Source organism: Grus americana, chromosome 2 (genome assembly GCF_028858705.1).
Source record: "Grus americana isolate bGruAme1 chromosome 2, bGruAme1.mat, whole genome shotgun sequence".
Lineage (NCBI taxonomy): Eukaryota > Metazoa > Chordata > Aves > Gruiformes > Gruidae > Grus > Grus americana.
The window spans coordinates 152286280-152503581 of NC_072853.1; the positions used below are offsets into that span (position 1 = coordinate 152286280).

Below are 217302 nucleotides of genomic sequence, written 5' to 3' on the forward strand. Positions count from 1 at the left end.
TTGGGCTGGGATAGAGTTAATGTTCTTCCTAGTAGCTAGTATGGGGCTCTGGTTTGGATTTGTGCTGGAAGCAGTGCTGATAAGATAGAGAAGTTTTCGTTACTCCTGAGCTGTGCTTACACAGAGCCAAGGCCTTTTCTGCTTCTCACCCCACCTCACCAGCGAGCAGGCTGGGGGTGCACAAGGAGTTGGGAGGGGACACAGCCGGGACAGCTGACCCCACCTGACCAAAGGGATATTCCATACCATATGACATCACACTCAGCATATAAAGCTAGGGGAAGAAGAAGGAAGGGGGGACATTTGGAGCAATGGCGTTTGTCTTCCCACGTCACCGTTACGCATGATGGAGCCCTGCTTTCCTGGAGTTGGCTGAACACCTGCCTGCGATGGGAAGTGGTGAATTAATTCCTGGTTTTGCTTTACTTATTAAACCGTCTTCATCTTAACCCACGAGTTTTCTCACTTTTACTCTTCTGATTCTCTTTCCCATCCCACTGTGGGGGAGTGAGTGAGCAGCTGTGGGGGAGTCAGTTGCCAGCTGGGGTTAAACCATGATGGATGTCAGAGGGCAGACATAGGTTTATCACTAGAAAACTCCTGCATATAAGTGAAACTAGTTCTGCTGCAGGGACAATTGCACGTATGCTTGAGTTATTGAGGACATGCTCATTATAAAAATCTGCATAAGTTATTTCTTCTCTCAAGTTTTTTTTCCCCTTACTTTTTTGTCTCTCCTGCTACTTTGGGTTTATTGGGGTAATTACAGAGATTAACCACCATTCCTCATTCTGATGGCTCCACAAACTGGGCTATGGCAGAACTGGAACTTCTGTTTCACAGGAAATTCTGACATTTTGAAACATATCCAGGTTTGCAGGTAAAAAAAGTTAGAGAATTTGTAAAGTCCTGTAAAACAAAATGTTCAAAAAAAGTCATGTCAATAGACATATATCATTTTGTAAAAATAAAAAAAAAATCCATTTAGGTTTTTGTTTGTTTGTTTAAAGAATAAGAGCTCTTCTGAAAGAGGAGTAATAAGAAATATACCATTCCAAAAGCTTTGCAATGAGCCTTAACCAAATTTCCTTTTACTAAGTATGAATATTTCCAATATGAAATATCCACCTTGACATATTCCCACTGATGAATCAGCATTTTCAAAATGGAAAACATTAATTTATAAAATGTTTGCCCAGCACTAGGAATAGATTGGGGAGCTGCTTCAGAGTATTCCTTGGTTATTATTTTCTATTAAATTTTACTAAAAGTACCATAAATGTTATATAAGTGTCTTCCACATCTTATACTTAGCATACATGGCACATAAGCTGGCAGCGCAGTCACCTGAGGGTCACCTGTCTGTATGGGACTGGAAAGAAGTCTGCCCTGGAATCACCTCCTGGGCTCCAACCAGAACATCTTCACCCAAGATGCTGTTAGCAGCAGGCTGCTCCTTCCCCACTTTGTGGTTTTTTTGTGCCACCCTGGCAGCATAAAAAGGCCATATGATAGTGGAAAATAGAACTTCAAGTCTCCACCAACTTTCACAACTGCTCATTTTCACTCAAGTTCAAATGTTAACAAAGGAGCAGGAGATACAACACAGTGGTTGTCTTATAGAGCTGTTGTCCCCATCAATGAGATGTTTATCTACACACTTTTTCTTGTCTTTGGCATTATTTCCACTGGAAAAAAATAACTTGGTAACCCTGCAGAAGTACGTTCATTATGGTAGTTCAGTCTCTCCTAGGTTATCTGAACCTTTCCCCTTCAGGCTTCTGTATTTGATGATCTGCACACACGCACCACCATGAACCCTATCCATTCACAGGTGCCAGCAGTGTTGAGGAGTAGTATTAATCAGTGTTTTCCTCACTGCTTCTAGCTAAAAATATAACATTTTATGGCTCTTTCATGGTTCAGTTGTGAAGTAATGAAATATAATTATACCCACACTAGATTGGGGAGGGTTATTTGCTTTAGTGAGAATGATTAAGAAGAATATAGGGAGTTGGACCTGAGTGTAAAGATAACTGATAATTATGCTGAGTAGAAAACCAGAGAAGCACAGGAAGAAGATCCAACCCTAATGTAAGAGGATGCCGTTTCCAATAAAGTGAGCTAAGCCTGCTCAGGCCAGGCCAAATCTGTGAAACTGCAAACAATCCCCCCCAAATGTGTTCATTATATAGACCTATGCAGCACATTTAATGTCTTTTGACTTGTGACGTATTTGTTGCAGGCACTGGGTTTTTTTATTGGTTTTGGACAGGCTTCAAGATCAGGTATTTATAGATTATCTGAACCCACTGAGATATTTTAATTGGTTAAAATGTAAACATTTTGCATTTAATGAAAGATAGCTTTCAAGCCTGATTTTCCACTGCCTTGTACCTTACGTAGCCATTAGTTCACAGTAGGAGAAAGGTCTCGGAGTGCAGTTTGGCAGCTCATTGCTCATGACCTTCCCATGACATTAAGCTCACCGAGCTTTTAAAAACCTTTAGCTGTGTGACTGTTGCTGCTCTGGCTCTTCCCTACTGTCACAACAACATGGTGGGGTTCAGAATTAATGCAACTGGTCTCCAGGGATTTTCCCAAGCCTAGGTGCTCCCTTGCTCATCTCCAACTTCAGTACCCAGACTTTGAAGTATACCAGAGAAGAGATATTTGTTGCCAGCTGTACTGCAGCTTTTTTCCCCCAGCTATTATAACACTTGGTAGGACCTCAAATAGCTGAAGAAAATGAGAAGCAAAACCAGAGCTTAAAGTACCAACATCTTTTGCCACAAACCTCTATCAATCACAGCTTGTGAGCTGTGAGCTCACTCATCAGCATAAATCCAGCAAATCATTTCAGCGTATGCTTAACTTAAAATCTTCAACTAGAACAATTTTATTCTAAGTATTACTACTATATTCTTTGAGAGTTCTCAAGTACTTCACTGATATGTTTACCTGGGGCCTAAATAGATAAATAAATAAATAAAATACAGGGCAGAAAAGAATTTGTCCTTGCTTTGAGGTGCTTTCACTATTGATTTGGAGAAAGTGTTTTACACTAAATAATTCCTGATCTTTGCAAAATGATCACTGTTATGGAAATTACTCCTTGACACAGTGTCAGAGGTGGGATTATTATGTTTTCATGTTTTGCTGTTGCTTACCACCAGACACAAATCTTTGGCAACTATATCTTCGGGGCTGGGGGAAACGTGTGTGAAATCATGTCAGCATTGCAAATGAACTTAGAAGCATGTCTTTTAAAACATTTTTTGTACCTTCTGCCTTACTGCCCGCAATATAATGACAATATTCTGGATCGCTTTGGAAATATGTGCAGTGGTTCTCACACAAACTGTATATATTCAGAGACTGAGTTTTCAACTGAATGACACCCTAACCTCCATTTTTGTGGCTGTGACTTGCAGCTGATGGCCCACGCTGTGTTTTCCATCTAATCTTGCTGAGTCTTTTTGTATACAACCAGCGAATATACGAGTGGTAGCAAAATTAGTTTATACTAAAGACAGTATTTCCATTACACAACACATTGACACTGATCATGTTTTTCATATGAAAGATCACAATGCAATGATGCAACAAAGAATAACCCCTAGGTCACCAAACTGCTTGCCATATCACTTGGTAGTAAACAAGAGCTTGCTTCATAAAATCTGTCTTTCTATTAAATTCCTGCCTTCAATGTTTTATTTAGACCTAAAAGAGGTTGGGGGGGAGGGGTTTATTAGGAGACAAAACATCTCTGATTAATCTTTTTGTTCCTTCATTAATTCAGTTTGCTGAAAAAGCTCTGAGTTGTACAGAGTGTTACTTGTTTAAATTAGGGCTTTCCTATTCAAATAACCTTATTCTATTTATCTGAAAAGTTGCTTTAGGCAAGCCAAAAATGGGATCTTTATTTCACATAGATGAGATGTGAACACACTGGCTTAGAGCAAAATGGGTTCCATGTAGCTGTCCTGGTTTTGGCAGGGATAGAGTTAATTTTCTTCCTAGCAGCTGGTATAGTGCTGTGGTTTGGATTTAGGATGAGAATAATGTTGATAACACACTGATGTTTTAGTTGTTGCCAAGCAGTGAAGGACTTTTCAGCTTCTCACACTGAGCCCTGCCAACGAGAAGGCGGGGAGCGCCCAAGAAGCTGGGAGTGGACATGGCCAGGACAGCTGACCCAAACTGGTCAAAGGGATATTCCATACCATAGGACATCATGCTCCATATATAACTGGGGATTGGCCAGGAGGTGGTGCGGCTTGGGATCTAGCTGAGCATCAGCTTCGGGTGGTAAGCAGTTGTGCTGTGCATCACATGTTTTGTATACTCTTTTGTCATGATGATGATGATGATGACGATGATTGTTATTATCTTCCTTTTCTGTCCTATTAAACTGTCTTTATGTCAACCTACAAGTTTTACTTTTTTTTTTTTTTTAATTCTCTCCCTCATCACACTGGGGCAGGGAGGAGGGAGTGAGCAAACGGCTGCATGGTTGTTTTAGCTGCTGGCCGGGTTAAACCAGGACAGTAGCTTTTCTGACTACAAACATGGCAAGTGAGACTGCAAATATTTTCATTCGTGTAGACAGAAGTCACTCTAATATCCAGTTTCGCCTTCTACAGTCTCACATCCTTTGATGTGGATTGCCTATAAGAAGTGTCTCCACTTCATTGTTTTCTGGTTTGGTTTTTCTTTTTTCCTAGCCCCTCTCATATCTGTTGCTAACACATTAGTGTAAGAGGGAAAATAAATAATGAATAAGCTATTAAACTGCAGGATGCTAGTGAAAGATTGCAAGAAACTTAGATTTTCCTGAGAGCGCTACCATGATTCATACTGTATGTTTGTATGGCATTGGCAGCTATAAGACTTGGGAGGGATTATTTTAAAAAGGTTGTTCTTTTCACATATCTTGAAGTATTTGTATTGTGGGTCTTCAAGGGAAGCCTGTGTTTAAGCACAAGAGTGTTCCAGAAAGATAAATTGTTACTGCTAGTGGAACAATCAGGACCATCCACTTCCATCTCCTAGCTTCAACTGCAACGACTCTAGCTCCAGCTCAAGAGACCAAGACACAGCTTCATGTGGAGAATATTACTGGATCTTTGAGTAGTGGCCAGAGCTAGCCTAGGGAGACAAATGGGTCATGGATTTCTGATTCAGTGAGCTGCAATACAAAAAAAAAAAAAAAGAAAATTTAAAAACTTTCACAGTTGTGATTTTTCCAGGGTGTTTTGTTTCATGGTTAAATTTATTTAACAGTTTTGCAGCTCTTTTAAAAATTAAGTAAAATATAAAATTGACTTGCCACTTCCAAATCCAAAGTCAAAACATTTCATTTAAAAATATCAAAATCAAACATTTAATGTTTCTGATTCTTCCTCTCATATTTTTCCAGTTGAAATTATTAAGAAAATTAGATTGATGTTCCCAAATACTCTTGTCCCCATGAATGCAACTTGTTTAATGACTTAACTATATAACCCCCCCAACCTTGTTACTCCAAAGTAGAGCAAAGCAATCCTTTCTCTACCAGCAAGAAGTTCTACAGCAAAAGGACTCCCAGCTGGCAGGCTGCTCTCATACTATCCCATAACAGCAATCAAATGTAGTTAAAGCTCTAATTGTAGATGTTCGCAAGTAAACACCTTGCTTTCATACAAGGCTTTCATAAAGGCTAATGTATGTTAAAACTTTGTGAGTGAACCGCTGAAAGTACTTGTACTTTTATTTACATTATTGTTTATAACTTGAATGCTCCCTTGCAGTGTTGGAAACACAAGCACACCCATACAGAACAACACCTCTGTGGAAACAGAAGTTGGAAGGCCATACGGATGAAACGACAAACTGGTAAGCGCAATTACACAACTGCAAGAACTTAAAACAAGGACTGGAACCTGGAGGGTTTTCCATGGGGGCAGAGGCCTGCATGTGAATGGACTGACACTGATTTTGCTCCATCTCTTTTTTACATGTGTCATTCCAGAAAGCAACAACAAACTCATGTCACAGTTACACAGCCTGCCGAGGCCTGGAAGGCTGAGGAATTCCTTTTATGCACCTTGCATATACCTGTATTTCAAAGCCATTAACACTATAGATTATAGTCTTCATTGTGCCACAGTCACAGCACAAGTAAATGACTGTATCACTGCACAGACGATGTGCACCTTTCTGAAGTCACTGGGATGCCCTTGAGTGCAGGCCAGTATTGCCAAGGGAAGGCAGTCCTTCTGGAATATCAACATCAAGTTCCTTTTAAACACTACAGACTGTGCATATTTCATGCCAATAATACTCAAAATTCTTATGAACAGCAAACTGGGATTGCTAATGGTGATGTTTCTTGTTGTTGTGGAATTATTATTTTTGTTCCTCTTGCATTGCAACTGTTTCAGATTTTAATATCTGCTGTGAGACTGTTAGATGGTACTGGAAGCTGAGGTTGAGGAATGGAGTTCAAAATCCCACATATTATTCTAGAAGCACTATTTTGATAACTATGAGCTCCATGTGAGGACTGTTACACCAAATAATGTGAAGAAAACTCTGTGGCAGACAGGCCCACTGTCTGTGCTGGAATCCATATGGCAGTGCCAGCTACTTTCTGAAGGATATTTACTGAGGCTTTTAACTTTTTCTTGATGTTCTTCAGATGCCATCAGTAGCTGAAAGCTTCATTCAGTGTGACCCTGTGCTCCAACATTCCACCCAGTTTAGTGGTTTGGATGCAACCTCAGCTGACCAACTACAACAGAGTCTTGCTGAACTTCATGTAGTGATCCCAAACAAAAATAAGTTTTGTCCAGGTAACAGTGTCTCATCATTGAGAGACATGCAAACAAGTAAATAAAAAGTCAGTTGATTTGCACTCAAGAAATACCCAGTAGAAATCTATGAGCATGTGCAGAATAGAAAATAACTGTAAGCCCAGCATGCCAAAGTATCAGATGTACAGTGCATAAATTACATAGTTAATCTGACTTTGCACAGTAAGTGGGTTTACTATGGTTTGTGCTGTTCATCTGGGCAACATATGCTCAGAAGGTCTAACACTGTAGAAGTACTGCATATTTTGTGGAGCTGATCTGCAATGCACAGTGAATGTGTCTAGGATTTCCAGATATCCAGCAGCCCAGGCAGAGTTGCTATTCCAGTAAGGCTGTTCCAGACAATTGTCAGCATTCTCAAAGTCTGCCCCAACAAAATTACCAGAAACAAAAAAAGGACATGTCTGGTGAAAGCCAGATGTATTGTTAAGTAAGAAAAAGACAAAAAAAAATTCCATTCCCATATATTACACTTTTATTATTGACCTTACACCAGCACCTCAGACTGCTAAGTAACCTCTTCAAGACCTATGAGACATATATTTATAGATTAAAGTATCAAAGCATACAGAAATAACACAATAACCAAAAGTGTTAAATAAATGTCAAATAAAGAAGTTAAATAAAGTTAAATAAAAAGTCAAATTAAAACCCCCCAAAATTAAATAACATAGAACTTCAGTTCTACATATAGTTCCTAAGCAGAAATACATGATGTCCTTGTCAGATCCAGGAGAACAGGCTAAACCACTTCAATGTGTGTGATTCCTATGCACTTAACCCAAAGAAATGTATGTTCACTGGATATCTGAGAAGTGAATTTGTTCTGCATACAGCTGTGACCATTCTTTTTTCTATATTCTTTCTCCTTTGGAACTGGAGTTACCACAGTTGTGCATAGGAAGTTCCTGAGAAGTTAGGTGAGCATGGTAAAGCAGGTCACTTGAAGATGACATGTTCTGGACCAATAACCCCATTCATTCACCCAGGATTCCTTTTCCTTCAGACACTGTCTAGTGTTACTGTGCTTGGTATTGATTGCCAGGGCACTCAACATTTGGTTGCTGTTGTTTGATGAAAGCAGCTAACTGGAATGTTTCCTCTGAGGAAATCCATTTACATATATGGACTCCTTTGTACCTGTGCCTACGTAGCTGATATGTTTTGAAACCTACATAAGGAAAACTCACAGTATGTTGTTTAGGTGTAGCATAAATGTAACTAACTCTTCTTGCTTTGCTAAACATTGACTCATAACTTGCAATTCAATTCTATCCCCTGAAATAAAATACTTGAGACAACTGTAAACTAAATGTAAGCTCTCCTTCTTGTCAGAGAAGATGCCTTTTCCATTCAGCAGAATTAATCAACTTATCTTACTTGAAAAATATTTTTTTCTGGAAAACTCCCAGAGCTGGGTTTTTAAAGCAGTCTTAGAGAAATTCAGTAGAAAATAATATGGAGTGATTCAAATGGAAAGGATTGAACAGTGGAATATAAATCCTGCTATAAGACTGCAGATGTTTTAAATACAAAGATTTTTAACCTCGATATTCATCCATGTTATACCAATGATATGAACAAGCAGAATCAGGGACCTGTACTAAAGTACAAAAAGTGTATTTCTATACCGTGCATGAAGTTGAAAACAAATCATAAGCTACGACATAGTTTCTTCAAACATCTTCTTCCAAAGCCAACGGCTTCATGGTAATATAATTTAGGTGATGAGCATGCTTGGATAAGTGCCATGTGGGCCACAAACTATCTACTCCACCAAAAGAAACTGCTGTCCCAACTTATCCCAGCTTCCTTTGCACCCCCCATTTTCATTTTTTCCAGTGCAGTAATTGCAATAGCACTGACATGAGTCAGGACTTACTCCAAAATTCTCCATAGCTTCTTTTAGAAAATACATAGGAGTATATACTGAAAGTATCTCCTGACAAGCAGGCGATCTTTTGGGGATTATGTTGCCGTTGCCTTTCCCCACCTGCCCTTTCTCTTCCCTTTATTTTTTGTTGCTTATGAGACGGATGGTTATTATCAGTTTATTATTACTGTTTTTCCACAGACTTTCTCAAATGTCAAGTGAATCTGATCTGGAGTTCAGGCCCATAATTACACTGGACTGACTCCAGGAACTCTTAAATAAATCGGTGGCTGCAATGGCTGCCAGAGCTCTGTCATTCTGCTCTTCTGAGGGTGGACAGAGGCTTTGGCTCTTTTCTAAAATTCTACACTTGTCCCAAAGTTTTTCACACCTTCTTTTAAAGACCCTAGGCTTCCTCACTCTAGTTTGGCATAGTCTTACACAGGAAGAGAAAGCTACTAGCCTGCCACATTGTTGAATACGTTCATTTAGAAAAGCAGCTGAAATGTAGATTGTTAACTTTTTTTCTGCTTTCTCCATATGTGGAGACCTTGCAGGAACAGACATATTTCTGTCTCTCTGCTCTGGCCTCTTTGTTGACATTAATAGTTTACACTGGGCTCTACAGTGAGGCACATCTTTGTCGCAGTATGTCGACTGTGCTGAGTTACACAGGTCAGTTCCAAAGCTTGGCAAGAGAGTCCCTTAAGTGTAGAGATGTTTGGATTCAGGATCATGGATTTAAAAGGAGCGGGCACAACATTCATTCACAGACCTGGCTTACTGAAGTCTGAGAAGTTTACTAGTAAATTTATACGTTGCTTTCAAGCCTGTTTCTAATCATATCAATGCATATACAGCACAGCATCTGGTTACAGAACAGAACCTCTACCCAGTGCAGGCTGGAACTTAGAACAATGCTACAGATGTTTATCTTCTGATACCCTCAACACTTTTTTCCTGAAAAATTTAAAATAAACTACTCAAGCACATCATAAGAGCTGTTTTAGGATATGTAACTATTCAGAAACGGGTTCCTTTCCTTCAGCCTCATCTGCAGTTAGAACTAGTCTCCATGTCAGCCATTGAACGGTGCAGATGGCAGTGTAGATCACAATTTGCACAAGTTTACCTACAGTAGATCTGTACCAGAAGCTAAAATAATTCCTGAAATCAGAGCTAATCCTGAGTGCAGACAAGGCCCCAGACTGCCAACTAGTTCCAAATGTTTTTAAGATGTGAATACTTGTATGCTGCCAATGAGACGGACATGACCAATTCTTCTCACCCAGGTCACTCTAAGGCAAGCAAACAGTAACAGTATTTCATCAATGCTAACCTGGTTCATATCCATACCAGTACCTAAAGGTGAAAGTTGCTGGACTCCTTTATAATAGGTTGAGTCATTGTGTCTTCTGCAGAGCACTTTTCAAAACAAAGCAAGATACTTCACGGAGTGAAAAACACTGAATTCTTTGCAAAAGAATGTCATTTCTTTCCTATATCCCCCTCAGGGAGCCCCATTGTTTAAATAAGCATTTACTTGTGCCCCGAAGTACAGATGTTTTTGACTCCCATCATAAATCAAACATGTTTGTGTCTAACACATTAAAAAAGTGGGGAAAATCATCTTTTTAACTGACATGGATTAAGATGGTTGGTCTGACCCAAATTATACTTCTTTAATAATCATCTTTGCTGGTTCTTCTGGGAACAAAAGATTCCACAATATCATTGTGCCTGTCTCCCCTCCCTTGGAATTCGAATCACTCTTTTACTCCTTTTTAAATGTAAATTCAAAATAATCATGTATCTGGATTGTGGATTAAGTTTGCAGGAGAAAAATCTCTGGCAGAAGATGGCAGGGACAGTGCCTAAAGCTAAATCCAGACAGACAACTCAATTCTGAACTAGGGTGAAAACAGAGTTCTTGTTAAATGGGTTGCAGGTTTTCAGTTGTTAAAGTTCCATCCAGAAACCATTCTGATATTTGAAAACAAACAAGGACACTACCATGTCAATCAAAACAAAAGCAAATTTAACATTTCAATTACTTTTTTCTCCCCTCCACTGAGACAATTATCTTCAGGCCTGTGTTACGGGGCATTTTTTGCAGGATCAGAATTCCATCTCTAAACCCTGATAATTCTAGTGAGAAGGTGCTGCCTCTTTTTTTTCCTTAAGGGAAGGCCTTTGATAGTTTCAAATAGGGGTGTTGGACAACAGGGCAAATTATGTTGAAAGGCAGCAGGATAAACCATATTTTCAAGGTCACTTTTTTCATCCAAGATTTTTAACCTTACTATGGTTTATGTTTGACCTCCTTTCCATGCTACCTTTTCCCCTTCTCTCCCTCAATCAGACTGGAAGGACACGTCTGTGCTTTTTATTTGATGTGGGTTTCATGTATCTGCACAAAGTAATTCATAACCACTAGGCAAAAGGCATGTGCCCACACCACATCATTATCCTGCAATTACAAAACTTCTGCCTGCCACAAAGCTATAAAGCCCAGCAATGTTTCAAGCTAAGCCCTCAATATTCAGTTCTGAGCTCATCTAGGGCACAAAGATGCTGTAGTGCTGCAGACATACTTTGTAGTGTGCCTTGTGAAATACTTGTTGGCTGTTGATTTGAAAGTTTTTAGGTTTGCCTCATCACATTTCCATATCTTAAGATTTTCTCCTGTTTCTCTGCACAGACTTCATGCGGGTATGGAGAAGACAACTCTGCTCTTGCATGTGCAACTGAATGGAACAGAAGCATGTATTCTGTTCAGTTCCACGTGTTCTCTACCTAAGTTGTCAGGTTTAACATATTCTTCAAATGATTCCCCCTTTGGTGATTCTCTATATCGTATGTGCTGTGGTCATGTTTCAAGTTGCTTTGTAAGATCTGATTAAATGAAGGAAGGCTTGAATTCTTCACGTAATTCACTTAGAAAAATGTTTGTCTAAAGTAAAAGATTAAAGGGAGAGGAAGATAAAAGAAAGGATGATTCCACCTCTGGGTTGTTTAATATCAGAAAATGTGAATACTTTATTTCCCTTTTACTGTGTGGAAAAATACCTTTGCTGCACCGCTGAGGTGAGGTCTACAACATTATAATCCTATTTCCTCCATCTTCCTAATGATGCCTCAATTTTAAACAAGTGCATCTGAGGAAAAAAAAGTTTCTCCCTTTGCCTAAAAAGTGGTGATGACTTTCTCCTTCCCCCAGTTTCCACCCCATGTGGTCCCAGTAGTAGGGAGAAAGCAGGACATTCATTGAATTGTTCCTTTAGACAGCCTTCTCCCCAAGGGCTTCCCAGAATCTGTTCCAGCCCAGCAGGAGCAAACTCTGCAATTTGCTCAAGATAGCCTGGAAAAGTTGTGCAAATTAATAAAGAGAACAAAGTCCTATGTCTCTGAATGTACACTACAGAGAAACACTGTCCAGAAACACTGCTAATGCAGGAGCCATCCATGTACTTAGGCTAACGCATGAGTGACGCCGTTGAGCCCTACCTAGCTCCTTTGCTGCACTGGCACTCTCTCATTGGGCCTGGTCTCCTTCAAACAAATAATGAAATACTCTTTGGTCCAGCCATGACGAAAGGGACCCAAAAACCTCCCACCACACTTCAACACATTGGCTGGAGAGGCCGGCATGGTTCGATGAGGTGGAAGGCCCAGGTTCAGGTCCCGGGTACCCTCGCACCTGTGTGAGGGAGGGAGGTAGGGCTCCCCAGCCAGCAGCACGACACCTCCCCACGCTCCGCGGCCGGCAGGGCTGGGGGCCCGCAGCCGGTCTGCCACTGACTGACCTCCAAGGCACGGACGTGCCGGGACACTCTGCCTTGGTACCCGCCACCCCGCAGCACTCGCCTGCGGTATCCCCCACTCCACCCGGGGCTTGCTCGGGGAGAGACACCCCGAGGCCGGCGCGGATGGTGTCTGAGGCAGGGCCGCACACTCCCCTCAGGCCTCGCCGAGCCCCGGCCCCGTACAGCCGCCAGTTGCGGCCCGGCGGGACGAGACGAGCCGGTGCCAGGGTGCTACCTCAGTCTCCAGGGCTTCACCCCGGCGCCGGTTACCTTTGCCAGGGGCTCTCGGCAGGTGGCTCCGCCCGGGCCAAGCGTGCCTCTCGTGTCGCGGCCAACATGGGTCACCCACAGTGCCCGCGCCCCGCCTCGCCCCCCGCTACGCCGGGCGCGGCCCCTTTAAGGAGTGGAGCAGCGCCTCCAGGAGGCGCGTGGAAGCGGGGCGAACCGGGCGGGGGGCGGGGGGCGCGGGGCGCGGGGGCGGGGCTGGGGCTGGCACGAGGGGCGCGTCTCGCCCCGCCCCGCCCCGCCCCGTCCCGCGTGGGGCAGTGTAGCGCTGCGCGGCCGCTACTCCCCGCGCGCCCGGCCGAGGTCGGGCACGTCCGCTCCCCGCCGGGCGCTGAGGCGAGGGGCGCTGCCCCGCCCCGCCGAGGAGGCGGCCCCCTGCGGCGGGGGGCCGCGCCGCTTCCCCCGCCTCACTCCGCCTCGCCGGCCGGCCGGAGGGACGGACGGACGGACGGACGGACGGACGGAGGCCGCCGGAGGCTGTGGCTGCCCCCGAGCTGCTGGCTGTGAGGTGAGTGGCGGCGGAGGCCACGCTCGTCGCCCCTTTCCTGCGGGAGGGAAACCCGTGCGGGGCCGGGGCGGGCGCTGCCCCCGGGGCACGGCCGCCGCCTTTTGATGAGGCGCCGCGGCTTCTCTCTTGTCCGGGGAGCGGGTTTCCGTCGCGAAGGTGCTGCACGAAACTTCCCCGCTTCCTCCCTCCTCCCCTCTCTGTCACCCCGGCTTCGGGCTTTCTCCTCAGCGCAGCAACATGTGGAGGATGAAGGGCGGGCTTGCGCCCTGCCTGCGCTCCCCGCCGCGGCTTCCCGCACGGGCTGCGGGAGCACCTGCTGTCGGGCAAAGCGCGGCGGCCGAACGGCAGCAAGCGCCGGCCGGCGCCGCGGCCCTTCGCCTCCGTCCCGGGGGAGGCGGGCAGCCGGGCGCGCTGCGGGGAGCGCCCGGACACGGCGGCGGGGTGCTGTGCGGGGACATCTCGGAGCTGGCGGGAGCAGTGAGCCGGAGGCGCGGCAGAGGGTGCTCTCCCATTGCCGCACTCGGAGCAAGGGCTGCTTTGCAGCGGGGCTCGGAAATTTTTGAGGGAGTTTTGTCTCTTCTTTCAGCTGGAAAAAAAGGCATCGGCGGCAGCAGCGTATGGTGTAAAGAAAGAAGGACTTTATGATGCTCGTTGGTTACGGCACAGTGGGGTACTGGGGAAGGCTGACAAAATCAACAGGGTACTTGTTTTCTGATGCACGGGACCTCTGTGGCCCAGACCCCAATAGCTGTGTTGGAGGGGTTGAGTACTTACCTTCCCTGCCTTAAATGGGTCAGCAGTGGGATTGCAGCTTGCCCCAACTTGTCCGAACTCCAGAAAACAATGATGTGTTTAGAAAGAGGGGAGGGGGAACAATGAAGTATTGTGATTAATAGGAAAAAAAATTAGTAGGGTGAGTGCAGTGTTTCTAGGGTTTTACCTAGAGCATGGACACCCAGTGCTGCAGAGCAGACTTCTTAATGACACCTTTGGATCCATTTTACTAATAATGCTTCTTAAAGTCTGCACATGATCGTGGATTATGACTCTTAGGAGACACTTAAGTGGTCTTGTGAAGACTGAGTGTACTCGAGTTTATTACTTGGCAGGGGGTAGCAGCGTGAGGCCTGGGAAGCAAAGGGGAAGTGAAAATTATTCATTTAGTTTTGATATTGTTCAGGGTCTTTGACAGTTGTTAGTGTCATCATAGACTGATCTTAGCTCAGGTAGCATCTCACTTGCTGAAAGATAGTACTCTTACCCTGGCAGATACATAGTTCTTCTGGGTGTGTGAACAGTCCCTCTGATGGCTTATGGGAAAAGTTCTGAACTAGTCTGGTTATTTTTATTGCAGCAAGTGTGTTTCTTTAAGAGTAAACCAAACTAGATCATACTGAAAAATGGTCTCAGCCTGTAATTATCTTAGTCTCTTGTGTTCGAAATGAAAACAAAAAACACTTGAAAATGGAAACCTCTCTTGACTGATTCACGTGGCTAATGAGATTTATGACAACAGAACTGTGTGCAGTGTTACTACATTGTGGTGTTGTTACCACTGACCCGAAAGTGCAGCTGAAGATGAAGATGTGCTGTCCTCTGGCTCTGTATGCTGCCCTGTGTAACCAGCAGTGGTAGAGGTCCAGCCTGTGTTTTCAGAGAAACAGTCCTGGTTTCTTGATGGTCAGCGTCAAGCGTCCATGAGACAGAGGTGCCTGTTGTGGAGAGAAGAGGCAGGAATAGTGGTAATGTGCTCAGCTCTTGAAATACAGGGCTAATAGCTGTTCCTGCCACAAGAAGTTCTTCCCTGGTGGGACATTCAGAGGCTTGATATGTCATCCTGGTTTTCTGTGTCTCTTGAGGCCTCAATAAAAGGATGTTGGCCTGGTCCTTAAATGCTGTAGGTAACAGCATGGTGAGATGCAGTAAAGTAGTTTGTCCGTTTTCAGTTCTGCTTTGCTTACCTGTGTGAAGACTTTATTGTATGTTATTGTATTAAGTGAGATGCATTCATATTTTTTCTTTGCTATCCTGATAGGAAATACTCTTCAGCTTTCACTTGAAAGGAGTTGAGAGTTAATTATAAGACTTAAAGAGCTGTATCCTAGCATGGATGTGCATGCCTGTAAGTTTATCTGGCCCTGATATCATTATTAACTTCTCTGATACAGGCAGGCCAAGGTGTCTGTCCTTTGTAGGAGCTTCTGAAATTACCACAGGAAAATCATGGGCTTTTCAGCAGTGAAGTTCTGAACAAATTCCTGTCTTCAGGTGAGTGTTAGCTCCTGCTAGGTGCAGCGTGACTGTATTCCCCTGGGGGAATCATTTCATGCTCTTTGTTTCCCTAGAAAATTTATAGTTCCCAACTGCACTGCTCAGCTCTGTGTGGATGCAAACCACGCTGACTCATATGCTGAACTGTTGTAGCCTTGCTCCATGTAAACACCAGCACACTTCTAAAATATTTAATTTGTAATGTCCTCTGTGGAGAGCTATCCCACAGCTCCTGGCATAATTCCCAGAAGCAGCAGATTCTGGGGTACTGGGAGTTTCAAAGGCCATTGGTGCCCAGCGGGATAACCGTCTGAACTAGTTTAGTGTAGTTTATCCTGGCACTGGGACAGTTCAAACCGAACAGGTATTTAATCTTGCTTTAAGCAAGTCTGCTTTGAACAATACTTGGTATGTGTATAAACGATTTGTAGCCTGTTGGGACATGGCTGTCAGGAGATCTACATGGTAGGGAAATCTTTGTTATGGCAAGTAAACTTTGGTGTACCTCCTAACATTTTTTTTTTAAGAAAACTTATCCGTGTGCAGTTATAGTACAATCAGGAATAAGCTATTAAAAGATTTGTTTTCTTAGTTCTTCTGTGGCAAATATCCGGGGTAATTGTTTTATGAAAGACCTGAGTTTATATCCACATGTAAAATGCTTGTTTAAAAGAACTTCCTAGAAAGATGCACACAAATACCCTGATAGGTCTTTTAATTGAAAATAAACTTCAGTATATGATTTGACTGCAAAGAAGGGGAGTGGAACGAACCAAAGAATGATTTCCAAGTACACTTGTTTTGTCTGTACCTGGTAAGTACAGCATTGGAATTTTAAGATAAATACGTTCTCCTTTACAGCAGTAATTAGTTTAGTGGAGACTAATTGATGAAGAACTAGAGTTCCTTAGGGGTTTTTTGTGGGTTTTTTATTTGGCTTTGGGTTTGTTTTTGTTTAATTTATTATTGTGATCTTGGTTGAAAGAGTAATCCATTATGGTAAGTATGGAGAGTAATTTGGGAGAGGTTCAGTGCAGCTTATGGATGGTCCAGATCTTTCACATCTCACTTGCTCATGTAGGTTGACTGTCAGTGCAACCTGTAATTGTTAAAAATCGTATTTGCTGAACTGTGCTAAGCTTCACTGATGACATAACTCATTCCAACACCCTGCACTAGTTTCAAGCTTCCATTCTTACTTTTTTATTTTGAAAACAAGACTATAGACACACTAGAGTGGTAGGATGTGTTCAAAGCTGTGTAGCAGAACTGGTTCAAAACTGTGGAGAAAAAGACCCTGGTGCAGGTGAGGCTCTAGAGCTCATATTGAGGTCCCTTGGGGATACAAGTCATCGCTCCCTCTACCACAACATGGCAGCACTTGCAGCTGCTACTAGCAAATGCAGTGTCAGTGCAGCTGAAAGAGCAAATCTGCGCTCTACGCCTTTACAGATGGTAGAATTTGAAGGTGACGTGCCTGTTATGGCTTTGCCTGCTGGAAGGACACGTAGCATAATAGTATTTTGGTACCAGAAGCATCTTTTCTGGAGGTGTGGTTCAAGGCCCTACTTATTTTCCTGCTTTATTCAGTACATATATTCCATTTATATGGGGAATTTCGTAGAAATATGGCTTAACTGACAAATGGATTTCACTAGAAAGTCTTTATCAGAAATCTGAAATTGAAGTGTATGGATATGGCATTTTGTTGCTTAGATGTGCCGAGAGATGTGCTTACCATTGACAGAGTCTCATTAATTACACGATAGAATCTTACAACCTGTATTTCAAAATCCTCCTTTCTATGATGGCTATTAGTGGCATTTTTCTGTGTAAACGTGAAGGAGGTTAAAAATTGTGCCTGCATCTGTTATTGTTGCTATGACAGCTGTCTTTGTCCAGTTTTAACTATCATATTCTGAATAGCTCTTAACTGGGATTGTAACATTAATAGCTGTGTGCAGAGGAAGTGGAGGAAATCTTTCAATGCTGTCTCTTTCTCTCAGTCAAAAAATGTTTCTTTTGAGTTATACTATTTTTAATCAAGATGCAGTGGGTTGAAACATTCCATTACTAACTCTGTTTTGGTGCCTAGCATAATTAGGAGTGGTATGGTTATGGTATAAAGTAGTAGCCAGCTTGTTGACACTATTTAATCATGGTTTGTCTTGAGCAAGACAGATGGTACTACTGATACCGTGCTTCTGAGACTTGAAAATTGGGAAGATCACTTGAAATAAGGTGATGCAATTTTTGTGCAAGGTCATGTACAAAATTGTGTTGTCTTCAGATGGCAATTGTGAAACAAGCAAGTGCTCCTTGCAACACGCTATCCGTCATTGCGTAAGCAGCAGCAAATGACTATCCCTCTGTCTAGGTGTAACCAGTGGGATGTGGTGTCTTAAGGTGCCAACTTACGTTTATACCAATGTGCAACACCAGTGTAAAAAAAGCTGTAAAATAGCCCCTGTTTATTCAAAGTCTCCTTTCTAGCACACTGAACATCTTTCTCTGAAGTGGATAGCTAACTTCTGTGTGTAGTCAGTGTCTATATTAAGAGTTTGTATATGGCCATCTTCCTGATGCTAGCTGGAAAATACTGTCACGAGAGAAGTTTTTTTACGTGTTAGATGGCAACCTGTTGGTCTAAATAACACATTGTTGGAAACTGTTGGTGGTAAAGTAGCAGCAGTTTGGAAAGCTCTATGACCCTAATCCAGACCTGTTTTAATAGGTAACTTCTAACACAGAATCTTGTACAGTTTAGTCCAGTTGGAGGGCCAGCTGTCTATTTTGGTAATCAGACTGCTGCCTTTTAAGATGAAAGTCATATTTTTGGGAATATGAACTCTTTTGTATGTGCTTTCTGCGCCTTGTCTGGGGGAAGGAGCAGCTGTAGTGCATTCGCCAGACCTGCATTTGGCTGTTGCTGCCATTGTGTTGTGTGTAAACATGTACCATTATTTTGGATCACATAGCAGCCTGTTCAAAAGGGTCTTGCATTCCCCAGCTGTTCTGCAACTTTTCCATCTCTGAGCTTGCCAGCTGCTTAATACAGGCAACTGTAGCTGCATTTGTTTCTCTGGTGTTAAGTATTAGTGGAGATAGAATTGACTTCTTGTTAAATGCTAGGTGCTGTGAGCCCCTCTTTGGCTCGTAATAGACTTAAAACAAAAGTAGACTGTTTTTACTGTATCATCAAAGGAGTACTGCGTCCAGCTCTGGGGGCCCCAGTACAGGAGAGACATGGAGCTGTTGGAGAGAGTCCAGAGGAGGGCCATGACAATGATCAGAGGGCTGGAGCACCTCTCCTATGAGGACAGGCTGAGAGAGTTGGGATTGTTCAGCCTGGAGAAAAGAAGGCTCCAGGGAGATCTAATTGCGGCTTACCAGTACCTGAAGGGGCCTACAGGAAAGCTGGAGAGGGACTGTTTATCAGGGAGTGTAGTGACAGGACAAGGGGTAATGGGTTTAAGCTGAAGGAGGGTAGATTTAGATTAGATGTTAGAAAGACATTCTGTACTGTTAGAGTGGTGAGGCACTGGAACAGATTGCCCAGAGAAGCTGTGGATGCCCCCTCCCTGGCAGTGTTTAAGGCCAGGTTGGATGAGGCTTTGGGCAACATGGTCTAGTGGAGGGTGTCCCTGCCCATGGCAGGGGGGCTGGAACTAGATGGTCTTTGAGGTCCCTTCCAACCCAACCCATTCTATGATTGTATGAAAGTTCTCAGAAGTTTTCTTTGCCACTAGTTGGACAGATTGTATTAAAAAAAAAAATCTCTATTTCATATCTGTGCCAAATCTAAGAAAATCAATTGTGTTTACATATATGTAGTGATATGTACATCCACAGCCTGTGGTAGTAACTAATCCTAAAGAACTGGGGTATGAAAAAGTGCCCCTTAAAGCCAGTCAACAGCTCTTTTGTCTCCCCACTTCTCTGAACAATGCTCAGTTTAACAAGGCACCCTGCTCTCTTGTCAGCCAAACCTTTCATTTACCGATTCTTGAAATTAGTTTTATTTCAGTGGCAGTGCTGGTCAGATTGGATGTTGAGGAAAGAGCAGGGGCTCTGAAATACCTTGTATCCGCAGTGAGTGCTCAGTCCAGGTGAGGGACCATAGGCTGAGCTCTGCCTTCTGGATTTTTCCATCCAGCCTGCTGCCCCTGCCATGAAAGGGATTGGAAGCATCCGGAAAACATTTTGTGTGGCTGAACTCCTCTTTTCTGCTGCAGCGAATCCATAACCATCTCCCTGGAGACAGAAGTTAAAAGGCAGGCTAACTTCCTATGGTGAACTTCAATGAAAGTGTTGAACATAGTAAATTCAAGGACCTTTGGAAAATGGAGATAATTCTGGTAATGACTAAAGTTACTGTTCTAGACACTTAACCTGTTGTACAATGTCAGTTTGAAAGTTTGAGTGAGACGGAGCATATGCTTGGTTGCTGCAAGATAGTGATAAAGCTAAATTTTCAGAGGCTTGAGCTGGTTTCATTAACTAGTATTCCATACTCCTGTACAAGGGAACAAATCAGGCATTTTCTTGAAAACATATTTAATGCCGTTTGTAGTTGAAGAAAGTAAATTTGAATTTTCCTGGCTGTGTGAATCATTTCAGGGTGAAGGAAACTGGAAGGGAACGACTTGTGCATTATTGCTGTTGATAGCAGCAAATGCTGTCTCTGCCCAAGCTCCTAGTTACTTGCAACTGGTCTGAAAACCCTATTATTCAGAGAGGAAATTTTCAGGTGACTGTAGATATATTTCTTTTTCCCTATTCTTTTTTTTTCTTTCACCAGATCTACTCTATCTTAGCTGGTTGTAGTTTTTGTGTTTATGTTAAACATCAACACTACCTAAATTATGCTAATAAGAGGATGACTCTGGCTGAATAATAGAGCCTTGCCCTGTAAAAACAAAACAAAAACATAAAAAAAGGTCTCGTGATTTAAGGTAGTGTATTTCAGGATCTGTTTTTCGTATCTCCAAATAGCTGAGAGTTTGAACTTTTCCATTCTAATGCTAGTGTCTTAAAAGAAATTGAAACACTGTCTTTGGCTAGATGCTTGCTCATGTTTTCTGGAAAATTACTCTTTCAGACTCAGTATTGGACTACTAAATCACTATTTGTTTGAAATCATAGCAGAAATACAGGATTATAGTTTGAAATTATCATATTAGATACATAGTTATATTAGCTGAGCCAAGTCATGCATTTTAGCTTAAAGTATGTAGTTAATACAGAAAATGTACAAATGTATGTGTATTCTGGATTTAATACCTACATGTATGAACAGTTCTTCAGAAAACAGGTAACAGGGGTTCTCATCCAGAGCAGCAGACTGTCCATGCCTCAAAAATAGAGGAAGACAACTGAGTGTGATACTGAGGGCACGAAAAAATGGGTGGGGAATGGAGGACAAACATCTGTCAGAGAAGGTTAGGGAGTACATCTTAATTTTTATTTTTTTTGTTTTAAGTGGTGCTGATTAATTCATAAACCTCTTTGGAGGGAGTCTAGGGAATGGACATAGAGGAGACTGGAAGGAGTGGAATTTGAAAAGCATGAAAGTAAGGAGATGTTGGTTTGTTCTTGTTCAGCAGAGGAGAGAGAAAGTATCTGATTAATAAGGGCTGTTCAATTATTAAAGGCTTTAGGAGAAACAAATATTTGTTTCTCATGGAAGGTGGTGGGAAGTCAAGTGGTAGGAATTTAAATGGCAGTAAATAGCTAAACATGTTAAAAAGTGGGGGGAAAAAGAAGGGGTTATCCCCTCACCCACCACCAAAAACTGTTCTTAACTAAATTGGTGGAAGTTCTGGAAAGGCATAAAAATAGAGCATTGGAGAAAGCTTTTTGTTAGGGTTTTGGTTTTTTTTTCTTTTGCCAATGTTGTTAACTTTGCTTAAATTTGCTCCATCCCCTACAGGGGAAAATATTTATTTTAAAGTTTCCTCTAAACTTAAATTGGCTTCCCAGCCAATTTAAAGTCATGGAAGGCATTACATAGACAGACAACTCCAGGAAAGCTGACAACTGTAAGGATTAGCGGAGGAGAAGGAGGAGACCTTGTGGATTGCACAGGAGAGCAGCCTTTCCAGCAGCAGGGAAATCACTGTTCTGAAAATGTAACTTGAATTAATCCCTTCAACCTTTGTTTCCTTTAGCTGTTGTTAATGATTTCCTTTGCACAGCTAGTGGTAAGTGCTGCTTTGCCTGCCTCACTTCACTGACTCTTCCACTGCTTTCTGAAACTAAAAATTGCAGTATGCATTAATTTAAAGACAGGAATAGAGCAGCGGCAGGTAGAGCTGCTTCCCCAAGCTGGAGGTTGATGTGAGTTGTTATCACTAACTTTGGCAATTTAAGTTGTTTCTCTCCAGGGTGGCCATTGCAGCTGTTACCGTGGGTTGTCCTGCACGCTGGCAAGCTTGGGTGCCTGTTGTCTCACAGGTTGTGCGGTTCATGACTCTGCCCTGTATATAGCTGATCAGCCATGTGTACAGCACCCCAGAGCCTGCTTACACACAATTGTCTTTATCACTGAAAAGATTCAAGGGTTTGAAAGAAGCTTACCTAAGCAAAAGTTGCAATAATGAACAAAATTACAAAAAGAAAACAAAGTATGTGGTAATATCTATCAGTAGGATCTGGCTTGCTTAGGCTGCTGTTGTTAGGGTTGCCTGTTAGTTACTTGTGTTCTAGATGCTTCTCTTTGTGTGTGTGCTTCATGTGAGGCTGCAGCCTCATCAGCATTTAGGTGTTAACTGCTAAACAGTAGCCATTTCTTCTTCTCCCACCTTACTCCACAAGACTGCTTAGTTTATGTATTCCTGATTAGACCACGCTGTTGGCTTTAGGCTTAAATTACTTTAGTTAGAATATTCTGTCATTTGTGGTTTAAAGCATATACTGTGACAAATATTACTTCAAAGGAGTTTGTACAAAACTTGACCCTTGCAAAGCTCAGAAAGTAAAGACTCGCTAGAACTCTATATAAACACCCGGACCTTGGGATTGTACCAAACCTCTCCTGGATGCTGTCCCCAGTGCCTGTCCTCTTCCTTCCTGTTGTATTGTAGAATGCCAATAGTTGACAGACAAAGGATTTATTTTTTCTTAAATACACTTGTTTGTCTTGTCTCCATAATATTTGGTGCATGCCTGATTTTACAACTTGCATGCAAATGCCTATTTTTGTATTTGGTTTTGTGGGTTGGCAACAAAGTCTCTCTGGCTTCCTACTGCAAGCAAAAGCCTGGAGTATGGGAATAACTTGTTTGTATGGATTCCTGGTATGGAATGCGAGTTTAATTCTTCTAGCTTGAAATTAAATTATGTTGAATAAAAAGAACTTTGAATTTAAGTGGCACTGAACCCAGCTACACAACTTTATAGACCTTACATTAATAAAAGCTAACTATAGCATAACTAACTACTGCTAGGTATGCATTTCAGGTTCTTAAAACTTGTGGTTTAAGAGAGGAATGCTCAGCTAATACTTCTGTAATAAATTTCATGTCTGAAATGCACTGTGTAATGTACCCTGCTGGGATAGTACAGCCACAGACAACTTGAAGAGATTTGTGTGGGCAGGGAGATGGCAGATGAAACATTCCAGGTGAGATATAAATTTCCATACCCTGGTTTGGGAACCTAATCTGTCTTCCAGTAGGGAGCTAGGGAGCTGTGAAAAAGAAGTTACCAGTGGTTTTGTTTCATCTGACCTACTCTTGGAGTCTTGACCTAGTAGCCTTTTAAAAGAAATCTTTAAAGTAGTATTTGGTTGGACATGTTCTTTCTGGGCTCCCAGGAGGTGCTTGCCAGCAACAAGCTGCTGAAATCAAAAACAAAACCCCAAAAGGCCCCATGTATGTGTGTGGAAGGAAGCTGAGGACCAGAGTGGTTTTGTGCTGAACTTCAACATGGACAGAAGATCCTTCCAAATGTAATAAAGAGAGGGGACACCTTAAATACTGTCTTCCAGTATTACGATTACTTGTGAAATTCCTAGAGTAACATACAAATGTACTTTCATGATGCAACAGTAGACATCTGATAGTATTCCTTCCAGTAAAACAAATGCTACTTCATTAAATGTTTCTTATGCAAAGACTGACATGAGAACTTATAATCATGCTAGTCTCTGCTGAAACAAAGCAAGTAATCTTGGTGTTACAGAGGTTAGTTTCTTAAGGAAGCCCTGAAAAAACTTTTTCCATGAACAAGTTGGTATGAATTGGCATTCTTTCTTGCACAGGAAACCACAAATTCTTATTGTGGAAAACTTCTAACTTTTGTAAAACAGTCATTAGTTTTTGTATTAAAGTTGTTCAGAATGTTCTAGTTTTTTTGGTGTAGCCTCTAGAGAGCTGCTGTAAGAAGTACTACTCTTTTGATAAACAGATCTCTTGCTCAATTGTTTCCAGTCACTTGTATTCACTGTGCATGCTACTGGGGCTTGGATACTTGTCAAATACCTACAAGCCGGAGACCATCTTTATTCCTCAATAATTTTTACTCCCTCAAGTCTCTAAGTATGACAGTTGCAGCAATTGAACATGATCCCTGTATTAAATACAGCAATGTTTTTTGAGTTGCTTTGTTACAGTTTCTGAAACTGGTGTACTTGAAATTGCCCCGGTGGTTGGGTAGCTCCTGGATCAGCACAAATCAGTGTGCACACATGAATGCGTGCACACACGCGTGTGTGCACTCCTTGGCAAGCACTTGGCCAATACTTGTGTGCAAAGTCAATGTGACTTGCATATCACTAGTGTGTGATACATGTACTACAGGCTGGGAGGTTCAGGTGACTTGAAAAATAACTTGTATCACTTCACTGAGACTATAATGAGCATCCCTTTTTTTTCTTTATGCTGGTTTCTTTCGTTATGACCTGGTCTACTAAATCTCTTTTTTCTTTCTTTTTTCTTTCTTTCCTTTTTTTTTCTTTTTTTTTAAAATCGTGCTTCTGGATTTCAAACGATCAGTTTTTTAGACTTCACCTAAGGTAAACCTCTTTCTTAACTGAGAACTGCATCCTTTATTTGTTCCTTTTGAATACACAATCAAGAGTGTAACTCAAATTACACAGCACATTCTTTTTTTTCTTTTTCAATGAAAGAAGAACAAACGGGTGGGGTTGTAGCAAATTACCTGAGCTAACAGTGATAAGTGGGTTTTTTTTTTTCTTTGCAGAGCAGGCTACTTGTTTGAAACCAATTTATCACATCATCTTCATTAATGTTTTATACTTTCTGCTATTTTGGAGCGTTAGCTGGGCTCTCCAGTACTGGAACGTTACTGCTGCTATTTAAGGCAGGACATCTGTCATGATGTGTCTAGAGTCTGATTTCCCAAAGCCTGAACAATTCTTGCCTTTATACTTTACCTATGTAGCTGTTGCTCTTTCTGCAACCTAAAAATACTGCATATAAATAAAGCTACAGAGAGGTTAAGTGACTCTTTGAAAGTCTGTGATTTTTGAGAGCGGGAAGTTGCCAGTAGCTGTATCTTGTGTTGTCTGGACAATGCTTTGGCAGAGTTTTAAGAATTTGCTAAACTAGGCCAAATTAGGTTTCCTTTCTCCTCAGGCATAACTTTCTGTACTGGAAGGGTGTACACAAAATAAATTCATGTTTCTCACAAGTGGTGTTAACACTGTCTCATGCTGCACATACCAAAGCTTCTGGGATCCAGCCCTAGCAGCATCCTTTTGGTGTGCTACCCTCGGCTTGCTCCCCTGCTTCTGGAAATCATGGCTGGCATACTGACTTCCTTGGGCTTTGGGTCTTTTCCCTTGCGGTAGCCTCAGTGTTGGCTGCCCTCTCAGTTGTGGTTTGTGTCCCAACAGCTGTTCAGTTTGCACACTTTTATTGTAAGTGCTATTTACAATATTATTACAGTATTATTGAATATTCCCTGTATGGGATAGTGAGGTTACTCTAGGGAGCCTCAGAACTCATTTCTAGGAGGGGCAGACTTTGCAGGGTAATCTAGAGAAATTACTTCCCTTCTCCCACTGAAACCCTACTCTGAAAACTTTGTTTCAGAGGCAATTTTATTGAGCTTTGAAACCTGTATTAAAGTTTTCAGGCCAACTCTCTGTGTGTGTGTGTGTGGCTTTGCAATAATACCATTTTGGGGATGAAGTTTTATGAGTCTTACAGCTCCCTACTCCTCCCATTTCCCTCTTTCCTTCCTGCTCCCAGCTGTATGCTTGTGCTGATTATTCTGGGGTGGCTCTAGTCCACTTCTTCAACTTTGTAAGCTGCTTTATCTCAGGCTTTGGTTGCTGGGTCAGCACATTGGTGTTCTGCTGTTAGTGAACCAAGGAAGCTCTCAGACCTCCAGTGCCTGTGGGAGCTGGTGCAGTGGGGATCGGCCAGCTGGGAGTGGGGACAGAGAAGGAAGTGAGGGCTGGTGGCAGAAGGCCCTTTGATCAGCTCCTGACTTAGAGCCTTGGTCTTCATGCTGGTGGGGCGAGGTGGGTCAGAATCAGACTGGACAAAAATATGTGCTCTTCGCAGTTCACTTCATCTAACATGGATGCATGTATGAACATGGGTTTTCCCATCACACCTTTCAGCTGTGATTTGACAAAAGGTTTCAAATGGAACACTGAAGTACTGTTTATTTGAAGCTTAAAATGTTGGAATTGGATTTTTTTTTCTTTGCGTTCATGGTTCCTTTTCCACACTATTTTTTTTTTAAAGTTTTTTTTTTTAAAAGGAAAATTTACACATCTCGGGGAAGATCACAGCTGGGAAAAGCCAGAAACTATTGCAGTTGCATAGTGTTGTTTGGCTCTGTTGGATTGTAACTGTGTATGACTGTTATTAATCTAAAATTGCAGGTCTTTTACTTGTTCATCGGATTGTGAAGATGCTATGACAGCATCCAGCATCTTTTAATGACAACGTGAGCTGCTGTATTTTGGAGTTACAGTAATCATGGAGACAGCATGTCTCTTCTGTACTGGGGAACAAATTAAAGAGAATGGGGAAGAAATGCTATGGAGGAAGGAGATTTGAAATAACTATACTCAGGTCAATACAAACAACATAAGAAGTTTTGGGAAGCTTTGTTAAACTTGGGCTGAGTCCTTACAAGTTTACTAAACTATTGCACCTGATGGCTTTGGCTTGTGATCATCAGTGAAGGCCTGCTTTTTCACCTAGTTTTGCATCTGGGGATTTACTTTGGCACAAAGGAGACAAATGTCTTGTTTGAGTTAGCAGAGTACAAGTGTCTAGCTGGAAACATTCCCAGCAATGATCTGATTCCTAGCCTTTTCTGTAACTGCTCAATAGTGCCACCAATGCATATTTGGCAACAAAAGAGTTATAACAACCTGCATAAACTCCAGGATTTTTGAATGTCTCAAAAACACTTGAATATAGGTTAAAAGCCAGTCATTTATAAACATGGACTTAAATCCAATTACTTTGTTTCAACAGGACAGCTTGGTGGATTGTCAGATCTAAGTGTGCTGGCTTCCTAGGAACTGCTGGCTGAGTTTAACAAAACTGTTGCTTCTGCCTGCTGACTTGGTAGCATCACTGGTGCAGCTTGATATGTTGACTGCCAGTGACTGGCCCTGCACACCTACCTCACAGCACGGGCATTTTGTCTCCTAAGACATCATCTTCCAAACCAAGATCTCCAGATTATTGCTAGGCTTTGTTTACAAAGGACACCTGAGCTGGCTCTATTGGCTGCTACAGGTGTTGAATTGCCCCAGTGTTTTAGAGAAGGCTGTGCTGTACTATCAGTACATTCTTCAGGATAGTTCAGATATACATTTTTGATCAAAATAAAAAAGGCACAATTTTTTCTTACATCTTAACAAAACTTTTGCTTGTTACAAAGTAAATTGAAGTATTTCAGTTAAAGCAGAAAACCCAAAACAAACAACAAAGCAAAACTATTTGGTTTTTAACTTCATTCTGGCAGTAGATGCAGATCCGCTGTGCAAAGGGGAGACTCATGATTGTGTTAAGCTCCAGACATGGGAGGGTATTCTGCATTACAGGTAGATAAAATCAATTTCAGAGCCATCTGGCAATGAGCAGAGTGCAACTGCTTGACTGCCTTGAACTTCACTTGTATAAACAAACCTCTGTCACAGGTTTCATTTTGAGGAGTGTCCTGAAAAGAATCTCATTAATTTTTTTACATTATTGTCTGATGATCTTATTGTCCAAAATATTACATAATTCACATCTGAGATTTAGATTCAGAGTTAAGGTAATATGTCCATTGCAAAGTCCACATTGTTCAGAGATGGTCCAGTATTAATTGTTAACAGAGGTACCCTCACTGCTCAGCTGAGCTGCAAGGTTTGTTAGTTGAGCACTGCTTACAACACTTTAGTTGTTCAAGTACTACTTCTGATGTCTCACAGCACTGGCATAATTAATTTGATAGATGTGACACGGAGGACCCTTATCCTGAAATGTGCTGCTAGAACTTATTTGGGACTGTTTGGATTATGCTCAGAAATATTGCTTTGTATTTTCTCTAGATTTAATTACAGCATCTATTTGATTCATTCTATTTAAATAGTGTGCTCAAATTAAAGGAAGGGGAAGAACCCAACTTACTTGGATCTTTGAGCACAAGATCTGATATTACTTGGTTGTTCAAGGCAATCTATTGTGGGTGGTTTTTTTTTTAATCCTCTTAATAACCTCTGTATTGAGGGCTGTTGTTTAGAACAAGCGTGTATTTGTGTGAGAATCTGATTTACAAGAGTCACTCTTATGTCCCAATTGTCTTAGGCACTTGAGAGACTTGCTTCATCTTGACTACTGCCCTTGCCTCATTTTGTCTCATTTCTTTTTGTTTCTTGTGTGGCATGATCCATTCCCAAAACCTTGGGGACAAGTTTTCAACTACACCTCTTGCTCTCACGTATGTGTAAGTCTTCAATCTTGTTCTGTAATTGCTCAGTGAAAAGAGCTGTTTCAGTTGTTGTTGAGGAAGCTGAGATGCTTTGAGGTGTTGCACATCAGAAGATGATCACAGATCTGTAAGAGTTCTTCTGTTCTCCAGCGTAACATAATGTCATCCATAACAGACTGAGCATTTTTAAAAATTCTGTTCACCTAGAAAAGTATGTTTTAAAAAACTTCAGTAATTCTTACATTTGTTGAATTTATTTTTAATGAAATTAACTTCATTAATGAGGGTGATGTTTTCAGTCATGCTGTCACAAGATGCTTAAGCCCAGGAAATAAATCTAAACACAGGGAATGTGTCTTGAATACATCAAGTGATGATCTGAATAGGCCAGTGCACAACCTACTCGTTAATGACCATGCAGCATTAGTCATGTCCTTCTGCCTTGTCTGAGAGAACTAAATGTTTAATATTCCTTCCATTTTTGAATCTGGCCTTTCTAGAGACTGTAATTAGTTGTGACTGTTATCTTTGGTAGGATATTCGACTGTTTCTATTTTGGATTTTATAGTCTGTTTCTGTCATTAGTCTGTTCTTGGGTGTTTGGGGGGTTTTCTTTGGGTTTTTTTGGCTGCGCGTTCCTCCCTAACTTGCTACAAAGACTTCATTGCTGGACACTTAGGCCATGTCCACACAGTCCCAACAGCCAAGATATCTTGTGTTCTGTTGGAGTTGGATGATGTGCTTGTGCATTTTAGGATGATGCGTAATAACCTGACCTGGAGAGATGACTGTGGAAAAAATAAGAGGAAAATAAGATTCTGACTTAGGTGGCTTCTTGCTAGCTTTAGGAATAGAGCTGCTGGATAGCAGGTATACTTTTAAGGGATTGTTTTTCTATTATGGGTCTCTCAAGAGTTGCACAGCTTTTATTCCCATTTAAAACTTTTGGGATTATTCTGCTGTTCCTAGTTTTATCCAGATACACAAAGCAATTTTGCCATTGCTGTGCTGACCCACTGAATGATGCTGCTTCAGTGCAGAGTTGTAGTAATTACTAGTCTAGCTTAGGCAGGAAATGGCCAATGTATCTGCCAAATCCAAATTTGATTCCTCCTTTGTAGAAATGTAAAAAGAGCACGTGCTAATGCTTCTGTGCAAAGCAGATCTTACAGGATAGCTGAATGTAACTGAAGATCAGAGCTACCTGCCAGGTTTTATAGTGCATGATACCTGATGGATCACATGGAGACCAATTTAATGGAAACTTGGTGTGTTGTACTGCTGAAGACTTCAAAATCAACCCTAATTGCCCAATTCAAGTGAGAAGGCTTTTATCCTGCAGAGACTTTAAATGCAGTTTGTTCTTTCCCTCCCTCTCCCACTTTATTTGTATAGGACATTCCTGGACTTACCACTCCCGCCTTGGCTGGCCAAGCACTTGGAGTTGCCGACCACACTAGCACGTCTACCTTTACCTGACCTCTACTAAATCTTATCCTTTAGCTATATTTGCATAATTTTTCTTTTCTGGCCAAAAGAAAGCATGTACTTCTTGTTTGTATTCCATTTTTTTTGTGTGCCACTCAGTAATTTTGCTAGTGGGGCACCAGTGTGAGTTTGGAAGGAGGGCATGAGTTATGTGAATGATATTGTCTCACAAATTTTGTCTTTATAGGTAAAGGCCCAATGAGGGTCAAAAAAAAGAAAAAGCTCTTGCAGACTATTTTGAAAAACTTGATGTTCACAAATTGGACAATTATTACATATAGAACTGTCTTTTTTAAAGATTTTATTTTTTTTAAGTTCTTGAAGTGTAGAAATGGACACCTGTCTCAGCCATTTTGTCAGTGCTGGCAAGTTTGAAACCTCAAGTGCTGCTTGTGGAGAGCTGGAATTCCAGCAGTGACACCGCCATCGGCTCCCTTGCTACCTGCCACTTTCTGTGCTTGATGCAGCAAGTCTGTTCCTCTGCGGTCCTGTGGTAAACAGTTGCGATAAAAGCCACTTCTCAGCATACAAGAAGCTCAGCATCTTTAAAGCAGTGAATACGTTATGCTACTAGTGGTTTGGGACTAACTAAATTAAATGGAAACTGAGCAGTTCCTTACTTAAAATGTGTTCAAGATCTTGTTTGTAAACCCTCTTAGAGATGAATGGTGCATCCGATTTTCAATATTGCTTCTACATTTAAGTGCTGAGGGAGACAGTAAAGTATCAAAATTGATGAAAGCAGGTGAAAGCTGATTTGTGTTGGAGAAAGGGAATGCACTCTGGCTTGAAGGAATGATTCTCTAGACCTTAGTGCTTGGTATTAATGCTGAAACTTCAGGGTACTTTGAATGCCATAGACTTAAACTACAGTAAGGAGGCAACACTGCTGCAAAATGAGTCAGAGGAGTGAGAGAAACTAGGCAAATCAAACAAGTTACTTTGTGGTAAGGAAGTCTTGAATGTATGGGGTTTTTTTTGAAGAGGTGGTTAAGAACTATAATCTGCAACATAATCAAATGTGTCTTCTGAAGGAAAAAATTGCTCTTATTGTGATATCAGAACATGCAAATATCTCTGAGCCTGAAGGAATGTTTCAAAAAATTCATTTTGAGAATCTGGAAGACAATCTAATGAGCATATGTGGAAATGTGCACTGTAATACTTAATAGGTTGGTAGAAGTCATCGGGTTACATGCTAATAAAATATCTCTTTTATAAGTGTTGCTACTCAACAAGTCTAAGAACATTATAATTTGTTTTTTTCAGCCCTTTCAGAAGATGCCCTAAATAATTGATGCCCCTGCCAAAGGAGCTAAGAAAGACACTGTAGTAGAACCACCTCTGATGTCACCTTTTAGTTGTATAGGAGCTTATTAAATAATGAAGCCTTTAAATCTAGGATCCTATCTTATTTTGGCTAAAATTGGCATTTATTTAATTACAGGTGTGGTCTATTTCTAGGGGCTTTATGAGAAAATTTTGAAAGTTGAAAATATTCTTGCTCAGATACACAGTTGAGTGTGGCAGTGTACTGCAAGTCTCATTAAACATTGGTGTTTGCCTATGTTAGGACATGAGTTCAAGATGGACTGCTGTGACTTGAATCAATGGCAGCTGGTTTACAAATATAAAAGGAATCTTCTGGTTGCCAGGTGTATCTTAGTCAAAGTTGCTGAAGTTACTTACTGTAATTACAGGGTCCTGTGTAGACTTTAGACTGCTTTGTCAGTGGGATACCCACAGTCATATTGTCTAGAGCACGTGGCAATCACTGCACTTTTTAAAATTGGATTTGGGGGTTGGACTAGTTTATGCAGCTACAACTTGGCTTTTGTTTTGGTATATCTAATTGATATGTAAAAGATGAGGAAGGAATTCAAGCTGAAGATTAAGCAGTAAGAGAACTCAAGCGATGTGATTTGCCCTCTGAACTCATGACTGAAGCTCTAACTATAGTACATATTTCTTGCCACTGTTTCTGTCTTGGGGCACTCTGTCAGAGGAGATTCCCACCCCTGTTACTTGCACACTCGCACATGTCAGAGGTAACTCTCAGTAAGAGTGCACATTGCAAATATGCACAGTCCTGATTTATAACCAAGGTCTGGCTGAGCAGAGCTGTGCAAGTGCAGGTTAGAAGTCACTCAGATAACATAAATCCAGAACACTTGGGTCTGCCAGTTGGCTGATACATGAAATGGGTGTTTTACAGCACATACTCTCTAAACTGCAAGGAGGAGATTGAAAACAATAGTTGATTCCTAGACTTACTGTAAACCCAGTTTTAATCTGTTTGTATTGCGCTGTTGATGTTTTTGGGGTTTTTTTCCCTGCTATTTTTAGCCTGTAGGTAGGGAAATTCTCTTGAACTTAGATGAAATTCAGCAATGATACAAATGGTTACTTTCTACATTTATTGAGGTTCTTAACCTTCCACATCCAGCATAGTGGGTTACCTAGCTGAGGGGGAATTGCCTTTCTATCATGCATCTACCTTTTTCAGAAGCTTGTTACCAGCCTAAAAAAAACAAACCACCTCACTCTGTCATTTAAAGTGAAACATGACAGTCTAAAATTCAATTAAAGAAAGAAATCAAATTTACCCTTTATGTTGTAGCCCTTTGTGTATGTTTCAGAAAGTGCACTTACCTGCTGCTGGCTAACTGTCGAACTGAACGTCTGCCCTAAGCATGTAGGTTATGAATTTGCATGGAGTTGGGGAAAAACAAGAAGGCACACCTCTGTGCAGGGCAGGACTGAGCTGGTGTCTCTGCGCTGCAGTTTCTCAAGCATCTGAAACAGGGAGGTCTGCTCTTGTTCAGATGTCTTCCCCAGCAGTGAGGCGGGAGGAAAGGAGTGCTGACTGAGCTTGCCAGCAATGATAAGGCCTCCAGGTGGTGATCACAGTAAACATGCTGTGAGAATCCCAGCCCTGCTTTCCCCGGAGTTACATGAGGCAAGGATGTATTTCTGTCACTTGTTCTGTGGGAAGCTTCTTGCCGCTAGCAGCTAAATGACATGCAAAGCAATCAAACTACAGCTCTTCCAGTGTTACTGGTGTTCTGGCTTGTGGTACTTGCTTCAGTTTTCAAAACTGGATTTGTCAGCATAGACAGACTACTTCACTCTGAAAACGTAAAATCTTATCACAAGTGCTTCACATCATAAAAAACATACACAACTTTACAACAAGAGCTGCACATCATGCTTGCTTCCCCCTGCCCCCCGTTTATTCAATAGCTTGCCAAACAGCATAGATATCTTCTGAACAGATTTATGCAAAACTGGCAAATTGACTGGTAATGACATTGCTTCCATTAAATCCAGACTGTTGTCTTCTACATATAGTATTCATGGCTGTATTACTAACAAGGCTGCTATTGGCTGCAATGAAGTACACTGCAAAATTGCTCTGATCTTGACTTAAGCTATAATTTGAGACAGCTACCTTAAACCAAAAAAACCTAAGTCCATAAATAAACTATAGGCAACATAAACTTTTTAATAGCAGAGACAGTTAGCAAGGAACTATGCAAATCCCACAGGACTAGATAATCTCTACCATAATGATATAGTCCACAAAGTGAGTAAAATTTCCAGAGCTTAGCTCATGAAAAAGACCAGATTGTTTGTGATGTGATTTTGTAAAACAAACAAGGAGACTAAAGGCTCCAGAGGCTACTTAAGGTTTTACATATGAGTTAATGACTACTGCTTAATTATTTAAAGTATGTATGAGGAGATACAGGGCAGTTGTAGAAAGAATGTCTAAGAAACAAACATTGTTAGATATGTGCTGAATTTCTTTACCAATTAGCTGTGTTTCCAACAGGTCACTTTTATAATCATAGAATTGTTTTGGTAGGAAAAGGCTTTTAAGATCATAGAGTCCAACTGTTAAGCCAGCACTGCCAAGTCCACCTCTAAACGGTGTCCCTAAGCACCACATCTACACGTCTTTTAAATATCTCCAGGGATGGTGGCTCAACCACTTCCCTGGGCAGCCTGTTCCAATGACTGGTAACCCTTTTGGTGAAGAAATTTTTCCTAATATCCAATCTAAGCCTCCCCTGGCACAACTTGAGGCCATTTCCTCTTGTTGTATAACTGTTACTTGGGAGAAGACACCAACACCCACCTGGCTACAACCTCCTTTCAGGCTGGTGTAGAGAGCGATAAGGTCTCCCCTCAGCCTCCTTTTCTCCAGGCTAAACAACCCCAGTTCCCTCAGCTGCTCCTCATAAGACTTGTGCTCTAGACCCTTCACCAGCTTTGTTGCTCTTCTTTGGACAGGCTCAAGCACCTCAATGTCTGTCTTCTGTTTGAAATAGCCTTTTCTGTTCCAAAAGTGAGGTTTTTGATACTTATTGTGCTTTGATACTATGTTGCTAAATATTTTCTGTCTGCCATGTTCTAATTGTGCTAATAAAGTGAACATTTGCTGTGGTGTTTCTGGATCTGCTTTGGTACTATTAACACATACCTGTTCTGCTCCCATACATCCTGTCTAATTCTGCCACCTAAGACAGCTGTGCCAATAGAAGAACCGGGAAGAAAACAACACGTGCAGCAGTCTAGAAAAAAATGTGCTCCCTAGAACACGGGTTGGAGGAGAGATAGCTGAGAAGAGGTGTTCATCTGTTGAGTTGGTGGACTTCCTAATGGATTGTCTTTCCTGGCCTTTGAGGTAGCCAGCCCCAAACAGCAACAGAGATACAGCCACTGCACTCAAGACCACAGGAAGTTGTAGATTCCCTTTGGGGCACTTCATGAATGGATTTGGCCTTCTCCCTTTCTTGAGAGAGGAGAAATAAGATTCAGCTTTTGAGGACATCTTATTTAGGGAATCTCATGAAGACCGTGTCTTGCCTTTTCCTTTTTTATGGCTGAGTCTTGTCTAATCAAGATAAAGCAGCATGCATACTGCCAATACAGGAATTTGCACTTGTTCAGATAAATCTGCTGTGTGATGCCCCACACCCAAATACAGAAGGAATTACAGAAACAGCAGCGAATGCTGATCTTGTTGAGCATGCAGACTTGTAGAAGGGAAGGCTTCTTCTGTGCCTGTTCCCTCTTACCTCCCTTGTACTGGAGCTTCCTGCAAAACAGAGGCTTGTCCTGGAGTCTCCTGACTCAGCATAGATCCCTCTGTAATCTTTATTTTACTTCACTAAGTCTCTGATTCAGAGTCCCTGGAGAACTTAGAAATTTGGGTGATGGGAGCCACAGACTTGTCCAAAATGGGTATTCTGTGGAGAGAAAAAAAAAAATAAAAAAACCCCCTTCCTTAGGCATATCATCTAAAAATTTGCTCCAGTGAGTTAACATGAATCTCAGTGCCTTTTTAACCTTTAGTTATTCATCATTGCCAGACCCCTGTGAAATTGGAGAGTTCTCTTCATCTTGAATGATGGACTGGGAGCTGGAACATGGGGGGCTAGTTACCGTGTTCTCACCCACATGTACCAGTTTCCCCTTTGCACCCCTCTGCTTTTCTGACCCTGTACTGAGTCATCTGTGTTTAATGTATAAGGAAGCAATTTAATTATTTTTATGGTTGCTGGTCTGAAATGAGTCAGTGCAGGGTCAAACATGTTGTGGAGCTGGGAAGGGGTAGACTTACGCAGCCAGGGAGAGGAGTGGGAATCTGGCAGCCAGCAGCTGGCTGAGATTGCTGTGGAGCCACAGACCAACCCCAGTGACTTCTCCAAGGTCACACAAGCTTCTGTCAGCAAAAAATTGAAACCATCTCTCCCCTGTTATAGGGTGCTGACTGCAGGTCTGTCACATACAATAACTGGTAGGAAGTGGCTTTAGATTTATTCTACTTGAATTTATTGGTTGCTTGCAAATACCGATGTATGAATTAATAGAGGCTTTCTAGTGTATGCCAAAATCCAAACGTACTAAGCTGGTCAAAACTGTAGATCTTCACGTGTAAGCTGGGTGCATTCTATAAGGAGTACATAGTTAACTTCAGATAACTTTCCCTTAGAAATGAGATTTTTGGCTAGACAGTGATCTGTCGACTATAGTGTGTTTATGTTTAAGGGCTACTGCTTCTTAATAAAGGTAGCTCAGGAATTAGTGTCTGAAACAAATCCTTATGTGGTATTATATTGCAAACTCAGTAAAAATCAGTCAGTACGCAATTGCCTGATAACTCACACCATCTGCAACATGACACTTTATCAGTGACCTAATACAAAATTTAGAATGAAGTATTTCACTAATCCTGGACGTACAACTTTATTAACGGATACAGCATTTTGAGCTATGTTCTTTATCATTAAGGCAATGCTGAACGTAAGAGTCTGAGGGCAGAGCTTATGTCTTGTGTCCTGGCATCAATTTCTGTGCCTAATTTTTTGTTTGGATTCATTTCGGAAGGAATAAACTAGGAAACTTCTTTGAGTGTAGAGTTTAAGAGCTCTGCTGGTTATGAAGCTGTCTGCTTCACTCCTGTGTTTTTACAGTTTCTTTAGGAAAAGGGCTATAAAAAAAAATTCTGGACATGGTTATATGTAACGTGCATTTTCTTTACATGATACACTACAGTTAATTTAATTTGAAGGGCTTTCTCCTAGCTCTGGCAAATTTTGTTGAGCTACCATTTGGCTTAATTTCTGTGGGTTTTTTTTTTTAAGTTTTATTTCTTGAAACCAAAGAAAGCTTGTTGCAGGTAAAAAAAAAAAAAAGACAATATTGGAGAAATCTGTCTCCAGCAATCCTAATATATTGTCTGATGTTTTTCTAGGAACAAATGCATCATGTGGATTTTTATGCAGGAGGATTTTTAGACTTTTAATGGTTGGGTGTTAGCCATGAGGTTCACGTGACATGACAAATGTGGAACATCTGTGTACTGATGCACATCACTGTTCTAAAAGTCATTCCTACCACCACATGCATTGAATTAAATACAAGAATTTAGGGAAAAAATAGTTGGAAGAACACATTCTGTGAAATACAATGGCAAGGATCTGTTGTGCAAGCCATGAGAGCTCACTCACGCCCTTCTTATTCAGAGGTCTTTCTAATGTGCTCTATGCATTAACCGTTGCCCCCTTTGGACTGGAAGAGTGGTATCATGCTTTCCTAGTCAGTGGGAAACTATTTTCTGGATAGAAATTACAGTTTAGCATAAGGGATTTCTTGCTTTAGTTCCTTGTCTGAGTGATGTATGGGCTGTATGTGAGGTAAGTAGCTGGCTGAGTTGGCATACTCAAATTGGGAATGAAGTGTGGCTGAGTGGCTTTGACCAGGATCTTTCATATTAAAACATGAATCTTATTCGTAACTGCCTGAAATGACCTTACTTAGCGATCGATATCCTTGTATATCCTGAGTGCTACTGTTTGACTCCATGCTATAACTGGAATAAGAAGTTTTGGCTATAAAACGACTATGATGTAGAAAAGAATTATTATAGGTAAGATTTGACCTTTAGTGTTCTGGACCAGTAGCTAGGAATCCTGTTTCTTCTAGACTGCTTACCAAATTGCATGAAGGGTGCTGTACTTTATTATGACTTGTTTCTTTTCAAAAGCTATTGGTCCAAACCAACCAGCCGCTCTCCCACCCCGGTCTGCCTGGGCTCTCTAAGAGGCCACCACCCAGATGATTCTGAGAGCCCTATGTCTTTCCTGAGTGAGGACCCATGAGGATTTTTATATCACATTTCTAGCAGACTTTGTCTTGAGTCCTGGGTACAGTAAGTACATCTGAGTCAGCAGCTCTGTCCACATGCCCTCTGAAAGTCTGATGCAGAACCTGGGCTGATCTAATTGAGATCTGTCTGGCACAGGACTTCCCCAAGCCAAGTGTTCCTATTTGAAATGTTTTTTAACTGAGCTTTGTAGAATTGTAAGTAGGAAAAAAATCTGTACATCCAGATATTTAGGTGTTATATTAAGCTGGTGTTCAAAGTAGTTAAATGCAGCTTTGATGTAAATTATGTAAGCACAGCAGTAGCTTCACATCCTTAGAACAATTTAAGTTTTGTAGCTTCTTTTACCTGTGCTCCAGTTTTGTTAAGCAACTGAGAGTAATCTTGCAAGGCCTTTCTGACTTCAGTCTGTTTTACTGCATGAAAATGTCATTCAGAGTGCTGGAAAAAATAATTTAAAATGTTTTCTAAGGCTTTGAAGAGACTTCTGATGTCTTGAGTCTTTATTACACTAGAGGTCAGTGTATGACGGGAGCTTCTGTGAGGTGGTATAGAGTTTCTTGCAGAATCCTATTTCATCAAATTTGAAACCAGATTCTATGAGAAACTGTAGCCTACTACTGTGGAAAAAACTTCACATTAACATGTCTTATGACTTTGTTGGCTAAAGGGCTTTCTTGAGCTTCCTGCTTTTAATTCTCCTTGCTTAAGGAGTATTTGGCAAGTATCAATAACAGCACTTTAATGTGGTAACATGAATATGCTCCCTCAATTGTTCCAACGTGCGCCTTAAACATTCATCTTGCAGTGCAATAACATGACTTTTTGATTCAGATCTATTTCTATATGCCATGCTATTTATAGGAGTTATCCTTAATGTGCACTGTACCTATTAAGGGCATGGTGGGAGAATTGCACGTGCATCTATTATTCTTAGTGTAGATGTCAACTTCCTGAGCACTGAGCTGGTAATTTTCAGGTGAATGGCTTCACTTTTGGGTGTTGAAGGAACCATAGTCAGGCATGATTTTATCCTGATACTTGTAGAGATTGTCTCCTCAGCAGGTCATGTTCAGTTCTCCAGAAAACTAATTTCTTTAAACATCTGGAATGTGCAAAAGCAGATTGTTTCTGAAAACATCATTGGGCAGGGGGACTAGAACAGATGGTCAAACTACAACAGTGTTATTTGAGGTCAAATGGGAGAGAAATGTACTGAAGGAGAGTCTTGCTGACTGGAGCAGAGTACATCACAAATGACAGTTTAAGTAAGATGGTGGAATAGAAAAAAAATAACAGCAGGATGGATTTGAGCTCTTGAATGTGTTTTCTAAGAGAACTGGCTACAAACAAAAGTGCCTGTATCCTGTTACTCTTGTGTAGGGTTCTTCAGAAATGCCTGGAAAACACGAAAAATAAGGACAAGGGATGTTAAGACTTTACAGGCTAACCCCAGTATAGAGGGTGAGTGCAGGCATACAGCTGAATTTTGCTGTTCTTAAGTAATTTTCTGAGAGATGATAGTCTTTGCGGGCTTTCTTTTTGGTGGGGTGGAAGGGGGAGGGGACACTGTAAAAGCATAACCAGCAGTCTGAAAATCTCCTTTGCTCTTGGCTGCTGCCCAGTATGTTTTGTTACATACCTCTGAGCATTAAGAAGGATTACACCTCAGTTGAGATAGTGTGAAGGAGATGTTAGACTCTGGTTTAATTGAACTCTCTGAGGATTCATGATTTCACAGGCAAGTCGTTGCACTCCTCTACCTCTTTCCCAGGTTTTTCCAGGCTCTTTTTTTTTTTTATTCTCTGTAAGAAATGAAGATGTACCAAGGCTTTGCAGAATGGGGCCTTATTAAAACATCTTTAAGTTTTGTGGTGTCAGGCTTTGTTCGGTTGGGTTTGAAGAGCCTAAGAAGAGGATGGCTTTGCAGAACTGATGTGATGTAAGTAATTGAGCAATAAACAAAACATCCTAAAAATTTATTGTCTTTTCCTGTCCTTTTGACATTGGAGGGAAGCAACCTTAGTTTGTTTCAGTGAAACTCTTTAAAGTCTATTCTGCACGTAAGATCTCCAGAACTACGAGGCTTACCTTAAAGAAGAGAAACTGTCATAGCTGCCCTGTAGCCAGCCTAGTGAATAACCTGGTGGGTCACTGCAGATTCTTGCAGAGCAGCTATATTTCTCTCTACTGTGCACATAGTGACAATCTTTCCTGGTTCAGTTTTCAGGTGTTAAAATGGTCTAAATATTGATGTTATCTGCATCCAGAAGAATCTTTGTCTAGAAAAAAATGTAAGTTTGTTTATTTTCCTAGATTAAATGTGATTAATCTTGTTGGCTAAGCAGAAGCTATTATACACTAGCCCCTCTTTCTAGTGCATGATATCAAGTATTCAAATAATATTTCTATGTCTGTCTTTCCTTCGTGATGTACTGACTGATTCCAGGATCTATGTATTGTATAATAAAGCAGAGTCCATCAAAATGGCAAAAATTAGTATTTAGAGTGTCTTTTCCTGCTTTTGTTCTAAACTCTCAAAATGCAGGAGTTATCAGATATACAGTTCAAGTGGCTTGCCAGACACTTCTCAGATGAACTGGAGAGAGAGTGCAAAACATTACAGCTAAGATCAGTCTTTAAAAGGTTGGAATTCATTTGCCAGCTCTCACATTTTGATTTCAATCTCAAAGGTTCCCTGGTAGGTGTATTTCTCAGGCCTTGTGTTTGTCTGATCATGTGTTCTTGCCAAAACTTCTTGTAAGACTTCCGACACTAACAAGGATGTGTAGAATATAGTGACATAGGCAAATATAAAAAACCCCCCAACTCTGTTCAACTCACACCAGATATTCAAGGATCCTTTAAAAAGATAGACTTTGACAGGCTTCAAAGTTGCAGACTTTCAAAACTGCAGCACTGTGGTCTTATCTCTCTTGTTCCAATAAAGCAATGTGGCATTTGCCAAAAAAGAAGAAATAATGAAATATGCTAGTGGAATAGTGGCAGTGCAGGTTTAATGCTTGCTGTGCATTATAAATGTCACATCTTCCCATCTCACAGTGGCTTCCAGGAAACCCATGAAGTAGTTGACCAAAACTCCAAATGGATTTCAAATCCTTCCCTTTCTGTCTTTTTAAAATGTTAATATGAGAAGAGGAATAAGGTAGAAATGGTAGAAGTAATCAGGTAGCCCCATGGTTAAGTAGCAAGAACAGTTTCAGAAACTGAGCATTATGTGATGGTGGAGAAACTAGTTTTTCTTTCAACTGCCACTTGCTGACCATCTTTTTTCCTCAACTTTCGTACCAGAACGAAGTGAGTCCCCACTCGTTTACTGTTCCAAAGTGCAGGATTGCTCATTTGAGGTGAATGAAAGTTGGAAATGGAAAACAATAGCATGTGGTTTACCATATTTTGGGAATTTTAGGCTAGTTTCCTGCCTGAAATACAAAGGTAAATGCAGGTAGACTGTAAAAACTGGCTTAGTTAAAATGTATAAACTGCTGCATAACATTAGGGAGAAGACTGAATTGCTGCCTTATCTGTTCCGATGGACTCTAATGTAGTCAATGTTTGGGAGTTTGTTTGTCTTCTAAAATACGAATTTTTCCCAACTCAGGCAAAATTTCTGTCTTTCTGTCTTTTCAATTAATTATTTTTGTTTTGACCTCTTCTCTAGATGCTGTTATTAGTGTTTGACACATTCAGCAGCTGCAGGGGAAGCAGAGCAGTGACCTGACTGCCCTTAACAGTTGTTGCTCTGGTGACTTAGCATATCATGACTTCATTTTGTACTTCTTGATAGATTAAAAAAGGAAGTTTAATAAAGCAGCTGTGAAAGTGAAAGCAGTATAGTTGGCACCTAAAAATATGTGCAGGTGAGCTGAACCTCACCCTGCAAGAGTAAAAATGTTGGTTTTGCTACCAGCTATATCACAGAAGAGAGACAGTAATCTGTTCATCGGCACAGACTATTTCATGGAGTTCAGGTCTGCATTGGAGAACTCTCCACTGCTCTTTCCTTAAGGACAGTGTGCTGCTGGGATAATTCTAACTTGGATACTGCATTAACATGAATCTCCCCATGGGCTAAATCACCCTGTGAGAAAGCAATTAGTGTTACAGGCAGAACCAGAGATGGTTTGTATTTGCCAGAGAAGAAAATAAAGCAGTTGTGGTTCAAGGTGTGAGGATCAAAAATCAGACCAAGGTGGCAGGTGTTGCCTGTAGAGCTGGACTTGATAGGTCAGGTGCTCTCCACTGGTAGAGGTCTCAGGTCTGTCTCCTGACTGCTGCGTTTCTAGGAAGAGAGCTGGCTCTTCCAGTTGCATCCATTTATGTTTAAAGATTTTGAGGGTAATAGTCTTTTGGCAGATGCTGCTGTTTTGTTGTTGTCTTCACTGCTGCTTGATCTTATTGAAAGGTGTAATACAGACTACTATCTGTGAAGTGGTTAAGTGAAAGCTCGACATTTTGAGAGAAATTGGTAGTTCCAGAACGTGTCTCATGTTAAAGGCTCAGGCTGTAGTCACTGAAGGGTCAAATGTCTTGGGGTTCCTAGAAAACTTGCAAGACCTCTCCTTCCCTGTGAATATAGCTACAGTCTATCAATAGCTGGGATTTGAAAAGTGCTGTTGTTTGTGGTGATGATCTTGTCTCTATGAATGGGCAAGGTCGCAATATACTCTAAGCTGCTTCATTCCCTGTAGTCAGTCAGGTCATCCCCTTTGTGCAACTGCCTGGTAGTTGTGAAGTTGTTTTCATACCCTGGGATGTGCATTTGTGCTTCTTAAGCATACTTTTTTGTGTTTGTTTCTTGTAGAAGGAGGGACTGCCTTTTGGATTGTGAGCCACTTGGACATGGTGATGCAGATCTACCTAGAGGGTCAGACCTGGATGATTGGGATTTAAGGTGAGCCTGTGCTGAAAAATGGATGCAGATATGAGCTATGGGTTGTTAGTTGTTTGGGGTGGGGTTTTTTGTTTTGTTTTGTTTTGTTTTTCCCTGGAGTTGTTTGTACCAAACATTTAAAGAAGAATCTGTGTGTGCCTCCTAGTACATTTGAAGCATTAATAAGATGCAGTTCTATATTAGTTAAGACCCAGAGTAGCCTTTACATTCAGAAAAGCTGGATGGTATTTAAATACCTAGGAAATGCTAATGCTGCTTTAAGAACAAATTTTATTCTATATGAAAGCAATAGTAAGAGTTCCCAAAACGTCATCTCAGTATGCACTGAGAGGCAGCAGGCAGCTGAGATGGATCCCTTGTTCCAGCCTTTCTATCATTCCCTCTTCCAATTGTTGTAAAACAAAATAGCTTCAGCAATTCTAGACTATGGACAATTCCTTCAAATGTAACATTTTAATAATTGCAGATCTGTGGTCTATCTTTTATGGTGCTCACTCTTTATTATGCAGACTTGTGGTGATGTATTTATGGTTTAGATTTGATTCAGTTTATTTTCAGTTCTCAGCTATGGGAAAGCATTTCCCTAAGCAAACACAAACCAAGAACAAAACGGATCTTTTTTTGTGCATATGTTTGTGTAGCAGGTTCTGTCAGTCCCATAAAGGCAGAACTTGTGTAGTGCATGGGATTAATCTTGCTCTTGGAGAATTGTGTAACTTTTGTGAGTGGAGAGCTGTGATTTCTTGGACATAATCACGAATATCTCACTGGTTTGTGTCAGCAAAATAATGTATAGATGATCTATCGCTTAACTTTCTTAAAACAGGACTGATGTCTAATTCTGGCCATACTCCCTGGAAAGAGCTGTCATCCTGCTGTTTCTCTTGCCACATGTAGCCTATGTTTTTTCTTGGAGGTATGGTAGGCACTGTTTCAGTTGTTGCTCCAAAACTATGTGAGAACATATGCCATCCAGAGGGACCTTGACAGGCTGGAGAGGTGGGCCCGTGTGAATCGCATGAAGTCCAACAAGGCCAAGCGCAAGGTCCTGCACGTGGGTCGGCGCAATCCCAAGCACGACTATAGCCTGGGCGAGGAACGGATTGAAAGCAGCCCTGAGGAGAAGGACTTGGGGGTATTGATTGATGAAAAGCTCAACATGACCCAGCAATGTGCGCTTGCAGCCCAGAAAGCCAACCGTGTCCTGGGCTGCATCAAAAGAGGTGTGACCAGCAGGCCAAGGGAGGTGATCCTGCCCCTCTACTCCGCTCTTGTGAGACCCCACCTGGAGTACTGCGTCCAGCTCTGGGGGCCCCAGTACAGGAGAGACATGGAGCTGTTGGAGAGAGTCCAGAGGAGGGCCACGAAGCTGACCAGAGGGCTGGAGCACCTCTCCTATGAGGACAGGCTGAGAGAGTTGGGATTGTTCAGCCTGGAGAAAAGAAGGCTCCAGGGAGATCTAATTGCGGCTTACCAGTGCCTGAAGGGGGCCTACAGGAAAGCTGGAGAGGGACTGTTTATCAGGGAGTGTAGTGACAGGACAAGGGGTAATGGGTTTAAGCTGAAGCAGGGTAGATTTAGATTAGATGTTAGAAAGACATTCTTTACTGTTAGAGTGGTGAGGCACTGGAACAGGTTGCCCAGAGAGGTTGTGGATGCCCCCTCCCTGGCAGTGTTTAAGGCCAGGTTGGATGAGGCTTTGGGCAACGTGGTCTAGTGGAGGGTGTCCCTGCCCGCAGAAGGGGGTTGGGACTAGATGATCTTTAAGGTCCCTTCCAACCCAAACCATTCTAACCATTCTATGAACTGTTTTCCTTGCAACTTGCCATAGCTTCTGAAGGGCAGAGGAACATAGTGTAGAGTGGAAGTTTGAATAAAAGCTTATTTATTTTGCTGGTTTTAACATCTTATTTAAAAAAAAAAAAGTGAGGGACTGGGGACAGTGCTTACTCTTACACATGCTGGAGAGCTTGAAAAGTTAGAAGGGCTTGCAGTAGAAAAGCAAAACCTAACCTTGTTTCAATCCAATGCTCCTTGGATTTGGAGCATTGTCATGGAAAATCTTGATTGAATCTTGACAACGCTGAATTAAAGCATTTGTAGAAAGTGTCCTCCAAAAATGTTTAGAGCAAGCATATTCTCATCACAGTGATTAGCTGTATACTTTCTGTGCCGTGAATAATTTAATGAAGGTGAGCAGAAGTAGTCTTTTCTTGCAAAACTAAGGCATGTACTGAAAATTATGTGAACAGTCCTGTGAATTTAGGCTTTTAAGGGTAATATGTACTTAAATAACTTCTTCCAGCAAAGACTCAAGTAAGTCAAGCCTCCAGAGAATTTCTTGCTGAACTTCTTAGCATATACCATCATAAAATGGTTGTAACCTTCAGAAGATGATGCTATCAGACCATGTGGGTGGGTATTCTGGCTGTATTTAAAAAAAAATAAATAAATCAACAACTAAAATCCACGAGGATTATTTCAGTAGACAATTTAAACAACTAGAGATTGTGCGCGATTTACAGACTTAATGTGATTAAGATAAGACATAGTTTGAGAAGGTCTGATAGCTAAACCACAAGCTATTTAGATATATAATCTTAAGATGAACATGTTTAAGTTTTTCCACAGCATCTTGAAATACTATGCAGTATTTACTGTACCCATAATTGGCTTATAATATATATATATAGTAAGCAATTAAAAAGACTCCAGATTATCGCACCATAGAAAGATGGAAGAAAATTGGTGATCTCTGCTGGAGTTGCCTCTGGGTAAGCTGTCCAGTTGACTTTAGAGGCTGGGAAATGTGCAGGGTATGATCAGATGAGTCATTTATACTCTTTTTTCGTATCATTCCAGTAGATACAGTTTATGAACAGGTATTTTGGTTTTGAGGTTTTTTTGTTGTTTCTTGGTTTTGGGTTGGGTTTTTTTTGTTTTTGTTTTTTAATTTACAGTGCATTGGCTTTGCTAGTAGCATTCCATTTATTATCTACTACCTGTAATGTATAACTTCCACAAAAGACAGCAAAGCAAAGGCTTCATGTGCTGTCCTGCTGGACACTTTAGCAGCCCTGCTAATACTGGCTTATTTTTAATTACAGAAATTTCAGCCAACTCTTGCTGTCTAGTGTAGCTTGCAAAAGAGTGAATTTTGTCATTTCTGCCATCTAGGATAGAATCGAAACACAGGGGATGCCTAGTTTTTATAAATCCCCTGTCAGTGCAGCATTATCCATCAGGTTAATGTCACATGTTGAACACCTGTGCTATGTTCTTTCTAACCTAGCTGGAAACTTCATCCTCTCCCTTCTGAGGATAAAGGCAAAAACATTTATTTCCTATTTATTTTCTCAGATGTCAATAAAACTGTTCCCCGCTACTATGGTTTCAATTCTGAATACTTTGTAAGATGAATTCTTAATGCTTGCACAGTTTTAAAAAATAATGCCATGCACTATCCCACAATCTCTTGCTGACCCAGAAGGTTTTTTTGCTGTTTTGAGAACAGTTTGCTTGAATTTTTGCACTTTAGTGTTACAGAACAGTAGTACTAGACTTCTTGCGAAAGCCAAGCTTACAGGGAATGTCATCCTGTTAAAAGTGATTTGCTTTTATACAATGTATGATAATGCTTTTGTTAAAATGTGTATGTTTGGCATAGTACCTGTTGTGCCTAGTGTTCTCTGGCCATATTACTCATGCTCAGTTTGCCTGAGGATGGAAATGTTAGTATTGGATTAGCCTGGCGTCTTACACAGAGAGTTGAGGTCCTCATTTGTGCTTAAAAGTGTACCAGCTCTTCACCTTCTACGTTGTTGGTAAGGACTGGTCTTTTGCTATTTTCTCCATACAGTTCCTCTCAGGCTTTCAGATTGCGCTACTTCAAGGCATATTCAAAACTTCGATTTTTGTCATTGTGGATTTTTTTTTTTTTTGGTCTATTTGTTTAGAGCATTGGGACTTTTTAGTAAAGATATTGCCAGGTGAAAAAGGGTTGGATAGGGAGAGTGCAAAAGCATCTTCCTTACAGCTGCATCTCTCTTCAAATTAATAATTATTGGTAAGAAAGGAAGCTATGCCCAATGTCACTCCCAGATGTTTAACGTGCATCTCTGCACTTGGCCTGGGCTGTTGCCAAATGTCCTTAGCTATTTATTATGGTTAACAAAACAGCATCCTGACTATTTGAGAGTTGTAAACTTTGGATGAAACCACTAACCCATTCGGCCTGACATCCTTTCTGACACTGTGTGCTTCTTTCTGTAGTAAGGCTTTTGAGGAGCAGCCTGTCCACCTGGGTAATTTCTTCCTAATTTCCATTCAGTGAAAGATTTCAGGTTTGTTTCTAGGATCTGAATTACTCATGCCTCTTTCCAAAGCTTTTATTGCAGTGTCCTACTGAAAATACCAGAAATTTTCATCTTTAGGAATATTTTATTTCCCCCAAACTGTAATGACTCAAGAGTTTTGGTGAGAAGCCATGTGAAGCAAGAGAAGGTCAAGAAATCTGAGAAGTGATGACTCAATTGTACTGCTTTTGCTAATTGCTTTGAATTGTGGATTCTAACTTCATTAGTGGCTCTACAAACCTTGGTGTTCAGGACTTGTAACTGATACCTTTTCTAAAAACAGAGGGAGGGAGGAGAGGGAGAACTCTGTTTATTTCAACAACCACAAGTAACGCTTCCAAAATACACTTGTGGTTGTATCAGAGAGTTATGAATCTTAGGTTATCTAGTGGTGACTAACATGGTGAGACAGTAGCCTAATATGTCCACGCTTTATTTAGAAAAGGTAGTTCTTATTTGAGACAAGGAACACCAGTGTTTCATTCACTGTGTGTGCTGAATCCCTAAGTACAGATATCAAGTCTGTCAGCACTTCACGCTGCAAGATACAGAAACTCGCCTTTCAGGGTCTGACTGCAAGTTCTTAAGGATTTTGCAGTACAAAAAGAAACAAACTCTTCTCCCCCTCCATCTCCTCTCCTTCCAAATGCACTTTTTAGGCTGCCCTATGGTTTGATCGAAGCTAACAAAGGGTTGTGATATCTCTTGATCAGATAGATTTTTTCACTTACATTGTGGTGAATTTTTTTAGCACTGTATTATCTCACTGGAGTGGTGGTTCACAAATAGATTGTAACAGCTTTCTAAATTCTTCAGATAGAGCCTAGATTATACCAGTCATTACATTTAGAGAACCCTACAGGATAAGAAAAAAATTACTTTCCTTATTGCAGAGTTTAACCTGCAGAGTCTGGGTGTATGTCTTCAGTAAGACAGAAATCTTTTACTGTTCTGCCTGTTTAAAAATAAAATGGAAGAGCAAATCCTCCTTGGGAAACCGGGAGACCCTCAGTTTTGGGAGTATATACAGTTTGCATTGAAGATAAGCTGGGTTGGAGGGCATAGGTTTTGACACAAAACGTGACTTTATTCCCATAGACAGACAGTGCAGCCAAACTGGGAATTACTGAAGTCTGTGGGATTGTCCTCCCTGATTTGCTACCTTCTCATCAGTTCAGAGCGCAGGGAATTGCTTGGCCCTGTGGCAATAACACCAACTGTAACGTGCATCTGATAGTGCAAGAATGAATGGTTTGTTCTCCTAAAAAGACAAAAAGTATTTGTGTTGGGGTTTTTTGTTTTTGTTTATTTTTAAGATAAATAAAAAATCCTCTGTGGGTCATGTTAGGCTCTCACAGAAACTTGGATATGCTAAATGAGCGTGGTTGCCTAGCTGAGCCAATAGGGATGGCCAGGCACAGGCAACACTTTTATCCCATGAGAGGGAGGAGGGGTGAATGAGCCAGAAGATATAAGCTGAAACAAAGCCATGCTGTCCTTCTGAGTCATTCGCACACACTGGATGGGTAAGGCTTCCTGCTTCCTGGGACGCAGAAGTGGGGTCATGATTCTAACAATGGATGCTGGTAAGTCACTTTTTGTTAAATTTGTCTTTTTTTTTTTTTTCTGGGAAGTCCCCCACAGCTGAAAAGAAGATATCTGTAAATGGGGAAGCTGAATTGTTAAATAAATACATGCTTACTCCAGACTTCCCAAGCTGTGTGCACTTAACTGTGTGTTACACTGGTGTTATTTCTTGACTGTTACTCATTGAAGCGCATATCCTCTCTTGCAATGCAAGACCTTGGTATAAAAAGTGTGTACAAGACCTTGGTATCAAAAGTGTGTCCAAGTACAAATTTGTACTTCTGTCTTAATTGGGACAGAACCTGTGGTCTGAGAAGTGTGTGTTGTCTCAGTCTCTTTGATAATATTGATGATAGTCTCTGGAAGATGCATGCTAGATCTTACGTTTGCTGTAAAGAGCTAGTGGTGAACAAATGTATTGGCTGTGCCTTCCTTTACTCTTGTGTTTGCAGAAATTTTGTATTGGGGAGGAAGATGGAGAAACTGCTGCATTTTTTTGGTAGTCAGTTCTGCTTTGTGTGTTTATAGCCAAGGAAGGCTATGTGAAAAGAGCACGCACAGGATTTTTTTTTTTTTTTTTTCAAATTAGGTGCCAAAGTGAAATCTTCAACACAGTTCCCTGTGTGACAGGGAGAATGAATGCAAACAGTAAGATGTAGAGTGGTTTCTATAAAAGAAACAAGCACTCCCAGTCCTGCTCCTTGAGAGGGGGTGTGTTTCTATGTCATAACTCGCATCCTTCAAATTCCACAGTAATAAAAAGACCTCGGACTTTAAATGGTTATGGATAGGGCATAAAGCACCAGTGGTTGTGCTCTGGCAGCATGCACTTTCTCTTACCAGTTGCAAGCATGCCTGCTGCATTTTTAAGAGTTCTGTTGAACTTTTGTCAGCAGTTGGTTCAGCTACTTTTTTTTTCACCACAGTGCAGAAGCATAATGTGACAAGCTCTGCAAGCCATGTTCAAACTGATAAACTTATTCAGGCAGATCTTGCTGGTCTGTTTTATCTCCTTGTCACATGCTCAGTTTATTCCCTGCTAACAAAAACTTCACTGTTCCCTGTGCACCTGAATTGATTCAGTTAGGCATTTGCTAGGGCTTAAAGGGAAAACTCTGTGCCTTCTTCCAGCTCTTTGACTTCTCTGTGACTTCCAGAAGGTGACCTAGTTGGGTTCTTCATGCACAATTTAGAGGAGATAGCAAACCACTTCATTTAACCCACCCACACTTAATTGAAGTTGCTTTCTCATCTACTGTGTTGGCAAGATTGAAACCAGTGATTCTCTGTGTTCAATGTATGTTACATGCTTTGCAAATCAGTTAAAACCCAGACCCTTTAACAGAGATGATAAAATTTAATGCAGACTCAGAGAGGAGTAGAATGGCTGACAATTTTCCATGATATCGAGGATGATGATTTTTGTATTTTGACCCTTTCATTAGAGTTGTTTCTAGAGGAGCCAAATTTCAGGGCCTTCTTAAAGCAGTTTGAATATTGGGAATTATCAATCTCCTTCTCTCCCTGCTTGTACAACAAAGACTGTTGCCTGGATAGTCTGTCATGCCCAGTATTATAGGAGGATGCCCTGGCAATGTTCAGGATTTACGTGCTGGCGGGAGATAGGGATCCAGGCTTTGCCCACAAGATGCTTCTTCCCCTTTGAAGTACCAGAGTTCCTGTACTGCACTGGAGTAATTTATCTCTTTGTTTTGGAAAGACTGTGGAGATATTAATAGTAATGATTTAAAAAAAAAAAATCTTTTATTTGCATATACTCATGTTGTGTGATTTCTTTACATTGTGAGGTGACCCATAAAGATAATGCTGCTCACCTGTGTTTCACTGGATCTAAACCTGTATCTTTCCCCAGAACATTGTCACTGCACTGTTTTCTCAGGAATTGCTGTGCTCCAGTAGTCCTAGTGGTTACTTGCAGAGTTATCTTGACTTGTATGGTCAGTAAATATACATTTTGGAAGCTCCCACTTCCTTAAGAATTCTTATAGTTCTCAGCTTCTTTGTGGGAAAATGGTTCTAACTACCTGAAAGGAAACATGGTAATACAAGGATTTATAACTGTGAGTTCTAGTGCTTCCCAAATGTATTTGTTACAGAAAAAATATGCAAGCAATTCAGTGCCTTATGCCTTAATCTGGGACACAGATAGTTTATCTGCTTGGTTTTGCCCACCTTTTAAAGTTGAGCTTGCTGTTCTTACAATTTGAAAGAAGCAAACATTTGCATGTTTGCATTACAAGTCAGGGCTGATAATTTTATTTTTTTTAATGAGCATCAAATTCTTAAGCTGTTTTTTAACAGAACAAAACTTCTGTTCCTTAAAATAATTCTCAGAATACTTGTCCCCTTGTTTCAATTTTTATTAAATGCATTTTGTTCTGCTGCATTTGTCTTTGCAGCTTTTAATTTCTCGCAGGAGCAGGACTAAAAAAGTTTTGGATAGGGGGAGTAAAAAGGAGAGCTGCAAGATAGAGTTGACAGTATAATTGGATTTGAAGCAGCTACAGGCTGGGACTGTTGCAACAGCTGATTTGATCCTTCTGAGTTTCAAGAGCTATTTATGGTAGATTAGCTGTATCAAAGCTCTACTGTTCCAACCATAAAAGGTTGGTCCTGTGTGAAGTTGCCACACTGCATTTGGCTTAGTCCTCTGAAGTTGGAGAGCCTATAGCTTTTTATGTGGATAAATCCAGTGATGGATGGAAATACTAAAGGCAGATCAAGGAATAACATTGTTGAGGACTTCAGATGGCAGCGAACTCTTAAAAGGAGATTTTCACTAATAAATTTTTTGCTCTAATGTTTGGAATCAGCACTTGGATATAGCTCCTGCATATTTACTGCATTTGGTGAACGCATGCTTTTAGGAAAGCGCTGTTCTAAATTTATCTGACTTATCTGAATCATCTCGACTGCACATGTACTTGCCAGCCTTGCATGCTGATATTTGGTAACTTTTGTGAAGTCAGTTTTCTGTTTTCTTAGTGGGTGAGTGTTAGGTCCTTTGGAAAGGAATCTTAGCTGAAGTGAGAAACTTGTCTAAAACAAGAATTATGAAATTCCTGGCTAAAGAGAGCTTCAGGTGTTATCAATAACTATTTTGAGAAGACTTTGATCCCTTCTGCTGCATCTGTACCTTCTTTCTTTCATCCCTTGTGTAAAGGCAGACAAGTGGATTTTTTACAGGATTCTGAAGTAAGTAGCACCTCATTCAGAGAGCTTGCACACAGTCGCTTGAGCCAGTTGTTTGAGAATATTTGCGGCTTTGTCAGGTTGAAATGTGAGTGGGTTTATTCCAGCCTGTGCATGCCAGTCATTCAGCCTTCCTTAAGGCATTTTGTGTTTTTATTCTCGTGATTTTGCTTAGAGGATGAGTTCATTCTTCTATGAATGGAAAGTCCTGTTGCTGGTTGGTTTGTGTGTGAAATGTCTCTCTTTTCTTTTTCCGTTTTAATACGTTAACCTTAGCCACAGTACTACAGGCAGCTATAAGAACACTTCTATAAAACCAAAATTTTTCAGTAGTAATTTTCTCATGTGTTTAAGAAGTTCTATAAACACATGTGAATACTGTTGCATTGGATAAATCTGTTGTATTTTGAGACTTGGAGTGTTCTGAAGAAAGCTTCCTCCAACTTTCCATTCTCTTATTTTTAAACATTGCAAGGATGCCACAGGTGAAAGTTGCTGGCACTGTTTTACCTTCCTCTCCTGCAGCAGTATCAGCTGTTAAGGGGGGGAGCATACAGGGCAGGGAGTGGGAAGAGGAGGCTCCTTGATTCAAGGATGTTCCAGGTGGTGTATTTTAATCTCCAGAAACACAAGAATAGTGTCCTTGCCAAGGAAATAAGTTTTCTGGTTTTCAGTTTCCCTTTGAGGAACTAGCAATTTAAGGCCATCTTCCATTTTCTTTGGATTACAAACTGTATTTCTCTGTCAAACGGATCTAGACTTTTTATTCTGAATTATATAAACCTGTGTTTAGCCTAGAGAATACCAGAAGGCAGAACATGCCTGGAGAGTTACTGTTTAAAAACTACTTTATCAGTTTAGAGATAGGAATATTTCATTGGAATAAAACTCCTCATATATTTAATGTTTCTCACACAGACCTTGTTAGATATACATTTAAATACTCACTTCTATCTGTATATTTTATAGGAGATTATATCCTTCTTCCTGCAGAGGCAGTGACTGTTAGGAAGAAACTGCCCAATCAGAATCTTCCTTCAGATAGCCTGTTAATTTTTGACTTGGATTAACAGATGTGTACTTCAGTTTTATACCTGACTTTAAAGTGTTTTTACATTGCTTCCAGCAAAATTAGTATTTTTAATAGGCATCCTTTTTTATATGATCTGATTTTTTTTATACTGTGCTACTTGCATTTTAAAAAGCCAGTTGACGTAAATTGCTCAACCATTTTAGCACGCAGTGTTGTGCTCTTATAAACCCCTTATATCATCTCAGTGCCTTAAAAGCCTTAAAACAGACCAGAAAGACATCAGATATGGAAGTTAGGTACCCCAGCATCTGCAGAAGAGGAGGAAGACACTGTTAAAGCTCTTAATTTGAGTTTCAGGTTCAAATACACTAGGGTGTCATGCAGGAAACATTTTGATTGATGAGAAGTAACAGTATCAGCTCCTCTTTGTGCAGCAGATGCTTAAACTTGTTGGAACAGGTAAACTTTCCTCCCTGCTATCTCTGAGGAATTAGTCAATTTAAGCATTAGTTCTACCTTTTCCAGTGCTGTTTTGTCTTGATTGCATTGCTAAATTATATTCTTAGCAAAAATTTGCAGTGGGAAGGAGGATTTCAGATTTCTAGGAGCTCTATTCAAAAGGACTATCGCTTTGTACTTGACATTTCTTTACTAAATTCCTTGTATTCGATAGTTTGTATGGGATAAAGGTAGTGGGAACAGACAAGCAGTTTTAATCTAGTTATGCCACTTTTACTTTTTATACAGAGAAGAGAGATTACACTATATTTATACACAGAGCTCCCCAAAACTATCTAGTTGAGGAAAAGTGAAATGGTAGTAGACATTTCTTTTTCACAGCAAGTCAAGGTAGACTCGGAGATGGTGGAGTTGAGCCAATTGCGACCAAAAGATTTCCAGACAGGTCGGAGGAATCTTTTGCCAGTTTTCTGCGTGGAAAGGGTACGTGCATTATCCTGCATACTTCGTAATGCATCATGAACCGAGATTTCTCTCTTGTTTAGATTTATGTTGATGAAGTGGTTTGAAAGCTTTATATAGTCTTAGTACATTTGTTTATGCAAAACATTATTAAGAATGTGTAGAATTTGTGGTTTGTGGGTTTGGTTTTGACAATGCAGCATTGTCATTTTCCTTGCTTAGAACACGTTCACAGGATCGGTTCTTGTCTATGAAGCCTTTCATATAATGGCCATAGATGAAAAAGGCACAAGCTTATTTACTTTAAATTGCCATTGTTTGAGTTCATGTTTGTTCTCCAAGGCGTTAGCTGTTGTGCATGCCAATTTCACTACAATTTTGAAGGGGCAAAAGCCCTGTAATAATTTGCAGTAACAGGGTGGCTGAGATCATTCACTTTGCAGAGGCATCGTGGTTCACATTGTGTTTTCTTGCTGAATGTATAGGCTTCTGTTTCTCTACGGAGAAGCCTCCCGTTGGCATAATGGCGGGGAACAGTGAGCTCTCAAAGGAAGCAGTGTGAATAATGGTCTCACCTTATTAATTCACTGTTTTTGCTACTTTAGCAACTAGGCACTTTAGAGTTAACAGACACATTGGAAGGTCATGATTTTTAATGAGCAAAACATGTCCTAGTTGGAATCTGCCTTAAGCAGATAAGAATGCATTGGGTAACTGGTGATAAAAATGCTTCTGATGTCACTTACTCATGTGGTAATGTGTTGGAGGGAGTCTTTCAGTAGAGAGGGTACAGCAGTTATACATTTGGTCTTTGCTGATTGATTTGGATTTAGTTGATGGGATGGTCTCTCTTTGCTCTAATGATGACAGTTTTCAGAGTTTAAAAAAAATAAATCTGTAAAGTCAGATTTCAAAGACCTAGGTTAAAATAATTCAGATTTCCAGGCACGTGTGTCTTCAGGTATACAAAAAAGCATCATGATGAACATGGACATGAAGCATTGTGTGTTGTAATAACTAAGGCATTTCTAAACCAACTTGAGGCTCCATCAGACCCTTACGCAGGAAGTATGTAATTTCCCTACAGAACTGAGCCGTTTGATGCTGAAAGTTGCCATGCTGTTACTGGTGGTCTGTTACAAAGGAACTGCTTTCAGGTGTTAGTGGAGAGATTGTGTGCCAAAGTACTGTGAGAAGTTAATAATACTTCCATGGAGTTAATGACTGCCAAATGTGCTCCTCATGGCTTATACCTGTAAAACTCTTGGCAGTCAGCAAAGACCTGCAGGATTTCATTCTTGCTTCATTATATCAGCCTCAGATTTAGACAAAATGACTGTCTATTCCCTAAAATAAAACAAAGCTAGCACTGTCTCCTATTAGCTCTCTGCAGAAGGAGAGAGGAGTGTGGGTTAATGTTTCAAAACAGTTGCACCAAATGATCTAGGGAATATGCAAGTCATATGTGCTTCACATGTGACTTTTTCAATCTTGCCCTTTCTGACAAGAAGCCCAGTTAAGCCTCAGAGACATCTAGAACAACTCTTTAACACTTATAAACAGTTGGGGCAATTATTTTCTATCAGAATGAAAACAAGGACAGTATTTCAATGTTGTTTTCCATCAAGTGCCAACTGGTGCCAAAAACAAGGTGAGATCCTACTGGAAGCAGCGTTTCAGTCAGCTGTTGGCACTCCAGCGGTGACTAGAGGTTGGAAATGCTAACCATGTAGCCACAAGTTAGGCCTGGGACTTGAGACCTGGATTCACTTGGCTTTGGTGTCAGTCATCATAACACCTGCCTGCCTTCCAATAAAAAAACCTTGCCTGAGTTGTTAACACAAGCAACTGGAGCTGAACAACCGAGGCACTTGTTGCTCTAGCAGCACTGGATTTTCACTTTTTGTTCCTCTTCATTGTGAAGACAAGTAGCTATTTTTTGCAGAGAGTAAAGCTAACCTTGAATGATATATTTCTTATTGTAGTCAAACCATCCAGAGCATAGAACTCATTTGAAAGGAACAAACTCAAGGATTCAGTGTTGGTAATTCTAAGCAACATGATAAACTCTTGAAGTTGAAGGAAATGAAGCTTACTGCATGCCTTAAAAACCCTAACTAGAGTGAGTTTATACTAAAACTACTTAAAAAAAAAAACGTGCCAACTCTCTGAGTTGCACTCAGTGAAACCTGTGTAAATTGTACAAGCTGACTTTGAAAACGTAGCTCAGTCCCCATCCTTTCATTCTGATTGGGTAGTTAAGGGTTGTCTTTACAAGGAAGGAATCTTTACGTTCATAGCTGGAGGTTGTGTTTCGGAACAGGAAACTTCATTTTATAACTGTAAAATGAACTCAAGTCTTTAAAGGCTGTTTTACAGGTTTACATACCAAATTCTCGAATTGCGGTTTCTCATGTTTTCTTACTTCCATTTCTTACGAAATTATCAGTGAGGAAACATTAGTAGAAAAAAAATATATAAAATAGCACAGAATAAGTTTTGGTTATAGACCTCTACATACTAAAATATTCTGATTATCAGTACACAGATATCTAAAGGTATTCTACAAATGTAATTGTGGCAGATGCAATTTCAATATTGTCAAAATGCATTTGTCAGTTTATATGTGCAAACATTGGAGTTGCGGATGTTTTAACCGTTGCTTTGTTAGTATTTGGGGTGGGGTGAGTCCTGCTGAACTGAGTAATTAACACAAAAAAGTTCCTGTACTTCTGCAAAAAATCAAGAACACAGCACTTTCAGTCAACATTAACCAACTGTACTGAGAATGAACAAAACCACTAGAAAGTTTTTGGTAGTCAGTTCTGCTTATATAGAAATCATCTAGAATTGTGCTGCAACTGGTTACAATTATTTTGTACCCAAAACACTAGTGAACCTGAACACCTCTGGAAGAAATGTATTCTGTTTGCAAAAACTGTTTGTATTTGGTGCGTAGACAACTTTGACGTTTCTTTCCTTGTTGAAATTTCTAGAAAGAATAAGGGTCTTTTGGCTTATTCAGAGCAAGAAAGACTACCTGAACTAACCATATATACTGACACAGGTAAGGTAATTTAATTTTCTGAAATGCCTTGTAAATCTACCCTTTGCACTTCCAGGGATTTTGGAGGAGTATGGATCAGGCAGTTTTAAGGGTACATATATATTGTGTACATGTGTCTAAAGGGCAAATAGACTTACACGACTGTGTTGCCACTTTCAGCAGATGCGAGTCACGCAGTGAGGAGCCAGGCAGGCTAACAGTGCTGGTGCCAGGAGGATTGGCATGGAGGAATCTGCACCAAGTCTTCATCTAGCTACTGACTGCCATGTGTATTTGAAGAGTGACCTGTCCAGATGGAGATCTCATGTAGATGGAAATGGGATATTTAAGCTGTAGAAACCTGGTTAGGTTAGGTTAGGTTCTTTGAAAGAATAGCAAAGAATTGATTATCTTGAAGTATCTCGGAGCACAAAAAAAACAGATTTGATGATTGTGCTCACATGTAGTGTATTGTGCCAGAAAAGAGAGAGGAGTGTTGAACTCAGAGGAACTCTGGTAACTTAGAGCTGTGAAGTGAAAAAAGCTCTTAGACATGCAAATGGTTGGCATTTCTTTTCTGACCAGAGGCTGGAAGCCTTTGCTGATCAGTTATTAGATGAAGTCACAACCCTTTATGTGTAAGGGTTCTGTTTAGGTGGGCACAGGAAAAATGAGCCATCCTGGCACTTAGTCAGAGCCATAAAGGCTTAGATTTTCCAGTGTTAATCATGTTTCTGGCTATTTGGATTATGTATATGTGCTGGCTATAAGGATTTGTAATGGTTGAGTCAAAGGAGAAAACATAGCATCAGCACGCTTCAGTCCAACATTTTGTTCCCTGAGCTAGTAATGTGTGTCCAATGTATTAACTGGGAGGATTTATAGCAATTACTAATTGCAGAAAAAAACATAAAATAATTGATAGGACTTTGTGTTCTTCATAGCTGCCCTGCTTTAAACAAGGAAGGTCAAGAGCAGCCTTGCTGTTTGCTTGCTTGTAGACTGGTGTTTAGAGCTGCCTTGAAATGGGTTCAGGTTTCAGGCTGGTGAGTTTCAAATTGAGGTCTCCTCATTTCTTTTGGAAATAGCTAGGCAATTCGGGCACCGTTGGGTGAGGCCAGTCACGTTCTTTCCTACTACTGTCAGGAATGATGGTTGCTGCCCACCTATGTTAGACACTTAGGCACACCTACTGGGTCATGTTCCTGCAAATGTTAAGGCTAGGGATACCAAGTTCTTCTGACTGCTTTAGTCAGCTTTTAGTTAGGTTTGGATTGGCAGATGGGAATAGTGGAAGTGGCAACCTCACTTTAAAACATCAGTTCAGGAATCCCTCTCACTCACCCTGCCATTCCCAGTTTGCTCCTGAACCAGTCTCTCCGTGTGCATCAGTTGGCTACACGGCCACACAGATTGGGGAACTGCTCTGTCTGAGAACTTTTTTCCCTTCCTCTCTAGCCCTGTGAGTTCCCCAGTCCTGCTTGCTATGGCAGTACGGCTGGGAGGAGTTGGGGTTAGAAAAGAGCTGCTCAGTGTGGGGAGGGAGAATGAAGGACAGGTGAGTAGGGAACACTTGTCTTGGCTCTGGATAGATGGCAGGAGAAGGGACAAAAACTGTGGGTACTATGACCTGTGAGGTACCTCAGTGCTTTGCATTGCTTTCATCACATCACATGGATTTTAGTATTGAAATGTTTGCAACTCGTGGTCTGTCGTACTGTGTTCATCATAGTCTCACCTTGCTTGATTTAGAGGCTTAAACAAACCATAGTAAGGCAGGTAGGACAAGGTGTTGTCTGATTGTTGTGCTAATATTCTTATGCCAAAGAGAACTTCTCTCTTATTTTAAGACACCATATTGAATCTTGGAACAAGCTTACTGCGGTTTCTTCTAGCCTAGTGTTAGGTTGTCTATTAGTCTCTGTGCCGTGCTTCTGAAAGACTGTTGTGGGGCACTTAAGTCTGAACAGTGTTTTACTTGAAATTAGTTAGTTCTGCACCTTTCATTTGAGATGAAGGTAAACTTTTGTCTTGAATTATGAAGGCTTATATACTGCCTGTGCTGGGTTGTTTGGACTTAAGTAAAAATAGGTGTAACTAAAGCTATGACATAATTTTGAAGTGCAGCTACGAAAGGTTTATCTTGGATATCACAGGAACTTTACAGCTTGATTGAAGGAAGCACAGAAGTAGCTAGTTTGTAGTGAAACATTAAACAGATGAGCATGTCTGAAATAAACCTAGGTCCAGTAATTGAGTAGACTTTTATGAGTGACTTGCAATTGCTTGTGATGATGCGAGACTGAATGCAGACAATGAAATGTCATGACAACGCAACTCTGTGGAAGTAATTGTCAGGACAAAAGTGACTCCATGCACATTCCTCTTGGCAAATACTTAAGATAAATCAAGAACTGTTAGGCTTAGTTGCCCGAGCTTGTCTTCCTGGCATTTCAAGCAGCCTTCCACAGCAGGCAACTTGCTCCCTATGCAAGACTTTGGAGGGACAGAGAGGAGTGAAAGCAGGAGTTGAGAGAGATCGAAGATTAGGGACCAGGCTTTGAGACTGAAACATAGAGCTGGTTTCAAGGAGAACCAAAGGAAGTACTTAGAGAAGAGGAATGCTCTCATGTTTTTGTTTTTACTGTATTAATTGGATAAATGGGCTAGTTTAAACAGGATCTTCAGGTCACCTCTCTACTGGGAACAGACAGGATTGATATGCTGGGATAATAGTCTAAGATTTAATCTGAGTATTGCATCATGGGATTACACCCTAGGAGATGTAAATGACTAGTTCTCAACATGACCTCACTTACATGTTGCGTACTCTGACGATGCCTCATTTGGTACCTCAGGATATTTTATTCCTTATTTATAGCTTTGATTCAGTGGCTGTGAAATGCAACCTGCTGCTCCACTGCGTAATGCAAAAAATGGTTTGAGTTGAAATCAACTCTGGATTGATTAACACTAATACATTGCTTCTCTTTTGCAGCGTGTGACAGTTGAATTACCAAGTAGTTTTCTGGTGTTTGCATTGCTTCCATAAACCTGTATTTTTGTTCCCTCTATTAGCAGGGGAGCAAAATTTAAGAGCAGCCGCTGCATATTCCAAGACCGGTAGGCTGAAACCTAATCATGAAAATGGATGCAGCTGAGATGCATCCTTCTGCCTGCAAAGGGATGCTCTGCTGCAGCTCCTGCTGGGCAGACATGTGTGAATCTTCCTGACACAGAGGAGTAATTTTGTCAGTTCACTGGGGGTTAAGTGTATTCAGTAGAGTACAGTAAAAACCAATGTAGTTGGTGGTACTGTTCCCATGGCTATCAAGCCATACTCCCTGTGGGTGGTCTAGCAAGGCAGACAAGCTCTAAACATTTGGAAATATTTACATAATTCAGGACCCTGACCCTGGCCAACCTGGCTGTATATCCTACAAGAGTATCGGGTGCCAAAAAAAATTGGGCATTCAGCTTTACCCAGCTGATCATGTTTTTCCTTGTAGCTAAAAGTCCTTCCTAGAACCACCTGCCAAGTGTTGTAGCTGTTGAGCTTTAAGGGTTGACAGCTACCCAAACCTGGTTTTGTTGCAGGCTAGAGATTTAGCTTGCGAGTCACTGAAAATAAATAAATAAATGGGACTTGAGTTTTGCAGGGCAGACTTGGTTTGGCTTTTCCCCCCCCCTCCTTTTGGAGCTCTTAGAAAAGCCAAAATCGAGCTTGAACTCAGGGGTTCTTGAATTAAATTATTTAACCTCGTGTTGTTTTTTAAAATAATATCAAAACTCCAATTCTGCTTCTAAAGGAGATCTCTTTTAAGTGAAAGGTCCCCCTTCCCCCCCGCCACCACAAACCATCTATCCCTGTTAGTGCAAACAGGCAGCTTGTGACTTTGACAATAGTTCTTTGTGTTCTGAAGACATAGCATAAATTATTCCCCCCCCCTCCCCAAAGAATGCTGGGAAATAAAAAACAAGGCCAAATAGCCTGGTTTCTCTCCAGAAGAAAACCAGAAATACAGTAATTCAACCGCAGTTATGTTGTGCTTGCTGTACCCTGACCAGTGTCCAGGACTGCCTGTAGTACAAAGCTTTTCACCAGTTTTTGGTAAGAATTTACAGTTCTATTCCCAAACACCAGTCTCTGGCCAAAGCTGTGGCCTGGGAGATAGAGGAAGCATTGAGTGAAAAATCGCAAGTGATGATGTTCTGTAAAGCCATTTTATTTATGTTACTTTAAACTTTCTGGACTGGCCAATAGACCATTGTATCAGTCACAATTTTAGCCTTTCCCTTTTTAAAACAGGATCATGATTACATCCTTCAGGACTTCTGACCTTTCTTCTTCACTGTCTGAGTTGCTGGTCTCTAATTTCCCCTCCCTTTCCCTTCAAGGATTATACCCTTTTTATTACATAAGTTATTCTTTATCTGCCTTTCTTTCCCCTTTTCCTCCTGCTTTCAGTAGTCTACAGGTTCCATTTTGGAGACACCTTTAAATATTGCATTTGCCAAATAGTACTGTTGGAAATGACTCTTCCCAGTTGAGAGCTTTTCATTGCTTTGCAAATATTTGGAGCAGAAACAGAAAGCAGAAACTTTGAATGGTCATTTATGACAGATCAAACCTCTTAATGTGTTTGTTCTGAAGCAGTGGTTATGAGGGGAAACTCACGTAATTGCATCAATTGTTCTAAGGTAAGGTTTGAGGATGCCTTCAAAAAGATCTATTTAAATTCATTTTGTTAGGAAATGACAAAAGTAGTTCTGAGCTTTCTTGAGCTGTCTCTCTGCTGAAAAAGGAGAAGCATAGCCAAGGAATAGATAAGAGAAATGACAAATACTGTTTGGCTTTCTAGTTTTGCTTTCCAGTTTACATGAATATTAGGAGGAAGCTTCTAAATAATTGGCTAAAAATACACCTAACTTAAAACGTTTAACGTAGCCTTCGATGTCACATGTCTTACAAACTGTGCTCTAAACATTTGTTGCCCGATTCAAGTTCATAAGAGCTTTCCATCTACCTGCACTATGAATTTTTACTGAGCTCTTCTTTCAGAACTGGAGATGCTTTACATCTGGGGATGGTTGGGTCACATGTCTGTGAAACACAGTTATGTCCAAGCCAGTGGTTTAAAACTGTAGCACTGTCACAGTTCTGAAAAAAATAAACAACTGTCAAACAAATTACACATTTCACTACAGAAGAACTGTATATGCTTCTTGGTAATGGAATAATGTGTCACAAACTTTATTTAGCTGTTGCAGTGTGCCTGTTTCATCTGACTTGTAGCACTTGCTGAAGCAAGCTGACTGTGAGATAGTTGTCTGCATACATCTCATAAATCCTTTGTGGTTTGGGCCACTGTTCTCTTGCATAGGAGCAGCCTTTGAAGGGCTGGTTGTTGTGTGTTTGGCTTGTAATTCTAGTGGCATGTAGGAGGAGAGAAACAGGAGGAGATAAGGGAGAAACAGGTTTAATAGTTGAGGAACCAATGAGGCCTGTGAAGCAGCATCATGTCCAGCGGAGGGATTAATAGGCATCCTTAGCAGTAGCACTCGGATGTCTGCTGTGTCTATTAATCTCTATGAAATGACCTAGATGGTTAGACCAACTGCAGGCTTGATGCACTTTCTGACAGCATAAAATTGGCTTGTAATAAATATGCTAAGGAAGCAGCAGGAATAATGGAACCTATTTGGGAACTGACATGCCATTGAGTTTTCATAAATCCCTGGAAGTGTAATGCTGGCAAATGAATATTCATAAACCAGGCTATTAAAATTTTAAGAGAACCTTGAGGGGGTGATGATGTCAGACTCCAGAGTTAATTATAGAGATGGTAAAATTCTTGGCTAACTAGGCTGAACATGCTCTCACAATAGTTTTTACACAATACAACAATCAGAGGGAGCCACAGCATTGGATGTACATTCTGAATCTCTTAATATATTCCCTGAACTGAAAGTCTACCCATGTGGAGAAGAGGAAGTATTTACATCCAGCTACTGTGGAAATAAATCAGCTTCAAGTAGTTCAGTTGCTGATGATTTCTGCCGGACCTTTAAAAAAAAAAAAAAAAAAATAAAAAAAAAGGAAGACCTTTCACCCATGGATTGAAAAGAGGTGATTTATCTGCAACAAACTGTTCCTTCCCCGTCCCTACCCCCCCTTCCCTTTCTCAAGTGAAAAAGTTGCTTTTAAATTTAAATTGTGAAAACTGATTGTTTTACACTTATGCTGTGTAGCAAACAGTTTAGGAACCTAACCATCAGCCCTGGAGTCACCTCAAACTTACTTAAATGTCCAAGCAATATTTTTTTTTTTTTACATTTAGAGCAGTTTAAACAGAAAATGCTTGTGTTCCTGGAAGGTATTTAATAAGTGATCCTTTCCTTGCCTATAAACTCTCATCTATGTGATGAGCAGAGAAGTTGAGTGGCTACCTTTATAATGCAAGGTAGTAGTTTGGGTGACTTTGTTTTTTATTATTTCTTAAACCAGAAGTACTCTTTATCAGAGATTAATATAAGTTTGAAGTGACATAATGGTGGTTTGCTGTGTGTGATCTAAGGACACAGCTAACATGAGGTTGTTAGGAAGAGGTAATTTATTAGACCAGCTGGTATGGGGGGAAAAAATGAGACAAGCTTGCAGGCACACCACCACTTCATCAGGTCTGAAATAGAAGCAGCAGATTTCAAGGTTAAACAGCAGTTATGAAAAACTACTCAGTTTAATCAGACATGCATTGAACTGTCAAAGAAGAGCTTGCTGGTATGATATTCCTTCAGGGGAGGTGGGAGGGTGAGAAGCTAATTGTTTTACTGGAGAAAGAAATAAGGAGTTTACAGCCTGTTAAACAGGGGGAGGCTATAAAACCAGTACCTGGTGGGCCTGTGTCTGTTCTTGGTATCTAGAGGAGTTGGGAAGAATGTTTGATTTTTGTAGGATTTTTTTGAGAATCAAGATTGCAAGATCAGTCATTTGTAGACAAATAGAGTTGGGTTTCTGTAAAGGAACTTATCAGGCACATCTAGTTTCAGGCATTCTTTGTCAACTGGTTTTCATCCTTAGCCTACACTGCTAACTTAAGAGGTTACCTAGTAGTCAATTCATAGTTATAAAGGTAATGGCAGAAAGAAAAAAAAAAACAAACACCTCTACTGTTTATTCTCTTTTAAAAAAACTTGAAGTATTTACTTCTAAAATCAGATCAAATCTATTCTAACAAGAAGCCCTGAGTGCTAGTGGTTTTTTTAATCTGTAATTTTCCTCAGGCAGAAACAAAATTCAGAGCTGAAATATTAAAAAACAGTTTCAAGGCTTTGCAGAACAACAGATGTTTCACTTGTGCTGCTAATAGAGTTGGCAATGTGCTGTTTTTAAGCTTTGAATTAGGACATTTTATCAAGGTGGTTGTTTCAATACACATCTGATCATGCGCTGCGTATGTATATTGGACTGTACACTGTGGAGAGCAGAGGAAAACTATTTGGTGCTCTTATTCTAAAGCTTTTCACTATTTTTCTGTAGTGCTGTATCCTGAACTGCTTAATATTATAGTTAAAGCAAAGTCAGATTAAACATGTTAAAGTAGAATTCATGATCTTCTAACTTGCTTGTCTGACTTCTTGGTTCTTTTTAATGGGCTGTCTGTACAAATGCCCTCTAAATTAACCTCTGTATGTATTAACAGTTGTTTTTAAAGTTATGGTATCTGGCTTTATCATGCAAAAGTGACTTTCAATATCAATTATAATGCTCAAAACAAATGATGTTTTTTGAGTGGTGTCAGGAGTCCCAGGAACCAGCTTGTTCTTTTTTCTGAATGCCACTGCTGGATGTTAAGAGGGCAGAGCTGTTTACTCAGCTGTGTCCTGTTAGTACTGAAGGGGCTGGACAGGTAACCCTTGCATTTAACCCAAACTCTGGGTAGGTGGAGGAGGTTAGAAAAGCTTAATCTAATTCACATAAGTTACTTGTTGGGAAAGGGGTGTAGCTGTGCTGGCATTTGTCCTTCTTTGCCAGAAGCCAGCTTCTTCCAAGCTGCTGAACCAACAGTCTGAAAAAGGTGTCATGTATTGGGACCAATTTAACAGCAAGTGTGATATATTGATGGAGAGACTGCAGCATCTTCTGTGATTCTTGATGTTGTAGGATATGGAATATCTGTGTCTTGGCTTCCTTGAAGGCAGTTTTACAGAAACTTTCAAAGATTAAGGTATGTTTACATATCCCTTTCACATGGTGCTTCAGTCATATAAGTCTTTGGTCCCATGGCTAGCATTGGGAGCTAAGGGTTTTGTGCTCAAAATTTTCAAGAAACTACCTGTAATTAGTTGTGAATGCCCCCCCACACACACACTTTAGTAGTAGTACCACTGCTTTAGTAACCTGTCTTATGGGACTCAAGAGATTTGAGATTTGAAAGCCTAAGCTGGACACCAGGTCACCCTAGGACTGGTCTTGAGGCTTTAGGCGACTTGAGTATGGCCTCTGTATAGCGAGCTCACAGAGAAGCTAATATTAGAAGCTAAAACTAATATATTAATATTTGACCAAAAAGAAGTAGCAGCACTAGACATTCAAATAATTTTTGATGTTGAACAAGTTACAGAAAAACTGTAATCTAACTGGAGCTTAATGCAGTGTAGTGTGTCAGTTCTAACAGATATGGGCTTTGTTTGTATATTGGCTGCATGTTGTATAAGTAGCTTTTATTTATGGCAAAGGTAGCCAGCATGGTCTATAAAGTTGGAATGAGAGTATTTATAGGACCCTATTCTGTGCTTGGAAAGAGAGACAATAAACTGGTATAATGATGGGATTAAAAATGCGGAGAGAAAAAAAAGGTATTTGTAGCAATTCCAGTAAATGGAGATATGGGTATAACTCTATATTATTCTGACATAATGAGACCTAAAATCTGTTCTGAGTGCTTACCATCTTATTTTCCAAAGCCTGTCCCTTAGTAAGGGTAACTGAAAGGAAGTCAAAGTCCTGCTGCAGTCTCTAAACTTGAAAACTGAAGTATCCTATATGGAGCCTATACTTGTTTATTTTCTTCACAATCTGAGATATCAAGGGAAAAAAAATATAATGTCTATGAACAGGAGCAGTTAAGCCTTTACATAAGGAAACAGAAATAAAATGTAAGTTTTATTTTCCTGGGGAGGATAAATTTGTTACAGTATTTAACAATGTGTGTTACTGGATGTGCCTTTGGAGATATTTGCCACAAAGTAGTGAACATGGAACACCTTCAGTGGCATGCTTCATCTATTAGGAAAAAAGCACAACTGAGAGTTTGTCACTAACACAGCGGAACTACTGCTTGACATTTTAAATAAAACAAGGTAGTGGTCTGTACTGATGTAGATTTCTGGCATTCCTGGTGCTGATTCACCTTGGTGTCCCTTAGTCTCCTCCTTTCTCTTCTCTGCTTCTTTATGTTTGGAAGTAATTTTTCAAGGTTACTTAGCAAGCTGCCTGCCTTCTGCTTCTCTTTGCTTCCTCATTACAGAACAAAAAGATAGGATAGGTGAGTAAGACACTTTCAATTAAGAGTTGTGTGTTTATTCTAACAGAAAATTTTCTTATAGACAATAGATGAAAAAAATCTTTAAAAAAAAAACACAACAAAACTTTTTTTCCTGTGAATGCTTTGTAAAATCCAGTTTATATGCAGATGTTTTTTTACATACCCTCAGACCACTGAAATACCAGAAACTGGATGCTCTTACATTGTTCCTCATAATGACTTGCAAGAAATAAAGATAATTCTTGGCAAACAAAAAGCTCCCAAAAAAGCAACTAGTTGAGCACTTACATATGCCAAACTGTTTAATAGAATACTTTTACACACATACACATATACCCTTGAGGGAAGAAAGTGAGAATTTGACTATAAAAAATAAAATTATGCTTTCCAAGTGAAATCCCTATATAGCGTCCTCTCTAGGAGCAATCCTCTAGTTTTGTTCAGCCTTCATTAAATGCCATTCTAGTTCTCCAGATCAACTTGGATAGGATTTTGTTATTTTACTGCATGTTGTGAGCTAATGCAAGTCCTGGACTTACTCCAGTCTGTGCTGTCTTGACATCTAGACTTTGGGTATAAGCTGCTGATTATGATTTCAAACTTCCCAGGAAACAAAAATAAAGAGCTGAAGAAAATGCTGCAGCTTTTCACAGTGATCTCATGCATGGCCACATGCTGTCAGGATGTTTAAGTTTCTTGTACTGAGTTTTAATGCAGGCATACTTTCCATGGGAGTTTAAAATACTGCTATAGTTTGACTTAAAGCCATTGGCAAGCAATAAGCATTTAGACAAGATAGTCTAAATGTCTTGAATTATAGCCTTGACTGAGCTTTTTTCCTGTTTACTTGACTATTTAAGAACTTGATTTTTTTAAGTCAAAGCAAGATATGTGTATGCTGAAGTGCAATACGAATTGTTAAATCATTTATTTAGAGAAGCTGCTGGATTACCTAGCTCTTCTGCTGCTTTGTTTTATTCATTTTTTCCATTAGCACTTATAAATCAGGCCAGGTGTAGAATGGCAGTGAGGAAAACAAGCATCTTGCTTGGACTTCAAAATCCTTTGTGTGGAGTGTTAATATAGAACTTAATAGTAAATGTGCCAGTAGTGCTGGTGTGCCGAAATAAAGTTCCCAAATGGCTCCTGGAGGCTCCCTGCTGTAAGAAGAAGGACTATTTTCATGTCATAAGAATACTTTTCTGCAGACTCTGTGAGCAGGGCAGTGTGCTGACAATAAACTAGGTGTGTTTCAGTGAATTTCTTGTGTACCTGTCCCATACATGCTCTGATAAGATGTTGAAGCTCATGTACAACTGCTGTTTATTGCTTGGATCATGAACCGTGGGTCCAGCCTTAGCTGTGAAGCCTGTGAAGATGATAGGGTGCTTTAACAGTGAAGCTTCTCAGGGTCCATGTGCCCCAAAATTCCCCAAGACTTGTGACATCTTGTTGCTCCTGAGAACTGCAAAGTCCTTGATTTGGAGAGAGTGTGGTGTGGGTTGCAAAGAGAAGTCTTGCTGCAGAACTTGCCCCGTTTCCCTGCTGGGTTTTACCACCCATCCTGATATCTGTCCTCCTGCAGTAGCTGAACATGTTGCTACTCCTTCATCTGAGCTAGCCGAACATTTAGCTTGGCACTAGACTGCCTTCACATGTGACTAAGGATTTTGTAGCATCACTTGGTACAGGGCTGTGTCCCACTGTGTTCTGCTGGCTAAGAAGCATTGTACTGTGCATGTCTATGGTTTTGATGATAATGCGCTATTCCTCAGCAGTCATTTTGCCTCACTTGTAGACAACTACTACTGTAGGCATATTTTTAAAACCTGGGGTTTAAGGCCTGCCTTGCAAGAACCTAGTCCAGCACCCTTTTGTAACTGGTTGTTAGTGTATTACTATACTATCCAATGACAATCAAGACATCTAGGGAGTCCTTCATTTTTTCCAACTCTAATTTGTTCAAGCTGCCTGTCTTTTCTCTCTTTAAGGAATGTCTCTTTTTTTTTCCATTACACACGCTCAGTGGCTCTCTTCAAACAGCACAGCATTCCTTTGATGCTATTCATGGGACAAACAAGCTGACTAATGAAGGGGAATTTACCTGCAAAAGAATCACCCTCCAGTTTTTGGCCTGCTCCATAGTGTGCTGCTGAAGTTAAGCTTCGTGTGCTCCAGGCTGGTTCAGCTCTCACGAATGCACTTCCTTAGTTTCCTGTGTGCAGATCTCACCTAGTAAAGGGCAGAGTTAAGTATCAAGTATGCTGGATTGGACAGCCCTTCAGCGAAGCCTTCCGGAGAAGGAAAACAAAACCCTGCTCAAGAAGGTGGCCTGGTTTGGGGAGGGGGTGGAGTGGAGTGGGTAAAGAGAGCCATTGGAGTGGGACTGGGTCCCCAGTGGGAGAGTCCCCAGTGGGAGAGTCTGCAGTGGGAGCCGGAGAAGAGCCAGGACAGAAGTGGAAGTAGATTTGGAAACACTGAAGAACAGAAGTGTGGTGGGATTACCCGTAGGATGGGGTACAGGAGGAAGGTGGACGTACGCACAAGGCTGCAGAAATAAAATCAGAAGAGAGGGACTGGCAAGGATGAGAGCTAGGAGACTAAAAGTAGTAGAGCTGGGAATGGCAGTTCAAGTCTCAGGAAGGTGTGTGAACTTTGGGGCAAGCACAACTGAGCTCCTCCCACACGGCAGTAAAAGCTGTGGTGTGGCAGAGCGCTCCTTTCCAGCCTTAACACAGGCACCAAGGTTGCACCAGCCTGGGGGGCTGTCCTCTGTACGTTCCCTAGGTGGCTCAGGGAGCATGGACTGTAACAAACCTCTCAGCTCCCCAAGCAACTGCCCTTTTTCTTTCATTTGTAGACTGTTTTCTCTGTTCACTACATTTCATTTGAACAAAGTCACGATGTTTTGCTTTTGAGCTTGAACTGACCATTTGTACACCAGGGAAGAACACCTCCCCGTTACCTCACTCAAACCCCATCTGCCTTCTCAGGGAGTGTGTGCCTGCAGCACGTAATTGTTAAATGTGTTAAGTCTCATGTGACTGAGGGCTGGGGTGGCAGTTGACTCTTGTGAGGTTACTGGAGGAAGTAGCCTGTTTGGGGGAGTGTGTGCGGGACAAGTTCTTCAGCCTTGATTTAAAGTAGAGGTCTTATGCGAACCATTACCCTGTTCTTTCAGCATTGCTTTTGATATGCATAGATTTTGCTGAAATTACTTTTCTACCCTGTTCTTGAAGAATTCAGAGAGAACTTTAGCTCTGCACCAGTCATGTATAAATGAGTACATTAACTGCTTTGTCCTGAGCAATGAAAAACACATGCTGCTTTGTGAGGGTGACTTCTGTACTGCTTAGGTATCCTTTTGCATTTAAATTATTCAGAATACAGATTAAAAAAATGTTAATTCCTTTTTCATTTTTTTCCTATCTTTAGCACATTGGAGGAGATACTGGTGTATTTCTAAACGGTCTCAAAAATTCCTTCCTGAAGCCTGTCTTTTGGAATTCTTAGTGTCTGTGAGCAAAGATGGAAAATGTGAGTGTTAGAATGGAAGAGAAAAGTCAGCTGATACTTTACCTTCCATTTAAAATTAAAACTGCAAAACCGTAAAAGCATTTGAAAGCATTTGATAGCGTGCAGTTACACAAACAGTCCTAAATTAACTGGTGTCAAATAAGCAGTCACCTGTGGGGGTATCACTGTTTTTTCTGGATGTGCCTGAGTTTGAGATTCTTGTTTTTAGCCAAGAGGAGAGACAGTGTTCCCCCTGGTATTTTGAGTTGTCAGTGTGTGTTCTGAGAGACTAGAAACGAGTGGGTGAACCCATTTGCTCTAACAAGGAGTGCAAGCCTGATAGATTTGCTCTTGTCCCAGCCTGGATGTCTGTGAAGTGTGACTGACTTCCATAGTTCAGGGCTATCCTAACTTCTTCCTAAAACTCTGTTGACAGGTCTAACGTACCCACACCAGTCTGTCTCATTCCTAGTGTGTTATTTATTTTCCTACAGCATTCATTATTGATATTAGTTAGTCATAAGAGCATTCTGTGCTGCTGATCTAAGCAAATTGGACACAAAGTGAGTTAGCTTATTTTAGAACTACTTGAGTGTAATTGTATCTGACTGGCCCTATTTTGAATGTGCGTGCCCCATTTCTTTGTATTAGTGAAGCATATTTTGGGTGAGAATAGTCTTTTAGCAGAAAATCAGCAGTTCTGAGCCAAGATCTGTGTGTGCATCTGGGCACAGTTTCAGCCCAGAATGATAATGGCTAAGCTTACAAACTGTCAGCACGATTCCCAGCTGCAGTTTTTAACATGCGCTCTTTAAAGAGTGACTTGGCCATATATGCTATCACTTTTAATTATAATAGTGTTGAACCCCAGGTTCATTGCAGCAACAGAACATAACTGGGGTAGTTTGGTTTCAGTGGGGTGCTAATCACAGTTTAGTTTTACTCCCTGTGTGTTAGAGATTTCTCTAGCTGTGAGAATCATTTGGTAAATGTATCATTACATCTAGTAGTACTAGGTAGGTATTTAAGCCTTACCAGGGTGGTATCATTTTTCTAGTACAAAGGAGCTGTGATACAGAGTTTACAAAATGCAAGAACTAAAAGTTTGCAGGGCAATGGGCAGGATCCTCAGTTTGTTCTCCAGTGCCCTCCCACAGACCTGTGCTCTCTGTGCCTGTCCCTGCTGACCGGGGACAGTCTCTGCCAGCCCTCTGACAGTGCGCTCGCTGGGGATACTTCATTCAAGGTAGAAAATTGCTCAGAAGATTGGATGCCGGTTTTAGAAATATCAGGGTACAAATAACATCTGAACTGTCCTGGTATTTTACTGTTCAGTGCCAGACATGGGGGAATGAGGGACAGAAATGCACTGTCTGTACTGACCTGTAGGGAAAAAGTTGCTCTGAGCACCCCCTTGGAGGGAATTCACAGCATCCCTGCAGGAGGAGGTGACCCGGGCTGCTCTCCTCTGTCTGCTGGCTCTAACCACAGAGTGGTCTCGTGGCTTTCCTTGCAGACTCTGTGCTGGGAAAGAGGATAGGATGCTGTCCAAATCTAGCATCTTGAAATTACCTTGGGAGAGGTATAAAGGAAAAACTAGTCTGAATCACAAGAGAGGCAGCGAGCAGCAGAAGTGGGGTTTTTTTGCCAGATAGCTATTTTGGGGAGAACAAATCATTACTTTTGAAGCCATCTGTCTGAATTGCAGTGAATCTCACTATAACTGATCAAAAGTGTTAAATAATTAAATAGTAGTGTTCAAATGAGTATCTGTACCTTGCTTTCATCTAGTTCACTTGGTTCTGGTGGTTGACAAGTACCTGTCTGCTGCCCTGGAGCTGTGAAGGTGGCTGTTTATACCCGTGCTGCTGACCTACTTTAAAGCAATTCATGCAGTGAGAAACCTGATTATGTTTTCAGTCTAGTGGTCCTAAAATGTGCTGTGGTGAAGACTGTACCTGAACTCACTGCAGTTTTACACTGCCTGGTAAAACTGAAGTATGTCTCTCTCTGCTGTGAGCTGTTGACTGAGCTTAACCTCTGGCGTAGGAGCAGCGAGAGCTCCTGACCAGCGCTGATGTGCCGAGATTCCCATGGCTCTGCAAGCGCGGGGACGGCAAAACGGTGGCACAGCTGTTGGGGAGGGCTGGCCAAGCCCCCTCCGCCTGCCGAAGGGGTAGGTAGGCTCCAGCCACTGCTGCGCTGCTGGCTTGCAAGGTAAACACTGGGTGACCTAGAAGCCAGCCAGTCAATTCACGTGTGGCCTTATTAGGCAAGCTGCGGCGGCAGTGTCTGGGGACAGAACATGCTGGATGGCAGCAGAGAGTGCGCAGCCCAGAACAAATCCAGCCCAGACCCCGGGAGATACGACCCAGTACTGCAGTGCTGACAGCCTGCTGCCGGGGAGCTGCCGGTGTCCAAGCGCAGCTGTTGGAGACTGAACTCTGCTTGGCAAATATCAAGAATTATGCTAGAGATGGCTTTTAAAAAAAATAAAATCCTTTTGTGTTGATGTTAATAACTGTAGTTCTCTTTCCTGACATATTTTTCATGTGCTTGGTTATATCCTTAGGACACTAGTTCACACTGTCATTCCATATACTGGAACACTTCGTGGTGGCCTTTGCTAAGAAGCGTGTTTTCATTCCTGCTGCCTGCTTTCAGAGACACACCTGAACTAAGAGGAACGATTTTCTTTTTTTTTTTTTTTTTTTTTTGGTGCATGACTTCAGGACTTGTTTCTTCTTGTGCAGTTTTATGCCCTTTATTGGAAGACTGTTTGTTACTGGCTAAAGCAATGATCCTGCTCCCAGGAGAAGGGGAACATTGGCACCCGCTGCCTGCGTGCAGACCAGGACTCAACTAGATTGCTTCATACCCGCCTCATAAAAACTGACTTTCACATGGAAGAAGGCTTAAAAAAACCTAAATAGTCTGTGTGTTTTTCCTTTAGTAAAATACCCATAGATTTAGACAAGTACAGTAGAGGCAGGTGCTGTGCAAGTTTTCCTGGGCAGCTTTGGGAAAGCTCTTCAGATCTAACTTGTGATTAACTTGCTATTAGTGACTGGTACCCTCCTGGGCACGTTTGTGATGCTTTTCAGGGGCCTTGGGAGTGTCTGAGGACAATACAGAGAAAAGGCTGTGGCTGCTATGAATTTAAACCTGCTCTCCAGAGAACAGGCTCCAGAATTGCAGCATCACTGTGCTAACCAGATTTTCTTTCCTCATGAATTTTTGCTTAGCCATGCTGGATGCAAATTAAGGCTGGTACACATGTTTTTTCATAGTGACATTATTTTCCGTGACAGTACTTGTAGTTGAGTTGTCCTACCTTGACCATCAGTTCTTGAATAAAGCACATGATTTTTCTTTATTTCTTTTACTAAATATTTAATTTTCTGAGGAAGCATTGCAACATGCTATAAACAGGATGGAAGCTAGGGTCGTGGATGTGTTGTCTGCAAGGTTACTGTCTGCCTGAGGCTTGAAAATGACAGTTATATTTCAAGGTAAGTATGCAGGGATATGATGTGGCCTGCAAAATATCACATCACAGTGGTAAACAAAATTGATGTTTTCCTTAGATGACTATCGCAAAGAGCCAGAGAACTCTGTTGTAAATTTTTTCCTTGTGGTATGTGTGCCTCTCTCTGCTCCCTTATTGGGCTTTTGCATGCATGCAGTGATAACAGTGCAGAGATGTTCAAGAGCAGCTGGGAGAAAACTCAGTAGAATGGCTGTGCTTTTTGCATCGCTTAACTGCATGAGGCCACTTGATACTCCAGGCAAGGAGATAGCCTTGTGCTGGTTGTATTGCACTCTGGTGGAAAGTTTTCTGGAGCCCGAAGAGACTAGAAGTGTCAGAAGTTGGGGAAATCCATCCTAGAAACCCTGGCCTCTTGTTTGCAGGACAGGAGTTTTGCAGACAGTCTCTCCCAGCAGTGGTTTAAGCCGTTGGTCATTGCAGTAGCAAAGCTCTCATTCACTGCAGTAGTAAAGAAGAAGCTGCTGCTTGTGTCATGACTCCCATGAAGGATGTCCACAGAGCCATGGCTAACCATGTGCCTTCAAAATCTGAACTGCAGTTGCTTTATAGTGAGTCATGGTGTGAAACACTCTCAGATATTGTTTTGCTAGGTAAAAAACCCTATGTCTCCTCAAAGTTATTGGGCTGTTTAATCATTTAAATTGTGTGTATGACTGGGACAGGAGTTCTTGCCTTATCCCTCATTTCTAGCCATTTGCTCAGTCCATGCCTTAGCCCGGCTCTGTGCATGCCTGACATCTTCTGTTACCGTTTCAGACCCACAGACATACACATCTGACTCAATTTGGATAATGTGCCTCACTGGTATATCTGATTACCACATGTGAGAGGGGTGCGTGGCCTTTGAACTTCCTTTAAGGAGCTAGTCTAGACTGATCCTACTGCTAAAGAGGAAAACCTTGAAGATCTTTAATTATGCTACAGTCTTGCCATACAGTTTTGTGAACGGTGATACAAGATGTAGGAATGTCAGGGGACATTACCTTCATATTTCTTATTCTGAAAATGTGTTGCAAGATTGAAAGGAGCACTAAAATTAATGTCTTGAGTGAGATTTCTTCAAATCTGAAATAGTAATCCGGAGACTGAAAGGTTTTTTAGAGTATGCATGGAAAAATGTCTGTTGTTCTCCCTTTTCTTAGAGCACATGAGTAAATATTCAGTACAAAAAGACCATCCATATTCTTTTAACACATCTGTCATCTTGTCCTAAAAAATTAGTCTCCTTTATGACACTTACTAACCAGCTTTTTTCATCTCTTTGCACATGACCTGTTTTAAAGTACACCACATAGGTGACACAGTGCTGAAGTTTATCTGAAGATTTGTCCAAAACATAATCACTAGACAAAAAGCAGAAATCTTCTTGCCGGGTTCATTATTCAAGAACTGTTGCACAGTGGAAGTGGGGGAGTGGGGAAGCAAAGCAAAAAAGGTTAAACTGGAGGGATGATACCAGGTCAGGAAACTTTATTCTAGTTTAAAAGTCCATACAAGTGGCCTCCGTTTAGGAAATGAGAATATCACCTACCTGTGTACGTGGGGTTTGGATGGAGAAGAGGAAGCTGGCTGGCATTGCCAACCCAGAATGCATACTGTGTTTGCAAGCTAGGATGCTTAGCATGACTTGAGATGATAACTTTGTGTTAAGTGATTATGCTACTGAAGTAATTTGTTAGGTTTTTGACCTATCCTTTAGCTTTGGGTTAAATTATTTCTTGAACACCGTGGCAGAAATTGCTGGAAAGTGGGAGGAGGGGGAAATAAGAAAAGGGAGGCTCTTCTAGTGCCTTGCCACTTACCTTCAGAAACACATGCCTTTGTGCCAAAACCTCACAGGGTGGCTTGGGGTGGGCGAGTAGCTTGGAGCCTGAGAGGGGAGGTCAGATGGACTGATGGAAGAGAGTGGTCTGACTTAGCCTTCTCTTTTGACATCCATTCCTGCGATCAGAGAGTCACAGAACGGTAGGGGTTGGAAGGGAACTCCGGAGATCGTCTAGTCCACCCCCCCCCACACCCCCCCTCCCCAGAGCAGGATCACCTAAAGCAGGTTGCACAGGATTGTGTCCAGGTGGGTTTTGAATATCTCCAGGGAAGGAGACTCCACAACCTCTATGGGCAGCCTGTTCCAGTGCTCAGTCACCCTCAAAGTGAAAAAGTTTTTCCTCGTATTGCAATGGAGCTTCCTGTGTTCTAGTTTGTGCCCATTGCCCCTTGTCACATCACTGGGTGCCACTGAAGAGTCTGGCCCTGTCATCTTTACATCTGCCCTTTAGGTATTTATAAGTATTGATGAGTTCCCCTCTCCGTCTTCTCTTCTCCAGGCTAAACAGACCCAGCTCTCAGCCTTTCCTTATAAGAGAGATGCTCCAGTCCCCTAATCATCTTTGTAGCCCTTTGCTGGACTCTCTCCAGTAGTTCCCTGTCTGTCTTGAAGTGGGGAGCCCAGAACTGGACACAGTACTCCAGATGTGGCCTCACCAGGGCAGAGTAGAGGGGGAGGATAACCTCCCTTGACCTGCTGGCCATGCAGGTTCTTAATTCACCTGAGGATATCATTGGCCATCTTGGCCTCAAGGGCACGTTACTGACTCATGGAGAGCTTGTTGTTGACCAGGACTCCCAGGTCCTTCTCTGCAGCACTGCTTTCCAGCAGGTCAACCCCTAACCTTTACTGGCCCTGTGGATTATTCTTCCCTAGGTGCAGGACCCTGCACTTGCCTTTGTTGAATTTCATTTGGTTCCTCTCAGCCCAACTCTCTAGCCCGTCCAGGTCTCACTGAATGGCAGTGCAGCCTTCTGGTGTATCGGCTACTCCTCCCAGTTTTGTATCATCAGCAAACTTGCTGAGGGTACACTCTGTCCCTTCATCGAGGTCATTGATGAATATGTTGAATCAGACCAGATCCAGTACTGACCCTTAGGGCACACCACTAGCTACAGGCCTACAACTGGACTCTGCACCACTTATCACAACCCTCTGGGCTCTGCCATTCAGCCAGTTCTCAATTCACTTCCCTGTCTACTCATCTATCCCACACTTACTAAGCTTGCTTATGAGGATGTTATGGGAGACAGTGTCAAAAGCCTTGCTGAAATCAAGGTAGACAACATCTACTACTCTCCCCAGCCAGTCATGCCATCATAGAAGGTTATCAGATTGGGCAAGCATGATTTCCCCTTGGTGAATCCATGTTGACTACTCCCAATAACCTTTTTTCCTCCACTTGCTTAGGGGTGACCTCCAGAATGAGCTGTTCCATCACCTTTCCAGGGATGGAAGTGAGGCTGATGGGTCTGTAGTTTCCTGGGTCCTCCTTCTTGTCCTTTTTGAAGACCAGAGTGACATTGGCTTTCCTCCAGTCCTCGGACACCTCATCTATTCTCCATGACCTTTCAAAGGTGATGGAGAATAGCATAGCAATAACATTTGCCAGCTCTCTTAGCACTCACGGGTGCGTCCCATCAGGGCCCATGGATTTGTGGATGTCAGGTTTGCCTGGATGTTCTCTAACCCGATCCTCCTTGACCAAGGGAAGGTCTTCCTTTCTCCAGACTTTCTCTTTTACCTCCAGAGTCTGGGATTCCTGAGCGTCAACCTTAGCAGTAAAGACTGAAGCAAAGAAGGCATTCAGTAACTCTGCCTTCTCTGTATCCTCTGTCACCAGGGCACCCACCTTATTCAGCAGTGGGCCCACATTTTCCCTAGGCTTCCTTTTGCTGCTGATGTACTTGAAAAAGCTCTTCTTGTTGTCATTGACATCCCTTGCCAGATTTAATTTCAAGTGGGTCTTAGCCTTCCTCATTGCATCCCTACATACTCTGACAACATTTGCATGTTGAATGATGCAATCATCCACAGCATCTCAGATCTTGGCACAGCTCACTTTGACTTGCTGTTCCAAGGGTGCTCTCATTGTCCAGAAGAAGAGCAGTGGAATAAAAATCATGAGCTCCTTTAGATCTCTACCCATGAAATGCGGATGAAAATATGGTTTTGTCATCTTGTTTATGCAGATCATCTCAGTTTTCCATGCTGGTCAGACTCCTGTTTACCTAACTAGCATGTTTGCTGAAAGTTTCTTTGCAGTCACTGTGGGGTTTCTTTTGTCTGCATTCTTGATTTTTTTTTTAATTATTATTTTTAGGCATTCTTCAAACAGCTGTCATGGGCTGCTTTGATTTTTGTTTTTATGATAACTGCAAATCACAGCAAAGTATCTAGATCTCCTTATCACAGAGGAACACTTCTAAATATAAATTCATAAGTGATCAAAATTCAGAGAGGAAAAAGACTTGAACTTGGTGGGATCTGATTCATAACTCTTCAGTGCTTTGGGGTTGGCAGCCCTGTAAGTTGGGAACAGTTTTGCAGGCCATTTATACTCTAGCTTTGATTACAGTGATTAGTTTTGCCAGACAAAAGGAAGATATTTTCCTTCTCTTCCTGTGGGAAGCTTCAGAACAACATTTAGCTGCCAGCTGGTCTTTCATGAGCAGTCTCAGATTTGAAATGTATGCATGCTTAACCTCTAGCTCTTTGCCCAGATGACTGCAAACATAAGTTCTAGCTGGGCTGCCTCCCTTTCTAATGGCTGAACTGTTGTTCTCTCTTTGTTTGCTTATGTTGGAGGCCACTAATACTCAAGAATTAATGATGACAGAGGAGGACAGGAATGTTACTACCGATTTGTAACACAGCCTTGATAACATAGTTTGTCTGAGTATACTTCTAGGTCCTGGAGACTGGATCTCTTTGAAGGACAAAACACTCTTCTTCCTTCTTTTGTCAAGTATTTGGAGATGGATTTCTTTTCTGGGAAAGACTTGCTCTTAAACCTACTGTTTCCAAACTAGCCGCAAAAAGCCAAATCTAAGACTTGTTTTCTTTATACCATTACTTGACCTTCCAATTTACTGTTTTTACCAAGGTGTCTTCTCCACTGGCAAAGCTGGTTAAGAGACAGCATGGAGACCTGTCTTGCAATAGGTGATCCCTTTTTGATGGAAAAGAGGGAGGGAAGTTCTCAGTTACCTATAGTTATATCTTCCCAATGTTGTGTGTGAAGTGTGTGGCGTTGGTGTAATACCCTAAGGCTCCAGCACTTCTTGGCATTAAGAGTTTTAGTACTGGAAGCAGTGTTGGCACATACCCGTCATCTTGAAGTGAAGCTGAACAAACTCTGGGGTCACAGATTCTGCACTGTAGGTAGGCACAGAGCCATGACTAGTGATCACCTTACAACCTAACGTGAAGAGAGCTTGAAGCCAAACTTTAGATTATGGGTGGGGTTTTCTTGTGAAGACCTTGATGTAGACGTTCCTTTTGCTGGATATTTTACTTTCCTCTACAATAATTCTCTTTAGTCCCATGAGTTGGCTGCTGTCTTCTCGACTTGCCAGCCATAAATAGTGGGGAATGGAGTCCTACTTGCACCAAAGACCATCACAAGTATTCTTTTGCAGGTGGTAGCCAGAGCTGTTAGAGAAACTGGCTTCTTATTGTGTTCTGTGAGTAGAATTTGAACAGCACAAGCAAGAACCCATTTAAAATATGCACATTTGTGAAAGGCAGTCTTAGAGTTTTTCTGCAACTCTGTGTACTTTAACTTCTGCACCTTGTTCACCAGAAGGATGCTGAGGACAAAATGTTGGGAGATCATGTACAGCAGAGGAATGTGGGAGCCTGTTCCCTCCCTCCACAAATACAAGCACACCTCTCCTTCTCTGTCATACGAGACATCACCAGACATGGGGATGACAGTCAAGCTGAGCTTACCTCCTTTGTTAGCCAGAAGGGAATTGCTTTCCTGATCATAAGATCCTGTGCCTTTTTCTTTGTTCTGGCACCTCCTGAAAAGCATATCAAGCAAAAATAAAAGGGAATGTTTGCTACCAGTTTAGTCATCTAACTGGGTCACTAGGGGAGCAGGACCTAGCAGAGGTCCTGCAGAGAGAAACAGGTAGGAGTGTCTTTTTTGGCAGCCATGAGCTATTGCATCAGCTCAGCTGTCAAGTCTAACTTCTTCTTCAACCTTGCTAAAGACCGTAGCCATGAGATTTATCAAATGAATGTTATTTATCTGCACTTTATAAGAAACAGTTCCCTTACTGTGTACCAGATGAGTGCTTAAAAATGCTCCAGGTAATAATACCTCTATTCACAAGATCAAGGAAGCAGTCTTCACGCAAGCAGGGCCCAAAAAGAAGGGACCTTTTCAGAACTGGGTGTCTTATTTTATTGATAAACCCACGCAGATACTGGTCCAGAATGTCCCCATTAGCAGTTAGCAGCAGCAGCTTTGTTATTTCTGCTCTGTCTCATTTTTGTTTTTTAAGCATACCTGCACATATGTCTAGGCCATAAAGCAGATTTTGAGGTTAGTGGCAAGTTTGGACCAGTGTCAACAAATTATTTTTATTTTTTTTCTTTTCTTTTTTACTGCTTTCGTATTTACTAGGCTCGAGTACATGAAGGTCTTCACAGCTGGTCAAGAGAGCACAGCGGTGTTCGGTTTGTGTTGTGTGGGTAGTGCTGTGAAGTGGTTAGAATTAAATGTGAGAGGCAGTAAGGTTACAGGCAAAGAAAAAAATGTGGTATGTACCATCAGATATTTCTGAATAGAGGATATTACTTGGTGAGTCAGAGGCTTCAATGCCATGTTCCATGTGTTGGGTGACTCTTGTTCCAGGGTGCTCTGTACTGTTGAAAGATCTGCTAATAGAAGGTGCTTCGGTTAAGGTGACTGCAATGTTATTCATGTTTAAAAATAAATAAATGAATACAAATAGCAGGGGCATTAGGATGGAGTGCATATTCTTCTGTCCATTACAAGAACTTGCTAGCATGAAAAGCAGTGTTTTGATGACCTAGACAGACTAAATACAAGTTCATGGTGAGCCAACAGAAATGAATAATTTTTTGATATATTATATTTTTCACTTGTGGTTAAACAGTCTCTTTTACAGCATCATTGCTTATATTTTGCCTATACATAGACGTTCCCAGCATGGATCAGGGTCCTGTTGTGCCAGGTATCATAAAAACAGCTAAGAAAAATCAAGAACTTCAGTCTTGTGTTTCTAGGCTACCTTTATATGGTCCTGACAACCCCAGCCTTGTGGTGAGTTTTCTACTGATACTAGTTGAAATCTTTTTGAAGGGAAGAAGTCTGTTGGAGGGAAGCTAGTAGGCAGTTACTGCCTTTGGTTGGATGGGGTTAAGTGCACGGACCTGTTTCAGTCGTGTTTAAGTTCCTTTGTGCGTGTGTGTTAGATGATCAGGTAGTTAAGTATGGAAGACTGAGCCACGGTTATTGCACCACTTTGAACAAATACTTCCAGACTTTCAGACTGAACTATAAAGGGTTCCGACTCTTCAATCCAAAATCCATCAAATCTGTTTAATAAAAAAATATGGTAGCAAGGCAGTACTTTTGTGCAATTTTACACCTTCTGTCTCAAATTAAAATATTTGGAGCTGTGGTGTCTGTTCTTAAATCCCCACCCCCACCAGTAATTTTGCTCATATGTTATCCATAAATCTTGCCTGTTTTAAATGTTCCAGCTAATAGTTAGGCAAAATGTTTAACATAATGACATGATTAAGAGAGTCCATTTTTTGGCAGCCTGGGTGCTGTTTTTCTTAAGCAGGCATTGCAGTTTATCCTGATTAGAGATATGAAGGAATTATTCCTCCTCTTGGAGGTTTTTTCTTTTTTTTTTTAGTATGAGGATTTAGGGGTTCTGCATTCATTTTGCAGGAATATAATGTGTGATTTGGCTGGATCTTTGAAGTGGTAATATTATAAATCTCCCAATCACCATTGCCCAATCTGTTTTAGCATTCATGTGCCTAATTTCTGTTTGTAATCTGATTACTGGCTTGAGCTGCTCCAGCTTGCAGCCTATTGCTATGCATTTACTGTACTCCCTGGGACGCGATAGCCTGACAGCTCCAGTCCTGTGCTATGAAAAATCTCTACACGATACTGCTAAGACAGGCCTAGGGCTGTGGCTGGTTGAGAATTAGCTGCTATTGTAGTTTCTCTTTGCTGAATCCTTTGTTTGTGCAACCATGTTCAGAAATCCTTGGATCTCCAGCTATTTGGGAAATGTTAAATACTCTGAGGAGCAAGGTAAGAGTTCCACGTAGATAGAAGAAAATGCAGTTCATTTGTGTGTGTTTAATTTCTCTTGTATATATCTATGCATGTGTAAATATTGTTTGACTAGATCTTCTGCAGCTGCATTAGCTACTTTAGCAATCAGTATACAGTTAGTCACCTAGGCTATTTCATTATTTCCTAAAGGACACTTTTGAAAGATCCGATTAGATGGATCTTTTAATTAGCTTAGCTTGCCACCGACTTAGGGCCTTTAAATATACTAAGTAATACTGGAAGGTTGCATCAACTTTTTTTTTTTTTTTAAATTCAGCATTTTTTCTTTCCTATGTATTAAACTATGTCTAGTGGTTTTATCCAGTAGTTTGTACCTAAGAGGGAGGGGGACTAGACAGAACAACAAACGGTTAAACTTGTGAGCAAGTTTGATTTACACTCCAGTAAATACACTCTTAATTTTAAATGCAAATATTTAAAATTGTTTTAATGTGGTTATGAGCATGTTTATAATTCTTCAGTGAAAAAAGGAACAAAATGCTGTTGCAAATATTTTCCTTCTGTGTATCAGGTACTATGGGGGTGGGTTTTTTTCTTTACATTAACCATTGCATTAAGACTATGTTAAACTGATGTTTCTCTTGGGGTTGTGTTTATTTTCTTTTGAAGGAGAGTTGTTTTACTTTTTCTCCTGTGTTTGTATTTAATTTTAAGACTACCATATTGTAGTAAATAAGTTTTATTGGACTTTAATCCTCCCACATAGGGTTTAATTTGAACAGGAGGAAATGCATAAAATGTAAAAACTGTATAAGAGAATATAATTGTCTGGTTAGGTTTTCTGTGTTGGGGGGGAGGAAGAGAGGAGCTTGCCCTTCTGAAATACAGCAAAATTTTAAGATGTTTTTGAGTCGTTATAGATGTGGTATGTATGAATGTTACTGAATGTGTTTAGTGGGTAGCAAGAGTCAGCCCGGCTTGTGTGCCCCCCTTCTTCGCAGCCCTTTTCCCTCCCTTCTCCCAGCAAAGCAATGAAAGCTATTTTCTTCCCTTCTCGTATCCCCTCTCCAGTTTTGGCTAGGGTAGGGAGAATTTCTCTGTGGTTTACTTGTGGTTTTCATGGTGGACAGCTGGTTTAGTGCCAAATGGGTTATGTCCCGTTAGAACAGCCATAAATTTAAGATATGCCTGGTTCTGATTAGCTAAGCTGATACTGAGCTGGGCTTTTTAAGTTACTGCATACTCTTCTCACATTAATGCAAATCCGGCCTTTTTAGAGGATACTTATGGCATGGAGTATTCTTTTTAATGTTGTAGTGTAAAATATAATGATTTATATACTGTTCATACTGTTTTTCTTACAACACTGTTTTGGTCTAACAAGATGTTTCTGTGTAATCTGTGTGCTTTACTCTCCATTTACTTGGGAAGACAAAATGAATGTTAACAAAAACAGGAAAAAGTTGCCTATTAAAGTTGAAGAATGCTATTAGCAAAGCTGCTTGAAATCTGCAGTGACTTGTAGCAGATGCCTAAAAAGTGCCTTTTTGCACATTTTAAGCCTCTTTGTCAAGCTGTTAAAATGATCTTCTTGCTTTTACTTTTTTTTTTTTTTAAATGTGTTTACCTGGAGTTTTGAAAGTCATAGGCAAAAGATACATTCTCTAAATTAAGACCCATCTTGTCAGCAATAACAAGTTTCATTAGACCCTTTCTGCAAAAAATAAGTAACATCGCACCTAGATTTTAAAATATTTTGTATAAGCAAAAAATATTTTTTGCTGGTCAATTCTTCTTTGAAATAGTTAAATCTCAGTACTAAGGCAGAGTATAAGGGATGTTGCTGCTTTTGAAACATTCTGAAGTCTAGGTTGTGTAATATTCAGGTCTGTCTTTGAAAAATAAAATGAACACTGCGTCAGTGACCAATTGTTCATTAATTTAGGGTCTTGGGATAGCTGACTTAATACAGATGGGATGGAAGGCAATTTTCCCACTGGGAATAAATTATTAGTAACTTCATGTGTTTTTCAGTAGCAGTCACAGACCAGGTCCTCCCCTGCGCCCTGGCTAAGCAGTTCTCCAAGGTCTCTTCATAGCATCCTTGTTGTCGAATGGAGACAGCCAATACTTGGAGCACTGGTCCCCCTTGCCACTGGTCATTGTTTCGACCCTCTGGTGATGCTCTTGACTGCAGAAATTAAAAAAGTTAAATCGGCAGGGGGAGAGGGGAGATTGCCCATTGCTTATTATGGTTCACAAAGGTTTGGGAACTAGTGGGTTTGTAATATGTACTTTTTGAATATAAGGCTGCATCTGACAGTTTTGCTCTCCATGTAAACACATCTTCCTCTATGAAAGTAAGCATGTTCTTAGGCTATTCAGAAAAAAATGGGAGCTTCCAAACAGTAGACAACCTTCAGAAATATTTCTGTCATGGATGGTGTAATACTGTTGTTGCAACAGATTCTCAGCTGGGCATCTCTGACTTCTGCAGTGAATATGCAGTTTTTATAGTATTGCTAGGCTGCAGCCAAAAAGGCTCTTGCTGCTTGCAGCATTTCTCATTTGCAGAGTACTTCATAAACACGTCTACTGCCCGTTTTATTAGCTGGGAAACTGAGTCAAGGAGTTTAAACGATAGCCCCAGGCTGCAGTGCTACACCTGAATACTGGGATTAGAACATGGCAGTTCCATAAAGTGTGGACACTTTTGGGTTGTTTTACTGTCCGTACTCATTTTTGCAAGGCGTTGGTTTATCACCATCTTGGACGTGCCAGCTTACGCTCTTTTGACTAGAGGGAAGGCCTTTGCACAGTTTTTTCCAGTGGAAAAGCACTATGATTGGAGACTATAACCTAGTTTTGTAAAAGTTCCCCATTTATTAAAGCCTCTTCACTATGGTGTGGTTTTTTTCATTTCACAGATTTTGACAAAGAAAACTCAGTCAGATTTAAACCTTCACGATTGCTCCAAAGGAAGAGAGCGTTAAGGTAAGGTCAAGGGGTTTTTTGCCCAGGGAAGATGACTAGTTGCACAATTGTAGCTTGCAGTCATTACTTGTTTATTCTTTTGTCAGGGAAACGAGTATTGGTCCTCTCGCAGGACCAAGCTTTGGCATAAAGCAGATGCTCTGAGCATGTATTGACAACACCAACTGCCTCCAATGGGAAAATTTATAGCTGGCATTGCTAAGAGAAGAGTCCCACTCTGCACCAAGCCTCCTGCTACTGCAATACCCGTTTTTCTTTGCATGGCATGGACGCAGTACAGACATTTAGTGAGCCAGCTTGGAAAACTAATCTGTCTGAAAAAGAAAGTGGCTGAAGTGGGTGAATTAATTATACAGCTGCGCAGAGAGCTTTGTCAGCACATGGGAGGGGGACACCACAGAGATGAATGGAGAGGTGACATTGCTGCTTCCTTGCAGGGCCATGCTGCCTCGTGTCTATAGTCTTAGGGCACGGTTCCACAAGGCTGAGTAAGGGGAAGTGTCCAAGGCCAGGCTGGATGGGGCTTTGGGCAAGCTGGTCTAGTGGAGGGTGTCCCTGCCCCTGGCAGAGGGGTTGGAACTCGATGATCCAAATTTGAGGTCCTTTCCAACCCAAACCATTCCATGATTCTGTGATATAGTTCAGAGTTAAGCAAGATGGCAGGTCATGTTTCCTCTCCCCATCCTCACTCTGACTGCTTTTTGGTGTCCACCTTTGTGTTTGCTGGACTCATTCATAATGGCACAGAGAGGAGGTCAGGGAGCTGGGAACTGACTCTTGCCCCAGCAACCAGCTGTTTTGTTGGCTCAGCTGCACAGGAATCCACCAGCCTTAGGCACTAAGACTCATATTTGCAAGCATCTTTTCAGTCAACACACGCCTTTTGGAGCGCACCTGATTCCCTGCCACGTTGTGTCTTAGGTGCTGTAGAGAGATGGAGGGAATAGCTGTACAAGATGTATTGTGTTATGGAAGGCAGGTAGGGGAAAGTAGAAATGAGAGTAGTAGAGAAGATGTGACTGTAGAATGGACCTTTTACGTAAAAGTCCAGAGAAGGAAATTCTGGAGGTAGAGAAAGAGAAGAAAAATGAATGCCAAGCACCTATCTGGCAGGTATACAAGTGGATTTTCATTCTTGTGTTTCAATCACAAAATCTCAGTATATCCCATAGCTTTAGTCCAGATGGCAGGGCGGTGTTACCAGTGGCATTTGGATCAAACTTCTGCTTGCTTTTGGGCATGTAACTGGGTTAGTGGGCCAGCTATTTAGAAACTGTGTGCTGCTGCTGTAGCAGCAGCAGTTTTCAGCCTGGAATCCCTGATGTATAGAAGCAGCCCACACTTACTTTGGTAGTTGCAAGAGCAGTATAACTACTGGGACTGTCAAATACTCTACTAATGCCACATTATACATTGTTTTTAAAGACAAACTATTGAGGTTGTGAAATATTGTTGCCTATGTTTTAATAGAAATCATATGAATTCCTGAACATTGAAGAGTATAATGAGGTTGTTGGGAACCTGAGGCCAAACCACACACAAACCCTACGCGAAACAAACTTGTGGGACCTCATGCTGTTGATTGCATTTCATTTTCAGGAAGACAGAGGAGAAGTTCCTCTTTCAGTACCCAGATTTAACAGGCACTTTAAGAAGAAAGAATTCTTGCAAACTTATGAATTTTTTTCTTTTTTCATATAGAGAAACCCAAGTATGCCTTAAATTATTTTAAGAATGAATGTGCATTGCCTAGCTGTGAAATGCAGAAACTCTTGGTGCTGCTGCTCAGAATCTGCACCTAGATTTATAGCATGACTTGAGAAATTAAGCAAGGATGAGTAGATGTACGTGTGATACTTCTGGAAAAGGGTTGCAGATGAGTTTGAAGGTACAGTGTACTTTGTAATCCAAGTCTGACTATCTGACTGCTTAAGCAACTAAATTGTTGCTGCAACTGCTCCTTTAGCAGAGAAGCTAATAAAGCAGGGATACATCTGGATAGATCCCTTTGAGGAAAAAGGGAAGTCTTGGTGAGGAATTACTTATAAGCATTTTTTTTTTTAAACCCTTATGAGTAGTGTCTTGTAATATTTTTTTTAATTTTTTTTAATTATTATTTGGAATTGCTTTAACATCATTCCGACTCAACTTAGATTCCTAATGACTGTTCTTGTTGAATACTGTGACATGTCCTAAATATGCCTACTTTCATTTTTACAACTAATTTTATATATGTATCTATAAATACCCAATTGTTTGGCTTTGACTGTATCATCTTCAGAGCAGTGCTTTGCCTCTGAATTCTCTGTGCAAGTTACAGCAATGTAATTGATACATTGGTTTAAAAGATTTTGTGTTTCTAATGTGCAAATATTTAAAACAGGCATTGCCACCTGCAGCTTTGCAAGAGAGAGCAAAAATGCCTCTGAAAAGGAAAAACTCCTCCATTGTTGATAAGATAGTCAGCGTATGAAACTAGTTAATCATTTAAAAATAACCAAGTAAATAATAGTTGACAGTCTGTCCAGGAGGAAATGGAAAATGAAGTACTAAGGGAAACTGTGAAGGGACTTTCACAGAGCAGATAACCTGTGATGCTATGTAGCCCAGCGAGGGTTACACTTAAGAAGTTTGTGGTTATTAAAAGAATTTTAATGAAATCTGCCAGTGAGCAAAGGTTGGAAGCCACCCTCAGTACAAGGAGGAGGGAGCTCACATACAGGAAGAACTGGATGACCTTGAGGAGTAATAGAAAAGGGATGTAATGTAATAATACTAAGTGCACAGTTGTGCATTGGGGGCTGATAAATTTTTCTGTCACTTGCAGCTGATGAAAGCAAAGCCTTGGCATATTAGTTTCTCATGCGAGATCGAGCAACCAATATAGTGTAGTTATAACAAGGCAAATGTGTTGTAGATCCCAGCATTCATCTGGCTAGTCCTATAATAATGCTTTCTCTATTAAAATTCCTATTTTTATAAGACACTGCTAAGACCAAGGTCTGAGATCAAGACTATCCAATTCTGGTCACCATATACAAAAAAGATGACTTAAAACTGGAACAGGTAGAGAACACGTCTTGAGCAAGCTGAGTAGATGTGGAAAACTTCTAGTAAGAGAAGCAAGCAATGTAACCAACAATACTGGCATGAGAACAAATGGGTGGAAACCCAGTGAAAGATGTTTAGACTGGGTTTGGAGGGTCTCTGGCTTCCGAGTCCCTGGAGGTCCCTGGAGTTTGGAGGAAGGGGCAGGAGTGAACCTAACTAGTTTACAGTATTTAAAAGTTTATTGAGGATCCACAAGCAATCCAATAATACAGTTCTTTTTAGAACCAGCAGGCTAGTGCCAGTCCTGATTCTGTATGATTTTACCCTTGGAAATTCGTGTGGTACTGAGGCATAGCTGTGGATGTTAGTGCACAGTTGATTTAAACAAGGATTTTGCTGCATGAGTCCCATATTTATGGAAACTTCAGGTGCTGCACTGTCGCAAGCATTATGGAAGTAATTGGAGATGCTGCTAAATAAAGCATAGGTATTCAGAAGTCATGAGCTGAGTCCCTCACACTTTTGAGACAAGTCTTGAGTAATTAAATTGATTTGACAAAATCAATTTTGGGATTTATTTCTAGTCTTAGGCCAATATTATTCACATTTTTCAAACTCATCCTCAGCCAAAAGGAGTAGAAACTGCTTTCAAATGGAAACTGGGAGTCTCTCCACCTAGAAGTTCTCCAGAAGCTGTGTCTGTAAGAAAATAACATATTGTGAGGCTAATGAAAATCATGAGTGTTTGCAATGTGGGGTTAGGCATATAGAAACATGCAGTTAACTGTCTGAGTCTCTGCCCAGTCACAGATGACACACACACCCATTTGCTGCTGTGTGCTATTTTTTTATTTTATTTTGGTTTTTGTTTTGTTCCATGAGAGTGTTTTCACCCTGTAAGGCTACACAGTTTTCTGTAATGGACGGCTTATTGCAGCTCTTCTTCTATTTGCTATTTTCTGTAGCGGCTAACATTGCTTTTCTTGGCGGCACCTGGAATAATTTCTGTAAGTGCCGTTGTTGGAGACAATTTGCAGCAGGTGGCATGGTGCCTGAATGTGACACAGCCCAGTTTCTTTATTGTCGTTTCAAGGGTTTTATTCTCTTCTCAATGTCTTCTTACAAAGCAATATTATTTATAAATGATAAAGAAGCAAATACGTCTTGGAGTTCATGTAAAATGTTATTAGTTATTATATGTTAAAACTCTCTTCAATGAGAAACATTCTTCTGGAATAGTGAGGAGAGAATTTTTTTTTTTTACTATTTTTTCTTTTCTAACCAAATACCTTTGATGAAATGGTATTCAATTCTTTAAAAAGCCATTAAAAAACTGTCCTAAGGAAGGATTTTCCAATAGTAAGGCTGTGCAATTTGTCTTATCAGAATGACAGTAAATCATATGGCACATCATTACCATGGCAAAATGAAGAGCCCAGGATCACTGTGGGGATTAGTATCTGTTACACCTGTCTACACAGTTTACTGAAGTTTTTAAGACTAGTATAAGTGTTCTTATGCCTGGTTGGGGTAGTATAGAAGTCATAATGGCAGAATACAGCAGTTCTCTCTCTGTTTTTAACAATTGGAGAGAAAAATCTCACTTTGTTTACCCCCAAGGAGGAACACTTCCTCCAAAAAGACTCTGTAGACAGTTAGTATCTACTTTAGACGATTGATACCTACATTTTACATTTAAAATTTGTATATGTAATGAACATATTTAAAGAAATATTTTGTCTCACCTAAATGGGCATTTTTGCTGTTTTGAAAAGTCAAAGCATAAAACTAAATGATCTGCTGCTCATATTAATGTATTATAAGCCATATAAGATCCAGAGATCAGTGCAGTAACAACAATAGGGCAGTTGTGCAGAAGGCTTCTAGGTGGAGTGTACATACAGTACTGCATTTGATGAAATATGTTTTAGTATTGATGGAGAATAATTCAATATATATTATTCCTAATGTAATTGCTAGTAGAGCATTTTGAAGGCAGTCTCCGGTCAGTAATTTAATGCAAAAATGTGTCACAGTCAGTTCCAAACAAGTTTCAAATTATGTTAGGTTTGGCTTTGTGAGTTTCTTGGGGTTATTTCTTATTTCATTCTTATGGAAAAATATTTTCCTTGGTATCTCTGTTAGACTGTCTTGCAGTAAATGGGTTGCATCTTGGCTTTATTTGATTTGTAGCAGAAACATCCACAGTTCTGTAAACCAGATGTTGCTTTCAGTTTTCAGAAGGAGTTCTCATTTGAAGATAAAGAAGAACTTGCAAACAGCACAAAGGATATTGATGCTAATCTCTTAGCAGTGCTTCCAAAAGGTAAGTAAGGGAGACACATTGTGAACACAAATGATAATTTAACAGCACATGAAGTTTAGTCTATGCAAGTGTAAGGCACAGTTAAAATCACTTAGACACAGATGTTTTGTAAATGAGTTTTCTTTTCCCTGTGAAGTATGCATAGGGGATGAAACAGGGTGAACCACAATGCTCTTTTACAAGGCCTTGTTACACTCCTGCTGCATAAAGTTCAGCTTTGTTTACCTAGTTCTCAGTAGGTTAAGAAGCAGTTGAAATGTGAAACTTCAGAGAGGTTTCTTTGTGCAGTTAGATTAATACTGAATTCCGAGGTATTAATTTGGCATGTAGTCATAGCTCTTTCCAGTCCCCTTCGGTGGTTGGTAGAATCACTGTGCTTGCATGACCAACTGACTACACACTGAATTTTAGTCTTGCATGCTAAAGGACCTGCAGTACATATGGGGTTTGCTATTAATGGTTTTTTAAACTTCTATCTTAGTCTGAATAATTTAGGAAGGAAACGGCAGTTCCATCTCTATCTTTTGAGACAATTGAGGTAGAGGTGAGAATTAATTCTCTTTAATTACTTAGAGGAATATCACAATCTGCTTGGAAATAGTTCTTGACCTGTAAAGGGTGACATTTGACTGAAGAACTACGTGTAAGTGGCATAAAGATGTTCCCTTCACTCAAGGATGTTGTGGATCTCAGAACTTCAATTAAAATGGTGTGTGTTCTGATGGTATTTTTACCCTTTTCAAACAAACTACAAGGCTAGATGCACTAATCCCAACATAAAGGAACTGGTTTGCTCTTTTATTGTAATTTGTTACGGAGTTCCTTTAGAAAGGAGCCCTTCTTCCAGCATAAAATTTAAGTGATATTTAAGTGATGTGCTTGTTTTTATAATATAGTCATTACAGATGTTCAGAAAGAGCCTTCATTGACACAGTTATGGAATGGAGTGATATGCATTTATACAATAAATAGTAAATAAATAAATAAATAAAATAGTGCTTCCTGAGAGCCCTAGTCAGTGGGAATACATAGTCTCTCATTATTCCATATACTTAGCCTTAGAATCATGCTGGCCAACAAGTTAAGTGTGAGAGCCTTCACTTGAGAAATTGCTTCTCAGTGAACTAATTTCTTTTCCAAGATGTCTTTATTTCCTAAGAAATTATGCTTATAATAAAGGCATCAGATTTGGTATGTAAGAAAAAGTTAGCAGTGGGAGCTGATGGTTACATTCTGAGGGGACTACTTGAGGCCAAACACTTTCTGAAACTCTAGGTTATTTGTCCCATCTAGGGCCTGACTTTGATCGAGATTTGCACGTGTTGGAAAATCAGTGGAATATATTTAATTTTCAAGTGATACAGAGTGAACTGAGGTTCGAAGAGTCTAGCTGCAGTCTCACATGTTGCTGCCTGCAATTAAGCATTGAATATATTAGTACGCTTCTGCTAGCATAAACAAAAGATAAATCCTTCTCCTGGTTTGTAGACCATCATCTTTCTAGGTGAGGAGAGGAGGAGTTAGGAACAAGACTGGATGGCTTCACTGTTGTGTTAAATTTTCCTCAAAATGAAAATGTATATACCCGTGTTACAATGGTTATTTCCCACCTCTGACAAATTAAGCCTCTGGCAAGTAAGCTTTTGATCTATGTCTATTCAGGCTTCACAAATGTATGTGCTCGCTCTCTACTAGGGACTTTTGGAAGGCTTGATTTAGTTTTTACAGCTTCTGTATTTTAAAAATAAAACTGTCACATGCCTGCAACTTTATCCACTTGTATCCCCTCTGCTGTTATCAAAGCGGGCTTTCAGCAAAAACATATTTATATTCTGTAACAAATGTTTCTATAAGAAATCTTTCACCTTAATTTGAGGAGTTTTAAAAACATTTTTACAAGGTGCACTCCAAATGTACTTTTTTGGTTTTTTTCTGGGGATGAGACATGGAACAATATTGCTTTTGCTAAATACTAGTATGGTAAGGTAAATTCTGCTCAGAAGGTCTACAGTCACCAAAATTAAGACAGTCTACCTTAGAGGGTATCCTACCATAGCATTCTGCTCAACATCCTAAAATAAAGCCTGAAGTTCAGGGCTGTTCCTGAACTGTGGCTGTTCTTCCTGTTGCCCCTAACTATACTGACCAACAGTGCTTACAAAGTGTGTTGGCATGAAGTAACTTAGATAAGGAGCTTTTACTGTGAAATTAATTATTTTAAGCTTCTTAGTCTTTTCTTGTATGCTGAATCAGATCTTTGTGCTACCTTTCAGGTAAAAGTGGTGGTGGTGTTTAACACTGTCATGGGTGTCTTGAAATGGTGTAGTTTCTGATGGTCATGTGGAAAAACATCCTATGAACAGATGGGAAATTGGCACCCACATATTCAGATTGCAAACTGAAAAAGAGAAACTCGATCATCTAAGCTTGCAAGGGCCAACCAGTGTCCTTGGGAGTAAAATTTCTCCAACTGGCTTTCATGTTTTGAAGTCAAGTATTTTATTCAGCAAAAAGAAATCACTAAAGTAAAAGACTTCCTGCATTTTATCTTATTTTCTTTTTTGTGCTGTTTTTCCTCACCTCCCCAGAAGAAGAATATTGTTGAAACTGCTTTCACAAAAATGGTCTGCAGATGTTGGCCAACCTAGCTGAAATTACTGTCTGGAATCTCAAGTGTGGAAAAAGTGTAAGGCAGCATAGAGTAGTCCCATGCTATTTTTGTCCCATCTTGTTTGGGAAGGTGTTGGAGAGATGCTTCATGAGGCCAGTGCTCTTTTTAGGACTGCAAAGCGGTAGTAGAATCTCTGGAACTTCAGCTAACACGTAGCAAGAGGGTGTTGAGCTAATGCTGCTGGGAGTTCTTTGGATGTTCCACATTTCTTGTATGTGGATGACTTCTAGTCAAGTTTCCTTTTTGGGGGAAAAAAGAAAGAAGACTTTAGTATATGAAGCCATGCTTTAGAGCTTTACTGAAGCAGTGTAAAAAACCTGTTCTCTGATGATGGTTTTAGGGACTGTATAAATCGGTGACTAGGGAAGAAAAATGATCAGGATTTGGATGGAATGTGGTTTTATTAACTGTGAGCTGTGGAGGCCTTTGACCTGTCTGAAGTGGCAGAACAATTATGGGTTTTGTTTTGACCATTTTATGTATGTATAGCCGACAGATGGAACACAAAAACTCTAATAGTCAGAGGAACAAACTTAAACAGAAGTAGATGTTGTAGAGGTGAGAGCAGCAAAGTATTTATGAGAAATCATTTCCTTTGGTGTGAATGTGAGATGAAGGCTGGTTTCATATGGATAAGTTCTCTGTTTAATACAGTTCCACTGCTAACACAGCTTGAGTAGGCAGGGCAGCAGCTGGAACTGCTCATGCATTGAGAGAAAAGTCTATGAAAACACAGTGTAAGGGCTCATCTTTGCTTTGGTGTTGCTTCAGAATGCAAATTTTGCATTGCCCCAGTCCAGTTCCCATCCGTCTCCAGAGATCTGTGCATGGAGCTTGCTGATGTTCAGTGACTATCTTGCTCTGTCAACCAACTGATCACCAGTGTAGGCTTCAATCTGCTTTGCTTAAGATGCTGAAACTTGGCATGGAAGAGGTGTCCCTCAGGTTAGCACTGTTAAGTAGCTGCATACTTAGCTACTCTGCACTGCTAGTTGCATCAAATGTGTATGTATTAGATTTTTTTCATGGCATGATTACAATCTGAGCTAACCTGGCTTGAGAAATTGAAGTGGATAGCTTGAATCTGCTTTCTATAAAAATGTAGACTAAAGGAGGTGTTTTGGAGAGTGGCCCAGTTGATTTCTTTCCCCTATTAATCACCCATTCTCTGTAGGGACTCATCTGTAGCCTCAGATGCTATATTCTCACCTTGTTCATGTGCTTCTCTGAGTAGTCACGGTCAGAATACATTTATTCTTGCTGATCCAAGACATTTTACCTGGAGTCCTAGTGGCTTTTTAGCACGTAAGGTTGATATGAAAGCCAATGTCAGTAGTATCTATCTGTATCTATGAGGTATGAGCACTGGTATTGACTACGCCAAACTTGCTGGATATGTGTCAGCTCAGCTGAAACCCTGACTTAGCTATACATGTAACCTCTTGCAGTGAAGGAAAGGGAGAGAAGGTGCACCTGACCTTTAAAAGGGTGGTGTTTCAATAACGTTTATCTTCTAAGTATCTAGAGCGATGAATTCTGGTAGGGGAAAAAGCCTGATAGATTTACTTCTGCAGTGGTGTGGAACTGTGTCTACTAGACACTCCTGAATCATCAGGCGCTGCTGCTGGCAATCTAGGGCTGATTTAGCAGGCTTGTTTTAGCTTTTGATCCCTGTGCCAAGGCAATGACATGGAGGGGGTGTGTAGAGGTTTGTTAGGCACACCCCACACACACACACACCCAGTCCACTGCATCCTTTGACAGCCCTAATGGTTTCTCTTCCTGGTGGTAAGAAGTCATACCGCGCTTGTTTATGTTGCACTCACTGTTCCAGTGTGGTTTGCAAACATCACTGATAACTGTGCACATATGTGTATATTTACAGGGATTACTTCATCTATCATGCCTCCTGTTGGTTCACAACTATTTTGTGAACAGTGACAGCTGTCTGCTAGCACATAACACCACCAAACAGTTTAGGGGGAGAGAAGGAAAGTATGTCCAATTAAAACTACAAGGGAAAATTAGCAAAGTAGAAAGTGATTATCCATGCAGGACTATCAGGAGGGTACACGGTAATTTGCACTCCAACTATGAGTCACTGGAATTCTTGGGATTTGCTCAATATAAGGGAGTGAAGTAAGGAATAGGGGATGCTGTTTCTCTTTAAACATAATCGGTCCCCAACCTTTGTGTAGACAGGGTAAGCAGTAATTCCACACTACCTGGTTTTGAAAGGGATTACTATAGCATGTAAGTTTGACCTCAGCTATTCAAAATACAACTTGCCTAGTTTATACTAGATCTTGAAAACTGCTAGGATGCATAGCAGATTCTAGCTTAGCCTGGCAGTACCTGGAGGGGAGGACTCCTTGGTATTTACATCTATGTGCCTAATGCACTTTTGACAATGCAAGCTTAATAAACTAGGAAAACAAGAGGAAAATGCTTGTTGCCCAACAAAAGCTATTTCAAACCTCTTTATTTGACTGTTCCTTCTTATTCTAAAGCATTTTGGCAAGTTTCTGTGAGTTTCTGAAACTTAGTAGCTTATAAACTGTATAATCTTTTGTTGTCTCAGTTTCAGAATTGAGAAAACTGTTTGAACCAAACCACCAAGATTTTTTGGAAATGAAAAGGTAAAAAAAAAAAAAGTCTTTGGCCTGTAAAACAAAACACACAGCTTGTTTTGTTACCTCCTCTTAGAAACTCTCCCCTCAAATCTTCCAAGATGCCTGATTTCACATTTTTCATGTCTTTTTTCAGAAAAGAGAGAATAGCTAGACGCTTAGAGGGAATTGAAAATGATACACAGCCTATGCTTCTACAAAACTGCCCAGGATCAGTCACACACCGTTTACTAGAGGAAGATACACCAAGATATATGCGTGCAACAGATCCATACAGTCCCCACTTAGGTAAGTAGTATATATCAGTCAATCTTGCATTGCTGAATTACTTCATATTTACTATCCTATCATTTGCGCAGTACAGGGAGAAGAGTTTCATGGAAGAGCTGTGGTCAGGGAGTTTTTTTAACTTGCCTTTTAATTCTCCAGTTGTCTTATTTGAAAAAAGTTGATTATCCATATTGTTTTAAAACAACAATAATTTGATATGAGACTTTAAAGAATTATACAGATTTCTTAATCATTTACATGTGCTTTTGGAGACATAAGTGCAAAAATGTAATGTGTCTGTGCAGTCACTAGTACACTTTCATTTTTAAGAAAATAGGAAGCTTTTAGTTCACTCAATGTGAATGGTGGGTAGGGTACTCGGAGTTTTGGGATGGACTTGCTCATATATGTTGTACTTTTGACAGGAAGATCAAATGAAGAGGAGGAAACTTCAGATTCTTCTGTAGAAAAACAACCCAGATCATCCAGATACCGAGCAGAAATCACAGGAGGTAATACAGAGCCCTTGTATAGCACAGGAAACATGGATGTCCAGGAACTAGAGTCAAAAGCAGAAAGAATAGCTAGGTACAAGGCAGAGAGGCGGCGCCAGCTGGCAGAAAAATACGGATTATCTCTTGATTCTGATTTGGATTCTGACTACTCATCCAGATATACACGGGCAAGGAAAGATCCTGACAGCGTGGAAAGAAAGGGAGTGAAAAGTGAAAGGCAAGATGATGAAAACAAGGACTGTGGCTCCCTGTATTTGTCCAGGACTGAGACAAAGGAGTCAAAGAGTGCGATTTCTGAATCCAAAGAGTACTCTAGCCATGAAAAAGATGGTGTTCCAGATAAAGAAGACCTCTTAAATGAAAAAAGTGATAGAAAAGCAGATGATGACAGTGCCATTAGACAGGCTTCTGACCCTTCAGCAACCTTGGATAGTTCTGTCTCCCTTTCGCTTTCTGGACGAGAATCTTCCTCCTATAACAAAGTGCCAATATCACCAAAGCAAACCCCCAGAGAGTCCCTTTCTTCACCAAAGCGGGCAGCCTCACCAATCCATTTGCAGAATGACCAGCCCTTGCACAGTAACATCAGACAAAGGTAAGCATAATTTTTGTTTGTTTATACAGTAGATTCCTTTATGTAACCTTCTGCAGCAGTGTCTACAGTATTTATGAGAATGTATTTAATGTATTTATTACCCTTGAAGAAAGTATTTAGTGGCTTTGGATGTCTCAGGCTGGATTGGTTGGGTTGATTGAATCACAGTGTATTTCTGATGCAAGGAAGTGGCTATCTATTTCTATGATTAGCTATGTCCTTGGTTTCACTTTATATTTATAGAATTTATGCTAAAAATAGGCCCTTTACAGGGGGGAGTGGAATAACTGATGTTTAAGATATTTACACAAATTAGAAATTGAAGCAGTTGTGGTTCTAAATCTGCCTTTTTTTTTTTTTTTCATAACCTGTTAGGGCAAGCCTTTAACTTTTTTCCTTTATATCCTGTGCTTGTTTGGGTAGGGGTTTCCAAGTAAAGGCAAGTTGTTTCTCTGTGAAGATTTTAATAGCTTCATGACAGCTTCTCCCAAAATGAAACAGGCCTCAGAGTTAAAAGCTGAAAATTGTCTTGTGTCAGTTGAAGTTATAGTTGATTTGTTTTCCTGCTGTGAAAGTGAAAAAACCCTTTTGAACTGTGATAGTTATTCTTTCAGATAATATTGGGGTATGTGTGTGAAGTGGCAGAGGGGAAAGTTAAAATTCCATGCTGAATTTGGAAAATGTAGCCTCCCTTGTGGTATGCTGATTTACTTCAGATTTGACAAATTTACTCCAGTAATAGGGTAACCAGATTCTTCCACAAGGGGAAAAAAGAATTAGTTTTCACTAATTTCACATTGTAGTTTCACACTGTAGTGCAAAAAACAGACTGTCAAAATGTTATGGTGACACACAATATGTGACTAAGATTTTTTTAAAAGTATGGTTTTCTCTAAGTGTGATTCTTTAATTTCTAGGGAGGTGGACAAATGGAAAATAATAACTGTAAAAACTTAAGTTGCAGCTAAGAATTACATAAATAATGAGAACTTAATTGTAAACACATCTGTATCATGCTGAGCAGTGCTGACTGGAAAAAACTGAAATGAACAGGCATAAACTGAACTGTTTACACTTTTTGGCATTTTTTGCAGTAGGTTCAGAAACAAGCTACCTATAAAGGACTTTTTTATCATAGAATCATAGAATGGTTTGGGTTGGAAGGGACCTTAAAGATCATCTAGTTCCAACCCCCCTGCTGCGGGCAGGGACACCCTCCACTAGACCACAAAGCCTCATCCAACCTGGTCTTAAACACTTCCAGGGATGGGGCATATCCTTCCCATCAAAATCACAAAACTTGATTCTTATTTGTTGTGGCCTTTCTTATTAACTCATATAAACATACCTTAAAGTTTGAATGAGGAAGTAGTCTTCCATGTCAAAGGTTAACCACCTGGTGGATTGATTAAATAATCTATTTACAGTGCCTGTAAACTGTTCAGGTGCACTTAGCCTTCTTTTTTGTTTCACTTTATTACATAGGACACACTAGTAGTAGTCTTTTAATATTTTTTTCATAGCTTTTCATTATTCAGGTGACTTCTAATCCTGCTCACGTTCTTTTACATGGATACGTGGCTATATGAGCTATCATTGGACTCTCCCAATTAAGCCAAAATTTTAAATATTGTTATTTCAAAAAAGCCATTAGAGGGAAAGTAAGTCAACATAGTTAGGAAGTACTATCTTATATTTAGTTTATGTTTTAAGCTTACAATTCTGCTACTACAGTAAGGAAAACAGTCATTGCAGAGTCATCCGTACAACTGAGACCAGAGTTGTATTGAAATTCCTTGAGCTGACTAGGTTAGTCCAGGCTCCAAAAAACTTGTCTCTGAAGCAGTCTCAACTCAAATACTACAAAATATTATCCCTTACCTTCAAATGGTCAATTTGACATAAATCTTTTGTCTGATCCAATTACTGATAGGAAGGGATATTGAAGCAATGGAGCCTTGACAGGTTGTTTTCTTTGTTTTATAAGGTGAAGGAAGGGACAAAATTTTCAGCCTTAGGAAAGCAAAGAGAATAGCCCATCAAACTTCATAGCCAAGAATGTGTCTGCTACAGTGTAAAAAGGGGTTTTATTTTCTTTACTCTCATAAAGCAATCCTAGTCCCTGTTTCTGTGAGGGGAAACCAATGAAACACTGAACAATGAAATGCCTTCTAGGTTATCTCTTCCAACTCAGGAGAAGCTGCGCTGCACGCAACGTTGGTGGGATGGCAGTTGTCCTGGTGAAACAGCATACTGGCTATAGAGAGACACCTGAATCCACTCATTCACAGATTAGCCTTTAATGTGGAGAAATCAGGTCTCCTTATAAAGTTCTTTCAGTTTTAGCTAACAAATGTGTTTTTTCTAATGCAGCTCTACAAACCAGTTACAAGTTCAGACTGAGCAGGCTGAAGGCATTATCAAATCATTGACAAATTCCAGCTGCTTCTTTTTTAAAGCTGCCACTTCTGGCATTACCTGGGGTTTTTTTGGTGATAAAAGATGCTACAAAAGTTGGGTAGAAGAGAAATAATTAAGGAAACAGTTTTTTGAATGGGGACATACTTTTTCATTTGTTAGAAGTTATATGTCCCTATGAGATCTAATGCTGTGTGAAACACTAAGGGATCGGCTGTGTTTGGCAAGCACTGGAGACAGGCCCCTCTGCAAGGTCTTCCTTTTTTTGAGACTTAGTTGTTTTCCATTTCCAGTTAATGAAATGGTAAGATCCATTTTCAGGTGGGTTCTGATGTTAGGACAGTTCCAGAGTTTGAACACCTTCCCATTTGTGGTATGGTTGTTTTTACTTCTCTACTCTGCAGCAGTGCCATGCTAACAAATGAGAGACTGGGGCAAAAGCAGCAGGCATAAGTCATAACTTAATACACATTGCTGACTGCATTATCACTAATTTCAAGATTCTTTCTGGACAAGGCTTGAGTCAATACTTGCATAAAACTATGAAAAACAGGTTTCCCACAACTACTGTCTGATCTTTTGAAGGAAATAATTTGCACCCACCAAGATAGGTGTAGCTCTTACAGCAGCCAAGAGTTTAAACTTAGGATTTGGTCTGTTGTTTGGATATGCAGGTAGGCAGTAGGTGGTGTTTTAACAGCCAAGTTGCCAAGAGCCCGTTCTTCATTTTAATACCCCTGACAAGTTCCAGTGCCAGTGCATACTCACTGGTGTGATATTCAGACATTTAAGAATAACCTCTCAGAAACTCTTGTCCCTGTTTCTGAGTGGTAAAGAAGTCACTGCCTATTTCCAGGCAGTCTGTTTAGAGTTACTGTGTGGTAGTCTCCTACAAGGCCATTTGCACAAGCAAAATAAGGGCTAACACCAGCTTTCCAGGTGGCTGCCGTCTTGAAGTCAGTTCCACATTATATAGGTTGCAAAATTGGTTTGGTTAAATTTAAATTTGCTGAATTCAAATTGGAAAATAAATGCAGCTTGCTTTAGAATACATATGAAAGCTTTGTGCCTTCAGTCCCAAGACGATTTAATAATTAATCCTATTATCCATCACTCAGAAGAAAACAAAGTGCTGAGAACGTATCATTTGACATTGTCTGCATTTGGCTGCTGAAGTGGCTGATTAACTGTAAATTCAAAACATGGCTTGTGTTCTTCTGACTGCTGTCTTCAAAGGATGAATGATCAAGTACAAATAATCACTGCTTGGGCCGTGCCCACTATTAAAAAAGTGCCAAAGTACACATTTAGAGACGAGAAGGAAGTTTGCTTGTTTAAAGCAATTCCAGCTACCTGGTCAGCTCCTGTTAAAGGATTTTACCTCTTATTTGGTCAGTTCCTTTAGGAATTCAAAACTATTTGGAAAAACAAAAGGTGTTTTAACCGTAAGTGTTTGACTTTGTTCTAAGCTTCATTTGGATAAGGTGACAACTGCAGTAAGAGTTCTCAAATTCAAACTTACTTGCAGTAAATGCACTGTTATCTTAAGAACAGTCATTGATTTGACCTTTTAAAACTATTTTTATTAGAAGACCAGCTAAGAAAAATTGAAGTAGATGACCTGGAGCTTAATTTGGGATTTTCATCCCAAATGATTCTACTGCAGTGCTAGGAGTTCTTTCAGATGTAGCTATAGGTAATGGAAAGCAGCCTGGCCACTTGTCACTTCCAGGCAGTTTGTTTGTAAATGTTAGAGTGGGTGGACAATCTGTGCTTGCAAAGTTAAACTTACTTGATGTGACCTACTGTTGCTGAGGGACTGTAGATGAAGGTGGGCATTAGGAAAGTATTTGAGAAACTGTACTAGATAGTCTGCAGACAGCCTTTCCTGTGGGGCTTTTAAAAGCTGCAGTGCTCTTGTTTCTTTTTATGCTTTCAGCTCCAAAATGGAAACAGAATAAAGTCAAGACAAGATCAAATTGGGAGTTACTTTGGTTTTTAAGCTTTTTCTTTCCCCTGTCACCCAGTGACACAGAAGGTTTTAATTGAGCTAACTGGGTTTGTATTTCTGAAGCTTTTGTGATACGGGTTTAGAAGAGGAGAGAGGGGTTCCGGCTGCTCCCGAGAAATTCTTAGAAAGTATGATATAGCCATCTGAATTTCTAACTTCATTAAATTGGTATTACTACTTTGTTTTGGACCCAGCAGTCTTTACCACTTTAAACCACACATTAAAGGAACGATTTTAGCAACTTTTCCAGGTGTCCTTATATAAAGCCTTCCAACTGACCTAAAATGGCAAATGGCAAAAATAAGACTGTGTAGTTGCTTTCACTTCTCAAATTCTGAACAATGTGCACTTGGTAAATTTACCTGTGCAGAATATTCAACATTCAGAACAGCTTTTAGATGTTTGTGGAATTAATATGATAGTTTGTTTCACAGTTTATCACCTTTCAATGTGATGAATGTGCTATGCTTTTATTTTCATGAACAGTCCTCTGTGATTAATTGAAAAACAAAAAAAGCGGTGGGGAGGTAAGATTGGGAGAAAAAACAGGAGCATGTGTTGAGAGCTCAAAAATTACTTGAAGTTCTGTTTTCTGTAGTAGTGCAGGGAAAGCAAAACCTGAATGGTTTCTTCAGAAAGATTCAGAAGGGGACACACCTTCACTTATCAGCTGGCCCTCCAGGTATCATAAAACGTAGCTGTGTGGCTAACAACCAGACTATAAACCTCCCCTTTCTTTCCCTTTGCTCTGTCTTCATTTAACACTTGCTTTTAATTTTCCTTTAACAGCAGCAAGTTAGAAAGTGTTGTTTCTTACGGATAAACAGCTGTTGAAACTTTTCTGAAGCATCTGCTTTTACTGTAACTTACAACCAATTGGCATATCGATGAAGAAGTACAAATGCCCCTAGCTTCTTCCACAGCTACTATCATTCTGGCTTCCACTATTTTTTATAACTTCTTATCTTATCCCACTTTGTACTCTGCAAATCAGCAGGTTTTGATACAACACACCAGTCCATCTTAGCATTCCCTACAATTAATTCCTTGAATTCCAAAGAAGGTGGTACAAGAGAACTAGAAAAAATTATATTGAAAAGTAAAGAAAGATCTCAATCAGAGCTACAAGCAGCTGCTTTCTCACAGTTCAGTAACACATACCGTTAGCCCACCATGACAAGCATTGCAGGAAGATTCTTTTCCATGTTCCTGATTAAATTCTTATAACGCAGTACTAACATCAGTGTGGATGTTCTGGAGAATGCTTGGTACGTGTAATTTAAAGAATCACTTTTTCAGACTGAACACACTTTCCGTGCTTAAGTAACTTTGAGAATGGGGAGGAAATACAGGGGTTTCATTTTTAATACTGTGTATGCAATATTTACAAATTCTCACCTTGTAAGCTGTCCAAACACTCGGCATATCTGTAAAACTACAGGAGAGCTTACCTGCGGTTGTAGTCATAGACCAAAGGCTGCCTCTGGCTGCACGTGCTTGCCTTCCGTTAGTGGAGTTGCATTAAGTGTCTAAAAGTAGAATACGACTTTGGTTTGCATGGATGTTAAAGAAGTCTGGAGGTGTTTCTAGAAAATACACTGAAGTAAGGTAACTTTTGGGTACAGTCCTGTAAGTTTTGCATGTTAGAATGTAACGAAATGTTCTAAAACAGAATGCCTGGGGGGTTTTTGGTTTTTGTATTTTGTTTATTTTAAATCCTTTTCTCCCCTGCAAGCCCTCTGAAGAGCAACAGCCATGCCATAGTTTCACTTTGGGCTTTAAGGCTTGTACTTTCAACGTTTTTTCTCACTTACTGAAACAGGTTATGCTACATGTAACACATTTTAGATGTCTTATATGATACACAAAAGCACAAGTAAAAAAGTCTCTGGCAAAACATCTGAAGGGCTAGGTGGAGATAACAATGTGTTTTTTCATCCTTTTCCCCCGATGCAACAGCATCTTGGTATGACGTAAGCTGCCCAGTGTTTAGACATCTTCAAAAATCTGACTACATACATGATTGACAATGGAATTTGCAATTTGAGGCTAACCCAACACTTTGATAATATAAAAAGCAGTTTTGATCATCTTGTTTGTTTGAGACTATGGGTATGTGCTGTTTGACAAATGCAGTTGTGACCTCATGGGAACATGCTGTACATTTTCAGAGCTTGCTCAGTTACCTTTCTCAGGAGTCATGCATGTTTGAGGGCCTGAGAATCACTTGAATGTTTTTGAGCAATGTTACTGCTAAGATTCGGGGGGGGAGGAAGGGGTTGCATCATAAGATTGCTTTCTTTTATGTATCGATTGCTTTTTATTTTAATATGATATTGCTGTCTATACCCACAGTCGGTGTCTGTGTTCCTTCCCAGATTGGGGATTGCTGTTCACAGCTTTAATCCTTTTTCTTTCTTAAAGAGTAAAAGTTAGAGAGAAACTGGTGAAAGAGGAAAGTGCTCGTGGAAGCCCTGAACTTGTCACAGACACAGTATCTCAGAGAAAATCCCATCCAGTGCCAGCCCACTACATGCCTCTTCAGACAGAAACGTCTGCCTTTGATAGGGTTATAAATCAGCCCATCAGTTCAGTCCGCCAACCAATACATGGCTATATTCAGCCTGCTGGCATTGCTCACACAGCTCAGCTGATGGCAACAGAAGAACCACCAAACATCTCTGTTGGCAGCATCCTACCAGACAACGTTAGCCTCTTAACAAAACCGTCAGCAGCCACTGCATCAGAGAGTGAAAAGAAAGAGGCACTTGGTTATGGAGCAAAGCCCGATGAAGAAGATTCCTTGGAGGGTGAACAGGCTTCCAAAGGCAGAAGACCAATTTTGCCATCTGAGATTCGCAAGCAAGGGAAGAATCATGAAGGCCTCTTCGGAGGAGGAGAATTGGATACCCCCGTGGGGAGTTCCTCTGTCACAAGCAAGCTGAAAGTTAACTCAGAAGTTCAGAGAGAGCTGGAGTGCAATAAAAGGCAGGCTCCTGAGCAGCAGTTTAAGACCCCTGAGACCATAGAAAGGAGTGAAGCTGTTATGTACATACAGAGTGGGTCTGTATCACAGCCTGCCAAGGCAAAAGCTCCTGTTTGGAAAGTGGCAACAGCAAAGCATAAAGTCCTGACTCGCTCAATGTCTGACTATACTGTGGCTCCTAAGCTAGAAGCTTTTAAAAGTAAGGAGAGCATGGAAGCAAACGCACCAAACGGTGAGATTGGCATGGTTGACACAAAAGTCTCTGTTGCCCAGCTCCGTAATGTCTTTCTGGAGACTGCTAATGCCAACAAGAAAATGGAACTGTAGGTGACATTTCAGACATATTTTCGTGTGAAACTTGCACGTCCTTGGCAAAAATTACACACACTCAACATCAGTTGTGTTCGGCACTTAAAGCACACAGCTTAGCTCTCACCAGTGTGTATTGGAGGCTGAGATGGTTTGAATCCTGCTTTTGTGCTTCTGCTTGCTAGTGCAAGTTGTGATGTGGGGTAGCTGGAATGTGTACGTCTGCGCATGTTACCGGAGGAGCATGCAGAGTGATCTCTAGTGAATTGTTGAGATGCTTAAATCTATGCTTTACTTCTCTCTTCTATTTTCTTTTCTATGCACTTTCTATCATGTGGTTTAAAAGTGAATCTCGGTTTGAGATGTCAACGGCAGGTAGCACTTTGTCTGCCAATGGTGACCGTGAAAGAGGGCCACGAAGGCCGAGGCGCTATTTTTCTCCTGGTGAAAATAGAAAGACTTCTGAGAGATTTAAAACTCAACCTATAACATCAGCAGAACGAAAGGAGACAGATAGGTAGGCACGTATGTAGTTCTGTGTAGCATTCTGGTGCAGGTAGACATGAACAAGCTTGTCAAGAGACTTTGTAAATTTATTAGCATAAACATTTTGCAAGGTTACTGTTTCTCTTTAAAAACAATCAAGTATTTGTTATAGCTTCTTATAAAATAAAACCCTAAACACCGCCGACAAAACCAATTCGTTGCAAATCCCCCCCACGTAAAATGGCGAACAGTGAATCATCATGAAGTATTACAGCTGTCTGGTTCTGTCTAATGATAAATGCTCTTGTCTGTTTTTATATAAAGAGTTTCCTTTCCATCTACTCTGCTTTATCATTTACTTTTTTTGTAAACAACCAAAACTACATATTTTCTGTTTAAAGAACTGGCAGCAAATCTTAGACTTTTATCTTCTGCAAGATGAACTGGAAATGATTTTCCTTTACTGTTTCTAAGTTTGGCTGCAATTGCTTGCCTTTCTGCTTTATTAAAGGATGTCGAAGTGGAAACTGTTGAAACTTGAAAAATAGATAAAGTTTTCCCACCCTTAAGACTTTTGAGGTCCTGCTACTTCAGATGGAGTTTGAATTTAATTTTTGATGTCTTGTTTTCAACTAACTTCTTTCTGTTTGATCATTTTTCACTAGGTCAATTTTGAGTGCAGAAATACCAACTGCTGAAGGTATGTTACTATACTATTTTCTATGGAAGAAATGGGAGCAAATGTGTTTTGTTCTAACTGAAGAACTATTTGATAATGCAAACAAAGTCCACTTGAAAATAACTATCATGACCTATCATATGTTTGAAGTACTGCTTTTGCTTAGGCCATGTCTGCTACAGACTTGATTTCAAATTTATTTAAGTCCAAAAGTCTGTCTATGGATACTGAACTTTGTATGGGAGGCAAGGAGGGGAATGGCTTGACACTCTTCAACATAGTTAGGGGGTTTTTTTCTGATTTACACAATAAGCAAGGTAGTTAGTGGGGAAAAAAAACCCACAACACATTTTAATCAGTGGTCCAGGACTAATAACTAAAAAAGCCTTTACTACAGTGTGAAACTAATATTGGTAACATGTTTTCTAGCTAAGGAGGTTACAAGATGCTGATTATTAAATTATATAATTCAGTCTGCCATCTTGCTTCTCTTTCCCTCTTGTCACTCTTGGCAAGTCTGGCGCAAATTAAGTGGGTAATCTCATGAGCAGCTAAATTTAGATCTAATGCCTTATGCTATTTGAAAGCTGATATTCTTTGAGATTCTCTGAGATGCTGGTTCTTGGATCTGGAGGATGCTGATTTCACCTCCTAAGGATACCAGTTGGGCCTCTGAGAAATGGGGACACAAGGTGGTAATCAGAATGACCAGCTTCCAGGAGACACCATCTTGTATGGTCAACTGGTAGGACATAGATGTTCTATACAGCAGGGTGAATACTGACTCTTAAGACGGTCTTTCAGTCTAATGATCTTCTTAGTCCATGTGTTATCATAGACTAATATAATAAGCTTGATTATTCATAAAAGTTCTTTGGATAACTTGAAAGCACATGAACTGTCCTGAAGACAAATCTTTTGCTCTCAAATCCTGTTAAGAATTTTTCTCTGATGCAATACATGTAAATACAAGTAAAGTTTACACAATTTCATTCATGGTAAGTCTTTTGTTAAAAGGGAGTAACAGTCAGCTTATTTGCTGGTGGTGCTTCTTGTTTTAGTAAAACATGATTTTTGAGGAGTTCAGAAATCATTTAGTCAAAAAAACTCTTGCACTTAATATGAGCTTGATTCATTACATTCAACCTCCTTTTTTTTCCCCTTTGTGTAGATGAAGAAAAATTGGATGACCGAGCCAAACTAAGCGTAGCTGCAAAGAGGCTGCTTTTTAGAGTAAGTATTACATTTTCTTAATAGAAGACTGAATTAAACATTTCATATACAAGATGCTGAAGAACCCAAAGTGCATTAGAAGGAAGTGTAATGCAGTTAACCAAGTCCATGCTACATAATTTTTTTACTTCATCTTGCCTACCTACACAGTAGAACTGTTGCTCTAAACCCTTTTTTAAGAACATCATGTGTAGTTAGTTTTAACTCTGTGAGGCCTACTGTGCCATTACATCTTGCTTCTGTTTCAGAGATGGGCATTTGGGAAATTTACTACTTTGCATGTAAAAAAGCTAAAAAGAAAGTACTGTTTTAGAACATTTCTTCCATGGTTTTAATTATGACATATGTCCTCTTAGGAAATGGAAAAATCATTTGAAATGAAAAATATTCCTAAACCACCTACAAGAAGTTCAGCAGTAGAGAGAAGACTGCGGCGTTTGCAGGATAGATCGCACACACAACCAATTACCAGTGAAGAAGTGGTCATTGCAGCTACGTAAGTCTTGTGCATATGTCAACTCTAACTTTGGTTCCTGATTTTAAATCTGGGAATAAGTTCCATATATGTGGTGTTTACAACTTTGTAGCAAGGAAAACATTTATTGTTAAGGGCCAATTTCCTTGTGAACCGCAGGGGAAGCTATATTGAAATTCCTTTTAGAAGTAGAGGGACTAGTAAAGCATAACTTGTATGAACTGTAATTTGGCAGAAAGCTTATGAACCTGTAGATTAGGTAAACGGGATTAATCATAGTCTTGGTTTGTGACTCAAATGAAAAAGATACTTTGCGCTGAGGGAAATCTGCACAATTTCTTATGGAATGTACTTGTATTGGGGAAAACCTTTTACACTATGAAATCTCAAATGTACTTTTTGGAAATGCATTTCTTGCACTCTGGTCACACATAATGAAATTTTCCTAAAAAAAAAGGAAAATCATTTTTGGGGAAAATTAAACAAAGGTGAATGGATGTTCGCCTAATGATCTACTAAAAGATAGCTTATGTTATGGTTAATCAGTAACTTCAAGAGACAACCTGTTTGCTCCTCTAGGGTTTTAGTTTTTTCAAAGTATTTGAAGTTATTTTGCAAAGGTCACAGCAGATAACTCAGTTAATTAAAAATCATTGCTGTTTGTTTTTTTCTGTTTTGTTTTGGTTTGGTTTTGGTCTTTTCTGTAGTTAACACTTAATGTATTGCTTTTCTTAATGCTTTTTTCTTCTCTCTCCCTGTGAATTTTCCCTCCTTGGCAATTCTTTAAAGTGAATCTACCCCTGCTTCACGTTCTGTGAATACCCACACAGTAGTGACAAGAGTACCTAGTCCCACTGTAGTTAAGAGCACTGTACAACCTATCAGGTACTGGGGGGGATAAACATGCATGTTACATGGAGCACAAGATTCCTCAATAGCAGATGCATCTTTAAAGTCTTGAATGTCTTTTCAATGTGTCAAGTCAATACTCGTTTCAAGAATATTTACAACATTCATCAACTTCTTTTATGTTTGCATGATAAAACAATGCAGCTTTTTCTTTGTCAAGCATCTGTTTTCAGGACCTTTCTAACCACACTTACCTGTTCTAGAAACATATTCTTTGTGAAAGAAATGAATTTGCATGTGAGCAAACCTAGCAGAACCCTCTTTGCTCTTGTACCTTTTTTTATACAGTAATGTCATCTTGAGATGAAAATACCAAAGCTGGGTGCTTGATTTCACAAGCAGTACATATCCTCTTTGTCTGTCTCTACATATATTTTTTTAGCTTGCAAAATTAAAGGAAAGATAAGAAATTGCACCACCTATAGGTAAAGTTGCAGAATACTGTTTGCCTGTTCTGAATGACAGAATTTTAGCAAAGACCATGACAGGGAAAAAAAAAAAAAAAAAGAAAAAAGAGAATACTACTAATTCCATAAATGTGGCTGGATCTAGCTAGAGGTGAATAAAATATATTATTGTAGAGACAAATGCAGTTACAGCTTTTATGAATGAATGTGTCTGCCTTCAGCATTGGTCAAACAATCTTCAAAATTAATGGCATATATTTCAAAATTATTTTTTGTTGTTGAGTTACCCCAGATAACTCAAAACAAAAGACTGTCTGAATTCTGTTCCACTTCAAATTGTAAGAGACATTACATTTTATGCTAACCTAAAAGCAGCACTAACTTGGAGTTTAAATCCATCTTTTAAATGTTTTTATCATATATGCTCCACAAATTATTTCTAATAAAATTGAATTTTACATAAATTGCACTGTAGGACCCATGTTTGTTCTACAGCAGGCATCTCAAACGTCTCTCTATAGCTCTGTATTCTGTATAAAGAGATTGGTCTGAAAAATCTCTCTTCAATCCTGAGTTCTCTTTTTAAAAAAATGTTGTGTCCTAATCAAATGGATTTGTGAATGGAAATTTAACTTTTTTTAAATCTTCAGCTGTTGAATTAGAATTCATCATGCCAATGTTGAACCACTGCATAACCACTTAGGCTGCTATATTACATTGGCTATTGTGCTTCATGTGCAGTTCTGCTTCTCTCAGGTTGAGACTTTAAAACTTCATGAGGGCTTTTCAAAACTCATTTCCAGTTCTGTTTCTTCAGCTTGCAGGCATCAGCACACCAAAAAATTTTAGCTAAAGAGGAGATAAGGGCAGCCAGAGAGGCGATGGGGCAAGATCAGTCTGATGAACCAGATTCTTCCACCTTAAGTTTGGCAGAAAAGATGGCTTTGTTTAACAAACTGTCTCAACCAGTATCCAGGGCCATCTCCACAAGGAGCCGAGGAGATATTAGGCACAGGAGAATGAATGCTCGTTACCAGACTCAGCCAGTCACTCTTGGAGAAGTTGAGCAGGTAAGTGCAATCTTGGCTCTTTTTCGTTTGTTTCTTTTTATTGGAGAAAACAGCTTCAAAGAAAAGATGCCATAACAGCTGGCTGAGCTACACACTAGGGTCACGACATGCTCACAGGAAAAAGCTTGTCAGGAAGCAGTCTTCTGACACTGAGGAACAACATCCTCTAAAATGTTCAACTTCATTGGTGTAATTTTCTTTTTTAAGTAATTCAACAGTGTATCATCTTCCTGATTAGTGCATGCTGTACCTTTCACAGCATCTGTCTGTTCTGGTAGAATATTACATGTCTTCTAAAAGTAAATTCCTGACCAAAGGGGTAAAAACTGTGATACATATCATCCTGCTTTAGATGTATTTTTAGGGAATTTTTGAGCTTTGTCATGTGCAACTTTCAGACTCCTTCCTGAAAGTGCTGTATATTTCCATTATTAGTCAGGACATAGTCTGTCATTTTCCCCTGAGAGGGGACATTGATGATTTTATTTTTTTTCTCCTAAAAGTAGAATACTTTTGAAATTCAGAAACTCATGGTCAAAATGAAATTATGTAATATGTGCAGTGGAATTTGGCTTCCTGTTCTGGAATCCTTCATATAATTGGAACTGTGAAGGAATGCCTTTTTAGTGAAGTTTGAGCATAAGAAGGCCCAGCAGTGGTCTTTCAGAGCCGATGTTCACAATAGCAGAAACATCAGTCCCTTAGTATTGCAGCTGTAAAAGAAATCACTTTAACAGTGAAGCACAGCTCCTAAGCATGTCGTATTTCTAGGGATTTGGATCAATCTGAGTGTTAGAAAGTTCCTGCCCTTCTCTTTCTATATGCTTCATACATGATTGTACATTTTCCATATTATAATAATAAAATAGTGAGAAGGCAGGATTTCTCTACCCATATTGGTGCAAAGCTGTACAGGTTTATAATTGTACTTTAGGCCTACTTTACTTAGACATGAAGTAGTAGTAAATATTTGGCAAATTTATTGTAATAAATTTATTTGGCAAATTTATTTCCAAACCTTACATAGTCCTCTTTCCATTTATTTTCCACATGCAACCACTGTCACAGCCTGGCCTCTTTGGTGGTGGTGTCACTAACTTGTTTGGGGGCCAGGAAGGTGATCAGCAGAAATGGGCTGAAGCAGATGGGAAAGAAGTGACAGTCGCATTAGTTTGTCAGACTTTTACAGAACAAACTTGCTCTTCAAGCAAGGAAACACAGAGGAAGCGTGTTTCGTCATCTCCTTCTGAACCTAGCAAAAGATGGGGTCAATGGGAGAGTGTTTTCAAAAAGACTTTCTATAGTGAACTGTTCATTTGGAGTGTTGGGATGGTTTCAGATGCAGTTACAGTTTTTTGAGGAAGAAACAAAAGAAAGTTATCAAAATAGATAACTAAGAGGTTATGCTACCAAAATATGTAATTGCAAATGTAAATATCTTGTAATTAAAGCTGAAATAAATCACTTTGCTGATCTCCTCTAAATTTCTAATTCTGATACATGCAATGGAAAAAGAGTAAACTGGAACTATTTTCTTAATCTTTCTTTGGAATCTTTGAGCTAGTTTAGTAATCTTTGCTCTGCTTTCCGATTTGTTTAATGAATGACTGTGTTGTCCATGCTTTATGGAATTGGCATGTGCATTTTAAGTTTTCAGTTGATTTCCTCCTACTGGTGTGATTGTGTCTATTCCTTTTGCACGCTGTTCCTTAGCCCTGCAGTTTAAGAAAACAACAAAAAAGCCAAACAAAAAACCTCTCCTGATGTGTATGGAGGCATGTTCGTTAGTCTCTTTCATAGCTTTTGTCTCCTTTGAAGAAGACGAAGCCAAGGTCTGCATTTCAGAAAAATTTTATATCTTAACTGCCTCTAGGAAAACTTTATAAAATTATTATGTTAGAAGAGTAAAAAAAGGTAATTGTTCTACTGTAAAGGCCAGCAAAGCAAATTTGGAGGGGTTTTTTAATACACTTCTTAGATTCAAAGACTTTGCTCAGAGATGTACATGACAGCCAGTGTTTATATTTGAAAAAGTCTTAGACTAACAGTCCTGTGTGAAGGTGATTTATGTGGCAAAAGCGTCAGGAATGTCTGCCCCATGTAGGACAGCATGGAGCAGAGTGTCTCTCTGGCACTGAGCTAGCTCCAGAGTTGGAAGCTGCATAACCGTATCGGAGCAGAGCTGTGCCAAAGCTAATTAGTCCTGCTGAGATGCAGAGTTGATTAGCCTGGGCACATGGCATGTCATCCGGCGTCTGGAACCTGAACTGATTTCTTTCCCCAGTGCTGCACAGTATCACGCCAGTATGAGCCGTTTCATGGAGCCCTGACGCAACGTCATGTTGCATGCTACACATACACCTTTTATCACTAAAGATGTTGCTGTTCACATGCAGTCGTTTCTGCCCTGGGTGGACTAATCCATCTGCAGCCAAATTATGGGGGCATTGTTGCTCTCCTTATCTGTTTCTAGCCTATTATAGAGCACTATATTCCTATGGAAGCACACCCTCTTAAGAACTGATGTGATTAGACTGTTTTTGGGAATTGGTGATTGCAGAGCTTTTAAGTCTTGTTGTTGTTCATAGGTACAAAATGAAAGTGGAAAAATTACTCCCCTGTCAACTGCAGTTGCAACATCAGTTTCAACAATGGCATCTGCTCTTTCTCCATTGTATGCTGGAGACCTGCACGCGAAGCCAGCTAGTGATGGAGGCACGAGTGCTGCTGCTAGAGCTGATTTGAGATTCCACCCGTCAGCAGAAAACTCAGACTCTTCAGGAAAACGCACACAGAAGTCAGAACAGTGGCAGCCCTCAATGGAAGCGCTAGAAAGCAAAAGAGCATCAAAGAAGCATGAAGAAGAGAGAAAGAGGTTTCTAGCACATGAAGCTAATGAAATTACAAAGTACAGCTCCTTTGAGGAAGAAACCACACATCCTGTTCCTGAAAAAACAGGAGACTACCATAAAGAGACAACGTACAGCTTCCTGAGGAAGGGCAGCATGGAACTGTTTAGTTCACAAGCACTTTTTCAACCTCTTGACCAGAAGGACATCGATACTGGCATGCAAGGTAAATGGGAAGTCAAAGAAGGCCAGTCCTTTGAAGAAAAGATGGATTTGGAAAGTGTTATGAAAAGCAAGACTTTGCGAAGAGGTGCAGTATAACTTGCTATTAGTGTAGTCTTCTTCCGCAGACAATGGTGTTTCTCTAGTTTTAAATATCTTCATTTCAAGCATTATCAAGGCTGGTTATGTTTCCTATTTTTAACACTGCTTAAAAGTAGAGAAATACCTGTGAAATCTTAAGTTTTCTCTTTGTTATTCTTTCAATCCTTCAGCCTTTAAAGATGGCTCAATTTTATTCAGATTTTCTGACTTTGAAAGAAGTGGTATTATATGCTGAAGCTAAGATTTATCCTTTCCTCTTTTGCCCTTGCCCCTGCCCTCCAAAATGCTGAACAAGCTAAACTTGCTGCTCTGGGTCAAGTGTCTGCTCTTAATTCTTGCCTTCTTATGCATATATAGTTACATATTAATTACATATGTACATTTATAGCTATTAGTGGATAATTTTCAGATAACTAATTTTGCAAAACTACTATTATTTTCTCTTCAATGTGGTGATGAAATATAAACTAAGTAATTCTCAGAGCAATTACATTTCTATATGCACAGCATAATTCAAACTTAATAAGGAAACTCACCCATCTTTATTTAAAGTGCTTTGGAAACAGTCAATTTGCTCATTGCATAAAGCCTTCTATTCTGTTGAATTTAGAAGGATGTTGTATTAGTTTTCTGGTTTATTATGATGGGGTACAGGATCATAGTACCCTGTAGTGCTAGAAGCATTTTTGTCTTCATCCTGTGAAGTTAATTCATTTTGAGTGTAATGGGCTTTGAACAGGCATAGGGAGGGAGGTATAGTTCTGCCTGTATTCCTCAAAAGCAGCATCTGTTCTATCCAATTAACTTTTGGTGACTGCAGAGGAGACGGAGATTGGGATAAAACAGGAGCAGTCATGTATCAGAGGTGTGTTGTGCTTGTAAAATTTCAAAAAGAAAAATTAAGATCACTTATATTTCCTTAAGGATAACTGTAATGGTGCATTTATCTTTCATTAAGGCAATTTTTCCTATGGTTTAATTGCTACTTGAAAAAACAAAACCAAAAAAGCTCCCAACGCCCTCCTAGAAAATAATACCTTTATTAAGCTATTAAATGTCCTCCTGGTATGCTACGTATGCATTAAACTGCTTTACCAATAAGTTAATTTCTTATTTAAATTTTGTATGCTTCTCTTCCCCTACTCTTTGTTCCCTTCTCACTTTCATCTGCCCATTTGTTTTCCTATTGGTGTGATGACAGGAGCAGCAGTTTGTGCCTCATTCATATGAAGTTCAGAATTGTGTATTGAACATGATATTCTGTGGCTTCATGTGAACTTCAGTCACAAACAGACAGTCTATGCAGCAGACAATATTGCACGATTAATCATTGTACTCTGGCTCAGCCAGAATTTTTTTCTCTGTTAGCATGTGATTTGAATGTTAAAAACCAGATTTGCTGCTTCAGTGTTAGTAATGTAAAATAAGTTTGAGAATAGCACTAAGTCTAATTCAGCACTTCTCTTTTAAATGGGCAGACCACGCTGAGCCTACTTCTGAACTCACCAGCACATCAGCAATGAGGACAGTTTCACAAACTGCAGCTGCGGCATCCTGTAGACTGCAGGAGCTCTCAGAACAATTGGAAGGCAAATTTTATAAAAATTCCTGTGAAATGTTTTCCGTTGGAGAGAACAAAGCACAAACAACTGAGGATGTCCTTGATAATTCCAGCAAAACGATGTCAATTAAGGAAAGGTACTTAAATTTCACTTTTTTAAAAATGATCTCTATAAATACAGTTATTAGACTGATGGCACAAAAAGAAGCTTTAAACCTGTTTCTGAAAAAGCTAAGCAGTGATTATTGGGCTTTATTACATGTAAAATACTAACAGCAGAAACATGCAGCTAATCTGCCTGACATGCTTATAAAGCAGATGGTGGTGAATGAGAATTACTGTTCAAGAGAACATGATAATCTGATTTTGAAAGAGCCACCTGAATAATCATTAAGTAGTTCAGAAAATGAAAGTTGTAAAAATACACGTTCTAGTAACATTCATACTGATATACTCAATATACTTTCCCAGGTTCTGCTTTCAATTACAACAGCTATAATGTGATTATTTTTTTTAATAGCCAGATTTTTGTTGGTCTATGGGAGTCTCTTAAATAAGCTGAGTACAGGGAGTCAGGGACAGACTCTGTGATGTTTCCCTCTCTACTTCAGAAATACATGGTTGCCATTTTGACCTCTGAGAACTTATTGTAGTGATTTTAAAAGGGTAATAAGTTGGACAGATTTATGGGAGTATTAGAAATATTTTTTCCAACCCAAGGTCATTCTGATTTGAAACAAAATGTTAAGTATTCTGCGCTTGTGGGGACAGTAGTTCATGGCTGGAGCTCCAATAGCTGCTGTAGTACTTGTAAAAGTCATTCTAATTTAGTTAAAACTTTGAGAGTATAAACTCAGCCCCAAACTGTAAAAGAATCTGGTAGCAGTCCAGTGAGTAAAATTACAATTATTTGCTTCAGGTTGACAAATAGGCCTACTTTTACTGCAGTTTTTCTGCAGTGAAGGCACAATCAATAAATAAAAATAGCTGCTTGATTAAACTTTCACTGTGTAAAAGTATTCCCTCACTTGGTGAGCTGGGTGTGATATTAGGAAGTCCTAACCATTTTCTTTGTTAAACATGATTCCAAAGCATGCTTCTTAAATTTATGTATTTCTAGGAGGTATGTGAGTCATCCTTATCTATAGAGCATCCCCACTCCCTGTTATCCCCTTAAGATAAAGAGGGGGTGCAGGGGCAGCTACAACAGCTGTGCAGTTTTAGTCCCCCTTCTGAAGGATGTACTTATCTTTTCCAGTTTACTGTTTTGTTTTGTTTAAAGCAACCTTCATCCCTCTCCTCTGTCCCCTGTAAATTTGTCAACTGTCTGGGCAGATAAGGTTTAAGACCAGTAACTTCTGGTTTATAGGTGGTAAATGATCTGCCTTCCCTGATCCTGGTGGGGAAAAAGAGGTTAGAGAGAAGGGAAGATCCAAGTATTAGCAGCTGTTTCAGTCCTAAATTTAATGCTTCAGTTGAGTTGATCTCTTGAGGAACTGATGTTAAAGACTGTCAGTCACACTCACAATCTGGAATTGCTTTCGTTAGGCCTCTAAGACTGTCTAGTCAGTCCCAAAGCTGACAAAAGAAAATACCTGCTGTCTTGTCAGGAATTTGTATATTCTGATTCCACAAACATCTGTAAATGGCAGAGCTGGTATCAAAATGTTTTAGCCTTCCAAAATACCACAGTAGTCTACTTCTTGTCCCAGAATTAAAAAACTACAACCAGTCATTTTCTTTTGCTTGGCTATAGCTGATGCCAAGTATTCATAAACCTCAAAGAACATTTCTGCTAAAGATTAACTATTACACTTTGGATTTTTTTTCCTTTTACATTCACTAACTTCATCTTCCCATCCAGTGGATTTTTCTGGCTGTGTCAGACATTCTTTCACCTTCTGGAAGAACAGCTTTTCCACAGATGTAATGATATTTCGGCAGGATGCATGCATACTGGTCTGGATGAAAGTGATTTTCCACAAAGACTTACTTCACTGAACTAATATTATCCTTGTGGAGTGAGTGCATGCCTGGCATTTTCAGAATTACCTGTATTACGTGGAAGAATAAAAATCATAATTTTTCAAGGAAGACAAGACACCTACCCTCTCTTCTTCTGCAAACACGCAGCTTGGAGGTGAGAGGGAGCAAAGGCTCATATCTTTGAGTAGCTTTGGCTGTGTTTTGTTTTAGGCAGCCAGGCCAATCCACTGATGTGTTATATATGAATGCTGGAAACCTTTTTTTAAGTGTCTTGCCTTCAGGAAGAGGAATGTCTTGGAGGACTTCAGATGGAGCATCAGTTGCATGTAACTACCTGTCTTTGTGCATTTATGGAGACCAAAGTTGCTAGAAGGCCACCTTATCAGCTCCGCTTTAGAAGTCAGCTGCATGCCATGATCACCATTTAAAAAAAAATACAGATAACACTAATTTCTGGTGGACCTCTTACCATCATTCATTCCTTCTCAGGAAGAACCCAGCCTAAACTTAATTTTCAACCTTTTTTTGATATATGGATGCCAGAGCAACTTTCTTACACAGACTAGTCCCCACTATAGTGAATTTATGCACTCTTTAACAGTCAGCTTCCTTTTTGTAGTTACTCTTCTCATATTGGCCTCCAGGATTTATGATTTAGCTGAAACGAACTGGTCAAGTGCAGCCAATGGAGTACACGTGAAAGCCAAGCCTTTGTACAGTTTAATCTGTCTCAAGGATAACACTAGCAGCTAAGATAGTAAAATATTGCCATAGAAGAAAGATGTGTCATTTTTGACATTTTTTGCCAGGACTTTTGCCAAGGCCTTTCATACAACTCTCTTTGTTCAGGCAAAATCATTGTTCAAATCTTGTTTCTATTTCCCTACAGTGTTAATCCAACATTTTGCTTTCAACTGGGAAAGCTTTTGCTTTGAACCCATCCTGACACCTCTGGGATGATGATCATTCTATCCTCATGGCAGATATTCTATCTCAGTAGCAGGTGAAAGGAGGATGCAGAGCAAGCTGTCAAAGATGGGCAGATATATAAAAAGCTTTATTCTTTCAAGAAAAGAATAAGCCTGATTTTTTTTTAGATTGGAAAAGGAACTTTTGGAGGCAAAAGCAATATGAATAGAACTGCAAAAGTGAATAATGAATGATTATTCATTATTTATCAAAAGTGGAAAACTAGAGGTATGCAATGAAGCAAGTAGGCAGCAGGCCTTAAACAAATTAAAGGGTTAGACCCAATGATTGCCTTATTTTTGCAGACTTTCCAAAGAGTCAACTGCTGTGTCTACTTTGAGTTAAGCTCCTGAGCTGCTGGGCTCAGTGAACCAGTTCGGTAGTTCTTGCATCTTTATGCATAAAAAGGCTGCCCTCCAACTGTTACTGAGTCAAGGCAGTCTGAGTTTATTGCTGTTTCCAACGTTCAAAACAAATGCATGGCTTTGGGTTTTACACAGCAGTGAAGTTTCCAATGGCATACAGGGCATACATGTTTCTTTAAGTGGTGATTTCATTCCTCAAAACAGACAAATGTATGTGTTCTTGCTCTAGGAACGACTTGTTTCATTACATATACAAGTGAAGAGTGGAGGGCTAGTATGAATCCATCCTTATGACAGAGGAGAAAACAAAGTCTCCAGAGACACAGAAGCAGTCTTAGAATTACAGATTTTCTCTTCCTGATCAACCAAGCTGTTTGGGGCAAAGGTCTAGGGGCAAATAACCTGCAGTATTGTCAGGTTAAAAACCCAAAAATCTGCCTCCTATGCTGAGCAGCTATAGACATTTTTAAAAACAAACCCCTCTTAGTCCAAAGCTGACCAAATTGCCTTCCAGCTTCAATTATCACAGGTATTTTCTAAGCAAAGCTGACCTGAGAGAACATAACTATTGAAGATAATTCAATTGCGTGGTGGCAATTCAGTCCCATCTTGGTCTCCTCCACAGTTTCACACATGCATGGACCCATTCCAGAAGATTAGTTCTGGGCAGTGAAATCTTGTATACGTTCTGGAAACAATGATCATGGCCTCAACTCCTTATTGTGAGTCCTTCTCACCCCTACTCATCCTGTGCTGTGAGGTATGAAGCAACCAGGCAATGTGAAGCCTGCCAGCGCTGCCTGCCTGGGCAGGAAGAGAGGAAATAACTGCTTTCTTGAATACTAACATTCTTACTGCCATTGTATTCTGTGGATTTACTGTTTTCTGCATTCTCAGTTTTTCTCAAATGACTGCCTTAGGACCAATTGGTCATCCTTGAATAGGTCAGTAGCGTGGTTGCACTCCCTGGTTTTTTGCAGGAAGCAGCTGCCTGAAACTTGGCTTCTGACTAGACCTATTCAGTCCTACCCTTTCTTTCTCCTCGGAGTTTCAGGACAAGACCTACTGTGAGGGTAATAGTAATCACATCCCTAAAAAGCAATCTCCGTATCTTGTGGTCAAAATAGGTTGCCAACACTGTAACTGCTGAACCTGTTCAAATATTAATAGGGTTAAGGAGTTTGTATAAGCCTTACTGAAATGCCCTAGATTAAAGAAAGTTATGTAGTAAAACTTAATTCAACTAAAATAAAAATTGTTTAGTGGACCAATGCAACTGTTTGCACAAGTATTGCAGATATACATTTTATGGATTACTAAGAATGATTTCTGAAAGCCAGAAAATTCATACAAATATTAATTTCTGGGGAAGGTAAGCTAAAGATCATGCCTGTGTAGACCTTGTATTCCATAATGACTTCCTCTGCACCCAAAACTAATCACCTCAGAGTTTGTGTGGACAAATAAGTTCTAATTCTAGCAAAACAAATCTACATGCTGTCCCCACTAGAGCCAGTCAGTGTCCCTTTGTGCTGTATTCAGAATTTTGCTCAAGAATAGGAACTAGCACTTACTAAAAGATCCTACTTACCTGAGATTTATGGGAATCCACATTTCAAATATAAGACACCCTTTAAACGAGTTGAATCTTGCAGATAGGTTTCACAGCTGTAGTATAGTTAGCACCAAGTTACTAGCGCATTGGTACTGCTTACTTATGACGCAGCAATGCCTGAGCGAAGTGAGGAGATACTGAGTGATCCCTAGGAGTCTGATAGTAACCTCAGTCACTGGAGTTGTAGTGAAGGCAGTAGCTGCAGAGTTGTCATTTGATGTGCTTGATGAGACCTAACTGGTGGGTGCCTGCTGAATAGACCTCTTTCTTCTTGAGTTTTAAAGAAAATAATTTTTTTAAATCTTTTTTTAATGAGTACAATAAAGACCAAAGGTAGGATTCATCCTGTTAACTTTGGACATCTACAGTGTAAGCATCCATAGCTGAGCTAGTCGCTGTCTGTGCCTTATTGATAGAAAGGAGGGGAAAAAGCAGTGATTAACCTATTTATATGTCTACTTTAGGATGATCTGTGTTGTACCTTGGTCTCCTTTGATTGTATTGGCAATTTCCCCTGACTATCCAAATTAACTGGGGTGCCTGTCTTAGATTTAGATGTCTGTGTTTTGACAGATGATCCCCATTCAACACATTCAGTAAAAGCTTGGTGTTCGTTTGTGAGCTTTGTATATGTGTATGAAATGTAAATAACTATAGTTAATGTTAGAAAAATTTAATTTCAAATTCTCTTGAATGCAGCATTAGTGAAACAGTAAGGATAGCTTTTGAGGATAATGGGAAGGACAGTGTTTAAAGCTTCCTGCTGGCATGGTTTCTCTTCTAGGTTGGCATTGCTGAAGAAGAGTGGTGAAGAAGATTGGAAGAGCAGGCTCAGCAAAAAGCAGGAGTATGCAAAAGTGTCTGTCACTGATCGTAGCACGCAGATGCAAGAAGTTGAGCAACTGTTGAAGAAGGTAACTCTGTCCTTGTTTGGAAAAAACATCTTGCTTGAAATGCTTCAGCTTTTTGAAGATGCATCCACCTAGACAGGCATGCCTAATATTAGCTACTAGCTCCTGCTATTCCTCTTGTTGTCAGGCTGGCTTAAAAAACAATTCTCCCAACATGAGAACTCTTTAAATGAGAATGTCTTCACTGTCTTGGGACATATAATATTGGTTACAGTGTCTTTACATCAGCAGATTGTGAACCACTAAGTGAGCCTGTTGTAAGGCCTCTGGAATGTGCAGGTATAATGATTTAAGCCTTTTCCCCCCCCCATGCAATTGGCTTAAGACTTTTAAGTTCCGGTGTTCTCTTTAGCATGGGTGAGCTTGTAAAGATTTCAGATTCTTAAAGCTGTGCTGTCTCTGTGCATACGCTTTTTTTTTTTTTTAAGTAGTAATTTTGGATCCTAGAAACACTGAGGAAATGCAGGTATGAGAGCATTCATGACGGTTGGACTTGATGATCTTAGAGGTCTTTTCCAACCTTAAAGATTCTATGATTCTATGAGCCATTTGGCTTTTGGTTATCTTGCATGATCTTTTGGTGTTTGTGGATAGCCAAAACCATCTGGACAAGGATTTTGTCTGTCTTGTCAGTGTTAGTGAATAGAGTGGGAGATACATAGAAAGGTGTAGAGGAAAGGGAAGTCCACACTGTTAGCACACTCTGGCTGTGTCTGTACATGACTAAGTTATGTTGCCCAGCAGGAGTGGATCTGTAAAGCAGAATGATTACTGATGAGGACCTGCTATCCATGCCATGCCGTACCTTCTTGTTTTGCTTCAGGCTGAATTTAGTCTGCTCCTGTGGCCTGACTGCCCGTTAGCAGCCATGGCATTACACGGGAATCCCAGAGTGCGCTTCAGGGCTTAGTTTCATCTAAAAGGGTCTTTGCATTCTGCAATGTGAACCAAAGCACAGAAAGTGAGGGTGACTGGGAGGTTTGCTTCAAAATGGACTGCTGGTTCAAACTACAGGACTAATGCAGCTTTGCTTCCCCTCTGAGTCTAGTATTTTGAAAACGACAGTGTCAGATAAAATAGGCGGTTTCAAAAGCCTTTAATTTTTGAAGGAATATTTTCACAGAGGACAAGTGAAGATAAAATTTGTGTTATAAATTTTACTAGTAGGGACAGTAATCTTTGGATTCAATTATTTAGTTGTGAAAATGCAGCTTCTATTAAACAGTATAGACAAACAATAAAAAAAGCCTCCTGTTCCATCAGTATGTTACAAGTAAGGAGTTGTTACACAGTCTGTCATTACTGAGGATAAATCTGTGCCTGAACATATGACCCATCAATGGTTGTGTGTTAACTGGATAGAAAAACAAGAAAGTGATTTTTTGCAGTTTGGTTTATGGGGTTTGTTTTGGTTTTGCCTTGTGGACTTACTCAAAAATCCAGTTGTTCGTTTGAAAGATGTCCTAAAGCAAAAAGAGTTTCAGGAGTAAAGCAAAGTTGCGGTCACATTTTTAACAGGCTAGTCTCCAAAATGACAACTGTTGAGATCAGATAACAAATGTACTCCAGCTAAAGACAATGGGGTTGAGAAAAAGCTTTAAGCAGCTGCCAAGATTTAGGCAGAGACAAAACCTTTGTTCTCTCTTTTGGCTCCCCAGCACCCATATCCTCCCTGCTGTGTTACCATGTGCAGCAACTTCACTCAACATAGCACAAGTTAGGCTTTTAAAGCAAGTAAGAGAGCATGAAGTGCTTGAAGGGTACGAGCTTTGATGTGGCAGTGCTAGCAGTGGGAGTTTCTGTGACACTGGGTCACCCACTTTCTTGGTTCATGTCAGCTCTTGGCTATTTACAGCCTAAATCAAAGGATTTGCATGTCTGCCAATGGGTGGAATCTTGGATGTATCAGAAAAAAATGTTAGTCTTATTAGATACACAACTCCCTGAACTGTATGGATGTTTGTGATGCTGATTCATTATGTGATACGTGATAAATAATGTAAAGCTTCACTAGGTTGACCACACTGCTTACAACACACCATGTCAGCTGCCCTTAAATCTGGAAATACTGTTATTGATAATTAATCAATATAATGGCTATTATCCTTTGAGGACCATGAAGCACTGTGCCACTGAAGTCTCTATTTGTAGAAGAGCTTTGAGACTACAATGTACTTAAGAATCTTAGTCCTCTCTGTTGCTGGATTGTGATAAAAATGCAGGAATTGTGTTGATTACTGTGTTTTCAGCTAGTTAAAATACAATTTCCACACATGGCAGTCATGCATTAACAGCAAGGGTGTGTAAACTTCTGTCATGCCCTGCTGGTTCAAAATAATGCCTGAAGGTTTTAGCTGTAGTATATCACTCCTGTAGTCAGAGACCTTTTTAGGTTTTCTTTTGTGTGTGCGTGTCTTTTAAAAGGTTATCTAACTTGTTCTGGAGATTTGATTATTGAAGCATAGCTGTATAAAATAGAAGTTATTAGAGTACATTTAGATTTGTTAAAAACAACAAAAGCTGAAAGACTCATACTAATAATAAAATAGTTACATTAAATAGCGCTGCTTGGTCACTTTAGTCAAAAAGCTTCTGCACAGTTGTCTGCATGGTGAGATATTTCTCCAAAAGTGTTATAGTCATTTATATGTAGGCAAAACTGTAGAAAAACGATAAAATTCATGGAAAAGCTGACAAAGCAACCTCAAATGGGAAAAAAAAAGGGAGTAAGGAATTAACCAAAGGAGATACGGATGAGGGGGAAATTGAGATTTACTTGAAGGTCCAGCATCTGTTTTGATGATTGCTGTGCATATGAGGAAAATTTGTTGGAATCTGTGAGACTTCTTGAATTATATATATGTACAGTAAAACATACTTGGACAATTCAAAGAATAGCTCTAACATCAAGGGAACAACTGTACACTGAAGAATGTCTTACTGGGGAAAAAAGCCACCACTTTTATTTGGGAAAAATATTTTGGATTTAGTATATTTGTATTCATCATCTTAGGTTGGATGGAAAACTTCCACTTTGTTGGTTTGTTTCATGGGTAGAAAAATTAACTAACTTTAAAATCTTTCCTTAGTATCAAAACAGCAAGATTTACTGGAATGAAAATGCCTGTTTTATAGTCAGCCATTTTTTAACAGAGTCCCTGATTAATGTGATTACCAGCTGCATTTCAGTCGCATTAAAGCAGTGAATGACATTTGAAATGCACTTAATTCTTATAGCAAGTTCAAATTGCAGCTCAGCACTGGTGTTAAAGGCTGAGGCTGAATAGTCAATTCAAAATTATTCAGAGATGAAGTGTGTAAAAATCTTGAAGAGGGTGAGCTCTTAAAAAGTGACCTTTAGGCAAAATGTTCATCTCTTGCTGTGGTAATAGTTTTATCCATTTCATATATGGCATCCACCCAATGCTTGTATCCAATTCTAATCAAAGCTGAAATTAATGATTAAGCTTCATTTTGAGCCATTCTCATAAGCTGCATTTACCCATATTCTATGCAATGTTCCACGTTTGCTTTAACCTGTAGAAAGGAAGAAGAATTATAGATGATAAAGCCATGTCTAATCAGCTTTGAGTAAGCCCAGCTATGAGGCAGGGGCTATTTGTAGGCTTTGTTTAGAATGGTGAACTCACCTTCGCTGAGTGCTCTGGGCTTAGCAATTGCCTCCAGATGGCTTTTGAGTATCCCTGTTTTAGTAAGCATTCTTTTTCCTTTCATCCAGAAAATGGATGGCTTGTTATTTACCAAGGTCTGATTAAACTTGCAGCAGAATTATTCACATTGTGGTTGACATGGTTCATCAATTTAATGGTGCATGAAAACAGAGACATAAAAATTATCAGCATATGAAAAGTGTATCTTCTGGCTGTGCTGTTTCGTTCTGTGTTGAGTTGTAGTGATATTGTTACTAACTTGTTTAATTCCTGCATGGAATGGCTTTGGTAAACATGCTGTTGTATTATGACAACATTTTTGATCTCTGGCTTTCCAATAGGAAAAACATTTCTAGAATACTAAAAGGTTCAGATTTACTTCATTGTAAGAAATTAGGGGAAGATGAGTTATTTCCCACATCTCCATTTCTGATAGTCCAGTTCTTTTCTAATTCCTTTGCTTTGCTTCTGTCCTTGTCATAGGAACCTGTATATGCTTCTACTTACTCTCCCGTTATACCCGCTCTCCATAAATTTCATCCTTTTCTACCTATTAATCAGGTGAGCAAAAGTCTGCACAATTTAAACACTCAACAATTTCAAGTAAGCACATTTTGACAGGGTTTGTTTTATGTAGAAAATTAATAAACCTCTTAACTGATTAACCAACTTAGTAAATGCTGCTTTAAAGAAACATAGTATTATGCCACTATGTTGTATATTCTTCTTCAATATACATTCTGCTAGAGATTCTCTTATGGTTGCATTTCAAAAAATTCTGTATCTGTTAGACTATACAGGTGAGAAAGTAAATGAAGGAGACATTGCATTTATTATAACACTGAAAACTTGCAAGTTGTTAAAAACGGTATATAAAAGGAGCCATATGTAATAAATAGAATAAAATGCTGTGTACCCTGACTTCTCTGTAAGTAATTCACAAATACAATGTAAGACATGAAATCACCTAATTTATTGACTGTAAAAAAACAAGCTGCTTTTGTTCAGAGGTGACTTTCCTACAGTGCTTTTCCTTAGTCCCTGTCTAAAAATTTTTGTCTTGGCACATCCTGCTTCTATTCTCTGACTGTCCTATCTTCCTGCTTCTCTCTCTCTTTCTTCCTTTAAGGTCTGTAGTACTAGTTTGAAAGAATCAAGCTCTCTGATTTCTGATGAACATCATCCTTGGAGATGGAAGGTGAAATGCTGTACAAACTTCCTGTTTAATTATTGGAGGGAGGAGTAAGAAAATTATATTCCGATCTAAGATTCACATTCCTAAAGCAACTTGTGGCAACAGAGTTTACTTTGTGTTTGCTTGGGAATAGAGTTCTGCTGCTGTTCCAGTAAATGTTAGAGAAGCTTTATGTGAAATGTTCCTCAAAATCATGTCCATACCTCTGCAATTCTATCATAAACAATTTTAAGAACTTATAAAGAATTAATAGATAATGAGAAATATAAACCTTCTTCAGCTAGAGCTACACAACAAAGTTGTCTTTGAGCAGAAGTAGAATACTGGATCTTGATTTGAGTGAACAGTGCTTGTTTCACATGACCAGAGGTAAAAAAAGCAAAGGCAGGAGTGGGCAAAGAAACAAGTTGAAGAAAAACATGAGAAAACAAGGAGAGTTCACTGGAAGATCTCAATAGATCTATGCAAATCTAATTCTGCTTTATTACACCTCCTGTGACTTGCCTCCCAGCCCAGATCTGTGGTTGTAGTACTACAAGGAATCCATTGGGTTCTTCATTCCCACACAAAATACAGTGTATGTCATATGTGAGGAGCATTCTGGCCAGTATGCCTAATGGCAGTGAATCCAAGGGGCAGATATGCGCTGCTAGAACAGAGGATGATGATTATGGCAGAGGCTACTGGAACTACGATAAAAATTTTGACTACTGATATTTACCATTTCCACATTCACTTTCATAGCTGTTTTTTGAGGATGATCTTTTACTCTGATTTTTTTTTTTTTAAATTAAAAATTAAATTTGGGGCTAGTAACTGAACTGTGTTAGTGTTACCTCTTCTCTGTAAGCTCTGGATTTACTATAGCTTTATTACTATTTACTTCAGATAACCTATTCATTTTATTGTGACAGCAGCTCTATGTATCTAGAAGGTAAATATACAGTCTAACCTAATAACATTATATCCCTCCAGTAGTGAGAGGAGGTCCTTCAATGGGCTGTTCATCCCATCTATTGTAAAAGGGGAACACCCAAAAAGTGTTCATGTTTCCATTGACCGTGGTGAGCTACATCCTGCCCTCTTAGAAAGCTGCTTCCTTCTAGCTTAGTGCCAAGGTGCATACAGATTTGTTTGGGGTTTTTTCCTGGCACAATTAATTGTTTTGGGTTTTGCACCAAACACAAGTTCAGTGTGTTCTATTTTGCTCAAACCACTTTTGAACAGGAAGCCATACATTTGCATTTGAGTTTTCTCCTTATAACAAGACCCATATAAAGTTGCAGAGGAAAACAATGCAGAAACTTTTCTGTATTTGTACAGCTGTTGAAATCTTCTTGTGCTTTGTTTGTCTTAGAAGCCTACACTAGAGAAGTTACTTGTATTAAAAAGCAAATAGATACTTTTTGGATTCTTCTTTTATAAAATTTATAACATTGGTTTTAAATGGATTCCCCTTTTGAAAAATACATTTTTTTATGTTCAGCCTTGTTTTGGACTCCCTCAGGTAGGGGGAGTCTTGATCTTCAACATAGAAAACACTGAATTCTCTTATTTCTTGCATTAAAAAACAAAACCAAACCCCAAAGAACAAACCAGTATGCTAACAGACCACTCTCAGTCATGTTCTTGTGACCTAGAGGGGACACTGCTTGGTCTGGAAAATCGTAGAGTACAAAATAGAGCATTGAGTAGATGTAGGCCCTTCCTTAGCATGAACTGATGCTGCAAAAGTGGAGTCCCTGTGCATACCCTCAAGAAATGTGTTGCAGTGCTAGAAAAGACCAATATCATCATCCAACCTAGCCAAGCAGTGGGAGAAAAGTAATCCATTTCTAGCTGTTCTTGCATCAAGTCTATAACTGAGTCTATAACTCCTTCTCAGACTTAAAACAGATCTTTTATAAAAATCCAGATTCTTTATTCTAAAGTGTCAACATACAGAAAATTCACTGCAATATTAAGTAATTTTTCATGTGTAATTATTCTCGCTGAGTAAAACTTAACCCTTTCTTCAGTAAAAATAAATACTCATCTGATTTAATCTAAGGTAGATTATTTCCAAATCTTGAAAAAATATTTTAGCCATTTCATGAAACCTTTCAAAATTGTCAGCATTCTGGATAGAAGTGTAGAGGCTGGAAATGGATGAGCTATTGCAGTATAGATTATCTGTCCAGAACAACTGTTCTGTGGGAATTTTTCTATCTTCCTAATTCACTGGGTTTTGCTTGTTTCCCTTTTCAAGTAACATTTCTCTTAAAAGCCTGGTTTACTAGATTTTTCTGATAACTTTTTTTACCCATCTATGTGATTATTTCTTCTTTACCTTCCTCACATCTGTATGATGGTGCCATCCTGAGAGTCTTCTCAGAAGAACTGTATCTTTTTTCCATGTGCATGAAAACATTTTGATCAAAGTTGGGATGAATCAGATTACTGCATGCCTCTCTTCTGTTTAGAAATAATTTTTCAGTCAGTTAACTAGTTTGCAGCCTGTAAGCTGCACTGATATTTTTATGTTGCTCAAAAAAACCTCAGAATGTCATCTGTGATTAAGTCAAATATATTAAAGAAATCAGAGGTAACTGTGTTAACATATTTAATCATACTTGATCTCATCAAACTTACCATTTTGATTAAACCTGTTTTCCATAATGCCAGGTGGAATGGCATTAATTACATGTCTGTGCTTTGATTCTTTATTGATTGTCTTACAGCAGTCTTCCCATGGGTGTCTGGAACAACACACAGCTTGTGTGACCTGTACCTACTTTAGTTGTATTTCTTCTAAGTATTGTCCCCATCTGAGCTTTTATCAGCCCTACCTATTTTCCCATTTTCAAAGTTGGTTTTGTTTTTTTTTTTTAAATCACTGCTTGTGTTTGGGGCATCTCCTATTCCAGTTATTTCATGTAGGATGCCAATTTTTCTGATCCTTTTTCTGTTTCACTTCATTTTAGGAATTTATCATTTGTCTGAAACAAAAGATTTCAATGAACACATGGATGTATTTTTCATGACAAATTAGGATGTTTCATTGACCATAACAGCCTTCCTTTTTTGTTTCATGGAAAAATAGCATTGGAGCTGTTGCCTTCCTAAGCTTTTGTTTATTCCTGATACACTAAAATAATTCTTGTTTTGGCTTTTATTGGGGTCTTTAGCTCCCCTTATCAAAATGTCACAGTTAGAAATTTGAGATTTATTCTTCTTTCATATCTTAATTTCTTTTTTTTTACTTGGAAATAAACTTTGCACCTAAAAGCTTGTCAAGTTTTATCTTTCTTGCCATATTTTCTCCCAACCAGAACATGCTTTGACCAGCTCATTCCTCCACAAATGCTGTCATTTGGCAATTGTGAAAGCTTTCTAAACTAGTCCCAATTACCAGGTGTATTTGTTCTGGCATTTCTTTTGACAATTGCATATAGAAAATTATTCTTTCTTTTAAGCATCACATATACTTCTGGTTTTCACCAGAACTGCTATAGCAAATTAAATGGGTTAGGGATTGCTTGGTGTCAATTCACCTTATCATATTTTTTAGTTAATTTGTTTATTAATAGAGGAAGGTGGGAGTCTTCATGCATTAGGAAGAGATCTAATGTGGAACTACTCTGAGTTTTGTAACATACACATCCAATCTGATTTATTTTTGTTTTTAGGAACTCCAAGGATGTTTTGCCCAAAGGAGCAGCTTGAAATCTTCCATTTAAAAAAAAAAAAAAAAAGTTTGTTTCTACCCTTAGAGAGCTACTTACTCTCTTTTGACCTTTGACAAGGCTCCAGAATTACTCATGATCTTTCTTACAATGTACCTGTGTAGTGATTAACACATACGGGTTCAAGGCCTGTGTCTTCAGAATTTCCAGTAGCTCCACAGACTCTGGAGCTTCAGGTATTTGCTGGAGACAAAATTCAAAATTAAGCCCCGTCATTTTAAAAAATATAAATAATCCATATGAAAGAATCCATATGACTCTACTTCTTCCTGCCTCTCCCACACTTCCCCTCAGATTATAATCAAAGTCAGCATCCTCACCAAGTTAAAAGTATTTGTTTTGTGTATGAAATTTCACTTGTGGTTTGATTAGGTATATATTAATTTCCTGCCAAGATCTCCTTTAGTGTGTTGCTATGGGGTTTTTTTATACCAGCTGTTCATCCCAGAGGTGCCTGTGCTTCAGACATTGGAACGCATAGAGATTGGGGGAAGTGAACAGCGGTTACTTTCAGTGTTTTTATTTAAAGCATTCAGATGCTTTTACAGAAGAGGAAGCAATATTGAAAAGACTTGCATCTTGTTATTTCTATTGAACGTTTTGGAGTTCTAGGGAAAAATCAGAGGTTTTTATCTTGATTATCGTGACTTGCAGTCATAGTGTCTGGCTGCCCAGCTATCTTCCGAAGAAACTGAGAGCAAGCATTACTGCAGAAGGCTGCAGAGTTACATGGAACCAGAGGAAGGAGTGGAAGGCTTTCATGTCCTAGTCCTTGAACAAGCCACTTCTTGGTTTGTCCTTAGTCTTCTGGCTGATGTGTACTGTTCCTGGTAAATGCCGAAGGCTATGAAATCTCTATTTTGGTGCGTCCCCTGCATTCACAAGAGTGTTCATATAAAAAGTGACTGATTTATTTAGTCTGTTTGATTTTAAGAAAAGAAATAAGTAAGAATATCTCTTGTATCTTGAAACCAAGAAGAATGTTTACTTTATGTTCACAAGCTTTTGGGTCCTTTTTCATTTCCCCTCTGTGGTTGTATGAGCTAGAGCTGTGATAAAGCTTTAGATTTTCATGTGTTTTTTTCAATTCTAGCAGCTAGGTTGCGAAGGAAAATGCAAAATGGCACACAACTTGGAAGTAATTCCAGAGTTGACAGTCCCATGCACTAAAAATACTTTTATACTTGATTTCTAGGCAGTATAATCCCTGAAATGCTGCTACTTTCTTAAGATAAGTGCATCGAAGCAATATTTCTTTGGCCTGACCTAGCTACAGCAGAGTATGTAAATTCAGTTTCTTTCCTATTTAACGTACCATCATCAATCCTTTGTGTTAGTAGCACTAAGTATCTTAGTGCTCCTAGCTGCTCCTAATCACTCAAGCTGTTGGCTGCTACCCTCTAAAGCAAGTGAGGAAAGCTGAGGGCGACATAAAAAAGAAAAAAAAGATGATCACAGTCATTGGAAAAATATTCAGTAGAGCACGCTGACATAGGAACTAAAGTGAGCAGCCTCTGGAGAGATAAGGCTGCTAATCCTGCCTGGAGAACTGCATTACTGTAAGAGAGTGATTCAAAAATCACAAACTGAAGTTACACTTCTTCATTGTTATTCCCTGTGCCACCTGCAGATTTGCACATTTGAAAACATCTGCTGAAAGTCAGTTTAGTGATCTCACTAGTGTAGCAAGTCATGCTTCAAAAGAATGAAGTCTGGAAAATTGTATCATATGCAGACTAAATTGTTTGCTTTTCTTAGAGGAATACCATTTGCCTTGGCTGGTAGTTTCAAGAAAAGGTCAAAGAGCATAGACCACAACCTTACCTTCACAGTGTAATGGGGCAGCAAGACAATGAAGCTTCTCAGGGTCAGGGTCACTAAGCTGTGCCTGTGTCTTTCCTTTAGTAGCTTGTTCTGTTCTCTTCCCTCTACAGCTAGCAGTTGAAACGTTCAGCCTGTCCTTTGCTATATCGTGGTCAGTTTATCTATTTTTTCAAACACCTCTTTTTCTTTTCCCCCAAAAAAGCAGAGAATGGCAGATAACCAGGAGAGTCAGATGACCATTGAAGAAAGGAAACACCTGATTACAGCTCGAGAAGAAGCCTGGAAATCCAAGGGTAAAGGAGCAGCCAATGACTCTACGCAGTTCACTGTAGCTGGCCGAATGGTAAAAAAAGGTCAGTGATGAAATGATCCTAATATAAATAAGCCACTGCTTATCTGTCTAGTCAAAATAAAGTCAAGCTAAAGCTATGCAGAAACAGTATCCATGTTTAGCAAGAGGAGGACTGTTTACCTTCAACTGAATATAGTGTCATGAGGCTGTTCACTCTAGCTTCTTGTGGCTGTTGGTATTGATCCATTTTGTTCTGCACTGTTGCAGTACCATCCAGTTATTACTGGGCTCTGTCTGGCTGGTGGTAGTCAATCACTTGAACAGTCATATGTATTGTTTTTCCTTCTAATGCAACCCAGAGACCACAGTTGGATTATTCTTTCTTATTTATTCTTCCTTTGAAAACCCAGGTGCACTGTCTAGAGGGAAGTTGTGAAATCTAGTTCTTGCTATTGCTGGCACTTCCCCCACTCCTAGGATCACTGGGAATATTTAGCAAACATGTGGTTTTTATGGATGCTGTTTTGGACAACAACTTCAAGTGTTGTGTTTGGCTGAAGAAATCACTGAACAGATTTCTGCATAGAACCAGGGAGTAGAAATGACAAGGGAGCAATGTTGACATTTTCGGGATCTCTTGAATTCAGTCACTGTTTCCAGATGCAATCATTCTTCTGAAGTGGACAGGAGTCTCTGAAGGCTGTACGTGGTAGAAATGTAGCTGTTCACACAGTGTGCCTGGGATGATGATAGCTTTGGGAAGGCAGCACCTAAACTGGTCTCTTGTAACAAAACAAATCTGAGTATTCATTAACCACAAGAATTTGGTTATTAAATATAACAACAATGAACCATGAGTTAAATGACAACCACCAAAAAAATCATTGTGGGGTGAGGGCAGCATTGCAACAGGGAGTAACTCTATTTGCAATCTAAGCCACATTCTGTTGGCAGATAAACAGAAACATGGTATTAGGAATTAGATCTATTAGTAAGATATTTTAGCTGCTGCTTACATTGTTTTGCTGCTAGAAACACCAGTTGTCCGTGTTTAAATATTAACCTCTTTTGGAGGGTGGCCAAGAAAAAGTGTTCAGTTGTCCACAGACTGCTTTTTGAGATTTATTTTTTTTGCCAAACAGATTGGTCTTTGGAAAGGAATAGAAGGTGGTAGCATTTGCTCTTCTTAAGGGGAAAAGAAAAGTACCTTGAAAGGATCAATCTCTTTAGGTGCTGTGATCATTCTTTTGGAGAAGCAAGGTAATCCAGTGACAGTGGCATCAATAAAAGCAGACCAAGTCAGATTTTATTCAGATGTGTGCTATTTTTGTTGCCTAAAAGAATAAATTATCATGATGAGTTTTTAATTTAAGAGATGATGAGAAAGCAATGCAAAATTAAAGCCTTGTTTGTGGAAAAGCTACTCAACTATATTCTAAATCTGTCTTGGTGTTTGAAAATTATGACTTGCTAGGAGTTGTAGTGAAAATAGTGGAAACACTGATTAGTATATATTCTCCCAGTACAGTATCAGTTTAATCTGATCAAAATAACCAAAGGCTTAAACTTCTGAGGCTCAGTAATTAGTAAGCTATGGCTAAATGGAAAATAGATATTAGAGGAAACTTTAAATGTCAGTTTCCCCATGTACTGAAAGTCTAGGCAACACGAGGTCATAGGTGCAATTCTTTGCTTCAGTATACTTTTCTACCTAATAAACCCCACAAAACCTATAGAGTGCCATTTCTGTTATTGGAGCAACATAGATTCATATGAAAGGAACTAAACACAATCTTACTTTATCCACTGGATCCAAAACGAATTGCTCGATGATAGTTACTGAAGAGGAGGGAGGACAGTACAACAAAAGGAGGGAGTAGTGCTTGATATGGTGGGGACTCTGACTTCCATTTCTACTTCCATTTCCATGTGTTCTTAAAAACGCAACAGAGCCCGAGAATTACTGCTTAATCCAGGGACAGCATTCACAGGACAGGTGCATCCTGCTATGTGTATTAATAGAGATGGATTTAAATTAAAAAAGAGGGATGAGGGGGTGGTGGTTGTGAAGATGACAAGCAAGAACTTGGTAGTTTCCCTGCTTACTATATCTTTTGGTTCAGAACAGTTGCATGTTTTTAAAATGTGGCTTGTGGTAGAACTGGAGTCCAAAATGTAGACCAAGTGATCTGCTGCTACCTTGAAAACAAGCAAAATGACTGTGTTCAAGAGAAAGCATGCATCTTGTATTAGCTTGCTTACAGACACTTGGAAACAAAGCTTTGTTCTTGTGAATGAGACAGTTTCTGAGGAGCGGGCAGGGCCGTACACTCTCCCATCCCTAAACAACCATTGTGGAGGCTGAGGAAGTATGAGGGACTGTAGGAAGTGGTATGGCTCATCTGCTTTCCCTAAATAGCTTCCCTTGTCATCATGATTGGAAACACAGGCTGACCCAGGACTGCATTTCCTATGTCCTCTGTTCTTATGCAGGCCTGGCTTCTCCAAGTGCGCTAACACCAGTAGCATCCCCTTTTAGTAACCGACAGAAGTCCACCACCCCAGTTACAAAGCCCTTGGAAGGTAAGGAATAAAAATGACTGAAATACATTCAGGCTATTTTACTTCCTGTCAATTAACAAGTTTTACTTTCTGGTTTGCTTAGAAATTGAAGCCAGGCCTGATATGCAATTGGAATCAGATATGAAGCTTGACAAGTTGGAGTCATTCTTGGGAAGGCTGAATAACAAAGGTTGGTAGAGTTACCAAAGGTGGCAATGGATCCACTCTTCAACTTCAGTAAATTGCTTAGAGTACCTCTAAGTTAAAAAATCTGGTAACAGAAACAATATTTCTTTGTTCAGACTGCACTTACTGATCACACAGCTTATTTTTGTGATTCAGTCTTTGCTAAATTTTAACAAAAAAGCCTTATGCGATTGTATTACAAATGTACAATAGAATACATCACAAATGCTGAAATAACTTTCTTCTTTCTCTACATAGGATGTATGCAAAGAGCAAAATTTCTTAAAACCACACAGCCAGTCTGAAACATATTGCCATATACAGTGAAACAGCTTTAAATGTAGTTTAACCTTATTAAAATCAAGGACACTAAGCTGCTCCCAAGCACAATTTGTTCACCTTCCTGCTTTTTTGAAAACTGACTCTGTAGCAGCTCATACAGCTTCCCTGTACAGTTTGTTGGCTATTTATGAAGCTGTTTAGAGTTCTCTGGTGTTTCCATCTCATATGTCTGTCCTCCATTTGTAAGACAAAAATCCTTTTATAATTTGTAGAGTGTCAAATACCATAAAAAAAGTATTCACATTCAGCAGAAGAGGCACTAGCATAGGATAATGATTGTGCCATACTCACCACACTCACTAGTCTGATGTAGTGACTTTTCCACTTGTAGTTCTAGCAGATCTTTTCAAAGAAAGGAATTGTGTGGTTGGAAGCAAGATGGAATATAGACCATAAAATGTTTATATCATCCTACCAAAACAACTCATTTTTGATAGTGTCTAACTTTTTATTCAGCCATATTTCCCAACTATTTTGTAATAGAAATTATTGCATATGAGTAGCAGTTACACTCCAGTTTTATCATTCTTTTCCAATACACTTTTCTACCATCTCTCCTTCAAATTCCATCAATTAAAAAAATGCCACAAAACCCAAAACACCACCACGACCCCAAAAAACCACCCCAAAAGCCATGTTTACCTGTTCTAGAGTTAGAAATTCTAGTATGATTATTTATTGGGTGGGGTGGTTTTTTTCCTGCAGTTGCTGGGATGCAAGAGACGGTGCTGACAGTTACAGGAAAGTCTGTGAAAGAGGTGATGAAGCTGGATGATGACGAAACATTTTCCAAATTTTATCGCCATGTGGATTTCCCTTCCTCCTCAGTGCCTTTGGACCTTGATGAGGACTTTGATGCCATCTTTGATCCTTATGCACCAAAGTAAGAACTATTTTTTCCCCCATTGTTTTGAATGCAGACATAGGGGCAGTAGTCAAAATGTTCAGCTTTAAGTCGTCTTGTAGATATCTTAGTACCGGGCATGTCCATTTCTTTTACACATTTCTGAAATCACTCTTCTGCCTGAATCAAGGAACTAATCCTGACTAGGAAAATTAACTGATGATTATAAACACTGCTTGTTTTTCAGGTTAATATCTTCTGTAGCGGAGCACAAACGTGCAGTTAGGCCTGCGCGCAGAGTCCAGTCCTCTAGAAACCCCCTGAAAATGCTGGCAGCAAGAGAAGATATTCTTCATGAATACACTGAACAAAGATTGAATGTTGCTTTCATGGAGTCAAAGCGAATGAAAGTAGAAAAAAGTAAGCTAACAGGATGATTTGTACAAGACACTGTCTTGCTATTTTAATGAAAACCAAACCAAACCAAAAAATCTCAAAACCACAAGTGAAGGACTGGAACATATTCTCTGAGAGGCAATAAATTGATTGAGGTATAAGGTTGAATGTAGATTGTCTGGGAAGATGGGAGAGAAGGGCATGTGTGACTTCCTCAGGTAAAGCTACCTACAGCCGCCTCCTGTGCATAGGTTTAATTATATATTTTTAGCACAGTCACCTTGTGCAGAGAGTGCCACTGTGCCTGCAGGGTGTGAGGACAGGGGACCAAGGAAAGCAGATCTAACATTATGTTATGCTGGCGGGGAGAGATGGCACGAAGAGGTGAACTTCTGTTCAGGTACACTGGCCTCAATTTTGGGGCCTAATTCTCTCTCAGAAACTAGAATTAGCCTTCTTGACTCCAAAAGATTAATGTCCATAAAGGATCACTGCTCTGTGGCAGGGCTTTGTGTTTTGCTTGTGACATTGCTTTCTCCTGACAACCAGACGGACAGCAACAGACATTATTGTAAAATTTATTCAAAGGTTTGTCAAGCCATTTTTACCATTTTGGGTAAAAGTTTTCCTTATTACATTTCAATAGAGGGAGATCATCTTTAAACATAATTTCTATTGATGAAAACACTAATTATATGTGTAATACTTTGTTGTCATTTGATGAGAAGCATTTCCCTGAGTTATAAATTCATAAAGTGCTTTGTCTTTGGTTGAGAAATAAGCAAAAGGAGCCAAGAATTTAGGCTTTAAGTTTACAGTAAAACATGACTAAGACTTTGAAATGTAAATGGTTGTTGCATCACACTGGCTGAGACAAATTTGAAGAGAATTTCAGTTAATTAGCCTTGGCTACTCTGCTGTATTTTATCATTAATCAATTATAAGACACTGAAGATCTATCTACACAGTACTTCACAAAACATTGGGTAAGACATGTTTCCTGGCAAAGCTGGTATTTCTGCCAAATAACATAATTCTGACGCTGACAGTTTACTCTTGGATGATATCTAGAAACTTAGGTGCTACTAAACCCACAAAGCTTTTGGGCTAGCAGTTAATCTAAGTTCAACCTGGTTTTGCGTTGCTGTTGAGATGGAGAAATAATGGGGGGGATTTAATTTTTTTAATGCAACAACTGATTTTTTTTAAATATTGTCCTTTTTTTGTTTTCTTGTGTGTTTTTTCTCCAACTTCTTTTATATACAAGTGTCTACAAACTCAAATTTCTCAGAAGTAGCACTTGCTGGCTTGGCAAGCAAAGAGAACTTCAGCAACGTTAGCCTGCGGAGTGTTAATCTAACAGAGCAAAACTCTAACAACAGTGCTGTGCCATACAAGAAGCTAATGCTGCTGCAAATTAAAGGTATGCTGGAACTGCTTTTACTTTCCATCCAGAATAGGCTGATTGTAACTTATGGGAGTTGCTACCACAGTTGGATGCTTAGCTTGCTCCATATCTCCAGCTTGAGATTTATGTCCCAAAAGAATAAGAGATAACTGTGTCACAAATGCAAAACCTTACAAATAGGTTTGCATTGTGGCCACTGGTGTGTGTTTTCCAAGGAGAAAACAGAGTATTTCAGGAATATCCATCCAGGAATAGCCATCTCCTGTGGAAATTTTTGAACTGTCCCATTCTTCCAGGGCTCAGTATAACTTGGAAGTGACATGACAGTGTTCTTGCTCCACTTCCCCTTACAGTGCATAGGAATGTATCTGATTCTGCAAAATAATAGATACTTTTTTGGCAAAATAAAATTCTTAAAACTTTTTACTCCCTACAGAAACTGTGCCATAGCTTCACTTAAGCAAATGTAAAGTATTCTGGAATTTGGCTGCTGTCTGCCATTTACTTAATTCATTTCTTTCCAGAAGGACACAAAGTTGTTAAAGCAAGAACAGGAAATAATAGAAATAATAGCTGATAGGAGGCAACGGGTTTTTTTGCTTCCTGTGAGTAAAACCTTTTTCCACAGTAGCAGTCTTTTAATTCTTCTTTAACAGTCTGTTTCCATATGTTTTGCTAAATGTGCTTGGATTGTTTGTATTTCATTCAAAACAAATTAGATCTTGGCATTTGATAGCAGTAGTCAAAGGAATATAATTAGCTTTGTTTTCTTTTTAGGAAGAAGACATGTTCAAACAAGATTAGTTGAACCCAGGGCCTCGTCACTGAACAGCGGAGACTGTTTCCTGTTGTTAACTCCACATTTCTGTTTCTTATGGGTAGGAGAGTTTGCAAATGTCATAGAAAAAGCAAAGGTTAGTACTAGTTGGGTTTTTTATTATTAATTTTTAGAACTATCACAGCATATGTGTCTCTGATGTCATTGAGCCTTGGCGCTAATTGTTTCAAAAAGTGGCATGTAACTGATAGTCAGTGACAGGTAGATATGCAGGATCCCTGTAAATATGTTTTAGCCTGTGCAGTGAATGAAAGCTGACATAGAAGTGTGTAGAAGCTGCAAGAGAAAAGAGGATATCCTCAGGAAACAGATTTGCACTTAAACAAAAAATAGTCTGAATTGCAGGATGTCCTTTTTACTCCCATGTTCATTAAGATGCATTTTAAAGCAAATGAAAGAATGAATGTATTGCTGTAACATTTTCTCTAGTGTCTGTTTATTTAGCGCAACAAATAATAATAATTTCTCCTGCTGTTTGCTCTATTATGTCCTATCTACTTTTGCCTTCTCCCTGAAAAAGATATGCACAAGTATTCCAAAGACTTAAGCAATCTTGTTCAGATAACCATTAATCTCTTAGGCTTCAGAACTCGCAACTTTAATTCAGACAAAGAGGGAACTTGGCTGTAGAGCTTCTTATATACAGACTATAGAAGAAGGAATAAATACCCATACCCATGCAGCCAAAGACTTCTGGAAACTCCTTGGTGGACAGACAAATTATCAGTGTAAGCATTCTTACAGTTACAGTATCTGATGTTTTATCACAGTAAAATAGTTGAGTCAGTTCTCTTTAGTAAAGATAGTTGGATGTTAAAATTTTTTATTATTTTTGACAATCTTTTCCTTAAGCTGCTGGAAGTCCTGAAGAAGATGAAATGTATGAAGCTGCAATAATAGAAACAAACTGCATTTACCGCCTCGTAGAGGATAAACTCATTCCTGAGGATGACTACTGGGGAAAGGTGCCAAAATGTACCCTGCTACAACCAAAAGAGGTATTGTGCCACTTACTGCTCCTGTGGTAAGCGCAGGAACATACAGCTGATAACAGCTTTCAGTAACTGCAAATGTTTATGGAAAGGCTCACTGAAAATCAGCTCCTCTGTGTTTTTGAAAAGCTTCTGGACACTTTACTATCTAGAGTGTGCTGCAGGTCTCAAGAAATTGGATCATTTTATCTTTAAAGTGAAATAGAATTTTAGGAAGTGTAAATCTTTTTGTCAACAGCGGCTCACTCCAAAGTCAAGACGTGCAAAACAGTGAACACTTTGGAAAAACAAAAGAAAAACCTGTTTTCCCTTTCAAGCGGTTTTATTTCTATCCTTAGCAGACTCTTACCTTTCAAACAATCATTTCATCCATCTAAGTAGGAATGAGAGCAGATTTCCAAAATAAATACACGATGCATTTTCTTGAAAGTATTCAAGTTGCTGAGCCAGTTACCCATGCTGTATGTGCTGTCAGCCTTCCCCTCCTGCAGGATGAAGCATAGGTCTAAACATCAGTGAAAGCTGCTGTAACTGAACAGCAATCAGTCATGCAACAGAATCCCATTTTTAGCAATATGAGCTCCCTAATCTGATAGTGACCTAGTGTCGTGGTTTAACCCAGCAGGCAGCTAAAACAACCACACAGCCGTTCGCTCACTCCTTCCCCAGTGGGATGGGGAAAAGAATCAAAAAGAAAAAGGTAAAACTCATGGGTTGAGATAAAGACAGTTTAATAGGACAGAAAAGGAAGATAATAATAATAGTAATAAAAAAGAATATACAAAACATGTGATGCACAGCACAATTGCTCACCACCCAGAGCTGATGCTCAACTAGTTCCTGAGCCATGCCACCTCCCAGCCAACCCCAGTTATATACTAAGCATGACATCATATGGTGTGGAATATCCCTTTGGCCAGTTTGGGTCAGCTGTCCTGGCCATGTCCCTTCCCAGCTTCTTGGGCACCTCCCATCTTCTCGTTGGCAGGTCAGTATGAGAAGCTGAAAAGTCCTTCACTGCTTGGCAACAACTAAAACATCAGTGTGTTATCAACATTATTCTCATCCTATTTCCAAAACACAGCTCTATATCAGCTGCTAGGAAGAAAATTAACTCTATCCCTGCTGAAACCAGGACAGCAAGCTACCACCTAAAGATATACCTCATAGCATTCCCCATACTTGCTTCCAGTCATCCGCAACAATTAGACATCACAGTGCAGACCACTGCCCTGGCCTTACTTGCATTGCAGTGCTGGTTGTTAGTGTCACTTCAGAAACTCAGATATTTGGAGGAGTTTGTGTTCAACGCACTGTCAGCTTGCAGCACTAGGAAACTGGAGGATCAGGGTATCACCTAACCTAATGGTAGGTTGTTTTTTTGTTGTGGTTTGGTTTGGTTTTTAGGTGCTGGTGTTTGATTTTGGCAGTGAAGTATATGTATGGCATGGAAAGGAAGTTACTTTAGCACAAAGAAAAGTGGCATTCCAGCTGGCAAAACACTTGTGGAATGGCACCTTTGACTACTCCAACTGTGACATCAATCCTCTGGACCCAGGGGAATGCAATCCCCTCATACCCAGGTATCAAAACTCAACTCTAGTCTCATTGCAGAAACTTAGTTTTCTTGCCCTTATTTCACAGTGTTTAATTTGATTTTATTTCTTTTGTTCCCTTGTACAGAAAGGGACAAGGACGCCCAGACTGGGCTGTGTTTGGCAGACTCACAGAACATAACGAGACCATACTGTTCAAAGAAAAATTTCTTGATTGGACAGAGCTGAAGAAACTCAATGAGAAGAATTCTAGTGAATCCCTTCACCAGAAGGTGCATATAATAAGCATGCTAGGTATTTCAAACTAGATGACCTAGCTGGGATGGAAGCCAGGGAAGCTTGTTCTCAAGGATCCAGAGCACTTTCTTTATCTTGCGGGCTTTGACCTAGGGGTCTGAATATTACCGCCTACAGTGAACCCACCGAGTTGCTTTATATTAGTGCCGAGCAGCTCAATGAACACTGCCAAGGTGGCTTTGACAAGGCAGCAAATGGTGACAAGATATCAAAGTACTGAAATATGCAGGAGGCAAACTGTTGGGGGGAACTGTGGGGTAAGAAGAAAAAAGCTATGCTCTAAGAAATCTCTTCTGTGTTTTTTGACAGGAAGAATCCAGATCTGACTCTAAACCATATGATGTGATGCTAATGGTAGCTGTGCCCCAAACTGCTGTAGGCACAGTCTTGGATGGAATGAATATTGGCCGGGGCTATGGACTTGTAGAAGGAGAAGATGGGAGGCAGTTTGAAATTATCACTGCATCTGTGGATGTCTGGCACATCCTGGAATTCGATTATAGCAGACTGCCTAAGCAAAGCATAGGGCAGTTCCATGAGGGAGATACATATGTGGTGAAGTGGAAGTACATGGTGAGCACTACAGGTTAGTGAACAATTCCATTTCATCCTGCTGAAACACAAAGTGCAGCTAAACCTGCTGCTGCTAGTGGTGACATCCAGACCTAGACTTCCTTGGATGTGAAACTGTTTTAAAGGTTAGAAATGCTAATTTAGCCTTCCTAGGCCATTAAGAAGTAGTGCTTATTATTTTATTTTATTTAAAAGAAAGCATTTTAAAAAAAAAGTTTGTAGTTATTTTTCATACATCAAATGTAATACTGTCCATCTCTCCTTTTACCCAACAGTGGTGTTGTACGTGTTCACAGGACAGCTCATTAAGCCAGAATTGTGCCCACAGCTTAACAACAAAATAACTAGGCAGCTGGACTAATGACAGTGGTCTGAATGTCTTGCAAGAGAGGTAGGCTTAGCAACAAGGAAAGCCTTTGCTGGGTAATGGAGAACAGTAACAATGACAGGAAAAGCCCTTGCCAACTGATTGCCCTTGCTGTCCTTTTTACTGTTTCTGGAAACCCTTTGCTGTGGGTTTCAGTCTCAAGTGGAAAACTTTAGCAGTGTTCTGACAAAGAGCCTGAGAGCAGCAGGTTAATGTTGACAATCAGTCAGCTCAGTATGCTCACTGGAACTCTCCCTTCTGGCACTGAAATAAGAATAGGTGGCTTTTGTGGTAAATAAAATAGAAATAGTCTAAAAATAATTGTTCCAAATAGGAAAACATTAAAATTGGTTGAAAGCAGAATAACAGCTATACAGCTTCAGGCTTTTAGCCAAAAAATGTAGGTAAGTCTTATTCCAGATCATTGAGTTCAGATACTGGCAAATCCAAGAAAAATACAAAAGCTTGTAAATCTTGGGAGATGTGGGTAACACTAATACTGGACTGTAAACAGGGTCCTAATCCAAATGGATGAAAATATATTCCATCACTCCAAAACAGCATAAATTTTTATGTAGGAGGCAGTACTTTTATGGGCTGAATGAACAGATAAGAGTGCAAACCATAAATTTTAGAAGTCACTAGTGGTTTGAGTATTCTCAACTTGAAAAAAACAGGACGCTTTCTCCTAAGTATTTCAGTTGGATGCTGCTCAGCGCTGCAGCAGAATTTTTAATATTTTTTTTAAGACTCTGGTTTAAAGCTGTTAGGGGTTTTTTTAATCTTTGATTTAATTATATCTCTTTAATTATATCTCTTTATTCATTATTCACTGGTTCCATAACTGGTTGTATTGTTGAACTTCATTTACTGTAAACATTTGCTTATCGTAACAAATAAATACTGATCCTTTTTAAAAAATAAAAAAAAGAGTTGCTGCTAAGCCACTTTCCAGACCAACATGAAATACTGAGCTAATTTTAAAAAATAAATAAAACTTACCTAATCCTAACTTTTTTATGACTGCAAAATACTGCTTTGGTGTTCTTTTGTTCTGTAGTTTTCCTTTCCAATATCACTTTACCAAGAAAGACTTCTCTTTTATGCCCGTAGCTTTCTCAGCTGTTGCTGTTTCCAGTATCACTCCGCAGCCAGCTACTCTCCTGCTGCCAAAGAACAGTGTATAATGTGGAAAATGAGCCATAATGCACTCTTCTGGTAACATGACTGGACATACCATTTCACATGCAAATTGGCTCAAGTGATGTCAGTTATTTTTTTCCAGATAGCACCAGTTCTTTCTACATCTCTTTCTCCGGCCAACACAGGCATCTCTGTCTGTGGGCTTATATCCAACTGATGAGACAATGCCAACTTTGCACGGGGACATACTGGCTTGGAGACCTAATGTTCCTCCAATTGGACATTTTATCTTTCCTGTGCTGGACGGGGTAGTGCTGAGCTGGCAGATGAGATTAAACCACGTGCTGTTTAAACCTATAGCCAGAATCCTTTCTTCAGCATGTGCTTTCTGTTTTGCAGTTGGAAGCAGGCAAAAAGGAGAGCAACAAGTAAGGGCTGTTGGAAAAGAAAAATGCGTGTATTTCTTTTGGCAAGGAAGGCACTCCACAGTGAGTGAGAAAGGGACATCGGCACTGATGACAGTGGAACTTGATGAAGAAAGAGGAGCACAGGTGAGCTTCCTGCAGACCTAGGTGGCAGACCTAGTAAGACTTGTCTGCCGAAGCAGCTACTAATGGTAAATGTGGATTATCTTTTTTGCCTCCTCTCTTTCCATAAAGTTGTTCTTGCCAGTACAAATAGCCAGACCTCAAAATTACTTTTGGCTTTACTCCAACTTCCAGAGACACATAAGCTCCTTTATGGATTGTCATTCCTAAATCCCACATCTAAAGATGATATTGTTGAGAATAGCGAAGAACAACATCATCTCTCCTTTCCCTGCAGGAATAGGTGAAGCACAGTTAAACAAATTTATGCCTTCACTTCAAGTACAGATAACAGGACTGTCTTCCTAGTGCTGAGAACAGGAGAAGTGCTTTCTGCCAGGCCAAGGCATGAAAATACATTTGAAATTTTCAATTTGTTTACTCTATAATTACAGAGTAGATTACTTTGTTTTGCAGATATTCTAGCAACTGCAGATTCAGCTAGTTTGAAGCTCAGGGGACAGGCTAGTTTGCTTGTCTTTAGGCAGAGTTGGGCTATGCTGTGGCATACAAGATGCGAGGTTTAAAGATTGTGTCTGTACCTTGATAATGCTGTAATTAGTTTTTTAACAGCAGCGTAGACGTGACCAGTAACACAGGAGTTCATAGAGGAGATACATAAAAACACTTGATCCAGAGAGTGTGGGATTCTGTGCAACATAGCTGATTTAGCAATTGGCTGTATCAGTTTCATAACCAAAATGCAATGTTTAATGTTTATATGCATGTTGTCATATAAGTTTTACAGCAAATTTTGAACCTACTTCAGTTCCTACATTATCTCCATAATAGTCTCAAAGAACATCAGGCGAGATAGCCCAGTCCTGTAAAGAATTCAAATAATGGTTAAACTAATTTAAATTAAAGTTTATTTGGTATTCCTTATCCTCTGAAACTCTTGATTGTTGGATTGCAGCTAGAATTATCTTTTAATATGCAGGTCATATATGAAACCCATTGCATGCCAATATATATGGTAATTTAAACAATAGTCAGCAGTTGTAAAATAGAAGGAAAGCCATCTTTGTGGGTGGCCATAACTATATAATTTTAAATAATCCATAGAGACTAGTTTTCCTGAGCCTGTATACTTGCTTCATTTTTTAATGAAGAGTGGTGCTTTCAATTTCCAGGTACAAGTGCTTCAAGGGAAAGAACCACCATGCTTCCTGCAGTGCTTCCAAGGAGGGATGATTGTGCATGCTGGAAGAAGGGAAGAGGAAGAAGAAAATGCACAAAGTAAATAACTGTTAGTTAAGAGCTTCTACCCCAAAAGCCTTTTTTTACCTATTGTGAAGGGCTTTGAATTCAGTCTCAACTACCATACTCTGTAGAGAAGGGACATGAATGCCATGAAACCCATGAGACAGCTTTGCAATGCTTTGTTTCAAGGTAGTTTGTTTCTTCTTTGAGCATAGAATGGATGTCACCCTAGAGCAAGCTGACTTTATTGCATTGATATGCGTATAAATTGTTCTAGTTGTTTTTTAATTTAGCAAAGCGCACGTTTGCTTTAAAATATGTTCTTTTCTACATAGTCTGGGCAAAAGAGTATTTTTATGAGCAGTTCTGCTCCAAGGAGAACTCTAAGCTTTTGTTACCCATTCATTACTTTTTGCAACATACTCCTTGAATGCTGCAGTTGAGGTAGGAGAATTTCAATGCAGGTGTAGCTTGGACATGTTCCAGTTCACATCTGAACGTGACCTCCTGTGCCTAAGGTGCAGAGGGGAAAAGGAGCTGAACAGAAGAACTGCTGTGTTTGTTTCCCCTTTTTTCCTGTATGAAACAGAGCAGAAGCTTGACTCTTCTGCTCTATTAAGCTCTTCAACTCTTAATACTTGTACTCTTGTAGCAAGGTTTCAGAAGGCTTCAGAAGGCATCTTTTCGGCAACAGGGTTTCTCAAGTAGTGTTAGCCAAACCTGATGCTTAGCTAGTTCATTCTGTGACCATATAGGCGTGCGATATGTGAAATTCATCCAGTATGAGAACAGCTGTTCCAGAGCAGAGGTCTTGAATTTTCAATCCCATGTGACTGTATAATACTGCTGCACTGTTCCTGTCTGCTCCAGGTGACTGGAGGCTATATTGCGTGCGAGGAGAAGTTCCCAATGAAGGAAACTTACTTGAAGTAGCATGTCACTGCAGCAGCCTGCGTTCCCGGACATCCATGATTGTCCTCAATATAAATAAAGCTCTTATCTACCTGTGGCATGGCTGCAAAGCACAATCTCACACCAAGGATGTAGGAAGAACAGCAGCCAATAAAATAAAAGAACAGTGAGTGTCTGACCTATGTTTTGGACATGTTTATACAGGCTACCAATTTACTTAAAATAGTAAGAAAAGTAATGTTGAAAGAAATAAAGCTGTCCTCTGAGTACAACTGCAGCATGTGCATGCTTGGTAAGGAGGAGGAATGGCGGGTATTTGATTCGTTGGAGTGGGGAAAACACATGTTCCGTAATTACTTTTGCTTAAGGTCAAATGCACTTATTCTTCCTACTGTACTAATTACAGTTACAAAAAAACCCAGTCTCTTTCCATTTGGAGGGAGATGCTCAATATCTGAATTGCAAACTGAATCGCAGTTGATAGGATGATTAGAATCAAGGCTTGTGAATAAGGAAGAGGAAATGAATTTGGGAAAGCATGTAAAGAGGACAGCAGTAGTTACAAAAACAAGCAGTGAGAATCCCTACTGAGAGCTCATGAGAGCATCTCCTCGATTCTGGGTATGTGATCAGAAATGGTATGAGAATGGTTGCTGAAATTCCATATCTTGTTTAGTGATAATTTTTGTCATCATTTTCAAAAAACCTATGTTGACATGAAGTGTGCAACAAGCCTATAGGGTGCTTTTGGGTTCTAATAATGCGAGTGGCCAGCAGTTTTGTGTTAGCTGTGTTCAGGGCAGGAAAGCTGGGTTCACTCTCTTTCTCTGTGTTTTGTAGATGTCCACTGGAGGCAGGGCTACACAGCAGCAGCAAGGTGACAATACATGAATGTGATGAAGGGTCAGAGCCCTTGGGATTCTGGGATGCGTTAGGAAGGAGAGATCGAAAGGCCTATGATTGCATGTTGCAAGGTAAACCTGCATTCCTGGATTTGGCACTCACATTTTATTTTACTGGTCTACGGTACTGTGAGATTTCATGTAAAGCTTTTGAAGAACTTCTTGGTAGTTGAGATGATCCCTTCAGAGAGATCCTTCCAAAAACCTAAGTAATGCTGTTCTAGAAGGAAAGTGTTGGAAAACAAAGTGTTTCATTTTGTTCTCTCCCCACTTCTGCAGCCCCCCTGTATTCACGCAGCACAGAGCAACAGTTAACGCTGTTAACAACACATTTTGCTTTTCTTCTGAAGGGATTTAGGAGGCAGTTCTGTGCGCATTCTTGTGCAGTCTTTGCTTTGAAACTGCCAACAAAGGTTGCAGGGGGATTGATTTACCAAGTGGAAAATTTGTCAGCTAAAAAGTAAACTCTGAGATGGACTTGCTTCTCTTAAGCTGCAAAACAGCCAGTTATGAAATGGTTGATAGTAACTAGCCAGGATCAGATTCAAACTGATGGCAGCCAGCCTTTTAGCTCAAGTTATTCACAGCTGTTGCTAGTCCCCCAAGACATCTGGTCGTCTGTCTTGATTTAAAAAAAAAAAAAAACCAGAGAATTTACAGTCACTTTGAAAGTTGATTATTTTTTTTTATTATTTTTATTTTTTACATTCATCTCTGGCATTTTCTATTGGAAATCTTAAATTTTGTTTTTTAAAGATCCTGGAAAGTTTAATTTCACCCCCCGCCTGTTCAGCCTCAGTAGTTCATCAGGAGAATTCTCAGCCACCGAGTACGTTTACCCTTCAAGAGACCCTGCTGTCATCAATTCCATGCCATTCTTGCAAGAGGATCTTTACACTGCCCCACAGCCAGGTATATGCTTTAAAATACTGAAGTAAAAAGAAAACAGATAACTGTATCCTGTATTGGGCAGTGATTCAGTACCTGTAATCACTTTTAACTTGCTTTATCAGAGGACAATGTGTGCATGTGATGCTTATACAGCATTAAGCAATAACAGTAATTTTTCTATGAGAAAGATGATAACTAATCAAACGTACATGTATCCCAAAAGCTTGCTATAAAAATATATTGTTTATATCAGAGAATCTGAGTTCAGATGAGGTTCAGCTGGATGAATAACAAAAAGGAATTGGTAAGCTTTGAAATGATCCTGTCCTGATGCTGACAAGCATGTGAGACTGGGGTTGTGTAGGGGATTCTGAGAACTAATAAGTGGCTGCTGATGGATTTGTTATTTTTTGGCTCTGTAGCACTCTTCCTTGTTGACAATCACCATGAAGTGTACCTATGGCAAGGCTGGTGGCCTGTGGAAAACAAAATCGCTGGATCAGCTCGAATCAGGTGGGCTACAGACAGGAAATGCGCCATGGAGACAGTGCTCCAGTACTGCAAAGGTAACAGATTGCTATGCCTGGCTGTTCTGAGTGTGTCATACCTTTCCATGCCTTACTGTCCTGAGCTGAAAGGTACTCAGGTGCTTCCCCAGTGGTACTGGTAAACATCAGCATATTTGAAGACACATTCTCCACTCTTTCTTAGCAAACCATTTGTGTAGTAATGGCATTGTTCCCAAATTGCCAAGATACTCTGCGGACTCAATTCTCAGAGGAAAGGTTTTATTTCTTTTCTGTGTCCCCACTGTGGGAGAACAGTTCAGATATTAGATACGTAAAAGTGAATTTGAGAACACAGTCTCTTAAACTTGAATGCTTTCTGTCTAGCTCCTTTTAGATTTCATAAGCTTCTGTGTATCAGAAAACTGAATTAAGATAATGTTTGCTGTTGTAACCGGGTTTTGATTTAGTGGGCAAGGTGGAAAGACTTTGAAGACTGAGAACAAGGTGGCCATTGGAAATGCCATTTCTACAAGGCAGTTATTGCCACTCAGCGTGCAGTGATTCAAGCTGCAATTGATGAACATGTAAGGGTATACTGACCACATTATTTTTTGCACTAGTAGAGTTTCCTTGAGCCACTGTAATGCTTTCCTCTCGCTTCATCTAAGGTTATGTGAGGCTGGGAACAGACCTTGCATGTTCTGATGGAGGATGAATAAAGCAAGCTGTGAAGTTACCATCCAGGAGAGAGGGCATAACTACAGCAATGTTCTGTTAGTTCAGAGCAGTTTCCCACTGTGAGTAAGTCACTAGGGCTTAATTGGTGCAAACTATGCCCTCTTGCAAGGAAAGCCTGATCACTTCTGGCCTTCAGACCTCATGATGCCACTGATTTCTTCTGTAGCAAATAAACTTTACAACTTGTGACATAGCTGGTGGTATCTGTCATCTTTTCCCATAGACATTCGTGTATTTGAAGAGGGAAAGTGATCCCCTTGTTGGATTCCACCCTTATGAGGATAAGCCAGTCTCTCCTTCCCAATCTGCAGGTTGAATAGGAGTGGGAGCAAGTGTTGTGTTTCTACTTGGTTGTCTTGTGTGACCGAGGTGAGGTGGTAACACCTGGCAGGACACAGCTGAAAACCAGTACCGGAGACGCTGAAACGTGACCTTTATTGGACTGCATTACTGCTCTACATCGTTCATCCTCTGGTGTCCCTGGTACTGCCCTGCCAAACAGCAGCATTTGTTTAGGAATGGTGTGCTAAAGAAATCTTTGGTAGTGACTGCTGAATTCCTAAAGAGGAGGCCAATTACTTGTTCTCTACCTCCCCCAGTTTTTGCAAGTCAGGAGGAGTGGTAAGATGCATTTCTTTGAAATCATATCATACAATGTGCTTCACAGCAGAAGTGAACCTCAGCACAGAGGAACAGAGCCCCAGTGCAATGAAGTTCCCAGAGTTGCTCAGCAGGCTAGTAAGAGAGATGAAAGTAAGATCCCTGTCTCAGTCTTCCCAAGGCAGTGCTGTAATCTCCTGGTAATGAAAATCATGTTTTCTGGCCCCAGCAGAGATGGAATCAGATACACGTGCCAGGGTTTGGGTACTTTTCCAGATTTCTTGAACTTCATCGAGTTCAGTGATGGGAAAAGGGATTAATACCTTCTGCACTGGATTGCATTTGCTGCATCTGAGTTCCATGCACAGTGGAAAGCTCTTCAGTGACTCCTTATGGGTCTGAAATTTAGCATATGTATCATAGGACAAGGTCTTTTGCTGCATGCTCACTTCTTTACCACTTGCCATGACTTCACAGCAGCTGTGGCTTTATCCTCTTTGCCGTGGGGTAGCTGTCAAGAGCTTTGGGCTGTGTGGCTAGATAGGTACAGAGCAAGTTTGTTGCTGTTAAAGACTGATTCTACTTGTACTATTTCTATGCTAAAGCTGATGTGAACTTCTTTAGCAGTTTTTTACTGTTCAATCTATGCCACTCTGGTGGTCTATCACTTTCATGATCTGGGATTCTGTCAACCACTTTAAAATTTCATTGCGTTAAGCTGTCAGGGCTGACTAGCTCTTATGTGTTGTTACTTATCAAGGTGGAGAAACTGAATTTCAGGAGATACCAATGCTGCTGCAATTATTTTGACTACCAGAATATAGTTGAGTGATCAGAAGCATTAAACCACTTTTCTCTTATTTTTCTCTCTCCATGTCTTTCCTCATCGATGTCCCTCTGCCTCCCTGCGCCACCGCCCCTTTTTTTTTTCTTTTCCTGGCTTGCAGTGTTTAACTACATGATGATATGAAAGAGATTGATTAGCAGCTCTGGATATCCCTTGAATATACCTAGCAGTTCTCCTTGTGCATATATCTTATTTAACTTGTCAAAATGTCTTGAAAGTTTTTCTGTGGTTTTATCAGCTAAATCATCAGTCTGGAGAGCTGAGCTGCAGACTGCTAGGAGAGGGAAGAATCTGGTTTGCCCTTCAGTGATTCTTAGTGAGGAGATCAGCTTGTGCTGAGGGCAGAGTTCATGCAATGAAAATGTTTCTCCACTGACATAAAAAATCATCGTGCCTATACTGGCACATTAGCAACCACCACTCTCCTTTTATCTCTTGGCTGAGTTACTGAGAGTGGAGCAATGCAACTAGAGCAGATTCACACATACTTTTTAAATGCAAAGTTTTTAAGTACTTGTTGAATCATTCATAGTAGACTAAACAAATAAACCACAGTGAAAATATGTGGAGGAGAAGACTTAAAATCAAGTATTCGAATGATAAATCTCCTGTCTAAATTGTATAGTTAAAGCACTCACGTTCTAATACACTCGTTAGGCTACTCCACAGAGCTTTTACCTCTAGTATTCAGAGTTCCATGTGAACATATACTCTCTAGTTGGTTTGCTCCCAACATCTGATGCAAAGCCAAACCTGTAATGTTCAGGTTTGCAAACCTAATGGAACAAGGATATCCAGCCAGGCACCCGTTTGCAGTTGGCACAGGTGTTGCACCACTTCCCTGGGGTGCTCCTCAGCTATGGGGAAGAGGTTCAGCTATGGGATATTCTTTTAGACCCTCCTGCCTGCCAGCCCACACGTGTGAAGTGCAGGTAGGGACTACAGTAAAAAACAGGGTCTTCTATACAATGGATTTATACACTTCGGAGGAAATCTTAGTGCATTAAGGATGCTCTGAGATTGAATGTAGGGAGTAACAGAATTTTGCAAGAAGCAGTTTTAGGGAAGCTACAGCCCTCTGAAGTGAGCTGGTATCACATTGCTCTGTTAGTTTCACCTGAGCCTGGATTTTGCAACATCTTCAGCTTTTCCATTGCCTATCTGGAAGAAACATTTGATTAGACTGAGTTGTTTGAATCCAAGTAAGATGAAGGTGCAATATTTTTTTGAATGAGAGCTCCTCCCAGTCCCTGACTGCCTGTCTACCTCTTTCCAATAATATTTGGAGTTTATCAGTGCTTGGGGAATGAAATAATTCATCCAATATGCCCTTTTTCACAGGACTTGGTATAATGACTTTAACCACTTAATCTGATAAAGCATCACTCCTAGGCAGGGTTATGTCCATGTCCTATATAGTCTGCATACATACAGGTTTTAAAGAAGCAGGACTGTCTTTGAAAATCATCAGTAATTACCATCCAGCTATTGCAATACCTTTTTTAACTTTCAGATCCCATTCCTTTGAATTTGTAATAACAAAATGATTGTGTTAAACCTCAGTATCCCAAGTTAAGAACAGTTTAAACATTCTCACTTAAGCTTCCAAGCTTAAGCTTTATTTGCTGCTGGCAGGACACTTCTGCTGAGCATACCAGAAGGTTTCATTTACCTGAAGTTGGCTAATTTCAGACCATCACACCATGCTTACTCTATTCTAACTCTAGTTTTGTGAGATAAGAGATACACTGAGTTAGGAAGTAACCGGGGGGGATTTTCAGCATACCTGGTTTGATCTCTGTGGTCAGATACAGTAAAAGGCAGATTTAAGAATACTGAAAAACATGTAAAAAGTGCCATACTACATTAAAACAAAATCCTGGGGAAATTTATGCCTACTGCCTTAAATTAGTTCAGTTTTTCAGGAAGGAATCAATTAAACATGCTAACGAGGTAACTTTGGATACTTGGTGACATTGCAAAATATGGTACTGTTTGTAATTTCTCTCTTTTTTTTTTTGGTGTTTTGACTCTTTTTAGGAAAAAACGTAAAGAAGCCCCCCAAATCCTATCTAATTCATGCTGGCCTAGAGCCTCTGACCTTCACTAACATGTTCCCAAGTTGGGAACACAGGGAAGACATCGCAGAGATCACAGAAATGGTAAATCTTTTCATTGCATAGACCATTTCCTATTGCTAGTAATTGTGTCTTGTGCTGTCAGTGACATTGCTTGTTTGTGCTGTCAAGCCCCAAAATCCAGGGGATGAACTTACAAAGCAGAGTTCAGGAGTCTGCACAGGAAAAAAATAACGTAGGTAAATTCTGACTGGGAGTGAGGATATCAGAGGCATTTCTGGTTGTTTTTTCATGTAACTTTTCATATTCTTTTTTGTTAAAAACAGGAGGAAAACGTAACCTGAATCATGTCTTAGAAAGAGATGTGCTAGAGTTTAGCAGAACGACTGTTTCAGTCGTGTTAGGCAGCAACCTGCAGTTCTGGTCTGTCCTCTAGACTGAAAGTGAGCAAAACGCCCTGCAGAGGATCAGCTGGCTCCAAGAGCTCCAGCACTGACTTCCCCACCCAGGAAGTGGAGTCACAGCTGAATTATGTGTGACTGCTTTGAAAGCCTTCAGTGAAGGGGCATCTCAAGGCAAATGACATTTTCTGCTTTGTAAGTCTTCTGCAGCCATCCTTAGTGGAAAATGCTGGCTTCACAACTAAACACAGAATTCAGTCTTCAACTGAGAATCTGAGAGCACAGGATGTCCTTCTGCTAAGTGCAAGTGCAGACTTTTTTTTTTTTTGATGTGAAATTGTTGTAGGGCAGGGCTTTTGCCTGTGTGTGAGCCTGGATGTATAGGTTTGTGCTCCGTGGGCCAGGCAGTGCAGGGTGATCCCATACCATCTGTGGTCTGCAGTGGGAGCGGCTGGTGGTTTCAGCATTGTGATCCTGTGTCTCTGTTTTCCTTTTCTCCCTACAGGATGCTGATGTTTCTAATCAGATAATCCTTGTGGAGGACGTGCTGGCCAAGCTGTGTAAAACGGTGTATCCACTAGCAGATCTCTTAGCTAGGCCTCTCCCTGAGGGAGTTGATCCACTGAAGCTTGAAATTTATCTTTCAGATGAGGACTTCGAGGTAAGGAGAGAATGGGCGCGCTGTTACTTTCTGCATGTGTGTCTAACCATGCTGCAAAGTCATTTGACGGATTTGCTACTGGTGTTTTTACTAATGGCATATCCTCTGGTTTTAAATGCAGGTTGCATTAGAGATGACGAGAGAAGAGTACAATGCACTGCCATCTTGGAAGCAGGTTAATCTGAAGAAGGCAAAAGGACTTTTCTAAGTTGTGTTTATTGGAGTGAGCACTAAAGGGATGGCTGTTTTCACTTTCTGTGCCCTTTAGAAGAATTGTACCCCACATTTACAAAATAAATAGAAATAATCTGAAGTTATTAGTGACTACCTATCTGGAGGTGTGTAATATTATAAAAGGCCAAGAGAACTCTTTGGAAATGGAATTCAGTTTTGACTCTTAAAGGTAACGTGTTTAAGCTCTGCTCTCCTATGCACTTAAACAGTAGTTTCTTGAGCTACTGCAGCAGGTGACCTTTGGCTATATACAATACTTGCCATTTTTGTTTTTGAAGAAGTTCTCTTTGTAAAGTGTTATTTTGTTAGTTTGTGGATTACAAAGAATTTATATTTATATAAACACATAGAACAAGTATGTATTTAACAATGCAATATATATTCACTTTCAAGACTTTAATGTCAAAACTACAGAAAAGTAGCTGGATGGCAGTTGCTTGTACTGAATTAGCTATACCACCGTATGTATCTCCTACGCATTCTGAAAAGTTTCTCTTTGCAATAGGTAATGAATTGTTCTCAGTGCTGCTTCAGGTGCTAAACTGAACAAAGCGTTTGTATTTATAGCATGGATTTCTTGAGAAACTATGCGAATCAACCTTTATACTTTATTATCCAAAAATGTATAGTGCCTTGTTTTTTGTGTACAGTTTATATACAAAAAAAAAAAAAGATTGGTCTGCGTTTTGAAGATGGCTTAGAACGGTCTCCTATGTTACTTTTATAATAGTAGAAATAAAAACATCTCAGTTTCTAATACTTGTTGTAAACATTAAACATGTCTTTTGTGATATAAGAACTGAAAGTAAAAGCTTCTGAATAAACTCTTAGCGATGCTCTGACTTGTCATTATTTTGTACTGTAATCTGTACTAAGTCATTGGAATCTTCCATAACATGGTATGTTATCAAAATATTATAACCTTAGATTTCTGCGGGTGTTGTACAGTTATAATTTGAGAAGCAGATAATTTAGAAAAAAAGTCAATGCGTGAGATGAAATTAGGTTGTGCAACACTATATTGCTGAACATTGGAACAGTCACGCAACTCTTGTATCCCTGGGGTTGCCCAGTTTTATACATGAAACCAAAATTATGTTGGTTTTTAAACTCTGAAAAAATCTTTTCAACCTTTGTGCAATTGGGAGTAAAACTTGAACTGAAAATGAGTATGGCATCATGTCCATTCTTTCAATACACACCGGAGTGAAAATCGTTTTCATTCACCTAATTAGGACATTGAATAATCGAGTAAAAATCTGCAATTGTTTGAAATATTTTTCAGGCATTTGGCATTTCTGTAACAGCTTGTGTTGTTCCCCTGTGGTAGCTTAGTGGATTTCACATTTTCATTCCTGACAGCATAAGTTTCCTTCTGCCGTGCAGCCTTTCAGGTCTCCTCCTGCCTCAGTAAAATGTGATCCCCCGCAGGGGTGCCTGTTGCTGCTCCTGTCGTTCTCCTAGGCTCAGGGAAATTAAGTCGGATCTTTGAACGTGAGAGATGTGGATTTCACCAAGATCTGCTGTAAATATTGCTCCATAGTTAAAATTAGTCTTGTTTTGACAGATCAGTTAGTAAGTTATAAGCTAGCCTTTAAGTAAGTAAAACAAAAGCTTAGAAATACACACGTACTATTCACCTGACCTGAGATATTACAGGTGAATTTTCAGCACTGGTGTATTTCCTTTCATTACTGGTTTCTGCCAAGAACTGAAAGTAAACCCAAGAAAAAGGTAGCAACAGTATTCAGAGCCGGGATACTTCTTGCATAGCCTCCAGCAAAAAGCAAGATGTTCAGATGTCTGGTAGTTCCTCAGGTTCTCAGCTATGCCTTCTGCATGGGGGACACTCTTAGTCTGAAAATGCAGGGCTTTAGAGCGACAAGTTTATTTTTCACCCACCGAGGTTTCCAAAGTCACTGCTGTATTCATCTAAGTATTTCTGCACCCTTATATTTTCCTCTTTCACCCTCTCTGGTGATAAAATCAAGCAGGAATTAAGTTTTGTTTATTCATGTTCAATCTGTACCGTGGGAGTAGCAGGTTCCTCTGTTTTGATTTTTCTCTCCAACAGAGAGCTGATTTGCATAGCATGATTGACCTTGTTTTTCCCTCTGGCAGGGCAGTATCATTTGCTCTTGTTTTTTGAAAACACGTCAGTCCTCCAAGTGTTGCTGAAGGGCAACATCCACCCAACACCCTTAAAGCCTTTAGAATCTCAGCTAAAAGACAAGAGAAGCCAGCACGGGGACCTGCAGGCAGTGAAACGTAATTCAGTGCTGTCAGCTCTCAGTTACCTTAATTTTTACACAATTTGATATCTCATGTCTCAGTTCCAGGAACCGGGACGCAGAATCCAACTTTCTACTTAAGTGCTTTGCTCCTCACATTGCCTAGGAAAACTTCAAGGCTTTGCAGAAAATAAAATATTTTTATTGTCCTTAGTATACTTGTTGGTTATCAGAATGCTTTCCTGAAATGCGAGGCTGACAACAGAAAACAAGTCAGTGTGTGTAAGGCCTCAGACAGAACTCTGGGTTATGCTTTAATTTTCTGGTACTTTGCCTCTCCACTGTGGGATGCCATTTATGGTTGGACATGGGAAAGGGCCATTAAAATCTTGAACTGTTTTTACAGCCCTGCATGGGAAACACAGCTGAAACGGGTTTTGTTTGGGTATGGGGAGGGGGGTAGTTTGTCCGTTTGTGTGGGTTATCTAGTGGTGTTTGCTTGTTTCAAATAGGCCCTCAAGAACATGCTTAATGCCTAGGGTGAATTCAAAGGCAAAGTACCTGGTACAGGGGCTCTGTACGTGAAAAAGGCAGTAGCTTGAACATGGTGTTCTGCATTTTCTGTTGATCTCACAGCTTCCAGGCCTTCAGCCATGATTCTTATCTCCTAGGGCTTTAAACTGCTCAATCCTGACTCTTAAAAATATTGCTCTTCGATTACACAAACATTCCTGCACACGTAAGGATTTGTTAGCAGTGAAATGGGCTGGAAACGTGAATGTGTTAGTGTGCCAAAACAGCAAATAAAATATTATGTCTGAAAATTCTGCACCCTGTATGCTTCAGCCAAAAGAGGAGGGAAAATAAAAAGCAAGGAGGGGAAAAAAAACCCAAAACTAATCTTTACCAGTTTGGGAGAGCTTGTTTCTGTCCGCTGCTGTCCCACCAGTCTCCCAAACAGGTATTTAGCTGAGCGGGAGTTGTGGACCCATGCGCACAACCGGTGAAAGCTGACTCTGAGCCCCTCTGAAAGCCTGCGGTGCTTTCTTGGGAGGGAGCAGTGGCAGATGCAGAGGATCCTCCCACGCAGGGGGCTTGGAGGCTGCAGAGCTGTCTGGGACACAGGCTGTGGCTGCCGGGATCGCTCCTCCCCGCAGCATTGCACCTGCTTCACTGCAGTGGCAGGAAGAACAATTTGACCAGTCTCTGCTATTGACTCTCGTTCTAAATTTCCCTTTTGGATCAAGTAGCAGACGAGGACAAATAGCTCAAATAATATTGTGCGATGTGCCTGCTTTCCACATCCCCTTGTGTGGAGACTAAAGCAGGTTTGCACTACTCAGTCATTGCTGCCCAGAACTAGGAGAAGGCAGCCTATACGCCCAAGTCAATGTGGGGCCCCTCTTCACCTGATGCGCTCTCCCAGTATGACACTGGGAGCCAACAGCTGACGCTGCAGGGACATCCCTTTTGGGCCCAGGGTGAGGATTGTGCTCAGCTAGTCAGCACTGGTGTGGCTCTGGGGGCCCTTTGTTTGCCTGTGATTTGATCTGTGGAGTAAGGCGAGCGCTGGGAAGAACAGCTGACTGTGAGTAACTCCTCTTTCTGCCGCTCGCTCCCCAGGGAGTTGGTAGCTAAAACTGTCTGGAGGACAGGCAGGAGAGTCAGCGTGGTTTCCTGATTCCTGTGGCTGAGTTTTGTTAAAACCTGTAACCGTGGGGTAGTGTTGTCACGGTGTTAGTTTTTCTCTGTCTAATTAAACTGTCCTGGCCCTGTAATAATTACACCAAAAAAACCCTAAAATAATTCAATAATATTTTTCCCTTCATGTTAAGCCTTAATATGGGAGCTGGACTGCCTTCTTGCTAGCGGTAATTTTCTGGGCACTGACTTCCGAACTTGAGGTGAACAAGTGCAAAATCTCTCCACGGCCAGAGGCACAGCCCAAATACCCCAGTGGTAAGGATGGCCAATCCCAGAAAGAAATGTTGAAGCATCAGCTCTTCCTGCTGGTGGGCAGGAGGGCGTCCCAGGGACCGTGCCACTCCCTGCCCACAAGGGAATCTGCTGCTGGTACGCGTGGTACCTGTCCACAGCGCGACACTTCTCCCCTTCAAATTCAGCGCCTCTCGGGTTAGCAAAGGTGCTGGCTGCAAGGCATCCCACTTGCTCTGGACCTCACAGGTGCTCTTAAACTCCCTGTCTGGCAGCCCTGGGACTTGCTCTGTATCAGGAACATTTTGTGGGGGGTTTTCCAGTTTGGTTTTGTGATGCTTAGAGGTAGATGGTGGGGAGTATGCAGCCAAGTGGCAGCCGTTCACCATGGTGAGAAAGAGGGAGCACCATACGCTGTGCGTGCACCATCATCTTTCCTGCATCTGGGCTACTTTGCCTTTGGGTGCTCCCTGGCCTTTATTCCTCGGGGAATCAGTGCAACATGCCCAAGTGCCAAGGCAGCAGGCACACGAGATCAGCAGCAGGGACTGCATCTTCACAGGCTTTTACGCCAAATGTGCTCTCCATAAGGATGTGCAGCCTGAGGGGCAGGGATGGCCCCATCCTGTTTCTACAGCCACGGTCATAAGTAAGGGCAGCCTCACGATTTAGGTCCGTATGCAGCCCTGACACACTGACAAAGCAGAAAGCACCGGTTGCTCTCTTGGCAAGACCATTAAGTGCCGCTAGTTTAAAGCTTTGTAAATCACTTGCTCAGTGTTGCCCCTTAGGCTAGCACAGGAATGTCTTTTCACAGCAAGTACCAGACTCTGGACAAATTTCCTACATCCTGGGAAATGACAGGATATTTATGCGAAAGAAACAGCGTTGTTTTCTGCTCTGTCATCGCAATAAGCAACCGGAGCATCTGAAGAAAACTTTTATCTTCTCAAATGGAAGGTAGAGTCAATTGTACAGATTCATGGTAAAAGCTGCTGAATGCAGCTGAGGTCCCTGGCTCTGCTACAGGTGTGTGCACACACAGAGTCCAGGCCCTGGGCTGTCACGCATTGCTACGCTTGTGACTCTACCGATCCAACCAAGCTGGAAGGGGACCTGGGGGGGTTTATCTGTCCTGGCTGCCTACACCACGGCTGCAAACATCACCTAAACCACCCCAAACTTCTGCTCTCTCCTCTGCAGGGACCTGTCCATGGAACTACCCACCCAGCTACTGAACCAAAGAAAAGTCCTGGAGCACGTGTACTGCTGGAAGAGCAAGGGGAGGAAGAAAAAGACCACCTGTTTTGTCCCCATTTTCCGTATTTCTAGTTGATACCTGTTGAATTAGCTTAGAGCTGATACCCATTCATCTTCAATGTTACACTCTCCTGAAGTGGTGTTTGCTCAGGCTCCCCCTCTGCAGCCTGTGGGTTCCAGGCTGTGCCTACCAGCACGCTCATTTTCCAGCAGCAATTGCAGTGAGAACAGCACTCTGACATTTAATCCCTTTAATTTAGAAGTTTGCTGTATAAACTGGTAGCTGTTTACTTGTGGGGCTATTAATTGTCTTTATGCAGCCAGTAAACATAAAGTAGCCTTGATACAATCACTACTCTTGGTAATGCAACTTGCTGCGAAGACAGGCACCTGCTTCCTAGCTCCAGAAATTGGATGCTGTATATAATAATGTTGTTGAAATGGTAACGCTTTACTATAAGTGTCTCTGTTCTCACAAAAATCATTGTTCATTCAATGCTTTATAAATTGCTCATGACTTATAGACAGAAAAGTAATTGATTTGGCTGGGTTTATTTATGGGGGCCCAGGCAACATTTTATCGTTTCACTTCTATAGCTTTTTTTGAACTTAAGTAATTTCTGTAAGTAGTTTCCAAGTAAAATCTCAGCTAGTTCTCTTTCTTTTTCTAACTCTGAATGCTACCTTCATTTCACTGAAGTCTTACAATTTAAATATATGTTGGTTTTTTTTTTTTTTAAATAATTCCAACTTTTGTATTTCAGGAATACAATTGCTGGTGCCTTACTGCACAGTTGGGGGGGTGTATTTTTTCCCCCCAGTTCTTTCCAAGTGGTTTATTAGTGATCTGGGAAAGATTATTCTCTATTTCAGAAAAGATTTTCAAAATTTGGCTGCAGACAAGAAGTAGAACCGCACCGCACTGTACCACACCACACCAGTGGAATAAATGCTAAGGAATGCAGCGCACTTCAGAAAAGGAAAACTACCAGAAATAGTCTGAGGTTTTGACTTTATCCAGAAGCCTCTGGTTTACTTTAGTATCAAAATTTCCAGCAAAACAGACTTAATTTTTGCAATGCTTTTTGATTTAGATAGAGCCATGTGTTCTGCCAACACATGACTGCTGGATGAGCGAAGACTTGCAAGACAGACTTTGCAGAAGCAGATACAGCACTCAGGGCTGGGAGTAACACGAGGCACAGAAGGACTGGCCAAAATTACACAGGGCAGCAACAGGAATCAACTTTGGGAGCCCAGAGCCTGAGCAACAGAGGGACAAGTTGGAGCCATTCAGGAATGACCTTTGCAGATGGGATCCTCTGGAACCATCTCTGGTCATGCCAGTTTGGACAGAGTCGATACCAGAGAAGAAGATCTACAGTTTGTCCTTAAATATGTGCAAAGGCTCCATAAGGTGAGGTTTATGAGGAGCGCCTATTAGTTGGACAAATAAATAAGATACCCCCTTTCCCAACACACCTCACTTGTTGATGTTCATAGACCATAAGACCAAGCGCTAGAAGAATATGTGGGTTTATTTTGGAGGATCTTACCATAGCTGTCTCATTTCTGATGACAGAACAGGCAGTGGCCTGTGAGTGCCTGGTAGCAGCAGATTCACTTCCAGGTTCTATCTCTAGAATGAGATAGCCCTTATCAGACACAAACAAGTGCAGATGTGGAGCTTCTGAAAACACACTCGTGCATGCAGCCTCCTCGCTCTGTCCCCTGAGGGATCTCTTATGGGTTTGTTTCTTCCTGAAGGGTATACACCAGATGTTCCCCTTTCTTAACCAAACCCATTAAGAAAAGTTAGAAAACCCTTAAAGCAGCATTTTCCAAAGAAGGGACTGAGTTGTAGCTGAGGTAGAGTTAATATTCTTCCTAGTAGCTAGTATGGGGCTCTGGTTTGGGTTTGTGCTGGAAACAGTGTTGATAACACTAAGACGTTTTCGTTACTGCTGAGCAGTGCTTACACAGAGCCAAGGCCTTTTCTGCTTCTCACGCCACCCCACCAGCGAGCAGGCTGGGGGTGCACAAGGAATTCGGAGGGGACACAGCCGGGACAGCTGACCCCAACTGACCAAAGGGATATTCCATACCATATGATGTCATGCTCAGCATATCTAGCTGGGGGAAGAAGGAGGAAGGGGGGGATGTTCAGAGTGATGGCATTTGTCTTCTCAAGTCACCGTTACGCATGATGGAGCCCTGCTTTCCTGGAGATGGCTGAACACCTGCCTGCGATGGGAAGTGCTGAATTAATTTCTGGTTTTGCTTTGCTTGTGTGCGTGGCTTTTGCTTTACCTATTAAACTGTCTTTATCTCAACCCACAAGTTTTCTCACTTTTACTCTTCCAATTCTCTCCCCCATCCCACCGGGGGGTGAAGTGAGTGAGCAGCTGTGGGGGGCTTAGTCGCCGGCTGGGGTTAAACCACGACAGTAGTGAAGGCAGGTGGAAGATGTCTGCTAGTGAGACGGAGCTCCTGGTAGACAGGATAATGATTGAGCCTTCTTGGAAGGGAAAAGATGAGGAAGAACCGTTGGAAAAATGCCAGCAGAGTGATTAAAATGCATTTTCATTTTATATTAAGAAGTAGCAGAAGGCTGCCAGCCTTGTTTGAACTTAATAGCAGCTTGTCCTTGTTCCGTGTTCATGCTGAGTCACGTGAGCCATGGCCATAGGATCTTGTGAGACCAGCTGCTGCACTACATAAAACACGGCTAGCGAACACTGTGCCTTCTGTTCCACAAGTAACATAGGTGACATGGGCACATTGCTGTGCTCCTGCCCCGTTACCACCTTGGCCGGCTGAGACGGACAGCCCGCTCATGCTGGGCTGACTTCATGGCCATTGCTTGCCATGAGGACATCATCATCCGCTTAGAGGCTCACATCCATCCTCTGGCTCAACCCGAGCTGGAGGCAGGCCACTGTATTGCCTCGGGGGACTTCACCAGGTGCCCTTCGTCAGGGGGTGTTTAAAAATCCCAGGGGTGCAGAGGTGAGGCAGGGCACATGAGAGCTGCCGTCCCTGGGGCAGACCGAGCACCTCTCAGTGCAGCACCAGGGGGTCCATGTTGGCCCCGGGGCTGAGCAGCCTCAGTGCCACCAGCCTGCGTTCCCCACACGGCTGGCCCACGGTGCCTGTAACAAGTTACCGGGCGAGTTAAGCTATGGCCGCAGGAGAAAGCGCCTGCGGGAAGCGGGCAGGAGAGCATCGCTGTGGGGCTGTCACCTCTCCTGCCCTCACATCGCTTTCAAGTCCTTCCTCTCAGTGCTGGCTACAGCCGCCGCGGGCTGGCGTTAACCCGCCGCCGCCTGGTGCCTCGGGCCAGGGTGTCCCCGGGACACCCCCGGAGCTGGGGCTGCAGGCCTTGGGGGCGCCTCGCCTGGCCGGGCGCCCGGAAGAGCCCTCAGCTGCCTCTCCGCAGCTCCCAGCCCTGCAGCGAGAGGCGGCGCTCGGCACCGCGGCCGCCGCCCTCCCGGCGAACCTCGGGGATAAACCTCGGCCCGGCCCGGCCGCCCGCCCCTCCGCAGGGCCTCGGGCGGCAGCGCAGCCCCGCGGGTCGCCGCCATGGAGTCCCGCCGCCGGCAGGTGGCACCGCCGCCGCGCCGCCGCTTGCGCTGCCCGCGGCGCCCGGGCTGCCCGGGGAGCGCGGCCGCCGGCCTGGAGGGCCCGAGGCAGGGCCTGCCGGCTCGGCCTGCCCTCGGCGGCAGCGCCGGGAAACGAAGGGGGACACCTCGCTGCAGGCGTTTGCTTTCTCGGTCCAGTCCGTGGGGCGGGCAGACCTAGTTCCTGTTTGCCCCGGTGAAGGCTGTAACGTTTCTCCGTACGGCTCCGCGGGAGTTTACTCTGGTCAGGGACGTTAAACTCAGCCCTGCAGAGGAGCTTGTGGCAGGGATGCAAACGGGGCAGCAGGCTCGGCATCCATCGTTCAGCGTACAGAAAGTAGGATGCTTGAGGGAGTGCCCAGTAAATGCTCCCGGGGCACCAGCTGCTGCTGCCTTCCAGGAGGTCGACCTCCAGGGCCGGCTCATTGCTGGTGGAGCTGGGCTTCAGTGCCTGGCTCACACCCCGGGCTGCCAGGGTTACAGAGGAGGCCCAGGGCCCAGCACTGGCCACCATGTGCCCATGGTGCTCCACTACAAAATGGCATTACCATTCCACGTGAGCCCCTCCTCAGAAGCCTTTAGCAGCTGTGTCCATGTTGTCCTCCCCCAGCATCCCACAGTGGGTGTTAGAGCTGTCCTGACCCAGCCCCCTCCCATGCAGGCAGCACTCATCCCAGCTCGGGGACAGTAGCTGTGGATGACATGAACCACGCTCCTCCATGCAGAAACATGTGAAAGGGGCAAAACCATCCTTTGGCTGTGAGGAGTGGCCTCTTGGGGACCGTGGCCCAGGGGACTCAGGAGAGGGGAGAGGACTGCCCAGCTGCCCTCCGTGCTGGCACTAGCACTTCAGCTTTGCGCAGCGTCAGTGCAGGGGCAGTTCTGGGGCCGAGCATTTCCCTGCCAGCTGATTATCTGGTAGGTGGTCTAAGGAAGCTAGTGCTGAGGTCCTGTCCCCTGCGGCAGCTCAGGGAATGGCTCCCTGTCAGACACAGGTTTGGTTTTGTGGCATTCCTTGCTCTGGGATAGGCATGGGGAGCATGGCTGTCCTTTCCCTCTCTGGGGAGTTTGGGCCAGCCAGTCTGCAGCTGTGCATGGAGCTCACCACGAATGCCAGGTGTTAGGGAATTTGTGATGGCTGTGGGTCAGCAGGGTGCATACAGGAAAGTCCTGCCATAGATCCACTCCACCCTCCTCCAGCCCTGTCGGCCACGACTGCACACACACGTCTAGTGGCTCCTGCCTACTCCAGCAAAATAATTGGCACATTGACTGGAGGAGCAGTGGCTCGCAGCTGGCATGGATCAGCCACGGCTCACTGGCCCCAGCCGCTTCACTTTGAATTCGCTCACTTGCTGTCGTCTCTTCCTTCCCCCCTTCCTCCCAGAGCCGCACAAAGGGAGCTGGCAGGGCCACCCGCCAGCCCGCTGGCACTGCTCACCTTGCCAAGCAGGGCCCCCTCCATGCCCCCTCCCTGCCGCCCCCCCAGCTGCTTCGCCCCCCTGTCACCATTGTGTCTGCTCGCCTTTGGAATTGGCAGGAGACATCAGCTACGCTCAGATGATGAAAAGAGAGGGAGAAGCACCTGGCATTTGGGGTTCGGGTTTAGAGCAGCGCTTGTGCTGAATACATACACCCTTATTTGGGTGTTCGGGGACAGAGAGTTGGAGAGGGGCTTTTATTCTCTAGCTGAAATATTTAGCCTGATCACAGCACAGCAGTTTGCAAAGAAACCACTGCCCCCACCCCTCACATACACAAAACTATTATTTTTAAGCACTTCATGTGCTGAACATTCAAGTATCTTTTACCTTGCAATGGGAACACTGTTAGAAAGGGTAAATGGACTAACCTGGAACAACCTTCTTGTCCTGTTACACCGGTGACAGTGTGCGTTGTCACCTGCATACATCATGTCACTTGAAAGGATTCTGGGACCACAACAATTTCAACTTGTAATATGAATTTTCATACCTAGGAGGAGACATGGGGTCTCTAACATTGAGTGAGAAGTGAAAGACATTTGTCCAGGACATGGGAACTAACACAGTGAGGGCAAACTACTTGTGCCGGAGGGTTCTTGGCATTTTGCTCATTTCCAAGGCATAGATCCAAATGGGTGACCAAAGCCAGGCTTGGACTTCTTCTCTCTCACTTGCTATGACTTTTTCATGGGGTTTATTACAGTATATGTAGCAGGAGGAGGGAGGTGGGCCTAGCACATGTGGCCTGACGCAAGTAGTGGTTATGAGCCCTGTATGCTCCGAACCAGGCAGCAGCCCAGGGCTGCCCATGCACAGAGAGCTGGTAACGACACGAGGTGTGCAGCCCGGTGTCACACAGACGTAGCAGTGTGTCTGACAGCAGTACTGACACGTTTGCCTGGCATTGCACCTGAGCTAATAAGCCCTGGGTTTGTTAGCTTGGGCATAGCACTGCACTGACATCAGGGGACCTGCGCTGGCTCCCAGCCCAACTGGGATGCCTCTGGGCTGTTTCTCCCCAGTTCTGGTGCTGGTTAAGCACAGACAACTTGAGGACCAGGATAGCTATATCGTTCAAAGTCTCCCTTCCTCACTTTTTGTGGCACTTACTAAAGCTGAAGGCCCAGTAGTTCCTCAGCATTTGTGCTGCCTACAGAGGAGGAGATGGCCAGGAATGGGTAAGCTAAGGGAGGGCATGGAGGCAGCTATACACGGCTTTGGCACTGTGACCACTGCAATGCCCTGCCTGCCCACTCTTCCTTTTGTTCGTTTTCAGCCTTCAGACTTACAGAGCATCTTGCCCCTGAATCTACCTCATGGCTCCACAAAGGGGCATAGAGGAGGTTCTGGGGAAGCGATCACCACCACTCACACCTATAGTCAGCAGAGCTCTACTTGGTTCAGCTGCTGGGTTCTAGGATTAGAGTCACTTCGTCCAAAAGGAGGCAAGTATATCAAGTCAGGTGAATTGTATCCAAAGGGATTTTCCCTCTCCCCACTGACTGTAAAGGAGCCCGGGGTGTATGGCTCCACGCTAGAGTGAGGAGAGAGGAATCCCACTGTTGGAGTCTACAGGTGCTTAAGTTTTCCCAGTAACAGGAAAGGTCTGCCCTGAGCCCTTGCCATTGCAGCAGGACCTTCCCCCCTAGAGCTGTGTAGGAGCTCAGGGTCCTCCCCTCCCTGAGGGACTCCAAGGCACACGAGCCCTGGCTGCTCTTTCGCTGGCAGAGGCAGCTCTAGCTTGCCTTTACCCCATAACACAGTAGTTGGAGCTGTGGAGAGATTTGGATTTGATGTCTGGCCTGAGGAGCTGCAGAGGCTTTACCTTCCAGGCCACCTCGCTGGCCATCCGATGTCAGCCTCCGATGTCAGCTTGCTGGGGCAGGGGGAAGGCGGAGGGGACCGGGCTCATGCAGGGGGAACTTGGGCATATGGCTCCTCTGCGTCATCTGCCAGGCACTTCAGCGCTGGGTAGTAAGGGGCTGGGGGCCACATCACATCGGCACTCCATGGGGCTGGCCTTGCCTGCCCAGGTGTCGGGCAGCCGGGTACCGGCAATACTCCACGGGTTGAGTCCAGCTCAGTAAATATTAGTTTGCAGGGTCATTTGCAGTCTAGTGAAATGTAAGCTGTTTCCTGCTAAAGAGCCATTTTTCTAAAAGCTGAAGGCAGTGAAGTTAGGAACGCTCACTTTGTGTCGGCAGACATGATGCCTCAGTCGTCAAGTGGGAAAAAGCCCCGAGGAAGTGAGAGGTGCAATGATGAAAGGCCATGAACAGCTGCTGAAAGTGTTCATGAACCAGGAGTAACTTTACATAAAGAACTAAAACAAAAATAAAGCCCAGTTTGATTAAATGGGTGGACTCAGGAAAGCAGATCACCTCCTGGAAAGCAGCTTATGTAGGTGTGAGGTGATTCAGGCTATTTCTGAAGAGGGAAAATACGCAACAGCTTGCTGGCTAAAGCACAGACCACCCACTCCCAAGTAAGGCCACAGACTTCTAGTGACCCTTGTCATCACCCCTTCGGTCCCTGTGCTCTCGGGGAGTACTAATGTCCCTCTGCCTGGTCTCTGGCTCCAAAACCAGAACACACATGCATGCACAGGCACACAAACAATTCCAAAATTGCTGAAATTCATTCACCTACATGAAAGCAATTTCAAAGGTGAAATTCAAAGGTGGTGAACCTTTCTGCTCTCGGTTAAATGACACCCAGAGCTCCATTCTTCAGGTAGCACGATGGTCAAAATCGCCGATGGAAACTACAAGCACTTGGCATCTGAAAATCAGGACACGTTCATTTTTGTGTCTGACCTCAAATAACTGCTTGGAAATAATACCCGACGATCTCCCCTGAGGACCTGGGGCACCCTGCAGGTCATTGTAGGAGTTGTAAACCTTCAAGCCCCTGTGACCATGTGAGTCAGCTGGTGACTGCTACCAATCCTGCCCCTGCTCCAGGTAGGATGGAAAAAGAAAGGCTGTTTGCTAACTCACAGTCTGTCGCTGTGACTTGCGAGAACTGGGATCCCATGGCCTGGGTGATTTCTTTGCAAAACGGCTGGCAGAGAGCCTGGATACACATCCTGGCTCATCTCTGCTTTCTCTGTAATTTGGCCCAAGCAGTTGAAAGCAAATGAGGGAGGATGTAGCAATAATATGGGGGAAGCTGGAGAGGTTAGAAATATGAGCAGGAAATAACCAAATTAAACTGTGCCTGGGAAAACTGAAGTTAATACATTTGGGGGAAATAATCCAAAACGCTGCTTGTCAGTAGGAGAGGAAAGCAGACAACTGACAGCAGCCATTGTGGCAATGTGGGACAGGACAAGCCTGTGTGATTTGGGGCTGCCCGCCAAGGTATCGCATCGCAGAGTGAGGGTGTGCTGGGGCTGCAGCAGGGCTCTGTCAGAGCTGCACCTGGGCTGTTGCAATCGTTGCTGAGCACCTCAGGCCCGGGGTGGTGCAGACAGGCTGGAGGGCTTTCAAAGAGCACCACCACGGATGAGAGGTGGGAGGGAATGGCTGCATGAGGAAAGCCTGAAAGAATTCAGCATAAACAACTTTTCCAAATGATGACTAAAGGAGGAGGATATGATAACCCTCTGCAAGTATTTGAAGGCTATAAACACCAAGGGTGGCTCATTTGGGATAAGATTAGATGTAATGGGATGAATTTATGGACAGGAAAAATAGTGTTTTATGCAAGGACACAGGTATGAAGTAACAGAAGTTGGTAGAGTTTCCCTTTTAAGTCCCCTTGGCTCATACAAAACTGCTCCAGGTATGAAAAGGAAACAAGGCCATGTGCTCTTGGAGCAGTCCAGCACAGGAGAAGTAGATGAGGTAGCTCCTCTGCCTTCAGGTCTTTTGCTGTGAGGCTTGCTGCTCTGTAGAAGAGAAAAAATTATATTCATCACCTTGCTTAAAATTCCCACTAGAAGCAGGCTGAGTACAGAAGTAGGATATACGCCAACATATATACAAAAGTAGGTGATGAGTCTTTTCCCATGTTGGTGAAGGACATTGCTCATCATAAACTGGAACTTTCCCTGCTTGTACAACGAAGGAGGTGCGATGTCCTGCTTTATGAGGGTTTTGTTGAGGATGTCCAAGAGGACATGACAAGGGATAGTTGGCTGCAGCCAGCTATCACCTGCATCACTGGCAGCACGCCAGCAGTGGCGAGGTGATTTCATCACACACTGCATTCTTCCTGCAAATGAAATTCAAATTAAGTCAGGGTGATAGTGACAAAATTTTTCTCTTATCCTGTGGCAGTTGATTGCCGTCTGGGAAATGAGGTGAGTAGGCTTTGTATGGAGTAGGAACTTCCATACTGTGGTCAGGGTCATAAAAATTGAGTTTGCAGTCTTGTTCCTGCAGAGAGCAAGGTCTGGTTGGACCCCTTCCTGTCCATGGAGGGAAAGAGATCCTTACACTGAAGCTTTTCCCAGCATGGTTGGACCATTCTAGAGAGGCAGGAGACACATACACCGCTCTATTGAGAGGTCCATCCTACATGGCTGGCAGCCCACCTTGCACGCTGCTGTCATGTAAGATGTTGTAGCACTGCAAGGCCCTTCTGGCCAGCACAGTGAACAAAAAGAGAAAAAAGGGGAAAAAAACAGTTCAGAGAGGTTTGCTTTACCTTACAAACAGTGAAATGGCTCATGAGGGGAGCACAGGTCCCTCCACCTCCCACTTGAACAGATACAGAAGGTGAAGTCACACCTCCTGCCTTTCAACACCTGTCTTGGATGTCCTGGGCCACCCTTTGGGTGTCATTTGTGGTCCCGTGACCACACAGGCAACTCAGGTGCTCAACTTCAGGTGCCCTGAGCTGTACTGCAACGTGACTGTCTAACAAATACAGTATAAACATCCACTATATTTACATATTTTCCAAATAAAACCAATGGCCAGGCACTCTGTGTACTTTTCTTAGGAAAAGACATTTGAGAGAGTTAAACAAATCTAGAAATAAATTTTCCATACAATATAGTGGGAGTGTTTGTTGGCCAGGTACCCAGTGGCCAAGCTCTAATTAATTCCTGGGATTGCAGCGACAATCAAACCGGGGAAGGGGCGCCTCTGTTCCACCGCTAATTTTTCTTCACAGTAGAAGTGAGGCACAATTTTTCACCTCATGTTTTATTCAGCCCCTTTGCAGGCTCTGGCTTTTACAGGCATTTTGAAGGAAAAAATCAAGACTTGGATCCAATCCTATCACCTGCTGATGGCTCTCTCTGCTCCAGTCAGTGTAAAGCTAGGCAGAAAAGGTTCCCCCCCCCTCCCCCGCCGTCTCTCTCTTCCTCTCCCACTCCCCTAAATCTGTGTAATCTATAGAGGCTGGGGTATTCAGCACTGCTCGGATCCTGTACTGTGGCTCATTAAAATGTCAGACTCGCCACTGCAGTCCCAGGGCACTCATTCCTATTGACATCAATGGACAATGAAGTCGGTGGGAATTGGGGAAGTAGAAAAAGCCCACAACTTTCTTTATGATAAGATTAGTGATCAGAGTAGCTTTAAATTGCATTAAACTCCTCTCGTTTAAGCAGAGTTTTCAGGCTGTCCAGTCCAACACAAACACACAAACATTTCAATAAGTTTTCCTTTCTTGTGTAACTCGGGAAAGAAACGTGTGTCCGACACTCACCGTGCGCCGGTGACGGACTGTGCCAAGGCTTTCGTGTCGCTGGTGATCGGCAGTACATGAGGAAAATGGATTTTGCTGCTGTGTTTCCAGCTTTTATAATGCATCACACAAATGGTTTAATAAATACAGAGTAAAGTGAAAAATAAATCATTCTGAGAGAAGCCCAAGGTGATCTGAAAGCTGAGTGCAAAATTGTCACTCCGCTTCTCTGGGACATAACCCTTCCATCCCCTATTTTCAGACTATGGAATTGAGTTAGCATGTGCTGCAAACTTACTTGTTCTTTATCTAGATGCTTCCGAACCTTATCTAACATATTTCTTAATCAGAAAACAAGACTGGTCACAGAAATAGCGCCAAACTTGAAAATAAGCATTAACTAGAGCTAAAATTTCAGTTTGGAAAACTGTACTCTTGCTGCGTGTCACCTTCCTCACATTTACAAGGATCTCTCTAAGATTCAAATACATGCCTTTCCCATAGGTGAGCCTTTTATATCCCCAAATATGTCTAATAACATTTCCAGTTTAACTCTGGAAATTATTTTAATGAGGAGTGTCTCTCTTCTAATAAACTGATATAGTGGAAGCTCATTAAATGTAATCGAACGGTTTCTCATGTAATAAATCATTGTAACATTTTATTGTGTATGAAAGCATAGGCGATTCTCAGCACTGCTAAACATCCCATACATGAACTGCTCTTCCAGGATATTACTGAGGAATTATTTTTCCCTGGGTTTTCCCCAAAGAAGAGCAAAGAGTCAATGCTTCTGCTTCGGTTCTCATTTTCTGCTGCGGCAGAGCTTTCTTGGGGAAGCCGAGGGGACATGGCCACGGCCGCGACTCGGGCTCGGTGCGCGTTGCCCTGAGGTTCGATGCTGGTGCGAGGCGGCAGCGGGCAGTGGTGCTGCTCTGGCGCGGGCACGGGCACCAGCTCCTCTGGGAATTTTCAAGTAAGTGCTAAAAGGGGCCAGGCCTGTGTGGCACAAGGCATTTAATTAGCATGTTAAATACTCACATGTACATGTCAAAACAGTGCCAGCTGAGCAGGAAAGCAGCGTAACTCACAGTTTGAAGGAAACAATCATATTTGCAAACCTTTTTTTTTTTAATTTTTCCCCTAGGTTAATTGTTGCCTTTTGAATAGTAACGGAGATCCGGTTTTTTGGAAGAAAACCATACATTGAAGGCCCTTTTAAATCAGCTGGCTGAACTGCAACTGCTGAAGGCAACGGTGAGAACACGCCAGCTTCTTTTGAAAAGCATCCTCTTGTTCTGGGCATGGTTTAAGCTCTGCAAGTTTATTGCAGATGCTGAACTCTCCCCCAGAAGGTAGGGGCACGCACTTCGGCGTACATCATTTACACATTTCTGGGACACTGAAAGGCTGCCAGAACAAGTTATCTTGCTCCACCTGGAACCAAGTGAAAAGGAGATTTCTTTCTCTTTGATTCCTCGGTGTTTCAGCCAGATGAACTTGGAAACTCAACCTGCCAAATTCACACATTTTGAGAGGGTTCAGATTAAACCTATGGGACCTTACTGTGCTTTCCAGAGCTTTCGCCTCGCATTCTTCCTCTAGCAATCCCTTCCAGCTCCATCGGCCTGAGAGCCTGACACAAAAAATCCTAAGGAAAATGCCTCAGTCTCAATCCTTTAGCTGCCACCTGGCACGAAGCTGGCCCAGCACACACACACTCATTTCTCCCATTTGGGCCACCTTCACCGGAGGGCCAAGCAGCACTGTCCTGTGCAGGCAGCAGAGGGCAAGCAGGCATCTCACCCGGCGTCGGTTAGAAACAGGCATGGTCCCACCGCAGCCTCTGTTGCCCTGCAGACATTTGTACCTGGGACATAAAGTGCTCACACTTTAAAATCCCCACCAAAAAAAAACCAAACAAAAAAAGCACCAAACCCTTTAGCCCCCCACCAACTTCTATTTTAGAGACAATATGTGTTGTATTAAGTGTAAAGAGCAGCATCGACATTCGAACCATGGGTCTGGGAATTGCAAATTACTGCTCCCCTGGCTGCATCCCTGTTAGAGCATTGCTGGTCAGGAGGAGGAGGAGAGTGCAGCCTCGCTGGTAGGTGCTTGGGGAGCCCAGGGAAGGGACTTAATGCTCCTTCAGGCACTACATCCTGCCACGCTCCCTGCCCCACAAGTGAGGCAACCAAATGAAAAGCTGCTGCCAGAGAGGAAGAGGGGCTTTTAGTAACAGGACAAGGGGTAACAGTTTCACACTGAAAGAGAGTAGGTTTAGACTGGACATAAGGATTAAATTTTTTACAATGAGTGTCATGAGGCACTGGAACAGGTTGCCCAGAGAAGCTGTGGATGCCCCATCCCTGGAAGTGTTCAAGGCCAGGCTGAATGAGGCTTTGGGCAACCTGGTCTAGTGGAGGGTGTCCCTGCCCATGGCAGGGGGGTTGGAACTGGACTTTGAGGTCCCTTCCAACACAAACCATGCTATGATTCTGAGAGTCACCTGCAGCAGAGTGCCAGCGAGGGGGGAGCTGAGGGTGCTGGGCACATTGCAGGATCAGGCCAGGCATAGAGACAAGACCCTGCAAGGCAGCCTTGACCAGGCACGTTTTGATCATTGAGTACTGGTCATTTGGACTCAATACACTCTAAAAACATATTAGATGACAAGGTCCTGGCTGCTGGGAGCTGATGAAAATGAGAAGGCACCTGGGGAAACCTGGGAACAGCAAGAAAACAGGAGGCTGGAGACAAAACTGCAATTTTAAAATCCCTTTCTTCTCTAGAGTTTCACAGTCTACTAGGTTTGGCTTAAGCTGACATGAAAGATCTGGTGTGTTTCCTGTTACACGTGAAAAATGACATACACACCAGTAACATCAATATTATTAGAATTTTTTAAAATTGGACTTCACACGTAATTTTTACTAAAAATATGTATTTTGAGATTTATAGTTCATCTTAGCCTGGCTTTCCTCATTGAGCGTGACTGGAGTTTTGGGAAGAGTGATGAGATACTGTGTCTCCCAGGCAATGCCCATTGCTGCCCAGAGCTGAGTCAGTAGTGCCAAAGTGCCACCTGCATCTTTAATAATGTCAAATGGATTCAAAACACTGACATCTGCTCATGAAGTTTGCAGTTTAAGTGATTTCTCAGATACGCAAGTCAACACTCTCTACCTGGAACCTTGCTCGGAAAATGTTTGACATTTCTATAGCAGGCATTTGCTCACTTAGGAAAAAGTTATCCAGAGAAAATAAGGGCTTTGCTGCTCAGCCAATTCTTACGCACACCACAAGTGAGCTCCCCATCCTCTCTTTTCTCTACCTTGTCATGTTTCTACAAGAGAGAGAGAGACGCACCACGGCCATCAATCTGCTGCAGGCTTTTCCCCTCCCGCAGGAACTCTACTTTAGTGCTTATACACTGGCATATTTTGTTTTATTTTTGCTTGACAACTCACTAACAGAAGACTAGTAAAACTGTTTGGGGTTTTTTTTTTCATTGTTTAACTAGGGATAGTTATAAATGCTCGATAATGTAACCAATCTTGTAAGGGCATTTCAATTTTCACCCAAATACCAAAATCCCTGACTGAGGTTCAGTATTTCTTACAATTTAAGCAGGCCTTTTTCAAGTCCGACTGTATTTTTTAGAAGTCTCTTTTTTTTTTTTTTAATAGCTTTGTGTACATACTGTGGGGATTGGGCCGTATAATCACATAAAGACTTGGATAAAATCCAATCCGGATCAGCTGCTAGTACAGGAACAAATCAAACAGGGTTGTTTTTTTTCCCCCTTTTCTCAAAACAAGAAATGGGGCTGGAGCTGCATCAGCTGCCAGCAAGTCGGAGGTTAACCCCAGCATGCCGAATCTGCGGTTGGGTTCATCTTTTACCACCAGGCACACTGGCCAAATAGGGCGTGTGTGTTGCAGTCATGCACACACGTGCACACACGGAGAGAGGAGCCAAACAGCATGATGGCCATGCATGGACATATATCAAAAATACCCCCAAACCTGCCCCATACACCAAAACAGGGCTGTTTGTTTGATGCTGCAGTGGTTATAAAGCCAGGCTGGAGTCAGCGCCCTGCTCGCTCAGCGACTCCAGGTGTATTCAGCAACTTGCTGAATCAGGCCCTCGTACCTAAGTAAATCACAGCAGCAGCACCCACAACCCCAGTGCAGGTCTGGGGGGAGCTCCCGTCCCTGCTGTCCCCACCGCAGCTTTCCCAGCCCCCAGCTCTGCTTCAGCCCCTGTACATCAGCACCAGGGAGCAGAGCCTGATGACACAGCATGGTCCAAACACATATTTCTTCCTTATAAAACCACAGAACAAGACATTTGGCTTCTGTTACCAGAGGCCTGGGGTATAATTAATCCACCCTATCTTACATTTTTAATTACATCTCCACTCAAGTATCCGAGTCTTTCACAACCCCAATACTTTTAAGATGCAGGAAAAATATTGCAGCCCTGTTTTCACAAGGAGAGAGGCTGCAGCGTGGAGACTCTGAGTAAGTAGGGCAAACTTCAGAGAAAACCCGGAGCACGACTGAGAACAGAACCCAGATGTACCCAGGGCTCGTGCTTTGCTTAAAATACAGCACTAGGATCCCTCTTGTTCATGATGCCAGTATAATGGTATTTCCTCTCCTGGAATGGCGCATTCGGCTTTGGCCAGCACCTCTCTCTCTCTCTCTCAGAAAAGTCAGAGGGAGAGAGGGAGAAAAAGGCCAGAGAAGCACAACCAAAACAATTTTCATTGTGCAGAGGACCTCCATACAAGGCAAGGAAGAGGCGCAGGAGCACACGGAGGACCATGAGGTGCCCTGCCATGGGCAGACCGGCAAGCTGGCGGCACGGGGCTGGGCTTCAGCCAGCTGCAGGGTACCAGGGCTCGGTGGCCCGGAATTTGGGCTCAGCCCTGGAGCTGCTTCTGTTTTTCTCCATGTCCTGGAATGAGCTGTTTAATACTTTGAGTTTTATCTACCCCAAGGCATTGGTTACTCCAAAGGCATTCTTAGACCTCTTGTATACAGGCACTTTGTGCACAGTATCCTGGGCACGTGTCATGATGAATGTGCTGTGAAGTCATAGAATCCTAGAATGGTTTGGGTTGGAGGGGACTTCAAAGATCATCTAGTTCCAACCCCCCTGCCATGGGCAGGGACACCCTCCACTAGACCATGTTGCCCAAAGCCCCATCCAACCTGGCCTTGAACGCTGCCAGGGAGGGGGCATCCACAGCTTCTCTGGGCAATCTGTTCCACCCTCATAGTGAAGAATTTAATCCTAACATCTAATCTAAATCCACCCTCCTTCAGCTTAAACCCATTACCCCTTGTCCTGTCACTCCATGCCCCAGCTTTCCTGTAGGCCCCTTCAGGTACTGGAAGGCTGCTGTAAGGTGTTCCTGGAGCCTTCTCTTCTCCAGGCTGAACAACCCCAACTCTCTCAGCCTGTCTTCGTAGGAGAGGTGCTCCAGCCCTCTCATCATCTTTGTGGCCTCCTCTGGACTCGCTCCAACAGCTCCAGGTCCTTCTTATGTTGGGGGCCCCAGAACTGAACACAGTACTTCAGGTGGGGTCTCAGGAGAGCTGAGTAGAGGGGGAGAATCACCTTAGTACCATATACAATGTTCTTGGCAGAGGTAATCACTTAGTCAAGAAGAGCAAAGTTCAGCTTCATCAAACCTCAAGACCCTCAGATGCACTGCAGTGGTAGAAATGCAATGTATTCTTTTTTCAAGACTTTATTGTTCCAGCATGACCTGTCTCAAGTATCCTCACACTTAACTATGCAATGGTAAAACAACATTTACCTAAAGGAAAAAGAAAAAACTTCAAAGACTTGAAAAATAGACAAGAAAATAAGCCAAAATAGACTCTTCAGTGTGTTAGGGAAACACCTCCCTGGAAGGATTTGAAAAAAAATCTTCTTTCTTTAACAGTGCTTTTGACACAGTATAATTACTTTGTGGAGCTCTCCCAGTTTATCCTTGCAACCTACAGAAAAAAGGCATCTTGTTTATCAAAAAATCTTGATTTTTAGAAAGTCATGTGGCTCAATATTCAAGTTGGGAGGATGCACAGTTTTACTGAGGACACTGGTTTTTTGACTCCAGGCCTGCGTGAGAGCCACTACAATGCAGGTACCTTGCATGCTGTGCTGTAAGGTAGCTAAGCAAAGCTCACAGTCCAGGCTTGGAGGACGAAGACTGCCTCAACAGTGCGGGAAAGGACATGGTGGGCCCCTTCGCCCGAAATGGCTGCAGGCTGTGTCCTCTAGCCAGCGGTGAGCCTGCAGAGGAGCAGGCAGCATACTGCCCATGCCGCAGCTGATTTATGAACCATGTACCTGACACCCCCCCCTTCCTTCTGCCTGCCGTGCAAAGTTTTGTGACCAATGTCTTCAGCTGCACATGAGGAATTAAATGAAGAAGCCACAGCTGATGTCCCGACGGAGGTTCTGCTGTGCTCCATGCAGAGCTGTCAGACAGACCATGGTGCGATGGTGGCATTGTGAAAAAGTAGCCTTGATCTGGCAGGCACACATAGAGGCATCAATGAAGATGTGCTATGGCCATCAATAAGATCAAGCTATCCAGAATTGCTCCCAGCATCCTCAGGGGGTTGAAGACACACATGCCAAACCAGATGCTGCCACACTGTCAGCATTTTTCTTGCTCAGGCATACCTGCCTGTGCCAGTCCTGCCAGACTGCCAAGCTATTGGACCGTGAAGGAGGACAGAAATGAAATTCTCCATGAAGTTTGGCCCCCAAAGGAATAGCTCTTCAGGGTATTCCTCCCAAACACAGACTGGAAAACATAATTCCCCAGTTTCCAGGTACCTTTTCTTGGCAGCTCTCCTAGTGTTCCTGTGCCACCCCAGGAGAGTCTAATGAACCTGACAGTGGAAACAGTTGTCAGACAGGCAGGTTCAGTACCTTAGGCACAAGGCCATCAGACAGAGACAATTCAGCCCTCCATCAGCAGAGCAGCTCAGGGCTGCCAGCACCTGCCTCTATACTTGGAGACGAGGGAGGCCAGGAGAGCCCCGAGCTGCATCAGAGCCCTGGGCTGCTTCAGCTCTTTCATCCGAACCACCACAAATCCCAAAGACATCCTCTCCTCCACCACATCCAGATTCTTTATTGTCTCTGGAGACTGAGGTGACCTTGCCTTCCTGACACCACTTCCTGTGATTTGTATCTTCGTCTCTGAGAAGTCCTGTTTTCCATCTAGGCATACACAGTGGTCTTAGCAATTTGTTCTCCTTAAAGCTTGGAGCCCTCTGTGAGAAAGCATCTTTTCCCACATCTGCAGGTCTTGTACTCACTTTGAAATCTGAGCTGTACTTACGGTTCTGTTCCATTGCACATGTTAATGTGAATGTGGGATTGCCATGCAACTCGAGATGGAGATTTCCTTTGGTAACCACGTCCATGATCTGCTTCAACCCTGTAGCTCAGGATCCTTTGGTAGCCTCTATCACCCACTTATAGTTTGCACAGCTCTCTCCTCTACCATTTACCCTCTCATGCTCAAGAAGAACCTCCTTTAAACATTTGCCAATAATCTCTAAAAAACTCTTCTGCTGTGATGTTTATGAAAAGCTTTCTAAAGACAAGTGTGTGCTCTTTATGATGCTGACACTCTCTTCGTGTTCCCTCAGCTCTGGGCTTGCCCGTATTGTAAATTGCCTGGGCAGGAGCAGCCCTTGTCCTTTCTTTGGCACAAGGGGATGATGGTCCAGGATGACTGATACTCTGAGACAATAATAGAAGGGGTAAAGAAATAATCAGACTAATGCAGGGGAAAGTACTTACTGGAACACTGGTAGGAGAGATCAAGTAATTCCTCTAAAAAGCAAGTTATTCCAAATACCATCTTCCTTCACCCAAATCAAGCCGTCAGGGCCTACACTGCTTTGACTGACCACATTTGCTTCATCAGAACCTGCTTCCCCACTAACTCTTCAACTTCTGATACTCTTCACTTTGAAAGCCCACAAACATAAATCAATTAGAAATAAAATTTAATTTACAACATCAAAAACAGTCACATTTGGAAACAGTCTAATTCCCTGATGCTCAAAAGCACATCACATTATAATTTATCAACCATCACATTTTTAATGATGTCAGACATTTGTCATAAAATCACCATTAAATTGGTATCTAATGGCTTCTAATAAATGTCAAAATGAACTTGCAGATGCCTATTTGAAATATATGAGAAGCCATTAAACAGCAATTAAAAGGAAGTTTCACAAATAATATTTTATATTAGATATGTCGCAGAGCCACGCAAGGAAGGGAGCATGACATTTTGAGGAACCTCTGAAAATGCTCCCTCGTGCCACGTATTTCTGCAATGACGGACTGCATGCCTCCCCGGAGAGCAGCCCATGCTTCCTGGGCATCCAGAGCCCTCCCTGCAGGACGAGGCCCCGGCCACTCATGATGCGGTTGCCTTAAGCCACTGTTTTATGGCCCAGCATGGATGGTAGGTGGGATAATGGCATTTTGCCCTGTCTCCATTGTCCCCTTCTGCTCCAGAGGCAGAAAGGTGGCCCAGACCCTTCCCCAGCATCACCCTCCAGGCTGCCAGGAGCTGGGGCAGGCAGGGACATGGGTGAGAGGGGAGAGCTGCCTGTGGGGGGAGAGAGAAACAGGGCAGAGACATTTGCTGGTGTTTAGAGGTGATAGGCAGGGGAAGATCTCCAAGGGGGGTGCAGAAGATTTTGGGGAAGATAAGCAGAGAAGGGGAAATGAACAGCCACTCTCCCTCTGTGAATGTGACGTGAATGAGAAAGAGGGGTACAAAGTTGGGCAGAGGGACAACCTGAGGCCCCCTAGCACTGAAGTTTCCATACGCACTAACACCTGAAGTGTGCACAGTTTACTACTGACTTAAAGAAGAGAGGTCACACTGCTGGCATTACCCTCCCTACCACCTTCTTCTCCAGTTCACATATTAACAAACCTCACCCTGCGTGGCTGGTGCAGTCTGGCACGAGCACATCCCAGGCTCTCTCAGAGCACTGAAGACCACCTTTGCCTTCTGGCTCAAAGCTCTCCAGAAGCAGTTGTGCGCTGAGAGCCATTGATGGTCCGTGCTATGCCCGTGAGTCCATGCTCCTGCTGTTCTGGACCTGTGGTTTAAAAGGTGCATCTTATGTACATGTACCCACGTATTTATGATTTATACAAAACATACATCATCTCATTAGAAATATGCCCAGGTATGATGCCCCTGGTTTCTCTTGCAACATAAAGCTTACTTTCATCTGCTATACCTTGAAAATGTCTGACAAATCTTTAAACATTAACAAGAATTTCATAGTGTTCACATGCCTGTATTAGTCCAGCCACAGCTTAGAAATAGTTAAAAAGAAGAACTTAATCCCAGTTTGCTCCATTCCAATGTCAGGTTGCCTTAAAAGAGCAGCTTACTTTCTCCCATTGCTTTTTTTTCCACGTTAGCCCTCACGAACAGGAGGAAGGGAGGGATGGGACTAGATGTGACCATTAATCCTGCTGGGGCTCAGGCCAGTGTGGTGAGAATTAGGTGCGCGGGAGGCTGCGGAGCCTGATGGGGACAGCACGTTCTGGCGTGGTCAGGAGAGCAAGCAACAAACCAGCGCCTTACACAAGTAGGTATCAGCAGCCAGTAATAGATCCATTGTGTCAGTACACAAATATGTTGTTATGCTCCACCTTCCGTCCTATTTGTTTCTAACAGTACTATGGCTACTTTCCTCTCCCATTTACGCAGCCGAGAATTCGTCTTGACACAGAAAAACAAGAAGAAAAAAAATCCCGTTACCCCCACCCTCCCCATCGCTTGCGCCGCAAAGGACCTGTGTATACAACTGTGGAAGAGGGTGTGTATTTGCATATGAAATGGGATCAAGAAAATATGTAACATATGTTGCAAACAGAACTAGTGTCTAAACACACATGTAAACCTGGGCTAACGGGTCCTGCCAAAATATTTTAACCATCTGTTTTTACTTAGCTGTTTTTGAACAAATTATGTTTATTATGTTAATTTATTTTACTGTCAACAACACCAAATGACAGAGTTGCCGCTAAACAACATCATTATATATCACATTCTGGCATAATACCAGCAGGTTTTTTTAATGCGACAGGAATAAATGCATATTAAAATGTCAATTTGTTTAAAATCTAGTTCAGGATGGTAAATACATCTGCACAAATTCATCGTGTTCCAACAGACACTGTTTGCACAGGGACTACTTAAAGATAAGGCTTTTTGACAGGACTTGGAGAAAGAGGCAGGAGCGCAGCGGTCCTGCCTGGACTCCTGACTCCAGCTTTGAGGTTGAGCCCAAAAGGGGGGGAAGGGAAGGAGTGAAGGGGACGAATTCACATTTTAAGAAGGTGTGTGATTAAACTTCTCATGAGTCTATCTTCATTTGCAGCATCCAGGAAATCTTCCTTAGATGAAGAAAAACTGAAATTGAGATCAACCACGAAATAATATTGATCTTCATCCCAGATCCACGTCCGATTCCCCAGCATACGCAGTCCGTGTCTGGGCAGGAGTCTCTGCCCCCAGGCTCTGCCCCTGGGCTGATGCAGGGCAGGCAAAATCATTCATTCCTCTTCCCATTTCCAAAGTTAGTACCTGTTCTCCTAAATCAGTCTGCTTCCCCCAGTCCTGTTCCCATGTAGATAGTTGCTCACATCTTCCCTAATAAAAACATCTTTTTCTCCAAATAAGTGGTGCTAAACCCCACCATCTTCTCCCACACAGGCAGTGTGATCTTCTCCTCTGGATACATTTCCCTTCCAGTACTATTCATGGGATGGTGCAGGCTGCTTTTGTTGCCAGGTAGTAGAAACACAGCAACTGGGATGTTGTAGGATGTCCCTATTTTCCCTGGTGGCTTTATATGGATCTCAGGAGAGGAAAAAAATGAGCCTGAAGTCTTCAGAAATGCTGAAGAACCAGAATGAAACAAGATGAAAGCCCAAGATGAGACCACAAGCGCAAGGAGTGCTGTCTGGCTGTCGTGAACCACTGCACTGCCAACACTTTGCTCCGGGAGCTGAAGGAACTTGTGACATATAAGCCAGTGACAATGTGATATATTACAGGATATGGTACAACATAAAATACAATCAGACCACAGTCCTGCAAAGCCCCATGCATATGTGTAACGGTGCACATGGACGGTCCTGCTGAGGCCCGAGGAATTACTCTGGCACAGATGGTTGAACACATGCACAAAACGTTGCAGAGCCAGAGCCCAGGAGAGGTACGGTCAAAGAGGAACTCTCCTGCCCTGAGAAATCCTAATGCAGCGTAACATTGCCTCTGATATTGAATCAATTAGCTGAGAAGCAACCAGTAAGGAAATATGATACAGCTTTCTGGGGATTAAGCAGCAGGCATCTTGGGACAAGATTTTGTTTAAGACAAGGAACAGGCTCCTTTTGATTAACCTCAGCCTTTTGAGAAGTATAGCAAAGAAATACTGTGCACATAAATATTTTGATATCTCGCTAACAAATATTATAAGCCATGCCACCTTTGTTTAAACGTCCTTCCCCATCATGACAAAGACTGTTCACGCAGGATGGTAAAGGAATCATTGTTTATAGCGTCCACTATAGCACTAGACTTTGTCAAGTGCAGTGACATGTGAGAGGCAACGCCATGCAGTGCAAAGCTTGGGGGAATTCCCCCTCCCCTCTCTAAATTCTGGTTTTATGAAGAGAAAGGTTACATGGTTTATATTTCAGGAGTTGAAGTCCTGAGAAAATAAACCTCAGTCCAAGTACTTGTCCAGCATACAACAGATATTCCATAAAATGTATGGGCTGATTTCACGCATATGGCTACTCATTTTACAAGGGGATGATTAAGATGGTCATGGTTATGTTGGCTTTTAGTCCACAAATGCCTCAGCTGTTCTGGATTCATTTAAAATCATAATGTACCTCTGTGTGCAAAAAGCAAGCAGCCAGCACTCCTCTGCTCTCGCCATCCTACAAATCCAGCTCTTTGCTTTTGACGGTGTTTCCAACATGGTTCATTAGTCGCTATTGACTTAGGCGGTCCATCTCTTTCTTCTCGCAGCCTGCCATCTCCCTCTGCTCTGCACCAAAGAGACCTATGGAGTGGGCAGGGCTGCCTTTGGGAAGAGATGAATTTTTATTGCAGTTTGCTGGCTTCCACCCCCCTTCCTGCTGCCTTTCTTGCTCTTTGATATCTCCCGACCGGCATTTCGCAGCCTGCCTCCCGAGGGATGTCAGCCCGTCCTGCCCCAGCCTTCCAGGCAGAGCTCACTGAGCCACTCTACCGGCGCTTTTGGAGGAGTAGTTTGTTGAGAAGTGTTACTTGTGGGAGTGCAGTTCAAAAGTGTTTTTTCTTCCCCCAAAACTGAAACTTCAGCACTTGCACTCCAATGCAAAAGAGAAATGTGCCTGGCACCGTTGGGAGAACCAGCTTTTCACCCCTGGGTACAGAGGAGCCTTTTGCGGTGTGTTCTGAGCGGTGCAGCATCAAGCACTGTTAGTCCTGACATACCCCATCCCCTCCGCAAGAATCACGCAGAAAGTGATTAAAATGGCAGGCTGTGACTCAAGAAACGTAACCACCTTTTCCCATTTTAATCTGATTTGGTCATCTCAGGCTTTTCACGCACACTGTATTTGATACTTCCTGCTTCAGAGGTTTTTTCTTGCTGCAGCTGCCCAGCATCCCTTCCCCTCACCCTCCTCCACATCTTTTCCTGCACTTGGTTTATCTCTTCACTGTAAAAAGGAAAGGCATTTATTGCTTCATTCACATTAAGTGATTATCATGTAACAGAAATAAACTGCTTGTTCCTATATAATCATAGATCGTTTTGCAGAACGCAGGCTTCAAACAGCAGAGGTAGAAGTCTGCAGTGTTTTCCTCTGAAGCAATCTTCATTTCTTAAAAAAACCCAACAAAACAAACACTAAAACCCCTAAGTCAGTATCTTCCCGCAACTGCAGCTGATTTCCTGTGTAAACTAAAACCATGTGATATTCCATAAATGCTTCCAGCTCTAAATTACAGGAAATGAAAACCATCATGGAAAAGGAAAGCTTTGGACTAAATTCCCAGATCAGATATCATTATAAGCCCATTTCAGTCTGATTACAATTTGGATGCTTGCTAACATACCTGTTAGTAATTAAAGGGGCTGATAACAATGTCACCCACAGCCCCGCCGCAGGACAGAGGCATCTTCCACACGCAGGGCAATGCCTTAGAGTTGCCACAGCTGAAATCATGAGCTGAGGTTGATCAAGGGAAGCATTTTTCTGTAGCCTTTGTGAAGGTCAGGCTCTGGACTCAACTGTATTAAATTGCGTGTGCCATACACAGTCACGGCTTGCAATTAGCTGGCCGCACACCCACATCTGCACGTGTACATGCTGTTTCACCATCAAGGGCTTAATGGCTGCGCAGCTTTTCATTGCTCGGTAACATTTTTTGCAGTAAGAAAGAAAGAATTGTGCAAGGGAATAATAGCCAACACTGGTACAGAGCATATAGATTACAGAACGTAAGAAAAAAGAGGAACCAATCTCACCACATCCCACCTGAATTTGGAACATACGCTTGGTCCTTTGGCAGTGCTTCTGTCTACTGCTGCTTAGAGCCTGCGGGCTGCTCTAATCCCATGGAAGCTGTGGGAGAGATTTAAGCCATGTTTGCATGCTACTGTGTTATGCACCATGCAGTCTGAATGCACAGGATCTCCATGTTTTCCCCACAGATCCCTTGACAGAGAGCACCCGCCGCCCCTCGTAGCTGTGATGAACGCACCGCACGGTTAACAGCCCTCTGCCTTCCAGGTGGATTCGCTGTAGCTCTGAGTTGCTGGCAAGACAAGCGACCAAGCTGAGATTTATGGACACTTGTCCCAGTGTTCTCATCTCGTAAATGACTGCAGAAGGGATTTTCATTCCTATGACTAGCGCATTCTCTCCATTTCTGCAGAGTATTTGTGTCCTTCAATGCACTAAATCAGCCTGGCTCTGCTAAGAAATAGGGACTTCAATTAAACAAATTAATTGCAATGCTCTTATACAATTTGTAATTGATATGCTAGGAGATTTTTTAGTTTGCTCAGCCAAGATCATGATAATTTTCCTTCTGAACCAATGCAGTGAATAATTATCAGACTGAAAAAAAGTTGAGGCAAAGTACTCATTTTAAGGACAGTTCTTGGGTACGCTATTATTCATTTCTTATTTTAAATGTCACAGGAGCAAAGGATCACTCTTACTATGAAAGGGAAACTTGCTGGGTGTCAGACCAACGCCCGTATGCCACAGTCATCCTTTCAGATGTTTTAACCGTTGCTGTCACTTCTTTACAAGTAAAATGTTTGGGGCAGCCCCTAGTGCCTCTGGATGTTAAATTCTGGGCTGTCCTGTTCCTGGCATTATGAAAACATTTCTATAAACAAGAGTATCTCAGCCATCCATATATCATTCACATGTAGGTCTTCATTGATTTCTGTCTTGTTACCAGAATGAGACAGATGCTCCCATGGGACAGAGGGTCACACGTCCAGTGCCAAAGGAACCAAGTCGATTTGCACAAATGGAGGAGTTCAGCCAGTACTTGTTATAAGCTGTTCTTGCTGAACGTCCCAAATGAGAGGCTTCAGTGCCAGCAAAATCATTAAAGTGAACAGCTTTGCCTGTTCCCTATCCAGCAGACATTTCTGTTAGGGTAGGTCATTAGTTATTCCTGAGGTGGTTAGGTTATCACATTGAATCTTAATCCATCTAATTCATACCAGCACACTCCCATTTGTTCCTAGTGCTTGCCTTTTAAAATACCATTAAATCATGTCAAAGGCCTTCTCTGCACCTGCCAAGAAAGCCGCATGCATTCTCTGATTTTCCTTGCCAGGTGAATTCTATTTAGTATATTCCTGGAGAAGACAGCTCATTGCAAATCCTATTTCTCCTTCTCCTATTTCTCCTTCCCAAGCACACTTCCTCACATGCACTGGGGGATTTTAACTTTAAGATACCCAGCTCAGCCTGGGCTCAATTCAATCAGTGTTGTCCTGCACAGATGCTGGCGAGTTTCCATTGCCTCGAGCTAGCCCGGGTGTCCCACTTTCTCTTGCTGAGATAAGAAGTTAGCAGGAGGAAGAAAAAGGAAACTATTTGCCTTTGATAGTATAATGTGAAAATAAAGAAATCCCAACAACACCTGCTCTTCTTGTGCATAAAACCCTTTGGTTAAAAATTCTTAGCAGGATACTAAAAATAGAGAAACTCCACTGAGATCAGTGCACAGCTTTAAACCAAACATATAAATTAGTAAAGAAATGGCATTCTCAGTCCTAGATAGCTTGTAGTGAATTAGACCAAGGCTTTTACAGAACAAAGGAACCTAAAAAAACCCTAATCTCACTTTGAAGGAAAAAAGTCTCTGATCACTCCACCTGCCACTTCTCTCTGTGCCAAGAAAAACTCGAGTATACACCAAAAATACTGAAGGAGAGTTGAGTGTTGCATTAAATTTATGTACCACTAGAGACTAGGGTTGAATGTGCTGACTGAACTTATTCTAATAACTTAGATGGGAAAAATCCATACTGCAAATCACCTTACTTAGCTTGGTTTAACAAGAACTATTTGCCCAAGGAAGAAAAAAAAAAAAACAACCAAAACCCTGAATACTGATTGCTTGCTTTCTCACCCAAGAAATAAGAACTACACATGGACAGAGCCTGAGATTTTTTTTCTAACTGCAAAATACAACAGAAGAGGAAGGGGCAGGATTTGCAGAGAGCTTGCGTTCGTGCGTATGTCCTTGACTAAATGTTTACAATTGGTACACGGTTTGAAGGCACACAGGGAACCAGGACATCCGGGGGTTGCGCTAATGTTGCTTTAGTCATCGTGGCAAACCTTAGGGAGTGCATTGGACCTTGTATTTCTGGGGCCACGTGGTTGTGCCAGACCTCTCTGCTCTTGGGCCACGCTGTGCCGGTTACCTTATGGCAAATGCTTGTTTGCAGGCTCTCACCTCATGGGTACGCTTAGGCTGTGGGTCTCAGTTTGGAGGAGGGGGCAAGGGGCACAGGCTGGGGTGGACAAGGTACACAAATGGAGGGGGTAAATGGGTTGCTGCAGCCACTTTCATTGCCAGTGATAATAGGGTGAAAGTCACCTCCACCTTAAATTACATTAGTTGAAGAGAGCAGACCCCTAATTTCACGTGGCCAGGCCGTGTCCCCGCACATTGTCCAGCGAGACCCATGCATGAAGGTATTTTCCTTTAGATATAAGGAAAAAATTCTTCACTGTGAGGGTGGTGAGACACTGGAACAGGTTGCCCAGAGAAGCTGTGGATACCCCGTCCCTGGAAGTGTTCAAGGCCAGGTTGGATGGGGCTTTGGGCAACCTGGTCTAGTGGAGGGTGTCCCTGCCCATGGCAGGGGGGTTGGAACTAGACGGTCTTTGAGATCCCTTCCAACCCAAACCATTCTGTGATTCTGTAAGGTCAGGCCCTGTGTGTGGGGATGAGGAGTTAGGGAGCACCCTTGGGAAGACCTGGGGGATGTGGGCAGGGAGAGGGTGAAGGGGCTAAAGCTAGAGCAGGGCCCTGGGGAGCCTCAGCAGCAAAGATGGGCAAACCTGCTTTAATTAAAAATTCGGGACTCTGGGACCTTGCTGGGAATCCAGAGTGTCTAAGGGCAGCCGTTGCTGCAGCCGTGGTCTGTAGCAGCTTGTTCGGTGCCTGTGCCCATGCGCAGGTCTCCACTGAAATTGCCAAGGAGGTTTCCAATTAGCACCAACTGAGGCAAGTTATTTTGGGGTTTTAATCAGGCAGACACGCCTCCCCTGGGAAGCAGCATGAGACCACCCGCTCGCATTGCGTAAGCCACCAAAAAAACATTAAACTTATAGTAACCACTCTGAATCACTACCAACCCACACTAGATTTGAACCATCCACTGAAAGGTGAAAGGTTAATGTGAGCTAATTTTTTTAATCATTGCTGTAACATTAAGAAGAAGCTCTGTTAACCTTTTGGGGACTGCTGACTTACTGCCTGGTGTTCATTTGGCTGATCCTACGGGCTACAATCATGATAGGATAGTTTCCCAAGAGAGCAAATAAAATCCAAGACGTACATTTTTCTTCTCAGTGCTTGCCTGCTATAAGACTGAACCCTTCATTAAAAATGTGATAAGCCATGCAATATATTTCCCTGTATATTATAGCCTTTAATCTTTAATGTTAATGACAGAAATGTTACCATTAGCAGGACCATATTTTGCTCCACACTTTAGACATTTTTTTGTAACCACATTTTCCTGTCCTCTTTCGGGCAGATGGTAACTATTTCAGCTTGAATTCCTTTTTATATTAACATAAAGAGAACTTGAAAAAACAAACTAAGCTATGACTAAAATAGAAGAACTTATGTCAAACACTTTTTTCCTGGTCGTGACCACCCTTTGACTTCGCTGTTACTAGGTGTGTGTCTTGAAACTGAAGTCAGTTTTGTAAATACTGCTGATGAAGAGGAATCAATCCACCTCAATCCCCAAGTCATGCTGGTTTGACTTGTGCACAAATCGTAGAGGACAAATTATTGGCTGATCAACAGGAAAATCTGTGTGTTTATGAAACATGTAAAAGCCATGTTGGAGACTAGTTCTTCGTCCAACAATTAATAAGAAGGCTGGTAAAGAAGGAATTCCTGAACTCTTATCCCAGCTACATGTTTTTCTGTGTTCTTTACACAAGCCTTTGCAGCTTCCTTTGTAGCTTTGACCTTTGTAGCTGTTAAATGCAGGTAATGGCACTGATGCCTGTGTGTCACACCAGTTTTGTGAGGAGTCGTTAACTGTGTTGCATCTACTTACAAGGTTAGCATCACACTTCAGAGTCACAGCCAACACCCGGAAAAAGCTATGGGATTAATCACCACACTTGTGGAGGTAGGAAAGCAGTCATGAAGAAATACATCAAACCTGAGGTGGGGACCAGGGGATGGGTGCACAAGGAACATCTCTCTTATTTATGTGCAGGGTGCCAAGCATAACGGGGTCCAGCCTGCTGCATGCCATTGCTGTGCCCACAGGGACGTGGGAGGAATAGGGAAAGATTTCAGTCCTCACCTTGCTCCAGAGAGGGTTTCCTTTAAAAATGATCTTTCAAGCACAAGGCTTGGGGGTGTGCGATACCATCCCACCGCCTCCAGCCCCCTCCTGCAGGCAGTTCCTCGGCCCCTGGTGGTGGCCGAGGGGTACCTGGGGCACCAGGGCGTGTGCTGGCCAGGAGGCACCTTGAAAAGCCAGTCTGGGGGACAGCCAGGGAACAGCGATCTGCATGACAGGCAGTGGTCTTCACAGCTCATGAGCTTCCTGGAGGTGTCAGAGCAGGGACAGATTTTAAGGAAGAAGATGGACATTTGGGTACTATGGCCTCCAGTGGCTTCTGTTCCTTCACCAAGGCTGAGGAAGGGGATGGGGCACCCATGTGGTGACAGACGCTGTCACAGGCAAGGACAAGTGATAAACCACTGACAGCAGAGCAGAGGGGAAAGGATCTGCTCCTGCAGTGGCCCCACTTTCCTCTTCAATGGACACTGGGCCCGTGGCCTGAGACGTCTCATCACGCTGATCTGCAGGAGGACGGCACGCACAGTTCCTCCTGCTTTGAATCATAGTTTAATCCTGTTGGCATGGGACCTGATGAGATGCATCCACAGGTCTTGAGGGAACTGGTGGATGAAGTGGCCAGGCCACTCACCATCATGTTTGAGAAGTCCTGGCAGTCCGGCGAAGTTCCCACTGACTGGAAGAGGGGGAACATAACCCCCAGTTTTAAGAAGGGTACAAAGGAAGACCCAGGGAACTACAGGCCGGTCAGTCTCACCTCCAGGCCTGGCAAGATTATGGAGCAGACTTTCCTGGAGACTATGCTCAGGCACATGGAAGACAAGGAGGTGATTGGTGACAGCCAACATGGCTTCACTAGGGGCAAATCGTGCCTGACAAATTTGATGGCCTTCTATGATGGGGTTACAGCGTCAGTGGCTAAGGGAAGGGCAACTGACGTCATCTACCTGGACTTGTGCAAGGCATTTGACACTGTCCCACACGACATCCTGGTCTCTAAATTGGAGAGACATAGATTCGATGGATGGACCACTCGGTGGATAAGGGATTGGCTGGATGGTCACACTCAAAGAGTTGTGGTCAATGGCTCAATATCCAAGTGGAGAATGGTGACGAGTGGCATCCCTCAGGGGTTGGTACTGGGACCGGCACTGTTTGACATCTTTGTCAGCGACATGGACAGTGGGATCAAGTGCACCCTCAGCAAGTTTGCTGACGACACCAAGCTGTGTGGTGGGGTTGACACGCTGGAGGGAAGGGATGCCATCCAGAGGGACCCTGACAGGCTGGAGAGGTGGGCCCGTGCGAACCGCATGAAGTTCAACAAGGCCAAGTGCAAGGTCCTGGATGTGGGTCAGCGCAATCCCAAGCACGACTATAGGCTGGGCGAGGAATGGATTGAAAGCAGCCCTGAGGAGAAGGACTTGGGGGTATTGATTGATGAGAAGCTCAACATGAGCCGGCAGTGTGCGCTTGCAGCCCAGAAAGCCAACCGTGTCCTGGGCTGCATCAAAAGAGGAGTGACCAGCAGGTCAAGGGAGGTGATCCTGCCCCTCTACTCCGCTCTTGTGAGACCCCACCTGGAGTACTGCGTCCAGCTCTGGGGGCCCCAGTACAGGAGAGACATGGAGCTGTTGGAGAGAGTCCAGAGGAGGGCCATGACAATGACCAGAGGGCTGGAGCACCTCTCCTATGAGGACAGGCTGAGAGAGTTGGGGTTGTTCAGCCGGGAGAAAAGGCGGCTCCAGGGAGATCTAATTGCGGCTTACCAGTACCTGAAGGGGCCTACAGGAAAGCTGGTGAGGGACTGTTTATCAGGGAGTGTAGTGACAGGACAAGGGGTAATGGGTTTAAGCTGAAGGAGGGTAGATTTAGATTAGGCGTTAGAGAGAAATTCTTTACTGTTAGAGTGGTGAGGCACTGGAACAGGTTGCCCAGAGAGGTTGTGGATGCCCCATCCCTGGCAGTGTTTAAGGCCAGGTTGGATGGGGCTTTGGGCAACGTGGTCTAGCAGAGGGTGTCCCACCCATGGCAGGGGGGTTGGGACTAGATGATCTTTAAGGTCCCTTCCAACCCAAACCATTCTAGGATTCTATATCTTATCCTCGAATCATTACGTCTTAGCACTAAACTCTTTCTCCAGGCACTTCAGCTGCCTGGAGCATCACTCCTCCATGCCAGGGCTGCAATGTGAGCTTGAGCCACAGCACACTGGGGAGCAGCGGGGCTGTGCGGGGAGCCCAAAGCTCTGTGCCACTCAGCATGAAACTGAAGGGATGAGGAAACCTGAGGTTTGTGAGCAATTCTTGCCTGGTGAGCCGTGGGCTCTGTGCCACAGGGAGCACTCTCCTGGCAGGGTGCAGGTAAGCCGATCACTGGTGAGCTGCTGGTGGTGAGCCTTCATCCTTCTGATGGTGGGTTTGGGTGACAAGGACAAGACAAAGCCTTCCCAGACCCAACAGCAGAGGCAAAACTTGGTGAAACTCTTGAATGCAGGAAGGCACGGGGTCACCTCTGTGTGAGGAAAGCCCGGCTGCTGCCCAGCTCCTTGGCCGGCTGAGGGGAAATCCAGTGAAACAGAGATGCTGCTGACAAGCACACCAATCTCCATGCAGGCACTAACCCCTGCTGAGCTGCATAAACCTCAGCTCAGTCTGTTTACCCCCACGAAAGCAGGGAAGAGCTCTGGCTAGTGCCAGCACCCCCCAAGCTGCTGCGGGTTGTTTGGCAGACTCAGGGGCCTGAAGGCTAATGCAGCCATCTGATGGGAGCAAGAACCACCAAGGATAACAATCCTCCGTACCCCGAATAAACAGGAAAGTGCATCTTTCACAAGCTGGAGTAATCCAAAACTAATGGAGGACATCCAGCTTTTTCACAATACATTAAGTCTTCCGAAATGTTTCACCTTAATGCTGCTACCAACATTTTACTGAGCTGGATCACAGCACTCACATTTGACTAGTCTTTATGTCCTCAGTGTGAGCTCTGCTTTTGATGTCTCTTCTCGTAGACATGTGCATGTATGGTTAGCTACAGTGGTATATCCATTATATGCTGTGTTGGCTTTGCATGGCAAGGTAGGTTTTGGTAGCGGGGGAGGGGAGGCGGGGGCTACAGGGGTGGCTTCTGTGAGAAGCTGCTAGAAGCTCCCCCTGTGTCTGATAGAGCCAATGCCAGCCGGCTCTAAGACGGGCCCGCCGCTGGCCAAGGCCAAGCCAATCAGCGCCTCTGTGATAACATATTTAAGAAGGAAAAAAAAAACCAGTTAGAGAGAGCTTTTGCAGCCGGAGAGAGGAGTGAGAAGATGTAAGAAACTCTGCAGACACCAAGGTCAGTGCAGATGGAGGGGGAGGAGGTGCTCCAGGCGCCGGAGCAGAGATCCCCCTGCAGCCCGTGGTGAAGACCATGGTGAAGCCCATGGAGGAAGGATGAGGGGGTGTAGAGATTCCACCTGCAGCCCGTGGAGGACCCCACGCCGGACCAGGTGGAGGCACCTGAAGGAGGCTGTGGCCCATGGGAAGCCCACGCTGGAGCAAGCTCCTGGCAGGACCTGTGGACCCGTGAAGAGAGGAGCCCACGCCAGGGCAGGTTTGCTGGCAGGACTTGTGACCCCGTGGGGGACCCCACGCTGGAGCAGTTTGCTCCTGAAGGTCTGCACCCCGAGGAAGAGACCATGCTGGAGCAGTTCATGAAGGACTGTAGCCCGTGGGAGAGACTCACGTTGGAGAAGTTCGTGAAGGACTGTCTCCCGTGAGAGGGACTCCATGCTGGAGCAGGGGAACGATGAGAGGAGTCCTCCCCCTGAGGATGAAGAAGCGGCAGAAACACCGTGAGATGAACTGACCATAACCCCCACTCCCCGTCCCCCTGTGCCGCTGAGGGGGGGGAAGGTTGAAGCCGGGAGTGAAGTTGAGCCCGGGAAGATGGGAGGGGTGGGGAGAGGTGTTTTAAGATTAGATTTTATTTCTCATTCCTCTACTCTGTTTTGTTTAGTAATAAATTAGATGAATTTCCTCTCTAAGTTCAGTCTGTTTTGCTCGTGATGATAATTAGTGAGTGATCTCTCCCTGCTCTTATCTCAACCCACAAGCATTTCGTTGTACCTTTTCTCCCCTGTCTAGTGAATGAGGGGAGTGATAGAGCAGCTCTGGTGGGCACCCAGCCCCCAGCCAGGGTCAACCCACCACATATGCCTACATGACCTTGGAGGGAATGCAAAATTAGGTAGACATGTATTATTAAGAGTCTTATTTTGAGAAGTTGTTTGCGCATATGCACACATACTCTGCTTAATATATGTGATGAATTCTGGGGTAACAGGTAGACAGGTGTATTCATTTATCACTACTTACAATTAGACGCTCAAAACTAGGATGTGTCTTCCCTATTTACCAGACTTTGACACTAGGAATATGGTATTTCAAATAAAAAAACCCAGCTTCTCAGAGTATCAGGTTATGCTGAGAAATTTGTTCAGGAGTTTTGAAAAGTGTTTTCAAAAATTTATTCATTTGAAAGGGATCACAGCCACTTGCTCTGCCTTGGCCTTCCAGTGAGGGCACGTGAGCTGCAAGGCAGCAGGGAAGAGGCATCCGCCTCTGTTGGGGATTTTTCTGGTTTTCGGCATTTTTTGAGGCAGGGACCATTACTGCTCTACTGAATTCAATGCTAGCAGTGAGTGCAAATGAGATCTGAATATTAAATTAAACCTTTCCTGAATTAGGCTTGGCTGAGATGGGACAGGGGGACTTCAGAGACCTGAGTATAATTACTTCAGAAAATATAAGCCCCTACAACCCACCAGGATTTTGCATTGATAGATGATTCCCCCCCCCATTTTTTTCTATACTAGATTTGGTCCTGAACACCACACATTTTAGGCATTGGTGGATCTTTTCTGCCTCTTATCTGTAATTTTTACTATTAATTTTAAGCCCACAAAGCTAATATTTGAAGATCAGCAGCCACATAGCCACAGTTCTTTTGGAAAACCTGAACTTTTCAAAATTCCATTTAAAAATCTAGCAGTGGCAAAGTGTAAGGGCTGTAACTACCGAGGGTCCAGCAATACTGGGACAGCCCCAAGTAGCCATTCAATGGAAGGATGCTCTCATTAAAGCCTTCATGTGCCTGACCCAATAAATCAGTATTGTTTCAATCTTCTATTTTCATTAACAGCTCTATATTATAGGGTTGACATAAAGCTTAACGGCAGCCGAGGCTCTGTTGTGATTGATAGTGTCAATGTTTTTTTGTTGCTCGCACTTGCAGCTATAGTCGGTGTGATCCCTGCTACCGTGTTTGGAGGGTGTTCTATATTCCCCCAAATATTGGCATCCTTTTCTGGATTTAAGTGGAATATTCCTTGAAAACATAACGCAGTAGTGTTAAAATTTAGGCGGTGATCCATATCTAGCAGAGCAAACATTAAATCAGCAATGGGCTTAATTAGCAGAAGGTGAGAAACTTTTGCCCTCTGAGGAGCTGCAGGGCTCTTCCTTGGGAAGGGAGGGAGGCACACGGACCTCCTTGTCGTCATCAGTTTGGGTACGATTTATTTTGTTACATAAAGTTCCTGTCTGGGGGATTTTATCTGTGTATTTCTCTGTAAATCACTACACTCTTTAGCATACTCAGTAAATAATAACAATAAACATTAATTATAGGCAGTTCTGGTTTTATCGCACCATACCTGTCAAAAGCCAAAACTTTACTGCATCCTTTACTATAATATTATAAAATAATTACTCAGTTTTCCAATCTTTTACCGGACAGCTGAATATAAATAATCTCCCATTTTTGTTTCTTGGACTCTCAGCAGCTTGATCTCTGCTACTAATGTCTTCTTATGTCTCCAGAGGGAATAAAGCAGAAGAAAGAAGATAATGATTTAATCAAAGACAACTCAAACGGTAGTTCTGCTGTGCAGACATAAACAGAGTTATTGGTTCTCTCAGGATTCCTTTTTAAGAACCATAAAAAAATACAGCACTTAAGAAATAAGAGTTAATACACACTTTTAAGAAGTGTTTTTCTATTTGAGGTAAGCATTGAAGTCTAATACATTATTGGTTGAATCTTAAAACATTTATGATGTTGTGAAGACAAGGTTTTTATTATACATTTTATCTTCACTTCTTCATTTACTCCTTACAGTAAAATCAAATAATCAGTAATGGCCTGATATTTTGCTGCTGTAAAATGGAACCTAAACAACCCATGAAAGTGGAAAATTGTTCAAGTAATGGGTGACCCTTTAGTGACTGAACCTTAACTAAGTAATGGACTATGGGAGGTACCGATCAGATGTTTTATGTTACTCCAAGGTCTCTTTCGCTCATTTTAAAGCACTACTGGCATAAACAAGTACAGAGAAGTCTTCACGCCATCAGCGCTGTTGGACAGGAGCATTTTCAAAATGGGTTTCCCCCGTGGGTTTCTTTTCTACTTGGGAGAAAATGGTACCATCAAAGCTATCATACGAAGGATATCAGAGAGTAGAAATGAGGTATCTGCTTACTGTCCAGCAGCAAAAATATGTGCATTACTGAGACAATTTATTTCAGGACTCCTTTCTCAGTTTTTAATGGTGTTAACTGGAAATTTCTAGGGAACTTCCATGTGTAAATTTGGTCTGAATTGCTGGAGACTAGAAGATGAATTCGCTAAAGGTGAATTTAGAGTAAAAATAGTATAAGCAGCTTAAAGGCTTATAACTATAGATGAAAGATTATATTCTGCACGGGAGTTTTGCTGGCAACTCAGGCAAAAATGTTCAGTGTCACTAACCGGTTTGTCACTTTCCATCACAAAAAACTGTGTATTTTAGGATGAGAAACCTCAGCAAATAAAGATGGAAATGTTACAAGCTGCTGGAGTACCTAATTTTCTTTTAACCCTGTACCATTTTGCAAGTACTTTTTTAGTTCCTTTTCAAAAAAATAAATAAATGCAGACTGTGCTACTTAGTAGCATTAAGAACATCAGCCTGCTCTGCTGGCTGGATCGGGATCAAACAGTGGAGATCAAAAAGAATATAAATGCACCTGATATTCCAGCATATCCAGAAATAAACTGCAAGCAACAGAAGGACTAAAGAGAGAAAGAATATATGTTGAGTATTTTTATTTCCAATGTTCCTTCACAGTTACTGGATTAACTCACCCTTCATCCCTTCTTTACTCATTCAGATCTTGACGCTTTTATCCTCTGCTGGCAAATTGAAGGTCTGCCTTGTGGTCAGAGGTCACCGAATTAATCACTTTAAACAAGAGCTTTGCTGAGGTTTCACATTTTCTAGTGTGACCTATTTCTCCTTTCTGTTTTCCACAGCTTTCCCAGCTTTTCCTCTGTTGTTTGTAAAGGAAAAAAATCGGTAGAATAAGATCAAGAGTCAGAAAGTGCCAGGAAATGAGTGGCGTTGTGGCCCAGCTTACAGGAAAGCGAGTGGCTCGTATTCCCAAGCTGGGAGGGCTGGCTTGGGTGCCGGCATCTCTCCGGTGCAGGATCTGGCTGCAGCAGTAGCAGGAGGCAGCGATGCGCCGTGCCGGGCTGGCCGCTGGTGGGACTTGCAGGCTGAGCGATGCCGGCTCTGCGGCAAAGCCCCGGATGACAAGTCTCCTAACGTTAGCATTGGCATCCACCCTTTAGTCCCAGCAGCTACAGAGAGGAGCCCTAAACAGTTACTTGGTTCAAGCAATTGGAAATGCGAGATTCTTAATCTTACTCCCAATGTAGTTTTCAAATGACCATTAGATGAACACTGGTTGTGTAGCATTTGGTAGTTTTCTTTGTTAGGTACCAATAGTCAGCTCTGCATGGAGCAAATGACCAAAATAAAAGAAAACCTTGGCTCAAAACATTTTGGAAATCTGAACTGTGACCAGATGAGGTGAATGAAGAGGAATTCATGTCTGCTCTGCTACAGAAATTGGGCCATGGGGACTCCACTCGCACAGTGGTGCTGTTTGGGGAGCGGTCAAGTCTCTTCTGCGGTGGCAGTGTGCACGCACCGGGACAAGTGTGAGCTAAACCATTGCCAGGCTCTTCCGTACAGCATAAACATGTCCCCTTTCATGCAGTGTGCGTATCACCTCTACAGCTCAGCAGTAACTCTGGTGACAGAAGTTGCCATCCTGCATGTTTATACCATAAACAGTGTTCCTAATATGAAACCACTGTGTGCACCTTACCTAGAGACCAGACAAAACGAGGGTGTAGATATATATTTAGTTTCACAGTGGTTTATGCCACATAGGCAAAAATAAGTCAACTAGGAGAAAACCAGCCTATTTTTTTTTTCAGGTTCATTTTCCAGCTGTATCCATCCCCCTTTGCAGGTCTCCAGTGCAACCACGCAAACAGACACGTGCTTTGGCAGCGTGGAGGGAGAGAGTTAGTAAGGTCCTGGGGGATGTCTGGGCAGGACTGTCCTTGGATGCCAAATACTCCAAGTGCCCCATACTCGGCACTGGTGAGGCCGCACCTCGAGTGCTGTGTTCAGTTTTGGGCCCCTCACTACAAGAAGGACATTGAGGTGCTGGAGCGTGTCCAGAGAAGAGCAATGAAGCTGGTGAAGGGTCTGGAGCACAAGTCTGATGAGGAGCAGCCGAGGGAACTGGGGTTGTTTAGCCTGGAGAAAAGGAGGCTGAGGGGAGACCTTATGGCTCTCCACACCTACCTGAAAGGAGGTTGTGGTGAGGTGGGGGTTGGTCTCTTCTCCCACGTAACAAGCGACAGGACAAGAAGAAATGGCCTCAAGTTGTGCCAAGGGAAGTTTAGATTGGATATTAGGAAAAATTTCTTCACAGAAAAGGTTGTCAATCACTGGAACAGGCTGCCCAGGGAAGTGGTGGAGTCACCATCCCTGGAGGTATTTAAAAGACGTGTAGATGTGGTGCTTAGGGACACGGTTTAGAGGTGGACTTGGCAGTGCTGGGTTAATGGTTGGACTTGTGTATCTTAAAGGTCTTTTCCAAACAAAACAATTCTATGATTCTATGATTTATTGACTTATCCTTTGGTCCAGAGGCTTACCCTTTTGCAGCCATCTCCTCTCTTGTAACATGGGGGGCGGGGGGGCAATTTCCATGTACATTAATATTGCAGGGCCATCATGGGATCAGCAAATCCTTTGAATCGTAGAGAAGCTCTTTCCAGCTATTTCCCTTTGGAGCCTATTCCAACGCAAATCTGTGGCTGAACAACTGTCCAGTGACTAATGCAAAAATTGTACCTTGACCAGTTGCAATATTGTGCTCAGGACTTTTGTATATACTCAATTTCCACTGAACCAAATAGGATTTAAAGAAAGCGCTGTAAGATTTAATGAAATGAGGTCTCTGGTTGGGAGCCAGGGCCCAAGCATATTTCCCCTTGTTTTATGGTCTATTAAGATATAGGGAATGTACCTAAAAAAAAAAAAAAAAAAAAAAAAAAAGCATTTCTCACTCATATGCACAGGGGAGTCGATGTAGATGGGAAGGGCACTGTCTGCTCAGCCCTTGCCCCATCGCACCCTCTCACCTGCCGGCATTGGTCTCAGGCATTCTGCAAGCATTAACTGCCTTTAACTGGATTACTCTATTTTCTAGTCCTTCGATCTCCAGTACACTTGAAAGATTGCATTTAAAATGTAAAATAAAAAAAGAACTAATTCCATTAACTCAAAATAGGTCTCTAATTGACCTCTTAATACAGTGTATTTAACATGACACTGTACCATTTTCATATGTAAAGGGGATGATTCTTAATAATTCAGTGCTGCTATTTTCATTCTATAGAATACATCTTCCAAGGGAGTGGGGAGAAAATTGTGAATTCCTGTCATTTATCACTCCGCCACCGAAATGAAACTGCAGCTGCCTCCGACATGAAACAGTACATTTTACTCCTGCCTTCCTATGCTTTGCTCTTGCAGTGTTGGACTCCAAAAACTATACTTTTCATATTAATAAATATATTAAAAACATGGATGTGAACATACTTTTTCTTAATCTTTTCAGTAATAGGAGGGAGAAGGTGTGGACAATCAGCATTTCCCATCGCAGGATTCAGCTCAGACTTGCAGCTATTCTGAGGAATAAAACGTAGGTAGAGCAGAATTAGTTAATTTGGTTTCACGTGGGGCTGGTTCGCAGCATCTCCCCCTGCCACCTCCCTCTCCCCAGCCAGCCCAGCCCCTCCACCCCCAGGGTGACACTTCGCATTTAATCCAAACCTTCTCAGATTAAGGGGGCGTGTAATGTACTCCCACGTTAAGGTCCATTGCAACTGTGGAGGTGATGTAAAGGGGAGTTTGTTTAAACGAGAATCTGATCCTTAATGTTAAGCCTGCAGACCTGCGTGAAAGACCCTCTTGTTTCGGCTGTCAGCAAAGCCTTTAATTTGCATTCAGTCTTGCATTCATCTGGGATCTGTGTGTGGTATTGACTGATGTTTTATTATTGTTTGGTAGATAAAAATATTTAAATTAAGAAGAACTCATTTGGAGGAAGGGCTTTATATAGTCATCAGAACATGCTTCTCCCGCTGCTGTGCGCGTAGGAGGCATGGTATTTTTCTACCACTTAACGTGTAAAGTCTGACATATTTTAAGAACATTATCAAACTGTAGCTTTAGAAATCACCTTAAACATAAAAACAAAGAAACAAATCAATAGTCTTTTGACAATTTCCCTCACCTAAGATGTTTCAATATGCTATTTTTACTTTCATTACTCCTTTCTGCCTTTGGCTACGCAGACCTTTTCACCCAAATAGAGTATAACGGACCATGAAAGCGGGACACATCCTCCGAACCCAAACGTCAGCTGCAGTTAAGGTGAACTACTCCATTTTAAGACGCAGCAAGTTACCTTCTGCTTCACTGGAAACCTCAGCACCAGCGCGAGAGAGGAACCGGGAATGGAGGTGGGTCTTCACCGAGATGGAGCGTGACAGCTCTCAGGCCACCGCTGCCTCCTCGTTCGGAAACACTATGAAATAGCAGCTTCGTTAGAGAACACACAAGGGAAAGCATCATTCTCAGATCTGTAGTATTTCCTCTTCTCATGGACTGTGTATTTTACGTAGCTGACAGTATGCTTGGTACAACCTATCTTCAGATGCGTGCCGACAGGACATGCTGGAAATTGTGCTTCCAGACCGGGGTATTTCTTAACCATAGGCCTCCGACATCTGCTCCACACTTGTTGCATGGCTGGAACATGAACAGAGCTTTTAATTTCACTCTTTGAGTTTTGCATTCCTGGTTTTAAATGCTGTTTGTGTAATTTATATCTTGCAAGCCCACAGAAGTTTAGTGGAAAGGAACCTCTTCTTTATTTGAACTCTCTGAAGTGCAATATTTCTTTTAGCTTAATTTTTCCTTCCTTCTAAGGTTATGGATTACCATCTGACAAATTGGATCTCTTCCTTTCCAGCAAGTTATTTGAACACGTACTTGTAGCCGCTTTTAAGAACAGTACAGCTTTCAGATAATTTCATTGTTATTTTATGTGCCAGATGTAGTTTGTTTTCCACAGCTGGCATATTAGAAAAATGTTGCATAACATCTATCTATTCTTTTACAAATAGAAATTAAAATCTGCAGATAAAAGATAAGAGGGTCCTGTAGAACCTATACTCCCTTATTTCACTTGTCTCTTTATGCTGAAGGGAGTTCAGGCGTGCAGTCACCTCCCTGCCAAAATACAAGCTCACTGCTCATCTTCCCTCTCCCTGGGCTTCGCCAGCCATTCTGCTTCTCTGCACTTCATTGACTGCATTTGACTTAACACATCCATTGACCAGAATCTGAAGCACCAAAAGAAACCCCTTTATTCCAACCTTCAAAGCAAGTTGAGTAAGCCTTTTGATTACTCTCCATTGACTAGCAGATCCACATTAGCAGATTTATTTTTGATTTAGAGGTTTTTTAAAAGGTAAGGTGTGCCCTAAAGTTTATCCACGCTCTGTGTAACCTCTTTTTATTTCTTTCTTTTGGGAGTCATTAGATAGAGGAATAGCTGGTGTCTCTATGTTATCACAAAGCACCCTGAATACCACCTCTGGGGTCTGTGGGATAAACCCACGGAAGGATCCCCCTGACTCGGCACAGAGAGATGGTGCGTTGCTGGACCCTCTCTCCTTGACTCAGCACAGAGAGATGGTGCGTTGCTGGACCCTCTCTCCCTTCAAAGGAGGTTAAATGCAAACAAACACATTTAGCTCAGTGGGGATCAAACAGGGCAGCCAACACGTGCATCCAGCTGGGAGCTCTGTGAGGTCTGGGTGACACTGACTTTCTTCAAAGGAAAAGACAGAGGAACAAACTGATTTAATGAAAGCCATGAAAGCTGCCTTTGCAAATCACGACTAGAGAAATGGAGGTATCAGTTTGGCGGAAAGCTAAATTTACTCCCAAGCTCCAAGATAACAGTGACTTATCTTTCTTTGAGAATTGCTTGTGCGCACGTATCGGTGTGTGCACCACTTCAAATGTTCATGAGATGGCATTTGTCACTGTGTGTTCCCTTCCCTGTCTCGCTGGGTAGTGCACACAGTGGAAGGGCTGCCACAGTCCATGTTTCACTTGAGGACAAGACTAAATATCCCAGTACAACACGTAAAACCAGACAGTGCATAAATTACTGATGTGCCCAATCTGCAGAAATCTACAAAGCAGCGTCCTTGAAACATTCCACATATTTTAACATTTTAATTAAATACGTGTTTTATACATTCATGCCATAAGTACTTTATGGTCACTGACTCTGCAATCTTCTGGACTTAAAACCTCTTAGAGGTACAATAGGGAATACTCTGCACATGGGAGAAGAGGACTCAATATCTTTCTGCTTTATTTTTAATTTTATAGACAGAGTAGATCAGGAATTCACAGACCAAATCATTAGGGCTTCAAAAGGTTTAAATGCAAGCCACTTTGGCATTAGGAAAATACATAAGTACATACGCAGCATTTTCTGTTTTCAAGGTGCCACAAATGTTAATTAACAAATAAATCTTGCTGTCCTTCGCTAGAAAAGTCTCTCTGTCAGTCTTTGACTTTCCCCCAAAAAGCCAACAGCAAAGGCCTTTATCGTAACTGCTGGAGTAGCACTGGGCACAGATCGTGTCTTGACTAACAGGATGTGATGCAATAAAAAGCTTTACAGAGAACAAAACCATCTCTTAAAAGTAGTGCATTGAGAGGAGGCTGGTCTCCATTACACGAAATTATGCATCACTGTGCCCGTGCTCCCAGCAGGCAGGACCTTGTGAACAGCTCTCTCTTCACCCCGCCACAAACCCACCAACTGAGAGCACTTTCCCTGCTGCTCACTGAAAAACTGTGTCACATGGGCCAAAAGTGATTTCAAGGCTTGGGCACTCACCCCGCAGAAGGAAGGCTAGCATGGATCTGTAGGTGGGAGCAGAAAGCCTTGCGTGCTGCTTATTTCATTACCCCCAATCTGTTTACACAGGGTTATAAAGACGTGAAGTGCCATAGGTGGCCCTTCCTTGGGGGATGTACAGCCTGGACGATTCATGGATAGAGCTGCCATGAGGGTAGGTTCTCAACAGAAAAGGAAAGATGCATTTTAACCAAATAGGTTCAATATATTTTAGCTTGTTTGGGCAATGTTACAGCTCCAAGGTTCCTGGGTTTTTAAACTATGTTTCATCCAGGAATTTGGAGGTAGCCCACAGGGAAAGCAAAGCAGAGGAATCATGTCTTGAGAAGCAAAGAAAGCTGCAAGTCTCCTGAAATCAAAGATGTGGCAATGGATTGAAAGTACTAGAAGGAACAGGGGAGCACATAGAGGTGGGCATCAGGTACAAGCAAGAGAGGTCTGGCAAGGTGGTTGGAAGATGCAGTCAGTAGCTATACAGAACTCAAAAGTGAGCTGCAGAGATGCAGACTTAGGAAGGTGCATGACAAAGAATAGAGAAAATTATTTCAGCAGGACCAGTTTGGGTAAGACAGGACTGGCACACTGAAGGTGGGGCAGAGAAGAAAGAAGATGACGAAACAGGTCACACTAAACTGGATCACAAGGTAACATGCCATAGGAAATTATTCTGGTTGTGCTTTTATTTATATCTCCTTTATGATTCTATGCTAACATGTCATATAGGTAAATCTTAACCTCACTGGGGCTGAAGGCTTATTTTCCTAATTATCTCTGTTGGCTCTGCATCACTATAATTGAAGGGTTCTGCTCTTTTCACAGCATGAGCTCAACACCAAGTACAAATTGTTAAAGAGGAACTGATGTGCACACACATGCCAGGAGGATGACCTGACAGCTCATGGTGCAGCTCAGCCACTGGCACAAAACCACGACGCAGCAGAGCAGCGAGCATGCAAGCCGTTTCTCTGATTACGTGGTTTCTTAATATAAATATCTCTAGAAGAAAAAAGATTAAACTGACTTTGGCATGACATTTCCTGAGATCCCCAGATCTCAAAGCACACTCCAGAAGTGGTGGTAGATAGTCACAGTTAGAACCGGACACTGAGAAATTCAACAGTGTCTGTGCATTGATTTGGATCACTGCAAACTTTTCAGGAATGAGAAATGGGAAGAGGAGGGGATCAAAACACTATTGCCCATAGCATCAGCCAACAAATATGCTTCTTGATTTTACAGCTGCTTATTTGAGAAACCATATTAACACTTGTATGCTGCCTCATTGTATTGTGCAAAGCATTTCTAAGATTTAATTTCATGCATTATTCAGATTCATATCACTAACCTGCAATCATGCCAGTCAATAAGTTCTTTGATTTTCACGTTAACTTTCCAGTATCCCACTAATTGGCTCTCAAGAGAATTGCAGTTAGTGCTCACTGTAGTGGAGGATTGAAGAACTGCAACTATTGCAATCTTTTCACATCAAAATCACTTGAAAAAAATAAAATGTTTTAAGGACCTGAGACAAAGCACAGGATTCAAAGAACAAAATATTGAAATTATTATAGACAGCATCTCCATTTTCAGCATCCTCATTTTCATTCTGACTGGTATGTTGCAATCAAACACAACATCTTGCATGTGTTGTACAACAAACATTTATTTTAAAGAAAAGTTCTACTGGGCAGGTAGGTACTACATTGAATTAAAATGTACCTCTCTGTTTCCTATAAAATTTGAAATGAATAACCTAGGGAAAATAATTGCCTGACTGCTGAGAAATGATACATAAAGCACAGCCATAAATGAGTGGTATATTCTGTGTACGTATTTAAATGTTCCCTCGTTGCCCCTGATTACAGCTTGCCACATCAACAAAACATCTGGTCTGGTATTTTTCTTACATTGAAACCTCTTGGCCAAGCAGGAATTTTTATCTCAAAAGCAGCTGAAACCTTTGTTTACCATCTCGTAGGACATGCTGTTAGACTCTTGTGCTGAAGATCTTTTTAATGACGTGCTTGATGGGACCAAACAGTGTACGTTCACCAGCTTTCACCTTCACTATTAATAACAGCACAGTTCCTATCTGAAATGTCTTCTATAATTGTGTAATTACACACCTCATTTATCCAATTGTTAAGCCAAGAGTCTGATTAAATATTAACAACTGCTTGGTTCTCCAAGTGCCATGAGTTGGAAAGCAACCCTGTAATCTCAGGTAACACATGATGGTAATTATCCTTCACAGTCACACTTAGCTGAAAATCCAGCACAATCAGAGCAGATAAGGTTGCCCAGCAGAAAACACATTACCTCTCTGTTCCTCCTTACCTTAATGCTGCCCGAGCCATGGACTTTCCACCATAGAAAAGCATAGACACTATGGAAAGTATGGACTTTCCACCATAGAAAAGCATAGACACTACGGAAAGTATGGACTTTCCACCACAGAAAAGCAAACAGGTACCGAGCACTGCAGAGGAGGGTACCGGCTGGTTTTGCTCCTCTAGTCCCATGCTGCATGATGAGAAATTGCAGCCTGGCTTCCAAAATTATAACGTCAGTTTTTACTTCAAGTCAAAGAAGGGCCAGTTTGGTTTTGCCCGAACATCCCTTCCCATAGAAAGCGAGTGGGAGAGCGGGGCAGCTTGGTTTGCAGCTGGCAACACGAGAGCTGGGAACGATGCTCTTGTCATCTGGCCTCGCATCAGAGGCCTCAGCTGAAATACATAAACCAGGACCAAGCTGCACTTCTGTTGCACTCTGCATGGGAGTATCACCAGACTCCTAAAAATAAAATGTTGCAGAAGAGAGCATCAAAATGCTATAAACAACCCAAAGCGATGGCAAACAGATGTTGTGTTCAGCAGCAGCCCAGGCCCTCCAAGAAGCGCTGTGCACCGCTGCCCGCAGCCCTCACCGAAGACCTCGGGAGCCCAGGGACCCTGAGCTGTGTGGGGAGACGACCGGGCACCCTCTGGCTCCAGGAGCGGGACCACATCTGGGGGATGTATGAATCAGAGACCCTGAGCCACAGGCATGGGGATACATATGGGGGTGTGCATTGCGGAAACCCATCCGGCGGATCCCCCTTTCCCAGCTGCTGCAGCGGCATTAATAGAGGACCGCCTGGAGCAACGGGGCTTTCCCCCCGTTAACATCTTATTACGATGAAAGGAGCCGTTTATACTTCCCAGAGTTATTGCTTCCAGGCTGTCTGTAAACTCAGGTGAAACCTTGCATCTGGTTCAGGTTTTCAGCCTTTCCGTTGCAGTGGAGAGGATGGGGACCGTAATTCGTGCTGGGCTGGAGGTGGCCCGGGGCAGCGGCTTGCCACCCGCTGAGCTGGGGCCACCAAGCCACTGCCTGACTTCTGCTGTGCACAGCCCCTCATCTCCCCTCTCCCGCGGAGCAATGCGGCACGGCACAGCCGGTGCTGGCATGCTGAAGTGTCGGGCACAGCCGTGCATGGAGCTGCTGGGGGGGACGGGGTCAGGGTTTGCTCTGAGACCTCTCAGAGCATCAGAGTGGGCTGCTCCAGAGCAGGGGACGCAGAGGGGCTTTGCAGCTGGTGGCAGGAGAAAGCCCACGAGAGAGCTCTCTCATCCATAATACGCTCTGGTTCAGCTCAGGCTCCCAGCACAGCGCTGGCAGGTGATGAATTTGAAATAAGATTTGCAAGATCAGAGTGAGAAATCAATAAACTCCATCAGCTAGGATCTAGCAGCTGTCTGAAACAACAGGTTACAGCAGATGATGAATACTTTAAGGTGGGGGAAATTAATAAAAATAAGACCAAAATACGATCAGAAAGCATGCTTTCCGGCTGCTAGCCCTATAGCAGAGCAAAACCCAAGAGAAATAACTACATTCAGTTATATCCCTTAAAACACAACTAGAGCAACCTCTTCAAGGATGGATAGATAATACCTTCATCTGGTGGGCAGGTTATGCTGCATGTTACCAAATAGCTCCTCATGCAAGTTCTAGCTGCCTGGTTTTGTGGGTCATAAAACCGAATTATCAATTGCTGTATTCTTTCTGAAATCCACTTGAAAAAACCCACATCCAATAATCTTTCCGTGATACTTACACCAGTTGTGTAAATAAAGGCTTCGGTGAAATAGCATCGTTACTCGTGACTCTCAGCCCCAGCAGGGATTTTTTGGAAGCTGAGTAAATGCTTGAGCTCACCTCACCAGCATGCAGCTTGCAGGTGGGACATGCAATAGGACATGCTCCGGCCTGAGAAGCATGGGGGAACCCCCATGCAGTCTCTAGCGTATCAGCACGTGGCAGAGGGCTCCCTCTCCACCATTTTCCGTTCCAGTCAAAGCCACAAGAAATGGGATTTAAGCCAAAAGATGTTAAATACGGACAAGAAAGGCAGCAGAACACCATCAGCGTTTCTGGGAGGCAGGGATGGCCACCGAGGGGAAATCGGAGTAATCTCCATCCTCCAGGACCAGAGTGGGAGTTTCCCAACTCCTCCAGCATGGGCTGGGATGCAGCACTGGGACCTGCTGCTGCCAAACCAGGCTGGGTGGGGAAGCCACGGACTTCACTCTCACTGGAAGCATTGCCTCAAAGCCTGCGAGGGGGAGACCCAGCAGTCTGTGAGAAGAATTAGTATGTCATGACTTTGTAACACCAGCCAGGTACCTGCGTGGCTGCATTTCCCTCCCATGTTGCGCAGGTCACGCACGGAGGGAAACCCCGCAGTCACCTGTGGACAGCAAACGTGGAGCTGCACACTCATGTGCTTACTTCCCACCAGAGTCCCAGAGTGAGTCGGGGTGGATGGGCAAATGAAGCCTTTGTGGTCAATGGAGGAAAAGCACATGAGATATTGGCAAGGACACCTGTTTCCAGCTGTGCTTGATAGCTTTAACGGGCTCCTAATGACCAGAAAGATAATCTCAGGAAAGGAGGCACTGACGTGGCCACTGTTCCTGGAGAGATTTCTGCCTCATTACAATCTCTGTGTGTTACACTAAATAAACCACTTAAAATTATGTTGTTGCTATTTAAAGGGATTATAATAATTTATCACAACAAATCTAATAGGCCTCTGATGAAAAGTCAAAGACGATATACATAAAACTAGATTTTTGCAGCACATCACTCACTATCTTCTGTATTGTTGCAAGAAGTTTCACTGAAAAATAAAACCACCTGGGGGAATAAATTTGTTCAGTTAAGGCTGACCTGAATACAAGGCTTTTTTTCCTTCCAGCCTTGCACAGCTATTTTCCAAATAATTGTTTTCCAAAGCAGTATACCGATCTTCACCAATTATGATACTGATGTCACTTGCCAAGAGCCTGCCCATCCTCCCGGTGATGCAGAGGATCTGAGAATGCTGCTCTGCAGCAAAATTGCCCGTTTCCCCAGAAAGACGTGACTAGCCGTTCTGAAAGCCAAAGCACGGCTGAGGAGCCTTTCGGAGGATGCACAGACACAGCACCCTGCGCGATAACTTGCGCTCCTGCTGCTGCCTTCACATCTGCAGCACCAGTCCTAGCAAGGAGGCGATTCCAGCAAACGGAGACGTATGATCTCGGGGAGCCACCTGCAAAAGCCCACACAAAAGTGCTCCCCAGAAACCTTCCGGCCTCGTAAACCTCTCATGGGCCCCCGAAGGCCATAAATTCTGCAGAGCCTCACAACTGTTTCAAAACACTTAATGTTTTCCTTCTGCTCTGCGGTTTCCCTGCCCACGGTGGGGATCTCTGCACCCACCTGATACTGAGCCCGGCTGAGTATTGCTCCATATGCCAAAAACCACTATGGAATTGAGCTAAATTGTCTTAGCTGATGTTCGTCTAGGTAAGATATCGACGCCACTCCCTTATGATTTTACTTATTTTAAAATAAAAATAAAAAGGGGGGGGGGAGCAACTGAGGTAAGTATTTGAGTCAGATTTTCACTTTCTCATGGCAAGTTTTAAGAAATCAGTGAAACAGGTTAATGACATCAGCTGAACTGAAGAACTCGAGTGTGGGACAGGCATGACATTTCTCTCCATAAACATAAAAATGCTATTTAAAAACCAGCACCCCAAACAAGGAGAAAAAGCTTGTAAGGAAAACACCTTATCCTGTCATCTCCAAGAGGGTAGCAGGAGTAAGCACTGAGTTACTGAAAACAAAACTGACTGACAAAGCAAAGTTAATTCTTACAGGTAAGAAGGTGTAGGGATGTGGAAACTACCAAATTACAAGCCCAAATGACAGACTCGTAAAGGAAATTAAATGGGAATGCAGAGGTAAAACTGGAAGTGCCCATATCCCACCTGAAAAAGAGTTTGCTGCACAGAAACTGGGAATGGCCAGCCCGTCTCCACTGCAAAACATCTATCAAACGAAAAGCGTCAATATGTAAGTTGTCAAAAATACATAATAAAGATGGGGGAAAAACAAACTTAACAATTATAGCCATTTCAGTCTGGCCTCAGTAGCGAACTATGATTTGGCAGCCTTTATGTAGTCAAATGATAATGAAAGGCATGGAGGTCTGTATGTTCTCCCCCAAGCTGTCTACCCCCAACCTTATTTCATGCCATTCCCCAGTCAGACAAGTGGCCTTTCGCGCAGCGGGGTGCGTTGGGTGTAACTACCTGTGCCTCAGTGAAGAGGTGCCATACAGAAACCGGTTATTGAACCAAGTGCTTTTGCCCTGGGCAGAAACTGGCCAAGAGGAAGACGTCTGTGGGCTGTGCTGAGATGGGGGCCGTCAGGGAAAGATGGGTACCACCATTTTTGAAGGCTCAGCATTTCATTTTATTTAAGGTTTTTTATTAACTGGGTAGGAGAATCCTAATGAAATCTGTGGATCTGGCAGTTAGTCGGTATTGTAAGTGTGATGGGAATATTGGAATATTATGTATGAGACTTCAATGACTTTGTAGGTTGGAATATTAGAAATGGATTAAATTTGATTGCACCAACTCCACATGATGCACCTGGAGACACCTAAGTGGCACTGTAGCTTTAGCATGGGGACTTGTTATTTGGTTTTGACAGAGAAAGAAGAGAACTATTAGCTCATGAGACAATTACGAGCTACCAGAGCAATGAGGCAGTAAGGAAGGAGATCAAACTTTATGACCTGAGAAGTTTATTCCTATTGCTCTGAGCCTCACCCACGATCACTCAGGCTTTCCTCTGCCAGGCGCTGAAACAGCCCCGTTTTTCCCCGCTGCCTGCGGCCCCCGCGGGAGCTGCCGTAACCCTCCCGCCCGGCAGCGGCAGAGCTGCGGGGGCTGTTTGCAGGGGAGCCGGTCTCTCCTCGAGCGCCAGGTCAGGGCACTCGCACCTCACGTGGAGAACGAGAGACAACACAATAACACCACATGAACGCTTGCGCTGTCTCCGAAGCTCGGCCGAGTCTGTAACCCACCCTCGCAGCACAGCAGTGAAAGCAATGCGCTGCTCTTCCCAACCTGCCACCGTCTCTAAAATCCTCCCCCCCCCAGCCAGCAACACCCCAGGGCTCAGGGGCAGAGGAGATGGCTGCGTGCTCCCGGCTCCTGCTCATTAACCACACCGCTTTGCGTGTTGAAATATCAGAGTGCAGCAAACTCAACTTCACATCGATTATTTTAACACAAAGCCTGCATCAGATTTCACCAGCAAAGCATTTCATATGGGATAAAAAGCATTCTGTTCCCAGCAACGAGTCACGTTATTCGGACACTGAAGGAGCCTGCAAGCGGCTCCGCTGGTGGTAATGCCGTCCCTGGGACGGCTGCGGCTCCGCAGCAACGGGAAATGCTGAAGTGACAGCAGCAGGCTCAGCGGGCTTGTACCTCTCCCCTTCCCTGGGGAACACATCTCCCCAAAGGAAAAGGGATTCCACCGCATGTCCATGGGTGCACTTCATGGTCAGCTTCACCACCTGGTAAAAAACCACTTGGGTTTTTGCTGGTTCATTTCCAATAGTTTTTTAAAGTTTCTTATACACTGAATGACTAAAAGGGATTTTGCTGGAAAGGACTGCTGCACGCAGACAGGAGGGGGATACAGCTAGAAGCACAACAAAAAGTACTGTTTGCCACAGCACACCTGAAAACCAAGCTGCTATTACGTTTTCAAGTCTATTTCTCCAAGTATATTTCAGTCTTTCTCTATTTGAAATCCCTGAAAATACTTCCAGACCTGCTTGTCTTAATTACTTTTCCCAGACAGTCCATAAAACATCAGTCAATAACCAATGCTACAGGTAGGAAAACTCTGCGAGGGAGAAAAATCTAAAGCGAACGATGTACTTTTTAAGTCTACGAAAAAGAAAGCAGTCTGTGGCCATCCACGACCAGTCATTCTTCAATCAGTAATTTCTACTTAGCACTAGGTACTGCTATTCTTTGCAGAGACTATCTGAGGCTACAGTGCAGAAAACAACAATAATGACAATAAAGAAAATGACAATAAGGGATTTTTCCTGCTTTCCACCCACGCAGCCAAACCCCCGACGCAGTTGGCATAAGCACCTTAGGCCCGTGCCTTGTGTACCTGTGCAGTCTTCGCACGGGGGATGCGACCATGTGTGAAAGAGCAAACAGGAGGGGAGGAAAAGCTCCCCAGTGAATTTAACCGAGGATGAGGAAACAAATACTCATTCATTTTAATCCCTTGCAGTGACTTTGGCAGATATAAAAAAAAAAACATACTTCTTCAGTTACCTTTATTTGCCTTCATTCTTAACAAATATCCAGCTCTGGAAATACTTTTGAATTTCTTCAACTCCTCTCCAGCTTTTATTGCCCTGGTTCGGTACTTTCTGCAAACCGCAATTTGGTAGGCGAGTTCAGACCAATTTATTCTAACGTGTACTGTAATTGCATACAAGCAATTAACCTCTTTCTCCATAACTACATAAGTAAAACTACTCCTTGATTTTCCTCTGTCTCAGCTTAGGCTTCTTGACAGAACTTCACTCTTCAACCCATAATTACTAACACTTGCTGGATGATAACCTACCAGTGAGGACAGTCACTGAAGTCCAGGTAAGGTTCTTGTACTGGGATTTCTTGACCCGTTGTTCAGATCGCTGTAATCAACACAAGGAACAGGATTTTTCTTGTTACGCACACAATTTTCTCATTAATTAGAAGAGATAAGCTACGCTGCTCCATAATTCAAATTAATTCTCCCTTTTTATGCTAAGCTCATGTACAGTGGCCCAGTGGCACAGCTGCTGGCTAACGGGCAACCACCACACCAGAAGGGGCCAGGTGCCACAGACGTCGCATCACGGGCATCAGTCCTGCAGAGGCTTGCAACAAAAATACCATTAACTGCCAGAGAAATACTCAAAGTGCCTAAAAATTAAGTCATTGAAGGATCTGCTGTAATCGCGTGCCGGGTACCTGCTGCAGCACATCCCTCCGTAGGCAGCTCCTCCCAGAGGCTCCTCCGGCAGCACCACGGCCTCTGCCCACGCCGCGACCCGCCGCCGGCTGAACAGCGGAGTAACTGGAGTCCCGAGAGCTACGGCGCTCCGTTATCGGGGGAAGGCAGAGGCCGGGTACACAGGACTCGACACGCCTGGCTCTGCGCTTGGCTTTCCTGGGAGCCCGCAAGCCGAGATACATGGCGACCTTGGCCCCTCCTGAATAAATCTCGCTCCTGAGACACATTACCCTTTTGCGGTCTATGAAAATGTTTGCAATATATAATATTAATATTCCACCGGTTAAAATACGGAGCAGCTCAAAGTTCTCCCACCCAATTACCGTCCTGGCCATTAGCACAGCAAGCTATTAAAACCACGTTAAAGAAGGAAGGTGGCTGCATTTACCATGCTGCTTTATTTCTCAGAAGCTTGGCATTTAGAAATAAACTAATCATTTCAATTTGACAGTGAGCAAAGCAGTATTTGCTGTGTTGTCTGAAAGCCTTGAGAAGGATTTGGATACATTCAAAGGTTTATTAGAATAGTGACAGGGTTTGCCTGTACAGAGTAAGGATGCTGGATGGCTGTGCTGAATTGATACTGATGTGTATTAAATCTATCACTGATACAACGAGGGGCAGGAAACTTGAAAGGTGAAAAGGTGAATGGCAAGAGACTTAAGGCTTCATTATAATGGCTCTTACTAAAATTTTTTTTTGCTTTTTTAAACTGGAGACTTCTGTCACTGTAAACTGAAGATTCAATGGCTTTGCAGACTTAGCAGTGATTTAAAGTTCTGGCGTCTATTCTCCAGAGCAAAGCACTACTATGGCGTTACAGCAAAGAAAAGACTATTGCAAACAAATGCCGCACAGAGAACTGAGCAACAATTCCTAGTGACAAACTTCGTACCTGCACCTCTCCCCTCAGGGAGAACTCCTCAGTCCTCCAAAGCTAAAAGATCTATAATTTTCTCCTGGTTCGCAAGTTCTTCCTAGTTATATTGCTGTTTCATCAGAACAGCTGAACAGCAAGTCTGCTCTATCATGAATTTTATCTCAAAGAAGTTATTTACACTCAGCCTGCATAAATCAGAGATTTCTTGTTGATTTTTTTTCTCGAGGCTTCATTACACTGTGTTTACAGTTCACTCTTTCTTTTCCTTTTTTATTTTTTTCAGCCTGGTGTTTTCCGAAACCACTGCCACATTTTACGTACTCCAAAAAGATTTTGACTAAGAACCACCCCCTAAATTTTAAGTGAGAATGAATCCTAACAACGTCATGAGCTAGAAAGCTTTAAACCCGAGAACGCTTTCCCATGCCTCACAGCAGCCCTATTTCCTAGAACAAAACCTTATTCAATGCTGAGTAAACAATAACGCACTTCCCCCCTCTTAAATCTAACTCGTGGATTTATCATCTTACTTTCCTTGGACACAACTGCAAAAGGGGAATTATTTTTCACAGCTGACAGTGGGAATGTGGAGCCCAGGAGGCAGAGAGCCCCGGAGACCTGACAGGCTGCTTGAACCGTGCCTGAAAAATGCGATTCATCTGAACGCGGCAGAGAGAAGGGGGGGGAAGGATGAGACTAATTGGTTCTGACTATAAAAGTCAGATCTCAGTTTTCTCTAGAGACGAGCATTGCAGGAAACACTATTAGTGAACCTAGATCCTTTTTAAAAGGGCTAATTCAAAAGCACTACAATAATTTAAGAATATGACACTGTTAGGAGATTTACATATACTACTTGATGGTAAAAACTATCAAATGTTTGTCATTAAATGGCACTGAATGCATAATTTGGGGGAGAGTGCTAGCAATAGCCAAAGGGAGCGGTCTCCCACACAATAAAGCTTCAGAACAATTTGCTGAGCCCCCATTCAAACGCAGATCCTATTATGCACAAAATGAAGACACGAGACAAAATCTCCAAGACTAAAGGATGCCCACCATAAAGATATGGGAACGATTTATTATCAAGTGCCGGACAAAATGAGTTTGGTGTCAAAATACCCTCTTGTGCTGCACATGCTGCTGAATGTGTCTAAACGTGAACTCTCGGCTTTTGTTGAGCAGCGTCCCCAGGACGGCTGGCCGAGGCGCAGCCGGGAGCTCAGCCCACGCTCGAGGCAAGCAGGTAGGGAAACCACGCCGGATTTACCCCGCGTTGCTCTGCCCGCCTGTGGAGCTTTCAGACGGATCCTCTAAGGGCTTCAGGCGTCTCATTTTTTTCAATCTCTCACCTTACATAAGCACTTCATTTATCAGAAAGAAAGGGGAAAAATCCATTCTGTGTTGAAATAGACTGCCACCTGCATTGCTTCCTAATGTAAGCAAATCCCAGTGGAAAGGTTTAGCACCAGACGTTTCTGCTGGACCAATAAATCACTCTCAGAAATATCGTTTAAACCCTACATATGGTGCTAACCAGCAAGAGTAGCATGCTTTTTAAAAGAAATTCCAACAATTCAACAATTAATTCAATTTCCTGGAAGAACTCAGGTGCCCACTGTGTATTTCACGATTCAGATCAGCCATAGATATATTAGCAATATAATAATGACACTGTTACTGAATTTTAATAAAAGAAAAAATACTGGAATACCTGTACAGTGTGACACTAACACACAAGCTAAAAATGTTCCACAGACTTAATCCTTTTAGAATGTTGTGTGTGATCGTGCGTGCATGCGTGTATAAAGACACTGGAAATGCTGCTCTTGAAAGACATGAGACTCTTAACCTGTGCAGACATCGCGGTTGTCTCCTGGCGTGCTGGTATCCCATCCATTTATCAGCCCAGCTGTCTCACAAGGTAAAAATAAAATGGTGCTTGGAGTTTAACAGGAGGCAATCACTTGGGAAGCATGGCTGGGCTCTGCCGTGCTGTCCTCGGGAGAGTCTAAAAAGTGGATTAGGAGAGCAGCACGTAAAACAGCATGAAAAAACCAAATTCTTCCCTGAAAAACTTCCTCTCCAATTATTCACAAAAGAGAATTAAAAATAAGTGAGCTTTCAAACAATCTGTACCACTTCTTTATTTTATAGTTCACTGCAATTGCTTTTAATTAACTCACACAATTTAAATGGCCCGCATTCTAGAGCGTTTAAAAAACATCTTCTTGCAAACTTTGATAGCTCCAGAGAAAAGACAGCAGATGACTTTAAATGGCATGAAGGTGGATTTATTGGCAAGAGTGTCAGGTTTGCACTTAGCAAGGAATTGGCAGATAGCAGAAAATGGCTGGACAGGATTCAAACTCCAAGGACTCAGAGCTGAAAAAGGATTTATTTGAATAGCAAAGTATAGCAGCGTATTTACTTCAGTTAAAATTAATAAAAGCTTTTAACTAAAAACATGAAGAAATTAAAAATTCCAGTGGAAAGCAACTGCATTGCTTCAAAGGTATGGTCACAGGGATATTTATTGCTTTCCTCCCTCACTGGGTCATTTATTGCTTCTAGCAAAAGGAAGGTGTATCGATCTCCTTGATCAGGTTCATGTTCAAAAGTCGGATTAAACCCAAAGCTGCACAAAATTACTTAGCATACAGGAAAGAAAATGCTTTATTTTTGTCCTAAGTCAACTGTAGAAAAAAAGTAGTATATTCACTGCATGTGAAAGGCACAGAGCCTGAAGTCCCAGAAAAAGCAGAGTAGTCAAAGGCCTGTACGCTGCCTTGCGCGGGGAGCCAAGAGGCTTGGCCATGCTCTACAACAGAGACACCAGGATTCTGTGCAAAAAGCAGTTCTCACAGCTGAAACCATAACTTACTTTGGTTTGGGGGATTTTTTTTGTCCCAAGTTTTGTGTTGTCTTCACAAATATCATAAAATTGCTTATGACAGTGCTTAAAGTATCAGCTACCATACTGGGGTCTTGTTCATGCTCGCGACTCCACCACTGGAGATGGACCAGCGGTGACAGCAACAGGAAAGGGTTCCAAAATGCCAAGCGTCGCTCTGCTCCCTGGCTGGTGCAAAGCCCTGCTTTGGGCACAAGGCTGGCCCGGCTGACCTCCGGGGTCCCCCACAACCAATGTTTTTGTGAAACATTCTGCAAAACAGGGTTCACAACTACTCAATCCCAGGTATTTGGCTAGTGGCAAAGATGCCAGACACAGTGCTGACTTTGTTGAATTAGACATTTATAAATTATGCTCAGCCACAACAGCTCACAGAAGATGCTGAAAAGATAGAGTGGCTAGGAAAAAGTAAATAGAAAAAGCAAAAGCAAAAAAGCAAAAAAAGGGAAAAGAGGGAAAAGAGGGAAAAAGAAAAACCTCAGTCACAGTGCTTCTGAATTGCTGCTTTACACCATCAGATCTGCATGAGACACTTCCATGGAACATCCCTGATTCTAGTTTATGATTCTAACTTGGTGATGGGACATTGTGGTCTTTTCCAACAGCACATAAAGACCTCAAATCACATTTAGCAGCTTCTTTTTCTTATAGCAACCATTCATTTTTTTTTCCTACTACTTACCAGTGTTGTATCTGCAGGAAACCGAGTGAGCCATTTTCCTATTTTGCTAAGTACTGATGCAGCATTTGATTTCATTTTTATGGACTAAAGCTAAAAGCAGCTTTCCTCAGAAAACTGAATGACTGCAAGTCAGGTCTGGTGGCAGCTGGTCTCAGCAGCCAGCATGTAGCTCACCTAACTTCAGGCGTGTAACTGAGACACGGAAAGAAAGAGAACATCACGAAGTCGGCTATGCCATTTGGAAGGGCTTGTGCCCGAGGAAGCTGAGGATGCTGATGTACCTCAAGTGGGAGCAGCCTCTGGAACGACGTAACCACAGGGAGTGGAAGGGAGAAGCTCAGACTAAGGCTATAGGACACTTCCACGTATACAGACCATCAAAGGCTAGTCATGCTGAAGCCTGACCTTATATTCAATACATTGTGCCAACCTTCATCATCACTACTTCACATACTCCTTTTCCTCCACTGAACTATGCTTGAAGTCCCCTAGAAATTGTTTGAGTACCTACAGACCTTGGGCCATGATCTGGACTGGCACAACTGTAGAAATATTTAAGACAATGCAAGTCAAAGAGAAGGTATGGACATTTTTTAATTTTTACTTCCTTTGACCAATCTACATGACTCTGGATAAGAACAACCTGTTTGTACCTACCAGCACAAGACCTATCATCTATAAATTTCATCTACAGCCAAGTAATTGTGCAGAGAAATCCACATATGAAGGACAGTTTGCTTACATTATCTCTTTCCAACAGAATTTTCTTTTCACTGGTTTTCATTTGCTATTCTAGATTAAATTGGGAATTAATGCAAAACAACCTCACAATAATGTTTCTGGGTTTGTCAGCAGCAGAAATCACAATTTATCCCATCATTCCTAATGCTTACATGGAAGAGTCAATAAAACGCGAAAAAAATTAACAGGAGAAAGTTTCCTTTGTACTCAACAGCACCAGACCTATCATATTTTAGAACACGACCAGTACTACTACAGCAATAAAATTGTCAAACAAAGCACACATAGAGAAGTATGCTATTGTAATTTTTTAAGATTTCTTGAAGTTTTGTCAATAAGGTATTAGAAATTCACTCAGGTCTGAAACCCAAGTTATTTTTACACTCAAATTTGCAGTTTCTGCTTTGGAACTGCAGAACAGTCAGCCACATAAAGTCATATACCAGAGTCCAAATCTCGCATGTTGCCCCACACTGCGCATGTATACATACGTAAGGCCACCAAGACTATTTTGACTTCAAGGATGTCTCTGCCTGTACGGAGAAAAGAAGTAAACACATTTTTTCCTGAAACTTGCTTGCAGGCTCAGGTCTTCTTCAGTATTCCTAACCAAGAAAAATTACGGCAATTTAATAAAAAGTGGAGAAAATCCTACAATGTGACAGATCAGCTATAAAAGCACACACTGAAATGAGGACAACCTTTAAGCCATGAGAATTTTCTTCATGAGACCAGATTTTTTCTGTGTCATACTCAGCACGCAGAGATTTTCATTTTCCAGAGCTGTAAGGAATTTGACAAGTAAACCTACTACAGTTAATAGCATTTTAATCTTTATGCATAATAATCACAAACCTACATTGTACAGGTTTGATAATAATAACTGACAGCTGAATTTGAAGTATACATTTCTTTCCAAAATAGATGCGCATGTAGGTGGATGTGTTGTAGAAATATAATATACTACATGGCTGAGCCTAGATAAGCTGGTGATTCTCAAACGTCAGCATCATCTGCACAAAGTTAGGGTTGAAATCTGCTGTCCTAAATACCTGTTCATCCTTCTTATGACACTTTCTCTGAAGAGCTCAGTGAATAGTAGATAAAATAAGTATCTAATGAGGTATGACAGAAACTCTGATGGAGCTAAACAGCAGAGATCTAAATTCTAATAAATAAATGAAGTAAAAAATTTACTGCCAGCAACTATGTCAAGTTAGCCATAGGAAACTGTAGGTCTGCAGCTGGAGAAGGGCAATACTGTGCAAGCCAGAGAAGCAATGGAACTCCTCCAGCTTTGATTATTTATGGTGTGATGATGAAGGAACAACTTTCCATGTGAGGAACAGCTTTAAAGTTGAACAGTGAAGCTGAAACAGAGATTTAATGAAAAATCAGAGGAGAACAAAACTACAGCTACAAAAACAATAACATTCGTTTTAACAATTTAAAAATATAATTTATGTGCAAAACCAGATGTTAACTTGTCCAGCTTCAAGGTAAAGAGCAAACTGTATTCATAATAACCCTTCTGCTGAACAGCAAACACGCACCATTTAACGTTGCTGTAAATAGGGCTCACTTCATACCTCCAAATGTTATCAAAATGAACACAAATGCAAAACAAACACATTTTAAACAAAGGACACATCTGTATTTAATGCAAAGCTGTTTTCAAAAATCCCAACCTTTCATAACCTACCATAATCGTAATAGCCCGAAACATAAGAATGCTTTCAGGCTCAGAAAAAAAGGCTTCTAATTTTAAACATTTACGAGGACACTGAGAAGTCGCTTAGAACCATACTTCAAAACGTGTTTTCAGGCTTTAAATTGCTGAAAGCTGAGACCCCTTTACCCATTTAGCCTGGACTAGAGAAAGGGAGAGAAGCACAAAAATATGATGGAAAGACTGTACATGAAAATTTCCATTTAAAAAGAAATGAAACCCACTCCCTCATCCCAAACCTCCTTCCTCCCATCGTCATTACAACCTCCCCCCCTTTTACACAAAACGAAAGGGA

At 41.8% G+C, this 217302-nt stretch overlaps 1 protein-coding gene across 28 annotated transcripts; it reads left to right on the forward strand.

Moving 5' to 3' along the window:
• Positions 1-13080: 13080 nt before the first annotated feature.
• SVIL (supervillin) lies at positions 13081-153720 on the forward strand. 28 transcript variants are annotated; one of them, XM_054814550.1, is made up of 42 exons: positions 13081-13329; positions 39899-39969; positions 42501-42590; positions 84410-84476; positions 89762-89853; positions 95106-95163; positions 95291-95442; positions 95850-96534; positions 101562-101645; positions 103388-104272; positions 104605-104775; positions 105410-105444; positions 106595-106656; positions 107013-107152; positions 107921-108016; positions 109265-109517; positions 112106-112676; positions 114169-114388; positions 119971-120100; positions 124252-124329; positions 124898-124966; positions 130715-130865; positions 133298-133387; positions 133470-133556; positions 134600-134777; positions 134986-135158; positions 136402-136557; positions 137320-137456; positions 137961-138108; positions 138233-138378; positions 139780-139955; positions 140056-140200; positions 140535-140811; positions 142708-142859; positions 144029-144134; positions 144969-145176; positions 145851-145984; positions 146669-146824; positions 147226-147369; positions 151538-151659; positions 152482-152637; positions 152759-153720. In XM_054814550.1, the coding sequence occupies exons 6-42, from the start codon at positions 95156-95158 to the stop codon at positions 152843-152845; spliced, it is 6768 nt and encodes a 2255-aa protein (XP_054670525.1). In that variant the 5' UTR covers positions 13081-13329; positions 39899-39969; positions 42501-42590; positions 84410-84476; positions 89762-89853; positions 95106-95155; the 3' UTR covers positions 152846-153720. The 28 variants fall into 28 exon arrangements, with proteins under 28 accessions (XP_054670525.1, XP_054670524.1, XP_054670528.1 ...); XM_054814549.1 differs by lacking the exon at positions 39899-39969; XM_054814556.1 differs by lacking the exons at positions 13081-13329; positions 39899-39969; positions 42501-42590 and adding exons at positions 51696-51748; positions 56696-56766.
• The last annotated feature ends 63582 nt before the right edge of the window (positions 153721-217302 follow it).

Coding starts and splice junctions, on each gene's coding strand:
- SVIL (XM_054814534.1), top strand. CDS start 48,468: ATGGGTAAGGCTTCCTGCTTCCTGGGACGCAGAAGTGGGGTCATGATT. Junction 104,776..105,409: donor GAACGAAAGGAGACAGATAG/GTAGGCACGTAT, acceptor ATTTTTCACTAG/GTCAATTTTGAGTGCAGAAA. Junction 142,860..144,028: donor ATGAAGAAAGAGGAGCACAG/GTGAGCTTCCTG, acceptor TTCAATTTCCAG/GTACAAGTGCTTCAAGGGAA.